Source organism: Stenella coeruleoalba (assembly GCF_951394435.1).
Source record: "Stenella coeruleoalba genome assembly, chromosome: 6".
NCBI classification, from domain to species: domain Eukaryota; kingdom Metazoa; phylum Chordata; class Mammalia; order Artiodactyla; family Delphinidae; genus Stenella; species Stenella coeruleoalba.
In genome coordinates, this window is record NC_137151.1 from 85445146 (window position 1) to 85733503 (window position 288358).

Sequence of the window (288358 nt, forward strand, 5' to 3'; positions counted from 1 at the left end):
CAGATGCTATTAAGAAGATAAGATGATTTGAAAATTAAGGGGCTTCTGTGTAAGCTCTGGGAGGGTTGGGCTATATCTGTTTTCTTTATCTTATAGCCCCCAGATTTAGTACAGGGCCTGGTATATAGTAGGTGCTCAATAAATATTGCAGAATGAATAATTATATGTAGCTGGCCTTGGTTATTTTCATTAATCTCATGCGTTAGTTAAGACACCACTAGCTGTTTCAATAGTAATCCCCCAAATCAATGGCACAACACAGAAAAAGTTTATTTTTTTTTTTATGGAAAAGTCAGTGGTGGGAGAAAGAATGATAAGTGGTGGGGGGACTATGAAGGGGCCCAGGGCTTCAACATCCAGCCAGCTGAGGCAGAAAGTGAGAGCACAGAAGGTGTAATGGGCCAGGTCTGGAAGTAGAGTGCATCCTCTCACATTCAAGATAAGAAGAACTCAGTCACTTGTCTTCAACTTAGTGCCAGGGAGGCTGGGAAATGAGGTCCCTGACTGGGTAGCTGCTCCTCAGAAACATCTCTGTCCCAGGGAAGAGCACCACAAGGGTGGCTGCTGCACTGTCATAGAGGATCTAATGAGAGAGCGAGGACAGGTGATCCCAGGCAGAAATGATGTGGCATGTGGCCAGGGAGGAACAAGGACAAAAAAAGTTCCCAGAACATCAGTTAGAGAGGAGGAATGGAAACACAGTAAGGATACAATTCAAAAATAGAAGCAATTAATGTGAGAAATGTCCTTTGATCCCTTTGTATAAAAACAAAGCAGCATGCTTTAAAACCCCTCTCCATGTATATGTCTCTCGCCTACATTTTTCTCCTTGGACTAAACCTTCCATTCATTTTCCATGCTTCACTCTGCCAGAGAGACTATGAAAGCCGTTCAAAAGCAGTTTTCGGGCTAAATTTTGAGTAAAAATGCTACACAATACTAAATCTCCAACATTCGACTCATTCCAGTTTTCACCTTAGTGATGTTACTCTGAAAAACTTTATGGCTATTAAAAAAAAAATACAAGCACCACTTAGTTTTTTAACAGCTTGTCATCCATTAGCGATAGATTTTTTTTCTTTTTCTGTTACTCTGCCAGTGACCTAGAAGTCTCTGAAATGAAATGAATTCCTAAAGAAGGAGGTCCACACACCAGAGCAAAGGTGGCAGTCTACCTCTTCGAAATCAAATTGTGCTGAAGTAGTTGCGAGTCAACCTCAGCGAGAAACAAACTATTTGAACAATAGACTTAATTGACTTGTGTTTATGTCTTTCATCTCAGCAGGTGTGAAGTCCCAGGGCATCTGCACTTACACCTGAGCTGAGAACCAGACCTTCTTCTAGAAGAGTGTGAAGAATGACTGAAGTGTTAAATAAGGCCATGATGGTACCGGTAGCTATCCCCTGCTGCCTTCTGGGAAGTCTCCGAAGGGAGGGGAGATATAGGGCTGAGTCTCCTGAAGCTCTGTCTATTGTATTTCTTTTCATTTTAAAAGAGCATTTAACATTCATAGAAGTGCAGTTTGGGTTGACTTATAAGGAGGACTCTCAGATACATGCTGCTTCTAGATGATACAGGGAATGCCAGGAAGGTGAGGGCAAACTGGTATATATGGAAACCCAAATCAAATCGATCCCTTTCTTATTTCTAAACTGATTGAGAGAAATCCCTGCTCGTACAATAAGGCACATTTGGGAAAACGCTTCAAGAGCTTTCTCTGGTAAACAAAATTAAACACTCTTCTCTCTTCGGATATGTGGTCGCAGTTGGGCTTACCTTCATTAAATGTCCTTTTTCTTAGACTTTTAAAGTGTTTATTGTAATGTGTATTAAATATGGGAATAAGATACCTGGGGACAGATACTACAGAGCACAGAAATAACTTTTTTTTTTAATATGCCATTTTCTTTATTTATTTTTACATCTTTTTTTAAAACTAATTTTTATTCATTTATTTATTTTAACATCTTTTTTGGGGTATAATTGCTTTACAATGGTGTGTTAGTTTCTGCTTTATAAAAAAGTGAATCAGCTATACATATACATATGTTCCCATATCTCTTCCCTCTTGCGTCTCCCTCCCTTCCACCCTCCCTATCCCACCCCTCCAGGCAGTCACAAAGCACGGAGCTGATCTCCTTGTGCTATGCAGCTGCTTCCCACTAGCTATCTACCTTGGTAGTGTATATATGTCCATGCCTCTCTCCCGCTTTGTCACAGCTTACCCTTCCCCCTCCCCATTACCTCAAGTCCATTCTCTAGTAGGTCTGTGTTTTTATTCCTGTCTTACCCCTAGGTTCTTCATGACATTTTTTTTTCTTAAATTCCATATATATGTGTTAGCATATGGTATTTGTCCTTCTCTTTCTGACTTACTTCTCTCTGTATGACAGACTCTAGGTCTATCCACCTCATTACAAGTAGCTCAATTTCGTTTCTTTTTATGGCTGAGTAATATTCCATTGTATATATGTGCCACATCTTCTTTATCCATTCATCTGATGATGGACACTTAGGTTGTTTCCATCTCCGGGCTATTGTAAATAGAGCTGCAATGAACATTTTGGTACATGACTCTTTTTGAATTATGGTTTTCTCAGGGTATATGCCCAGTAGTGGGATTGCTAGGTCATATGGTAGTTCTATTTGTAGTTTTTTAAGGAACCTCCATACTGTTCTCCACAGTGGCTGTATCAATTTACATTCCCACCAACAGTGCAAGAGGGTTCCCTTTTCTCCACATCCTCTCCAGCATTTATTGTTTCTCGATTTTTTGATGATGGCCATTCTGACTGGTGTGAGATGATATCTCATTGTAGTTTTGATTTGCATTTCTCTAGTGATTAATGAAGTTGAGCATTCTTTCATGTGTTTGTTGGCAGTCTGTATATCTTCTTTGAAGAAATGTCTATTTAGGTCTTCTGCCCATTTTTGGATTGGGTTGTTTGTTTTTTTGTTATTGAGCTGCATGAGCTGCTTGTAAATTTTGGAGATTAATCCTTTGTCAGTTGCTTCATTTGCAAATATTTTCTCCCATTCTGAGGGTTGTCTTTTGGTCGTGTTTATGGTTTCCTTTGCTGTGCAAAAGCTTTGAAGTTTCATTAGGTCCCATTTGTTTATTTTTGTTTTTATTTCCCTTTCTGTAGGAGGTGGGTCAAAAAGGATCTTGCTGTGATTTATGTCATAGAGTGTTCTGCCTATGTTTTCCTCTAAGAGTTTGATAGTTTCTGGCCTTACATTTAGGTCTTTAATCCATTTTGAGCTTATTTTTGTGTATGGTGTTAGGGAGTGTTCTAATCTCATACTTTTACATGTAGCTGTCCAGTTTTCCCAGCACCACGTACTGAAGAGGCTGTCCTTTCTCCACTGTACATTCCTGCCTCCTTTATCAGAGATAAGGTGACCATATGTGCGTGGATTTATCTCTGGGCTTTCTATCCTGTTCCATTGATCTATCTTTCTGTTTTTTGTGCCAGTACCATACTGCCTTGATTACTGTAGCTTTGTAGTATAGTCTTTAGTCAGGGAGCCTGATTCCTCCAGCTCCAGTTTTTGTTCTCAAGATTGCTTTGGCTATTCGGGGTCTTTTGTGTTTCCATACAAATTGTGAAATTTTTTGTTCTCGTTCTGTGAAAAATGCCAGTGGAAGTTTGATAGCGATTGCATTGAATCTGTAGATTGCTTTGGGTAGTAGAGTCATTTTCACAATGTGGATTCTTCCAATCCAAGAACATGGTATATCTCTCCATCTATTTGTATCATCTTTAATTTCTTTCATCAGTGTCTTATAATTTTCTGCATACACGTCTTTTGTCTCTTTAGGTAGGTTTATTCCTAGATATTTTATTCTTTTTGTTGCAATGGTAAATGGGAGTGTTTTCTTGATTTCACTTTCAGATTTTTCATCATTAGTGTATAGGAATGCCAGAGATTTCTGTGCATTAATTTTGTATCCTGCTACTTTACCAAATTCATTGATTAGCTCTAGTAGTTTTCTGGTAGCATCTTTAGGATTCTCTATGTATAGTATCATGTCATCTGCAAACAGTGACAGTTTTAGTTCTTCTTTTCCAATTTGGATTCCTTTTATTTCCTTTTCTTCTCTGATTGCTGTGGCTAAAACTTCCAAAACTATGTTGAATAAGAGTGGTGAGAGTGGGCAACCTTGTACTGTTCCTGATCTTAGTGGAAATACTTTCAGTTTTTCACCATTGAGGACAATGTTGGCTGTGGGTTTGTCATATATGGCCTTTATTATGTTGAGGAAATTTCCCTCTATGCCTACTTTCTGCAGGGTTTTTATCATAATTGGGTGTTGAATTTTGTTGAAAGCTTTCTCTGCATCTATTGAGATGATCATATGGTTTTTCTCCTTCAATTTGTTAATATGGTTTATCACATTGATTGTTTTGTGTATATTGAAGAATCCTTGCATTCCTGGAATAAACCCCACTTGATCATGGTGTATGATCCTTTTAATGTGCTGTTGGATTCTGTTTGCTAGTATTTTGTTGAGGATTTTTGCATCTATGTTCATCAGTGATATTGGCCGGTAGTTTTCTTTCTTTGTGACATCCTTGTCTGGTTTTGGTATCAAGATGATGGTGGCCTTGTAGAATGAGTTTGGGAGTGTTCCTCCCTCTGCTATATTTTGGAAGAGTTTGAGAAGGATAGGTGTTAGCTCTTCTCTAAATGTTTGATAGAATTCGCCTGTGAAGCCATCTGGTCCTGGGCTTTTGTTTATTGAAAATTTTTAATCACAGTTTCAATTTCAGTGCTTGTGATTGGTCTGTTCATATTTTCTGTTTCTTCCTGATTCAGTCTTGGCAGGTTGTGCATTTCTAAGAATTTGTCCATTTCTTCCAGGTTGTCCATTTTATTGGCATAGAATTGCTTGTAGTAATCTCTCATGATCTTTTGTATTTCTGCAGTGTCAGTTGTTACTTCTCCTTTTTCATTTCTAATTCTATTGATTTGAGTCTTCTCCCTTTTTTTCTTGATGAGTCTGGTTAATGGTTTATCAATTTTGTTTATCTTCTCAAAGAACCAGCTTTTAGTTTTATTGATCTTTGCTATCGTTTCTTTCATTTCTTTTTATTGTTATTGTTTTATTGTTATTCTTCTTATTGTAGGTCTTTTCCTTCTCTTGTGTTTCTTGCCTAGAGAAGATCCTTTAGCATTTGTTGTAAAGCTGCTTTGGTGGTGCTGAACTCTCTCAGCTTTTGCTTGTCTGTAAAGGTTTTAATTTCTCCATCAAATCTGAATGAGATCCTTGCTGGATAGAGTAATCTTGGTTGCAGGTGTTTCTCCTTCATCACTTTAAATATGTCCTGCCAGTCCCTTCTGGCTTGCAGAGTTTCTGCTGAGAGATCAGCTGTTAACCTTATGGGGATTCCCTTGTGTGTTGTTGTTTTTCCCTTGCTGCTTTTAATATGTTTTCTTTGTATTTAATTTTTGACAGTTTGATTAATATGTGTCTTGGCATATTTCTCCTTGGATTTATCCTGTATGGGACTCTCTCTGCTTCCTGGACTTGATTAACTATTTCCTTTCCATATTAGGGAAGTTTTCAACTCTTCAAATATTTTCTCAGTCCCTTTCTTTTTCTCTACTTCTTCTGGAACCCCTATAATTTGAATGTTGGTGCGTTTAATGTTGTCCCAGAGGTCTCTGAGACTCCTCAGTTCTCTTCATTCTTTTTTCTCTATTCTGCTCTGCAGTAGTTATTTCCACTATTTTATCTTCCAGGTCACTTATCCGTTCTTCTGCCTCAGTTATTCTGCTAGTGATCCCATCTAGAGTATTTTTAATTTCATTTATTGTGTTGTTCATCATTGTTTGTTTCATCTTTAGTTCTTCTAGGTCCTTGTTAAAATGTTTCTTGCATTTTGTCCATTCTATTTCCAAGATTTTGGATCATCTTTACTATCGTCATTCTGAATTCTTTTTCAGGTAGACTGCCTATTTCCTCTTCATTTGTTAGGTCTGGTGTGTTTTTATCTTGCTCCTTCATCTGCTGTGTTTTTCTGTCTTCTCATTTTGCTTATCTTACTGTGTTTGGGGTCTCCTTTTTGCAGGCTGCAGGCTCGTAGTTCCCGTTGTTTTTGGTGTCTGTCCTCAGTGGCTAAGGTTGGTTCAGTGGGTTGTGTAGGCTTCCTGGTGGAGGGGACTAGTGCCTGTGTTCTGGTGGATGAGGCTGGATCTTGTCTTTCTGGTGGGCAGGTCCACGTCTGGTGGTATGTTTTGGGGTGTCTGTGGACTTATGATTTTAGGCAGCCTCTCTGCTAATGGGTGGGGTTGTGTTCCTGTCTTGCTAGTTGTTTGGCATAGGGTGTCCAGCACTGTGGCTTGCTGGTGTTGAGTGAAGCTGGGTGCTTGTGTTGAGATGGAGACCTCTGGGAGATTTTCGTCATTTGATATTATGTGGAGCTGAGAGGTCTCTTGTGGGCCAGTGTCCTGAAGGTGGCTCTCTCACCTCAGAGGCACAGCACTGACTCCTGGCTGCAGCACCAAGAGCCTTTCATCCACAGGGCTCAGAAAAAGAGAGAAAGTAGAAAGAAAGAATTAGTAGAAGAAGAGAGAAAGTAGAAAGAAAGAATTAGTAGAAGAAGAAAGAAAGAAAGAAAGAAAAAGAAAGAAGGGAGGGAGGGAGGGAGGGAGGAGGGAAGGAAGGAAGGAAGGAGGGAAGGAAGGAAAAAAGATAAAGTAAGATAAAATATAATAAAGTTATTAAAATAAAAAATTATTAAGAAAAATATTAAAAACAAAAAACCGGATAGCACCCTAGGACAAATGGTGGAAGCAAAGCTATACACCATAAATCTTGCTCTCAAAGCCCACCTCCTCAATTTGGGATGATTCGTTGTCTATTCATGTATTCCACAGACATCAAGTTGATTGTGGAGCTTTAATCCGCTGCTCCTGAGGCTGCTGGGGGAGATTTCCCTTTCTCTTCTTTGTTCTCACAGCTCCCAGGGGCTCAGCTTTGGATTTGGCCCCGCCTCTGCGTGTAGGTCGCCGGAGGGCGTCTGTTCTTCGCTCAGACAGGACGGGGTTAAAGGAGCCGCTGATTCGGGCACTCTGGCTCACTCAGGCTGGCGGGGGGGGGGGGGGGGGGGGGGGGGGGGGGGAGGGCGAGGCATGGAGGGCGGGGCGGGCCTGCGGCGGCAGAGGCCGGCGGGACGTTGCACCAGCCTGAGGCGCGCCGTACATTCTCCGGAAGTTGTCCCTGGATCCTGGGACCCTGGCAGTGGCGGGCTGCACAGGCTCCCCGGAAGGGGGTGTGGATAGTAACCTGTGCTCACACACAGGCTTCTTGGTGGTGGCAGCAGCAGCCTTAGCGTCTCATGCCCGTCTCTGAGGTCTGCGCTTTTAGCCGCAGCTCGTGGCCGTCTCTGGCGCTCCTTTAAGCAGCGCTCTTAATCCTCTCTCCTCACGCACCAGGAAACAAAGAGGGAAGAAAAAGTCTCTTACCTCTTCGGCAGGTCCAGACTTTTCTCCGGACTCCCTCCCGGCCAGCCGTGGCGCACTAACCCCCTGCAGGCTGTGTTCACGCCGCCAACCCCAGTCCTCTCCTGGCGGCGCTCCGACCGAAGCCGAGACTCAACTCCCAGCCCCGCCCGCCGGCGGGTGAGCAGACAAGCCTCTCGGGCTGGTGAGTGCTGGTCGGCCCTGATCCTCTGTGCGGGAATCTCTCCGCTTTGCCTTCCGCACCCCTGTTGCTGTGCTCTCCCCTGTGGCTCCGAAGCTTTCCCCCTCCACCACCCGCAGTCTCCGCCTGCGAAGGGCCTTCCTAGTGTGTGGTAACCTTTCCTCCTTCACAGCTCCCTCCCACTGGTGCAGGTCCCGTCCCTATCCTTTTGTTTCCGTTTATTCTTTTTTCTCTTGCCCTACCCAGGTACGTGGGGGATTTCTTGCCTTTTGGGAGGTCTGAGGTCTTCTGCCAGCGTTCAGTAGGTGTTCTGTAGGAGTTGTTCCACGTGTAGATGTATATCAGAAATAACTTCTTGTCTAGTTGTGTTTTCAAGCTTGGTTTCATCCACTAATGATTGGGTTGTGAAATTCACTTGGGTTTCCTACACATTAAAAAAAATCCAATCTACTTATTATTAATCTTACTGATGAGATCAACTGCATTCTAGGTCAGTGATGAAACACTCAACTAATAGAGAAATAGCTTCCCCCTCAAATTTTTATTTTCTGTCAGAAATTTTGCTACTAATTTATGATATAGTTTTGGGGAGAAAAATATATTTGATCGGTAGAACTTTTTTTTTTAGTCATCAATTTTATACACATCAGTGTATACATGTCAATCCCAATTGCCCAATTCAGCACACCACCATCCCCACCCCACCACAGTTTTCCCCCCTTGGTGTCCATGCGTTTGTTCTCTACATCTGTGTCTCAACTTCTGCCCTGCAAACCGGTTCATCTGTACCATTTTTCTACGTTCCATGTACATGTGTTAATATATGATATTTGTTTTTCTCTTTCTGACTTACTTCACTCTGTATGACAGTCTCTAGATCCATCCACGTCTCAACAAATGACTCTATTTCGTTCTTTTTTATGGCTGAGTAATATTCCATTGTATATATGTACCACATCTTCTTGATCCATTTATCTGTTGATGGGCATTTAGGTTGTTTCCATGACCTGGCTATTGCAAATAGTGTGCTGCAATGAACATTGGGGTGCATGTGTCTTTTTGAATTAGGGTCTTCTCTGGGTATATGCCCAGTAGTGGGATTGCTGGATCATATGGTAATTCTAATTTTAGTTTTTTAAGGAACCTCCATACTGTTCTCCATAGTGGCTGTATCAGTTTCCATTCCCACCAACAGTGCAAGAGGGTTCCCTTTTCTCCACACTCTCTCCAGCATTTGTTGTTTGTAGATTTTCTGATGATGCCGATTCTAACTGGTGTGAGGTGATACCTCATTGTAGTTTTGATTTGCATTTCTCTAATAATTAGTGATGTTGAGCAGCTTTTCATGTGCTTCTTGGCCATCTGTATGTCTTCTTTGGAGAAATGTCTATTTAGGTCTTCTGCCCATTTTTGGATTGGGTTGTTTGTTTCTTTAGTATTGAGCTGCATGAGCTGTTTATATATTTTGGAGATTAATCCTTTGTCCATTGATTCTTTTGCGAATATTTTCTCCCATTCTGAGGGTTGTCTTTTCGTCTTGTTTATGGTTTCCTTTGCTGTGCAAAAGCTTTGAAGTTTCATTAGGTCCCATTTGTTTATTTTTGTTTTTATTTCCATTACTGTAGGAGGTGGATCAAAAAAGATCTTGCTGTGATTTATGTCAAGAAGTGTTCTTCCTATGTTTTCCTCTAAGAGTTTTAGAGTGTCCGGTCTTACATTTAGGTCTCTAATCCATTTTGAGTTTATTTTTGTGTATGGTGTTAGGTAGTGTTCTAATTTCATTCTTTTACATGTAGCTGTCCAGTTTTCCCATCACCACTTATTGAAGAGATTGTCTTTTCTCCATTGTATATCCTTGCCTCCTTTGTCATAGATTAGTTGACCATAGGTGCATGGGTTTATCTCTGGGTTTTCTATCTTGTTCCATTGATCTAAGTTTCTGTTTTTGTGCTAGTACCATATTGTCTTCATTACTGTAGCTTTGTAGTATAGTCTGAAGTCAGGGAGTCTGATTCCTCCAGCTTCGTTTTTTTTTGTTGTTTTTTTTTTTTGCGGTACGTGGGCCTCTCACCGCTGTGGCCTCTCCTGTTGCGGAGCACAGACTCCGGAGGCACAGGCTCAGCGGCCATGGTTCACGGGCCCAGCCGCCCCGCGGCATGTGGGATCCTCCCGGACCGGGGCATGAACCCGCGCCCCCTGCATCAGCAGGCAGACTCTCAACCACTGCGCCACCAGGGAAGCCCTCCAGCTCCGTTTTTTTCCCTCAAGACTGCTTTGACTATTCGGGGTCTTTTGTGTCTCCATACAAATTTTAAGATGATTTGTTCTAGTTCTGTAAAAAATGCCATTGGTAATTTGATAGGGATTGCATTGAATCTGTAGATTGCTTTGGGTAGTATAGTCATTTTCACAATATTGATTCTTCCAATCCAGTGACATGGTATATCTCTCCATATGTTGGTATCACCTTTAATTTCTTTCATCAGTGTCTTATAGTTTTCTGCATACAGGTCTTTTGTCTCCCTAGGTAGGTTTATTCCTAGGTATTTTATTCTTTTTGTTGCAGTGGTAAATGGGAGTGTTTTCTTAATTTCTCTTTCAGATTTTTCATAATTAGTGTATAGGAATGCAAGAGATTTCTGTGCATTAATTTTGTATCCTGCAACTTTAAATATTTTTAAATTTCCAGGGAGACAAAGTAACATCTGTCAGATACCCTACAAACTGTTACTCGTTCCTTGTTTGGACCTAAGTATTTAATAAATGGAACTGGGAGGCAATTTCTTTTGGCTTAGGGAGTGCCATGAAAAAATTACTGAGACTCTGAGGTGCCATGAACTGAGAAGGCTTGAGGACTTATGGGCTAGGCCCTCATACCTTGGGACCTCAAGAAGGATGTGAGCATGGCTGTCCCTGCCTTGCTCAGTCATTGACTGGGGCCACCTGAGAAGAGTGTGACCTCAGTCTGAAGGCTGGATGGTCCCTAGTGAAGCTGGTAGCTGGTAGCTGTCTCACTAACCACAGCTAAGCTCACTCCCCCACAGATGAAATGTTCCACAAATGTTGGAAAAATGAATGACGACCCATCTGCAAGGCCAGGGGAGCACGGTCCCACGCTACACTGAAGGAACCACCCAGAACTGCTGCCCACATGGGCAGGGGCTGTGGGAGTAGTTCCCCAGAGGAAATGGCAATTTTAGAAAAAAGCAACAGTCAGCTGGTTGTTCCAGGCTGGAGGCAATATTGTTGTTCAGTTTGGCTAAGGCCGAACCTTGCCATGGGAGGCGGCCCAGCACCTTTTCCACCAGCCCAGCCATTCAGATGGGATTCAATTCCTTTGATGCAGGCAGACATGGTAGTCAGAGGAATTGTTAGAGGGCCACAGTTGGTGTTTCTAAACGATTTTATGGAAGAGGAACCATTATACAGTTCTAATACCTGTGATCCCCCAGAGCGCACCCATTCTTTAACAATTCACTTCCCATTCGCAAATGTGTTACATACGTCTTAGTGTGACTGTTAAGTCACCAGGCCCAGGCTTATGCCTAAGCTTCTGTGTGCCAAGTATTGTATCCCACTTGTGAACTGCCTCTTATCTAGATGATAAAAAGCAATTTCAGTAGCACTTAATTGGTTTGTGACCAGACAAGGACCCTGGGTCCCATTTACAGAGCTTGGGCTGTATGCGTTGGCAGGTCTAGAAAGCGTGCATCCTATATGTTCAGTCACCACCTTCAGTCACCCATTATTTCTGAGCCTGAAGGTGGGCAGATTCCCTACATGTTAAACAAGGTTTGTGGAACTTAATCTAGCAAATAACTGAAAGAAATTTTAGACAGCCAGAAGGTTGAGCTGTATTTGAAAAAGGTGCCAGATTTCTCATCTGGCCTCCGGTTCTCATAATTTCATTCCCCCTACTCATGGAGCCACATTTATTCATGCTCACACTTGTGCCCTGTTCCCAAGCTCCTGTTTGCAAATTTTTCAAAATACTATTCTTTTTTTAAAAATAGGCATGTTTCCTTGATTGTCAACTGGTCAGAGGAGACCTCATCCTTTCTTACTTTTGTGAACTGGGATGTGATAAAAAGAGCCCTTACACACACATTACATCAGCTGTGTCATCAACTCTTGGAAAGTCCCATTCCTCTCTCAGTTTCCTACCTGTAAAATGAGGAGCCAGGAAAGGCCCTTTAAGCTTCTGGGAGTCTGTAAATTCCAGAGCCCTACCCCTGGTGTACTTCCTGCTCCCAGGAGCGTCTTCCTGCCCCTGCGTGGGGCAGGGCTCCCTTCCATGATAAATGCAAACTAGCACAAGGGCCCTCTGCTCAGCTGGTGACACCTGACCGTGTTTTCTGTTGACTCTAGCCAGTGATACTCAAGCTGCCTGTGAAAAAAAATCTATTTTTATCTGAGATGATGGACAGTAAATCATATGCCTGGTTTACAGTAGCTCAAGGCCAAGAGGAACCCTGCCACTTAATAGGAGATATTAACCTAGGGCACACACACCAATCTTTTGAGAGGAAACAACCCATACAAAAGATGGGCAGGGCAGAGTTTGTGACTTTGGTTAGCTTTCACTTGAGGGAGAGACTAATTAATGTAAAAATTAATTTTATGTGGCTATCAACCAGCGCAGAGTTTATATGCTGTAAGAGAATTATGGTAATTAGTGCATCCAGCCAGCACAACAATACAAATATTCAGTGGCATTTGTGATTTCCAGCGGTGCCTCTGCTACCTGGGCATTTCTCCTTCTGAGTATCTGTTTCTCAAGAACATGGTTTTTAATAGCTTTGACTTGACATTTATGTCTTGAGCAAAACTGAAATGGGCAGCTGAAGACTAATTATGCTAAATATTCCAACAAGCATAATTACCAGCAATCCAGCAGGGGGCACCGAAAGCAATGTTTCAGTGTGTCTTTTTTTTTCTTCTTCTTTTTTATTTATTAATTTTTTTATCCTCCCCCCCCAGCTCCTTATTTTAGGCTTATTTAATGGAAACTGATTGCCTTATTGTAATGATTCCTTTTTTGCATAATCTACACCACAGTAACCTAGAAGCATTTTTATTTCAGCATAATTTAAAATTTTGGTTTCTGCTCTGTTAGATTCCTTTTTTAATTAATTAATTGGCAGTAATTAATTAATTTTTGGCTGCATTGGGTCTTTGTTGCTGCACGCGGGCTTTCTCTAGTTGCAGCAAGCGGGCGCTACTCTTCGTTGCGGTGCGTGGGCTTCTCATTGCGGTGGCTTCTCTGGTTGCGGAGCACGGTCTCTAGGTACTCGGGCTTCAGTAGCTGTGGCACGCAGGCTCAGTAGCTGTGGCTCACGGGCTCTAGAGCGCAGGCTCAGTAGTTGTGGTGCACGGGCTTCGTTGCTCCACGGCATGTGGGATCTTCCCGGACGAGGGCTTGAACCCGTGCCTCCTGCATTAGGCAGGTGGATTCTTAACCACTGTGCCACCAGGGAAGCCCTCTGTTAGATTCTTTCCAATCACAGAAGAAGCAAAATCTTGGTCTGAGCTCCAGCCTAGGAAGTTTTTGAGCAGAACCTCCTGATTTCATTTTAAGGGCCGCTATGCTGCATGCCACCCGGTGCCTTGCCCGGTACTGGAGTTAATTGCAGAGGGCCTGAGAGGGCGGGCACGTGTACTTGCAAATGTGGTTTCTATTAAGTCAACAGCGAAATTGAGAAACAAGCTTTTCACTAGCAAATGCTAATTATAATGAAAAACTCCTAACAATATACACAGGAGAAAAACATATATAAGTACAGCACTGTAATTTCCTGCAGATCATAGTTGGCAGCATTTGACTGAACAAGTCAAGGACCTTATAAGCAAGATTATCTAGAAAATCCCTTGCTTCGGAAGCCAAAATCCTTTAAGTCTTCAGTATTTAAATGCAGCTGTATTGCTGATTAGATGTCAGAACTAGAGCACACTGAAGTGCCCTGTTTAGTGATTAACTCAATGGACCAATTTTGCTTTCAGATACTTCTACCAAAGGAAAAATTTGCATACAAATTCGGAAACGACTATCATCTTTCTGGGTTATGCATCTTTCTGGGACTGGGGGATGCAAAACTTGTGAATGCCACAGTAATCTGTTCCACAATTGTCTTCTCTCTAATTTAATCTCTTAGTGAATTACCTTTATGACCAAGAGTGTGGCAGAGGTACAGGTGGCTTGCTAGAATCAATTCTTGTTTCTTTCAGTGCTTTATTGATTAGTATCCCCACTCTGCTATGCAGGAATCAGCACTCAGAGAATGCTTTCAACTCTGTATCATGGATTAAAATCTTAGGCTGTATGTGGGAGTTCCCCAGTAGATATGTATGTGACTTTTTTGCTTTTATGCTTGTAACTAATCCACCTAGTGCATCATAAATTGGAGATATAATCTTAGCACTCCTCACCTTACAGGGAAATCCCTGTAAGTCTCAGCTTAAATTCTCCCTCCTTTCTGGATCCCTTGGCACAGGTAGACAGGGCCTCCTTTGCCATCCCACAGCACATGGGCAGCTGAAGGGCAGGGATGGGGTGTGAAATGGTTTAACTGTGAAGCCCATACTGTGTCAGCCAACACGGGCATTCGTTAGCGACACCAGAACATGTTCCCTTGACTTTGGAGGCTCAGACTCAATTTGGAAACTGCATTTACCACTAAAAAGACTGAGTTGAAAATAGAAGGAACCAAGAAAGAGACTAAACTCTAAGCTCTAAATCCCTGAATATATAAAAAGCCACAATAAGTGATAAGCAGCAGATGTTTATTAGAGGCATTAGAGGAAGCCAACACAGTTGATAAGGACTATATATAAAATCTGAACTGTGAGCAACTGCAGACACAGAGAATATTCTGGGGTTAGTAAAGAGGGGTCTGATACAAGGAAATAATCACGAGGTACACATAAGGGGGTCAGAACGGCAGCTTCCCTCCTAACATTTCTAGGGTCCAGACAAGAGTACAACGGGAAGCTCACATACTAAATGTCTAAATATTTTGAAACTATTAATCAGGTTTACAAGTTGATAAATAAAATCTGTTATAGCTCCCTACTCTGATAAATAGGAAGGTCAGGTTGAAATTGAGACTTTGCATTGTCCTCAGGCCTATGACCTACTTCCTTTTCTTATTACTCAGGCTCCATCCCGCATAGCAGGAGCCCACCTGTATACACATGGCCAGCTTGCATATCCACGCTCCAGCCACACCCCCTGCCAAGAGTCACCCCTTGACCACACCACTGGCATTGGGGTTGTACACACACCATTAGCAAGGCCCTACCGTGGAGAGGACAGCCCAAGAAAGAAGTTTGTACAGCTTGGAAGTGGGCTCAGGGCTATTAGGAGGGGATTCCAGGGTCCTGGATACTGACAGAGGGACCCAGAAGGAGGCCTGGGCTCCAGATATGCCCCATGAGGTGGACAGGATGGGCTTTTCTAAAGTTCCGAGTCCAAGGCAGGGCCCTTTACCTGGGTCTAAGGCAGCATAGGCGCGTAGAAGAGGATCTGTGGATCCTGGTGATGAAAGAACAAGAAGGATGTCTGGGCCAGATAAGAGTAGGGGCAGTTTCCTTATGGCTCCAGCAATTCCTGGTGAAAGGAAAATGGAATTTCATGCAATAATAGTACTCTAAGCTATGCTATTTATAAATTGGTATACACGGTTGCACATTAGTTACCTGTATATGGTTCTAATCCATAGGGTGGGTTCAGTAATTTACACTTAATCTTACTTCCTTGAATCAAAGGCTTGGGCAGATAAACTCCAGTTGACAATGGCAGTACACATGCTGGTACCCAAAGTGGGAAGACCAAGTAATCAGTCTTCTCTTGGAGATTTTAAATGTTTAATCCTATCTGGGCATGCTACAATTACCACAATTCTATCACAGTTACAGTGTAGGAGAGGTGGTGGGAACAATAAGGAGACTAAAAAGAGTGATCTATAATACATACTGTCTCTATGCCATGCTCTTTTTTTATCCCCTCAATAAACCTGAGAGATGAGGTATCATTATATCCACCCTGTCTCAGAGAGTTGGAATAATGCCACACAGTTCACGTCTCTCGTCCTCTATTATGACATTTAAACATTATTGTACTTTTGTTTGTTTGTTTATTATTTTTTCCTTATGGACTTCTTGTATGTGGGGTCCATGTTTCCACCTGGTGCATTAGAGGTACTCCATAAACATTCTTAAATACACATTAGTTTCTCACGTATTTAATATTAATTATGTCAGTTTTTGAAAGCCCAGAAGGTAATGTGGTATAAAGACCAAAGTGTGAGTTAACAGACTGAGGTGTCCAAGAAGCAGGCATGACCAAGGCTTGGGACTGTTAACAATGTCATCTCTAGTCTCTGGAGTAGTTTGGCAAGTTAGGCTTGCAAAGGGGTTCAGCCCATGCTGTGCTCCTGAAATGCAACTGAACTCTCTTACAGGATGGGCTGCTTGGCACTGATCTGCATGGGACCACAGAGTAGAGGAGCACATGATATCCAATTCTGTGCCGAATGGCCAACAAAAATGGGCAGAAGCCAGGAGCCTGAGCAGAAGCAATGCTTTAAGTTGACCCAGGAAGACCCAGGCATGGATACAGGGTGTGAACTAACGTGTGCCCCTCAGCAAGGGGGATGTCCTTTCTCAGCAAAGGGTAAGATGCAGTGGGCCACGTCCTGGCCCATCTGTAGTGAGAGCAGTTACATCGAATTGCACCATTTTGCCTATAAAGGAAAAGGATGTGTTTGTATTTCTTAGCCGTTGTGGCAGTGGACAACCTGTCCTCCTCGGGAGAGACTTCGATGAAAGCTATCTGCCTTTTTACAGGTAATGCTGATGAGTAAACAAGTGGAGATCTGTTGCCCAATAGGCTTCTTACCATTTCCTCACTCCAATTATAATTCCCACTGGCTCTGGCAGGCTGGAGGCACGCAGAGTGGCCAAGTAGGAGACAGCAGAGAACGGGCTGCTCCCGAAAGGCTAAATACAGTGCTGGGCATGGTCAGTTTCTCCTCCCAAGCTCTCACAGCAGATCTGTCACCTCTTGGGAGCAGTAAGTAGAGGGCAGCAGGACCTGGCACTGCTGGGGAATGGAAAGTGCCCAGCTCCCCCCAGTGGAAATTCCAGCAGTGATCTCTAAGTTATATCTTAACTGAATGACTTGGAAGAAGATTTGAATGCAGTGAGTTAACTAATGGCTTTAAGAAACATGTGTATCTCAGTCTGCCAATTTTTGCTCTGCAAAACAAAATATTGAAGAAGCAATGATCTCTTTCTAATGGGTTGTGTTCCTTATTAATATGATTGTAGGTCTTCTTTTTCATGACATTTCTCCTTCAGCCTCTTACCTCATGAGCTTGACATCATTTTTGCAGCAATTTGGGGCCCACTACCTGCTTCCAAATCTCATGGCATGTGATCAACTGATAGGCTAAATAGAAATTACTAAATAAATTCTAAATAAATTTAGAATTTATACTAAAAAGAATAAAACTATATAGACTCATCACATAGGTCTTAACCATGAAACTAAATATAGCAGAGGGTACCGAAATAGAACAGAAAGTATCAAACTTGCTTTCCTTTTAAACTCATCACCATTTGCTTTTCACTGAGTGCTGGGGGCCAGCAGGGTCTTCCTTGTTCTCTTGAGATAACGTGCTATCCCTGAAACTCAGCATGATGGATGAAACACTTTTCATGACATTTATTTTTTGAGAAAGTACTGGGAGAGTTAAAGGGCCCCATTCCAGGGCAAGCACCCCAATGCTTTGTTAGCTCAATTGATATTAACCCTTTCCAGTTATTCAGTATTTTCCCACTCTTTCCCCAGGAGCAACACTGCCCGGAGAAGAAACCAATCATTTAGAAGGTAAGAATTCAAGATAAAATATTTTCGTTGACTTGTAAAAAGTTGGAATGCATTTCTGCTTGACTTTCTGTCATCAAAAACAGCATGAAAGAAGTAAATTTTCCTTCCCAGTTGATCCATAAATATGTTTCTGTTTTTCCTCATAGCGACCAAGGGTCTAGAGAAGACAAATTCTCACTGTGGCAATACTTGGGCTAGTGGTTGAGGCTGAAGGCATTGTTTCTGTTTTAAACTTGGCTTGGGACCTTGGTGTGACTGTAGTTAAGTCATAAGATTCCCAGCTTTTATCTTCTTCAGATGTTCAGAAATTTTACACCTCATGCAAATATGTACCCGGGAGGGAAGTTGCTCTCTAGTAAATGTTCCTTTACAGTATTGGATTTGGCTTTGGCTCCCGTGGAGCTGTTTTTACCATCTTTACAAACAGACCAAAGCTCTTTAAGCCTGCGCTGCAGGCTTTTATTCATGATTGGGATGCCTGCCTGCCTCTCCCAAGCAAGCACACCTCTCAGCCCTTCGCTGAGATCCACGGACGATACTCTGTGTTCGTTCCTTCACAGGATCACCAGCTGGTGATGTGCTTGGGGTCCAGTTATGGGCCTTGTGTGCTGAAAACAGGCTTGAACTGAAAACAGTCTCCTTGGTTAGGCAGCAGGTTTTAAGAGGAATATGAGTCAGGCATTCTTCTTTATTTGCTTTACATCATGAGGGATTTCTAACTCAGAAGAGCAGGACGCAAATAGGTCAGTTTACGGATGCAAGATTTTCTCATAGGATGATTTCAGAAGGAGCAGCTGGGTTTGCATGAGCGCTAAAGCCTTCCTTTCGCAGTGGCAGCTGTTGTTTTCCTTCCTGCCCCTCATTCCTTCTCCTCTGTAGGTGTGTGCCCCCATACCTCCCGTTTCCTAGGGGGAACTTCCTCTCCAGGAGGAAAAGTGATGAAGCAGTATTATCTCCGTTCATCCCTGCTCTGTAACTTTGGGCAAGACACTCAACCTGTCCAAGTGTCGGCTTTCTTACTTGTAATGTGAGCAATAATGCAGTTCACGGTGTGATGATGAGGGTCCCATTAACTTAATGCATAAACGGTAGCTCATATGTTAATAAGATTTAGTGTGATAAGCCAGTTTACTAACCTGCCGTTTAGCTGGTATTTGCCTGGGACAGGTGTCAGGAAAGGCCTGAGGAAGCAGGCTGTGTGGTTTCAGGGGTCAGCCTCATTGGCTGAGGGAGGTAGGCATAGCTCAGGCCTGGGAAACCCGTCGTCGCCTTTCCTGTTGGCGTCTGTGGGGAGTTGCCCTTGGCGGGTCCCTGAACTGGAGCCCATGCCTCCAGGGGCCTTTGTCCTTCAGTGGCTGCCCCTCAGGGTGCTGTCCTCCTTCACTTTTCAATGCCACCCCACGAGCAATGTTTCTTTCTCTTTCTGCAGCAAGGGAACGTCATCCTCCCTTGTTGCTCCACTGCTGTCCCGCAACTTTTTAAAAAACTCAACTGAGATTTTGACTGTTTAATCTGTTCTTTGGCTGCTCAGGAAAAGGTCGGTCCCTTTTCCTTTCTCCATCTTGCACAGGGCTAGCACAGCTGGCTCCTTTCTTCTCCTTTGCTCTCTGTCGTGTCAGCAGTTCTCAAAGTGTGGTCCCAGGACCAGCAGCCTCAGCATCACTTGGGAATTTGTTAAATATGCAAATCCTTGGGCCCCGCCCCACACTTTGTGGATCAGAAACTCTTGGGTGGAGCCCATCAGTCTGGGATTGAACAAGCCCTCCAGGTGATTCCAATGCTCATTTAGTGTGAGAGAACTACTGTTCTACATCTTTAGGTTCAGACTTTGTCTGTAACACACTTCTCAGGGAAGCCCCCAGAGCGACAGATACAAAGTCAAGGACTGTTGGGTCTGCCAGAAGCACCCATTGTTCCACTCACTAGGCTGAGGTGTAGAATCCCATCTGGTAGGGATTCCCATTGGGCCACCATCTAAACTGGCCGGGACTCTACTTATTTCTGTCCTAACTGGCTTCTTGTCTTCCCTCTGCGTCCTCCCCACCTACATTCCCCCAAATCCCCCCTCTTGGTAACTTCGTCATCTCAAAATGAACCCAGCGATGCTGCAAATGGGCTGCAAGGAACTTGCTGGACTTTCCTGATCAAATCTGTCCAGATTTTCTCTACATTCTTGGAACAGATAACCCCAAACATTCTTCCTCCAGTTTTATTGAGATATATCTGGCATACAGCACTGTGTAAGTTGAAGGTATACAGCATAATGACCTGACAGACATATATTGCTGAGTGGTTACCATAGTAAGTTTAGTTAACATCCATTACCTCATATAGTTACAAAATACTTTTTCCATGTGATGAGAGCTTTTGGAATCTAAGACTAGCAACTTTCAAATATACCCTACAGCAGTGCTAACTATAGTCATCATGTTGTACATTCTATCCCCAGTACTTACTTATCTTGTAACTGGAAGTTTGTACCACAACTTCCCCAATCTTTAACATGATATCCCAATTGCTCCAGTTATGGGTACCACCTGAAGCTTTTTTTTTTTTTTTTTTGCGGTATGCGGGCCTCTCACTGCTGTGCCCTCTCCCGCTGCAGAGCACAGGCTCCGGACGCGCAGGCTCAGCGGCCGTGGCTCATGGGCCCAGCCGCTCCGCGGCATGTGGGATCTTCCCGGACCGGGGCACGAACCCGTGTGCCCTGCACCGGCAGGCGGACTCTCAACCACTGCGCCACCAGGGAAGCCCCACCTGAAGCTTTAAGAGGTTCTTATCGGTATTTTCCTGAGTGCTGAGTCCTTCACTCCTCATTGCTCTGGTCAGCATTGGAAATGTGGCTTCTCTTTCTCTGTTAGAAGTCTTCGGGTCCCAGGGAGCCCTCTTTTCTACTCCCATCTCTAAGAAGAGTGGGACCTGGGAGCATCTTCCTCTGGCCTTCTTATCTGTCTAGCCTGGCCTCCAAGATCTCATTCTCCTTTTTGCATGTGCCCAAGATGTCAGCCTCCCTCAAAGAAAACAGCACTTTTTCCCCACCCCCTGGCTTGCCTGCCTTCTCTCAGTTTCTTCCCTTCTTTCAGGGCACTGGCCCTGGTAGGAAGTCTGACACGTTTTCTTTCTTTTCTTTTTTTTTTTTTTGGCTACGTTGGGTCTTCATTGCTATGCGCGGGCTTTCTCTAGTTGCAGCGAGCAGGGGCTACTCTTTATTGTGGTGCACGGGCTTCTCATTGTGGTGGCTTTTCCTGTTGTGGAGCACAGGCTCTAGGCACGTGGGCTTCAGTAGTTGTGGTTCGCAGCCTCTAGAGCACAGGCTCAGTAGTTGTGGCGTATGGGCTGAGTTGCTTCGCGGCATGTGGGATCTTCCCAGACCAGGGCTTGAACCCGTGTTCCCTGCACTGGTAGGCAGATTCTTAACCACTGTGCCACCAGGGAAGCCCTGACACATGTTTTTTATCCCAACTTTTAATTTTAGAAAATTTAAGACCCACGGAAAAGTGGATAGAATAGTACAACAAAAGTTTTTATACCTCTCCACTGGACTCACCAGTGGCTGACATTTTGCCACACTTACTTTATCCTTTCTCTCTCTCTCTCTACACACACACACACACACACACACACACACACACACACACACACTTTTTTCCCTGAACCATTTGAGTGTGAGATACAGACACCATGACAGTTTACCCCTAAATATTTCAGCTTGTATTTTCTAAAACAAGGACATTCTCTTACATAACCACAATATCATTATTATATACTATGTAATATATGTAATTATATTATATAGTGCATATATTTTAACTAATATATATATAGTCCCTAGTCAAATTACTCCAAGTATCCTCATAGTTGTATGTCATTGTGTCTCTTTTGTCTCTTTTAGTCTGGAACAATCCCTGTGACTTATTTTTAAATTTTTTTAACTTTTCCATATGGTGGCATTTTTGAAGAGTGCAGGCCAGTTGTTTTGTACTGTCTCAGAACTGGGATCGGTCTGATTGTTTCCTCATGATTAGATCCAAGTTAAAGGTTTTGGGTCAGAATATTATATAAGTAATATTGTGTTCTTTTCACACCCAAACATTGGTGCAATCTGGTGAAATTCAGGTTACACGCAAATAGGAATGTATATTATGATCCCAGAACTGTAGAGCAGAAAAGAACCTCACAGCCTCATGCAACTACCTCACGTTTCACATGAATACACTGAGGCACAAAGAAGTCACAGGCCCATCGCTGGACTCAGCTGGCCGTTAGCTGTGGCTGGTACATCACGTGCTAAACTCTCCTAAAATGTTAGTGTTCACTTTCTTCAACTTTTCAGGACCCTAGTGAGTGTGAGATGAATCCTGGAGATGTGGGGCAGTTGACATTTATACATACACAAGAGAGTGTTATCTCGAAGTGTTTTTCTTTTCCCTGCTTTGAAGTCCGGCAAATTCCCCTAGTGCCCTCTCTGAGATACTCAAGAAGCAACGAATGCCTGTTTTCAACAGGGAAGACAAGTTTTATGTAAAGAGTGGCCTTCTACAAAGCTTCAGAAATGCTTCTAGGTTAAGAGAAGCAGCAGCCCAGCGCTTTTGAGCTATTTGTATCGATTTAAAAGGCAGGTCTCTCCATTGACCTGTTTTCAGTGCTATAATCCCATTACCTTGGCACGATCCTCTGGAGTTTTGCTTTGTCTGGGAATTTTTAATTCCTTTATTTGTAACAGATCAAAAACTATCTGGCATACTTGATGCATTTGCATGCGGGATCTTGCTGCCTTTCTGAATGCACATGTCCGCATATTTCCCAAATAACCACTCCCAGTCTGCCCATCCCTCCCCATTGTATGTGGCAACCCTATTCGCAAGCCTTTCAACTCCTCTCCCTAGGAGATTAACTAATAACTCTGTTAATGGTTAAAAAAACCAGGACTTTGTGCGAGACTTACCGGCTGCTTTACGCTGTTGCGTGGGGCATCTCTAACAGACCCTCCAGTTTGGGTTTCGGCAGAGGTGTTTGGTGCACTGGCATGCCAAATAGTTTTGAGTGTTGGGCTGTATCCCATAACCACACCTCCAGCACTGTTCTTCCATGTGGGACAATGGAACAGTCCCCAGGCTGAGAAGTGTGATGGGTAGTTTGAAGGTTCAGAACAGGGTTTGGCAAACCATGGCCTGTGGACCAAATCTGGCTGTTTCCTTTTTTATCCAGATACCCCAGATCTACTCTAACAATGGCTTTTAAATGGTTGGAAAAAAAAAATCAAAAGAAGAATAAATTTCTTGACATGTAAAAATCATGTGAAATTCAAATTTTATTGTCTATAAAGTATTAGAAACACCCATGATTCTTCATTTATGTATTGCTTATAGCTGCTTTTGTATTATAAAGTCAGAGTTGAGTAGTTGTGAGAGAGATCATAGGCCCACAGAGCCTAGAATAGAGACCATTCATTCATTCATCAAATAACCACTAGGCACTTTTCATGTGCCAAGGTCTCTGCTAAGCATTGACGGTTGAAAGATGTGAAGAAACATCTCTTCCCTTGGGGAACTCAATCCTTCAGGTAAAACAAGGTAAACAGAAAAATTACACAGTGATAGAGCTGCTATAGTAGAGATGTATGAAAAATACCACAGGAACACAGAGTAGGCAGCCTTTCTTGGGGGGTGAGGGAATGGGCAAGTAGCTGACATTCTAGCTGCTGGGGTAGAGGTGGGCTGCTCAATATTCCCACCACCTCACATAACCACTACCGTAAACTTTGTGGTATTTCTCACCAATCTCTCTTCTTACGCATGTTTTGGATGGTTGCGTTTATAGCACAAATATCTTGTATTCTACTAACTTGTCACCTGTTATGAGTGGGAAGCAGTACAGGGTTGGCATTAAGCACCAGTGTTGGTATTAAACTGCATGGAAAGTCGCTTCACCTCTCTAAGCCTCAATGTCCTCATTTGTAAAATGAAGATACAATGAAAACCTATCTGAGAGGGTTGCTGGGAGGGTTAGTGAGACAAAGCATTGAGTACACTTAACACAGGACCTGGTGGGTGACAGGTACTCAGTGATGTCAGCTGGGACAGCCCTCCTTTTCAACTGTGTCCCATGGCCTGATGCTTCTCCTCCATGAAGGAATCTGCCAGAGAGATGGGAAGTGGGTGGAAGTGAAAGACCAGGGATGGAGGTTAACTTGGTATCCAACAAATTCAATGGATTTTACAGATTTAGTTATGCATATTTTACTTTATTACCAAAAGATTTGAGTCGGGTTACATATATAAAAACCAAACAATGGGACCAGGATTAAGGAGAGTTGACAGAGATGTTGTATCCCTGTTGTATTCCTGGCAGCAGCTCGCAGCTTTTGATGCTTGGTGAATGTTTTTACTGAAAACATGGTGTGGTGTTTCAGGTAATGGAAGGAGTTTGGCACAAAAAGAGCATGGGAGAAAAATGCTAAAATATTGGGTTTGAGCCCTGTTGTTGCTAAATGTGTGCTTTCTTGAAGGTTCTCCAGTGCCTAATCTGTAGGCAGTGATAAGCCAGAGGATTTGGACACATTTTATTTTAGCAAGAGATTTAAAAAGCATTATGTAGAACAGAAGGGGAAAATCCTGGAATTATGGAGAACCAGGTAGAAAGTTACAGGAATAGCCCAAGTGAGGAATAATGAAGTATAGAAATAGAAAGTGGAAGTAGAGATAGAGAAGATGGATTTGGAAGCAATTCCTGCAGTGGCTGGGCTGGTATGTTGAGCCAGGAAGAAGCTTCCAGACTGAGAAGCTGATGACACAAGAAGGAATTGGTTTTGTGGGCAAAGTGTTACAGTCAATTTGGTTGAGTTTGGATTGCTGTGGGATGTGGATCGAGCTGCACTCGTGGACCTGGGACTTGGGAAAGGTTGTCACTGGAGATGTTGAGAGTCATCAATACATGGGCGGGAGCAGAAACTACAGGAGTGACCTGGGAGAGGATGGAGTGAGAACAGATGAGGTACAGGACAGAACCTGTGAATGTCCACATTTAGGGGGACATGAAGGGATGGGAACTAATGAAGAAAGAATAAAGGTAAGAGAGAGTATCAGTCAGATAAAGGAGGGGAGCCCAGAACTGAGGAGGCTCAAAAAGCCATGGGAGGAAGATTTCCAGAGGAAAGAGGGCCACCAGGACCCACAGCAGGAGGGGAGTTAAACAGGATAAGGTCGGAGAAGAAAACTTTGCGTTGTCAATTCATCAGGAACTGTCATGGATGGTCATTTCACCAGAATGTTAAGGGCAGGATTCAGTTGATGGTGCTGCAGTGACTGAACAGGTAAGAAGGAAGCAAAACTGTCATCCACCTTCCTCGACTGCAGCGCTGACACATACAGTAATCCCCCTTATACATGGGGGATGTGTTCCAAGACCCCCAGTGGATGCCTAAAACTGCAGATAGTACCAAACCCTAAATATTCTGTAGGGGAGCAAAATTTGCCACCCCCAAATGTGTCTTTGGCATGCAGATTATTTCGAGTTGAAAACAATCAAGGCTCAAAAGACTCAGGAAGAAACTTTGACCTGTCCCCTTAGCTAAAGAATTCAGATAGAGGACCTATTAAGGGAATAGAGCAACCACCATAGATAACTACACTATGAACTAGGTGGGGTAGGCAAGAAGGAACCTAGCAAAGTCTATTTGTTAAAATTCCTCTCTGTGTCCCGTTGTCTCTGCCTGGCCCAGCAAACATTGTCAATTGCCTTCCTCTACTTTGAAATTCCAAACCCTGCACCAACATCCTCTTTGGTCTTTAGCTAAGGATGGTATTTAAAGTGGAGTTTCAGCCATATTAGCAAGTTACTCTGTTTTTCTGGGTCTCTCCCATGTCTACATATTATTAAACTTTGATTTTCTCCTGTTAATCTGTCTCATGTCAATTTAATTCTTAAACCAGCTGGAAGAACCTAGAAGGGCAGAGGAAAATTTCTTCCTCCCCGACAATACTGCTATATATACATACCTGTGATAAAGTTTAGTTTATAAGTTAGGCACAGTAAGATCTTAACAATAACTAATAATAAAATAGAACGATTATAACAATATATTGTAATAAAAATTATATGAATGTGGTCTCTCTCTCAAAATATCTTATTGTACAAATTTAATGCCTTTTCCATCCTTACTAAGCACTTATCCCTCACTGTGGCAGTAACTCTTGCAGTTTGAGGTACAACAGCAAAAGTAACATGAATTTCTGTTTTCTTCTTCACAATTTCAGGGATAGGAGATTTCTTCTTACTGTAAATCTTAGCACCCTCAGCATAGGATTTTTTCTTTCCCTTTTAAGTCCAGAACTCTCACCTGTTCACTTAAGGGAAGCACTTTACAGCTTCTCTTTGGCATATCCAAGTTGCCAGCATCACTACTTTTGCACCTTGTGGACATTATTATATAAAGTAAGGGTTACCTGAACACAAGCATGGAGGTATTGTGACAGTTGATCTGACAGCCAAGATGGCTACTAAGTGACTAACAGGATATGATGGACAAAGGGATGATTCACGACCCGGGCAGGACAGAGCTGGACAGCAAGAGATTTCATCATGTTACTTGGAATGGCGCACAATGAAAAAACTTATGAATTGTTTATTTCTGGAATCTTCTATTTAATATTTTCAGACCTTGGATAACTGAAAACCTCCAAAAGTGAAACCACCCATGAGGGGGGTCCATTAAAAAGTCAGATTTAAATATCAAGATTCCCAAATCAGAACGAGCCTTCACCATAGCGCCTTCTTTTGCATCCTTGCTGGTCTGCTTATGCAGGGCTCCAGTTTGCAGTAAATTCCCCAAAGAGAAAAGCTTACTACTATCCTATAATGAAAAACCTAGGCCAAGCTACTTCCAACATAAACCCTATTAATGTATCACATTCCCAACCAGTAGAGGTTATACCATCCACATAAAATAAAGAGAAAACAAATGCTGTGGCTGTTCATGTGTCATTTAGAGCCCCATGTCTTTCTGGCCATACATAAAGCACCACAAACTAGATACATTCATACTAGAAGATCCCAGAGGAATGTTTTTTATTAGTCGGAACAGCAAGAAATAAAGACTAAGATAAATTTAATATTTAGCTCTAAATCTTTAGTTTCCCTCATTAGTCCGACTTGCCCGCAGCCATATTGCTGTAAAGTAAACAGCTGAAGCTGGTGTGTTGCCAAAATGCACAGCCAGAGAAATGTTAACAGTTCTCTCCTGTTCTTACACCCGATCAAGTTAAAAACGAAAAAGCTATCTGTTTGCCATCCAGACAGGTCATTAGAAAACTCTCAACTTATTTTTGAAGTTGGAAATAGAAAAGTGGCTCTGTCTTCAGCTCTAAGGTGGTCTTTATCGAAAGGGGCTGATGGAGCTAAATAGGGAAACCGCTTTGGGTGGGGCCTCATCACTGAAGAGTTTCAGAGAAGATTCCTCCAATCAGAATGTTGCCAAATTATCACTGCCCAAAGGAGTCAAGAAAATGCCGCTGACTAGTGGAAGTCAATGCAGATACACTAACACTTTTGTGTGGAATGTCTCAGAAAAGATCCTGGAGGCTAGATTTCTCTGATAGGGGAGCGCCTTGCCAGACAAGAGGGAACGCTCCTTCAGGTGCTTGACCAGGCCGAATTTGGTTTGGGGTGGAAATGGGGGTTTGGTCTTCTCTCCCCATTTATCTCATTAGATCGATCTTATTGATCAAGGATAGACAGTTAGCTGCCCTAATGTCTTCCTACCATACTAGTGACAGAAAACAGAGTTCTGGTTAAACAGATATTTATCAAAGAGTACAAACTGTTGATAACAAAAGAAGAATAGAGGAAGACAACATGTTAGCTCTACTTCGGCTTTCCCGCGGCTACCAGAATAGTGGTGCCAGAGACACACATTCTTTGATCCATCAGCCTCAGCAGCCTGGAATTTTCAGTCATCATATTCTTAAACTAGGTGCTCTTAAACCGAGTTTTCCCAAATGTGACTGCACATTTGAATCACCTGGAGAGCTCTAAAAGCTCCCAGGACGCCGGCCACACCCCAGACCGATTACATTATTATCTGTAGGGGTGTGACCCCGGCATCAGTAGTTTTTAATGCTTCCCAAGGGATTCCAATAAGCAACCAAGTTTGAGAATCACTGCATTAAATCTCAGTCCTGACCGCACAGTAGATTCACCTGGGAACCAACCCAGGCCAAGCTAATCATCAGAATTTTTTTAAAAAGTTCCCCAGGTGATTTTAACACGCAACCAGGGCTGAGAACTTCTGCTTTTAAGCAGTGACTCTCAGAGTGAGGTTACAGAGCCTGCGTTAGGATCAGCTACGTTCCTCATTAAACATGTCATTCCCAGGCCCACCCCAGACCTACCGAATCAGACATGGGCCTGCACCTACTGTACAGGCTCCCCAGGTGATTCATATCCTCACTAATGTTGGAGGCCCACCCCCTCAAACCTCTTCTCACCTGGCCTGACAATCCCTCAACTTGTAGGAAGAGAGCTTTATTCTTTTTGCCCGAGGAAGACGGTTAAAGTTCCTGTTGAAGTGCAAACACCGTGACATAATCTCCAAGATACATTGGGTGAAAGGAGCAAGATGCAGAATAGCCTGTATAGCATTTGCCTTTTAAAAATAAGTAATAGTTGTATGAGTATATATATGGGGGGAAAATCTCTGGAAGAGTACAGGTCAAGAGGTGCTTCTGTAGAATGGAAGAGGGTGGTTTGGCGGAGGGGAGGACCTTGTGTAATTTGGACCGTGTACATATATAACTCCTCTATTCAAAAACAGTGTAACTAAAAATGTGAACATTCTAGGGGGAGAAGTCTCCTTAAACCTTGTTAGTCACTTATACCCCAGAGTGAATTATTTTATCAGAATTTTTTTTTCTGAACAGATTTTGATATGAGGAAGAACAATAGGGTATATGGCATAAGGACAAGGGAAACCAAAGAAGGTATGGGGAATAGGAAAGAATCTCAGATTCTCAAAGTCAGTCTTTGCCAACTTTACATATTTGCCCATGGTCAGTCTTGACCTTAACTTCTAATCCAAATGATGGAAACAAACTAGTAAGTATCTCCCTCTTCAGACACTGTGTTTGGAAAATAAACAGGGGCTTTTTGTCTTCACCAAGCTCTAATAGAGTAGGGGTGAGGGGCGGGGAGGCCCTTGGCCACTTGGACCTTAGCAAACAAGCTTCTACGAAATGCTGCCTCAAATTCCCCTTGTTACCACCAGGTGGCAGCAGCAATCCACTTCTGGTCTAGCCCAGGAGATGCTTAACTAGCATGGTTCTACTTGTTTAATCAGCGTCTGGTCAGAGAACTGTAGAAACTGAGACGCGAAAGAACATTTCTTAAAAGTTCTCCTAATGACCACATGTGCTGAAATGGAGGGAAAAAAGAAGAACAATGTATTAAGAACACTTAATATTCAACACAACAAATTTCATCTGTGAAGGGAAGGAAGTTAAATCATAACATTTCCAGACACCTACTACGTGCCAAGCACTTTACTAAATGCCTTGGATGTTATTTCATTTGATCATCAATACAGACTTGTGAGCTGGATACCAATGCCTCTATTTTACAGATGGGGAAGCTAAAGTGGGGATAGATTAAGTAACTTGCCTGAAGTTTCAGAGAAGTAAGACAGAGGCAAGGTGTGAGCCCAGTTTGATCACATAAATCCATGATTTTTCCATTACTGTATGTCAGACCATCTTCTGTTATTGGGAGTACCAGGCACTGGCCAAAATGGCCTTGGAGGATGGCTTGGAGTTGGACCACAGTATGCTTGGGGAGGGGTGGATTTACCAGCCAAACAGCAGGATTCTGATAGTGAGAGAATATGATTGTTGTTTGTGTACCCTCTGTTTTATGTCCCAGTACTTGCCCTTGACACAGGAAGTCAGAGATCAACAGTGCTTTCTAAATTTGAGCTGTCTGTATAATCAGGAGGAACCTCTTGGAATCAGAAGAGTCCTGACCTAGAGAGAGAATTATGTTCTAAAGAGGGGATAGAATGCTTTTTTCCCTAGAACAATATGAACCTGAAGTGAATGACAGATTTCATGCATGTCAAGTGGGAATGTTTATTAGTGGGAGGTTCCTCTGTACTTCTTGCCTTTGTAACTAAATAGTATACTTAAATCTCTACTTCGTATCTCTTGACTTATTAGGTAAGACGAAGAAATTATCTCCCTATATGTTCCTATATCTCTCCTTACTATAAATTTCCCAGTTTTGGCTGGTTAAACCCTTATTTTTATGTCCTCAAGGTTAGTAATTTACATTCCGTCCTACAACTGTAACGAAAAGTAATTGTGGTATAATTACATAGAGTATTTACCACAGGACTGAGCAGTGTATGGTCAGTAGGGAATTCTCTATGACTAACCTTGTCTTGAAAGGGGAATTCTCCCATCATCAAGGTCACATGAATTCTCTTCTCTAATGTGTTCAAAATAATACCATGTCTGGTTTAATTGCATCTGGACCACAACTTTCATGTAAATACTTTGTTTTTTTACAGGTTCTATTTGCCATTTCTTATTTTATTGTTAGAAGAAAATAGGCTTCGTTTGTCATGTCACTAGAATATGGCCCCTTGACCACACCATCAGTTGGATGGAGCAGTGTAGTCCCTTTATGGGTTTGTTCCACATCTGTCACTGTGGGCTTTCTTTGTTGTGTACTGCTTGGCTGGTTGCCCTGTTTGTTAGATCTCAGGTTTCCTCCTTAATTGGATTTGCTTTTGTGTTTTGCTAAAATACATCCTTAATAATTATTTCAGAAATAGTGTATGAGGAATCTATTTTCCAAGGGTTTGCATATCTGGGATGTCTTCTTGTCACTCTTTTTTTTTTTTTTTTAAATATTTTATAACTTCTAGGAGAAAGCTCTTTTTATTTCCTGAGCTTTTAAATAAATAAATTTATTTATTTATTTTTGGCTGTGTTGGGTCTTCGTTTCTGTGCGAGGGCTTCCTCCAGTTGCGGCGAGCAGGGGCCACTCTTCATTGCGGTGCGCGGGCCTCTCACTGTCGCAGCCTCTCTCGTTGAAGAGCACAGGCTCCAGACGCGCAGGCTCAGTAGTTGTGGCTCACGGGCCTAGTTGCTCCGCGGCATGTGGGATCTTCCCAGACCAGGGCTCAAACCCGTGTCCCCTGCATTAGCAGGCAGATTCTCAACCACTGCACCACCAGGGAAGCCCTTGTCACTCTTTCTTGATTAAAATTTCATAAGAAAAATGTTCTTTGATTTCCCTCTTAACAGTTTTTAGTATTCTGGAATGAATGTTAGTTGTGTCTTATAATTTCTACTGGAATTATTTCAGTACTATCTTAATATTATTTTAACAAAGGAGATTATACGAGTAAATTTTGGTCTTTAATGAGTCTTTGGGGCTGCATCCAGTAAGAAGCAACCACCTCCCATTTCTTTTACACCTTTGTAACACGAACTAGGCTTTTTTTTTTTTTTCTCATATATTCTATTTTGTTACCCTGAAGGCTTCTGGAGGGGTTTCAAAAGCAATATTTCTATCATCATTTTGTGAGTCCCATTTTCACAACTCACTTAGAAGCAAAATATTTTATGAGAAGCTATGTTGGGTCCAGAACAAGTGAAACACTGACTGTCAGGCAAGATTTAGAAAATAGAAGCTTCCCATAAATTTAAGGCTAGAAATCCCATCTGCATAAAGAAAGACCCCTTAGCCCACCAAGAAAATGCCTATGGGCTTCTGAAAACTCCCTTCCTCTACAAAAGAGAGAAAATCATTAAAAGTTTTGATTTATGCCCCAATCTGTTGCTGTTCATAGCATAGAAATCTGTAATTCTCCTGCCAATGGAACTAAAGTTGCTTTTAAATGGTTACAGTAAAAAAATGCCCAAACCAAAATATTTGCCGCATTTTTCTTTCTAGTGACCTCAGTAATACCTGAGTGGGTATATAATTATTTCTTGGACATTACTTTGTGTTTAAACAAAGTAATGGGATTACTTTGGGATTATCTTTGGGATAACTTTGGGATTATCTAAAATTCACTTGACCATGAGTTTTTGACATTATTAAAATGGCTAGCTAATTACTCATAGACTGCATATTGTAGGCAGGTTTTGAGTAATTCCCTTGAAAACAAATATTCAAAAAGAGTTTTTATGTCCATTTAGGTCTCTTTCTTGAGCTGAAGTAAGCAAGGCCAGCTATGCTTCAGCCTAGAATCATAAAAGTGAAAGAATGTAAACTGATACAGCCACTATGGAGAACAGTATGGAGATTCCTTAAAACACTAAAAATAGAACTACCATACGACCCAACAATCCCACTACTGGGCATATACCCTGAGAAAACCAGAATTCAGAAAGAGTCATGTACCACAATGTTCATTGCAGCTCTATTTATGATAGCCAGGAGATGGAAACAACCTAAGTGTCAATCGACAGATGAATGGATAAAGAAGATGTGGCACATATATACAATGGAATATTACTCAGCCATAAAAAGAAACGAAATTGAGTTATTTGTAGTGAGGTGGATGGACCTAGAGTCTGTCATACAGAGTGAAGTAAGTCAGAAAGAGAAAGACAAATCCCATATGCTAACACATATATATGGAATCGGAAAAAAAAAAAGGTTCTGAAGAACCTAGGGGCAGGAGAAGAATAAAGACACAGATGTAGAGAATGGACTTGAGGATACAGGGAGGGGGTAGGGTAAACTGGGACGAAGTGAGAGAGTGGTATGGACATATATACACTACCAAATGTAAAATAGCTAGCTAGTGGGAAGCAGCCGCATGGCACAGGGAGATCAGCTCAGTGCTTTGTGACCACCTAGAGGGGTGGGATAGGGAGGGTGGGAGGGAGACACAAGAGGGAGGGGACATGGGGATATATGTATACGTATAGCTGATTCACTTTGTTATAAAGCAGAAACTAACACACCATTGTAAAGCACTTATACTCCAATAAAGATGTTAAAAAAATAAATAAATAAAAGTGAAATATAATGGCTTATCTCAAATGAAGATCCAGCTACAATTGCAGGCCTGACCTGGCCACTCAGCCATGCACGTGTGGAGTTCTCTGTTTGAGACTGTAATGGTCAGCCCTGCTGAACATTGTTGCATCCTGGATGCAAAACAAAAGGGCTGTTAGAAGAAAAGTTACTTTTCTTGAATGTAAATATATCTTTCTCGAGGTTGGAAAATTGGGAATGATCTCAAGATGTCCATCTGACAAAATTTAGCCTGCGAAAGAGCCGCACCAGGCCAACAGGGCCTTGAAATGCATCAGGCACTATTTCTTCCTTGACGTAAAGCACTACTAACTCTTGTTTACCCACAATTTAACCAACCAGAAAGTTAAGGTAATCCCTTCTCCCCAAACTCTGTCTTTAAGAGAAAGTGATAATTAAGGTTGTGTGGTTTCAGGGATACATCAACACAATAGGATCACCTTGACTTAAGCCCGTTCTTCTGATGATGTCAGTTTTGTGTGACATTCCTGGTGGTGCCCCTAAAGCAATGCAGAAACTTGGGGGTACTTATGCCTCCTCAGAGATTAAATTGCACAGTGTCAGTTTCCTAGTTGTGTTGCACTGCTTTCCTGATTCTAACCGACTCTAATCATTCTGAATAAATTTAAAGCCAGAGACAGATATAGTGAGCCCCTATATACGTTTAAAATAATCTTTAAGAGTGTAAAAACTTTCCCTGATAAAACATGGCTTTTGACTCCTCCCACCTTCCCTACACAACTTACCTGTAGAAAATAGATAGATAAACAGATAAATGCATGAATCAATCGATCTGGCTGTGCATATTGATAAGATATAATGCAAGGAAAAGGTTGATTCAAGAAACCATTGAGATCTTTTTTTTCTTAGTCATCACTACTTTGTGTTTCTAAACTTCTTAGGAAAATAACTCAATTTCTAGCAGCAGCTTGTGCTGGTAGAGGCAAGCCCAGATATACGCAGGAACTGCTGAGCCCGTGTTATGATTTGAGGGGTGTGGGAATTAAGTGAGATTTGAAGTGCCTCGCCTATCACTGATACACAGAAGGCATTCCACAAGTATCAATTTCTTCAAAGTCTAGCGTTAGAATCAATCTTTGGATTCTTGTTTTTTTCAGTCCTCTTTAGATATACTCAGCTCATTCTTTCATTCACATCTAGATTCTTTCACCCAGTATTCATTCATGGTTCCCTGTGTGTCAAGGCCTGTGTTGGGCATGGGGTTACAGTGGTGAATAATAAATCCCTGAACTCACAGAGCAACAAGGCTATTGTCAGTGATACAGCAGAGACTTTTCCTCCGTTAAGAGTAAAAGGGCTTTCCTGGTGGCGTAGTGGTTGGGAGTCCACCTGCCGATGCAGGGGATGTGGGTTCGTGCCCCGGTCCGGGGGGATCCCGCGTGTCGTGGGGCGGCTGGGCCCGTGGGCTGTGGCCGCTGGGCCTGTGCGTCCGGAGCCTGTGCTCCGCGACGGGAGAGGCCACAGCGGTGAGAGGCCCGCGTACTGCAAAAAAAAAAAAAAAAAAAGAGGAATGAAGTCAGGAACCTGTATGAGAGAGGGGGGAGAGGGTCAGGAAAATGTCCCAGATAAATAAAAGCAATTTTCAAGTCCCTCAAGCTACATCTCATTGTGGTCCAGAGCTGGCCTTGATGCTACCCTTGACTCTGCACCCAAAGACCAAGGTGAGAATGACATCCCTTCCTTAGCTCCGGCTCCAATCCAAGGGTAGTGATGCCAGAGGAATTGCTGCTTTAAAACAAAGAAAAAGAACAAAACAATAACCATAATGAAATAAAAGCCTTAAAGCTAAAGAAAAATAAAATGTCATGATTTGTGCATTGTTTCTACAAAACTGATTTGTTCTGTGGTGGAAGATAGAGTCTGCCCTTGATTTCTACAAAACATGCAGTAATCGGTTATGTACTCCAGGGAAGAACTATTCTTAAGGGAGCAGGAACATGATGGATTCACTTCCTTGGTGAAGTTTATAATATGTGACAGTTTTAGCACAAGCAGGTACTTGGTCTATAAACCGGGAGAGCACGGCATTAGTGGTGGCTTGTTTGGAAATGAAGAAGAATGCAGCTCTTCCTCTCACTCTGCTTGTGAGTCCTTCTGGGGATAAACAGGAAGATTAAGTGTTTTCCTGATGTTGTGTTTTCCTGTCACGGTAATGTGCACACGCCCCATTGCCAGCACCTTTACACAGCCCCACAGACCTGCTATTTTCGTCGGCAGGAGCTGTTCATCGCAGACCCAGGTCTCATTCTGTGTTGAATGGAGTCAGGGTTATTTCTGCTTCTTGTTCCAATGCTCCCTCTCAATTAGATGCTCTACGATTAGCTGCTTCGCAATTAGACACCGGATCCCTTAGTCTGTGAGCATCCAGTTTCTTGGTCCCCGGAGGCCATTTCATGTCCTCACTCCTCAAAGCCTGCTGTTCTGCTTGTTGCCATTTAAATGGTGCTAAAGAGAGCAGCCCTGGCAGCCAGCTGGCTTCCCGGAGGCCTGTGGTGCTGCTGAGCCACCAGAGACCCAAGTCTGGTCCTCAGATGGGTGTGTGGGAACACGAGCTGTCAACTCCAAAAGGGATTTCATTTTACAGGCCTGATTCATGCTAACTCATGTCATAAGAGACTGGCTGATAAGCTAAAATGCCAGTTTCTGTATTTACCATTAGAGAGGTACTTGCCAAGCAATAAATCTGCGTCAGCCACTCAGTTCGTTATTTGCACACAATTAAAGTCTGTTTGGGAAACCAAATTACGGATCACAAGGTTTCTTGGTGAGGGGAAAATGGACTCTCATACACTGCTCATTGGAGTGTAAATGGAGACAAGTTTTCTGGAAGGCAGTGTTTTATTATGTGCAACTTTTACATTGAACAAGCATGATGAGTTCTTTATTTGCGTCTCCTCTCACCCCTTGAAAATTTATTCAGTGGTGGAATCTTGCCCCTGTCACTGTCTAAAAACTTGGCAGACCCCCTGACTTTTCCACTTACTCATATGGAATAGATTGGCCTATGATCAAAGTCACAAACACTGGCTCAATTCAGGAATGAAAACTATACAGTATGAGCTGTTAATCAAACTTCAGTCTTCAGTCTTCAGTCAGACTTTTCCTCCCCTCTCCCAGCTAAGGCCTACGGTTGCTGGGCCACCTATCTTTTGGACAATAATCTTGATCACTTTAGCATTCCTCTCTTCCCTTCTTTTTACTTGCTAATTGCATCTTCTGGCCTCTCAGAGGATGGAACATGGTGGAGGAAGAGGCTATTAAGCTTGAGGTAAGGGTCACCATGCTCCTCCCGCCCCCATCCCCATGATGGGGCCTCACATCACAGCTCAGCTGAAGATTCTTTCGTCATAAATCCACTTCCCCTTCCAAACTTTCAGCCCTTTCTGCCTAAGTGATCCAAGGGAGGAGGAATTGACTTTATTTTCATCCTTTGAAATTTTGTTCAGGCATGTAACTTTGGTGTAGAACATCATTGCAGTTCAGATCCATGTACTTTTAGTTTGTGTGGGTCTGTGTATTTTCTCAGACTGAATGCCTAGAACTGGAAAAGTTGTGCTCGTGGGTGCTAGTAACATGGTGGGTAAGAGCTAGGGTTCTGGAGTCTACTGTTTGCAAGTGTCAGGGTCAAACTTTTAATATCCTGTTACATATGCATTGAAAGCCTTAAAGATGTTCATAATAGTAGCAAATGCTTATTCTGCACTTACTGTATTGCACAGACGATTCCAAGAGCTTTATCTATACTAATAAGTTTAGTTTCTCAACAATCCTGTGTTATATATTATCATTATCTCCATTTTGCAGCAAAGAAACCTAGGCAAGGAAAGACTGCACTACTTGCCTCAAGTCATAAAATGATAAATTCCATCCAAACAGTCTGACACCAGAACCCACACTCTTGATCACTCTGCTTACTAATGCTCATGAACACAAGAATTCTAGTTCTAGGAATTTAGTCTCAGGCAATAGACGCACAAAATAACGTAGCTGGATCTTAATTGCAACGTCTCTAATAACTTGAAAAAACTGGGTACAGCTCTTGCGTTTGATAGTAGGAGACTGATTAAATAAACAAATATGTTAATATGAACCCAAAGCCTTTAAACATGTATTTTAGAGGAGTATTCACATATAACAATTGCAAAACTGCACCAGTAGTCAGCGAAATGCAAATGAAAGTAGAGTGGAAAAATGAGAAGGAGACGTAATGTTCAGTGCTGGTAAGAACAGGCCACTTTCCTTCACTACTGATGAGAGTGGGAATTGTTAGGATATCTTTGCAAAGGAATTTGACCAAAACTTCTAATGTGCTTAAAAATTAGAAACGTGTAACCCTTTGACTAACATTATTATTTATGAGAATCTATATTACAGAAAGTAAAGCATGGACATCAGGCAAAAATCTGGAAATAATTGAATGTCTGTCAATAAGACAATGATTGATTAATTACGGTACATCCATGCTATGTTATATTAATGCAGCTCTTTTTTTTCTTTTTTTAATTGAAGTATAGTTAATTTACAATGTTTCAGGTGTACAGCAAGGTGATTCAGTTATACATATAAATATATATATGTATTCCCTTTCAGATTCTTTTCCATTATAGGTTATTACAAAATATTGAATATAGTTTCCTCTGCTATACAGTTAAGTCCTTGTTGTTTATAAAAACATATTCTTTTTATGTAAAGAATTGGAAACAATAAAAAAGAATTGTGACATAATCTAATCTATATAATTCTGCTTTGTACTGTTATATATTTTTAAACATCTTTATTGGAGTATGATTGCTTTACAATGGTGTGTTAGTTTCTGCTTTATAACAATGTGAATCAGTTATACATTTACATACGTTTCCATATCTCTTCCCTCTTGCATCTCCCTCCCGCCGACCCTCCCTATCCCACCCCTCTAGGTAGTCACAAAGCACCGACCTGATCTCCCTGTGCTATGCGGCTGCTTCCCACTAGCTATCTATTTTATGTCTGGTAGTGTATATATGTCCATGCCACTCTCTCACTTTGTCACAGCTTACCCTTCCCCCTCTCCATATCCTCAAGTCCATTCTCTAGTAGGTCTGTGTCTTTATTCCCGTCTTACCCCTAGGTTCTTCATGACATTTCTCTTTTCCTTAGATTCCATATATATGTGTTAGCATACGGTATTTGTCTTTCTCTTTCTGACTTACTTCACTCTGTATGACAGACTCTAGGTCCATCCACCTCACTACAAATAACTCAATTTCGTTTCTTTTTATGGCTGAGTAATATTCCATTGTATATATGTGCCACATCTTCTTTATGCATTCATCCAATGATGGACGCATAGGTTGCTTCCATCTCCTGGCTATTGTAAATAGAGCTGCAATGAACATTTTGGTACATGACTCTTTTTGAATTCTGGTTTTCTCAGGGTATATGCCCAGTAGTGGGATTGCTGGGTCATATGGTAGTTCTATTTGTAGTTTTTTAAGGAACCTCCATACTGTTCTCCATAGTGGCTGTACCAATTCACATTCCCACCAGCAGTGCAAGAGTGTTCCCTTTTCTTGACACCCTCTCCAGCATTTATTGTTTCTCGATTTTTTGATGATGGCCATTCTGACTGGTGTGAGATGATATCTCATTGTAGTTTTGATTTGCATTTCTCTAATGAATAATGATGTTGAGCATTCTTTCATGTGTTTGTTGGCAATCTGTATATCTTCTTTGGAGAAATGTCTATTTAGGTCTTCTGCCCATTTTTGGATTGGGTTGTTTGTTTTTTTGTTATTGAGCTGCATGAGCTGCTTGTAAATTTTGGAGATTAATCCTTTGTCAGTTGCTTCATTTGCAAATATTTTCTCCCATTCTGAGGGTTGTCTTTTGGTCTTGTTTATGGTTTCCTTTGCTGTGCAAAAGCTTTGAAGTTTCATTAGGTCCCATTTGTTTATTTTTGTTTTTATTTCCCTTTCTCTAAGAGGTGGGTCAAAAAGGATCTTGCTGTGATTTATGTCATAGAGTGTTCTGCCTATGTTTTCCTCTAAGAGTTTTATAGTGTCTGGCCTTACATTTACGTCTTTAATCCATTTTGAGTTTATTTCTGTGTATGGTGTTAGGGAGTGTTCTAATCTCATTCTTTTACATATAGCTGTCCAGTTTTCCCAGCTCCACTTATTGAAGAGGCTGTCTTTTCTCCATTATACGTTCTTGCCTCCTTTGTCAAAGATAAGGTGACCATATGTGCATGGGTTTATCTCTGAGCTTTCTATCCTGTTCCATTGATCTATATTTCTCTTTTTGTGCCAGCACCATACTGTCTTGATTACTGTAGCTCTGTAGTATAGTCTGAAGTCAGGGAGCCTGATTCCTCCAGCTCTATTTTTTGTTCTCAAGATTGCTTTGGCTATTCGGGGTCTTTTGTGTTTCCGTACAAATTGTGAAATTTTTTGTTCTAGTTCTATGAAAAATGCCAGTGGAAGTTTGATAGCGATTGCCTTGAATCTGTAGATTGCTTTGGGTAGTAGAGTCATTTTCACAATGTGGATTCTTCCAATCCAAGAACATGGTATATCTCTCCATCTATTTGTATCATCTTTAATTTCTTTCATCAGTGTCTTATAATTTTCTGCATACACGTCTTTTGTCTCCTTAGGTAGGTTTATTCCTAGATATTTTATTCTTTTTGTCGCAGTGGAAAATGGCAGTGTTTTCTTAATTTCTCTTTCAGATTTTTCATCATTAGTGTATAGGAATGCCAGAGATTTCTGTGCATTAATTTTGTATCCTGCTACTTTACCAAATTCATTGATGAGCTCTAGTAGTTTTCTGGTAGCATCTTTAGGATTCTCTATGTATAGTATCATGTCATCTGCAGACAGTGACAGCTTTACTTCTTCTTTTCTGATTTGGATTCCTTTTATTTCCTTTTCTTCTCTGATTGCTGTGGCTAAAACTTCCAAAACTATGTTGAATAAGAGTGGTGAGAGCGGGCAACCTTGTCTTTTTCCTGATCTTAGTGGAAATGCTTTCAGTTTTTCACCATTGAGGACGATGTTGGCCGTGGGTTTGTCATATGTGGCCTTTATTATGTTGAGGAAATTTCCCTCTATGCCTACTTTCTGCAGGATATTTATCATAAATGGGTGTTGAATTTTGTTGAAAGCTTTCTCTGTAATGCAGCTCTTTAAGTAATGAATTCGATCTTTACTTATTGACCTAGAGGAGTGTTCATGATATATTGTGTGAGAAAAGTTGCTTTCATAATGTGTAGAGCAAGACCCCATTTTGTGAAAACACACAATAACCTCTGTGTGTATGAAAGTTTGTGTAAGAGTGGAGAAAGCTCTGAATGGTTACAAATCAGGATATTAACTTTGGCTACCTCAGGTGGGTAGCATAAATGTGTTTGTGTGTGTGTGAGTGTGTGTGTGTGTGTGTGTGTGTATGCACCTTTGGACTGTTTCATTGGAATTTTTTAATTAAAGAAAAAAGAGTATTAAATGATACGAAAGACATTTATGATCTGTTGTCAAATGGAAAGAAAAATATATATAAATCCCACTTTAAAAAGCAATCCAAATGGTATATGTGTTTATTAATGTGGGTGTAGAGAAAAAGACTGAAATGTTAACAGGAGATATTTCTGACTCATGGGATTTTTATTGTCTTTGATCTGTCTGTGTTTTCTGAATATCAAGCAATTAACATATATTAATTATATAAAGAAAAAGCTTTTTTAGAAATAAAATGAGGAACTGGTTTGTAAGGAAAGATAAAGAGTTAGAATTGAGTCTGAAGTGAATTTTTTTTTAAGAGGGTGATTGGTAAAATGGAGTCAGAGCAAAAAGGTGAACGACCTCAAGGATGGTACATTTGAACAGTTCAGTGCCTGAAAACATTTTCTCCATTAGAGGGCAACATCTCCTGTGTCATTAGTCGATAATCTTGTCACAATACATGACCTGCAAAGATTAGCGGGAGACCCAATTTTGAGATTTCTTTTGGCAATATTTTCTATCTAAAATACTCTGGCTTATACCAAACCATCTTTTACCTAGAAGGGGGAAGATAAAGAATTTGGAATAGAACCTTAACAAGAAACAAAGATGAATCCAGGCAGACTTGTGGACGCAGGACATAAATGGAGTGCAGGGGTGGATACGGACCAGCTGATAGCAGAGGAATCCTGACGCAGGGCGCCGCAGTCCTTAGTGTACTGTAGCCGTAAAGCTGTGGAACACATCCATTGAGAACAACAGAGGCTAATGTACATGTTTTGTATTAAGAACTGGACTTAACTCTTTCCATCAAAGGCACATGGCATTTGTGCAATTCGTCACCTGCCATTTGCGGAACTTTGTAAGGTACATTTGTGGGGGGAGTCGGGGGAGCATATGTGCAACATTCATCAGGCCCTCATAGAATTAGGAGGGAAGGTGGTTTAGTACAAAAAATTCTTTTTATTTCTTCCTCATCTAGGTAATAGCCAAACCAAAGCTTCAGTTATGCAGAACCTCAGATCTGGATTTCTTTTCAGGATAAGGTTAGTACATGGAGAGAAGGAAGAAGAATTATTATAAAATTAGAGAAAGAAATTTAACGACAGGGAAAAATCCTAAGCTTCTTAGCCATTTAAAATTGTGGCTGAAGTAAACCCTTATTGAGCAGACTGGATCATAAAACTGAAACTGTGAAAGACCAAAGACGAGAATTCTTGTTTTTCTACAAGGATCCCGTTCAGAAAGAGGACTGCAATGTGAAAGGAGAAATAGATAGCAATTTACTTTTTACTGTCTGTGATGCCAGTTGTACAGTTTTGAACTCCATTGTTGTGGGGAATGTCAATGGTCCCTAAACGGTCCAGCATAACCGGGAGGTGATGTGTTTCGGTTCGGGGCTATAGTGCCGTTTATTGCAGCTATTGAGAGGTAGCGTTTCCGGGAATGAAATAATGGTGAAATGGAATGCCTTTTCTTTTTATGTCCCTTTTGTCTGATACAGTATTTTTAGTTGTTAACTCAAGGTTGAAATAGACCAAAATAAAAACCTGAAAATAAGAGCTTCAAGTAAAATTCTCTGTTTGGCCCATGCCAGATAGAACTGAAACCCAAACTTTTCAACATCAATTAGAACAAGTGCTATGGAAGATGTTGCTAATTAGGCATTTCTGCAGAAATTTAAGACATGTAATCAAGAAATAATTATAATCCTAGAAGCTGATTTTTAAGGAGTGCTTCCTTGTTTGTGCTTACTCCTTCCCTCCTGTTTTGGAGGATTAGATGTGAATATTCCTTCAAAAGTCACTCCACCACCTCTTCTCCTTTAGCTCATCCTCATGTAGTCCACTGACTTTTATCTATGGCCTCTCTTTGTCCACCAGGGCCTTTCCTTTTGCCCATAAACACACTCTAGTCTACTTCATCCTTTAAAACCAACCATCCACCCAACCCAAAAAAACCTTCCCTCAATCTCCAATCCTTTGAGCCTCCTATCTAAGTCTAACTTCACTAGAAGTGTAGTCTGAATTTTCCTCTCCCAGTGCTTTGTCTCTCATTCTCCCCTCACTCGTTTCCAAACTAGTGTTCATATTCATCTCCCTACTGAAGGTAAAAGTGACCCTCAATTGACAAATTCTCTTCCTCCCTGGGCTCTAGGGCATTTAAACGTTTCCATCCCTTTGTCTTTCCTGGAATTCTTCTTCCTTGGCTTTTGCAATACCAATCCCATTGCTCTCCCTCAGCGCTTGTTGGTTCAGTCTCATTCTGTTTGTCCTTAGAATCTGATGTTTTCCAGGTTCTGCCCTTCTCTCTCTTCTCTGGCTTCGGGATAATAAAATGTCATTTATTCATTTCAGGTATCGTGATAAAAGGCAGGAATGCAAGATGACTAAAACATCACCACCTACTAGGAATCCTTAGACATAGTATCTGTTGATGATAGTATCAATAACATCTCGTAGCCTCAATTTCCAGATGTCATAAATACCTAAGATCCAGATCTTCATTTGCAACCCTTTACTGTGCATCCCTAGCTGAAGCCCAACAGGACCAAAAGCAAACAACTCAACACCCCTCCCTCATTGCATCCTCCCTCAATAGTCCCTCCCATATTTAATGGCGGGAACATTCCTCTGGGATAGGCAAACTAGAAACCTGGGAATCATCCTACATCACTTTCTTTCAACCTCCACTTCTAAAAAATCTCCAACTCTATCACTTGTCTAACAGAAAGATTGTTTAAATACCTGCCCTTTCTTCACTGCTTGGCCCAGACCTCCTCCTTTTGCACCTGGAAAATACTACAGAAGCCTTTGCTTTCCTTTTCTCCAAGTTCTGCATCAACCTCCAAATTCATCCTCCACAATGCTGCCAGAGTGCCTATTGTTTTTTTAATATTTTAAAATTATTTTTTATTGGAGTATAGTTGCTTTACAATGTTGTGTTAGTTTCTACTGTACAGCAAAATTAATGAGCTATACATATACATATATCCCCTCTTTTTTGTATTTCCTTCCCATTTAGGTCACCACAGTGCGTTGAGTTCCCTGTGCTATATAGTATGTTGTCATTAGTTATGTATTTTATGCATAGTATCAATAGTGTGTACATGTGTCTCAATCCCAATCTCTCAATTCCTCCGCGCCACTTTCCCCTTGGTATCCATACATTTGTTCTCTATGTCTGTGTCTCTATTTCTGCTTTGCAAATAAGATGATCTATACCATTTTTCTAGATTCCACATATATGCATTAATATACAATATTTGTTTTTCTCTTTCTGACTTACTTCACTCTGTATGACACTCTCTACGTCCATCCACATCTCTACAAATGACCCAATTTTGTTTCTTTGTATGGCTGAGTAATATTCCATTGTATATATGCACCACATCTTCTTTATCCATTCATCTGTTGATGGACATTTAGGTTGCTTTCATGCCTGGCTATTGTAAATAGTGTTGCTATGAACATTGGGGTGCATGTATCTTTTTGAATTAGGGTCTTCTCTGGGTATATGCCCAGTAGTGGGCTTGCTGGATCATATGGTATTTCTATTTTTAGTTTTTTAAGGAACCTCCATACTGTTCTCCAGAGTGGCTGTATCAATTTACATTCCCACCAACAGTGTGTGAGGGTTCCCTTTTCTCCACACCCTCTCCGACATTTATTGTTTGTAGATTTTTTGATGATGGCCATTCTGACCAGTGTGAGGTGATACCTCATTGTAGTTTTGATTTGCATTTCTCTAATAATTAGTGATGCTGAGCATCTTTTCATGTGCCTCTTGCCCATCTATATGTCTTCTTTGCAGATATGTCTATTTAGGTCTTCCGCCCATTTTTTGATTGGGTTGTTTGTTTTTTTGATATTGAACTGCATGAGCTACTTGTATATTTTGGAGATTAATCCTTTGTCAGTTGCTTTGTTTGCAAATATTTTCTCCCATTCTGAGGGCTGTCTTTTTGTCTTGTTTATGGTTCCTTTACGGTACAAAAGCTTAACTATAAGATACTGATGAAAGAAATCAAAGACAATACAAACAGATGGAGAGATATACCATATTCTTGGATTGGAAGAGTCAATATTGTGAAAATGACTATACTACCCAAAGCAATCTACAGATTCAAGGCAATCCCTATCAAATTACCAATGGCATTTTTCACAGAACTAGAACAAAAAAATTTACAATTTCTATGTAAACACAAAAGAGCCCAAATAGCTTAAACAATCTTGAGAAAGAGAAACAGAGCTGGAGGAATCAGGCTCCCTGACTTCAGACTATACTACAGAGCTACAGTAATCAAGACAGTATGGTGCTGGCACAAAAAGAGAAATATAGATCAATGGAACAGGATAGAAAGCTCAGAGATAAACCCATGCACATATGGTCACCTTATCTTTGACAAAGGAGGCAAGAACGTATAATGGAGAAAAGACAGCCTCTTCAATAAGTGGAGCTGGGAAAACTGGACAGCTATATGTAAAAGAATGAGATTAGAACACTCCCTAACACCATACACAGAAATAAACTCAAAATGGATTAAAGACGTAAATGTAAGGCCAGACACTATAAAACTCTTAGAGGAAAACATAGGCAGAACACTCTTTGACATAAATCGCAGCAAGATCTTTTTTGACCCACCACCTAGAGTAATGGAAATAAAAATAAAAATAAACAAATGGGACCTAATTAAACTTAAAAGCTTTTATACAGCAAAGGAAACCATAAACAAGACCAGAGTGCCTATTTAAAAATACAAATTTGATCACATCTTATCTGCTCTAAAAGACTTCAACAGCTCTCCATTGTCTAAAAGTTAAAGCCCAGGTCATTTGTAAGACCATTCCTATTTTGCCCATAACCTCCTTTCACAGTTTCTTATCTTGCCTTTGCCCTTTACCGAGTCACTCTCATTGCAGCCACGTGTGTTATTAGATGTTCCCGGAGAGGAGAGAGGTTTCTGTCTTGGTTTATGTTGTTCCCTTTCCTCATGGTGCTTTTCTCCTATTCCCCAACATGGCAACATCCTCCTATGTTTCAAGACAAGGTCCAAAGCCTGCCTCTTCCAGAGGTTTTCTTTGACCCTTCTCAGGAAGAATAAAGCACTCCCTGTTCTCAAGTGCTCAAAGAACTTTGTTCCCCTTTCTTTTTTAGCCTTATCAGGTTGCATTCATAGATGTTTGAAAGTTATCTTATCTGCTTGTGGAGTAAGGACTGCTTCTCAGGCATTTCACCATCCCAGTAGCCTATCATGGTCCAGCACTCAGCAAACTTATATTCCATGAAGGGAGGAATGAAAGATGCCTGCCGAATGCCACCAGGTCCAGGGTTACATGGCAAAGCCAGTCTTGTGTGGTGTGAGCATTAAAGCAGTATTTGTTCCTGGTTCCAACAGACCCTAGAATATTCACCACTGCAACTAATCCTGAACCCTGTGACCCACAGGGTCTGAGGAGCAGAGCCACAAAGAGAAGTATTTTGTCCACATGGGAGCAGCACACTCACTTCTACAATGTGCCAGTGGTGCCTGGGTCTAGCCAGGTTTCTCACCGTGAGGGTCTGTTTCTAACCGGAACTGCAGACCTCACTTCTTCCTGAGTTGAGTTTCTGAGGATCACGCTAGAAGCTAATTCTCCTTCGCCACCTTTTCCTGGGTTAGAGACCCCCAGACCAATAGTAAAAGGCCTTAATATTACAGTGATTAAAACAAAAAAAGTCCTGCGTGGGGGTTGATCGTAAATTGCTTGTTCCCAAGCACTGGAGTAAATTTAAATCACTCACTGTGTTCCTAAGTAATGAAGAAGCTTCCCCACAGACACAGCACCGTCATGCACCCGGATAGGAAATGCCCTTTTTTGCTGGGTCTCCAGATGTATGTGATGAGCCCTTGGGTTTTATGCTGGTTAAAGACAAGTGGGTGATTACTACCAGACTCGTGCATCGTACCCACATCTCTAACGGTAATAGTAATCCTAACTTTTCCACAAGGATTTTCTTTCTGCCGCATTCCAACTTTTAGTAGCAGGTAGCCACAGCTGTGACCAATATAACATTCCTTTCCACTTGTTTTTAATAACACCTCTTGAGTTAGTTTGTGAAAAGATTCTCAACTGAGACTTTCTTTTTGTCTTCTAAAGTGTTTACTACTAAAAGATTCAACTTTCAGATTCTCTGAAGACAGAGTCTAATTTAATGTTGCTACCGATTTCTGTATAAGTAGCAGTGAATTTCTATTCTTTAGGACAGGTGATAAGATTCCACCAAGTTGATTGTTTCTGGATTTCGCAAATGGGGTGTGGTGGTAATGCGGGGAGGGGGAGGAAGGGTGATTATGCAAATACAGCCCTCCCCACAGTGGATGTGGGTCAGGTAAAACATGCACCTGCTGTTCGAGATAAATATTAGGAGCTGAGGAAGCAGAAGTAAATGCCTTCTTCAAAAACAGAAAAACCAGACTAGAGGCCATGAGCAGAACTTGTTTCTAATATTTGTACTGTGATCGTCAAAGGTAGTTGGACTGACATCTAAAATGTGACACTAATCTGATCATCTAGGTATTCTGAGGATAGTCTGAGTTTGGGGTAGCCTCTGTTCTATTTTCAGTGCCCTGAAGGATCTCCAAAATTGTTCAGCTAAATTTAAATTGTCCCTTTAATTATCCCTTTTGCCATCACTATGCCTTTACTGCCTCTGAATGATGGCTTTGTGCATTTTTCACTTAAGGGTAATGAACTGCTCTCTTAATCTAGTCCCATCATTCAGCTTTGTTCCAAGGAGGTTCTTCATAGACAATTTCCATTTTAATCAGGAGTGAAAGGGACTATTGCCTTTAAAGTGGACCATCTGTGGGTTTACCAGGAATTTTATCAACTTTGATCTTTATTCAATTTAACTTTCTGCCGGAGCTTCCAGTAAAGCTCTTTTCAGCCTGCAGAAAGCAGAGCTCAGAGCTCAGGATGGAGGCAGTCGCCTGCAGTCCCTGTGCCAGTGTACATGCTCCACTCAAAATGAGGCCACTTTTTTTTTTTTGCAGTACGCGGGCCTCTCCGTGTTGTGGCCTCTCCCGTTGCGGAGCACAGGCTCCGGACGCGCAGGCTCAGTGGCCATGGCTCACGGGCCCAGCCGCTCCACGGCATGTGGGATCTTCCCGGGCTGGGGCACGAACCCATGTGCCCTGCATCGGCAGGCGGACTCTCAACCACTGTGCCACCAGGGAAGCCCCCCACTTGCTTTTTTGAATCCCCATGTTGGAGGGGTGGGGGGAAGCCAGTTGGGAAGGTAAGAGGAGGGAATGTGTGGACACAGACTACAATATTGGTGTCGGTCTAGGTGAAAGTGGGAGCTGGGAACCTTCTTCTGGAAGAGCCTGGAGCAAGTCCTCACTGTGACTCCAGTTTGAGACTCCTTTGTGCTAGCAAGGTCATGTTCAGTGGACACTGCTTTCCCTAGAGTCATAGTCTCAAAAGCCCTGAGGCCAGCCTGGGCTGAATGGGATGGACAATGCAGTGACATAACTGTGTGGGCAGGTCCAGGCACTACCCACTCTGAGACAGGACCAGGAGGCACGTGGGGAATATCCATGGTGGCTTTGGTGACTGAGGTCAAAGGGCTGGGCAGCAGGCAGAGTCTTCTGGCACCCAGCTTGTGCAGGCCACAGCACAGGCCACAGGCTTTGCTCTTAGAGCCTCCAGATGACTTGTCTGGCCCTTGAAGTGGAGCAATTTCAGATGCCTGCAGACCCCTCTGTGTTTAATGAATGCCCCCTGCTCTCTGTCCCGGGACAGTTGCTCTTCCTGGCCTCTAACTCATCCATCCTCTACACGTGGACAGGAAATCTTCATGGATGACCAAGCTTCCCCAAGCTCCTAGTCTGTTTCTTTTTTTCTTTTTAAAACAACTTTATTGAAGCCATTGATATACTGCAGACTTAAAGTGTACAATTTCATAAGTTTTGACTTACATATTTACCTGGGAAGCTGTCACTTCAATCAAGATAATAAACATATCTTTCACCATAAAAGTTTCATAGTGCCTCTTGGTAATCCCTCCTTTTTGTCCCCATCCCTAGACGACTACCATGACTATAGATGAGTTTGCATTTCTAGAATTTTCTGTAAGTGGACTCATCTTTTTTTCTTTTTCTTTTGGTCTGGTTTCTTTCACTTAGCATAATTATTTTGAGATTCATCCATGTCATCACATGTATCAATAATCCCTTTTTATTGCTGAGTAGTAACCCATTGTATGGACATATCACAAGTTGTTAACCTGTTCAGCAATCATTCCTTTTGTTTTATAAAAATCATAAAGTATTAGAGCTATAAGGGGCTTTCAGATTCCTTAATCTAAGAAAATCATTGTACAGATTAGATAACTGAAGCCAGAACTACTTGAGAGTTTCCTTGGAGATTATTTAAAATTCAGATTCATATCTCTTCCTGCCCTTCAATCCCAGTGATGGGGTGCACCCAGGGTTCTGCATCTTTAACCATATACTCTGGTGATTCTAATCCAGATATGTGGCTAGTAATACTCAAGACAATGAACCAAATGATTTAAATAATTTGTTCCAGGTCATAGAAGATTAGGAGCAAAGGCTGGATTTAAATCCAGCTTCTGATTTTTAAGTTCAGGGCCCCTTCCACTATATCATGGCAGCACCAAATCACATCTGACACACGGAAGCCTGACACTGTCTGCTGGCATGAATCACTGCTTTCTAATGAAAGAGAAGGCCGCAGCTCTGGGATTCTCAGCTACTCTCATCTGCTTCCAGAAGAGGGCACTGATAACAAATCCTTTATTTTATGTCTGTCTGCCTGCCTACTGTCCTTCCTTCCTTTCTTCCTTTCCCTCCCCTCCCCTCCCCTCCCCTCCCCTCCCCTCTTCTCTTTTTTTTTTTTTTTTTTTTGCGGTACGCAGGCCTCACCGTTGTGGCCTCTCCTGTTTTGGAGCACAGGCTCCAGACGCGCAGGCTCAGCGGCCATGGCTTACAGGCCCAGCTGCTCCGCGGCATGTGGGATCTTCCTGGACTGGGGCATGAACCCGTGTCCCCTGCATCAGCAGGCAGACTCTCAACCACTCTCAACCACCAGGGAAGCCCTTTTCTTTTCTTCTTTCATCACCAAAGTTGCAGACATGAAAAGGAATGAAGTGAGACAACCATGGTATGGGGAATTATTTTGCTTCAATACAAAGATAAGGCCCCTAGAGAAATTTCTTGACTTCACTGCATTTTTTTTTTTTTTTTTTTTGCTGCACCGCATGGCTTGTGGGATCTTAATTCCACGACCAGGGATTGAACCTGGATCATGGCAGTGAAAGCCCAGAATCCTAACCACTAGGGAACTCCCTTCATTGCATTTTAATATAACCTTGCCCATAGATGTTTTCACTTATTTGCTTCTGGTGTCTAATTTTGTGACAGCCCTTTCTCTTAGTGACCGTCTCAAAACTGTAGGGATACACAGGACTGAGTAACATTGCAGAGTCAGGGATGCTGAAAATTTAACCAGAGCTGAAGAAACTTTGACCTTTAGGAACAACAACAATAAAAACTGTCATGCGAGCAGTCTTGTTCCTTACCTCTTTCTCTTGGGTTTCCTAGGGAATAAGCCACAAAGCCTCACTTGGCACATTTTTCCCTTTGGTTAGTATAATTTCAGTTACTTTTAGTTACTCCAAACTCTGAAAATCTGAACTGAGATAGAAAGGCCTGAACACTGACTTGATACCTAGTGGCTGAGAATGTTGCTTCTATAATACACAGCTAGCTAAGCAAAGATACCAAAATTGTGAAAAACCAAGCAGTAGCATATCAGCTGAAAGAAAAGGGGAGCGTGACTCAATCTTTCAGAAGAATGTAATTCATCTTTTTTTTTTTTTTTTTTTTTTTGTGGTACGCGGGCCTCTCACTGCCGTGGCCTCTCCCGCTGTGGAGCACAGGCTCCGGACATGCAGGCTCAGTAGTTGTGGCTCATGGGCCCAGCCGCTCTGCGGCACGTGGGATCTTCCCGGACCAGGGCACGAACCCGTGTCCCCTGCATCGGCAGGCGGACTCCCAACCACTGCGCCACCAGGGAAGCCCAATGTAATTCATCTTTGATAGTGTTGGCATTTTCCTAACAATACTTTTATGATGAATTGGGTGGTTGAAATGTGCTTGCTACTTTTGAAGCCCTAGGATGAAAGTGAGCTTTTTCCTCAGTCAACAAGATGAAGCAAGAAAGGGCTTTGAGAACTCAAAAACTTCCTTGGGCAGAATTATGAGAAGGCACACTGTGTTCCCAGGACCCCCCAACTCCATTCCTCCTCTTCGAGAACCTCTTCCTACCCTGTCTTTGTCAGGTATAGACATTCCATTGCTTTCCATATTAGATCCTTAGTGGGAGCTACACAGAGTCTTAAGTATCTTGTGCTGATTACATCTGCATTTGAACATTAATGGTGGGCATGAAGGGCTTTGTCTTTGAGACACAAGGTTTGGTAATGAGACAGAAGATTGGTAATTAGAAGTTCTAATCTGCGTTCATCTATTTATCGCTTGTAAGCCTGTGGGCAAGTCATTTAACCTTTATGAGTCTGTTTTCTCACCTGTAAAATGATAATGATGATCATAATCTGCACATTTGTGAGTGGCTTTAGAGGTTAGAGATAATATATAAAGTGCCTGACCCATGAATGGTAGTTAAAGGAATGTCAGACATACAAGTGGCAGGCATGCAGGAGATAAAAACTTTTGGACTTTTCCTTTTGACCAAAGGACTTTTCAAGAACAATGGAAACTGGATGACCATCACGGAGAGTAATGGCCATCTACTCAATGAAGGTGCTTTATGTGTTGTGTCCTACTCTTTTATGTCCACCTAATTTGTCTAGATGTTCATTGTAATCATGGAGCTTGAGTGAGAGTCATAAAGCTATCTAGGTGAGTGCTGAATTGAGAAGGGACTCCAACATACTTATGAGTTTAGCTATTTCAGTGTTGCATTTGAAACACAGTTATTGAACACAAACACATACAGAATGACAAACGCATTATTCCACGAGTCTGACAAGGAAATGATTCTCGTTACTTTATGGTCACACTTCTATGATGGTACAATTCTATTTTGCCAAAACGTATATCTGTGTTTATGCACATATACCTGCTCCTTGATGGTCTATTTCTATACCCAACCCCAAATAAATACAATAAAAACTGTCTCCTTGCAATCCAGTTAGTTATTTCTTGCATGTGTTATGACAGAAGCATTTTCACTGTGATTTCTGTTCTTGGGTAATGAGAAGCTGTGATAGACATTAACAGAAGAGGCTTCAAGTGGAAAGTTCCCCCAGATTTTCTCACCGCCTCCCTCCAAATTTGATAAACTGTGATGTTTTTAGTCTTATTATTCTAGTGTCTGGGTGGAGATGTCGAGAAAGAAAAGATGAAGTGCTGGAATCTAAAAATGAGTAAACAGCTGTCGAAAGAAATTCTGAAGAAGTGCCCTAAAGCTTGGAGAAGGTTTGAAGAATTTATTCTTGGCACCATTGCCTATAATCAGTAATTAGTTACCCGTTGAATTGATATTTGTTTAATACCTACATTTTAGATAAAGACAGTTGAGACTGCATTAAGCCAGTGGGAAAACATATTGCAATATTTGCTCTAGAATAGATTTCTGTCTCTGGGAGTAGGTAGCCTCCTGAAGCCAAATAGTTGTTGGGAATCAAAAACCTAATTTGCCCCAGGAGACTAGGATCTCTAGACTTAGTAGAATGGTACAGTTGCTGGAACACCTGTCCATGGGCATCCGTCTTAGAGGAGAGGGTTTTTTTTGTTTTTGTTTTTGCAGGCTTCAAAGCTCAGAAGAATTTGGAGAACAGCTCTCCAGGTACTGAACAACTATTTATCGATATTACGGTTGGACTCATTGCTGTCCCTGCCCTGAAGCTTTTGTTGAAGTCTCCTTCCAATCAGTCAGCTCAGGGTTTAATCTGGTTAATCCCACTTGAGCACCGGAGTCCTTTTTCTGCTGTAGCTTTTCCAGTCCAAGGAGAAGGGAGACATGTTTAGATTCATGAGAGGTCTGTGTCTTCCAGCACGCTGCAGCAGTATCAGACATACGCGGGAAAAAGGAGCGAACTGTTTTCCTTCTTCCATGGTTAGATGAGAAATGTTTGTAGTTTCTCCACCTCAGGTAAAGTTAAGCTGTGTATGTTTCTGCTGCATGGCTTAACTGACTGCCAGGCATGCTAAGGAAGTTCATCAATGATGACAATCAGGTATGTCGTCATTTTCCTGTTTCTAGAAGTGCTCAGTTTGAGCAGATAGTGAGTACAAAGCATAGGGTTTGTAAGACCATGCCCCAATAAAACTCAGATTAGAAGGTTGTCTTTGCCACTACCTGGTAACCTCTTTTCCTATCAGTCAAGATATTTGTAGAAATTAATTGTTATTTGAATTGCATTGGTGGCATGAGAGAGAGGTAAAGGGATGGTTTCAAAGATATCCAAAAGGTAGTCTCAAGAGGACTGGTGACTGTATTCGTTTCCTGGGACTGCCGCCACCAACTTGGTGGCTTAAAACGACAGAAACTTTTTCTCTCACAGATCTGGAGGCCAGAAGTCTGAAATCAAGGTGTTGACAAGACTACATTCCCTCCAAAGGCTTTAGGCAAGAATCCTTCCTTGCCTCTCAGCTTCTGGTGACTTTAGGCATTCCTTGGCTTATGGCTGAATAACTCCAATCTCTGCCTTGTCTTCCCATGGCCTTTTCCTCCTTCTCTACCTTCTATGACAAATCTCCTCTGCCTTTGTCCTTAGAAGGACACTTGTCATTGGATTTAGGGACCGCTGAGATAATCCAGGATGATCTCAAGGCCGCGCTCATATGTTTGGGGGTTAGGACATGGACATATCTTTTTGGAGGTCACCATTCAACTTACCATAGTGACCACCTGAATATGTTTGTTTGTTTGATTGAGAAGGTTTCAGTGAGGATAAATCCCAAGTCCCTGGTCTGGACAAATGGGAAGATTGTGGTAGCAAATACCCAGAGAAGGAAGACTAGAAGAGATGCTGTTTTTGTCATTTAGTTTTGGACACCAAGTTTAAGGTGAAGGATAGAGAAAGTAGAAACTTGACTTCACCATTTTGCCTCATATAAACACAGTCTTGAGATTTCCAATAATGCTGCCAATGTTATTCAATTAACAGTCAAGAAAATAGATGAAAGGTTACAGTGTTCCTGATTATATTAGAATATTATCTTTGTAAAACTTTACTTTAAAAACACTTCAGGATAAACAGTATGATGTAGGAATGAAATTAACTTTTCGTTTATATCCTGGCGGCAATTAGTTAGCATTTGAAGGATCCTGATCAGGAATCCACACTCCAGCCATGATTACCAGGCACTTCAAACATTACTATGGAAATCTGCACATGAGGATTTTCTAATTAGCATAAGAAATGTCAGAAATAATTTTTCACTGCTGAAATGGGTCATGTTCAACATACATGTTGACTCTCAATTCCAACCACCCTTGCATGAAAAATTATGGGAATCTGGCGAGCTCAGCCACTCAGTTCCTTTGGAGAAGCCCTCAAGTGTAGAGCTCATTTAGTCCTGGGTCCCACACTTCACAGACCTCTGGCACATGATCAGAATGTTGCCATTATCACCATTAGAACATCATGGCGTCCACCTTGGAGGGAACCTTTCCTGTTCCCTCCAAGTGCCTGTTGGCAAGTCTGAGGACAGAGAGTGGGACTTCGCCAAACTTACCAGATCAGGTTGACTGTTTTTGTGCCTGCTTGCTAAAAAATGTTTGAGTACTTGGCAGATTTTGGCTAAAGACTGATTTTCATCTTAGCCTACCACTTGTTAAGGAGCATGTGGGGAAGCTGAGGTGGACTCATCTACCTCCAATCCCCAGAGGCTATTGACCAAAAAGTTCCATTTACCAAAAGTCTCAGGTGTTTGTTAAATGTACGCCTTAGTTTGGATAATTTTGCAACAGAATCCCTTGGCCTTTGAGCCCAAATCACTGCAAGGACTGTTGACAATACACTCTCCAAGTATCCAAGGAAAGAGAGGGTGCCTTCATACTTGGGTAACGTGATGGGCTGAGTGATCTCTTCATCCATAATCTGATGGCAAGAGTCTGCCTAAAACCAGGTGTTGTACAGTCACTGCATAAAACATGGAACTCAATGACGTCTCTGATTGGACAGGTTGGATCCTCTGAGAGAAGTTCCCAAGTTCCCAGAATTTAAAATGTGCTGACTAACAGTGGATTGCAGTGCTATTTACACATTAGGCTCAGTGTTCGATGAATATATGTGTGTATGTGTGTGTACTTGCATTCATGGATAGAAGAGTGGTGCACTCATCTGAGAGATTCTTCAGCCTTAGAAGGATCTTCTATATGTATACACACACACACACAAACACACACACACACACCTGAATGAGAGGAGATAGTCCTTCTGATGCTTTATAACTGATGATTCAACGTTGGAGGACTAATGAACGATTGCTTCTTGATATTTGCTTCTGTAAATGGAAAGTATTCTTGATGATTCAAGTAATAATTATTGCTGGAAAAACAATAACTTAAAAAATTCCATATGTTAAACCCATGTGATTTGAAAGAGTTTCAATGACACTTCAGCAGTTTAGAAACTACAAAAGGGAACAGTTCTAGTAACTTAATAGTGCTGTTGGTTCTGTGTATCATAAAATTGCCACTGAGTTTATACTTCTGAAGGTGTCCATGATTACCACAAACAAAAGGGATTTACTGAAGAGAGACCGTGGAAATATTATAAATGTAAATTAAGGGTAAAATCTCTAGCTAAAACATTTTGTGTTTCTAAGAGTAAAATTTGCATATGGAAGAGAAAATAACTTTAATAAATGAGGGAAATACATCAGTTTTAGAGAAGACTGCAAGCAAAAAATTGTGCAATACTAGCTACCTACTTATAACTTTTAGCTACATCTTATTCCCTCTCTATTTTTGGTGAAGAAATTAAAGACTAGGCAGAAACAGGAAACGAACTGAGACTTTTTATTGAAATAATCTTTCTAAAGAAATTTATGCAATAACTTCAGGGTAATCATTTGGAATTGGGACTTCTCTTGAAGTACAGCCAGTGAGTGTCACATAGCTACCCAAGTCTTAGGTCTGAAACTAAACAATCCAAGAGGCTCTTGGCCAGAAAGCCTTACTCTGATGGGAAGAGAAGAGGATGATAAGGAAGAGGAAATGGCCAAAGGGAGGATAAAAAGCCAGTGAGAAAACCTGATTCATTCCTTGTAATCATAGATCATAAAATCTTAGCAGCAGAGGTGACCTAGGAGTCACCTAGTTCTGTCCCCTCAACCACATTGCAGGCAGTGGTCACCCTGACCCGCCTCCACTAAGGCAGTGTTTACAATTCACACTGCTCTAACTGTTACAGTACTTTCCCTCATGTTGAGTCCAACTACCTCTCTTTAGATTTGAGGGGTCCTGGTTCTGTCCTCTGGAATACATAGGATAACTCTTCTCCCTCTTTGGCCTGACAACTTTTCAAATATTCAAAGACAGCTGTCATTTCTCTTCCCTGTCTTAAAATAAATAGATAATCAAGGGCAGTTATACATGTCTGAGGTTTTGGATGGCAGGGACATTCTAGGGAATGTCATACCATCCCTATCCAGCCGATCTGGAGGCAACAACCTGACAACCCATAGAAGAGTCCCTAAGATAGATTTATTCATCCTCATCTCAGCTTTGTTTGGTCAAAAGACTTAGGAAAAAATAATTCTAATGCTATTTTGAATTCTTTGTTACTAGGTAAAAGTTGAATAAAGTCTGGGAGTCATGCATTGTGATATTATTTTTAAATTGCTATTTTCATTTATTATTAGCCCAGTTTTACGCCCTTGGTTTTATGATGCAAACAAAAAATTCAGTGCGAATAAAAGATTAACATGATATTTTGGTAATGCTTAGACCAAACAACAAATGATTATTTTATATTTAATTTTTTTTTTTAAGGAGCCCAGAGACACAGCCTAACAGGGACTTGCAATTCGAATGTAAGATGGCAGGTATAGAAATCACCCAATCAACATTCTTTTGGACACTGACTAGTGTTGTATTTAGTTTCAGTGTACAGTAGTAGCTTCAGAGTACATCCAAGTGATGGTTAGTTACCATTTGAAGTACCCTTATTACAAATACACGACAGGAATGATAATCCAATATTGTAGAGACAGGACTCAGAGATCTGCATTCCCCCAGGAGCTACTCCAACACTTCAGCTAATTTTCTTCCTAATTTTTGATCAACACCAGAGATTTTTTAAATGGTTATATTACTAGAAATATGTGAATGTTTATTAGAAATGATTTCTTTATTGATAAAATTAGTAGTGAAAAAGAAATATGGATTTGCTGAAAATATCGTACAGGCAGTCCTGCTCTTGCAGGTACGAGGTATAAGAATCTCACAACCCCAGTAACTGTAGCCTCCAGAAAGGCACTTCTGACTTCTGACTCTGACCCAGTAGGTTCAGATTTGGAAGATTTTGGTTATTTGACATCTATTAAAAATTTAGGTAAATCCTGCCCCTATAATAAACCTTTCATTCAAGAGCTATCACAGCACCTAAAAGGGTAGAGATTTTGGACTTTGTCAAGCTCACCGAACAGCTTCTGTGGCTGTTTTTTGTGCCTGCTTGCCTGTAGGTAAGACGGAATTCCATCTGACACTTACTTACGTTGTATCATTCTACTTGGAAGCAAGGATATGGGAGAAAAGACTTACGACCTTCACTCACCTCTAGTTATTGAACATATGTTAGTTGGATTATTGTTCAAAAACCTTCACTCTCTGCCCCTAAACGTCCCCACCCCCATGTAAGGAATATACTTTCCCATCCTTTGACACTGGGATGGCCACAGGACATGTTTTAGCCAATGTGATGTTCGCTTATGACACAAGTACGGGCTTGAAATGTACTTGTGCAGGAGGCTTGTCCTATCACATCTCTGCCAAGACCGTGAGAGGAATGTGCCCTAGGTGGCACTCAGGGACAAGGAAGCTGAGAAACACTGGGAGCCAACTGGGTCCCCAACTGCAGCACAGAGATTGCCCAGTCATCAGCAGAGCAGTGGCTGCAGACCCGCAGAGAAACAAGTATTTGTTGTTGCATACCGCTGAGACACTGTTGTGATTTGTTATGTGGCAGCTGCTGACTGGCACACAAGGCTACATATATTTATGCACCTCCCCCCACACAAAAAAAGCTAATAATCATCAGTGTCCAAATCAGATTAGGTTCTAAGCACTTGACAAATATTGCTTCATATAATTCTCATAACAAATCTGGGAGGTGGGGATTATTTTGCCTATTATACAGATAAAGTAATCATGGTTAATAGAGATAAAACACCTTGGCCCAAATCACACAACTAGGAGGAACAGAATGGAAGTTAGCTCCAATCCCGACTGTAGAGTCCATCATCTCCCACTGTACTTCATTGCTCACTCTTACCAACTTGCTTAGATTGAACTGAACCTTAACTAAAGATGTATCCATGCACACAGCAAGAGGGACAAAAACTGAACCCATGCACCAGTGAGGGTCATTCACATGCACATTAAGTCATTCAACACTTGTTTGATGAGCACCTACTGTGTGCCAACGCATTGTGGTGTTTCCTGAGGATTTAATGATAAGCATGATAGACACCATCCCTGCCCTCACAGGGCTTACACTCTCATCTTATTATAGATGTGTTTATTAAATACATGCTTAAGGGGTGCTTTTTGTGGTGTAAGGATTATGGCCTCATTTTATACCGTGTGTATAAACAACAGCCCTAGACAAAGGAAACTCCCTATCTTTGACTGTCTGACTTTTAATGTGGTGATCACTAACTAGTTGGAATGCAAGTAACAACTACTCTCAGAAATGTATTCAACTACTAACGGTAAACCTGAGTTGTTGCTATACAGAGTTCTCAAACGTTATAGGTCAAGGAGTTTGGGAAAAACAAAGTTACTCCTTCTGTTCCACAGGGAGAGGGAAAAAAGCAATGGGATATTATAATTCTTATTAATAAACATTATTAAGCTCAGACAATTTCTGAATTTTAGAATAAAAATAATTAATCTACTGAAAGAATGGTAAACCAGGAAAGATTAAAATTATAATTAAAGAATGGGAATAACATTTGGTATCAGAGGCATCTCAGCAGACTATCTGAACAGTACACTAAACAAAGTGAATTATTTCTACCATAATAATGGCATTTACTGTAATACAATGACACACAAGTAATCTAATTGCAACCTGCCAAGGATTTAAAAAAACACAGTTATAATGTAAAAATACAGGAAGAATAGATATGATCTGTATTTTTAAATGCTACTATATGGTTCAATTTTCAGATATCAGGATTTAATATAATAAGAAAAGACAGAGAAAATGAAAATTGGGGAGACTTTTGAATAGGTGCTTTAGGAAGGGGATTTGCAACCGAATGGAAACAGGCTGATTTTGATTATACTTTAATATGAGATCAAGGAAGGATGGGGGTGAATCCAAAGTAAAACATAATTATAAGTTTTTGCATAATCCCTGGCAAAAATATTAAAGATTAGATCCCAGAACTGTGTTAGTAGCTCCATACAATTTTACCATTCACAGTTATCCACAGTACAATGAGCACTGTTGCAAAACAGACAAAACTATATTCATAGATGGAAGTAATCATAAAGGTATTTAATAAGATATCTGGATTTTAAAGTTTCACCTTCCTCTGTCTGAAATAGAAAAAAATCATAAATACAACTTATAATAGGAAATAATCTGTATAAACACCAGAGAGAGGGTGAGGAGACAGAATGCTATGAATTCACTTGTCAGTAGAAAAAAAAATTCAGTGCAAACTACTTTTGCTATGAAAAGCATGAACACAGTATGCTTTATACTAACCCTTGATTACTTTTCACAATATCTTTTGCATATATTGACAAATTCCCATGGATGGGAACACAGATAATGTGTCACAGAGATTAACTGACCAAATATTCAGACCAGTGGTCCTAGCTCCACAAAGGGTAAGAAAGATGGGCATCATTCATTCTAACATAAAAATAACCTTCAGTTGTGAACAGAAAAATCAACTTAAATGCTGACAATCAATAGATTTGCAGTACTGCACGTAGGTAAGAATAATAGCTTCATTTTAGGCGAGTATCTGAGATTTGGGAATATCTGATTATGAAGAATCTGAGGCTGGCCAACTAAGTGTTGATAGAAACTAATCATGACATGTGGCCACCATCCATTCTAAACTCTCAGAAACCAACAGTGTGGTAATAAATCTAGTGATTATGGTGTGGTTTCTTTGTCTGTCTTTTTGTCTGTCTACCTCCAATACAGAAGCAGCTGGACTTACAGAAAATAAGCTTCTACTAAAAATCTTGATGGGTGATAAATACCATTTACCAATGGTAGATCAAACATACTTTTAGGGGTTGTATATTGCAGGAGTGGGGAGAGAGAGAGAGAGGGAGGGAGAGAGGGAGAGAAAGAAGAAGGAGAAGAAGAAGGAGAAAGAGAAAGAGGAAAGGAAGGAGGAGAAGAGGGAGGGAGGGAGAGAGAGGTCATTAGGATATATTCTTTTTAGACATTTTTAGAAATGAAATTTAAAAAACAAAAACCAGAAAGCATTGTAGGTAGGGAAATATAAGTAAAAATTGCATTCCTATAGTAATGTCATCTCTGAGGAAATTATTAATATTTTTTTTTATTTTGTGGTATGCGGGCCTCTCACTGTTGTGGCCTCTCCCATGCGGAGCACAGGCTCCGGACGCGCAGGCTCAGCGGCCATGGCTCACGGGCCCAGCCACTCCACGGCATGTGGGATCTTCCCGGACTGGGGCACGAACCCGTGTCCCCTGCATCGGCAGGCGGACTCACAATCACTGCACCACCAGGGAAGCCCTGAAGAAATTATTTTAACTTTATCCATTTCAAACTATTTTTCTGGAATATGTAATTAAATAATAATATTCACTTCTCATATTTCATAAAGGAAAAAGATATGTTATTTTATTATTGTTACTTTCCTGAATTCATTATTAAAGATATTGACATTAAGGTAGAGTACTAGAAAACCTAGATATGGCTGTGAATTTATTATGTTTTAGAAGAATGTGTATTTTATTTCTGATTATAATGTTGTTACATTGTGGGCAGTATGGATAATTAGAATCATAAAAAGAAGAAAGTGACAAACCTATAATCCTTTCACACTGTTTATAGGTGTTACCACTTTGGCATATTTTCTTTCCATCATTTTACTGCTCTCTTTAAAAAATATATATGTATTATATGTAAAATTTGTGTCCTATCTTTCTTAATAGTACATCAGAAACATTTTCCTATGTGATTAAACATTTTAATAAGAATCATTTTTAATTGCTGTGTAATATTCCATCACATAAATGGGCTCTACCTTTAATGTTCTATTTATTTATACATTTATATTTGCTTCTTTCAGAGACCTCAGAATGAACAGACATATTTGCATTTCAGAATATTTGCTTAGCAAAGATCCTTAGAACTGGAATTACTGAGTCAAAGACTAAATGTTTTATACAATGCTATGGCAGACATTGGCTAGCTGTTTGCCAAACTTGTTTGATTTTCCTTCTGGGCACAGAGATAAAGTACATTTCTCAGCCTTCTTTGCAGTGATATGTGCACTTAAGACGGAATTATTTCCAAAGGAACATGAGAAGAAGTGATGAAATGATGTACAATACTTCCAAGTGTGGCCCGTAATCACCTCTCACACAATGCTCAGCCTCTCTCTTCCCTTCTCTGCTGGCTTTTGTTGAAGACAGTAAAGCGTCTGTCAGGCTGTTTCTCAAGGACTGTGAAGCAAAATAGCCCTAATTTCCACTACCTCTAATTGATATTATATGAGTGAGAAATAAAATTCTATTATGTTAATCTATTAAAATGGGGGGTTTTATTCATTTTACTGCTAGCATAATCTTAACTAATAGGGATGTTGGCATGGGAAATGAGCTGCAACTCTAATAAAAACCTAAAAGATGTGGAATCGGCATTGGGTAGTGAGGAAACTAATATCAGAGGATGGGGAGATGGAGACCCAGGTAATACAGTGGTAAAATATGTGTTTAAACTGTCACTGGAGATAGTTTGAAGGCAGATCAAGCACTTACTAAGCCTGTAGCTCTAGGGGAAGAGACTGGAAAACAGAATTATGTGATGTGTGTTGGTCGTTACTGGCTTCTATCAGGAATATACTAGAAGAAAAAATGAGTCAGAAAATAGCTGAATGATTTTCAAGCAGAAATTTTCAAAAAATACAGAGAGAAAAGAAATTTGGGGCAGCAAAGAGTTGGAAAAGCTAACTGTTTCTAGATCCCAAACAATAGAAAATAAGATTGAAAATGCTTTTAATTGATGGCCCCATGACAAAGACCAATTTAATTAAGGGCATAGCCTTCTCTGCCAAGACTCCCTTACTCTGTATGACCTCAAAGATGCTGGCAATAAGTTGCGTGTATGTGAGAGAGGCATGAGGGTGAGGAAGCAAGGACAGACATGAGAGTTAATAATTATATTTAATAAAGAGTTTTGGGTGGTGCTCCTGGCATGTGAGACTGAGTGGTAAAAACATATTGCCAAAGAAATCATAAACCTGGAGTAAAAAAGCCTTTGGCTTCTTGAGACTTAAAATCGTTCTTGGACCCCCAAACTTGCATGAGCAAGAAATGCGCTGAAAACGCTCTTTGGTCCCACAGGAGGAGGTCTCCCACTTCACAGGAATTATGACCAAGATGGAAATGGACAAGGAAGGATCTCCCAAAGGGCAAATCCAACAACTGTGGAGAAAAATGGACAGAGAAGCTTCCTACGGAAAGTAGAATCAAGGTCAGAACAAAACACTTCTCCACGCTGGACGTAGGAGTTTTCAGTCAGCGTAAGTGCTGTAGAGCAGTGACTCCCATATCCAGAATCTTCCCTTTTCTGAATGAGAGGATTTTTGTTTTTGAATTATAAAAAATGCTGTTTGGCAATAAAAAGAAATGAAGTACTGATAGTGTTACAGAATGGATGAACTTCAAAAACATTATGCTAAGTGAGGGAAGCCAGACACAAAAGACCACATACTGTATGATTTCATTTCTAGGACGTATGGAAAAAATGCACATCTATTGAGGCAGAAAGTAGATTAGTGTTGCCTAGATGAGATTGAGGTGGGAGTGAGGAATGATTACTAATGGGCCTGAGCAGCCTTTTGGGGGTGCTGGAAATATTCTGAAGTTGGATTGTGGAGATGGTTGTACAATTGTTAATGTACTTAAAAATCATTGAATTTTATACTTAAAACAAGTACATTGTAAGATATGAAAATTTATCTCAGTAAACCTTTTTCTTTCATTTGCTGGTGAATATGGAAGAAAATAAGCACTTTAATACATGGTAAGAATGAAATTTGGCATAATCTTTGGAGAGTCTGGTAATATATACCAAAACTTCAAAAATTCAAATGTTTGTATTCTTTTACCCAGCAATTCCACTCCTAGGAATTTATTCTAAAGAAATAGTTGGGTACATGCTGCAAGATTGTTTCTTGCAAATTTGTTTACAATATTGAATAACTGAAATTAATTTAATTATAAATTAAATAATTAAATGTCTATCAACAGGGCATTGGTTAAATACATTAGAATATATCCAAACTTTGAAATGCCTACAAGTGTGGGTTTTTTTTTTTTTTTTTTTTTTTGCGGTACGCGGGCCTCTCACTGTTGTGGCCTCTCCCGTTGTGGAGCACAGGCTCTGGACGCACAGGCTCAGCGGCCGTGGCTCACGGGCCCAGCCGCTCCGCGGTATGTGGGATCTTCCCGGATCGGGGCACGAACCCGTGTCCCCTGCATCGGCAGGTGGACTCTCAACCACTGCGCCACCAGGGAAGCCCCCACAAGTGTGGTTTTTACCATGGGAATCTTAATGTATTTTTGTGGAAAACTATCCAACAACAAGAAAAATGCAGTTAAAGTATGCTGTTTATGGTATGGACCCATATATGTTTACTAAAACACAGGGGTATAAGGGTGGAGGTTTTTACTTTTCCTGAAATATGTGAATTTTTTCAGCCATCATACATTATCAGGAAAATAGCAACAAAACATAGATACTTTGGAAATAAGCTTATGTTAAAGAAAAATCTGATTAAAATTTCATGCCTTTGATGTGTTTGTATTATAATTTTAATTTGAGTAAATTCAGGAACGTTCCCCCCCTCCAGTTTGAAAATAGTTCAATTTATGTGCCTGTGTGTAACTCTTTTGGTGTTCAATGACCCATTTGACATACATTTTCGTATTTTAATTTCTTTGACATTGATGAAGTAAATCTTATAATTCATTTTTATTTAATTTTTCCTATGGGCTGATTCTAATTAAAAGTACCATAAATAAAATCCGGTCTGCGTTCTGGAGGAGATTCAACTCTGCAACACAACACATAGGATCATTTTAACAAAATGTGCTAAAATAGTCTGATGTGGTTTGAAATGAGGGTCAGTCTTTCAGGTCTTATCCTTCACAATCACCTAAAAAAAAACTGAAAAGGGGATGCTTAGAGGCTAGATTCCTACAAGGAAGTAAAGAATTTGTGAATTTCCTTTATTTACGAAAGTAAATATTTAAGGAGTTTTTACATCAAATAGCCTGGGAGAAATAGATGTGACTCTAATAGTTCTTTCTTATACAGTAGTATGTTACAAACATATTTGCTTAAGGGATTTATGATATTTGTTGATAGGTGCTAAAATCCAAAGTAAAGTACTTCTCCGCACATCCTGTACAAATCTAGGATAGAATAGAGTAAATATGGCAGATGAGGTATCACAGTTTTCTGAATAGATTAGAACTGCTATTTGGGGCACACTACAAAAAAAAAACAAACCCAATTATTTTCAGAGCACCCCTGACATTAAGCAGCAGGTAGCAAGCTGTGTGTTAGAAAGTAGTACTGCCTTGGGACTTCCCTGGTGGCGCAGTGGTTAAAACTCCATGCTCCCAATGCAGGGGCCCAGGTTCGATCCCTGGCTGGGGAACTAGATCCCACATGCATGCCACAAGAGTTCACATGCCGCAACTAAAGGAGCCCATGAGCTGCAACTAAGACCTGGTGCAACCAAATAAATAAATAAAATAAATATTAAAAAAAAAAAGAATGAAAGTAGTACTGCCTTTCAGGTTACTTCCAAAAGCAGCAAAAATAGTAAATTGGTAGGTATTCTAAGTTCCAGGTCATTGATAGAAAACTATGAATTTAAAACAATGAAACTTGAATTGAGAGGTGAACGACATTGTTTGAAACCAATGAATATTCATGTCAATAAAAATAGATTGTGTGTATGAGTGGAAGAGAGAAATATTTGAATATGAAGTATGAAGCACAGGACATTAACTGCCTGAGAAATAGAAAATACTGGGGCTGTTTGAGAAATAAAGCACTGAACTTTTATTTTACTTAATATAAGAAACTATTCCTCTGATTCTTTCTGTAAAAAGCAGAATTAAGGGCTTTCCTTGCAATTTAATACAAAACTACTTGTAAATTTTTAAACAGACAGTATTTAGAATTGTGTTATCATTTTCAACAGGTTACCATTTTCCCTTAGCTTAAATATCTAATTAGGAATGTCATATATCTTTACTTGGTAGTGTGTTGTAACATCCTATTCTTATTCCTTTAGATCAGAGGCTGTTTTTAAACTTCGACTCTTAAGCAGGAGAAGCATTTGCTTGAGAGAAAATCCTAGGCCCGGGGCAGCCAAAGGGCAGGGCGGCTCATGGTCAGTGTTACTGCCCTGTTTCCTTCACATTTACTTGCTCCCTTTCTTTATTGTTCTTTTGGCTTCTAGGGCAGTGGTTCACAGCTTTGGCTGCACAAAACCAGCATCTTTAATCACCTGGGGTGTTTGAAAATCGTGATGCATGGCCTCACCTCCGGGAAGTCAGACTTAATTGGCTTGGGGTGTGGCTGAGGCATCAGGGCTTGAACAAGTCTCCAGGTGAGGCTGACTTGCAGGCAGTATTGAGAGCCAGCGCTCTAGGCAGCGATTTTCAGCCTGTGATCCCAGGATGCGCAGCAGAGCAGCACCAGGGCACATGTGAGAAATGCAAAGTCTTGGGCTCCACGCCAGACCTCCTGAGTCAGAAGCCCTGGGACTGGGGTCCAAACCTTCCAGGTGATCTAATGATGCGCGCTCAAGTTTGAGAACCCCGGCTTAAAGAAACGAACCTTCCACTGGTAAGAATGAAGCAAGTAAAGAGTGAGGGAATGTGGCAGTTGTTCACCTATCTTTTTTCATCTTCAAAAGTGGCTGATAATTTAAGAGGATTTTGAAGGCTTTTTCCCAGGGTGGTGTTCCTTCACAAGTTTCACTGTGTAGCTGATGACATCACTTTAAGTATGTCTGTTATGAACGTTTTTCCTGATTCTTCCTCTGAATTGAGTATTTTTAGGCTTGTCAGCTATCTGAGAGTAGACACTAATGAGCATGATGTCTTTAGCTGTACACAATAGATGACCTTCCATATCGTCTGATAAATTGTGAAGACTGAATCTGAAAAGGAAATCTTACTGCTATCAAGCAACTGAGGATGTTTGGTTTTTTGTTGTTGTTTTGTTTTTTAAGATCCTGGAATTGTTTATTGTGATCATTGTAACTATAGGTCTAATTAAGACCTCTAATCAAAGAAATTGTTTGATAAATATAAATCCTAAGGGAACACTAAATATGCCATCTTTTATGTGGTAGAATCTCCAAATGAGATAAGCTTCATCAGTATTAGCACTGCTTGTCTTGAATTACAATACTTCCCTTTCTATATATTTTACACATTGTATGTTTCCTATTGCTATTATAACAAACGACCACAAATTGGGTCAGAATCCTGTTATCAGTTTATGCTGGGCTGAAATCAAGGTGTTGGTATGACTACATTCCTTCAGGAGGCTCTTGGGGAGAATATTCCTTGCCTTTTTCAGCTCCTAAAGCCTACTTGCATTCCTTGGCTTACGGCCCCTCCTCCATCTTCAAAACCAGCATCTTTAAATCTCTGACTCTGTAACATCTCTTTTCTGATCCACGAGCCTCTCTCTAATAAGGATCTCTGTGATTACACTGAGCTCACCTATCTAATCTAAGATAATCACTCATCTCAAAATCCTTAACTTCATATCTGTAAAGTCCTTTTCGTCATGTAGGATTCACAGATTCTGGGGATTAGTATGTGAACATCTTTGAGGGGCCATTACTTATGCAACACACATGTCAAGAGACAAAAAAAAAGTTAGGAACATGTTTTGATAAGATGCCCTCGGAGACTAGACTGTAGTGGAGAGTAGAAAAGTAGCTCCTTGGGGAGACCCACAAGGCAGTAAATTTCAAATTGTTGCATGCTTAAAAATCCCCTGGGGATTTGTAAAAAATGCATATTTCTGAGCTCTGTCTCCAGAGATTCTGATTCAGTGGTTTAGCCTGGGGATCTGCGCTTTACCCAAGAGCACGCTCACATCTCCCCTCGCCAGCAATGCTCCCAGAGGCAATTTGCTACAGATAATCACAGAACACAGGGAGAAGCTGCCAGCCGGGAGGTGGTGAAAAGCACAGAACCTGAGACAACTCTACAGCAGTAGCATCATTAACTCTGGGTAAACATCAGAATTACTGGGGGAACTGTTAAAAATACAGTTTTCCTGAGCCCCGCTCCAGGAGATTGCTTCCAGAGATCTGGGAAGGACCAGGACCTGTGTTTTTGAAAAATCCTTCCAGGTGATTCTGACTGAGGACCATTGCCCCCACCTTAGTAGAATTCCTCAGTGTTCTTGGCAGTTCTACCTGATCCAGCTGTAGCCAGAGGAATCTCCTATTTTCCTGTATTCAAAAAACAGTCTTACTGGCTAATATTCCTTTCCTTTGTGAGTGATTAAACTATGGTTCATGTTAAGTTTTTATTTTTGTGTCCCCAGTGCCTTTCTTAGAGCCTGGCACACAGTGGGTACCCAATAAATGTTTTTGGAATAAATCAATGATTCTCAGACTTTACCCTGTACCATAATCACCTGGAGGCTTGTTAAAATACAGATGGCTGGGCCCATCCCCAGAGTTTCCAATTCAGTAGGCCTGGGAGGTGCCCAAGAATGTGCATTTCAAACAAGTTCCCAGGTGATGCTGGTGCTACTGGTCCGGGTACCACACTTTGAGATCACTGGAATAAATAGAATTTGAATTGTTAAAGCTCTAATTCTTCTATTACAATATGAAAATTTTTATATATAGTTGAGAGATTTAAAACTTTTCCCAGTTTTTGAATTGTCCTTAACGTTTTCCATCATTTCTATTTTTTCCCTTTAAAAATTTTATCCTCTTGAAATTGAAAAAGAAAATCATATTTCTCCAGTAATAGCTGTCCTGTAATGTTTTATTGTTTATTTCTTTTCTGTATGTGAATTCTCTAGAAACAAAACGAAAATAGTTGAGTTCCTATTGATAAAGAATTTTTTTCAAACTTGGTCTTTAGCATTGTGGATGCATAATCTAACAGTAAATTATGTTTTAATCTGAAGCTTCAGTTTGATTTACACTTTTGCTTGTTTGGTTAGTTGATTTTTTTGGTCATATTCCTCAGATTGTAGGAAAATGTAAAGGAAGATAGTCACATATGCATTACAAGGCCAGTCACCACTAGAAAGACAGCACAATTAAGAAAGATAAGTACTATTGAGTGATTTGTCCGATTTGCCTGAGACTTGACAGTGCATACTTTTTATTATAGGAATAAATATAAAATTCATCCAATATATATTTTCATAAAATTTTATTTCTTTGGAAGAATATCTGAATTTTCCCTATATTTATGCAGCTAGAGATCATCCGTAGGGGATTGATAGCCCTTATATGTACTTTTGCAACCTAAGAAACCCTTTTTATGGGGCTTCCCTGGTGGCACAGTGGTTAAGAGTCCACCTGCCAATGCAGGGGACATGGGTTTGAGCCCTGGTCTGGGAAGATCCCACATGCCGCGGAGCGGCTAGGCCCGCGCACCACGACTACTGAGCCTGTGCTCTGGAGCCTTCAAGCCACAACTACTGAGCCCGTGTGCCTGGAGCCCGTGCTCCACAAAAGAGAAGCCCCCGCAGTGAGAAGCCTGCTCACCACAATTAAGAGTAGCCCCACTTGCTGCAACTAGGGGAAGCCTGCGCGCAGCAACGAAGACCCAACACAGCCAAAAATAAATAAATAAATTTATTTAAAAAAAAAAATCCTTTTTAGGATTTAAGGATAGCTTTCCTTATTCATACAAAATTGTACCAGTATGCTTTCCTTGTAAAATACTCCCTGAAGGTTGGATCAGCCTTGCAGACAGCCTTATGCCTTTGAATCTGGGTGTACCAAGAGTTTCTGATGGTGAAGTAATAAAAGGTATTGATTTTATTTATTATACTTGCATGAAAAGGCTGTTTAACCAGATTGATGGGATGGAGGATTACTAAAAATATTTTTATAGGGTTAGGAAATTTGAATCTTGTATACAATGCTGAATTTAAACATATTGCTGGGCTGAAAGCAGGCATCTTATAAACAAACTCTTGCAATGAACCACTCTTGCATGGCTATTAGTCGTCAATACATTTTTATTAAGTGCACACCATGTTTGAAGCACTGTGTTAAATCATCTTCTATCTCAAAAGTTTTCTTTTTTTGACTTTTGCATATAATTTGGTGAAAAAAGATTGGTAAAAAATTTTATTATTACCCAAAATAGGTATACTCAAGTTAAAAATTTAAGATATAATTTGCATACAATGAAAAGCACAGATCATAAATGTTCATGTAGATTATGACAAGGCATGTACTCCTGTAATGCACATCCTTGTCAATCAAGACAGACATTTCCGTTACTAGGAAAATTGCCTCAGATCACTTCCCAATCAATCCCCTTCCCTCCCATAAATAACCACTGATCTGATTTCTATCACATGCACTCTTGTGTCTGGCTTCTTTCAATGAATACAGTACTTTTGAGATTCATACCTCTTATGTGTATCAGCAATTAGTTCCTTTTAATTGCTGACTAGTATTCCATTGTATGAGGCATGGGCAAATTTCCCCTATCCCTCTGAGTCTTCCCCAGTGGAATGAGAGTACAGACAGAATGTGAGGGCTATCCTTTGTTTCCTCCACTCCGCATACGCATACGTTTAAACCATTTTTCCTGAAAGTTCAAACCTTGCACTTCCTTTATCAGTATCACTAGGGCCCCACTATGAGATCTGATCTTATTAGATCAGAATGTAAATACAGGGTAGAAGACCTGGTATTTCGAGCAAGCTCTTTATGGGATGCTGAACATCCCATATGAACATTAATGACTGACACTATTGCTTTAAGCAAATATTTTGCAAATATAAAGGATTAAGGGAAGGGCTAGAAGAATAAGAAACAGAGTGGCCAAATTGCTCCCAGTAATTCATGTTCATGGATTGAACTAAGTAAATTTCCAAGATGATAAGAAGACTGTGGGCGGTGACAGGAGCTGGAGTCTTTCCTCAGGGGTGGGGATGAGGGAGACCTAGTTAATTAGCATGGAAATAGAGAATGGGACCTAAGCAAGTCACTCCCCCTTTCTGTGCTTGTAAAGATGGGTTTGGGGAAAACAAAAGCGGAAAATGTGAGAAGGGAAGAAAGTGAGACAGTTGGTGGTGTCTCACAGGGAGAAAAAAACAGATTTCAGTTTACCAAAAGAACCAAAGCCTTTCCTTGCTTTCCTTCCAGATCACTCTCCTCCAACCTGCTGCCTCCCTGAGGGCTACCAACCTCACCTGTTTCTTCCTTGTTGCCTTCCAGCAGAAATGTAAGTACAGCTCAAAATTAAACGAGCAAGTGTATCGGTGCCCCTGAATCACTGGTTAAAAAACACAGCCCAAAGAAATGGGATCTTTTCTCTCAAGGGCAGAGATAAGGTGCTTAAATGCCAACATGATAAGAGCAAGATAAATAATAGCAACAAGCCTTGTGATGCACCCAAAAATGTCAGGCTGGTGCCACATGCTGTCCAATGAAGTGTTTTGGATGATCTAGGGGCTGGGAGGGGACTATATAATTTTCATTCATACAATTTATTCTTTTGAAATGACAAACTACTATGAAATGTTTCTATCACTTCAGTGAAGTGTCTGGCTATCTGGTGCTTGCAGTCTTGGCACAGACACTGTGCACAGATAAACATACGTCTCGTATTTCATCTGTCTTTGTTCAGTGCTGCTTGGGGCATATCGCCTCTGCTGCCAGCAGTCCTGGAGGGTGGGACTCAGAGCTATGGCTGTGCCTATCAAGAGGCTAATGCATCCCCACCCTCTACTCACCTTGGGCCTTTTCTCCTCTCCTCCCTTCTCAGGACTCAGCGGGGGAGATGAGATAACTGAGGTCATTCTGGCCATTATCCTTGCCAGAACTTTCCTCTTCCTCAAGGGAAAAGCTTTGGCCTAAACTTACATGCCCATTAGGTATTTTAGAACACAGGATGTTAGTGGAATATGGTCTAATAAAAATACAAAGCAATCTTCACTTTCATTATTGTCTTGATGTTAGTAGTAATACTGATATAGTTCATTATACTGTATTTTATTGGTATTATTTTGAAGTTATTATGGTTATGAATAAGGGATTATGTTTTTTTAAATGTTTAAAATTTTGAAATGTTTTAAAATTCAAAATGTTAAAATACCCCAACTCTGTCCACTGAACAGATCCAGCAGCAATGACAACTCAGTAATAATGACAATGTTAGCACCCAAACTCTGGTCTCTGAATACTGTTTCCTACTGAAAGGAACCAGTGATTCTTGAAGAAATTGCTGATTCCAGATGTGGAATGGCAAACGACAAGCCGAGACTTGATCATCTTGTTATGCTAGAAAGCAAGGAAGCTGTCCATTGGCTAAAGGTGGACAATTTTACCATCAAACGGAAGATGACAGCAATTGATTGAAACACACTGATTAAATAAATATGCATGAATTTATGATACTCAAAAGAGAAAGCCAAAGCAACAACTCATTTGTCATTATTAGAGGTAGTCAACTCTGTACTCTGAAAATTAGTATTTAAAGGGAAAAAAATTGTCTTGATCTGCCTTTCCTGTGAAAATCTATTTGCAAGTTACAAAATAGCCCCAGTGGATGAGAGAATGTTTTCTTACAGAAGTATTTTAACTAACAAATGTAGAAGGAATGATAGAATAATTCACCATTCTGTAACATCTAATGAAATAATTGATTCAGGCAATAAACATTTATGGATGCTAAAACTAAGAAACTAAATATTAATGAGGAACTGGATATTCCAAGGGAGCCAAAAGGTGACCTTATAACTTTACAACTACCGATCAATCGGCATCTTTAAAAGGAGGACAAAGAGGTATTATGTACTTCCTCATGTAGTTTCACATGAAGTATTGATTCACAGGACCACCTGTGAAGTATCTGTGCCAAAAATGTTAACACTGAATCTAATCAAGTCTTTATAGCTAATTTCCAGTTACAGAAACATAGGTGATAGGAAACAAGTTGAAAAGAATCAGCAAAATCTGGAATGTTTCTCCAGACAAAAAAGAGACTTAAGAGACATATCAACTTAAACAGCAGCAGCAACAAAATTCCCTTATGTTAGTTAATTCTATACCTTGAATTTGCATATATATTGATATTTAAGCAAAGGACTGTGGTTGATTTTTTGACTGGTGTTGTGCTTCTGCTAACCTCTAGTGAAGACTATGGCTGGCGGGTGATTCCTGCACCCCCTCCCAGATTCTCTGCCCTCCCCTTCCTACCTCCATCAAAATCCAGAGGGGACAAGTTCATGAAACTAATAGCAAGTATAGGGGCATAAACAGACATAAATAGTTCTTACTCAAAATGGAGTTTCTCTGAGGCCATCATGGATTGGGGGGAGAGATCACAGAGTCAAATGCTGTAATAAAAACCAGATAATTTTGTGATCAATAAGTTAAAATTACATATGTTGAGATAAAAGCAATCAAATCTCATGCTCAATGAATAAATCATTGTGCACTGTGCAGGACTGTGTTGCAGGGTTCTAAAAAGAAATTTCCCCTGAACAGTGTGTAGAATATTAATAGTCGATTAGAGTTCTCTCTTTAAGTGTCAGATATAGGTAGATCTAGTGGGAACAGTGATCCAAAATACAAACCCCATTTAATCAGCCCCCTCTGTTTAAAATTCAGAGCATGTTTTTATACATGTACAGGAGTGTGTGTGTATTTATCCAGTTTCATTGAACTTATGGTCATTCACACTGTTGGAATTATCTGGACTTGTTTTTAAAGATTTTATTTAATTGGATGAGTTTCTTAGTGAATCACAGCTAGATGCTAAACAGTTCCAAGATAGTGGTAGAGATTAAATATCCTTAAAAGGAATATTAGGGTATAGAATAAACTTAATTATGTAATAGACCATAATCTACCTAGATCAGTGATTGTTTCTACTTTTTCTTTTCTTTTCTTTTTTTTGGTCAGATTCCTTTGAGACTCTTATGAATATTCAAGATTCTCTTCAGAGAAAGATGTAAACATGTGAAAAATTAGTCCACAATTTCCGAGAGTTCCTGCCAACTCCCCATTGTGGCAGATTGCATTTTCCAGAGATGGCCATAATAATAGCTTCCATCCCACATGCACTTCTGCAGTGTAACTTGCTGCTCTTCCATCAAAAAGTAGAGTCTAATGCATCGCCCCTTGCTTCTGTGAAGGCTTGAGTGATTTGCTGAAACAAAAGAATGCAGTGGAAGAAATATTCTGGGACTTCCAAGGTTAGATCATTGGGAGTCTTGCAGCTTTTCCCTGGGACTTTTGGAACACTCACTCTTGGGAGTGTTCACTCACTCTCAGGACACTCCACCCCCTAGCATAGCCACCATGTGGTAAGGGTCACAAACTACAAGGAGAGGCCACATGTGGCCACTCAGGTTAGCACATTCAACTGAGCTCATAGCCAACAACTACTACCAATTGCCAGTCCTACGGGGGAACCATGTTGGACACTCAGCCCAGTTGAGCTATCAGATGAGTCAGCCCCAGCCAACATCAGATTGCAGTTGCATGAGAGACACCCAGATGGAACTGCCCACCTGAGCACAGCTGACCCACAGAACCATAAGTAATAATAACAAAATGTTGTTCTAAGCTACAAAGTTTTGGAGTGATTTGTTACACAGCAGTAGATAACTGTAACACCCACAGACTCCTTTTGAGAACCACCCTTAGTGATTTATTGAGAAAAAGGAATAAAGTTAATAGATTGTAGTTAAAAATTCTTAGGCCCAATAATTTAGTAGCGGTACATTAGTATATCTTATGAAAATTACTACCTAGGATTTGAACAGTTTTTTTTTTTTTTCATTTACAAATCAGTATGAGTATACCTGGCTATTCACAAAGGGTTTTCCTAGTACAACCAGTAATTCTTATATAATACCTGGTATCATTTTACATTGGATTTGGATGATTCTCACATTAAATTTCTTCTCCCTTCTCTTTCCTCTCTCTTCCCTTCTGCTTCTCTCTCTCCTTTATCCACCCTGTTCAAATACATACAAAAACCACACATATTACTATATTCTCATGTTATATGTGGTCAGTATCTCAAATCCTCATATCCCCAACCAACAGCTTACCATTAACACTCTTGATTTTAATACCAGATTTAATATCAGATAACATTGAGAAGAAAAACATTTTGAAGACAGTTGTTTCTATGCTTTGACCCAGAAATTCCACTTGTAGATATTTTTTTCCTTAAAAATAAATGGTTAATTTAGGTAAAGATTTAGGATGTTTATCACAACATTACATGTAATAGGGGGAAAATTGGAAACAACCTAAATGCACATCAATAAGCTGTTCTATGCTACAGAATACCGTGCAACAATTAAAATGAGGTAAAACTACTCATATTGACACGGAAAAATGTTTAGGATATACTGCTAAATGTGAAAAAAGCAAATCGCTAAATACTAGGTATAAAATTTTAATAAATAACAATAAAACACATACGTGTATGTATAGAAAAAGCTCTAGAATTACATACCATGCTGTTAACAGAGGATACCTGTAGGTGGTGGGACTATAGGCTGACTTCCACTTTCTATTTTCAACATTTTTGTATTGTATGAATTACTTTTGCAATACTAACAATTTTAAAAGTAATGTTTTATTTAAATGTTATATAAAAGGAAAAATTCATAAAATAAAATAGACTGTAGGCTTACGTATTATTTCTAAAAATTTTCTTTCTCAGTGTATGAAGAAAGAATGGGGTAATGGTTCAGTGAATCATGTCCTCATCCATAAAACTTTTTTAAGGAATTGTCCTAATATATTAAACCTTAATAACTTGGCACCATATCTCCTAACATTCATGACTTTGGACTTTCATTCCTATATATTATTTTTCAAATATTACTAAATAGTTTTCACATGTATTATTTTACATCCTCAACTGTATAAACTCCTTGGTTTTTGCCTTTTCTTTCTCTTATACAGTCTTCTATGACCAATAAATGCTAAGGACTTTGCTGGTTAAGGGGCTAATACAGGCGTCATCAAACAATGGCCTGGTGGGTCAGATCTGACCAACTACCTACTTTTGTACAGCCCAAGTGCTAAAAATAGCTGTTACATTTTTGAATGATTAAAAAAAAAATCAAAAGAAGAGTAACATTTTGTGACATGTGAAAGTTATGTGAAATTCAAATTTGTATCCATACACAAAGTTTTACTGGAACACAGACACACTTGTTTGTTTATGTATTTTCTGTGGCTGCTTTCACACTATATCAGAGTTGTAACAAAGACTATATGTCCCCACAAAGCCCCAAATATTTACTAGCTGGTTTTCACAGAAAAAGTTTGCCAGCCCCTGAGTTAACATTATGTGTGTAAGTAACATCAGTTCTTTTAAAAATATCTGCTATTGTAGAGTGCCTTTAGTAGTATGGTAGATTGCATTGATTTTCTCAATTCTTCTCTGCTGCTTTTTTTTTTTTTTTTTTTTGCGGTACGCGGGCCTCTCACTGTTGTGGCCTCTCCCGTTGCGGAGCACAGGCTCCGGACGCGCAGGCTCAGTGGCCATGGTTCACGGGCCCAGCCGCTCCGCGGCATTTGGGATTTTCCAGGAAAGGGGCACGAACCCGTGTCCCCTGCATCGGCAGGCAGACTCTCAACCACTGCGCCACCGGGGAAGCCTTCTGCTGCTTTTGTAATAGGATTATATAGCATATCTCTGTGCCCATGACATTGCAATGTCTCTCAGTAAAGTAGACCCATACACCCCTGCCCCAATGTTTTAGGCTTGGTCATGGTATGCTTTGGCCAACGGAATATTAGCAGATGTGATGTGAGCGAGGCTTTATATGTGCTTACAGAGTTTGGCCTGGATTCTTGAGTGTCTGTGATCTGCCATGAGGTAGCAGCCATCTGTCTAGGTAACTACTGGGCCCAGAGTGAGAGACTCACAGAACGTACCTGATCTTGAAGCAGAGTCAACTCAGTCAGTGCACAGACCCATGAGTGAGAAATGAATGTTTGCTGTTAAGAGTCGTTGAGGTTTGTGGATTCTTTATTATGTGGAAATCTGACTAATACTGTGGGATTCATCATTCATTAATTACGGTGATGTTTGTGTAGCTCTCCTATGCTAAACATATAGAAACTGGAAATCTCATTAGATTTAGAAAGCAGTGATATAGATTACCCCAGGTAACCAGTAAATGTAATATATTTTTACTGCTTTATGAGTATTGTCATAAGTTTGAGAAAAATCTATTTATCTTTTTCACCAAGCTGTTCTAATGCCTTGAAATCACATTTTCAGTGGACTTATTGTCCAATATTATGAAAGCTACTTGGTTGATGTTAAAATGAACGAACTGAACGTCTATGGTTCTTTATTCCCCCACTGCTCTTGTTTGATGTATGATGTGACATGCAGTTGTACGCATTTCTGTATGTGATTTCCGAGTCTTGAAATGCAAACATATTTTTACCTATAAAATGGGAATCCTTTGTTGATATAAAATTTTGCTCTATTCTAAGCTCATATTCAAATTTGGTGCTATTTCCCATAAGCATTTAGAATCTGGTTATATTACTGAAGATGTATAATTTCCTTAAAGCAAGGTTTTTTAATAGTAGCACTATTGATGTTTTAGGCTAGAAAATTATTTGTTGTGAGTGGCTGTCCTGTGCACCTGACCACTTTGGTAGCTTCCCCAGCCTCTATACACACTAGATGCCAGTAGTGCCTCTCCAGATCCACTCCCCCCTCCCCACCCTGTGCAGTCATCAATGATCAAACATGTCTTCAGACATTTCTATATGTTTTCTGGGTGGTGAAATCACCCAGATGAGAACTACTGCCTTAAAGAGTGAGTTTTAAGGCAGTAGTTTTCATACCTGGTTACATATTATAATAATCTAGTAAGTTTTTTTTAACATCTTGTTTTGAAATAATTTTAAAATTACTGACAAACTGCAATTACCGTACAAAGAACTCTCATGTCCCACTTGTTAATATATGCCAGATGTGCTTTTTCATTCTTTTTCTACATATATGCATAGATGCTTTTTTCTGGATCATTTGGGAATAAGTTTCAGGCAGGATGCCCTCTTACCCCTTAATGTTAAGTGTGTATTTCCTAGGAATAAGGATATTCTCTTACATAATCATAGTATGAGTAACAAAAACAGGAACTTTAAGATTAATACAATATGAATATTAATCAATCCACAGTCCATATCCAAGTTTTGCCAATCATCCCCCAACATGACTATTTTTTTCACAGTCCAGACTCCAGTGAAGGACACATACTGTAGTTTGTTATCATATTTCTTAGTTTCCTTTAATCTAGAGAAGTTTCTCAGCCTTTCATTGGTTTTTATAACCTCAATATTTTTCAGGAGTACAGACTACTCTTTTTGGTAGAACGGCTCTCAAGTTGATTGTCTGACGTGTCCTCGTGATTAGATTCAGGTTGTGCAATTTTGGCAGAAACATTATGAGAGTAATGCTGTGAACTTCTCAGTGCATCTCATTAGGAACCACATGATGCAGGTTAATCCCTTTATTGGTGATGTTAACCAGTCATTTTGTTAAGGTGGTGTCTTAGTTTCCTAGGGCCACCATAACAAATCATCACAAATTGGGTGTTTAAAACAACAGAAAAGTTTTCTCTCACAGTATGGAGGCCAGAGTCCAAAATCAAGGTGTCATCAGGGCTGCACTCCTTCTGGAGGGTCTAGGGTATAATCTTCCCTTGCATCTTCCGACTTCTGGTGGCTGTCAGCATTTCTCACGGCTGCCTCATGCCAATCTCTGCCTCTATCTTCACATGGCTTTCTTTTCCTTCTCTATCCCTGCCTTCTCCGCTTCTGGTCTCTTATAAGGACACTTGTCATTGGATTTAGGGCCTGAGTAATCCAAGATGATTTCATCTTGAGATCTTTAACTTAATTATATGTGCAAAGACCCTTTTTCCAAAGAAGGTCACATTCACGTAACCTCCTAATCCTGGGTGTTAGGATGTGGATCTGTCTTTTGGGGGCCACCATTTAAGCCAGTACAGGGGGCACATGCCAGGCTTTTTCACTGTAAAGTTACTATTTTTCTTTTTTCATTAACAAGTAATTAATGAGGAGGTACTTGAGACAATGTAAACATTCTATTCCTCACCAAACTCTCACCCATTGGTTTTAGCATCTATTGGTGATTCTTGCCCAACTAGAGATTTTCTAATTGCATTATTCCTTCTACATTTATTAGTTGGCATTCTATTGTAAGAGCCTTTCCTTCCTTCCCTTCCTCCTTCCTTCCTTCCTTTTTCATTTCAATATAGACTTATTTTATTAATGGGTTATAATATATTATTGTTATTATTTTATTTTCATGCTCAAAATTTCCCAAAGGTGGCCAGCAAGAGCCCCATTAAGTAGGCTTCTGTGTCCTTGGACATGATCCCCACCATTCCTTGAGCAATTTTCTTTCTGGCACAAGAAAATGCTCTAAGCTCATCTTAAATGTTCTAAGCTCATCAAGCTTTTCTACCTTGGCCCTAGAATCAGCCACTTCACCAAGGATCCTTGGTTTCTTTTGGTGGGGAATAATATTTAAAAACCAAGATCTGGGTGTCTGAGAAGCTTTTTTAAATAAAAAAAATTTGGGCCCTACTTTCAAAGATTGTAATTCACAACAAGTCTTTGAGTAGGACCCAGAAATGTGAGTGTGTGTGTGTAAAGTTTCTGGTAGTTTTGTTGCATAGCAGTGTGTGGGAATTACTGCTCTAATACCTTTAAACCATGATTTAGTTCACACTACATTTTTCAGAGCACATTTTTTTATCTAAAAGGACAAATAATTGCTTCATATCTTAATTACTGGATACCAGAAAACTAAGCAAGATAAAACCTACACTATCTGAAAAGAACATGCTAGATGTCAGTGATGAATGTCTGAGATGGAAAATGGGTTCCATAATGTAAAATAATTATTGATTACAAAATCATCAACTTAGATTCAAGTCTAGATATAATTACAATCTCAATTAAAAACAAAAGTAGACATTTTACTTTTAAACTGCATTCCTCTGACTATAATCTCTCTCTGTCTCATACACACAAAAGAATGCATCACTTTGTGGGAAGGGGTGCAGGGAACACAAGAGTTTTCACAATGGAATAGAAAAATCATTTATTTCAATATCTGTTGCCTGACTATCTTCAATAATTGATAACTCAGAGAAGGAACAAAATTACTTCAGTGAAGCCAACTGTACTGTTGAATAGTTATATCACATTTTGGTATTGAACATGAAAAAGCATTTTTCCCATATGAAATTTTGGGTTAATCTTTTTTTATTCCTTAAAAAAATGAGAGCATTCCAAGGAGCTAACATTTCTATATTTGAGAAAGAATTTCTTGTTCTATCTACAGGTGATCAATATATATATAGAGACTTTGGGTCTGTAACTTTGCCTTTGGAAAAAGGAATACAATATACCTCCTCTTTCAGATAGCAGCACTTTTTTCCCCACTGAAAATCACTGAGGTAAATTAGAAGAAAATCCCCCATTGGAGTAAGAATTATAATTCTTATTATCAACAAATAATAATAGTTGTCATTTTTGAGTTTGTATCAGGAATTTTGCATACAATCTCTATTTTACAATAAGGAAAATAAGTATAGGTAAGTGAAATAACTTGCCCAAGGCCACGTAACTTGCAAATGGCCAAGCCAGGACCCAAGCCCAGTCAGGATAGGCTAGGTTATGTTTAATAACAAACAACCCCCAAATCTCAGCAGCTTATAATAAAAAAGGTGCAGCTCATGCTAAACATGCACCTTGGTTTTTTTGTGGCTCTACTGAGTTTCATCTTCATTCTCTAACCCCGCTGACAGTGAAACCTCTGTTTGGAATATTGCCAGGAGTTGCAGCAGAGGGGAAAGAGAGTATTGTGAACCACACAGTGGCTCTGAACCCTTCTACTTGGCAGAGAAACAGAATGGTTTCAGTGCAGCCAGCTGCAGCATTAAACAGCTATGTCACATTTTGGTTTTGAACATTGATAATTTGTATTTCAATGTCCAGAGCAAGTTATGGCCAAACTTGATGTCAGCGAGGTGGGGGAGTATAATCCTCTCACAGGTAGGGGCAGCAAATCTTTGCGAACTGTAACCAGCTTACCATAGACTGGTGTGCAGATGGCATAATTTAACTGTAAGCCAGTGTAGCGGTCCCCTGGTCTCAGCAATTGGTCCATATTGGTCCAATCAGAAGACTGTTGAGTGATGGTTTGGAGAAGAGTTGACCTTGCTCTTTCTCTAATATGGGGCTGCTGCAACCTTTTTTCTGTCACAAGGGAAGAAGTGTGACAAAAAGCTGATATATGCAGCAAGGCAGGGTCAAGAGAAATGGAACCCCAGCACTGAGGACCTCATGAATCTCTGGAACAGCTCACCCTGAGGGTGGTCCAACCTCTGAACTTTCCAATGTTATATCCTAGTAAATTCCCTTAGGTTAAACCAGTTTGAATAAGAACTTCTTTTACTTCTATTTGTAAGTGTTAATATTAAAATCCAAGACCTATCAAAGTCCTAATCTTTGTCTTGGAAGAAGTACGTATGTGTATGTGTATAATATAATTTTGTGTAAAAACAATGTATCAACACTACGAAATTTTTGAACATAAGGAAATTATCCATAATCATACTAACCTAGAACGTGAACTATTAATCAGGTTTGTATGTGTTCTTTCAGTCCCTGTTCCTCCCATGTGCATTTATTTTTATATAAATTGTATTAAAACATACAAATCATTTTGTATCCTTACCTTTTCGGTTAAATGTACATTTGAATTCTTTTCCCACATTGCTACATATTATTATAAAGATCATTGAAATAGCTGCAAAATACCCCAGCAATTGGCTATCATACAGTATAAGTGAAAATGTCCCTAATCTTGGATATTTAGGTTGCTTCCAGTCTTTTACTTTACAGATAGCAGTGCCACACATACAGAAATATATGTGCGTGGAGAAAAATGGGAAGGGCATACACAAAGCGTTCTGGCAGTGGATGCTTTTGTATGGGCCTCTGGGCCCTCTGGGCCATCAGGTGATGAAACTCACAGAATTAGGCAGGGAGTGGGCTCTGCCTACTGCATGCAACTGTTGTAGATACCCATGTATGCAGATCTGGTGTTACTGTGCTAAGAAAAAAAAATGGCATAAACATCTTGAAATTTTTGCTAGAATGAAGAAGTCTGATTTGGAATAGTTGGTTAAAATTCAGAAGATAATAACTTGTAGGTGGAAGCTAGTAGGCTGGGGAGACTTGCAAACGTATTAGTAATAACAAGTTAGAAGTGAATGCTACTGAGATATATCAATAAATATTATAGGCAAAACCAACTTTTTTGTACTGAGGTCCTCTACTGGCCGGAACTACTCATGTAAATATGTCTGGCCAGTGTCCTCTGGGGAGGTTATACTGAACGGGGGCAGTTCCTTAGTGTCCACTAATAGTGTGTATACTGCCCTGAATGGGTCAGGTGGCTCTGCTGGCCTGGCCTGCTCACTGGCCTCTGAGGACTCTCATCTCTGGTCCAGCATCCCACAGAAACTCCACAGCTCGAGTGCTTTCCCGTGAACTTGCGATGATATTTCCCTTGCTTGCCTGAGATTCATTTATATTTATATCTATCTGTTATAAATAATTAAAAGGGGCGATGTAGTTATTCAAGAGTAGCGTCCAGGCAGTTCTCCAAATCTGTTTATTTTTCTCAGTCTCATTTAGAAACTGGAAGACTGGTGGACCCTTGATTAGATGTTGAACTTTTTGGCTCTGCTTATCTTGGTCTGGAGGTACGGGGCCACAGCTGTAGATCTTGACACCTGTTTCTCAGTCCAGGTTCCAAACACGATTTCTTGACAACTATATTAGCAAAAGTATTTAACCTGTGCCCACAGGGCCATTAAAAGCAGAGCTGGATAGTTTGTTTAGTGGATATGATTTCCTAAATTAGGGAATCCTTCTTTGGCAGAGTGTGGGCTGACTCAGGACAAAGCAACGTTACGTAGTGGAGCCATAAACATGTATGTTAGTAACTTCTGAGCAGAGAACAAAAGCAGGGCCTAGATCTTTGAAAGAAACCTAGTAAGAAAGAATCTCCAAACAGTGAAGTTGGTCAAGCAGAGGCTCACAGGGAGAGGCTATGGCATCTCCTCCAAGATGATATGAGTGTAGGTTGACCTAAAAGTGAGGGGACCTGTAGTTCCCAGGAAGTGGGGGAAAGAATGAGGACCACCAATAAAAATAAGGCCCTTTTCCTTCTGACAGTCAGACAAAATGCAGTCTCTACCCACAGCCCTTACATAATCACTGAGTGAATGAGCAACTGGTGTGATCACTGTGGCTGAAGTGACTAATTACTTAACATGTATCTTTGGCTACATTCTTTTCAAAGAATACAGAGAAATAACAATGTATCTTTTATTATGAATCTTTTTTAACATTTTCATTTTCGACCAGTGGCTTTTGTACTATTTTAGACAATGCCTTAGAGTCTTTTTTTTTCTTTTTTTGGCTGTGCTGGGTCTTAGTTGTGGCCTATGGGCTTCTTAGTTGCAGCCTGCAGACTCTTAGTTGTGGTATGCATGCAGGATCTAGTTCCCCAACCAGGGATTGAACCTGGACCCCTGCATTGGGAGCCTGGAGTCTTACCCACTGGACCTCCAGGGAAGTCCCAGAGTCTTTTTTTTTTTTTTTAATAGAACTTTTCTTCCAAAACACTCCAGTATGATGCCAAGTACATTTATCCCCCCACAATTCAAATTTGGGGTTATGCCAAAGCCTATTATAGGCTTTCCTTCTGATACTTGATCCTGAATACCTAATGTAGACCAACATATCTTTATTCTTTTCCAGCAACTGCCAAACCTTCACAGCAGCACCACATAAGCGACTTGTTTGTAAAGATTTTGCTCCCAGCCTCTCTCAGGCCCTCAGAATGTAAGCTCCCTGAGGGCAGGCCACACCTATAGCATTCACTGGCTTCTCCTCCGTCTTAATAAGCACCGTGCTGGCTCAATGGATAATAAGTGCGAATGGATTTCCTGTATCCTATAGCTATATTTACTGAGAAAAAGGTTAAATGGAAGTAGAATAATAAATAAATGTTATCAGATGAGAGAACTTGAATGAAGTTCCCATTTAGTGAAATATGTGCTTAGCACACCAACAAGATGTGTGGCTGTTTAAAAAAGAGAGAGAAGCAGCAGAAAAGTCTGTAGCATGTTTTCTCTTTTCAGAATTCCCCAACCACAGTATATTATTTTGGATTTTCTTAAGAGTTTTTCTTGCACTCTCTAATTACCCTTTGAGGACCATCACTAAAGGATGAAGCTGGGGGCTTCCCTGGTGGCACAGTGGTTGAGAGTCCACCTGCCGATGCAGGGAACAAGGGTTCGTGCCCCGGTCCGGGAAGATCCCATGTGCCGCGGAGCGGCTGGGCCCGTGAGCCATGGCCGCTGAGCCTGTGCGTCCAGAGCCTGTGCTCCGCAATGGGAGAGGCCACAACACTGAAAGGCCCGCGTACCGCAAAAAAAAAAAAAAAAAGGATGAAGCTGGCACTTCTGCTTTCTGAAATAGCCCTGGTACTTCATGGAGATAATTCTCTGGCTTTCAGTTCCTATTTGTTAACAGCCCCACGCACATCAAGCCTGACAGGCCATTTATAGCTTTTGGCAGTAGAGTGAGGTCTGTGCACAAGAATGGCTGATGAGAGAAACTCCACAGAGGGATTCAGGAGAGAAAGCAGCCTGGATTGTCTGGGAAAGGGCAGCTAAGGGAGCTGGTGCCCCGGATGCTTGCTAACAAGGATGACAACTCAAAGAGAGCTATTACCAACCCACAGAGGGCCCACTGGCACATCCTCCTCCCGCATTCCTAGGTCCTCAACCCCATTGCCTGCCCAACAAGTATTCTGTAAAGACAAAGGGCAGACTTGAGAATCTCAAGAATAACTTGGTTTGTGGAGAAAAGCAGTCATCACATAGCAATTACTCAGGGAGCAAAGAGTCTGAGTTTTATTTCTGAATGAAAATTTACTTTACGGTGGAAATATACTAGAACCACATGGAAGGCTTTTAAAATAACAGGCACATACACCTGTATATGTTAATCACTAGGGAATTTCCTTTTTGAAAAACTGTAAGTGATAGAATGTTTTCAACCCTACCATGTAGCTCTAGTTATGATTAGTGAAATAGTGCTCATATAAATACTGTAAGACTTAGTAATGCCTTGCAGAATCTGATTCATTAGGGAGAAGTACTCTTTGCTATTTTAAGCACTTGAGTACATGTTCTCTGAGCAAGTCTACTGTCAGAGCAACTGATTTACCACAGAAAAGCAAGGAACTGCCTTAAGAAGAGCTTTTCCTTCCCCTTCATTTGGGAAGCTTTCCTTGGCTCTTAGAATTAAGTTGCATGATAATTCTGTGACAGTTAAAAAATTTCTGAAGAGCCAGATTTAAGGGTCATTTAGACGTTATGGTTTAACACCAAAGGTTGGGAGAGCATGCCAGTATGCCAGAAAAATAATGTGACAGATGAATGGGAAGATGAACCCTGTGAGTTTGCATAAATATATCCAGAAAAATTCAGATTGAACAAACCCAGATCAGTCAGAAATTTAAGGCTCATCAGGGTCTCCTTAATTTTAATCACATCATGGTTAATCTGATCCCACACGGAGTTATAAACTGCTTTACACATTCCAAAACAGTCAATCAAACAACCAAACAGTGGCCTGATAAAGCAATTTCCCATATTTAGACACCGCCTAAGGAGGAAAAAAAAAAGTCCACTGGAGCAAATGTTTTAGTAGCTCACAATCAATGAACAAGGAAGCTATCAGCAAGGGGCTAGGGGGTGGGGGACGACTGTAATGACTTCCATATAAAAATTAAGTTTAAAAAGAGCTAAAATTTTAAAAAGTTTAAAATTCACTGTGACACTTGAATTTTCTAAAGTCACAAAGTGTTTGTATAACATGGCCATAGATATTCACCAAGTGGAAGTATTAGATGTCAGAAAACACCTGACACTTAACTCTTTAAAAACGGATTGGGGTGGGGGAGTAAAAGAAAGGATACACATCTGAAATCACTTATCTGAGACCCTTGGGGTCCAGAAATTTTTGTAATTTAGGACTTTTTTGGACCTTGGATAGGTAAAAATGTAAGTATACCATATCACTGGTAAAACCCTGAGTGTGGTCTGGGCGGCACCCTGTAATAAAACAAATTGACATTTCAGCAGTGAAATGTGTAAACATTCACTCTGATTGCGATCAATGAAGATTACAAATAGCCTCAAGTCAGTTCAGGGCCGGTTTTGTTGCCAAATGAGTTCAGGTCTGTTCAGGCTTTAAGGCCAAGCGAGTTATGAAAAGTCTTTCATTTTTCAACCTCTTTGGACTTCAAAATTGGTGGATAAGCGATGGTGAACCTAGACTACTTTATGCAATGATTAACATACTTCTCTCTCTCTACACTGAATAAAGCTGAAAGAATGCACTGTTCAAAAAAGAAAATAGGTGAATTTAGGAGTAGTGGAGCTACAAGTTAGTGAAGGAAAATAGTAATATTTGGGAACACCTGCCTTCCAGCAGAATATCCTGTTTATATTTCTGATAAAAACAGGAAGCTGAGTAGATGGAAGAACTGTTCTGAGATGTGTTACAAGGATTCTAGTGTTATGTTGGTACAAATGTGGGCAATTAGGACATACCTTCACACAATAGTGAGGCAAGAAAGTGAAATAGGAATAATGGGATGTCTAGCAATAATAGGTATGATTCTATGACAGACACATTTGTGGAAAGGCAAAGGGATTTGGCATCAATTAGCAGACTTACTGAGTTCAAACTTGACACCATGACTTGCTTAACTTATCTAAGCCTCAGTTTCCCCATCTGTGAAATGGGGAGAGTAATATCATAGGGTTGTCAGGAGACACCAATAAAATAAAACCTGTAAAACACTTAGCATAATGCCAGGTATATGGATATACCTGTGGTAAAATAAAATAAAATAAAATAAAAAGTTAAAAGTTAACTGTTGTTACTAAAGGTAAAGATACAAATATCTCACCCAGGGTGTTTAGTTAACATCAGTGGTGTCACAAGATTACATACAAATACACAATTTTCTCTACTTGCAATATGCCTCTGACGGGGCACTGTTATAAAGAAAAACACATTTGAGAGATGTCTCTTGCATAGGAATCCTGCTTCAGTCATACCTTAACATAAGCAAGAGGCTTTTTTGTTAAAATAACTTACTTCCCCACTGCCCTGAACTTTCCACTTTTTTGTGTGTGATAGTGGCTTTTAAATCAACCAACATTCTCGACCCTAGAATTCTGTCACATCTGGATTCAAAACACTGTCTTTGGGCTTCCCTGGTGGCGCAGTGGTTAAGAGTCCGCCTGCCGATGCGAAGATCCCACATGCCGCGGAGCGGCTGGGACCGTGAGCCATGGCCACTGAGCCTGTCCGGAGCCTGGGCTCCACAACCAGAGAAGCCACAACAGTGAGAGGCCCATGTACCGCAAAAAAAAACCCAAACAAACACTGTCTTCTTCTGTAGTTTTCTGGATTAGTCTTATTTCTTGGTTGTCATATCTCGTAACTCACAGCTTTCTTAGGTATTGAATTTGGGGCTTTCTCTTCTTTTTCACCATAAAGCTACGTATCTGAAACATAGCCAAGAACTTTCCTTTTCTTCCCCTAATTTTCACTGCAAAATGTATTCACATACTTTGCTGATTTTTAAAAAAATCCAAAGCCAAATAACGTAGGGGTGTGTGTGTATGAAGAAAACAAGTAAAAAGGGAAAATTTATCTTGAACTTTCATAATTTCATCACCTGCAACCCACTTTACAGAGATAATTGATGTTAACCATTAGGCCTATGTTCTTCCAAACAACTTTCGAAGTCCATGCAAACATTTATATCCTGCATGTTAGGCAGGAATTTGTTGTGGTTGATTTAGCAAAAATAAAATCATTCTATACCTACTACTCTGCAGCTTGCTTTTTTCCTGCTTAACCATGTACCATGGACATCTTCTCATATTGTTATTGTTCCCATTCTTTTGTAATTAGTTGTATTCCTTAAGCATAACTTGTATAGTTATTAACTTATTCCTTTATTCACCAAAGTAATACTTATTGATCATCAAAATGAGGAAAAGATGTGCTAGTTGCTGTAGAAAAGTGCAACTTTGTAAAAGACATAGTTTTTACCCTCTGGATGCTAGTATAATCTGGGAAGAGAAATAAAACAGGAACATATACAACTACAATATTAAGTAGTACAACATCTAAGTAAACTTAGATTTTAGTACCACTGTACGTCAGAAGAAAGTTAATTCTTATGAAGGATGATCAGGAAGGTTTTTCAAAGAAGATTTTTGATTTATATTGGGTCTGGAAAAACTGATTGGATTTCCACTGGTGTAAAAGAGGGGGAAAAAATACTTTTAGCCAAATCTCTGAGAGAAGAAAACAGAGGATATGTTTAAAGGAGGGCCATCATCCAAATGCACTGATGTACTTCTTGATTTCAGAGATATTAAAAAGTGGGCAGAAATGTACAACTTAAATTTAAAAAATACAGTATTTGGTCAATTAGACTGGAATGGAAGGTTTCCAGAAGGTAGAATTGATTAAAAAAAAAAATTCTAGAAAAGTAAGTAGAAGCCAGATCATGGAGAGTCTTGAATGCCAGGGGACATCTGAAATCTGCCTGTTTTGACTCTAGCATAGAATTCTCTTCCAGATCTTTCTTTTCTTCTTATCATAAGCTGTTAGAATTTAAGAAGAGACCAGATAAACTAGTCTTGAAGCATGAAAGTCTATATTCTAGAGTCCTTATTCAAATGATGTCTTTAAACCTGTTGGTCCATTTTGACAGGCTCTCCCATTACAGACTGTTTTCTCTTTCCAAAAAGAGATAAACATTTCATATTTAGTTTACTCCTATGCCCAGTACTGTGCTAGGCACCAAGATGTCAGTGGTGAACAAGACAGTCTGATCCTCATGCGCTCGTGGCCTAGTTACTAGAATTTCTAGTGCCTTCTTCCCACTTCCCAGACATCATCAGTGTCAAATTTTGCTGGCCTGTCAACCATCAAAAATATCCATTACCCCGACAGCACATTCTGCTGTCTTGGCATTGTTTCTCGTTTGTGGTTATGATTTCCTGTTTGCCTTGCTGAACTCTGATTTCTTGAAATTCCCGTGCCCTTTCTTAACACCTAGGTGATTTTCCTACTGAGCGTTACTTAAAGCCAAGTTATTTACAAATGAACTTTTTTTTTTTTTTTTACAGCATTTCCATAATTATTTCATCAAAGAAAAAATATATTGGTTTTTGGATTCCCTCGATACTGATGAGGTCAACTATAATGAAGATGATGATGAAGCATAGGTGGACTTAGAAATATGCCAAATATCTCCTACAGAAAATGCTTATAACAATAAACACAAATGGAGAAAACCTCCATTTGGGTTATAGAATTAGGCATGAAGCTCAGTATACACATTTAGAATTTTTCATTTTCTTGAGGAGTTGACCCCTTTACTACTATGAAGTGTTCCTCTTTATCTCTGATAATATCCCTTCTTCTGGAATCTACCTTGTCTGATGTTAATATAGCTATTCTAGTAGCCTTCAAGATGGTTCCCCATGATCCCCCCCCTCATGGTAAACACACCTTTGTGTAGTCCTTCCTCATATGCTACCAAAATTGGTCTGTGTAATTAATGAACTTGGTAAAAGTGAAGTTATTTTACTTCTGAGATTAGATGATAACAGACTGTGGCTTATGTCATAGGCCCTGTCTCTTTCTGGGATCACTTTCTCTGGGAGAAGTCAGGTCATGAGCAGCCCTATGGAGAATCCAAGTGGCAAGGAGCTGAAGACTCCTGCCAACCACCAGGTAAGTGGGCCTGGATGCAGATCCTCTAGACCCAGCCAAGACTGGCACCTAGACTGTGAGAGACCCTGAACAAGAACACCAAGCTAAGCCACCCCAGAATCCCAATGCACAGAAGCGATGAGATAGTAAATGTTTGTTGTTTTAAATTGCTAAATTTGAGGTGATTTGTTGTACAGCAATGAATAACCTCTACATCTTCTAGCTTTTTTTTTTTTTTTTTGCGGTACACGGGCCTCTCACTGTTGTGGCCTCTCCCGTTGCGGGGCACAGGCTCTGGACGCGCAGGCTCAGCGGCCATGGCTCACGGGCCCAGCCGCTCCGCGGCATGTGGGATCTTCCCGGACTGGAGCACGAACCCGTGTCCCCTGCATCGGCAGGCAGACTCTCAACTGCTGTGCCACCAGGGAAGCCCCTAGCTTTCTTTTGACTAATATTTTCATGGTGTTTTTAAGGGTCCCAAGACACCCCAATTTGGATGATTGGCCAGAAGGACTCACAAGACTCAAGAGAAGGTTATACACACAGCTAGAATTTATTATGGCAGAAAATACAGAGTAAAGCAGCAGGAAAGATATTTTCATTGGGTAGAGTCCAGAGAGGTCCAGTACAGGCTTCGGAGTCCTTCATCAGAGGCCACCATCAGGGAACTGTAGGAACATGTGTGAAATGTCCCTACCCAGTGAGTCCTGTTGGAGCCCTAGGGTCCAAGGCTTCTTTGGTGTGCTGGTCACATAAGCATATCTTGCTATGCAACCAGCCATGGCAACTGAAACTTGGGATCCCAACAATGAAACCGGGTGCACCTTGTTCATCTTGATATTTGTGCCGAGAAACTTGACAAGGTGATATAGCACAGCCCATTGCTCTAGGTGTACATAACCAAATCAACAATCCCTGACATCCAAGGGACATATTCCCAGTGGACGGCCAAGGACCATTCACGGTTCCACGTTCTCTTGGAGATACGCAAGGAATAAGCAACCAGACCTGCTCTGTCAACACTTTGCTCACAAAAGGTGGCCAACAGTTAGCATCAACTGCCAAATATGTAGCTGAACAAGACTTCAGAAAATTCTAGCCCCCAGACTTCAAATCTTCCAGCTTAGGTCCCAAACATTGTGAAGCAGAAACAAGCATTCCCTATTGTGCTCTGTCAGAATTCCTGATTCAGAGAAGTGATAAGAAAGAATAAATGGGACTTCCCTGGTGGCGCAGTGGTTGAGAGTCCGCCTGCCAATGCAGGGGTCACAGGTTCGTGCCCCGGTCCGGGGAGATCCCATGAGCCACGGCCGCTGAGCCTGCGCGTCCGGAGCCTGTGCTCCGCAACAGGAGAGGCCATAACAGTGAGAGGTCCGTGTATCGCAAAAAAAAGAAAAAAAAAAAGAAAGAATAAATGATCATTGTTTGAAGCCACCAAGTTTGGGGGTAGTTTGTTATACAGCAATAGACAAATCATACAGGGTAATATTTTCCTAGTTCTTACAACCCAGCAATTTTTATTGGATGAATTTTATGTTTTGGGGCACTGAATTTTGTTGTATTTCATTAAATAGTGTTAGATTTTGTTCACTGTTAGCTATATTACTAGGAATTTGTAGAATCCTTTTAAGGATTGCTTTTAAGTTTGCTAGGGTGGGTCCAGAGAAGCCTTTAGCTGGGGACTAATTTGTCTCCACTACTAAGCTGACTGTATCAGGGACTGACAAACTTTTTTGGTAAGGGGGACACATAGTAAATATTGTAGGCTCTGCAGGCCATATATAGTCTCTGTTGCATATTTTTCTTCATGTGTTTTTATAATCCTTTAAAAATATAAAATCATTCTTAGTTTACAAGCTGTTCAAAAACCAATCTGTGGTCTGGATTTGGCCTGTGGGCTGTAGTTTGCCAACCCTGCCCTATCTGATGTCCTTTGCATGAAGAGGTCTTTCCACTCTGGCTGAAAGGAACATGAACTATTCCCATCCGGGCATGAGTTCCAGAAACTTTATTCTCAGGATTCTTTCCCCAGCCCTGGGTGGTTTCCTCTCATGCATATGTAGATTAGCACTCAGCCAAAGACTCGAAGGGACCTTTCTCCAAATTTCTGCAGCTCCCTCGTCTCTGGCACTCTTCTACAAATCCTAGCTATCATGGCGTCTCTGAACTCCAGTCTCTCTCTCTGCCACTCAGCTAGACTGCAGACTCTGTGTGGGTTCCCCCTTCCTGTGTCACAGCCTGGTAACAGCCTCTAGGAAATATGCTGGTTCAATCGCTGGAGTCACCTTCTTTGTTTCCCTCCTTTCAGGGGTCACGGTCCTGTGCTGTTTGTTTTTCAATGCTTTCAAAACCATTGTTTCATATGTTTTGTGTTCTAGTTATTTCAGGTGGGAGGTTAAATTTAACCCCTTTAGTCCATCTTGGAAAGAATATTTATTCTTGAATTAAGTTATTATCAGTGGTCATGTTTTTATTTGCTTACATATACTCACTCCCATGTGTTGGCTTCTACTTATATTGAACATAAATTTCTGACAGAAACTATTTAGTTCTATTTAATGTCTTCATTGTTAAACACAGCACCACATCCTCACAAATGTAGATCATCATCGGTGCCATTATGGTACGTCAGTGACCACAGACTTAACAAGGTTTCTAGTTGAGACAAATCTTAAATGACGTAGCTGATCTCAGTCCATCTCTAACCCTTTGCAGAATTTTCCTCTTTAACTTCCTTGGTAGTAAACATGTACTTTTGAGGAACATATTCTACGGTTTTTTGGGTTTTTTTTTGCTGTACACGGGCCTCTCACTGTTGTGGCCTCTCCCGTTGCGGAGCACAGGCTCCGGACGCGCAGGCTCAGCGGCCATGGCTCACGGGCCCAGCCGCTCCGCGGCATGTGGGATCTTCCCGGACAGGGGCACGAACACGTGTCCCCTGCATCGGCAGGCGGACTCTCAACCACTGCGCCACCAGGGAAGCCCATATTCTACTTTTTAAGATAGCCTGTTTCATTCTTAGACATCGAATAATTATTGTCAGAAAATGTCCATTATAACGAGCTAAAATGTAATTCCTTATAATGTTGACTTTTTTAGTTCTTATTAAGTTTGTGTTTAACCTAAATCCAGAGGATCTTTTCTTACCAACTCCTTTTAACCCTTGTTGTGCATTCTTGATTCGGTCTACAAATTGGTACCGTGCTAGGCTCTGTGCTGAGCCTGGGGTTGCAGGGGTGAGAAAAAGAAGGTCATGTCCAGGGCTCAGGCATCGTTCAGTTTGGTGGGGGAGTTAGAGAGTAATCCAAAGAATAAACATGTAAACATGAGTGAAATTACAGTGTCATATGTGCCAGGAAGAAGCATGGTGTGACGATGCTACATAGAGGAGGATTTGACCTGATCGGGGAAGTTAGGGAGGACATTCTGGGGGACATGTGAGTTGAGATCTGAAAGCAAAGTAGGAGATACTCAGACAAAAGGGGTAAGAGTTTCCAGGAAGAGGGAACAACCTGGCCAAAGGTCCTGGGGCAAAAAAAGAGCAAGTGGTGTTAAATCTAAATGTAGGACTTTCAGATAACCCTCTTAAATACTCACTCAATGATTACACCGAATCTCAGAAATATCACTGTATTACAGAAAACATGTTTCTGATATTTCAGGCTTATGTGTAGGGGGGCAAATTTTATTCCAGTGTAAAGATTTGGAATGTTCTTCTCCCCACCTCAGCTTTTGTGGGCCCTGAAGCTTATGCATTTTGGGGGGTCCACTTCAAGACAAAAAATACAAGTAATGGATACAAAGTTAGGTACAGGGCTTGGAAGAAGCCTTTGCAAATGAGAAGGCCTGGTGCTGATGCTTCATTAGTTTCAGCATAAGTGTCTACCTTCTGCCTTGAGGTATTTAGACAAAAGGTTCATGATCATTTCTGGGTAATGTTATCGTGGGAGCTCAGATGTTGTGTATAATCTGGACGTGATAGACCACTACGTTTCCTCCAAATGCAGAGATTTTGTTTACTTGGCTTAAGTTTGAGAATTGAATAGGTCAAAGTTTGACTCTTTGTAATCTTCACCCCAAGCTGGTTTATGGAATGAATTGTCTGACAGCCAAACAATACTTCGGTGTTTGGGACTGAGTGGGTGGTGTGGGTGTTGTATCTTTCAGGTTCTCAGATGAATCTGAAAGTTAAATGTCTGCCTTCAACCCCTAGACAATTGTTTTGTTCTAGCTCTCAAATCTCAAACCACAGAGTCTGAGCTAAAAAGTCTTCAGAATCAACACCTGGGTTTGATTGCCATGCTAACCAATGGCGTACACAGAGAACATGTCAGGGATGGCCCAGAGATAGCACCTCCATCCTCCACCCCGACAGTGTATCTCACACCCAATTCCCCTGGTCAGAGGAGGCTTGAGGAGAGGAGATGGGTGTTTTAGTGCACATGCGTCATCCCTGCTGCATACATTGCTTACATCACTGTCAAAAAAAGAAGGAGGTTCATGACAAAGACTCCCCACCACTGCCCCTAGAACGAACAAAAACAAAAATCAGAACTCTCAGAGTCAGTTATGCTCTGAATCATTATTATAAAACAGGAACAATACTAACAACAACAAAATAACAGCAGCACTGTGACCGAGCCCTTCTGCATTCCCAGGGTAGTTGTCTGGGCAGATCATAAAGCTCTTAGCAAATTTTAATTAGAGCTCAGAGGTAGGTGAATTACATCGCTAAATTTCCTGCCATGCTGGTCAGAGAAGTAAAATCAGGTGAGGTTAAGTGGTCAAGTTATGGACACGTGGTCATGCTCATCTGATTGCTTTTCCAGTCTGTCAAGTGTTTTGGAATCTAACTTGTTAGCAGGTCTGCCAGCCCCTGTGCCCTTGCTTGCAGGAGCTGGGCTTTGGAGCTAACGTGTTGATGATGTCAGCTCGTTGCCCTAGGGCTCAGCCATGAGGAATCTGGACCTGTTTGCTTTTTTTGAATTAAGTCTAAAAGGGACATCTCTGAGCCCAGGAATAACAGTCCTGAAGCCAGGTAGATTCTGTCTGAGCACCTGGCAGGCATGATGTGCAAATAAGGACAGCACTTTTCAATCAATCGGAGATAAATGACTGCGAATGGCTCCAAGTTGGTTTAAGTTTTTTTCTACTTTCGTATTTAGGAACAGTTTAAAACCATGCTTTTGCTGTTTATGTGGTCTCAGAAACTGCCACCACTTCTAAGAAGACAGGAAAATTTTAGGGCTAGTAGGGAAATAAAAAATAAAGTCCCCTTGAAGATATGTGAAGACTCGGAACTTCCCTGTCCTGTGTGTCCCCTACTCACTCAGACTTCTGGGGTGTCTTTGCTTTGTGCCTCGTGAGGACAGAGCAGTTCTGTCTCAGGCAAAGGCTCTGGGATCAATGGTGGGTAAGCGGGTTTGCTCACCCTGGATTCAATTGTGGCTGATTAGAAATTTTCCAAACATCCACAGTTTCCATTAACATTGTCCATCACACATATTTTGATGCACATCTGCTTCACATCTAGGTATCTTTTCTTTGGTACCAACAATTGGGAGAAATTAGCATACTGTCTTTCACTTATTAGGCAAAGAATGCCTTTCATTTATCCTAAAACGACGACTTTTTTTTAATACATCTTTATTGGAGTATAACTGCTTTACGATGTTATGTTAGCTTCTGCTGTATAACAAAGTGAATCAGCTATATGTATACATATATCCCCATATCCCCTCCCTCTTGAGCCTCCCTCCCACCCTCCCTATCCCACCCCACTAGGTGGTCACAAAGCACCGAGCTGATCTCCCTGTGCTATGTGGCTGCTTCCCACTAGCTATCTATTATACATTTGGTAGTGTATATATGTCCATGCCACTGTCTCACTACATCCCAGCCTCCCCTTCCCCCCACCCCGGTATCCTCAAGTCCGTTCTCAACGTCTGCATCTTTATTCCCGCAGATGAATACTGATGGTATTCATCAGTACCATTTTTCTAGATTCCATATATAAGCGATCCTAAAACAACACTTTTTAAACTCCAAGGGCTTTCATCAGGTCTAGCACCCCGGGGTGTGGAGGACCAGTCCCTGTCCAGCCAGACTTCATGTTCGTAATTTCAAAAACTGTAATTCTATTCCACCTCACTCCCCTTTTCCTGGTTCCATCTGTCCTCATTTCTAAGTCACTTCTTTCCCTTTAAATTTTCATTTTCTTTCTCTGGGCCTTTTCTCTTTCTTCTATGTCTTTCTTAAATTGAAATCAGCATTTCACACACTCATCCATCTTTCACTGTGGTTTTTGATGATACCCTAGTGATTTACTTTTTTAAAAAAATAAATTTATTTATTTTTGGCTGCGTTGGGTCTTCATTGCTGTGCGCGGGCTTTCTCTAGCTGCGGTGAGCAGGGACTACTTTTTGTTGCAGTGCACGGGCTTCTCATTGCGGTGGCTTCTCTTGTTGCGAAGCACGGGCTCCAGGCGCCCGGGCTTCAGTAGTTGTGGCTCACGGGCTCTAGAGCGCAGGCTCAGTAGTTGTGGCGCACGGGCTTCGTTGCCCCGCGGCATGTGGGATCTTCCCGGAGCAGGGCTCAAACCCATATCCCCTGCATTGGCAGGCGGATTCCTAACCACTGCACCACCAGGGAAGCCCCCTAATGATTTACTTTCATGGTTTAAAAAAATTTTTTTGTGTATAAAATTTCCCAGTTTATAAGTGGTTTTTTTGTTCTCAGTAGCTATTTGGACTAATATATTTGTTTAGAGAAGAGTTGACAATGACTCCTGGTGCTTTTCTTAGATTTTAACTGATAGCTCAGAATTTATCTTCCTGTACGTGAAACATTTTTTTCCCTTAAATTCTGCATTATTCATGCATACATAGAAGCTCATTTCTCTTTCTTCCTTCAGTGTCCAGTTATCTTTTCCTTACTGCTTCATGAGTTGACATTGTACTACCTGGAAAATCGATGTTAGCAATAATTTACCAACAGCTTAAAGAGTTGTCCTAAGACATGGGCTTGGCAAGGGGAGCCTTCAAGATAGCCCTTACTATTCTCTACTCCAGGTGTAATATCAGGACACTACACCACAGGGGCAGAAACTTGGTTAGTGTCTTAGTTTGCTAGGGTTGCCGTACAAAGTACCACTGACTGGGTGGCTTAACCAACAGAAATTTATTTTCTAACAATCCTGGAGGCTAGAAGTCCAAGATCAAGGCGTCAGCAGGGTTGGTTTCTCTTGAGGCCTCTTTCCTTAGCTCATAGATGGCCCTTCTCTCCCTGTGTCGTCACATGGCCTCCTCTCTGTATGTGTCTGTGTCCTAATCTCTTTTTATGAAGACACCAGTCATTGGATTAGGGGCCACTCTAATGACTCATTTTAATTATCTCTTTAAAGACCCTATCTCCAAATACAATCACATTCTGAGGTACTGGGGTTTAGGATTTCAGTATATAAATTTAGAGGGGGACACAATTCAGCCCATAACGGTATATTAACAATTCCTCACATAATACCATATTTCCAGCAACAACAATTAGTTCTAAAACACAGCCCCCAAACCTCAAAGTCTGTGTGAAAGTCGGATTATGGAACCCCATTAGGTTCAGATGTCGCAGGCCCCTCTCTCACATTACAGACTCTTCATAACAGATGTAAACAAAGTGCTTATCTGATTCCCCAAACTGCAGCAGCCCAGTGGGTATAGTAACCACCAACCAGAAAAAAGCCACACTGCGAGGGGCAGATGTGCCAACGGCAGCAGGAAGTGACTTCAGCACTGAGAGAGCAGCAGGAAAACCTTAAAAGGGCAAAACTATTGTCAATTGCCGTGTAGTGCCATGAGAGCAGATAATAACAATATTCCTGAATTGTCAAGAGTAGGTGATGTTAGTTTAAAAAACCTATAGAAGGCCGTAGAAAATTTCCCATAAAATATAGTGAAAATTGTTTGGGCATTTAAAAGAGATACAATTCAGTTATTAGAGTAATTCACCTATGCAAAATTAAAATTTCCTAGTTCTACGAGATAGATACTTCTTTCTGTAGAAGATAGACAAGGTCCTGCTTGGAATTCATGAAGGTTTTGCTATAATCCCAAACACAAGCATGTAAAAAAAGGGCTCTGGGGTCAGGGCTTTCTGTCCTGATGGTCCTTACGTTTAGGCTTCACCTCCCAGTGAGACTCAACAGGCAGTCACTGAGATTAGCTAACAGTTTTCAAAGAAGATGTTTATCAGAGAACTTTTTTTTTTTTTTTTTTTTTCCGGTACAAGGGCCTCTCACTGTTGTGGCCTCTCCCGTTGCGGAGCACAGGCTCCAGACGCGCCGACTCAGCGACCATGGCTCACGGGCCCAGCCGCTCCGCGGCACGTGGGATCTTCGCGAACCAGGGCACGAACCCGTGTCCCCTGCATCGGCAGGTGGACTCTCAACCACTGCACCACCCGGGAAGCCCTATCAGACAACTTTTAATTTAAGCCATCCCCCCCCATAGTGTGCAGTAAATTAATATTTTAATGCTTTTATGAATACTGCAATTATATGGCATTGCATTTAGTGTGTAAGATGTTTAGTGGAAACGTTTAAAATATACTACTATTTTTTTAACCTTGTTTTGGCATTTCTTCATGTTTTGGTATACCAGGAGCCTCAAAGCTGGGAGCAACCCGGCAATTCTTGGCTCTAAGGTCTGCACTGGAACGTGGGGTGTGCTCAGCCTCACCCTCCTCTGAATCATCTCTAGTTTACACTTCATGCTTCTGACCACCTCCTGTCTCCTGTCATAATTATGTATGAAACTGCTTTATCTGTCTTACAAGATGTGAGCTTAATTTCCAACGGGCATCTCCCCCACCCCATGGTAAGAGTACCCAGTCTTTGTTTTCTACTTAGTAAACCGTTGGAGTCTTTCCCAGTGTATGTTGCAGATGTCTTCCAAAGGTAACCTTCAGGCCTTTCCCTAAGCTCTGAGGAAGATCACCCAGAGTGCTTTGCTAGAGAGTTAGTACAGCTCACCGCAGTGGTATGCTGGTAAATGTTTAACAGCAGGTTCTGAGGTAGGTGGTGAGACGGAAGGCCTGATTCCTAGTGTTTGCTGATTCTAGACCTCACTGAAGGTGGAGTTGGGAAACGTACAGAACTGGCTCCTGCTGGCCAGACTTCAGAAAGTTCCAGCACGTCCATGGCACACACCTCAGGGAGAGAGAGAAATGCTATTCTGCAGGGAATGGAGAAGCGCACTGAATCCCTCCTCCACCTGCACAAGCAAGCCTGTAGTACCTGTTCATACAACTGTCTCGCTTTCCATGCTTGCCTCCTCTTGCCCCTCCCCAGCCAACTGCACAAGATCTTGACAAACACTGAAATAGCCTTAAAGTCTTGGGCAACGAGTCATAAAATGGATATCCTCAGCAGTTTCTTCTTTTTTTTTTTTTTTTTTTTGCGGTACGCAGGCCTCTCACTGTTGTGGCCTCTCCCGTTGCGGAGCGCAGGATCATCGGCCATGGCTCACGGGCCCAGCCGCTCCGCGGCATGTGGGATCTTCCTGGACCAGGGCACGAACCCGCGTCCCCTGCATCGGCAGGCGGACTCTCAACCACTGCCCCACCAGGGAAGCCCAGCAGTTTCTTAAGGGTCACTAATATGATGGCAGTTCACAACTCTCAGAATTAGTAATGTGTACTACAGACTAACTTTGGGGTTATAGTCATTAACCTTCCAAATTAATTTTATTCAAGTATTTGCTCAACTTCCTAGCCCCCTTTGCACGCATACACACGCACTTCTTAGAACATGCTAAGGTGTCTGTGACTCAGCAGTCTGTGTCAATGACAGGCAATGGTACCACTCCCTCCCCAACCTACCTCCTCTCCCACTTCCATACACCAGAATGAGCAGATTTCAGACTTTTTTTTTTTTTTGCAGTACGTGGGCCTCTCACTGTTGTGGCCTCTCCCATTGCGGAGCACAGGCTCTGGACGCGCAGGGTCAGTGGCCATGGCTCACGGGCCCACCCATTCCACGGCATGTGGGATCTTCCCGGACCGGGCACGAACCCGTATCCTCTGCATCGGCAGGCGGACTCTCAACCACTGTGCCACCAGGGAAGCCCCGATTTCAGGCTTCTTGAATCAGGGATCTTTGGCACTCTTCTGTCTCCCAATATAATGTTTTATTCTCAACAGACAGTCAAAAAAATGTTTAAGTTAAACTGACTCTCATTTTATGTAGTATATGAGAAATACCTTTTATTCACCACACTACAGGCGCTCATAAATGTTCATTAGTTCTTGCATGAACAAGCTGAGACCACTTCTAATCTAAATGAAACTTTCCATTCTTAGAAGAACTGGTTTTCCTGCCTCAGCCAATAAAGGTTGGACAAAGGAAGTGTCTGGCCTTGCTCTACCCCTTCTTTGTTATAATAACAAGCATGTAGTTGTCCATCTCCCACAACCAGACTCTTTCCTAAATTGCCACAGTCTCAAAAGCCTTAGTCAGTTTTGACCCAGATCTTATGCTTAGCCATTGCTGGTTTCTGGGATGTGAGTGGTGAGAAAAATCTGAGTCTTAAAAACAAACTCTCTAGAAAGACTATAGTAAAAAAGACAGACAATAACAACTATTGCAGATAAGAATGTGAAATGGTACAGCCACTTTGGAAAATAGTTCGGCAGTTTCTAAAATTGAAATATAAACTTCCCATATGACCCAGCAATCCTACTCCTAGGTACCTACCCAAGAGAAATGAAAATGTGTGTCTATACAAAGACATGTATGGGAATGTTCATAGCAGGTTTATTCATAATAGCAGCACAGTGGAAAAAATCCAAATGTCTATCAGCTGGTGAATGAAAAAACAAAATGTGGTATATTGGGCTTCCCTGGTGGCTTAGTGGTTGAGAGTCCACCTGCCGATGCAGGGGACACGGGTTCGTGCCCCGGTCCGGGAAGACCCCACATGCCGTGGAGCGGCTGGGCCCGTGAGCCATGGCCGCTGAGCCTGCACATCTGGAGCCTGTGCTCCGCAACAGGAGAGGCCACAACAGTGAGAGTCCCGCGTACAGCAAAAAAAGGAGAAAAAAAGTGGTATATCCATAAAGTGAAATACTCCACAATGATAAAAAGTAAAGAAGTACTAATATATGCTACAAAATTGAAGCGCCCCAGTAACGGTAACGTTATGCTAAGTGAAAGAAACCAGACACACAAAAAAACTACATGTGGTATGACTCCATTTATGTGAAATTTTTGGGAAAGGCCAATCAATGAGAGACAGAAAGCAGAATGGTGGTTGTTTGGGGGCAGAGGCTAGGAATAGAGATTGACTACAAATGGACAAAAGATCTTTCTGGGGTGATAGAAAGTTTGCACATTTTGCACTACTGTAACTATTGTAAAAATCATTAAATTTTATGCTTAAAAATGGGTGAATTATGGTGTGTAAATTACAATTCAGTGAAGCTTAAAAAAACCCAACCCAACAAATAAAGGCTTTTGTTAATTCCATTTAGGTGTTTGTTTTCCTTGCCTGATGACAAATCCCAAATCTCGCGGCTACGAGTCACCCAGTCACATCTTTTTCTTAGTAGATGAGGAGAGTGGCTAAATATGCTGCTATGGAGGCAGGGGCTAGCTCAGGCCCAGCAAACCCACAGATGCACTGACAGATTTTTTTCAGCTGTGGGCATACTGGTCACATCATCTGCAGGGGAGGACGTGGCTTATTCATTGAGTAACCACCCTTCCCTTCACATGGTTGGCCCTGGGAGGGAATGATGTTCTATGGAGAAGTGTGTGCCCCTGTTATCAGCTGTGTGCTGGGGGAACTGTATTGGATGTAGGGTATTGCACTACCTTGCTATCAGGAGACAAAGATACTTCTTGTTAAACTGGAGTTAGTCTTACCTTTTTGGATGAGATCATTTCTTTGACCACCAATCTCTTTCTTACCAAATGTCCTCTCTTTGGGCCACAACAGAATAGGAAGCTCATAGGGAACCTTCCAATTTTAACCTGGGCTTTTGATGTTGTGTTTGAAGAATATCCTGGAAGCTTGTTCCAGAACAGCCATGTATAAGATGGCATTTCCCATAAGGGGACCAGCCAGGAGTTGGGAGAGCAGGAACTTTGGCAAGGAGTCCGTGATATTCCAGGACCAGGCGGAAAACAATACATTACTTTTTGTCCATAAAACTGGCAAACTGGAAAATTAGGAAGTACATACTGTTCTAATTTGGAGTTCTTAGAAAATAATGGGCCTGTGACTATAGTCTGGGTGGCTTAATTTGCTTCCAGAAACATCTCTAAGTTCCGCCCTGGTGGTCTAGTTCCTCTGCCCTGTGGTCCCAGCTACCTTTTCATTTTTGTGTCCTTTGATTCTCTTGTGTGTAACTGATTTTTTAAGGTGTATTCACCCATTTAAAAAGAAACTTTAATTTTTTTTATTATGCTATAAAAAACTTTACATGAGATCTACCCTCCTGACGAGTTTTAAGTACACAATACAGTATTGTTAACTATAGGCGTGATGTTGTACAACAGACAGCTAGAACTTTTTCTTTTTGCATAATTGAAACTATACAACCATTGAACAGAAACTTCCCATCTCTCCCTCTCCCAAGGCCCTGGCAACCACCATTCTATTTTGTTTCTATGAATTTACTATTTTAGATACCTCATATAAGTGGAGTCATTCAGTATTTGTGTGTCAGGCTTATTTCACTTAGCGTAATGTCCTCCAGGGTCATCCATGTTGTTGCATACAGCAGGATTTCCTTCTTATTTAAGGCTGAATAATATTCCATCATATGTATATACCACATTTTCTTTATCCATTCATCTGTCATGGACATTTAAGTTGTTTCTATATCTTGGCTATTGTGAATAATGCCGCAATAAACATGGGAGGGCAGGTACCTCTTTGAGATCCTGATTTCAATTATTTTGGACAAATACCCAGGACTGGGGTTGCTGGATTATATTGGAGTTCTATTTTTAATTTTTTGAGGAACCTCCGTATTGTTTTCTATGGCAGCTGCATCATTTTACACTCCCACCAACAGTGCACAAGGGTTCTGTTTTCTCCACACCCTCACCGACAGTTGTTATCTTTTGTTTTCTTGATAATGGCCATCCTAACAGGTGTGAGGTGATATCTCATTGTGCTTTTGATTTGCATTTCCCTGATGATTTGTATTTACCCTTCTATTCCTAGTGCCTGGCAATGCCTGGAACATAGCAGATGTTCAATAAATATTTATCCAATGAATGAATTAGTTAAAAGTAAAGTCATCCTCAGTACATGCACAAATGAAGATTCAGCGTGGGGGGAAGGGGGGTAAGTAGTGTCTATGACACAAAAGCAAAATGTCTCCAGGCTGTTGGGATTCCTTTTCGTTTCATATTAGAAGCCTGCCAAAAATGGCTAGGACCTGGGGACTTGAAAAGTTCACCACAGTGGCAAGAGACAGGTGTTTTTAGAAGGAGCAAAATTTAAATGTTTTGCACAATCTTTTAAAAATCAATATCCTAAATATTTGCATTTTCTGAACGTTTGTGCTCTGGAGCAAAGCCCAGGAATGTTTTTTTTCAATCCTTTCCATCATTCAAGGATTGCCTTAAAGCATCTACCTCCACAGCTGCTTTTCCTGACCTCTCAAAATTTTTTTCAACAAATATTTGTGTTCCCACCTTCTTTTGAATCCCCATAGCTCTTTGCACTCTGCTCACCCACTCACCCTATCTAACCTTCGTCTCCAGTGACAGCTCTCTGCCCTTATATAATCCTCCCTGCTCGATGGCAAGCTCTGTGACAGCAGCAGCTCTTTGTATCCCATACAGAAAACACTAAGGAATTAAACACTTATTTGATTGGACTGATTAATCAAATCATTTGGTTGGTATCAGATTACTTTCTTAGGCAAAGGAGACAACTCTGAAGAAATGGCTTACAGACCCCACATGCTATTTTAAAATAGCGCCTCTTCTAGAAACTGGTGTCTATACATAGGTGTTGTGATCCAATTTTTAAACAGAAAAACAATATTTTTTCCTAAAAAACATCTACCAACTTGACAGGTATAGAGGGAATATTTTCAGTTGACCTAGTTTATCAAAACAATGCCTAATTACAGGAAGGAAGGCAGAACTAGGGGTGAAATTCCACCTCTATATTTGATTGTTGCTATGAAAACATGTAATCAATATTTCACACTAGTGAACAATATTTATGAAATGCTTTGCCCTGTGTGGACATGCCCCTAATTAATATTATTTTATATGGACAAGGCAAGCTTTTTTAAAAAAAGATCAGTTTAGACTTTTATTAGTTTCATAGTATCTGTAAATAGTTCCAATGTAAACATTTCCTGATATCTTTCCCACACTCTTATTAGCATGGGCATTTCTGGAAAGACCTCAATTTTCCTTTCTGTCTCCATGTGGCATAAAGGAAGCCACATCAATTGGGTGATATTTATGTGAGCTGGATTCCAGCTTTGACTCTGGCAATGAATGACTGAGTAATCTGGAATAAGTCACTTGGGATCTCAACTTTCTTATCTGAATCTGAATTATGAGGGAAGTGGACATCAGGATTTGCCATTAGTAGCTTATAGGATTTCCTGTCCCCTCACTTGCTGAGGCTTTTTGGTTCGCTTCCTTTTTCTCCCCGCCATGCAGCTCCACCCAACCACTCTCAAAAGAGCCAGATTCTTGGGTCTGGAGGCTGAGTGATGGATGATGTGTCCAGGATAGAAAGGCTATGTTGCCATGCTTGGGATGCGCACATGGCGAGGGGGGATGAGGTGAAGAAACCTAAGCACAGACAGGGCAAAGGCTGGAGAAGAAGTTGCAGTAAGAATGGATACTGCATGTGCATCATCTTGGGGCAGAGGGGAAGAGGAGACAAGGGGTGAGGACAGAGGGCACTAGCTGGGCTGGGAGACCTGTGCTTAGGTTGACTAGGCTCCAAGTCCCCGGGTTGTCACTAGGAAGCCTGGGCCCTTAGACAGTACCCCCTCCCTTCCAATCCCTATAAACTCCAGGATAGACTTCTAGCAGCCTCTTTAAGGGCCAATTCTGGTTTACAACCTCCTTCACACTGTAGGATAAGTAAATAGTAATACCAAGCAAGGAGTAGATATCTTGGGGCAAGAGGGCATGAGAACATTGTGAGTCTAAAGTGGGAACAGGCCTCTCTCCATCCTCCGCTCACCAGAGGAAGGTCCTATGAATTAAGGAAGCCCATGGGATCTTCTTTCTCTTTCCCAGTTGGAGCTCATGTAAGCCCACCAGTGCCCCATTGGATTCTGCCCCCTTGAAGGTTTACCTCTGCTCCTGGGCTCCACACTTCACAGTGTCCTCATTTTTCTTCACCATTGTAGCCTGAGTCCCTCCTCTAGTCAAGGCTGGACCTCAGGAATTCAGGGCTAAATGCTTCCATTCCTTTCTTTAGGCCCATTTGAAACATTCTTTTAAATTGGTGGAGGAGAGAGTTATAAGTAGGAAGCAAATAGAAGACACAGCTTGTGTTACTTTCTGATTTTGCTTGAGATGGGCTGAGCCTCCCAACAAATGGGCTTTTTTTTTTTTTTTAAACTAAATTGTAAAGAGGCCAACAAACAAACAGTGCAGGCAGCATCTGGTGTCATGGAGTACGTCATGTACGTTAAGGAAACATGGTTCTGCTCCATTTGTTCTTAAAACTCATCTGCCTAGAGTCTTGCTTTTCCGCCTTGGCTAATAGCTGTGACTCTTGACTTGTATATATCACGTCTGCTTGTCTTGTCTAGTATTTAATTTATTTTTGAACCTTCCTGACAGGACAGGTATACTAATGTTTCCTGAAAGCATTCTTTACTCCACCCCTCCCCATAATTAGGTTGTTTTTTTTTTTTTTTCTTTTGAAGAGAAAACTGTTTAGAGTCTATTTGTAATATCTCAAATGACTATTAAAGAAATCTAACTGCTTTTCCCTCTCTGCCTATCAATCCAATCCTATTCCTTCTTCTACAGGACATTGTTTATTTAGAGTGAGGGTGTTGTTGAGAATGTTAACTCCTCCATCACTTTATCCTCACTTTGGAAAAACCTGCAGAAAATTTCTCTTGGACCTAAGTGCAGGAAACCTTTTGCTTTCTCTTTAATCAGTACGTTTTCATAGATAGTAATGTGATTCTTATAACAATCATGTTTCTTTTTTACTTTGACACTGTTCAACTATAGTAATTGTGTAAAACCCTACAGCATGTCTCCTGTCTACTAATTTTCATATCAGGTCTCATCTTATCACTACCCATCTTTGTGTATGTATTGGGGGGGTTGATTTCTCTTAATTTTGGAAAAAGATTTCTCTCCAATCTATTTATATTTCAAGCTATTTTTTAAACTTTTAATTTTGATCAAATATTAGGCTTACAGAAAAGCTGCAGACATAGAGCAGAGAGTTCCTGTGTACCTTTCACCCATTTCCTCTTACTTTTAATGTTGTTCTATTGGATATATTTGTGAAAGTCACCTAAAATTCTTTTTGGAACAAGGCCCACAGGTGTGTCACTAATTTGGCCATCTGAGGTTGTGTGCCTCTGGTCCAATGGGTTGGAAATGACTGGTGCGGACATCTCTGGCAGCTTTGACATGGGAAGTTAAGCTTTAACTTAAAAATAGACTGCGTCTTCTAATAATTTGCTCAAAGGTGATTTGGCCACAAGCATATAGGAACTAAAGAATATGATCCAAAGAGAACTGACCAATAGGACAATCTGGTTAAAATTCTGAATTTGTAGAAACTGAATTTTTAAAATATTGGTGATCGATATTAATCATAAGGTTGTTTCATAACCCTATATTTGGCTATAAACATCTGTGTCCACATATCATATCTTCCCCCTACTATTTCGACTTAAGATAATTCCTAACTAGTTTTCGATCAATAGAATATTCGTTAAAATTACTTAGAGATCTAATAATTTGTGGCCTTATATTGGAGGTTATGAAACATAGCATGATCCTACTTTTAAGGACTAGACGTGTGTGTGTGTGTGTGTGTGTGTCCTGGAAGGAAATAGCTCAAGATTTCAAAGTTTCAACTAGATAGGTTGAATTTATGTGTTCTTAATATCCCTTTTTGCATGTCTATATGTCCTAATTTTTTTGTATTGAATAACACTGCTTTTACATCACTAGAAAATTAACAAGAACTTTAATAAAGCATGGAAGAAAGCATATGAAAATTCCATTTTAGTGAATTCCCCTATTAAAGGATATTTAGGTTGTTTTAACCAATCTACTTTTGTTGGCCATTTAGGTTGTTCCACTGTTGTTGAACAGTTCTTTTTTCCAACTTTTCAGTATTGTAAGAAACAAAGAACATAAGTAATTGGCAACAAGAACAATAACAACAAAAGAACAAAAAAATTTTTTTTTTAAATGTTACTGTTTTTGGGGTTTTTTTGAAATTTATTTATTTATTTTTTGGCTGCATTGGGTCTTTGTTGCTGCATATGGGCTTCCTCTAGTTGTGGCGAGCGGGGTTACTCTTCATTGCGGTGCGCGAGCTTCTCACTGCGGTGGCTTCTCTTGTTGCAGAGCACGGGCTCTAGGCACACAGGCTTCAGTAGTTGTGGCTCGCGGGCTCTAGAGCACAGGCTCAGTAGTTGTGGCGCACAGGCTTAGTTGCTCCGCAGCATGTGGGATCTTCCCGGACCAGGGCTCGAACCCGTGTCCCCTGCATGGGCAGGCGGGTTATTTTTTTTTAGATGTTGGGGGTAGGAGTTTATTAATTAATTTATTTATTTTTGCTCTGTTGGGTCTTCGTTTCTGTGCGAGGGCTTTCTCTAGTTGTGGCAAGTGGGGGCCACTTTTCATCGCGGTGCGCGGGCCTCTCACTATCGCGGCCTCTCTTCTTGTGGAGCACAAGCTCCAGACGCGCAGGCTCAGTAGTTGTGGCTCATGGGCCTAGCTGCTCCACGGCATGTGGGATCTGGGAAGACCAGGGCTCGAACCCGTGTCCCCTGCATTAGCAGGCAGATTCTCAACCACTGCGCCACCAGGGAGGCCCGGCAGGCAGATTCTTAACCACTGCGCCACCAGGGAGGTGCCAAAAGAACCAATTTTAACAGACAAAAATGCAAAGATACACAGAGCCATCTCATGGTACACATACCAAAATTACCAACACTAAAAGAAGCAGTGATTATGATTACTCACTTTCATGTAAGTATTATTTTTATTAATTTTCCTATTGACCAAATTACTTTAAATTAAATACATACAAACTTTATGTTTGGTCAAATTATATTTGGTGAAATTTCATTTAGCCAAATTGTGTTCAGCCAAATTACCTGCTTCAGTTTGTGAAATTTGAAACATCTTGGCATTTCCAGTCAGGGCTTGATGTGCTGGTAATTCGTAAGAGTCCCAAAATGTGAGGCAAAAAGGACACTTTCATCAGTCCTGGAGCCAGTTTAGTCTGCCTCCTGGAATGTGCCCACCATTCAATAAGATGGGTCACTCTAATTTTTCAGGCATGAGCAGGAGTTACATTCTGCACTGAGGAATAAATGCTCTAACAGGTTTGTGGCTCTGGTGAATTCTGGTCAAATGGAAAGTGACCCTTCCCTCCTTTTATTACTTTAGGTGACTAGTTAGTCTATAATGAGCCTCAGGGCTGTAACTGAGTGAGACTTTCTGCCTGGTTCTAGTCTAAGAAAAGAGTGTGCTATGATCTTACTAAAATCTGAAGTGACACTGGAACTTTGCCATAAAAAATGTTTTATCCTTCAAGATGTTGAGTTTCCAGGAAATTGTCACAAAGCTGTAGTGAATGATGGAGGCATCTAGTGGCTGTTGTCCGCATGTTCACAGCACTTCGCCTTTCGTACATATTGGGATTTGGGGAGGGGAGTAAGGGACAGGCTTAGGAATCAGTCTCCTCAATTGTTGGTAACCAAAGGTGTCTTAGAAAAGAGAATTACAGGTGTTTGTTTCTCATAGGAAGTTTTGAGTGTGTGCGTGTGTGTGTGCGTGTGTGTGTGTGTGCGCGCCACATTGCCATTCTTAAAACCCTACACAGTCTGAGACTGTGATTTCATGGCTTTTTTTGTTTTGTTTTGCCTCAAGTGTCCCCACACTCTACTTGCCCTAGCATAGTTTAGAGCATTTATTTTAAAACAAAAATACCATCTGCATAGACCTAGCAAATTTGTGGATTGGAAAATAGCTCTAACATCTATGATTCTCTTCCTAACTGTGCAGCTAACTTCCTGAGAGGGGCTGGGACAAATCATTAATGGCTTTGCTCTTTAGTTTCCCGATCCATCTATTCATCCATCCTTCTGACAGATAGTCATTAATCACCATGACCCTGTGGGACAAAAATAAGTAGAACCTGGGTCCTTTGTCAAGATACTTGGAATTCAGAGGGAAAGACAAGCAAAAAATCAAAGATTATAATTCAGTGTGGTAAACATGATATTGGAGATGTGCAAAGAGTGCTAAAGGAGCAAAGAGAAAGAACATCAGATCACACTTGGAGATGGGGAGGAGAGTCAGGGACCACTTTGAAGAATTCAAAGGTGATATTTTCTTGGAAGCTTGAACTCTATGAAATGAGAGAGGTTTATTAGTTGATCTAAAAGAAACATCCTACTCTATACGCTTATGTTAACTGAAGAAATGCTCATGTGAGCTCCCCATATAGGGAGAAGCTTACTAGAGCTTCAAGGAAGAAACAAAAGATATAAGTGAATTTGCCTAATTTATCCATGACTGCTTACACCCTGACGAGTGGTCTAGGTCTTAATATCTGTTTCCTAATGTGCTCCAAGAAGAAAATATTGGTTCATGGGATTTTCCTGTCACTTAATGGATTTACCTGTAGTCATTTGAAGGGTTCCTGACCTTCACGCAAAGCCACAGTCACCTCTATAGCTCCACCTCTCAACAGCTCCTTCCTCCAAACATTTCCTCGTGATAAACTGTGTAGTCTTTTTTTTCTAGGTGGAATCATTCAAGTGCTATAATATTCACAGAGAAGCAACCCCCAAACTTTGTCTCCATTTATGGGTACACACAGCCCCAATATTAGTTTTTCACTAAATATCTCTGGTTACCACTTGATTTTATTTTAAAACAATACCTCGCTTTTCTAAAAGTGATCTGCTCCATATCTGAACTAATTATAGACACAGCTGCAAATCTATAAAAATTGTTTAAAAAAATCATAAGCAAATGATTTCAATTCCTAGCACACACTGTTTGTTCCCTTCCCAATGTGTACTTTTCCCTCTTCTTTTTCCTAAGAGAATTCCACTTTGGCCCAGGGTGGATGCTAATTAGTCCAAATCCATCATGAGGATTCTATCCCCCTAGTTAGTGGCAAGTTTAGGAAGGGGAAGTCAGCTGGAGTGGGGGTGGGGGCATTCTGGAAAAGGTTTCCTTCTCCTAAAAGAGACACAGAAGGAGATATTCTCTTTCCTTCCTTGGAACATTGCTGGGTCAGGATGTGCCTCTGGAACCACTGCAGCCATATTGCCACCAGGTGGAGGATGAAGCCCGGCATGGAAGAAGGCAGAGCTGATAGAATCACCAGGAGTAAAACAGAGCCTGAAGTATCATGCCTGGACTCCATCCTCCTTGGGCCCTCTTAGTTCTATGAAACAATGAATTGCCTATCTGTTTGAGCCATGATGAGTCAGGATTTTCCGTTATTTGCAGCCCAAACACCCTAACTAATAGGCAAGTACGCACTAAAGTTTGTGCACTCTGTTTATAGAACATTATGTCAGGCATTTAGTTCTAGGAAACAGGCTTATCTGATTTCCCAGTTCATGGCAGATTAAAAACAACAGCCTGTTAAAAGTGGAGAAAGAGCTGTTAGAGACAGGTAGCCGGACAGAGAAGGAAGAGACATCAAGGCAGAAACAAGAACTGAAGAGGTAACACTGTGGGATTATTTAAAGTTGGAACAAACAAGTCCTCTCACCTGCGTAGGCCTTGTGGCTATCAGAGTACATCTCAATGACTAATCCATAATGATGGCCACGAGTCATCAACGGAAGCTTGCTTTCTGTTTTGTGTATTGTTTTAGAAGGGGGTTGAGGCTGATTAATATTTAAAACTATTTCTTCGTAAACAAGGAAAAGGTTAAATGATTAAAGGGATACGCTTATCTGAAAAGGCACACAGAGAACAACTCTCCCTTGCGGTGCTCAATAAATGAGTGCTGTACATATATGCAAATAGAATCTGTTAGAAGTTAGCTTCACTGAGAGAAAAGGGAGAGGGAAAAATGAAGCAGTATCTTGATTGCTACGTTGAGAGGCTCATTTCAATTTTGGTCCCCATGAGAAGCCCCAGTAGAAGAGAAGCAAAGCTGGCTATTGAGGACGTGGTGCTGCTCTTCTGAAAGTTACTTTATTTTAGTTCAGTGGCTCCGCAAGCCTGGCTAAGCTGTTTCCTCAGAAGCCTGCCAGCAGGAAGTAAATAAGCTGCTTGACTCTCCTCTTGAGGGGGTTGAACACTCGTAATTAAAATGTAAATAATTGTCAGGACCAACAGCTTGTAAACAAAAATAACTGGAAAGATCATAACTGAAATTGCACCACGCAAAACAGGTTCAAAGTCTTTGTCTACACAAACGCTAAGCCCAACAGTTGATTTAGTCACCTTGGTGAGAAATCATGCAAACCGAGTCATTTGCAAGCATGCACAGGAAACCAGCTGGTTGCTATACGTTGCTGACTCCAGAGACTAAAACTGAGGGAGACTTGTTTACCAAGTTCCCAGGGCATGGACAACTCAGAACACAAGTGTTACGATGAACTCAGGGCTTCTCTGCAATCAGCTGGTGCATCTGTGATCCCACACACCTTCCACTCCCTGGACTGGAAGAGGGGCTTCTGGCTGCACAGCTGTAGGTACAGCTCAGGCCCCACAACCCTGCCCACATCCTGCTGAGGCTGGAGGCACAAGATGAGCTGTCCGCACAGGCCAGCTGTAACTGCACAGTAACACCCACCAGGTGTTACTTTGGTTTTAAAATCCCTCTTCATTTGAGGAGGATCCTGAAACTTAAATAATATGCAAATAAAAGCTAAATAAAATGGGAGAAAACCTAATACCTTTTCTATCAAATTACCAACTAATGTGCATGTGTCTTATACATAGTAGGTACTCATAACTTTTAAAATAAATAACAAAAGATATATTAACCTGAGTATGAGGGAAATATATAAAGAATTAAAGAATTTTATTAAGAATGAAGCTTAAGACTATCAATTAATGGTTTTCAGTTTTTCCTTTCACACTAGTATATTACCATCTATACTGAGAATGTTACTGGTAAGTTGTTGTTAGCCAATATTTTGGTATTTGCTATATGCTCTACATTCACTATTTCATTCTGTTATCACAACAGCATGTGTACAATTATGAAAACCATTTCACAGATGGAGAAAATGAAACTTAGAGATGTAAAGTAATTTGCCTGGGAACACAGATTGAGGAAACACTTGGATTATCAAAAAGATCCATTCCAATGCTAACGCCCTAACCATACATAGTTATTGACAATAGTTACACTGAAGGCTTCTAAGATTTTCTCTAGTGTTTTTAATTAAAGGGACCCAAGAATTTCTCACTTGCATTCTAATATGTTGTTTTGAGGGAGAGATGAGGCTAGAATCATGGCTAATATGTGGAAAATGATGAGAAACTACAATGCTCATGAAATCTTTTGTATGTTTATCACAGTGGAGAAAAGACTGAGACCTGAGTTTAGAGTTTCTTATTGGAAATTCTAATTATTGAAACTGAGTTTAGTCCAACAATACAGTACTCTCCAATTCAAGGTTCTAAATACTTTTCCTTCTAGTTTTTCATTCTCCTGAAATGCTTACTTGATTTTTGTTTCATTAAAAAAAAAAAAACTGATTTAAAGTTTTTTTATACTCTACATTCACTCATATTTTAGATTCATTCTTTCAAATAGTCATCGTTTATTGCCTTGATAATGTCTAAACAATTCCAAGTCTGCAGAAAAAGGTATGGCACCAGCGGCTCGTTTTTTGTTTGTTTGTTTTTTGCGATACGCGGGCCTCTCACTGTTGTGGCCTCTCCCGTCATGGAGCACAGGCTCCGGACGTGCAGGCTCAGCGGCCATGGCTCACGGGCCCAGCCGCTCCGCGACATGTGGGATCCTCCCGGACCGGGGCACGAACCCATGTCCCCTGCATCGGCAGATGGACTCCCAACCACTGCACCACCAGGGAAGCCCCAACGGCTTGTTTTCACACAGTCTTTCTTGCAAGGTCCCACTTTCCTCCTTGATTACCTGCTTTGGATTCACATGATATACAGGGTTTCATTTTGGTGATCTCCAAGTGGGTTCTACTTAAACTGCCTTTGGGATATATAGGCTAGTTCAGGTACCTGTATTTTAGTATACTGTTTTTCAATGTTAATTTAAGTATATATATTATAATTTAAATATATAGTTTATATATGTATATATATATATGGCTTTTGTAACATATGTATGTTACAAATATATGCTTGCTGTTCCAGCAGTACATGCTCACTGGAATAACGTATTAAATAACAAGAAGCATGTGAAGTTGAAGTGAAAAATTTTAGAAATTTTACTGCCAAAGATAATCATTTTTTAAAGTTTAGTGTTTACCTTCCGTATTTTGGAGTTAACTATTGATATTTTGTTAAAGTTCCCAACTCGCCTCTACTTTGGTAGGAACTTCTTTTCCATTCATTTTTTTACTGACCCTATTCTGCTCAATTTGATTTCATTTCCAGAAGTTTCTCCTCTGGGTAGTGCCCTGTCCAGGAAGGGAGCTGCTGTCCTCAAATCCACTATTTTGTGGATCTCCTTGTCTCACATCCTCCAGACACCCAGTTGCTTCTCCTCTGCATCCATCTGCACAGACACTGTGGTTTGCTGTCACCTGCTTTTACTCCATGGTCTGTGCACATATCTTGCACCTGTTGTGGTTGCATACATTGTTAGTGGATTTTGGGGTTTTTTATTTAGTTGTTCAGTCTGTTTTTATGTAGAATTATAGAAAGATTAAAAAACCATGTCACTATTACTTCTATCTTCCCAGAATCTCCCTGTACTCTCAGGCTTTCTATTTTATAACAAGTTAAACTAGCTACAGAGCAAGATCAATGTCATTCTTAATTGTCCCCAGACTTAGAAATAATGTTCTCCATGGGATATGTTTGTCAACTTTGGCTGCACATCAGTAGCACCTTGGGAGCTGTAACAATGCCAATGCCAGGGTCCCATCCCTGAGATTTAATTGGTCTGGGGTGATGTGCTCCCCAGGTGATTCCAATGTATAGCCAACGTTGACAACCAGTAATAATACGAAATAAGGAAAACAATTTTCAAAGCATTTGCAAGGTCTTTAGCAATCTACTGAGACCAAACTAGTTGCTTTCTGCTCAAGCTGCATGTGAGTGTAGTCCCTTCCCCATTCCTATCCCATGTGATTCAGGTTAGGCTGACCCATCCCCCAGCAACTGGAGTAGTCAAGTTACCCAGGTGTGCCCAGTCAGGGTGCTCCATTCCTGTCCTGGGATAGACACATGACCCAAGTCGAACCAATGAAAAAATTTCCCACGATATTTGCTAGGGTTATCATAAAAGAAGCACTCTCTTTTCACAGAAATTGTGAGCTGAAAGATCACTGAATCTTGAACTTCCTTAGGCTATCTTTACTCCAAAATCAGGAAAATCTGCCTGAGAATCAAGCATAGAGAGGAAAGCACTGTTGAGAAATGGAAAGAGTAGACAGTATCCTGATAAGTGTTGATGGAGTTTTTAGGGGTCCAAAGTATGATACCCCTCTTTGCCTAAATTCAGAATAATTGAGAGATAGATGGAGAGGTTAGGTAAATGGAGATGAAATCGTTACTGAGAAGCTGACTGAGGTCATGGCTTTGGATTGCTGCCCAAAAGAACTTTCTAAGGCTCTGCTCCTTAGTTAATCGGATTTACAACCAGTCACTGGCATGGCTGAGATCTTTAGACTTTGCCCTCCACTGCAGACTGCACAAGGTAGTAGGGCAGACTGGAAGACAGACCATCTTATCAGAGAAAATGAAGGGCACTGGGAGAGCCGAACCATGCCCACATGCCAGATACTTTTTCCAATTCCCCAGCTGAATAACTCTCTCCTAGGCTATGGCTCGTGGTTCGGTGACCTGAGGTTCTGCTATATTTTAGCCCCTACTTGCCCCCATTGCATCAGTGTGCCCACAGATCTAGATCACTCCTCCTACGAATGAGGAATGAATGAGGAGTTGGAGAGTGCTAGAGCTCTTCTCATGCTTGTTCATCCTCAAAGAGTCACAACTGCTTGAATTCTTGGATCCAGCTACATATAAAGCCACCTGTACTCCTGAATTTCCCAACTGCGATCAAATAAATTCTCTTTCTTTGTTTAAGCCAGTGTGATATAGGTCTTTGTCATTTACAAACCTGAAGTTTTGATGAATACATTAGCTAATTTTCTTATATTTAATAAAATCAATTTCAAGAAATGTGTATTGAGTGGCTAGAGGGAAATACCATCTTTTCTAGTGCTGTAAATGGGCCTCCTTTGAGGGCACCTTAGGTTTAGTATTGGATTTGGATGTGACTGCCCTTTTGGAATCTTTATAACATGGCCTTATCAACAGGCTTTCCACGTTCCTATCACTGCTTCTTCACCCACTCCCTTCCGGTCTGGGGCGGTAAGTTTCAGTATTACCGGGCCGTAGCATACTGCACCATCCTTTAGAATTCCTCCACCTGCCCATACCTTTTGTAAACAGTCCTTTGATTAAGCCTCCTTGAGTTATTCTACTTGTTCTTTGACTGTAGCGCCTTTTCCCATTGGCCTCCTGACTGAGAGCAGATCAGTCATTATGTTACATTGACCCAGATGTACCTTCACTGGCACTAAAATGTCCTCAAGAGAGCTGACATAGTCACTTTTAAATATAGCTACTATACAAAGGTCAAAACCTTTGAACGTTTTACCCAAGAGAAACTTTTTACCCACCCCCACCTACTCACTCCCCTGTCCTGCAAACAAGGACAACATTTGGCTATCTATTGAAGAAAAATCAATTTTTCAAAAGAAATATTCCCCTCCTTTTTTCCCTGATCAGATTATCAAGAATAAAGCAAACATCCAGATAGGAAAAGTATTTGCTCATCTCAGAATTCTCCAAGTGGTGAGAAGACATTTAAAAATTCACTTAGTTAATTTAAACTGTAAATATTATTTTAAAGTATCACATAAGAAAAGGAGCTTGAGAATAAAGCATTTTTTTTGTGGGGGAGGGATAATGTGCTGTGGCATTTTGTGTACTATTCTCAGATGAGTGAATTATTTCTTTCTACTTTTTCCCCTCTCTTTTTTTCTCTTTAACCAAGGAGGAAAGAATCAAAAGTGTCATTTCTAATCTTCAGTTTTTTCTCATTTCTTATCTACTAACTTCATTTGCTATTAAAAGAGCACTATACACAATTAAAATTACTTTTTGGAGGGGTATTTTAAATGGTACTGAAGTGCTGCTGAGGTTCTTTTAGCTACACAGTATAAACAAGTCAGTAGCTTTCACCACATTTCAAAATAACCAATGAGAAAACGTTATGGAAAAAAGACACATCCCATGCACACAGTATGAAAGGGCATAAAAAATTTATGAGCAGCCTTAACAAGAAATGTGCATGACTGATATGAAGACAATTATATTACTTTATTGAATGTATAAAGAAGATGAATAACAATAATAAAAATGAGCATTTCTGTGTACTTTGTGCTAGGGTCTCCATGTTTTGCCTGTGTCACCTCCTTATCTATGAAGCTGAGAAGCAGTGCAGTAGCCAGCACTCTCTTGGGCCTGACTTGGTTTCCTTAACTTCTCTGTGCTTCAGCTCTCCATCTGTAAAACCAGGAGAGGTACAATATATATATCACAGAATTGTTATAAGATTTAAATGTCACTACAAATAAAGTGCTCAGAACGGTGCCTGGCAAATAGCAAGCGACTGCTATAGTTACCTTCACCACTTCTTACAACAGCCTCATGACACGGGCACCATTATTATAATCAGTTACAGAGGAAGAAGCTGATATTAGGGAGGCTAGGGGCTTGCCTAATGTCATCCAGCAAGTAAGTGACTGGGATTTCTATGCTGGCTTGTCTAACTCAAGAGCTAGGAGTCTGTATTTATTACATGTTTGTGTTTCTAGATAAGAAGGCAATGGTATTTGTTTTGTGACTTTGTAGAGTAATTCTAGAGTTCATCTGGTAAAATTAACAATGTGTTAAAAATAGAGAAATAGGAGATTAGTCATAGATGGTTGCATCAAAATTGTAAATATTTCTATGTTAAAATAGAAGATAATTAGGGTGATGGAAACGTTTTCTATCTTCATTGTAGTAGTAGTTACACAACAGTAATCCTTTTAAGTTTAATTAAGTCCCATGTGTTTATTTTTGTTTTTATTCCCATTACTCTAGGAGGTGGGTCATAAAAGATCTTGCTGTGGTTTATGTCAAAGAGTGTTTTTCCTGTGTTTTCCTCTAAGAGTTTTATAGTGTCTGGTCTTACATTTAAGTCTTTAATCCATTTGGAGTTTATTTTTGTGTATGGTGTTAGGTAGTATTCTAATATCATTCTTTTACATGTAGCTGTCCAATTTTCCCAGCACCAGTTATTGAAGAGGCTGTATTTTCTCCATTGTATGTCCTTGCCTCCTTTATTGTAAGTCAGGTGACCATATGTGCATGGATTTATCTCTGGGCATTCTATCCTGTACCATTCATCTATATTTCTGTTTTTGTGACAGTACCATACTATCTTGATTACTGTAGCTTTGCGGTATCGTTTGAAGTCGGGGAGCCTGGTTCCTCCAACTCCGTTTTTCTTTCTCAAGATTGCTTTGGCTATTTGGGGTCTTTTGTGTTTCCATACGAACTGTAAAATTTTTTGTTCTAATTCTGTGAAGAATGCCATTGGTAGTTTGATAGGGATTGCATAAAAAGCTTTTGCACAGCAAAGGAAACCATAAATAAGACAAAAAGACAACCCTCAGAATGGGAGAAAATATTTGTAAATGAAACAACAGACAAATGATTAATCTCCAAAATATACAAACGGCTCATGGAGCTCAGTATCAAAAAAACAAACGATCCAGTTAAAAAATGGGTAGAAGACCTAAAAAGCCATTTCACCAAGGAAGACATACAGATGGCCAAGAGGCACATGTAAAGATGCTCAACATCACTGATTATTAGAGAAATGCAAATCAAAACTACAATGAGGTATATCACCTCACACCCGTCAGAATGGCCATTATCAAAATATCTAGGAACAATAAATGCTAGAAAGGGTGTGGTGTAAAGGGAACCGTCCTGTACTGTTGGTGGGCATGTGAATTGATACAACCACTATGGAGAACAGTATGGCGGTTCCTTAAAAATCTAAAAATAGTACTATTGTGTGACCCAGCAATCCCACTACTGGGCATATACCCTGAGAAAACCATAATTCAAACAGAGACATGTACCACAATGTTCAATGCAGCACTATTTACAATAGCCAGGACATGGAACCAACCCAAATGTCCATCAACAGATGAATGGATAAAGAAGATGTGGCACATATATACAATGGAATATTACTCAGTCATAAAAAGAAACAAAATTGAGTTGTTTGCAGTGAGGTGGATGGACCTAGAGTCTGTCATACAGAGTGAAGTTAAGTCAGAAAGAGAAAAACAATTAACATATGCTAACACATATACATGGAATCTAAAAAAAAAAAGAAAAGGTACTGATGAACCTAGTTGCAGGGCAGGAATAAAGAGGTAGACATAGAGAATGGACTTGAGGACATGGGGTGGGAGGGCGAAGCTGGGGTGAAGTGAGAGTAGCATCGACATATACACTACCAAATGTAAAATAGTTGGCTGGTGGGAAGCAGCAGCATAGCACAGGGAGATCGGTTCAGTGCTTTGCAATGACCTAGAGGGGTGGGATAGGGAGGATGGGAGGGTGGCTCAAGAGGGAGGGGATATGGGGACATGTGTATGCATATGGCTGATTCGCTTTGTTGTACAACAGAAACTAACACAGTATTGTGATGCAATTATACTCCAATAAAGATCTATTAAATTTTTTTAAAAAGTGAAAAAAACAAAATCCCCACAGTAATCCTAGCCAAAACTCTTAAACTTTACACTTACAAGGGGTGAATTTTATTTGTGAAAATTATTCTGCAATAAAACTTGGGGAAAAAAGAAGATAACTCTTGTTTAAAAGGTAAGCAATCAAGTAGGGGGAAATTTACCCAAATAGAACAAACAGTTAATAAGTTTGCTATAGCACCAACCAAAGCTAGTCAATCATATAACCTATGATGCAGCAATTCCAGTCTTGTGTATATACCCAGAAATGAGTGCTTATATCTGCCAAAAGACATGTAAAGAATGTTCATAGCTGCCTTATTCATAATAATAGCTGCAAACTGCAAACAACCCAAATTTCTATCAACAATAGGATGAGTAAATAAATTGTGTTATATCCATACAGTAGGAAATAACACAGCGATGAAAAAGAATATATGATATTTGCAACATGGATGCATCTCCCAAACACAATGGTGAATGAAAGAAGCCTGACACAAGAGTACACACAGGATGTTTCCATTTATAAAAAGTATAATACAGGCTAAACTTATCTATGATGATAGCGATTAGAACATTTGGGAGTGGTGACTGCTGACTGGGAGGAGATATGGGGGAGCTTCTGGGTGCTAAAAATGTTCTATATCTTTATGCACCCAAATGTTCATAGCAGCACTGTTTGCAACAGCCAAGATATGGAAGCAACCTAAGTTTCTATCAACAGATGAATGAATAAAGAAGATGTGGGGTGTGTGTGTGTGTGTGTGTGTTTGTGTATAATGGAATACTACTCAGACATAAAAAAGAATGAAATTTTGCCATTCGCAACAATTGGATGGACTTGGAGGGTATCATGCTTAGTGAAATGTATCAGACAGAGAAAGACAAATACTGTATGTTATAACTTATATATGGAATCTAAAAAATAAAACAAACTAGTGAATATAACAAAAAGAAACAGACACAGATATAGAGAACAAACTAGTGGTTACTGGTGGGGAGAGGGATGAGGGGAGAGGCAAGATAGGGATAGGGGATTAAAAGGTACAAACTACTATATATAAAATAAATAAGCTAATAAATAAATAAATAAGTTACAAAGATATACTATAGAGCACAGAGAATATAGCCAATATTTTATAATAACTATAAATGGAGTATAACCTTTAAAAATTGTGAATTACTGTGTTGTACATGTGAAACTTATATAATGTTATAAATCAATGATACCACACACAAATGTTCTATATCTTGATCTGGGTGGTGGTTACATGGGCGTGTACATATGTAAAGACTCGTTGGACTGTACACTAAGATTTGTTTACTTTCCTGTATGTAAACTACACCCCCCCAAAAAAAATCTGAATTAATGAAATGGGCAAAGGACTTGAGATCACAAAAGAAATCAACTGACATAACTCTCATGGACACATAGATGCACATTCCGTCTGAGTAATCAGGCAAATGCAAATGAAAGTTATTTTTAAGTTAAAATACCTATAGCTGAGCAAGATAGGAAGTTATGAGGAAGATGCTGAGATGGATTTACATGCAAATGATTATCAAGGAAGTTCTTAAATGAAAAGCCAGTAAGGGAGTGGAGGTAGTAGAATAGGGGAGGGGAGCTCTGGAATGTAAATGACACCTCATAGTTTATTCTGTCTCAAGTCAAGTGATCTGGGCTTTCACACTCCTCTACTAGTCAGAAGTTGACTACCTGCTGCCCTGGGGTGAGGGGACAGAACATCAATTCCCCCCATCCCACCCCATTTCTGGCTCCCAGTGCATCCTGCCTAAGGGGCTCCTGTAGCCCAAAGGTAGTTCTCTGAAGAAGGCTGCCAGAAGTTACAATAAAGTTAATTGTGCAGAAGCTGGGGGGATGGGCAGATACAAAAGAGGAATCCAGGGCATCTAGGTGGAGTGTTGATGGTATTTCAACAATTGTCTTGATGTCAGGTTAGGGGGATAGCAGCATGAGGTATCATCTTGCATGAGATTGAAATGACCAATTATGACCAGTTGAGCAAGTAGATAAATACAGCCGGGAATGAATGAATGGTCTTTCCTCAGACTACTCTTTCCAATAAACTTCCCATACTCAGCTCCGGACGCGCAGGCTCAGTGGCCATGGCTCACGGGCCCAGCCGCTCCGCGGCATGTGGGATCTTCCCGGACTGGGGCACGAACACGTGTCCCCTGCATCGGCAGGTGGACTCACCACCAGGGAATACCCCATACTTTTTTAAAAATTTATTTATTTTATTTCTTTATTTTTGGCTGCATCGAGTCTTCGTTGCTACATGTGGGCTTTCTCTAGTTGCGGCGAGCGGGGGCTACTCTTCGTCGCGGTGCGTGGACTTCTCATTGCTGTGGCTTCTCTTATTGCAGAGCACGGGCTCTCGGTGCGCGGGCTTCAGTAGTGTGGCACGTGGGCTCAGTAGTTGTGGCTCACGGACTCTAGAGCACAAGATCAGTAGTTGTGGCGCACAGGCTTAGTTGCTCCGCGGCATGTGGGATCTTCCTGGGCCAGGGCTCGAATCCATGTCCCCTGCATTGGCAGGCAGATTCTTAACCACTGTACCACCAGGGAAGCCCCTAAACTTCCCATACTTCTAATATAAAATAGGTGCTTTGTTGCCAGGGTTAGCCAAAGGGAGACAGATGTAGGAGATTTATAGGCAAAGAGGTAAGGAGTTGGTTTGTTCAGAAAACTTTGAGATCCCATTGAAGTCTTAAAATTTGACAAGTCATGTATGTGCCACTTGGGTTCTGAAATTCTGTGTTTATTTTCTCTGGCAGGTCTATTTGGTCAGGCTCCAGTCTTGTCCTACCTTGTGCGGTCACATACAGCCCCCCTCTTTGCTAGAGTACGTTGCAGTTTAAGATATTTGACCTTAATGACATCCTGTGAGGCAGCAGGGCCAGTTGTTTCCCAGATGAGGAAAGTGAGGTTAGACCCTTCTCAATTTTAGCGGCACATCACAGTCACTTGTGAGAGTTATGTAAACTATTGTTTGGAGTGCCTGGAGGTGGGGACCAATCCTTGTCTTTTAAAAAGCTCCCAAGGTGATCCTGAAGTACAGCCAGATTTGGGAACACAGGGATTAAGTGACCTTCCCAGGGTCCTGAAGAAAGTAAGAAAACACACCCAGGCCATTAATTTATTTTTTGTTCATCCACCCACCTATTTATTGAGCATTTACATTATGACAAGTATTCTGCTAAATACTGGAAATGCATCAGAGAAGACAGTTGTAATTCCCCTGGCCTCATAAAAGATCATGGTCTGGGGATGTCATTAGGGTATAAAGTGTGAGGAGCTGGGTATTGCATCGTACAGTTCCCTGGATACCGTTCAAAGTTGGGCAGACAAAGCCTGCAGTGAACTTGGGGATGAGATAGACATTGAACTAAGAATTCCAAATATGATAAACCTTATAAAATTAGAGCTTTAGCGTATTTAGGGAATGATAATGTCAATCATCTTCACATACAGGAGAGTCACTGGTCATTTGGGGCCACTGGCACTGTCCTGTGAAGACAGTCGAAACTACTAACTGGTTTTATATGTATATATACATCAAGTGCTCTCTTTCATTCAAACATTACAGAAGCCCATGGGTAGGCTGCCCCTGACCTTTTGATCTCAAATTTCACAAACCAGTTTAGACTCCCTACCGTGGGAATTTTTTGTTGTTTTTTTTTTTTAGTTAACTAAGCCAAAGACAATCCTGCAGAGAACTTGCCTAGAGTCCAAACAGATATACAATTCACCCGTTACTTCCCATCTTTTTCTAATGATTCAGTTGAGGACTGAAGGAGGTTTTTAAAGATAAGACAGGCAGACATATAGCATTTGGTGAAGTTGAGCACACAGGTTTTAAGGTTTTAAGGCCTTTAGACAAGCATTCTCCCAAAGCAAGTGTGAGCCATTTGTCTGAGTCCTGCAGCAGAGCACCTGGTGAGGGCAACAGGATGGGATTTCTCTTGCATGAGGATTGGAGAATAAAGGCTTTCCTGGATCAGGGCAGCTCCATGGAGAGTCAAGGGAAGAGATGCAGCATGCTTTCCTTCTACACAGCATCTGCCAACACGTAGACCATTTGCCCCATAAAGTTGGGCTCTCTTGGTGTTTAAAAATATAATCTATTTCTGCAAAGTATCCTTAGCGTATTTTTAGCAAGCCTCAAGATAATTTTAAAGAATGATTTAGTCTTCCTAACGCTATTCTTATAGCCTCTTGCTGTTCTGATTTATCGTCAGATTGTCTCTTTTTTCATTTTGTATTCATCAAATTCCTCATGACAATCATGTCAATTTCTTTAAATTCTTCTCCTTTTTCTTCCTCTTCGGCATCATTTATGATCTCACTTGGGGCAGGGGGCAGGGTGATTGGTACTACAGGAGTCAGTTAAGTTTTGGATTTCAAAGTATTTCCCTGAACACAGTATAACATCAACAAAGCAAGTAATTAAACTGAGTAGGTGCTGACTGTGGATGAAGCGTATGCCAAGTTGTTAACACAGCAAGTCATTAAGCAAAGTGATTGCTAAACTCAATAAGGCAAGATTTGCCCTGGATAAGCTATCCTGGGATAATACCATAAACGAGTTGACTACATTAGGCAAACTTCCAACCAGGGAAAAGGTTGAAGACAAAAGATAACTTGGCACTAAACAGCCTTCCAGAGTTGGAGAACAAGAGGGGACCTCAAAAGATAATCAGGTCTAAGCCCTGTTCTTTTTTTTTTTTTTTTTTTACTTTTTATTGGAGTATAGTTGCTTTACCATGCTGTGTTAGTTTCTACTGTACAGCAAAGTGAATCAGCTATATATATATACATATATCCCCTCTTTTCTGGATTTCCTTCCCATTTAGGTCACCACAGAGCATTGAGTAGAGTTCCCTGTGCTGCCCTGTTCTTAAATACACAATTAACTGACCCCTCTGGGCTGTATTCCTACCCACTCTAGTTTTCAAAGCTAAACAGAATAAACATGCAACTTATTTATTAAAAATAGTTTATTGCAATGTTTAATACTTTTAAATGATTCTTCCTTCTGTCCAAATGAAGGCTGTCCCTCATTTAAGATGTTTTTCTTGGTCAAATTTCTGGCCTCCTGAAAGGAATTGCTCATCACCGTTTTCATTAAAGGGATTAAACCTACAGGCTCTAGAGCCAGACTACCTTTACCCACAGTTAGTTCTTAACCTCTTCCTTAACTTGCCTGAGTTTCTTCAATGGTAAAATGAAAATACTACCAGTTACCTACCTCAGAGAGTTGCTGTGAGGATTAAATGAGATAATGTTTTTAAAGTTCTTGATTACTACTAATATATGCTAAGTATTCAATAATGATAATAAAGTATATGCTAAGTATTCAATAACGATAATAATAATTGTTATTAAATGATTCCTATATTTGAAGGTGATAATTGAACCAATCTCTTAGTCTTCTAAGCATTAAAAAATTCAAATTCCCTTTAGAAAACTTCAAAATTGCCTCGCTTTTTTTCTGGACAATCAGTCTGAGGCTATTTAACATCATGGTTGATATCCCTACATATTCAAAAAACTAAGAAATTTACTATATTACACTACGTGTTTTTATAATGGTGACCTTGAATCTTTAAAGGAAATATTGCATGATATTCAGTATACTGAAATTCTTCTTACTTTGAGGAAGATGTCAACCATGATACATACTAGTTTTTCCTTTTTAAATCAACCCTTAAAAGAAAAATCAGCAATTAGCCATGTCCTGAGAAAAGAGTGATGAAAAGTAATAGACATGCTCTTTGCTCTTATAGTGCTTACAATCTGGAGGGAGAGGCAGATATTAATAAAACAGTCATAAAAAATGAGGGCCTAATTAATAAGTGCTATAAAGAAATGAAGCATGTTTCTGTGTGCCTATACTAAATAGAAGTCTGACCTCACCAGGTTTCCCTGAGGAAGTAACTCTAGAACCAAGACCTAATGACTCAGTAGGTGAGAACCTGGGACCAAGTGAATGGGGCAGTTAGGCTGTTAGTGGCAGCTGTAGGAGGGAGCTGTTTTGCCTGAAGTGGCCTGTGGTGAGGGCTGGGTAGCAGGGAGAGCATCAGGAAAAAAGAGGATCAGAAAGAAAGGCAGCGTGGCTGGGGAGCTGACAGCAAGGGTGGGGAACACCACTAGATAAGGCCAGAGGAGACAGGCCAGTCCCTGCAGGACCTTACAGGCCTTGCTAAGGATTGCTGTCCTTATCTAAAGAGTCGTGGGAAATCACTGAAGATTTTAAGCAGATCGTATAGAACAAGATCTCACCTGCATTTTGCAAAGGTGACTATGACTACAGTGTGGGAAATGGACAGGTAAGGGGGCTGTAATGGTTGCAGGGAGATCATTTAGGAGACAACGGTAGAAGTGTAAGACATATTTGTAACTTGAACAGGGGTCTTCAGAGTAGAGATGGGAAGAAATGGACTCATGTTATAAATATTTACAGGCAGGACATGGTGATGGGTAGATGTGGGGGCTGAGAAGGAAGTAGGAGTTAGAATGACTCCTATGTTTCTGACATGAGTAATTGAAAGAATGAGGTACCACTTACTAAGATGGTGAACACTGTAAGAGAACCTAGTCTGGGCGTTAGATTAGGAATTTTACCTCAGACATATTGAATTTTATATAATTAGAAGATTTCCAGTAAGCATGGAATCCAAACAAAAAAAGGATGGAGAGTCCTGATGGACATTTCGTCCAACTATGGTTATCATGGTTCTTTAGTGACTGTGTTTCTGTTAGCTACATTTAGTATCTGTCTTTCTAGAATAGTTAGAACAAACCTTGCAAACTTTTCTGTAATGTATTGATAGTGCCGTAGGGTCTGGATCAGTCCAGTAAAAGATGTCAGATTGAACATGAGCACTCAAATCCCTTCCTTCCTTCACCCAGCTAAGAAAACAATAGAATAATTTTAATAAAATGCACAAGGACAAAGGGAGTGGGATAGGAAACAACATCAATAAAATTTTAGAAACTAGGAAGCAGAGAGACAAGTACTAACTGAATTAGGATAGTCAATAAAGCTGAATCTTAAACTTGATGATAACCAACCCAATTTACAATACAGAGCCCTAAAAAAACTGGAGCAACAGATACTTTAGGAAGTGAGAATGAGGGTGGGGATTACAACACAGGAGATTTAGTGGAAAGTCTTTTTAAGAAGCTAGGAGATCCCTAATTCCCTACTCCTATTCCTTGCAGGCAGGAGACTGCCTCTGCCTCATTCAGTATGAAACTGAAGGCTTATTCCCATGCCAAGAACTAACAGAGGGACTCTAGATTGAGATCAGGGAAAGGAAGAGGACTACTATTTTGAATACCAGGGATTAAATGTAAATATTTAAATTGTGTGTTGAGACTTCCTCCATCTTTTTCCTCCACTTGGTTCCCAGAACACTGTTAGCCAGGCTTATGTTTTCTTGGCAAAAGGCTGGAAGAATTCTCTGGGTAATCTAATCAGCCTTAGAGAAAAGATACTGACATGGGTCCAGTATGTTGGCCTATGTTACATCATCCTGTAGTAAACTCAATGGAGAATCCCATTCTGCAAGCAGCGCATCCTCTTTTCAGTGCCCCATTCTTAAAATAAAACTAGACAGCCAGTGATCATCAGATATGTGAGGAATGCCTATTAATGCAAACAGAAGGAAGCAACTTGAAGGAAACAAGGTCTGCCAAGAGGAAATTTAGAAAACAAACTATCTTGTCTTTAGAGAGATAAGAGAAGATATGAAACAATAACAGGTTAGCTATAAAAGGAATAGTCAGTAAACTCAAAAGGAACTTAGATATTAAAAACATGACATAGAAATGAGAAATTCAATATAAGGGCTAAAAGATAAAGTTAAGGCAATCTCCCAAGAAGTAGCGTAAAAGACTAGCGTATGGATAGTAGGAGAGAAAAGATGAAAATTAGAGGAGCTGTATAGGAGGTCCAATATCTAATAATAGGATTACTAAAGAAAAGAACAGAGGATAGTAAATCATAACAAAAAAATTAACGAAAATATCCTACAATCTCAGTTTCCAGAGTGAAGGGCCCACCAACTGCCCAGAACAATGGGTAAAAATAGATGCCCACCTGAGAATCTTATGATAAACTTTCATTGATATAAGCTAGCACCTATAATAATGCCTGGCACATAGTAGGAACACAATAAATTTGTAATGAAGAATAAACAAAAAATCCAGAACAAGAGGGACAAGGAATTCCGACAACTGAATATTAGATATAATGAAAACCACAGTATGACTGTCTTAGTCTGTTCGGGCTGCTGTAACAAAACAGCACAGACTGCGTGGCTTGTAAATAACAGAAATTTATTTCTTCCTGTTCTGGAGGCTGGAAAGTCCAAGATGAAGGCACTGGAAGGTTTGGTGTCTGGCTCTACCCTCAAGACCTAATCACTTCCTAAAGGCCCCACTTCCAAATATCATCACTTTGGGAATTAAGTTTTAACATATGAATTTTGGAGAGGCACAATCATTCAGTCCACAGCAGACTACATAGAGAGAACAGGCAGAGGGGAAGAGAGCTCGTGATGGAAGTGGGGAATGAGGGAGACAGAGGGCTAAATCCTCATCTTCTAGAGTGGAATGACAATAGAGAATGTCTAAAATGTAAAACCCACAAAGAATTAAAACAAGTTGTTTAGCAATATGGAGGTAAATACCTTAAGAATCAGCTGTTTAGGTCTTCCCTGGTGGCGCAGTGATTAAGAATCCACCTGCCAATGCAGGGGACACGGGTTCGAGCCCTGGTTCCGGAAGATCCCACATGCCGCAGAGCAACTAAGTTCGTGTGCCACGACTACTGAGCCTGCACTCTACAGCCTGTGAGCCACAACTACTGAGCCCGCGTGCCACAACTACTGAAGCCCACGCGCTTAGAGCCCGTGCTCCGCAACAAGAGAAGCCACAGCAATGAGAAGCCACGCACTGCAACGAAGAGTAGCCCCCTCTCGCCACAACTAGAGAAAGCCCGTGCGCAGTAACGAAGAACCAAAGCAGCCAAAATTAAATAAATAAATTTTTTAATAAAAGAATCTGCTGTTTAGGTAGGGAATGAAAATAATTACCTCTAGATTGTGAGAAATGGGATAGGGAGGTAGGGACTAGAGACTGTTGTTTTCAAACAAACCTTGAAGGACTCTGACTCTTTAAATTATGTGTATGTGGTGGGACTTTCCTGGCAGTCCAATGGTTAAGACTCCGTGCTCCCAATGCAGGGGGCCAGGGTTTGATCCCTGGTTAGGGAACTAGATCCCACACACCACAACTAAAGATCCTGCACACGGCAACGAAGATGCCACGTACTGCAACTAAGACCCAGAACAGCCAAATAAATAAATAAATATTAAAAAAAAATATATGTGTATGTGTAACTTTAGTAAAAATAAAATATAAATTAGACAAATCAGGCCCTGGAAGTGTACTGCTTGGGTACATTCCAGTTCCTAACACTTATTAATAGCATGATGTTGGGTAAATTATTTAATTTCCTCGACCATCAGTTTCTTCATGTGAAAAATGAAAATAGCAATGGTACCTATTCTGTAGAGTAGTTGAGAGGATTCAATTAAGTAAAGCTTGTAGAGCTTAATCTAGCCCCTTGCCTGGTCTACATTCTGGCATTGGGGGGCTTCCTTTTGCTTTGCTTCTTGCCAATCGTGCTTATTTTATTCACTCAGTTTTTCCTTGGATTATCATATTACCATCACATTTCAGATAAGATTGGCTTCCCAGATATTATACCCAGTTCATTTTGCTTGGAATTCTGAGTGCTCTCAAATACATTGAAAGATTATACCAATATCTCGCCAAAGGTCAAAAGCATGTATGGCCTGATCCCATCCTCATGAATATGAGGAATTCTTCCAGCATATATCTGGAATGCATTCACCATGCATTTACTCATAATCTGCATTTTCTTCTTTATTTTTTTTTGCAGTACGCGGGCCTCTCACTGTTGTGGCCTCTCCCGTTGCGGAGCACAGGCTCCGGATGCGCAGGCTCAGCAGCCATGGCTCATGGGCCTAGCTGCTCCGTGGCATGTGGGATCCTCCTGGACCAGGGCACAAACCCATGTTCCCTGCATTGGCAGGTGGACTCTAAACCACTGTGCCACCAGGAAAGCCCTTCTTTATTCTTTTTTTTTTTTTTTCAGTACAATGGACACATGGTACTCTATAAAATCAGGGGAAAAATGGACTTATTTTAAAAACAACTCTTCTGTCATAAGTTTACAATTTCATGTGACTGTGTGAATTTTACTAGTTTGAAAGAGCTAAATTATTTCCAAGTTCCTAGTGGCACCTCCTTGTTCCTACCCATCAAAGCAATATTCACAGCCTGTCTGGGGCATAAATTAACTCCAATTTGCCAATATAAAATTGAGGCTCACTGGCTTGTCTGAAAACCACCACCAGAAAGGGGCAGGGTGAAGACTCAAGTTCAAGTTTTCTCATTCTAAGCTAAGTGTTCTTTCTACCATATGAACTGAGTGCCTATCAATAAGTGACTTAATCTCTCTGGTCTCAAATTCATGACATGAAGGTATGAAGTAGATGACCTTTAAGTTCCTACCAGCTCTAACATTCCATGAATTGCTGAGGTACCTGACAAGAGTTAGCCTGTATCATTAACAAATTTATTTCTGCCACATAGGGACTGCGGATTCCACTAAGTGCCCAAAAGTCCATATGATTATGAAGTCTAGGTTACTTATGTGCAATGTTCACTCCCTGCCTTATTCATATATACCAAGGTACAAAGTAGCTTTGGGTTTTATTTTCACATTTGCAATCACTTGGGAATTTTATCAAGGCTGAGCAAGAGATTTGGAAACTCATAATGCATTTCTGAAGAAGCTGCAAGGGTTGTGAAATTCACCAGGCTCTAATCTTCCTGAGAGAATGGGAGCTGACTGGACAAGACAGCTCATTTCCAGTAATGTTCCTGGGTAATTCTCTGGAAGTAATGGAGAGGGCATGGTAATTGCAGCCCAGTTTTATGCTTTCAGTTAGGGCTGTATGCAGAGGAACACCCACAGAATTTTTTTCTCCCTCTGCCCCAGACATTCACCCAGCAAGCTACACTTGGAGCCAGGAGAGGCCATAAATAATACAGCCCAGCCCAGTTCCCTGTGGGAACTCAAAAGATTCAAAAACTAAGTTAATGCCAGCGACTGGATACAGATCAAAGAGATAGAGTGAGATTGCCTTTTGTTTAACTGTTGGCTTAATCCTGTGATTAGCTGCGTGACCCACTTTTTTAGGTATTCCACTGCACTTGCCCACCCCTCACAACAATTGGTCAGAGGTCTTCCTCAGTCTGAGTGGTTTTAAGCCTTGATAAATTATGTCTCTGTGAGAGATAGTCTTCAGTCTGTGCTTAAAGACCCACGATCAACACTTAAGAAAATTATTTTGAAAAAGAAATTGCTATGAAATGAAACTGTTCTTAGAGCTGATTGGGACTACAGGCATAGTCCCAAACACCCTTCATAAGTACCCATAAGCAACTTCTGAAGATGGTCTAATGCACTGATTAGAAGTTACTGATCCTTGAGCATGTCAATACTTAATGAACCATTAAGTAAAGTTAATTATTATAACAATGCAGAGTAAAAAACTCCATCCTGGTCTTTGCTTTTCCCATGCATTCATGAGGGAGTGGGGGTTAAAACTGGGAAGGGGCGATGGTGGTGATTATATTCCAGAGACTACTCCGAGGCAAACTGAACTTTTACGTGTATCAGTGCCTCCCTGTCCGTGGCAGTCTCTCTCCACCTAACAACGCATCCATAGAGCTCTCCCATTAAAATGTTGTCCTGTAAAGAATACGATAAAATCAGGCAAAATGATGTATAAAACCTGGTTCCTTTTACAGTGTTCCCTCTTGCAGGGATATTTTCATTTTAGTAGCTCTTAGGACAAATGAGAGAGTCTGGGATCAGGGTTTACTTTGGGGGAGGGACTAGAAGGGGAATGAATGAGCTTCTTGTACACCCTTGCTTAATCTGCAATGGACTGAACTTGAAAACAAGAATGCGTGTAAAGCTCTTAGCATAGTGGTTGGCACATAGTGAATGCTCAATAAATGTTAGCTAGTATTTTTACTGTAATTTTATCATATGGATCCTATCACTTAGCTCCTATTACCTAGGGCATTGACTGAACATTCATTGAGAAGGGGGTGATAGAATCCACATTAAATAAACTGTTTGGGCCTTGCTCAGAGTCTGTTGGCTTCTGCTCTGGGCTGGTAACTAGAAAACAATGCCATTAGCTTTCTTGACCCTTACTAATGGGATCCTGTGAAATAGCCAGGGGGTTACAATTTTACAAACTCTGACAGGAAAACTTTTCAAAGTTTTGGACACTTACAAGCTTCCCCAGAAGGGCCACAAACCTAGAGACTTTGCTGAGATGTCAACTTGAACTGAAAGGTTTCTGAGGCCAGTAAGTCAGTTGCTGTGCTGATGAACAAGGCCAGAAACTGCCTGGCATGTGTGTCTCAACTTCCTGGTGTTGTTCTCAACTTGTTTCATAGGCAGTCAGTGGTGTTATTATTTTGTGTGTGTGTGTCTCCCAGTTGCTAGTTCTGGCAATACAAGTGAAGCTCTAAGAAAATGATTGTTCTTAGCCAGGCAACAGAGTTTTGGTGTAAGTTAGTATGTGGAATATATAATTTGGAAGTAGTTTCAGTCTATGACATGAATGAGTCTTTTATATCAAACAAACAAGAGATTAAAGTGTTTTAGTGAGCATTCCCGGTGCAAAAATTGTTCATCAAGTGAAAATGAAATTTTGGTGAAAGATGAAAAGGCAGAAATTTATTCAATCGATATCTTCCCACACGTGAGAAATGACATATGTCTCGGCTTACACATTGCAGCATTGTTTGTAATATCAAAAGACCGGAAATAACTCAGATGTCCATCAATAGGGGATTAATCAAATAAATTACAGTACATCCATCAATGGAATATTATGAAGACCTATAAAAGAATGAGCAAGATATGTATCACATAAAAAGATCACCAAGATATATTATAAAGGAAAAAAAGCAATGGGCAGAATATTGTAAAAAAGAGGTGGAGGGGGGCTTCCCTGGTGGCGAAGTGGTTGAGAGTCCGCCTGCCGATGCAGGGGACACGGGTTCGTGCCTCGGTCTGGGAAGATCCCACATGCCGCGGAGCGGCTGGGCCCGTGAGCCATGGCCGCTGAGCCTGCGCATCCGGAGCCTGTGCTCCTCAACGGGAGAGGCCACAACAGTGAGAGGCCCGCGTACCGCAAAAAAAAAAAAAAAAAAAAAAAAAAAAGAGGTGGAGGGAAACAATATATATATACATATTTACTTATAAAGGCACAGGTTATCTCTGGAATGATGCAGAAGAAAATGGAAACGTTGGTGGTAGAGGGAAATGGGAAACTGGGTGACTGGGGAACAGACATAGGAAAGAGGTCTCACTAGAGACAATTTACCTTGAAAATTTTTAATCATGTGAACATGTTATTTTCTCAAAAATAAACTAGATTAATTTTTTATTTAAAAAGGAATTAAAGAAAAGGCAGTAATTTGTAGGGTGTGATTCTGTGCATAGGAAATGACATGTCTATCAATGGAACAGGAAGAAAGCCAAAAAGCTATTAATATATGAAATTTTTCTGTTTTTCTCAATTTTGCAAATTTCAAAAGTTTCTAGAAATACCCTTTAGAAATGTCAAGCAATGACACTGTATGATGAAAATTTTTGGTCATTTATGATCAGTTAAATCTGTGTGTCAAATGGGAGAATAATAATGACAACTGTACTGTTTAATTAGGATTGTATATTTTTATGCTATGTCTTAAAAGACCCTTCATCACAAAATCATGTTTGTAGTGAATATGGTGATTGGTCTGTCAACATACACTTGACTCCACCTTTAAGATTAGCTGTCATATTGGGTGGCCAGTGGTGGCCAAGATTAGTTTAAACCCATCACCATAACCCCATCTCCTTTACCAGTGTTTAATTGGTTCAGGGATGGGCAGCCTAAACCAAACTTGAAAAGTTTTTCTGTATGTATTAGTTTTCTATTTCTAGTCTACTAATTTATTGTTAGGTTATGTTTTTATAGCAACTATATTATTTAATGTTTTTCTTCATACGTGTTTTCAGTGATCATGGTACCCAGAGAATGGTCTCTGTAATGGAATTCCTTGATGGACAATAGGTCAGGGCAAGTGGAATTGACTCATTTTATAAAATACTTCCTCCAGGATGGGGCAGAGTCAGCAGATCCCCGCACCTGCCCAGCAGTACAGCTCTCCAAGTGTCTGCCCAACACTGAACCTCTCTCCCTGGGACAGCACTGCATATTGATTGACAAAGGTTCTGTTCCAGAGGTTGGCACGGTTTTTCTGAAAAAGGTCAGATAGTAAATATTTTGGGCTCTGCAGACCGTGTGGTCTCTGTCACAACTGCTCAACACTGCCCTTGCTTGGAAGCAACCATTGGCAACGGGTGTGGCGCCATTCCAGCACCTTTTCATTTACCAAAACGAGTTTGGGGTCATAGCTTGCTGACCCCTGTTCTATTCTTTTTTTTTTTTAGTTCAGTCTCCAAGCAGAAAATTCCATTTGGGGGATGATATCCAGGATAGGTTACATTTAATTAGAGTCATTTATATGTTGTGATGTGATAACCTGGCCTCCTATATTGGGTGGTAGAGACACAAACTCTGGAGTCAGAGAAACTAGGTTGGAATTTCAGTTCTGCTCTGCACTGTGTGGCCTGCAGCCTCTCTCTCCTACCTTTACTTTCCCAACTATGGACTGTGGATCGGAGTCCTATTTTAGAGGGGGTGTTGTAATGATTAAATGAAAGTGTATGTTAACCGCCTGACACAAAGAAAATAAAAAAATATTAGTTTCCCTTCCACCCCCACAAAAACACATGCGAACCAGGCAATACCCCATCTCATTCACATATATTTGCAAACCCTCTCTTAGATGGCTAATGGTGGAACTTAGAAATCAATTCTAATTACTTTTAGTTTCAGATGATGCTATTTTTAAAAAATCTGACCTTAGTTTCTAGGAATCCATTTTGTTTGGCTCTTGCAACCTCTTGCATGTTAACAGCCAATCACGACATGTCATCAAAGTATTCAAGCAAAGGCCTTAATTCTGATAATTCTGATAACTCCATAGGGAAGTAAAGGAAAGCTATAAAATATACTACTAGATTTTAAAGGGCCACTACTCAAAAGAGATCTTGTGAAAAGACTAACAATTTAGATTTTATTTGATGTTTGCTATGACCATGACTAGGCTTTTAAGAACTGGTTTTATTATTAAATTTCTTAAGGAATTCACTTTCAATGCCATAAGCAGTGGATTGTAAAAACAATATTTCTTGAAATTATTCCCCTCTGATAAGTTTAATTTGAAAAATATACATGCATATATGAGGCAGTAGTAATAGGAAGTACTTCCATAGCAGGAGAGCAATTCTGTGTGTTTATTTACTTGTATAAACATACTCAGAAACCACAACATTGGGTATATTTTTCACATGCTTTTTTAGTTGGGGAATATTTAAGTCCTCCCATAATTAAAAAATAAAAGTTAAAAAAATTTGCTTCCTCACTAGGGAAATGATTAGAATCAATGCTAACATGGCTATTTAACATCTATAAAGCAACAGTATCATCAAAGAAATAATGTAGCACAAAAGCAATATAATTTTGGAAAATAATAAGCATCCCAATAGATAAGAGATATTATTGTTTCAAGCATGAGAATTGAGAATAGGGTGTCTTGGTCAAGGAGCTTTGTCCTTGACTTCTGGAATCAGAACTCTTCAATACGTGACTCAACGCATTTGTTTCTTGGTTCATTCATTCATTCACCAACTAAGCATTTATTAAAACATCACCATTTGTGAAGTACTATGCTAGGTACTAGAAACATAATTCATTTCAGAGACAGATGCATAAGGAGTTGATTACAATATGTTTTATAAGTGTTACTACAGAACTATAGACCAATAGCGAAGAGAGCAGTGCAGAGGGAAGAATTCATTTAAAAGACGGTAGACAAGAGTGCGGGGAGAGAAACGGTCAGAGACACTTCATAGAGAATGCAAACAGCATCCAGCAGAGGTATTTTTCTGAGGATGAAAAAACCAGAAATTCTAGACAGAGTGAAGTACATGATGAAAATCTCAAAAGCATAAAAGTCCACTTAGCCTCTGAGTCCAGTTGTGAGTGGTTTGATATGACTGGAACGTGGCTCCATGTGGTGGGGGGAGGGGTGGGGTGGTCCATGCTATATTACAACTCTGGGTCCTTCAACCAGTTGGCCAGTGATCCCTTGGTCGCCGTACTAATTTCCTCTCTAAAGTCTATGCTTTGAATGGCTGAAATCCCAGGTATATTAGTGAGGAGGTTTCAGGTTACCAGGAGCCTCCGATTGTAAGCCTCCAGGTTACAGTCATGCCTCCGATCTTGGGTGATGGGAGTTTACTATATGATGATACAAGAGGAAATTAGGAGGCAAGTATGGGAAGTCATTTTAATGGAGCAATCGGGCCTCATGGAGAGCACTGTTTATTGGTCTCTGGGATCATCTAGGAATTCTCATGTCCCAAAAGGAATACCGGGGTGGTCGTCACATAGAAGGATGTTTGTTCTTCCTGCACACGATGTCCTTTTATTCATTTGATTCGGCTTCTTTGCTCTCTGCTTCTTCCTCCTGCTGTTGCTTCTGCCCTCTGGCTACTTCTCAGTTTATTTATCGCATGGATTCTATTTATGAATTGCTTCCACTGACCCATGGAGTCTGCTTAGTCTCTGTGTAGTTTCCTGGCTCATATTCTGCTTTGCTTCATGCATATCTCTCTGTGTGCTTTTATGTAGAAAAGAGTTAACAACAGGTCCAAGACTGCTATCTCTCTAAGATAGAAAGATCTGCTTGCAAGGTTGGCCCTTGACTGCCATCTGAGAATTTAGGTTTCAGTACGGTTCTGACCATTTGCTAAATGATAAGCATGGCTCACTGTGCCTAAACTGTTTGTACCAACAATATGGTTTATGCTAAAAACCTGCTTTCCTTCTGACAGTCGGGAATTTGATATGTGCTAGGAAGAGGGTACCTATGTGACCCATCCTCAGTAAAAACCTTGGGCACTGAGTCTGTAATGAGCTCCCTAGTAGAGAGCATTTCATACATGTTGTCACAATCTGTTGCTGGAGGGATTAAGCACCTCCTGTGTGAGTCTACTGGAAGAGGACTCTTGGAAGCTTGCTTCCTCCAGACTTTGCCCTATACACCTTTTCCCTTTGCTGATTTTGCTCTGTATCCTGTTGATGTCATAGCCTTAAGCATGACTATAAGCTGAGTCCTGTGAGTCCTTCTAGCAAATCGCTGAACCTGGGGTGATCTTGAGGAACCTTGACACATCTTTGCTTTCAGACTCCTGAAGAAAGAGTATCTTACTGACAATCCACTACTTGGTCCTTATTACGGTCTGGCCTCTGGCTACCTCTTCATCCTCAATTCCTACCACTCCTCCACTCCTTGTTCTAGTTATGCCTTGCTGTTCCTCAAACATTCCAGGCATGCTCCTGCTTCAAGGCCTTTGTATTTACTGTTCCCTCTGCCTGTGCCTTTTCTTCCAGATATCTGCATGGCTGTCTTCATTCATGTCCTACCTACCTAAAATAGCTATCCTCTCCCACTCACATTTCTTAACTGTCTACCCCTTCATCTAGATGAATTTTTCATATCAGTTATCAATTTTTTACTTTATATTGTTTGTTTATTGCCTATCTTTCCAAACTAGAGTATAACTAAATGAAGGCAGTGACTTTGTCTGTTTTGTTCTCTGCTCTATTTTTAGTAGCTAGAAAGGTGCTTGGCACATAGAAAAGACTCAGTAAATAAATATGTTTGCAGAAGGAATGAATTAATAACGCATATCTGTTGGGCATATTTCTCATACCAGGCCACATTATATGCCCATGGGCAGCATACTGATGTCTGGCTTTAGGCTGAGCACTGTGGCAGAGACTGCTGATTATCCATCAATATCTACTCTTTGCTTCTTCTGTAGTAATAGAACCCCTAATTTTTGGCTGGGCACAGAGCTATCAGAAATAAAGAGTACGGTTCCCAATCCCCTGTGCTGATAGGTATAGCTTTGTAACTAAGTGCAGGCCAATGGGATATGAGTGGAAGTCAGATGTACAACATCTAGGAAGTATCATTATAAGAGTGGATTCTATTTTCCCTCCCTTTTTTCCTTCCTGCTGGGTGAAACAGACTGTAATATTTGGAGTTTTGGCAGCCATTTTGGATCATGAGGCAACCTTGGTGATGGAAGGTACAGTCAATGGAGCAAAACAAGAAAGAAGAGGCCAGAGAATGTGGAGGCCAATACCAATTCTGAAGAACCTACCTCTTGACTTTAACAAGAATCAGAAATAAACTTCTGCTTTAAGTCCAGCCATATGGGGTTTTCTCTCACTTGAAGTTGGCTCTAATCCTAACTAATACAAGCACTAATCTCCAGTCTGACTTGAAGCCAGGTGGCGAGTTGCAAAGTACAAAGCATGATACCATATGAATTATTTACTTTCTTAAAAGGAAGTTGTGGGCATGATAGGAAGGCCAACACACAGAATGTCATCCTGTAGGAAATGTCAGCTGTGGAAAAGCATTATGGTAATGCCCCCCAGTGAATCACACCTTCCTGTGTCCACATACTTTTTTGCAATGTGATGTTGCTATTCCTTCCATGAAGAGGCAGAGCCTGTCTCTCCACCCCCCTGAATCTGGGTTGGCCTTGTGACTGACTTGGACCAAAAGAATGTGATAGAAGTAACATAATGCCCGTTCCAGAGTCTAATCTGCAAAAGACTTTGCAGCTTCCACTTTCACCACCTGGAATCCTGAGATCACCAAGCTCTGAAGCCCAGTGTAGCTTACCAGAGGATGTGAAACCTTGTGGAAGGCAACAGAAGCACCCCAGGGCGGAGCCAGCACCAGCTGGCAGACATGTGAATGAGGCCACATGAGTGACTACAGGCAAGGCAATCAGAAGTTACACCCAGATGGCCAGCCTACAGGATTGTGAAAATGAAATAACTGCTGTTTTAATTCACTAAATTTTGACGAGGTTTGTGATGCAGCAATAAGTACATGAAAACCCAAGTGAATATCTGTTTCTGGCTGCAGAAAGAGCCTACGACAAAGGCAAATATAAGTGAAAAGCACTTAATTAAGTTTGGTAACTTTTTAATTTTTTTTGGCCGTGCTTCACGGCTTGCGGGATCTTGGTTCCCGACCAGGAATCAAACCCCGGCCCTGGCAGTGAAAGTGCCGAGTCCTAACCACTGGACCACCAGGGAATTCCCAAGTTTGGTAACTTTTAAAGAGAAATATGAATGTTAGATGAGAAATTGGTAGAACTGGGTATGATTCTCTTTTCATTAACTAGTTTTATGACCTAGAAAAAGTTGCTTAGCCTCTTGGTGGCTCATTTTTCTCAGGTGTAATATGAAGCCCACCCCACGCTCACTCATTCATTTACGAAACACTGATTACCCCTAACTGTTGGGAGATATTGTCATGAGAAGTGAAGTGATAGGAGACTTTGACTTTCTACTTACACATTTTTGTATGATTTGATTTAAAAAATATTATATTACTTTTATAATCAACAAAGATCATAAAGGTGTTATGGGCTGAATTTTGCCCCCCAAAATTGATATGCTAAAGTCCTAATCCCCAATAACTCAGAATGTGACTGTTTTTGAAGATAGGGCCTTTAAAGAGACAAGTTAAAATGTGGTTGTTAGGGTCCTAATCCAGTCTGACTGGTACGAAGCAGGATATTAACCCAATCTGACCAGTGTCCTTATAAGAAGAGGAAATTTGGATGTATGGACACCAGGGATCCATGTGCACAGAGGAAAGACCATGTGAGGACACAGTGAGAAGGCAGCCATCTGGAAGCCAAGGAGAAAGGCCTCAGAAGAAACAAATCCTGCTGACATTTTGATCTTGGGTTTATAGACTCTATAACTGTGAGAAAATAAATTTCTGCTGTTTAAACCACCCAGTCTGTAGTAGTTTGTTAGGGTAGCCCTAGCAAATTAATACAGATGTTTTCATCTTGAAAAAGAACTAGTAGCTTCAATGAGCAGATGGTCCTTATTCTTGAGGTGATCATGTTCAAGTTGGAGGAGAGAGACAGTAACTTTTGATACAATGCAATGTGATAAATGCTGCAGTAGAACCATGTAAAGAATACTATGGGAGTCCAGAGGAGGGAGACCTTACTGGTGATGGAGAGGGAGATGATGGCGGGTCCAGTGGGGAGAGTTTAAGAAACTTATTCTGAGGGTGAGATGCCACCTTCAATGTTGAAGGAGGAGTAGGGACTCTACTCCTAACTACTGGCCTTTCTGCTGACCCTCTGTGCTTGGTCTCAGCAATATGATGCATTAGTCTCAGATAAGGATTTCAAGAACCAGTAAAATTTCAACAAACACACACACAGAAGTTGGGGAATGGGTATACTGATAGTAGTTTGCCCATGTTCTATCTTACTTTTTTTTTTTTTAAGACATTTAAAATGCTATGCATAGAAAATAAAAACAAAAAAAGAAAAAAAATGCTATGCATATCATTAAAGATATTTTAACATTATCTCATAATAAAGGACAATTTCCTACGTTGAATACATTTAGCTTTAAGTTTCTTCCATTGTCCTTGGTCTTTGCACTGCACGTGCATTAGTAGTAGTAGACCAGCATCTGACGGCAACTAGAGTTTCAAGACAACTTTTATTACTCGGGTTATGAAAACAATAATTTCTTTCTATGGCAGAAACTAGTTTTTCTCCAAAATCCATACTTCCCTTCTTCCATAGAAATAGAAGTTACACTAGGTACATGGCTACTCAGCTAAAGACTACAGCTTCATCCTCTTTTCACAGTTAGATGTGATTACGTGGCTAAGTTTTGGCTGATGGGATGTAAGTAGAAGTAATGGGTAAATTGAAGTTATATGTAATTTCTGGATCATCTCTACCTTAAAAGATAAGTGACTTGCCTTGAAGTTCCTCTCTTTTCCCTTTCCTCAGGCTGGAACACTGAATATCCCCACAACCTAACTTTGACCATGAAGCAATAAATGAAAGGAATATGGGTCCTTGAATGACTCTGTGGAGCAGAGACTCCCTGTGAAGCTGGACTGTTCACCTTACTGTAACATGAGAAAACATGTTATTTAAGCCTCTGCATATAGGTGTATACTTTTTGGTGTCTCTTTTGGGGGACAGCTTAGTCTTTACCCTAATAAGCAAGTCCTGCTTTCTCTTGCTTTTATAGTGATATTTGCCTTCCAACTTCCCCCTCAGAAGTCCCATGCTACTTCTGTGTATCCCATCCACATGGGATACAGAAACTACTAGATCACCAGAGACAGACATTTACATAATAGTTTCCTACTGAAGTGTGGAATTCCCCCAAAGGAGAAGGCCAGTTACCTTCTCACCACTTTTACCTAGTTTCTCGCACACATCTCCACCTTGTTCCTTTGATCTACTTAGACTGCAGTTAAGGGAACCTCTCCCTCGGTAGTTCAGCTGCTCAGCCAATGGACACAACCCATCTTCAGGACTTTCCATCCTGCCTCTATCACTTCCCTTTTTACCTTCTGAGCACTGTTTCTTTTACTTTCCAGAGAACCAGATAATACGCATTCCCTTTCAAATCATAGACACTTTCAACAAATAGTCATTGAACTGGCACTCTATAAGGTATAAAATGATGAAATAGGGAAAGTATCTGACTTTCCAGTCTAGTTGGAAAAAATAGACAAATAAATAGGCAATTATAAATTAAAATACAAAGTTCTAAATTGGAATAAGTATAGTGTGTCATGGAAAGACTCAGAAGAGTCACCTAAACCAGTGTTTGTACAGGAGGGAGTGTGTTCAACAGCATAGAGTGAAATAAAGGCATGGAAAAGGTCAAGTAAATGTGTACATTGGCTGCATAAAACTCTACACTGTTAATTAGTAATAAGACATCATTCTAAAACTTCAAATAATTGAGAGTATATAAAATAAAAAGTGAAAGTTCTTCCTTCCACACACATTAATCTTAATCCCCATAGTGATTTGTTAATTTTTGGTTCATGTTCTTCCAGATGTATAGATATGAAAATAGATATATGAATATATACCCATGTAGGGTTTTATTTTTCAAAAAACCTAATCATAGTATACATGTTATGCAGCGTCCTTTTTTCCACATGGACTTATTTCCTTATCATGCATATATATTTACCTAACTTAAAAATAGTTTATAGACTTGCCTACGAAGGATACACTACCATTTAATAAATCTCTTCCTTTTTGACATTTAGGTTGTTTTCCATTTTTTTCCTTCTAATAGTAGTGTTTCAAGAAACATACTATCCATTGGACTTAGGGATAACTATTAAGAGAAAAGGATTACAATATCAAGATTCTATACATGCCCAAGATATGACATGTATATGAGAAAAAAAATTAGACATTTTTGGTACGTAAAGTACCAGAAAGTTACCTTCTGCTTTTCTTTCTGGGGAATTTACTTGAGGACTCACTCTAGTAAAATCAAAATCAAAGCAAAACTATATCTCAGGGGGATTTAAGATGTATAAAAACACGAATGAGTAGTTAATCCAGCAAAATTTAGAAGACCAGTATAGAAGATCACAGTGTGGGTCCTGAATGGGGAACTTGGATATTACAAAGAAATTTATATTTCCCAAACTAATGTTTAGGCTTCTTTCGATTCCATACAAACCCTGAGAGGGGCCTATTTTTGAATCATGACAAAATTTTCTAGAAAAATAAGTAAGCAAAAATGGTTAGAGAATGTTTATAAAAGGGGCTGGAGATTGGTACCTGCTTTATCAGATGCTGAAGAATTATAAATATACAATAGTTAAAGCATGTTAAGTACTGAGAATAGACAGATAAATCAGTGACCCAGAAGTGATAATGTGGGACTAGAACTTATAAAATATAAAAAGATAATAAGATAATATATTTTAAAGAAGTTACAAACCTAAGGGTAAGGAATTGTTTCTTTAATAATTAATGTAGGGAAAAAGGAACTTTTTGATGACTATTTTATTAAAACTTTGTATCACAGAATACATATGGATAGATTAAAGAGTTAAAAATTCAACCATAAAAAATTAGAGAAGCTATAGAAGTTCATATCATCCCTTTATGAGGAAGGACTCCCTCAAGCCAAAAAGCAATGAAAGAAACCATAGGAAAAGACAATAGATTTTACCATAAAAAAATATAAAATTTATAAAATTTCCATAGTTCAAAAAATATATAGATAAAAGGAAAAGGCAAATCCCAAACTGGGAAATATTTGTACAACATATGTTGCAGAAACCAGGGTTACTGTCACTTGTCAAAACTCTAATTTTGGTTAAATCCAATTCTTAGTCTAGTCTGTGCTTAAACCTTCACAGATGAGTGTGCCTGAAGAAAAATACAAAACCACGTGTGCTGGTCTAACTGTAAATTATACTGCTAACTGCTTTCAAGGAAGACTTTAGTCCTGTTCTCTTTTAGTACATGTGTTTATTTATTTATTTATGGCTGCATTGGGTCTTCATTGCTGCGCACGGGCTTTCTCTAGTTGCGATGAGCAGGGGCTACTCTTCGTTGCGGAGCGCGGGCTTCTCATTGCAGTGGCTTCTCTTGTTGCAGAAAATAGGCTCTAGGTGCGCGGGCTTCAGTAGTTGTGGGACGTGGGCTCAGTAGTTTTGGCGCACGGGCGGCATGTGGTATCTTCCTGGACCAGGGCTAGAACCCATGTCCCCTGCGTTGGCAGGTGGATACTTAACCACTGCACCACCAGGGAAGTCCCTAGTCTTGTTCTAAGACTGTAAGATCAATACATTCCCCTAGCTCACTCACTCTCCCATGTTCCCTAACAACTATTTAGCACTATCTTCTCACTTTTCATCATCTCCTCCCCATCTTCACTCTAAATTGGTGATCTTGCTTACAGTGGCAATCAGAAGAGAATTTACACACACCACACCACCATACCCACTAGTATTTCCCCTCCTGTCACAGAAAAATCTAACATGCTCCCATTAACCCCTTCACAAGGGCACTTGCTCCCACCCCTCTCAACTATTCAAGGACACGAATTGTCTCCAGAAATTCCCATTTCTCCCTCTCTCTACTGAAACACTCCCTTCAGCCTCAGTCATGATATTATTTTTCACATCTTAAAAAAAAACTCTCTTCTGTCCCACTTTTCCCTCAAGTTTTTGCACCATTTCTCTCTGCTTTGCAACATACCTTCTAGAAGGAGCTATATACTTTTTTTTTTTTTTTTTTTGGCTGTGTTGGGTCTTTGTTGCTGCATGCAGGCTTTCTCTAGTTGCAGCAAGCAAGGGCTACTCTTCGTTGCGGTGCGCAGGCTACTCTTCATTGTGGTGCGCGGGCTTCTCATTGCGGTGGCTTCTCTTGTTGCAGAGTATGGGCTCTAGGCATGCAGGCTTCAGAAGCTGTGGTGCGCGGGCTCAGTAGTTGTGGCACATGGGCTTAGTTGCTCCACGGCATGTGGGATCTTCCCGGACCAGGGCTCGAACCCGTGTCCCCTGCACTGGCAGACGGATTCTTAACCGCTGCGCCACCAGGGAAGTCCAGGAGCTATATACACTTGCTTTAACATTTCCAATTCCTCAACTTCTGTTCTCTCTTGAACTCAACCCATTGAGATTTTTACCCCCACGAACTCTACTGCAACTGCTCTTGTCGACATCACTTATGACCTTCGTTTTTCCAAAAGCCAGTGATCAACTCTCAGTTTTATCTCATGTGATCTATCAGCAGCACTTGACACAACAATCACTCCTTCCCAGAAACATGTGATTCACTTGGCATCCAGAACACCACTCTGCTGACTCTCTTCTTCCTGCCTCCCTGTTTTTCATGTCTAAAATGGCCAGGCTGATCTTCCCACAACCGCCAAAACTGTTCCATCTGTAGTCTTCTCCATTTCAGTGAATGACAACTCTGTCTTTCCAGTTGCTCAGACCGTCAATTTGAAAGTCATATTTAATTCATCTCATTTTATCATACTCCACTTCCAACCAGACTGAACCCCGTTGGCTCTGTCTTCAAAATATATCCACATGCTGATCACATTTTACCATTGTCACTGCTGCCACCCTGGTGCAAGCCAGTGCACATCTCCGGGATTAATACATAACCTAACTGATTTTCCCACTTCCACACTTGCTCCTTTTGTTCTCCACCCAGGAGTCAGAGTGATACTGTTAAGTCCGATTAGCACATCAGGTCTTTGCTGAACACGTTCCAAAGCCCTCATGTACGATATGCCCCCTCCTTATCCGCATCTTCTACACTCTCTCTTAGCTCACTCCACTTCAGTCCCAGCAGCCTGCTTACTGTTCCTGGAAAAAGCCAGACAGCTTGAGCATTTTCAATGGCTCCCTTCCCTCCTTTGTAGCTTCAGTCAAATATCATCTTCCTCACCCACTCTTTTTAGCCATTCCTGCTAAATCCCTATGCCCTCCTTTGCTTCATTTTTCACCTTAGTACTCACCGCCTTCTAATGCCCTATATAATTTTACTGATTTATTATGTCTCTTGCCTGTTTACTGACATTAGAATGTAAGCTCTACAAAGTCAGGGATTTTTGTTTGCATTATTTTTTACTGATGCAGTCCCACTGCTGGCACATAGTAGTTGTTCAATAAAGATTTGTTGAATAAATTAATGAATTATGTTCAATGAACATACAAAGGGCAAATGGGAGTGTAAATCTCTTCAAAATTCCTAAAATATAACTGAACAATACTGTTGTCCCTTGGTATCTGCAGAAGATTGGTTCTAGGACCGCACATGGATACCAAAATTTGAGGATACTCGTCCCTTATATAAAATGGCAAATACTATGTCATTTCATATAACCTACGCACCCCCCCCATATATTTTAAATCATCTCTAGATTACTTATAATACCTAATACCATGTAAATGCTGTGTAAATAGTTGAAAATACAATGTAAATGCTATGTAAATAGTTGCCCTGCACAGTCAATTCAAGTTTTGCTTTTTGGAACTTTCTGGAATTAAAAAGAATATTTTTTTCCATCCAAGGTTGGTTGAATCCCTGGATGCAGAACCTGCAAATATGGAAGGCCAACTGTACATATCAGAAGTCTTACTTATATACTGAGTAATTTCACTTTTAGAAATTTATCTCAGTGTAGGATTTCCCAAGCTAGTATAAAGGAAATAGGTACTGTTCCAGAATATTAATGGGTATACGAAAAATAAAGAAAATATTCTGAACAACAACAACAAAAATCTCTTCTAACCTGCTCTGGTTCTCAGACTTGGTTGCACATTATAATTACCTGAGGGGTTTTAAAACATACTGCTGCCTGAATCCCACCTGCAGAGATTCTGATTTAATTAGTTTGGACTTGTTGTCCCTCCTGTCATGATTTTAGCAGCCTATGATTAGTACTGAGAACCATTAATTCATTAGAGGCTGTAGATGGTAATCCTGTTCACATCTTTGGGCCTGTATTTTTTCACATACAAAATGAAGGCATTAGAGTACGTTATCTGTAAGCACCCTTCCAACTGGGATACTCTATGTTCATACAGGAAAATCTCTTATTTAGGGCTTATAGGAAATATTTGCTGTCTCTTTCTAGTGATTTATTGGTGTGTGTGTGTGTGTGTGTGTGTGTGTGTGTGTGTGTGTGTGTGAGTGTGTGAAAGAAGAGCACACGTATCAGCTTTATAATGCTTGAAATAAGAAAGGTATATATTTTTACTATAGAGAAACCGAGATAATCAAAATTTCATAAAGAGTCATCAAGCCCTCCACTCCAACAAGTGTCAGGCATGATGTTAGGGGAAACTGTCACATACTTATTGTAGGGCCAACTAGAGCAAGAAACAGGACTCTGAAACCAGGAGCGCTGTTTTTTTAAATTGTCATTTGTTTATTTATTTTTATATATGTCTTAGTCTGTCAGGGCTGCTGTAACAGGATACCATAAACTGGTGGCTTATAAACAATAGAAATTGAGAAATATAAATATCTCACAATTCTGGAGGCTGGGAAGTCCAAGATCTAGGCACTGGCAGATTTGGTATCTGGTGAGAGCCCACCTCCTGGTGCAAAGACATCTGTCATTTGCTGTGTCCTTACATGGTGAAAGGGGCAAGGGAGTTCCTTGGGGTCTATTTTATAAGGGCATTAACCCCATTTATGAGGACCCTATGCCTTCTATTCCTAATCACCTCTCAAAGGCCCCAGCTCCAAATACTAAAACACTGGGGACTAGATTTTAACATACAAGTTCCGGGGGACAGAAACATTCAGTCTATAGCAACATAAGACACTGAGAAACATTAGCAAATATCAAGTAATTCTTTTTAAAGCATCTAGGTATATAGTATGAAAAGGACTTTTGATCCTACAGAAGCCTTCTTATGCTCACTCTGTGCTCATAATTTCTAGTATTTTTTACAATATCCTTTTAAGTATAAGGTATATGATATATACTCCAGTTAGATAAATCTTCCACCAATAAAGAAATAATTTTCTTTTATTAGTTTTGAGTTTGGTCAGTTGCCAATAATATTTTGTTTTTTCAGCTGAATAAACAATAAATTCAGGCAGCTATTTACATGTGTGGCACACTTGAAAGAAACTTTTTAGAACACAGAAGCCAAAGTCATTCACTCTGTCATTAAAAAGATAATGTAGCTGAGTTGAATTAAGCCATTTAGGGATGCATTTCTTCCCAAGGGAAACTACAAAGCTTATTCCTCACAAGCTAACTTCATTGCCCCCACACAATTAGACACTGAAGATCAGATAAAATGGTACTGCACTTATCACTGTGAACTATAAACCTTCAAAAAAATCCAATTACCCATTTCGATAACCAAAGAAATGCACTTTTTAGAGGGGCCCTGAACCAAAATGGCAGAGTAGAAGGATGTGCTCTCACTCCCTCTTGTGAGAACACCAGAATCACAACTAACTGCTGGACAATCATTGAAAGGAAGACAATGGAACTCACCAAAAAAGATACCTCACATCCAAAGGCAAAGGAAAAGCCACAATGAGATGGTAGGAGGGACGCAATCACAGTAAAATCAAATCCCATAACTGCTGGGTGGGTGACTCACAAACTGGAGAACACTTATACCACAGAAGTCCACCCACTGGAGTGAAGGTTCTGAGACCTACTTCAGGCTTCCCAACCTGGGGGTCCAGCAATGGGAGGAGGAATTCCTAGAGAATCAGACTTTGAAGTCTACTGGAATTTGATTGCAGGAGTTCGACAGGACTGGGGGAAACAAAGACTCCACTCTTGGAGGGTACATGCAAAATAGTGTGTGCATCGGGACCCAGGGGAAGGAGCAGTGACCCCAGGGGAGACTGAACCAGACCTTGGTGCTAGTGTTGGAGGGTTTCCTGCACAGGCCTTGGGGGGGGGGGGTTGGCTGTGGCTCACAATAGGGACAAGGACACTGGCAGCATAAAATCTGGGAAGTCCTCCTTGGTGTTAGCCCTCCCAGAGTCCCTACCAAAAAGTCCAGGTAGTCTCCAGTGTTGGGTTGCCTCAGGCCAAACAACCAGCAGGGAGAGAACCCAGCCCCACCCATCAGCAGTCAAGTGGATTAAAGTTTTACTGAGCTCTGCCCACCAGAGCAACAGTCAGCTCTACCCACCACCAGTCCCTCCCATCAGGAAACTTGCACAAGCCTCCTAGATAACCTCATCCATCAGAAGGCAGACAGCAGAAGCAAGAAGAACTACAATCCTGCAGCCTGCGGAACAAAAGCCACATTCACAGAAAGACAGACAAGATGAAAAGGCAGAGGGCTATGTACCAGATGAAGGAACAAGATAAAACCTCAGAATAACAACTAAATGAAGTGGAGATAGGCAACCTTCCAGAAAAAGAATTCAGAATAATGATAGTGAAGATGATCCAGGACCTCAGAAAAAGAATGGGGACAAAGATCAATAAGATGCGAGAAATGTTCAACAAAGACCTAGAAGAATTAAAGAACAAACAAACAGAGAGGAACAATACAATAACTGAAATGAAAACTACACTAGAAGGAATCAATAGCAGAATAACTGAGGCAGAAGAACGGATAAGTGACCTGGAAGACAGAATGGTGGAATTCACTGCTGTGGAACAGAATAAAGAAAAAAGAATGAAAAGAAATGAAGACAGCCTGAGAGACCTCTGGGACAACATTAAATGTAACAACATTCACATTATAGGGGTCCCAGAAGGAGAAGAGAGAGAGAAGGGACCAGAGAAAATATTTGAAGAGATTATAGTCGAAAACTTCCCTAATATGGGAAAGAAAATAGACACCCAACTCCAGGAAGCACAGAGAGTCCCATACAGTATAAACCCAAGGAGAAACATGCTGAGACACATAGTAATCAAAGTGGTAAAAATTAAAGACAAAGAAAAATTATTGAAAGCAGCAAGGGAAAAACAACAAATAACATAAAAAGGAACTCCCAAAAGGTTAACAGCTGATTTCTCAGCAGAAACTCTACAAGCCAGAAGGGAGTAGCATGATATACTTAAAGTGATGAAAGGGAAGATCCTACAACCAGGATTACTCTACCCGGCAAGGATCTCATTCAGATTCAATGGAGAAATCAAAAGCTTAACAGACAAGCAAAAGCTAGGAGAATTCAAACCAGCACCAAACCAGCTCTAAAACAAATGCAAAAGGAACTTCTCTAAGTGGGAAACACAAAAGAAGAAAAGGAACTACAAAAACAAACCCAAAACAATTAAGAAAATGGTCATAGGAACATACATATCGATAATTACCTTAAACGTGAATGGATTAAATGCTCCAACCAAAAGACACAGGCTTGCTGAATGGACACAAAAACAAGACCCATATATATGTTGTCTACAAAAGACCCACTTCAGACCTAGGGACACATACAGACTGAAAGTGAGGGGATGGAAAAAGATATTCCATGCAAATGGAAATCAAAAGAAAGCTGCAGTAGCAATACTCATTTCAGATAAAATAGACTTTAAAATAAAGAATGTTACAAGAGACAAGGAAGGACACTACATAATGATCAGGGGATCAATCCAAGAAGAAGATATAACAATTATAAATATATATGCTCCCAACATAGGAGCACATCAATACATAAGGCAACTGCTAACAGCTATAAAAGAGGAAATCGACAGTAACACAATAATAGTGGGGGCTTTACCACCTCACTTACACCAATGGACAGATCATCCAAAATGAAAATAAATAAGGAAACATAGGTTTTAAATGACACAATAGACCAGATAGATTTAATTGATATTTATAGGACATTCCATCCCAAAACAGCAGATTACACTTTCTTCTCAAGTGTGCACAGAACATTCTCCAGGATAGATCACATCTTGGGTCACAAATCAAGCCTCGGTAAATTTAAGAAAATTGAAATCATATCAAGCATCTTTTCTGACCACAAGGATATGAGATTAGAAATGAATTACAGGGAAAAAAATGTAAAAAACACAAACACATGGAGGCTAGACAATACATTACTAAATAACCAAGATATCACTGAAGAAATCAAAGAGGAAACAAAAAAATACCTAGAGACAAATGACAATGAAAACACAATGATCCAAAACCTATGGGATGCAGCAAAAGCAGTTCTAAGAGGAAAGTTTATAGCTATACAAGCCTATCTCAAGAAACAAGAAAAATCTCAAATAAACAATCTAACCTTACACCTAAAGGAACTAGAGAAAGAAGAACAAACAAAACCCAAAGTTAGCAGAGGGAAAGAAATCATAAAGATCAGAGCAGAAATAAATGAAATAGAAACAAACAAAACAACAGCAAAGATCAATAAAACTAAAAGCTGGTTCTTTGAGAAGATAAACAAAATTAATAAACCATTAGCCAGACTCATCAAGAAAAAGAAGGAGAGGACTCAAATCAATAAAATTAGAAATGAAAAAGGAGAAGTTACAACAAGCACCGCAGAAATACAAAGCATCCTAAGAGACTACTACAAGCAACTCTGTGCCAATTAAATGGACAACCTGGAAGAAATGGACAAATTCTTAGAACGCTATGACCTTCCAAGACTGAACCAGGAAGAAACAGAAAATATGAACAGATGAATCACAAGGAATGAAATTGAAACTGTGATTAAAAATCTTCCAACAAACAAAAGTCCAGGACCAGATGGCTTCACAGGTGAATTCCATCAGTCATTTAGAGAAGAGCTAACACCCATCCTTCTCAAACTCTTCAAAAAATTGCAGAGGAAGCAACACTCCCAAACTCATTCTATGAGGTCACCTGGTATCACCCTGGTATCACACCTGGTATCACCCTGATACCAAAACCAGACAAAGATACTCCAAAAAAAGAAAATTACAGACCAATATCACTGATGAATATACATGCAAAAATCCTCAACAAAATACTATCAAACAGAATCCAACAACACATTAAAAGGATCCTATACCATGATCAAGTGGGATTTATCCCAGGGATGCAAGGAATTCTTCAATATACGTAAATAAATCAATGTGATAAACCATATTAACAAACTGAAAAATAAAAACCATATGATCATCTCAATAGACGCAGAAAAAGCTGTTGACAAAATTCAACACCGATTTATGATAAAATCTCTCCAGAAAGTGGGCATAGAGGGAAACTACCTCAACATAATAAAGGCCATATACGACAAACCTACAGCAAACATCATTCTCAATGTTGAAAAACTGAAAGCATTTCCTCTAAGGTCAGGAACAAGACAAGGATGTCCACGCTCGCCACTATTATTCAACATAGTTTTGGAAGTCCTAGCCACAGCAATCAGAGAAGAAAAAGAAATAAAAGGAATACAAATTGGAAAAGAAGAAGTAAAACTGTCACTGTTTGCAGATGACATGATACTATACATAGAGAATCCTAAAGATGCCACCAGAAATCTACTAGAGCTAATCAATGAATTTGGTAAAGTTGCAGGATACAAAATTAATGCACAGAAATCTCTTGCATTCCTATACACTAATGATGAAAAATCTGAAAGAGAAATTATAGAAACACTCCCACTTACCATTGCAACAAAAAGAATAAAATACCTAAGAATAAACCTACCTAGGGATACAAAAGACCTGTATGCAGAAAACTATAAGACACTGATGAAAGAAATTAAAGATGATACCAACAGATGGAGAGATATACCATGTTCTTGGATTGGAAGAATCAATATTGTGAAAATGACTATACTACCAAAAGCAATCTACAGATTCAGTGAAATCCCTATCGAATTACCAATGGCATTTTTTACGGAACTAGAACAAAAAATCTTAAAATTTGTATGGAGACACAAAAGACCCCGAATAGGTAAAGCAATCTTGAGGGCAAAAAACAGAGCTGGAGGAATCAGACTCCCTGCCTTCAGACTATACACAAAGCTATAGTAATCAAGACAATATGGTACTGGCACAAAAACAGAAACAAAAAGCAATGGAACAAGATAGAAAGCCCAGAGATAAACCCACACACCTATGGTCAACTAATCTATGACAAAGGAGGCAAGTATATACAATGGAGAAAAGACAGTCTTTTCAGTAAGTGGTGCTGGGAAAACTGGACAGCTACATGTAAAAGAATGAAATTAGAACACACCCTAACACCATACACAAAAATAAACTCAAAATGGATTAGAGACCTAAATGTAAGACCAGACACTATAAAACTCTTAGAGGGAAACATTGGAAGAACACGCCTGAACATAAATCACAGCAAGATCTTTTTTGATCCACCTCCTAGAGTAATGGAAATAAAAACAAAAATAAACAAATGGGACCTAATGAAACCTCAAAGCTTTTGCTCAGCAAAGGAGACCATAAACACGATGAAAAGACAACCCTCAGAATGGGAGAAAAATATTTGCAAATGAATCAATGGACAAAGGATTAATCTCCAAAATATATAAAGAGCTCATGCAGCTCCATATTAAAAAAACAAACAACCCAATCCAAAAATGGGAAGAAGATCTAAATAGACATTTCTCCAAAGAAGACATACAGATGGCCAAGAAGCACATGAAACGCTGCTCAACATGACTAATTACTAGAGAAATGCAAATCAAAACTACAATGAGGTATCACCTCACACCAGTTAGAATGGGCATCATCAGAAAATCTACAAACAACAAATGCTCGAGAGGGTGTAGAAAAGGGAAACCTCTTGCACTGTTGGTGGGAATGTAAATTGATACAGCCACTAAGGAGAACAGTATGGAGGTTCCTTAAAAAACTAAAAATAGAATTACCCTATGATCCAGCAATCCCACTACTGGGCATATATCCAGAGAAAACCATAATTCAAAAAGACACATGCACCCCAATGTTCACTGCAGCACTATTTACAATAGCCAGGTCATGGAAGCAACCTAAATGCCCATCGACGGATGGATAAAGAAGATGTGGTACATATATACAATAGAATATTACTCAGTCGTAAAAAGGAACAAAATTGGGTCATTTGTTGAGACATGGATGGATCTAGAGACTGTCATACAGAGTGAAGTAAGTCAGAAAGCGAAAAAAAAATATCGTATATTAACGCATATATGTGGAACGTAGAAAAATGGTACAGATGAACCAGTTTTCAGGGCAGAAATTGAGACACAGATGTGGAGAACAAATGTATGGACACCAAGGGTGGAAAGCGGCGGGGGGATGGGGGTGGTTGTGTGATGAATTGGGTGATTGGGATTGACATGTATACACTGATCTGTATAAAATGGATAACTAATAAGAACCTGCTGTATAAAAAAATAAATACAATTCAAAAATTAATACAAAAAGAAATGCACTTTTTAGGGAAAATAACCTGTTTTGGAAAAAAGGTCATTGTATGTAACAGACAGTTGGTTTTAAATTCCAGCTTCATAAGTTAGTATATAAAATGAGAAAACCCACTTCACATGAATTATTAAGTAATATATAAATAAGTATACAGTGCTTTTAAGGTAAAATGCCTGGTACATAGCAAATCCTCAAGGCATATCAGCATTTAACATTCTAGGGATGATTTGTGTTTAAATATTACTAAACATTACTTATGAGGCTTTTGATTAAATGTTTTAAAGAAGATTAAGACCTTTTTATTTTTGACGTTGCCAATTATGCTACAAAGTGGATTATCTCTGTAATGTGAGAACACTGTAGTTCTTGTTAATTTTTTTTATTGTTAGTTTCACTGCACAATATGTCTAGTATCAAATAGTATTTGGCCAGGTATTTTATTGATGTTGTAATAGTTTAAAATAGACGAATAGTACAAAGAAAGTGAAAATGACCACTGGGGTCCCAGAAACCAGAACCTGGTAGTGAGCACGGGTAGTGGGTGGTGGGCAAACTTATGCACAAGATTCTAATGGATGCCCTTCGGTATTTTACTGGATCTGACCAAGCAATATCTTCTTTACACGGAGTAGTGGTGTTGAGCTTCTGGGCATAAACCTCTCATCATCTCAGAATAAGTCTATGTTTGGGCTATGAAAATGTGGAAAGCCCACAAACAGTTTTAGAAGCAAGACCACGAAGTAATCCTGCAAAGACAGTAAGAAGCAGCAATATAGTCATTACGCTCTAACTGGCTGGGCATTGATGGATCTTTGTTTATTTCACTGAATGGTAATATTAGGAAAGATTATTTGGGTGGCAATAGTTGCTCTTCTAGACATCTCCTTTCTTTTTTTTTTTTTTTTTTTTAATTAACCACCACCCTTGAGGAGTGATCAGGGATAGTTTAAACCAACTGACCTGGGTTGAAGAGTTCCTAAACTGCCCACACCATCTTGTTTCTCAAGACTGCCTTTAGTTTTGGTGAATGAGAAAGCACTTGTTGCCATTTCCTTTCTGAGAACTGCTGAGTTAGGAGGAAAGGAAGTGAGAGATGTTCGACTGAATTCTGTCCTGTGGGGGAAGTGCAGGGCTGGGCTGGGCTGTGCCTCTGAGCACAAGCTTCTACTTTTGTGGGGCTGGCTTCCCAAGTGTCTGGTTCCTCTTTCTAAATGTCTGTAAATTGGTTTGAGCAGTCCTACCTAATCCCCTTTCTGGGAACAAATGACCCAGGGTTCAGGGAGTGGCTAACTTTCTTTGCCTAAACTCTGGGCCAGACTGGGAGTCTATGGGAGCCCTGACGTTGGATGTGGTTCTGCCATTAACTCACATGTTTCATCATTGTTTTACTGGATATTGAAATCATGCTTATAATATCATGTTACACCATTTTCCAGCATTACGTCAGTGTCTTTGGCACACTGGACCTTATTTGTCCATGAATTGAAAGCTTCTGCTTCCTTAAGAATGTATTGACTCCCCTGTTAATGTTGTGATTATCGTTGAAACTCATTTCTTGTGCTGTAATATATCTATGCTGTTTGTTTGCAGGTGTTTGGGAAGTGGTGTGGTTGAGCTAAAAATATTCAGAAAGATTCAAAGAAAAAGTCTTCTGCCACACAAATTCTCTGATACTCTTCTCAACGTATCTGTTACCATCTCAAATAGTTAATTACATGATTCTCTAAAGCCCTATAGATATATGTTGCTGCTAATACTTTATTTAGTCTGTTTTTGACTCATAATTCCACTACTGCAATTTAAGTCTAAAAATTACCTTTAGGCCGGAAGGCTCTGGGGTCAAGATTGCCTAGATTCAAAACTCAGTTTGGCCTTCTCCGGCTATGTGGTCTCAGGTGAATTTCATCATCTGTAAAATGGGTATAAAAATTAGCAATCACCAAGTAGAATGTAGAAAAGATTAAGTAATCACAGCTTAAGCTACTATTGTCTCCTTTTCTTTAATCATAGAAAATAGGCAAGGAGAAAATATTTATTGAGTATCTACTATTTGCTAGGCACTATTATGAGCCCATGCAATCCTCTGTGAGGTAGACATCCTTTTATTTTCAGATGATTAAATTATGACTAGAAAGCTTAATCAACTGTCCTAAAGGTCACACAGCTAGTAAATCGTTCACACCTAGGTTTGCTTCTAAAGCATATGTCTTTTTCACTACACAACATAAAGAAAACTTTATTCATCTTTTCCCTCCCCAGGTTATAATGTTTCAGGGTCTCCCACTGTTGTCACACAATTATTTTGTATGTACGAAAACAACTGCATGACTTGATAGCTCATGAAATGACGTGGAGGAAACTTAAATACATATTACTAAGTGAAAGAAGTCAATATGAAAAGGCTACATACTGTTATGATTTCAACTATATGACATACTGGAAAATGAAGACAGTAAAAATATCAGTAGTTGCTGGGGTTAGGGGAGACGGAAGGATGAGTAGGTGGCACACATAAGATTTTCAGGGCAGTGAAACTACTCTGTATGATACTTTATTGGTGAATACATGTTATTATACATTTGTCCAAAACCATAAAATGTACAACACCAAGAACCAACCCTAAGGTAAATTATATGGACTTTGGGTGATGATGTGTTAATGTAAGTTCATCAGCTACAACAAAGGTACCACTCTGGGGGGAATATTGATAATGGGGAGAGGTTATACCTGTGTCGGGGTAGAGAGTATAAGGGAAATCTCCGTACCTTCCTCTCTAACATAAAACTACTCTAAAAAATAGTCTATTAAAAAACAAACAAGCATAAAGAAAAGCAACATGGGTAAGAGATGTAATCTAGAGAAGGGTAAGGAAAAATAATACATTTGCAAAGGAATTTAACTACTTGTCTATCTGCCTAGCATTATAGAGTGAAAAGCACCAAGACTAGGTTGGACAACTTGTGTTGACGCCCTGCTTGCTCACAAAGTTCCTGGGTGACCTTCAGCAAACTACCTCACCTTTCTGGATCTCAAATTTAAATATGCTTAAAATGAGGCGGTTGAGTTGATCTCTAACTTCCTTTCTGGCCCTAAAATTCCTGCCTTACAGCTAAGGACCCATCCCTACCTTTTTTTTTCTTTCAACCCAGACCAGCCACCCTAGCCTGAACCTTGTTCTTACTCTACTGCATACTTTTTGGCGTACCCACTGGGTCCTAAAAGACAGGAACCGTTCGCAGTGACTGCGAAACTAAAGGGCAGGGGGGCGGGAGGACTGAACTCTGAGGGGAAAAAAAAAAAAATGCATGAAAACCCGGAAGACTGACAGCAAGTGATAGAAACCTTTACATGGAAGACTAGGCAGGGTAGAGCCGACGCTGCGCAGCGACGGCGGAAGCTGGAGGAGGGTGGGGCGGAGCCGAGATCCGATTGGACGGCTGAGGGGACGGGGCCCGCGCTGACATGCCGAGGAGGAAAGAGGGAGGCTGCGCTGGCGTCGCCTGCCTGTTTCCGCCCCTTGGCTTCCCCGGAGCCTGGAGGGCGGGGCTCGCCATGGGACGTCACAAGAGGCGGGGCGACCCGGGGGTCCAGCCGGCGCGCGGGCGCGTTCCGCAGTCGGTGTTTGGTACTCTGGGTGCGTGGTAGTTTGGTGTCTGCTCTGGGTTCGCTGTCACAGCCCGTCACTACCCGGAGCCCGGGACAGACAGGGCAACGCCCGTGTGTGTGTGTGAGCGGGACTCAGGGCAGAGGCGTCCTCTCACTGTCTTTTTTTCTTCCTTTTATCCAAAGAAGGGGGCAGTTCTCGCGCTTGCCTTCCTGTCGCCCCGTTGGGAGCGGGGTTGGTGTGCGGAGTGGTTCGTCTTTTTTTCTTTTAAACTTGTGAGCGTTTTTGGGTTTGTTTTTATTTTTTTCCTCCCCTTTTTTTTAGGCTCAGTGCCGTCTGGACTGGTTTCATTGGTCCCTGACTAACCGCTTTCTGCCCCTTCTCTCGCCAACCCCGCCCAAGGTCGCCCCTCTGCCCTCGCCCCTGGCCCGGGGGGTGGGAAGCTTTGTCAGGCTCCCTGCCCACTCGAGTCTCCGCAGCGTAGCAGCACCTGCTTCAGTATGAACGGGGTCAACGACGCCCCTCTTTTTATAAAAGATATTAAGCCCGGACTGAAAAACTTAAATGTCGTCTTTATTGTGCTGGAGATAGGTAAGTGGGGTCCGCAGCCCGCCTCGCCGCCCTGTGTGCGTCCCGGGACAGGAGGGAAGGGCGCCGCCGCCGCGAGCCGGGGGCTCCCGTCCCCCTTTCCTCCCTTTCCTCTCCCCTCCCCCATCCACGTGGCCCCGTTGGCCCGAGCTGGGGCCGTAGCCTACCTGCGGCGAGAACCCGGGGCTCGACCTCTTCCCACCTTTCAGGTGCATTTTGATCCCGGAGGAGGAGTTAGCTTTTTGGAAGTCCTCATTATCTAATACACCCCTCCCCATTTTGATTTTTAAATCCTCACAGGACGCGTGACCAAAACCAAAGACGGCCATGAAGTGAGATCATGCAAAGTAGCAGATAAAACTGGCAGCATCACTATTTCCGTGTGGGATGAAATCGGAGGTCTTATACAGCCAGGGGATATTATTCGGTTGACCAGAGGGTAGGTGTGCATAAAAGGGTTGGGGGATCAGAGTGCCTCCCAAGTAGGAGTCTGCGGAATCGGAATTGGCTGACGCCCGGGACCTTGGCAACTTCTAAAATTTCATCTTTTCTGTGGGCCACCCCGAGGATTTTTAAGCCCCTTCAGTGTTAACCTCAGGTGATGGACGGCATTGGGATGTAACACCTTCGCCTTTAAAAGCAGTCAGTTTCAGCCGAATCTAAACAACCCCGCCCTCAGTTTACAGATTAAGTAGATTTTTAAATACTGTTCTGGGATTACTGAGTCTTTTTAGTAGATTGTTAAAACTAACATAATCAATACTTCATCTTTTTCATAAACTATTTAATATAGTTGTCACTTAGCTTTTTTTCCCAACCTTTTCCCCTTTTTAATGACTTTTGAGATCCTGCCCATATTTTATTTGTATACTCATTTAGACAGTGTGGACGTAAATCGAGATTGTAGCTGGAGAGTTTAGTAGGTTTTGTAGTGTGTCAGATTTGTACTCGGATGTAAAAGTTGAGAGAGGAAGTTGACAATATCTGGAAGTCACGTTCTTGAAAATAATTTCTTGTGCCTACTGCTGTAAGGTCAATGTTGTACAAAAACAAAGTGATGTGCAGAAAATGTTTGGCAGAAAGATGTCTATGATACCTCTGTCCAAAAGAGTTAGTTGGCAGATTGGCTTTTAAAAATAATTTAGTACAACCTTTTTTTTTTTGATTAGTAATTAGACTGCCTTTAGAGATTTACCAAGTATTAGGAGGATAAAATGCCAGAAAGGGGTCTTAAAAATAGATTTTGGAAGCTTTGTGGTCAGTAGAATTGTAATAATTCATTCGTCATAACTGTAGGAAAAGTGGATGGAGATTGACGTTGGCAAAGTAAATAGAATCTCAGAAAAGTGTTGGATCACCCTGAAAGTAGGAGCTTAGAGCCCTTTGATAGTATTTTACAGGTCTTACAACATCTTCAGGAAGTGAGGCATAGTATCATCGAAGAAGGAAGTGAGAGTCAGGACATTTTTTTTCTTATACACTGACTCATTATGACACTGGCTATGTCTTTTTAACTTCCACATCTTTAACTTGCACAAAAGAGAATTTCTTCCTGGGAGGATATGGTACGAATTAGCATAATTAAAGTTTTTTGGCTGCCAAAGTATCTCATCCAGTGATTAGAAGTTATTTTATACACTGTAAACGGCATCTCTTTTCAATTATTTCATATTTTGTAGTCACGGAAAATACATAGATGTGTCCATCAAAAAAACTGTGGAAAAACTAAGTCAGTAGCCTTATAGTATCTATAGGATTTTAAGGAGTATAGTTACCAAGGAGTACAGTTTAAAGGAAAATTCAAAACCAAAGAAACTCTACTGTTACTTCAGTGTAACCTTGAAGTTATTACACTTTTCAACTTCCTTTTCTGTAAAATGGGAATACTTATACCTTACTAAAGTAACATATCTAGCAGAGTCTGGCCCATTGTAAGGCCCTTAAATTCTGGTTGAATCTAAGAAAAGTAGCTTTTGAAGAAAGGTATACATCTCAATAATGGTAATTTGAATATTGGGATGCATATCAGAAAACCCTGCAAACATTGATCTCATTCCTGAAATAAGTGAAAGTTAAATGATTTAGTTGTAATAACTTCAAATTTTCTCTCAAAATAGGCATTAATTTTTACTTTAGTAAGGTGAAATATTAGTGCACTGTCTCCTAAGTCGCTTTTTGTGTAACTTAAAAGTGGTGAGTGGAGTCTTTAATAAATAACCTTTACTAAATGAAGAGAAATATATAATGTGAAATGAGAAAAATTTTATTAACCTGTATTAAAAGATGAACTATCATTATACTTAAGCAATATTTGGTTATAATTTATCTTTCTAAATCATGAAGTTACCATAGTAGTTGTACAAAGAACCACTGAAAACCAAGCCTTGGGCTTATTTTATACTATTGATGAATTTACATTTGTCTTAGATTTGTGAATAGGATTATTTTATCTAACGATGCTTCCTGCATTCAAAATTGTTCTCAGTAAATAATTGTTCAGCCAAGTTGTTGCTAAAAACTGGGAATTTGGAAAAGCAGATAAGCGAAAGATTTGTGATCATAGTTTTTTAGCCCCTTGATTAAATTTTACTAAATTTTCAGTAGCTTAGGAATAACACATACTAGCCTATGTGTTTTATGGAGGCAAAGGAAAAAAATATATCAGTATCTGGTAGACCAAGTACATGCGTGTAAAAGTAAACACTAGGGTGTTGATTTTATATGCCCTGTGTTTGAAAAGTAATTCTGCTTGAATCTCTGCAGTTTGAACGTTCTCCCTTTCTTAATTGGCTAAAGATGTGATCTTTGGAGTATAACAATGCTTGCTTTGCAAAAAGACTTCTATTTTCTAGGGTTAGTTATCGTTTATATAATTATGTCAAAATTTGGCAGTAGAGTTTTCTTTGCATTATTCCTTAGTAAGTAACAAGTTAATCAATGGTAGATACAGGGTTTGAGCCCCACCTGCACCCCAATACAAAAAAAATAGTATAAAGATTTATTTGATTTAAGTAGAAGGAAATATACATATTTCCATAGAACTGATGTTTCTTTTCTTTCTAGGTATGCATCCATGTGGAAAGGATGTCTGACACTTTATACTGGAAGGGGTGGAGAACTTCAAAAAATTGGGGAGTAAGTATCAAGATGCATTTCATATAATTGAATAAATTACAAATAATATGTACAGAATAACTGGTAGGTATAAACGATCAACCTATTTGTTGACTTTTTGACTGTAAACTGAATGCTTGCAGCAGCTTAACTTTGCATGTATGTGCTAGTTTAACACCTATCAGTACTGTTTCCTGTGGTTGAGAATGTCAGTTTTTCCTGGCAAAGAGCATTAAGAAGCTGCACTTGAGACAATCCCCAGTGGGACCGTTTCTGTAGGCTTTGCGAATGTATATCTTTCAGATGTCACAAATGCCATTTGAAGTAAGTTCTGTATGTAAAAGGACTTGCAGCAATGACAATTGAAGTCCTGTATTTATCCACAGTCTAGGTACCGTACAGGCAGCCACAATGCAAGCTTCTATAAACTACTACCGTGGTAATCTCCACCCTGACTTGGAGGAACCATCCTCTCTAGGGGTGTAAAGGTAATTCAGCCTCCATGCTGGCCTAGACATTTGGGATGTACTCATAAAGTATGGTGTAGGCAATGAGCCAAATCATAAAATCCATTCTGTTTGGTTAATGCCTGACATCAACTTAATGCCTGTCAAAATAGAGGGTATCTAAAGAGAGAAGCCACAAATGGCACCAAAAATAAATAAATAAATAAAGGAAGGAAGGAAGAATGTGTTCTACACTACAGGAATAAGATACTTTGGGAAAACTAAGCAATCTTGCTAGCTTTTAAAGATCAGAAACTGGTAACACTTTGCTTTCGCTTAGGAGGAAAATTAGGATTCACTTATGTTCGTACTTAGAGTAGTAGTAGAGCAATGTGTTATGAGAGGTCTTAGCATCAATATTACAGAAAGATTGAGGATCCTGTTCTGACTTTCATGTATAGAGAGGTATTTATAATAATGGAGGTCAGTTATGTGAAGAACCACTGGGGGTCACTCAATACATAGTGACTTTGTCAGGGTCAGTCCAGGAGTTACCAAAACTGATTCTGATTTATTTGTGGGTTGAGGAGCTAAGAAAATGCTCGTGTGTAATGTTTATCAATATACACCATAGTCAGCTGATAAGAAGCATTGGGATAAACCGTGTCTTGATAGCCAGTTGTCTTTATTCATGCCTGCAAAATCCACTTTTAACCTTGAATGATTATCTTTGCAGATTCACAGTGATTGGTCAAAGAGGGACGGGATGAAAGTGTGTGAGTGGATCAGTGCAAATCCATCACCAATGCTGGAAAAACTCTGGAACCCTAATAAACATGGTTCAGAGGCATCCATCAGCCTATGTGGAAAAACAGGACAAAGATGTGTTTCTGTGTCCTTGATCTTTGATAAGGACAGAAGAAGAATGAAAATACAAAATAGAATGTTTTAAACATTGTAGGCAATCAAATATTTGATTTTTTTTTTTAATGAAACATAAGCATTTAGAAAGTTTTTGTTGTAAATGAATAGAGTTAGTTAGCATATTGCTGTTTGGTAATTCATTTGACATCTACATTCTTTATTCCTGAAAGTTATGCATGTTATGTAAAGAAAGGTTGATTATTTCAGAAGTCATTCAAATTGTCCTTTATTGTCTTTCAGATTTTGTATGGTTTATTCAGAAGTGCCAAATTTCAGTGAACCTAACCCAGATTATCGAGGACAGCAGAACAAAGGGGTAATTAATCCAAATGTATTGTCTGTTTTTATGATTAGGCTAATTTTGACGATGTACTATAAATCTGTGGCTAGGTTGCCAAGCTTTTCATACCCTAAGTATAATGGAGACAATTTTAAAAAGAATCTTTTTAAAGATTCTTTAATGGAATTCTTTTCCGTTTTATATGTTTTGTGAGTGAGTCTGTATAGGTATCTGTAGTATCATATATGAAATGTACAGTCAGCCCTCCATATCCATGGATCATTCAACCAACTGGGATTGCACTGGTTGAATTTGCTGATGCAGAATGTTCCTATACAGAGGGCTGACTACAGTATGCCATATTGCACAAGAAACTTCAACATCTTCAGATTTTGGTATCTGGGGGGTCCTGGAACCAATCCCCCTGAGATACTGAGGGACGACTGTATGTGCCATTTAGCAGTTTAGCACTTTTGAGGAGCAGGGAGTAATATCAGGAAGGTGTAAGATGTAACAGAAGCTTTGAAAGGTCTGGAAACATTCCTGAATATTTTAACATTGAAAGGACTTGGATAAATCTTTTTAAATTGTTTAAAAACCCTTGAAAGTTTAAAAAAAACCAATGGCTACAACATGTTATAATAATACGGTTTTTTGAAAATCTTCATTTGATTACATTAAGGCATTTTTTTAATAGGCACACAGTGAACAGAAGAATAATTCCATGAATAGTAATATGGGTACAGGTACATTTGGACCAGTGGGTAAGATTTTCTTTTTTTTGGTATATTTGTGATCAGGTGTAAGAATTAAGGGAATCTATCTTATGAAAATATAACTGATTTTTCTAGAAAGCAGATTCCCTCTTAAGCTAATTTATTGAGCACATTCTATATTTAAACATTTGGGCCAGTTACTGGGTGAACGTTGGCTAATAATAAATCTAAGTTTTGGTGATTCATTATGTTATTTTCCATTGATTTTTACAAAATTTCTGTAATCTAGTGATTATTGATAATAGATGCAGAATAACTGGTTATTTTTGTGTACTGAAAGCAGTTTATCTTCAGATTGATGCTCACCTTAGTTTTTCACATGCTCATAGCTGCCTCTTTAAAAGATTGGCCTTTACCCCTCAAATACTCTCAAAGGTCAATGGTCTTTTGAAGCCTTTATTCTTAAAGACCAGAGGAAAAGTCTTTTGTGATTGGAGTTCATTAAGGTGGCTGAAGTTTTATTTGACCTGTTGTCTACATGTTTGAGCACAGCTGATGATCATTATGCTGTGGGACGCTTTGGTTTTTCCTTTAAAAAGTTAGAATTACGTGTCTCTTTTAAAACATTGTTAACCTTATTTGAACCAAATGCCAATACTTATATACCATTTTGCTTTTGCTTTTTCCCTTATAATGTAGGTAGTGCATTAACTATGCTTTTTTCCTACTTTATTGATTTCTCATTCTATTACCCAAGTTGCTCTTTTTTCCTCTCCCTAGTAATGCAAGCATCAAGTTAATATATTTACAGTAATTATACATTTGGGAAAACCTAGGACTCAAGCTGAGTTTTTTCCAGTAGTTTAAAAAAATAAAATAAATAAATAAAGGAGTTTGTTTTCCATAATACTTGTAAGCATTAATAGCATGTGTTACAACTTCAAATAGATGTACTTCTATTTGAAAATGGTGATGATTTTTTATATTCTTTTTTAGGAAACGGTGTTCAAACTGGCTCAGAAGCAAGGGGATGCCAATTTTCATATGCTGGTAGAAGCAATGGCCGGGGACCTGTAAATCCACAGCTACCAGGAACAGCTAATAATCAAACAGTCATGACCACAATAAGTAATGGCAGGGACCCTCGGAGAGCCTTTAAAAGATGACCTATGCCAAATACACACATGTAGTTTTTAAACTACGTGCCCTACTTGAACACTTACTGCACTTTTATTTATTGTTAACTGTGAAAACTGTCCTTTATCGGTTTCCTTTTATGTTTTTGGTTTGTTAACAAGAGTGGTTTGTTTTTTATAGCAGAACTATTAAGCTGCTCGAGTATCCTATTGAAGAATGGGAACACTGAAGAATAGGGGCATTTATTTTTAGAGCAAAAAGATCTTTGGATATCCTCTAAAATACCTGCACCCATTTCATGGGTGAGTTACTTACGACATCAGCATTTTAGCCTCTATGAGTCTATTTTCTGTACAAACTTTGTAATTTTTAAAATAAGGCTTAGTGGGAGATGTTCTTTTGGCTTAAAAACAGATATGGCCAACTAAAACAGGCTTAGTGGGAGATGTTCTTTTGTCTTAAAAACAGATATTGCCAGCTAACGCAATAACCACCAAAAAAGCAAAAACATGGTTAATGCTAACAGCAATTTTTGAGTGTTTGTGACTCCAGGAATGATTGACTTCTCCATTGAGTGACTGCCATTAAGATTTTCCAGGGACTGAATCATCCTAAACTCTTGTTCTGTTACCAAAAAACATATTCTTTATCAGAATTATGGAATAGAATGTGATCTGTATTATAACAAGAAATTTTTAGAAGAAAGCTACATTTCCTTTATCTTAGGGTAGTCCTGTTAATACTTACCAGCTTCGTGCATTACACTGAATGGAAATTTAAAACTGAGGCCTTGAATGTTTATTTTCTTAAACTACTATGTCAAATATTGAAGTTTAATTTGAGGGAATTATGAAGTCATAATAAACATTGATCTAATTTTTACAAATTATGGTAGATAAATATTATAGTGAAGGCAATTCAAATTGAATTTATGTAGAAAAATGTAATCTTAATTTATGGCGTCCTAGGTACTTGCAGAAACTCAGCCTGGAGTGAAATTCCTAGGTTCTTACTTTATTTGAGGGTATGTGTGTGTGTTTATTGTCAGTTTCTGAACACAATTCACAAAGCCTTATCAGCAAAAGTTAAGAAATGGCTCTCTCAAAGAAGCAAATACAGCTTTATTTAGAAATGTAAAGGTAGAATTTATTTATGTGTTGTAAGTGGTGTCCAGTTCCACTTTTTACTGTGTGGTGGATAACTGGTAAATTTTTCCTTTGCTGGAATTAAACTCTTCTTCAACGTTATCTCTTGAATAAAACTTGCGTTAATGTTAACAGACCTACCTTATTTTTGCTCTTTTAATGGTTTACAATGGAGAGCCAGTACCTTTTACTGTAATTGTAATGATGACTTCAGCCTGGTGACTACTTAGCTTTGTATTTGTCACTGTGTCTTTTTTCCCCACCTCAAATAACAATAATTTAAGTGGACTTTGTTTTCTGAAAGTGCCATAGCGTTTAAATATAAAAATTTGTGCCAGATATTTGCTTGCTCTAATCCAGTGTGTCTAACAGGTATTTCAGTATGTCACATATTAGGCACTGTGTGGATAGTGTTAAGGGGTAGACGAAATAATGAATAATCTCAAGAAGCTTATTGTTTATAGTATTTCAGTAACTGGGGATTATATGTTATAGAAATAAGTTTTTCCTTTATTCATATACTGATGATTATAGTTAATTTGGCTTTGTGACTAGTATTTTTTTAAGATGTTCACAAAATTACAGATGTTTGGAGTAAAAAAATTACTACATAATTTTTTTTTTTTTTAAATCTCAGTAGATGTAGGAGCACTAACACTGAGTTATTTGTGGGAGATTAGTGTTAAAGGTCATTTTAAAAGAAAGGATTTTGGAGTTCTGGAAGATTAAAATAATCAGGTATGGATTGCTGAGCTTCCAATCCTGGCCTTATTTTCTCTTCACCTGTGATGTTGGGCAAGTTATTCCACTTGAAACCTCTGTAAGCCAGGTTCCATAACTATAAAAATAAGTAAGTGAGTAATATTACCCCTTTGTATAGTTAAGATTTTCCTGTGTGAATGAGTAGAATGACTTCTGGCTCTTAATAAGCAGTCAAATGTTTGTTGTCTAGTCATACCTCGAGAACAGAAGAAAATGCAGGGTTAGGTGTGGAAGTATTGTTACCCTTTATTGTGTTGAGATTAAGTAGAGAAACACCTTATCTTTTACTTTTGTAATTGACATTTGCCTCAATCATTTAACCTTGTTGTTCTGTATTTTTTATCATTTATTAACAAATTTCTTTTTTCTTAAGGAAAGCCTTCAAAACCAAAGCAAAGTGAGTTACAATCCATAATGAACATTTGCCTTCCCAGCCTGCTTGGACAGTACTCATCAAGAAGTTAAGAGGAAGAAAGTTTCCTACCTTCCTCCTTCCTGGTGCTTTCAGCTATCAACTTTTAAATAAGTTTAAACACCTTCCCGAAAACAAAAGCCATTTAGTATAGAAATACACACTGCTAGGTTTGGGTCCCACTTTATTTTTACAAACCAGTTCTGAAGTGGATTGAAGTCTCATTAGGCAGGTGGCCCCTCCTGTCTAGGCAGGTTGTTTGGGAGTTGCTACAGTACAGACATGGAAAGATGAAACCCATAAGCCCAGATGATGATGTATAATAGTGAAAGCTGCAGTATGCTTTCCCATGGACACTTAGACTGGTTTTCCTATAGTATACCAACTCAATTTTGCTTTGTTCCTGTAGTTTTAGTAATTGCGTTTTAAATTTGAGGACAGTTTAGCTTTAGACTACCCTAAATATTTGTATCACTGAGTATTTGTCACTTGTATTTTTATCATTTAACATTTTAAGGGTGTTTAATTTTCTGGGTTGAGTAATAATGCCAAGGGAGTGATACTAAAAACAAATAGATGTGAGGTTAGTAAAAAAGTAATCTTATGATATATAAAGAACATTTAAAGTATAGGAAGTTTTAAGGTAAACTAAAAAGTTTTCTCAGAAGGTGCAAATTGAGAATATTTTACATCAGTCTTAAGACACAGTAGCAGTTGTTAGTTTAAGTTTATGTGGATCTGACATTCCAGTTTGCTTACTGACGTGACTTCCCTTTTCTTATACCTTAATAATACCATTAAGTATCATAATGTACCATAATGACTGATTGCTCCAAGCACTTTTAGGCTGCCATGACTCTTAAGAGACTTTAATGTATTCACAAAAGTTCTAGAGACAACAAACCAGAAAACCATGTGAAAAGCAGTATCACCATGGAACACTTTTCCACACCAAAGTCTGTTCTTACCTCTAGACTTGTTCTTGGGAAAACTTGCCCTATGATGGCCTCTTTTTTTTTTAATCTATTTTTCCTTCTCTTAATTTGTTTTATCCCCTGTCTTATGAAGGTGAACATTTCTAGTAGAAGAGGTTCACGGTCGATCTCTGGTATGGGTTTAATGACAGGGGTAAAAGCAGATATACTTGGCCGTAGTGAAAATCTGTGTATTGAGGTTCCAGCCAATTATTAAGTAAATGGAGTAAACAGCCCACATTTCACAAAGTAGCCATAATGACCAACAGTTAAGTTATGCTTCTGAGGATATCTAATTGTGACCTTGGAAAAACAGCACTATCGTAAATGATAGTATGTTAGGACCCGAGGGAGAAAAACATTCTACTTTCCAGGTGTATTCAAGTCTTTTCCAAATTCCTCAAGGTTTGCTTTGTTAGGGATGCACAAGAATTTGTCTTCCAGAACTGTGACCACGTTACTCCAGGTTTCTGAACTAAAAGGGTATAATGATGTTTCTTAAAGCACTAATCACAGGCAAGAGAATCAAGTCCAGACTGACAAGCCCCTTATTTAATATGTTTCCTCGTTAAGAACATTATGTTCAAAGATGTTACGAAGAGCTGTTTACCACAACGAGGTAATCAGTATGATGTAAAGAAGATGAACATTTTAACAAGTTTGGCTAGTAGACATTTAATCACTTAAGTCTTTTTAAAGGTCTTGATAGGTAATACACAATCTTACCGTGGCTCCCAAAGTTTTAAAAACATGCCTCCTGAAAACTTAGGGACTAGATGTTGAATTATAGTAGAGGCCAGGTCTCTTGAGGCTGTTGACACACCACAGTCCTCACTGTCATACCATGTGTATTGTCTAACAGCCTCAACTGAAGGACCATTGACATGTCCTTAAAAATCAGGTCTTTAACCATTTTTAAAAATTTGAGTACATTTAAAAATATTTCACGCCATCAAAATTTATGCTTTTGGACATAGAAGAGAGAGTCCAGTTTTTTGGTCCACAAATTGAATAGATGTTGAATAAAACTTTCAAAGAATGGTTTATAAACCTATATGAGATTCTTCCCAGGAACTTGTTAAATGTATGGATTATTTCTCTACCAGGAGGAGAGTTTATAAGTGTAGGTCTGGGAGAGCTGCACTTGAAACAAAGTCCCTGAAAACTTTTGTCCCCTACCCTTGATATCTCCCATTAACAAAGAAATAACTTAATTTTTGAAGTGTATGTACACACATACATGTACCAGTTTATCTTTGTGAGGCCAGAATATACTAAGGTTCTGTATTATAAAATGTGGAAGAATTGTACTTGGAAGCATATATCTATGAAGGTCAGAATTGATGGGTAAAGCAGAGTAGTTCCCAGCAGAATGGAGTTTTGAGTATGGCCTCTGGATGTGAGCTGAGCACTGAGTTTTGAATTAGGTTCAAATAGAATATTTTAAGGTCAGATTACCCATAGTGGAATTGCCTGGCTTCCTTTGGACCTATATAGATCAAAGTGAAAATAAGCCTTTTCACCCTAGGTTTCTGTTAAAAAAAAAGATTTTATTGTTGCTTATTTCAGCAAATCTGTTTGCAGCATCTTCTACCTTCCTCCTATCCCCCAAAGCGTTCCTCAGTTTCCTACTTTATTATGTAGAGAGATGCTGGTGGGGTTGGAGGCATGATAAATATTACTGAGAATGCCTACAGAACCTACCACTTACAGATCTTATCCTGTTCTGTTCAGAGAGACGGATACCATGAATACATTACATAAAGAAGTAATATACCAGGTATGATTTGACTGCCATGTGGGGCTAGTCTTTTGTTTTAAATATTTATAACCCTAGTAGGGAGCTGAGTAAGACCTCTGACCTAAGTCTCTGGATTAATTAAGATAGAAAACCAATAGAAACAAGGTAGTCAGCACAATTAGTGCCATCTACTGGGTGATTACTATATCGTTTCAGTAGTATAGAAATCTGGCTTAATGTGAGGAAAAGGTTCCATTATTTCATTATTGGATAGGAGTTTTTGATGGTTTAAGCATCATATGGAAGATCATTAAGGAGAAGTTGGGCTATCTGTTTAATTCTAGTTTATGAACAGGCAGTACCGACATCAAAAATAAATTCCCCTCAGTTAAGCAGGTTTATTAAACCCTGAACTGCCCCTAAAGCTACAGAAAATATGGGAATAGTTGCCAAGTTTTGTATGCTTGTTACATTTAACAATAATACTGGTGGGACGTGTAAACTGTTAAAAATACCTTTGGGTGGGTGGTGGTTTGGTAAAAACAGTTGAAGTAGAACACGAACTGCCCTTATAAATTTTATTCCTTTACTAGTGGTATTTTGTCAAATCCTGGCCAAGTGACTGCTGTTGTTCTTGGAGCTATGTTAGCTTTGCAGAACATAACCTATTTTAAATGCCAGGGACAATGTGCTTTGGTGAAAAGAACTGGTTTTGAACTGAGGAGATCTTGGTTTGAGTCCTAGATCTACTATTTACTGGCTCTATAATCATGAGCTTCATTATGAAATGAGGATATTGGGGCTATATGCTGGCAGGGCTATGAGAACTATGTGAGTCAATGTATGCAAAGCATCTGTTCTGTATCTAGGGCTTAACAAATGTTATGTTCTTTCCCCGTGAACAGTGGAAATAAGAGGCGAATACTGGTCATTTCTCCATGCCATTAGTAGGAGACAATCTTTTCTATAATTTAAAATCTGGAATATTAAGCGATTTATATAACTGCGATTAGGTTTTTTAAAAAAAAAAAAGCAAGATTTTACAGTCTTCTGGGTGCAGAATAGTACGTGTGCTGACAATTTACCACGATTATGAGGATAGCATGTCGGCTTGAGTCTTCATCATGAAGTCTGCCCAATACCTGAGTACCCTGTGCTGTTTTTCCATTCACCTTTGCCCAGAGGGTGAGGGCATGATTATGAAGGTACAGGGGAAGAGGAAGGATGTGTGGGCCAGGGTTTGTGTCAGGGAGGAGGTCAGTGGCCAAGGGGAGAGCAGAGGGTGCTGGAAGGAATTCTATCTTCCCAGTGACAGTCCTCAGGATTGCTGTGTATCCAGAGTTTGCTGGTTTGCTTCTGATAAAGTATTAAGTAACTTTCCCCAACGTTTTATTATGAAAAATTTCAAACATGTTGAAAGAATTGTAGTGTAAACACCTGTGTACTCACCAGCGTGATTTTACCATTACCATCTATTTTTTTTTCTTTTTTAAAATTTTATTTATTTAGTTAGTTTTGGCTGTGTTGGGTCTTCGTTGCTACGAGCGGGCTTTCTCTAGTTGCAGCGCACAGGGGCTACTCTTTTGTTGTGGTGCGCGGGCTTCTCATTGCGGTGGCTTCTGTTTTGCAGAGCACGTGCTCTAGGCACGCAGGCTTCAGTAGTTGTGGCACCCGGGCTCAGTAGTTGCGGCTCGGGGGCTCTAGCCCGCAGGCTCAGTAGCTGTGGCGCACGGGCTCAGCTGCTCCGCGGCATGTGGGATCCCCCCAGACCAGGGCTTGAACCCGTGTCCCCTGCATTGGCAGGCGGATTCCTAACCATTGCGCCACCAGGGAAGCCCTATGTTTGTTTTTATTCATCCTATTCTGGACATCCATTAGTCCATTTTTAATACAGTTCAAATAAATTGCAGACATCAGTGCACTAAATATTTCTCTATTTCAGCATGCCTGTTCACTAGATTTCAAGGTTTTGCTGTTTTTAGTGTAAAATTTACAAAGAAATGCACAAATCTCAGGTGTACATTTGTGAGTTTTAACAAATGCTTATGCCACCTGTTTAACTCCAGCCCCTATGTAGATATGGAACATTGCCATCACTCCAGAAACTTCCCTCATGCATCTTCCCAAGCAAACCCCCCTCCCCATGGCTCCAGTGGCAGTCACTTTTCTGATATTTTAAAAACCACTCTTAGCTTAAATAAAGGTAAAAGTTTCACGTGTGCCAAGGGCAGCTCTAGATTGCCTCACTGAGCTATGTAACTCCTGTTCCAGCCATGCCAGAGTGCTACCAAACCCAGCACCTTCACATACCTCACAAGTGTAATTCCATGACCTTGGTATTTTTTATTCTGTCTTGTTTCAATTTAGCTCCAGGACTGCCCTTACTAATATCTATTTTTTCCCCCTCAAAATTTACATCTGACATCCTAGATTCTTGGGGTAGAAACTGCTAGAATGAAGACCAGCTGAGTAGGAGGGCTTGCAGTCCCACGGGTGTGGCTGAAAGGAGTTGGCTACCTGGAACGTACCATCTGCCCCAAGCAGCTCTGAGTCAGGAGTTGGAAGGGGAACCTCTGGCAGGACATGACATGAAGTCCTCTGCGATGGAGTTCCAGGCATGCAAGAGGCACCTTGGAACTTCAGTGTTTGCAGGTCAAATGCTCAGCTATTTAGCACATTTTGAGTCGAAAACTCTGATTTTCTTAAGGTTTGAGCTGACCAGAAGTGTCTTCTGCTCCTTATGGTTTTGCCTTTTCTTCTCACAGGTAGGAATTCAGAGTTATTATACTCAAGAGTGTAAAAGTTCCTTGCCAAGCAAAGAGCCCACCACTCTCATCTATAGGGAAGCATCCCTGGATGAAACACACTAAAGAAAACACAATTGTGTGTTCTTTCCCAGTTTGTGCACACATGTTTATATACACACATGTTAATCACTGCCAACAAAGCTTTTTCTGCATTAAGCTCCGCATTTCCCAGTCTTAGGTATTTTCCTTTTTTCATTACTTGGTCTTTCCACTTCTCTAATGGGTGACCCATAATTTATTGAGCACTTACTATGTGCCAGTACTATGCTAGTGAGTTCCCTACATTATCTCATTGATTCTATTAAATGACCCTGTGAGGGAGGTTTTGTTATCCTCACAGATTACAGATAAAAAGACTAAGATTTAGGAGGATTGACATAATTTGCCTGAGATCACACAACCAGGAATTTGTACTTTCAACTACCTAGCAATATGGAAACTGGGAGGCTCCTGCTGACTCACTGGACAGTGTGGACAGGAGATGGGGTTTGAATTGGTTTTAAAAGGGAGTGTAAATTCAGCTGTAGGTAGAGGCGGAGATGGAGAACAGGAATATAGAATTTGACTAATTCACATTTTCACTTGGAATTAGTCATACTTTAAATGTCAACTGAATATATACCCAATTAGTTAAGGAAATTTAGTTTACAACAGAGGTGGTATCTTGATAGGGAAACTGGAATATTTAGATCCCCTCCTCCCAACACACACAAATATTAGAAGAACATGGGTGAATTCCCCCATTATTTGGGAATGGATAAAACTTATTCTAACAATGGCTCAAAATCCAGAAACAAAGGAAAGATTGCACGATTAAAAAAGCATAAAGACAAATGATAAATTGGGAAAAATATTTAAATTTGTATCACTGACAAAGGGCTAATAGTCCTAATATATACAAAGCTTGTAAAAGTAGAGAAGACCAATCACTCTGTAGCGATTGATAGCGAAAAAATGGACAAGAAATACAGGCAGTTCACAGATAAAATCCAAATGGCTCCTAAACATATGAAAAGAATGCTCAACCTCACTCATATTGAGAGATGCAGATTAAATTGCCACTGAGATACCATCACTCACTTTTAGATTGACAAAGATATTAAAGTTTGAAAGCATACACTATTGTATGGGCACTGACGCTGTGAGAAACAGGCACTTTCCTTCATAGTGGGAGGGAATACTAATGGTCTAATCCTTAGGGTTAGGAGGTTGGGGGATTTGGAAATTTTACATTTGAATTTGCCCTGTGGCTCAACAACCTTGTCTTTGGAGATCTATCCCTGTGACAGATTGCAAATGACTGCTAGAATACCTCTGCCTGTGTGCATATCTTTGGGTAGTCACCCTCTTCCCCATAACAATGAGCTTGTCTGAGTATCCTAGGACAGTAGCAAAGTTAAGGCAAGCAGAAGATTGAAAAGTACTTGTGCACTGGGTCTTGTTTTCTCTTGACGTGCTTGGAACCCTGAGAGTGCGACAAGAATGTATAAGTGAGTGCTAGCTAGCCTACCAGAGGGTGAGAGGCCACTCGTGGCTTCTTGGCCAGCAGCCGACCGACCTCCCAACATGTGAGTGAATCTACCTTGGACTCTCCAGCTCCAACTGAGTTGACAGCTGACTTCAGTCACATGAGTGAAAACAGCAGAAGGAAGGACAGGGCTGAGCTCTGCCCAAATTGCTGACCTACAGAATGTTGAGCTAATACATGATGTTGCTCTATGCCACTAAGTTTTGAGGTAATGTGCTATAGATAGCAAAAGCTAACTGATACAATACCGAAGATACTCTGATACAAAAATGAAAAGACATGTTCACTGAAGCATTGCCTATAATAGCAAAAGACTGGAGACAACTCAGATGTCCACCAGTTCAGGGATGGTTGAATACCGTGCATTCACTCAGGGAATACTAAGCAACTGCAGCAGACGTCTCTACATTTACGCAGTGATTTTCAGGATATACTGTTAAGTGGAAAAAAGCAAGGTACAAAATAGTACATATAGTGTGCTACCTTTTTTGAAGAAAGGGGAATGTGAATATTTTTGCTTTTATCTTTAAAAATGGTAGAATTGACAAATTAATGAAAAATGATTTCTTAAAGGAAAGGGACGAGGACACAAATGGAAGCTGGACTGCACTAAATGTTCTTTGTTTTGTAGCTATAACTTTAGAATTATGGAAATGTTTTGCATATAGCTGTATACAAACACACACATATATAAAATCATGAGAAGACCCCAGCTGAGCACATGTGAGACTCACTGGGAGGTTGGCTGAGATGCCAGCAGAACTCACCGGGAAGCCACCCATTTGGGTGCTGCCAAACTCTCTGGGAGGTAAGTGCCCCTATGCGGCTCCTGAGCTGCGGCTGCCTGAGACTGTAAGAACAGGCAGGGGAGAGCACAGTGAGGCCTGGAAGAGACACCCTTCCGCCTCCAGGGTCCCTCTGATGTCCTCTAACGATAAAGCTTAACATCTTGCCAGCTGGCAAAAGAGAAATGTTTCTAGGGTCCAGCTCCAGAATCACACACTGGAACAAAGAAGGGTGGGTTTGGAGCTGCGGAATGTTAAACTGATAACTGGCACACATACTGAGGTATTTATAGATGAAATAATAGGATGTCTGCAATTTGCTTCAAAATAATTCTGTGGGTGGGGTATAGATGAAGCAAGATTATTCACATGTTGATAACTGTTGAAATTAGGACTGGTTTATAAAGGTTTATTATACTCTTCTCTCTAATTTTTATATATGTTTTTCTCATATATATATGACTATATATATATGACATTTGTTTTCTCATATGTATATCATGTGTATCTCATATATATGAGATAAACGTATCAATGCATGTGCATGTATATATGTATGTATAAACGTTTCCTACTCATTTTCATTATAAAACGAGTTTAAAAATGTGAATGCAAACACAGTATCTGTTCCTAGGAAGCCTACACTTTATATTGTAATCTAGTAAGCTAGGACTGCTAGAATTTGGGAGAAGCCAGCTATCGGCCATATGCAATCTGAGTATGCCCTGACTGGGAAGACAGAACTGTCACTCTGGCTGACAATGGGAGAGAAAGGGATTTCCCTCCTATTGGCAAGTTTGGGGTGGGGCTAGGAGGCCAATACAGGTAGCAACATCTTCTTAATATTGAAAGGGGCCAAAACAGTTGCCTTAAATGAGTTAAGGTGTGTCAGCACTTAAAACAATGCTTAGGGTGTTCTAAGTGCTAGGTAAGTGTTTGTTGTTGCCGTTATTTCATGTTAATGATTTTCCCATTATCAACTAACCTGAAATATGCCCTTTGCTGACAAGGCCCCCTCCTTCCCTCCTGCAGTAGTATCTTCAAGACTCCATATAACCCAGAAATTTAGACCTTGAACTGTTGAAGGAGAGAGCTGACTAGTACCCAAGAGTGTGTCGGTTTCCTCTTTTTCTTGCTTTTCTAGGAGAGAGGCAGCCAGCAGTACTGGTTACTGCAGCAAATGCAGCAACAACAGAGACTACCAGCAGTGCTGGGGGCAGAAAGGTGGCCACGGCAAAAGTGCAGGTCACAGCGAGGGCAGCAGAGCCTGCAGCACACAGCGGGGCCCTGGACCAGGGCAGGGTACTGATGGGGCCCCGGAGGAACTCAGTGCCCAAAGGGGCATTGTAGGCACCATGTAGGTAACTTCCAGGGCACAAGGAAGTAGATGAGACATCTGGCCACATGGCAAGGGTGGGGCGGGGTTGTAGATGCCAAGGGGTTTAACAGTTAGTGGGACGAAGTTGATTAAACCTTGACTGGAGATTTTGGAGGAGGGTGTTTCATATACTGCCCCCTCAGTGGTGGCGGTATGTGCATGTGTGTGTGTAACGCCCGCATGCATCTGTGCATGTGTATATGGACATCTTTTTGCATGCAACAGTGGCAATAGGAGATTCAATCCCCCGGTGAAAAGGAGTCAAACTTCATATTTAGAGTAAATAGACAAATAAGTGAACATTGCTGGGTAATCAACCCGATACACATTTTTCTTCTCTACAGCGGAGTTGCATTTCATACACACACACATTTAATTTATGGGAATTCAACTAAAAGTGCTTGGCTTAGCAAACCAACAGCCTACACAACAATAAAAAACAAGGTAAGAGTGAGAGAAGGACAAAAGTATTTATTTTAATCGTGCATCCACCATGACACCAACAAGTGGTGCTCCCCTGTTGTCTAGCTCTCGTGTGAGTCTCAGGAGCGTCTTGCTGCTCCGTGGGATTCTAGCCCTTAAAGGCGTGGTTGTGTTTTTTGTTTTATGAGTTTTTTTTTTAATAGAACATGCACTCTAAATGCAAACCAGCTACCTTATTCAGAACTCAATGAAGAATACCAGCTTCTCACTCTCTCTTCTTACAAAATTAAAAAATGTTGAAAATTATATTTTTCACTTATATTAAGTGGAATCATTTGAAAGTGATATATATTACTGAGTAGGGCTGTGTACACAAAATTATGCATTCCAAATTAGTTTAAGGGAATAACAAATTTAGCTGCTACGTGATTTTATTTTACATGCTGACTTTAGACCTATCCCTGCATAAAACATGGCTCCTCTGTATGATTTCTGTTACATATAATGAATCAAAACAAATGTCTCATTTGTAGGTGTTGAATTAGTGTGGCACAGAAGGTGTGTCACAATTCAATGTTTATCATTTTATTTCATACAAAACAACAATAGATCCTCAAGAGCAGGGTGGGTTGAGCATTGAAAAGTGAAGATGAAGTTTAAATGTAGCCTCTAGGGAAGGAAGGGCCAAGGGATGTTGGAAAACAACCCTTTTCATATCCCAAAGGGACTGAACAGTAGCGGGTAGAAATGTGGTAGAGTTGCCTCAAGGACGTGAACTTGGCTATGTAAATTGCAAAACCCAAGTCTGGTTTACCTGGTCTTGTGTGACAATGTGAATATTATAAACTGATTATCATATTTGAGGCATCTGTGCCCACCCCCAGCCCTACATTTTAGCCATGCTAAAATGGCTAAAATGGCTAATGGTCCTTCTTCACAGCAAGTGGACTTGGGCCCAACTCTGAATCCAGAGTAATGGTGTGAAGAATCCAAAGCAATCTTGTGGCCGCCCCTCTGTAGGACTCAAAGTGCCTTTGATTCTGCCTGTTACTGTCCCTGTTCTTTTTCTGGAATTATCAATTCTTCTGCGGGTTCAACCTGCCTGGATTTCTTGTTCTCTGGAGGCAGAAGAGCCTCCTGGGAGGTGAACTCAAGCTGGGGCTCAGGAGCATTGGCTCTGGGCAAGCTGGTGAGTCGGCCTGATACTTGTGTTTTGAGGGGGAGAGGAAGGTGGTGGGAAAGGGTAAGAAACTTCCTGGGAGGAAAGGATCTGAGCACATGGAATGTGACCCAGAACAAAGTCTTAGTCATCAGAGCTAAGAGAGAAAGCTCTGAATACAATGCATCAGCCCTCCAGTGTGGGTTAAACTCAATATGAACTCTTTTGGTTTTAAGTTTTTCTAGGACTTCAAATTATCTCCTTACATATAGTGTGGAATTATGTGGCTTTATAAAGAGTAGTTTCAAAAGTATGAATGTGAAATAAGTTTATTATGCTCTAAAACTTTAACTTGTCTTATCTGTGGATAATTTAAGCCTCTTGTTATGGGGCAGAAGTATGAGGTTTTGGCTTTCCTGTTGTGTATACTTTAGACTTCGGAATGTTAATAATGTAACTAATTTTTCAAAATAAGAAAATACTTTGGAAGATTGCCCAACACATTTCAAGAATGGTTTGGGAAGAAAGTTTGTTTTCTCAGTTTGTTTTATGTGATTTCCACACAAACTTCCTAAAGCAAAATCAATATGCAATAAATCCTGGAGCTGGTGCTGTCAGTTTCTCACTAATAAGTACATTAGATCGAATCCCCTGTCCTACTCATGTACTCTCCGTACATTCTGTTTCCAGGTACACTTTGAGAAAACCAAACACAAAAATGTCTTGCTGGGGCTTCCCTGGTGGCGCAGTGGTTGAGAGTCGGCCTGCCGATGCAGGGAACGCAGGTTTGTGCCCTGTTCCGGGAGGATCCCGCATGCCGCGGAGCGGCTGGGCCCGTGAGCCATGGCCGCTGAGCCTGCGCATCTGGAGCCTGTGCTCCGTGATGGGAGAGACCACGACGGTGAGAGGCCCGCGTAAAAAAATGTCTTGCTGTGTGATCATTTCTATCTTGCACTATCCTCTTACCTCTTGCAGTTTTTTTTTTTCCTGCTTCCAGTAGAAGTTCTACAAAGCTGCATGGTATCTTTTTTTTGTTTAACTTTACAGGAAGGAAGGAGAGAAAGTCAATTTACAAGAATGATTGGCTGCTTTTCCTGATTATAGAGGAGGGAGAGCAAAAGATGTCAGCAAGCAAGGCTCTATCCTCTGTTGTTTAATTCTTACCTCCATTTTCCCTCTTTCAGATTGGTGTCAGGGTTCACCACAGTTCCAGAGGAGGTTGACCTGACCATCAGCAGGGCTACTTAGAGGCCTGGTCCTTCTTCACAGTGAGTGGGCTTGGGCCCAACTCTGAATCCAGCCATGCAAACACTGCCCATGAAGCCCTAGCAGGTCAGTCCACTGGCTTCTCTTTTCCTTTCTTCCACAATCACACACAGAGCCTTGCTTCAAGCTTCTAGGAATTAATAAGGGAAGAGACAAACATTAGCCTACCAAGATTCTAATTAACTTTGATGTGGATTTATGTGTAAAGTTGGATGAGTCACTGATTTTTAATAAACGGGAGAGAAAAATCTTAAAGATTAATGTAATAGCTGAGAACACAGGAGGGAGAACTTTGATGCTTGCTTAATTCTTTTCCCCAACCCACATCATTTGGAGAAAAAAATATCAAAGACCTTTACAAAAGGGGGAAAGGAAAGGGGATTATGCAAATTAAAAGTTCACAGGACTAAATCATTACTCTTGTGCAAATGAGCTTCTCCTTCATGTGCTTTTCAGGAGTGTTTTAGGGCTGTATTTGCTGAGGATACATTCCCGAGGATAATGAGAAATGGAGGCATGGTGAAAAAGAGACTGATTATAAATTAACTGATCTTTCTGTGTGTTACAGAGTTCTATGTATTGAGTTTTCCCTCTCCTCCCACCTAGTCCAGGCAGCTGTCAGAAACCTAGACCGGTATGGCTACCTTTCCAGCTGTCCTTAGAGTGGTCTAAGCTCTTCATTGGCTTCAGGGCCATTGCTGTCCTGCCCCCTCTTTTGCCCTGATTTGGGGACTAGCGCAGAGCGAAGGTTTCTGACTGCTAACAGAAGCTTCTCACTCTTGGGTGAAATGGTTAAAACCAGCAGGTCTGTGGGTTTCTAGGCCACTCACTTTCCAATTTGATGGAATGTTCTAGTGTTGAGTGTCATCAAGGTTAAATAATTTAGCCTAAAGCTCTCTTTGGCTTGATAATAGACAGCTGCAATGTATAAAGATATATTTTGAGTTGTACAAATTCAGTATCCAACTTTTTCCTAAATGGTAAACTGACATGGTGAGAGATATGAAACAATGCACAAGGCCTTATTGTGTTTGATTAACTGTGGATGTTTCCGTAGCTTAGACAGCTGGTTTGAACAAAATTGTAATTTCACAGCCTTACCAAAAAAGTAATTAATCTTTTATCATTTTATAAAGTAAGAACTTAGTATATATTTACTGATAATGAGAGGAATATGTAGGTTGACATAAGTTATTGAAACTTTATTTCACACTTGAGTTCTGTGGACAAATATTTATAAATAACCTCCTGGGATGTACCTCTTTTCTCACCTGTCATAGTTTTGCTTAGAATAAATTCATGAGACTATATGCCACAGAGACTGCTGAGGGAAGTAACTAATAGTAGTGAAGACTTTGAAGGCTGACTTCTGGCTTTACCTCTTATTAGCTCTGCAACCTTGTTTAAGTCCCTTAACAGCCCAATTTCTTCAGCTCAAAAATAGAGATAATACCACTCCATCCTAGAGTTCTGTATTAAATGAAATAACGTCTGCAATGTACACAGGCCAGTGTTGGACATGTAGGAAAACACTTAATAGCAGAGCCATCATTTCTAGAAACAGAGTTGCTGGGTTAAGGGTATGTATATTAAAAATATTGATACAAATTGCTAAAGTTAATCTCAAAATTTGATTATAAAGTTGTGGGACTCATGAATGAATATATGATAATAAGAGATAATAGGGATGCCCATTAATGTAAGAATCTGCCCCTAGTATTCACCTGTTTGTTTTGTATCTGTTCTCGCTTCTTCTGATAACAGCGTTTGATTTTCCTTGGGAGAACTACATTTCCTCCATTCTCAATCCATGTAGTGCAGTGGGGCTGACCCCATCCTGTCGCTTCAGCAGGGAGGAGGAGTACATGAGACAGTCCTGGGTAATCAAGACAATGTATCCCCGTGCCACAATGATTGGTTCAGTAATGGGCATATGACTTGAGCTGGCCCAATAAGAATCCGCCGTAGCATATTTATTGATAGTATTGGGAAAGTGACACCATCTTTTTGCTGGGGTTGCTAAGACTGAGCTGCTGGTCGTTCCTTCTATCTGGAAAGAATCTACTGGGGAATAAAGCATGAGGAAATGCAGAGCTGAGATATGTTCATGTTTGAATACTTGAGTATAGCTATGTCACGTTTTGAATTACATGAGTCAAAATATTGCCTTTATTGCTCAAATCACTTTGTGTCGGGTTCTTACTGAAAGGTGACTAAACCCAACAGATCATATTATGTCCCTCAAGGTCACATCCTGCATAAGAAATAAGCAGAGTTTCTATCACATTAAATGCCAGAGACATTTATGTTCTGAGATATTTCTGAATGATGGTAGGTCACAAGTCAATATGAGTTATGCGATGCTTGTCTGAAGCTGTCATTGGATTAAGACTTACATTGGACAGGTTTAGGTTTCCTTCAAAAGCATGACTGCAGCTGCGGATACTCGTTGATTACCTGGTAACTAGCCATGGTTCTATGAAAGTATGTATGTGTCTGTGAAGTTAAATACAGGGAATTTTTTTTTTAAGTTGAATGATTTGTTAAAATGAAAATCTGCAAACTGTATCTATTGGTGTTAATTTCTAAGACTTCTTCCTGGTAGGTTTGCATTACAAAACATAAGTATTGTCTGTATTTAACGTTTTCATTTGTCCATAGTGAATATACAAAGCTGAAATGCAGGGTTCTGTTGAGGGGTCACAGAAAGCAAAGCCAAACAGAACATAAAGACCAAACTTGGGAGAACTTTGAGCACTGGTCCAGAGCATTCGCACTTCATTCTTTGTGTCATGAGGGGTCCTTAAATATTTTGAGAAAGTTTCTAGAAGATTAATAGGCCAATGATATGCAGATGAGAGGAGAAGAGAGGAAACAGGAGGCAAGGAAAGAAATTACTGGACTCGCAGTAATTCAGGTTGAGATTTTTTTTTAAAAAGTGGGGCAGTGAGGGCTTCCCTGGTGGCGCAGTGGTTGAGAGTCCACCTGCCGATGCAGGGGACACGGGTTCGTACCCCGATCCGGGAAGATCCCACATGCCGCGGAGCGGCTGGGCCCGTGAGCCATGGCCGCTGAGCCTGCGCGTCCGGAGCCTGTGCTCCGCAACGGGAGAGGCCACAACAGTGAGAGGCCCGCGTACCGCAAAAAAAAAAAAAAAAAAAAGTGGGGCAGTGGGAATGGAAAGCAAACAATGGATGGGGGAGGCATTGAGAAGGAGGAGAAAATAAGACTTGGCCACCTCAAGAAGAGTCAAAGATGAGCTTTATCATTAATTTTTTAAAAAGATAAGTTAGTTTGGGGAACTGATTTGGTTTGGTGGAGGTGCTGTGGGTAAGGTAATTAGTTTGGTTTTATATTTATTTGTACTCTTTTCGATTTGGATTTCGGTTCTCTTAGAAGTTGAACACAGTATGTAGAGTAGGAGGTAACCATGAGGTGGCCCTGGCAGTTGAAAACTGTTCTCCCAGAGCTATATGTAAAGAGGAGTATGAAAAGTAACTTTAAGAGCAATAACCTTTATCCATAGCCTGTGACTGTGTTAACTCATCCAAAGAAAGAATTACTCATTAGAAAGGGGGTTATTTGGTAATGAAATAAATAAAACGGTGAGCCATGAAGATAAAGTTTGGCAGTGTCCAAAAAGCATTGTTTGGAGTGGTCTGAGGCCTTAGGCAGTCTGGTGTGATTGGCAGATATGACCCAGCCTGTTGATGGATGGATGTACCAGGCTATTTTAACCTTATGACACTTAATAATTTGTTCTAATTTTATGCTCACCATATCAACCTTCTAAATATAATTTGGCTCCCCATATGGTTTCTATGCCGGGAGAAAAATGCCTTTTGAGTAGCAGGTCCTTTTTCATTGTCTGTCATTAAATTGATATTCTGGGTAAGAAGCACACATGTCAATCATGAGTTTCCACAGTGTTGAGTCGTCATCCTCATGAACTGTGCAACCCTGAGGCACAGGCAAAACTGGGTTTCCCCATCTGTAAGGCAGAGGGCCAGTCTCTGCCTGGTGGAGAGCTACCAGGTCAAAGCCTCACGGTAGGTAGGTAGCTGACCTTCCCCCTGGTATGTTTTGACATTTCTATGATCTCTTCTCTTCAAGCATATATATTCCCTGACCCAGAAAACACCAGGCAACAGGGAATCAACAACAAGGCCTTAAATCTGCTAGAAGATCTGCCACAGGCTGGAAGAATTAATAGCTGGGACATTTTTCCACTTGGGGAATTTTAAGGCACCACCCCAATCCTATTTACTTTGTTTAGTTTTGCATGTGTGTGTGTATGGGGTGTGTGGTGTGTGTGTGTGTGTGTGTGTGTGTGTGTGTGTGTGTGAGATCATAAAAGTTACTCTTAATCATTATAGAAAACAATCATGAGGAAACAAAGATGAATAAAAACAAGTTAACACCCCTTCCCAGAGGCAACCGTGGTTTGCATTCTGGCGTATTTCCACCTAGGCAATTTCTTTTTACTTTTAATTTATACGCAATTTAAAAACCTTCATTATTCCGCTGTAGATTAGAAGTAGCAATCTAAAGAGAGGGAAGAGAAAGAAAAGTCATAAAAAGTAGATACAATTTGTTAAAGCTTATAGTGTTCTGGATCATTTCATGGGCCATAGCCATGCACAGCTCAGTAATTCCTGGGGTCAGTCCCTGTACTGTAATCGGTACAATAATAAATTTTCAGCATAATGACCTCAAATCCTCATTAAATGGTTAATTTATATTCGGTATACTTCTGTTAATAGTAGAAAATATAAAGAATACACTTCTGAACTATGTCCTTCAAGCTGTTTAATATATATAAGGAATGAAGTAAACCCTTAGCTGTATGGAAACTTGATTATACAGAATTCTTCTTTTTCTATGGGTTCCAAATAGACAAGATGTAGCTAAAACCATTGGTTGCCTCTCTGGCATCCATTCCACCCTTCTCCCATTAGTTGGCAGCCATAGTTTTGGTGGGGCTGACACGATTCTAGCTCTCCAGAGAAAGGCTCTGCTTGGCTCAAACTAGTCATGATAATCACATCCCCTTGCCCCAGTAACTGATTCAGGAAAGATCCTGGAGCTGTGACCTAAACCAACAGCTCAAAGCATTTCTCTGGCCACAGTGACCATTAAGAGGTAGATGTTGACCCCAATTCATCAGTCAGGATAAAGCCATTAGCTTCTGTTCAGCGGCTGTGGAAGAGAGGCTCTCTTTTCCTGTCATCTGAGATGTACATTTGAGTCCTGGAACTGCGGCAACCACTCGTTACAATGAGAAAGTCCACCTGAGGATTTTTTTTAAGGCAGCAGAAGAGATGATCTATTGTACATGTGCTACACTCAGCCACACCTGAGAATACAACTAGTCCAGAATGTCACAGAACCAAGACAGTTTGTTTCGGTGTGTGCAAAGTGGGCCTCTCAGCGGGGACTGTGGCAACAAGACGGCTATGGAAGTTCTAGATCCATTGAAACAAGTTCCAGGCATGCAATCTGACAACTTGTACCATTGTGCCTGGCCACCTGCCTTCCATATTTTTGCTCTTGTGGACTCTATGGGTGTTCAAGGTAGTGGTTTACTTGGACCTCTAACTCATCTTTCTTTTTTCTTTTGGGCTTCAGCCTGCACATCTGCTTCTTCCTCCGCTTGGCTCTCATGGCGTGGAGGTTTCTAGGAAGATGATGCTAATGCCAATAGCCTGCCTGAACATTAATTCAACCCATGGAAGAGGGCAGAACTGAGACAGAAAAAAGAAGCCTGAAACTCACTCTACACCTGGGCTTGAGCAAATGATTTTAATTTATATTTAAGCTATTTTGATTTGCATATCCAATACTGTGCTTTGTTGGAGGTGAAGGTAGGCCATCAACACATAAATGTCCGGAAGTTCTGTTAGAGGCATTCATCTAATGTTCCAGACACCAGTCAGGGCTGGGCTTGAGTCACAATTATGAAGAAGATAGCATACCACACAGGAGCTGCTCAATAAATAAATATTGGTTGAGTGTAGTTAGAGTAGTCGGAATGGGTCAGGACTCGCTAGGAGTGAAGATAGAGAGTAGAGGTCTGAAGACTCAAACTCCAGTAGGCATAAGGAGGAAAAATTGCAATTAGTGAAGGAGCCACTGAAGAGACAGAGTGAGAGGCAGCATGTTGCCCCATCGTTGTGTCTAATAGAAAAAGTTTCCATTAAGAGCTGGTGATCTACAATGTCAAATGTTTCAGAGGTACCAAGATAATCAATGAACAAGATGAACTTGGTAATTTGGAAGTAATTGGCGACTTGGTGAGATGCACAGAAGCAAATACTAAGTGACTTTGAATTTTATTAGATTTGGGATAAATATGGTGTAAACAGAGTTTCCCAGAGACACTGGCCCAACAAAGTACAGCGTCATAGTGACAGACACAAAATGGATTTTCTTTGGTTCCGCTTCTATTTTCTTTGTAGAAAAATCCAGAGATTTAAAAATTCTTTACACCTTTTTTGGGAACTCCAGGGTGTTTTTTTATGTTTATTACAAACCACTGGTTGCTAAGTGGCATTCACCATTTTCCTACTGTCCTCCTCTGACTCTCTTGGGGGAACAGGTGATATTGGCAAGGGCACTGGGCAAAGAAGAGAAGTGACTTCTAGAAGACCAGCCAGCCACCAACCACTTTCCACAGCTTGTGGCCTTCACTCTGGGAGTTTCACTACCATCAGGGCATAGCTAGTCCTCAGCTCTGGGGCTCAGAAATCTCATTTTTCCAGCACCCCAAGAGAGTGCCATTAACCCGGCTCTCAGAGGCTTGTCTCCTATGCATAAATTTGTCAAGTTTTAGGAAGCATTATAACTGTCAAGAAATGAAAATGCCTGGATTGTTAGAAAATTGGTGAGCAAGGAATCCAAATATTAGGAGGGATTTGATTCAAGAAGTATCCCCCAGCTGGAACAGATTGGGGTACCGTTACCAAGAAGTTCAAAATGTTAGTGTTCAGTCAGAATTCCTTTTCCTCTAGGTAACACTTGCATAGTTATTTGTAAACATTTTCTTCCTCTGGGATCCTGTTTTTTCTCTGCTCATGTGGCTGATCATCTTCTCTTCGTGTGGTTTTTCTTTCAAACATGAGTCTGATATACTTGATTAGGGTTCTACTTACAACCAATTACAGTTCTGCCTCCTTGAGACTGCTCTCCGCCACCTTGATTGGAGTTTTAACTGTTCACAAACATTCCCTTCATACATTTTTAAAGACAGTCTTTGAAGCTTATTCCCATAGTTGAAAATGTGTATCCAGTGACTTCAATATTTTCTCGTTTGTTCATTCATTCATTGCTCATCCATTTATTCTCGCATCCGTTCCATAAATATTCAGCGTATGCCTCCTCTGTGTCAGGTATTGTGGTAGATGCTGGGATAACAACGACTTGTAATAGAGTCACAGTTTGGACCTTCTCAGCTTCTGACGATGAGTACTGGGAAAGAGTTCACTCTAGGCCCTGGGGATGGTGATAGTTCCTGCTGCTATGGGAGCCCAAACGTCAATGCCTATGGGACTGTCCACTGATGTCCATCAGTGACGGTCACTTTTCCTTGTTGATGGCTCCATTGCCTTAGTACCTAGTATTGGGCACTGCCAGAGGTGGTAGTGAGGCCTCTGGGTCTGTCCCTAAGTCTGGGCTCAAGGCAGCCAGGACTGTGAGAGCATGCATAATATACATTGAGGGTGCCATGTTCTGATGCTGCAGAGGCTGATGGATTCAATGCTAATCACTCTGCTGTCTTGAACTTCTGTCTGTTTTAGCATTTCTTACTTTTTCCATTCTCCCCCCAACCCAGTTTTATTGAGATATAATTGACACATTGTGTGAGTTTAAGGTGTATACTGTGATGATTTGATAGATGTATATATTGTGGAGATATATAAGGTTAGTCACAATAAGGTTTGTCAACACATCTTTCACCTCATATAATTACCATTTTGTTGTTGTTGCTGTGAGAACAATTAAAATCTACTTGCATAAAACCTCTCAACTATAAAATATGGTATTGTTAACTGTGGTTACCATGCTATGCATTATTCCTCTCATAACTGGAGGTTTGTATCCTTTGACCAATATCTCCTCATTTCCCTCACCCCCCAGCCCCTGAGAACTACAGTTCTCTTCTCTCTACTTCTATGAATTTGGCTTTATACGATTCCACACATAAGTGAGATCATACAGTATTTTTCTTTCTCTGTTGACTTATTTCACTTAGCATAATGCCCTCAAGGTCCATCCATGTTGTTGCAAATGGTAGGATTTCCTTCTTTTTTACAGCTGAATAATATTTCCATGTCTTGGCTATTGTGACTAATATTGCAATAAACATGGGAGTGCAGATAGCTCTCTGAGACAGTGATTTCATTTTCTTTGGCTATGTAACCAAATGTAGGACTGGTGGATCTTATGGTAGTTCTATTTTTAATTTTTTGAGGAACCGCCATGCTGTTTTCCATGGTGCCTATACCAATTTACATTGCCACCAACAGTGCACAGGTGTTTTCTTTTCTCTGAGTCCTCACCAACCCTTGTATCTTGTCTTTTTGATAATAGTCTTTCTAACACATATGAAGTGATATCTCATTCTGGATTTCATTTGCATTCCCCTGATGATTAGTGGTATTGAACATTTTTCATGTACCTGTTGGATATTTGGAAGTTTTCTTTGGAAAAATATCTATTCAGATCCTTTGCCCATTTTTAATTGGATTATTATTATTATTATTTTGCTTTTGAGTTATACGCATTCTATAGATATTTTGGATATTAACCCCTTATCATATATACAGTTTGTAAATATTTTCTCCCATTCCATAGGTTACCTTTTCATTTTGTCAACTGTTTCTTTTGCTGTGCAGAACCTTTCTAGTATGATGTAGTCCCACTTGTTGATATTTGCGTTTGTTTTGTGCTTTTGGTGTCATATCCAAAAAATACTTGTCAAGACTAATGTCAAGGAGTTTTTTCCCTTTATTTTCTTCTAAGGGTTTTATGTTTCAGGTCTTGTGCTTAAGTCCTTAATCTATTTGAAATTAATTTTTGTGAAAGGAGTAAGGTAGGGGTCCAACTTCATTCTTTTGAATGTGAATATCTAGTTTTCCCAATACCATTTATTGAAGACACTGACCTTTCCCCATTGAGTATTCGTGACTACCTTTTCAAATATTAGTTGATTGTATGCACATGGGTTTATCTCCAGGCTCTCAATTCTGTTAGATTGGTTGATGTATCGGTTTTTATGCCAGTACCATATTGTTTTGATTACTATAGCTTTGTAATATAGTTTGAAATCAGGAAATGTAATGCCTCTAAGTTTGTTCTTCTTTCTCAATATTGCTTTGACTATTCAGGGTCTTTTGTGATATCATACAAATTTTAGGATTTTTTTCTATTTCTGTGAAAAATGCCTTTGAAATTCTGATAGGATTGCAGTGAATCTGTAGATTTCTTTGGGTAGTATGGACATTTTAACAGTGTTAACTCTTCTAATCCATGGACATGGATATCTTTCCATTCATTTGTGTCTTCTTCAATTTCTTTCACAATTTCTTATAGTTTTTGGTGTGTAGATCTTTTACTTCCTTAGTTAAATTTATTCCTAAGTATTTTATTGTTTTTGATGCTGTTGTGAATGAAATTTATTTATTTATTTATTTTTCAGGTAGTTTATTGTTAGTGTATAGAAATAAAACTGATTGTTGTATGTTGATTTTTTATCTTGAAACTTTACTGAACTCATTTATTAGTTCTAACAGCTTTTTGGTGGTATCTTTAGTATTTTCTATATACAGTATTATGTCATCAGCAAACACACAATTTTACTTTTTTCCTTTCTGATTTGGATGCCTTTTATTTCTTTTTCTTGCTTAATTTCTCTGGCTAGGACTTCTAGTACTATGTTGAATAGGAGTGGTGGTAGTGTACATTCTTGTCATGTTCCTGATCTTAGAAGGGAAGCTTTCAACCATTCACCATTGAGTATGATGTTAGTTGTGCTTGTCATATGTGGCCTCTATTATGTTGAGGTATGTTACTTTTATACACATTTTGTTGAGATTTTTTTTATTATGAAAGGGCATTGAATTTTGTTGAATACTTTTTTTGTATCTATTGAAATGATCATGATATTTATCTTTCATTTTATAAATGTGATATACCACATGTATTGGTTTACATATGTTGAACCATTCTTACATCCCAGGAATGAATCCACTTGACCTGGTGTATGATCATTTTAATGGGTTATTGAATTAGGTTTGCTAATATTTTGTTGATAATTTTGGCTTCTATATTTATCAGGGATATTGGCCTGTACTTTTCTTTTCCTTTCACTTTCTTATCTGGCTTTATTATTAGGGTAATGCTGGCCTTATAAAATGAGTTCGGAAGCATTCCCTCCTCTTCATTTTTTGGGAAGAGTTTGATAAAGATTGGTATTAATTCTTCTTTAAATGTTTGGTAGAATTCATTCATAAAGCCATTTGGTCCTGGGCTTTCCTTTCTTGGGAGGTTTTTGATTACTGATTCAATCTCCTTGCTCATTATTGGTCTGCTCAGAGTTCCTATTTCTTCATGATTCAGTCTTGGTAGGTTGGATGTTTCTAAGAATTGATCCATTTCTTCTAGCTTGTCCAATTTTCTGGTGTATACTTAACTTATTCATAGTAGTCTCACAATACTTTGTATTTCTGTGCTATCAGTTTTAAGGTCTCCTCTTTCATTTATAATATTATTATTTTGAGTCTCCTTTTTTTCTTGGTTACTCTAGCTAAAGTTTTGTTAATTTTGTTTATCTTTTCAAAAAATCAACTTTTAGTTTTGTTGACCTTTTCTATTAGTTTTCTATTTTCTATTTCATTTATTTCTGCTCTGGTATTTGTTATCTCCTTTCTTTTGCTAATTTTGCACTTACTTTGTTCTTCTTTTTCTAGTTCCTTAAGATGTAAAGTTAGGTTGTTTATTTGAGATCTTTATTTTTTTTTTAATGTAGGCATTTATTGCTATAATCTTCCTACCTAAACCTGCTTTTGCTGTGTCCTATAAGTTTTGATATATTATGTGTCCATTTTCATTTGTTTCAAGATATTTTTCATTTCCTCTTTGATTTCTTCTTTGACCCATTCGTTGTTTAGGAGTGTGTTGTTTAATTTCCACATATTTGTGAAATTTTTCAGTGTTTATTTTATTATTGATTTTTACTTTCATACCATTGTGGTCAGAAAATGTATTCATTATGATGTTAATCTTTTTAAGTTTGCTAAGAAAATGTATTCAGTATGATGTTAATCTTTTTAAGTTTGCTAAGGTTTGTTTTGTGACCTAATACATGATCTGTCCTGGAGAATGTTCAGTGTGTGCTTGAGAAGAATGTGTATTCTGCTGCTGTTGGATGGAATGTTCTGTATATGTCAGTTAGGTTCATTTGGTTTAAAGTATAGTTCAAGTCCAATGCTTCTTATTGATTTTCTGTCTGGATGATGTATCCATTGTTGAAAGTGAGGTATTGGAGTCCCCTACTCTTATTGTATTGTTTTCCATTATTCCCTTCAGATATTTTACATATTTGCTTAATATATTTAGGTAATCTGATATTGGTTGCATATATTTATATAAATTATTGTTATAAATTTTTGATAAATTAACCCATTTATCATTATATAATGACCTTCTTTTCTGTTGTCACAGTTTTTTATTTAAAGTCTGTTTTATCTAAGTATAGCTTTTGCTATACTTGCTCTCTTTTGCTTTCTATTTGCCTGGAAAATCTTTTTCCATCCCTTCACTTTGAGCCTATGTGTGTCCTTAAAGCTGAAGTGCTGAAATGAGTCTCTTGTGGACAGCAGATAGTTTGGGGTTTTTTTGTTTGTTTTGTTTGTTTTTTAATCCGTTCAGCCACTCTATGCCTTCTGATTAAAGAACTTAATTTAGTTTACATTTAAAGTAATTATTGATAGGTAAGGACTTGCTAATGACATCTTGTTAATTTTTTTCTGACTGGTTTTTAATTATTTTGTACCTTTCTTCCTCTCCTGCTGTCTTCCAGTGTGAATTGATAATTTTCCATAGTGGTATACTTTGATTCCCTTTTCTTTATCTTGTTCATATTGACTACAGGTTTTTGTTTTGCAGTTACCCTGAGGTTTACATGAAACCTCTTACAGGTATAACAATCTATTTAAAGCTGATTACAACTTCAGTTGTACTAAACAATTCTACCCTTTTACTCCCTCCTCAACTTTTATGTTTTTGATGTCACAATTTACATGTTCTTCTATTGTGTACCCATTGAGAAATTATTGTAGCTAAAGCTATTTTTAATATTTCTGTCCTTTCACCTTCATACTAGAGTTAAGTGATTAACATACCTCCATATTACAGTATTGCAGTATTCTGAATTTGCTATGTACTTACCATTACCAGTGTGTTTTATATGTTCATATGTTTTCATGTTACTAATTAGCATCCTTTCATTACAACTTACAGAGCTCCTTTCGACATTTCTTGTAAGGTAAGTCTAGTGTGATGAACTCCCTCAGCTTTTGTTTGGGAGTCTTTATCTCTCATTCTGAAGGACAATGTTTGCTGGGAAAAGTGTTTTTGGTTGGAATTTTTTTTTTTCTTTTAGCACTTTGAATATATCATTTCACTCTTCTGACCTGTAGGGTTTCTGCTGAGAAATTTGCTCATGAACTTATAGGTGTTCTCTTGTAAGTAACAAGCTTATTTTCTCTTGCTGCTTTCAAGGTTCTCTCTTTGTCTTTTATTTTAGACAGTTTTATTATAGTGTTTCTTGGAGGAAATCATTTTGGGTTTAAATTTATGAGCTTCATGAACTTGTATGTCCAAATCTCTCCCCAGTTTTGTGAAATTCTCAGCCATTATTTCTTTAAGTAGCTTTCCGTCCCTTTCTCTCTCTCTTCTCCCACTGGCATGCCAGTAATGCACAGATTGTTTCTCTTTATTGTGTTCCATAGATCCCATAGACTCTCTTCATTCCTTTTCATTCTTTTTCCTCTTTCCTCCTCTGACTGGAAAATTTCAAATGGATAATTGTTAAATTGTTTATCTCTGTTCATTTATAGCTCTCTGAACATGATTATAGCAATTATTTTTAATCTTTTATCAGGAAATTAATATATCTCCATTTTTGGGAGGTCAGTTACTGTAAGTTAACTGTTCCTGTGGTGGTGTCATGTTTCCCTAATTCTTCATGATGCCTGTAGCCTTGCATAGGTATCTGCACATTTGAAGAAGCAGTCACCTCTTTCAGACGTTATAGACTAACTTTGGTATGGAAAGCACTTCACCTCAGGGTGGGTGCATGTTGTAGCATGCTGCAAACTGGGGTCTAGTGGTATCGGTCACCGAATGTGGGGGCTTGTGGTGGTTCTGGTTCTGGGGGACGTATAATGTCTTATTGGCTTAGGCTGCTGAGGTCCATGGCATTGACAACTGTGTGGTCCTCGGCAGGCAGTGGCTGTAAGGCCTGTTTGGGTCTTTAGCAGGGCCTCCAGTTACCAGAACAGGGCATCAGTGGTGGTCAGCACTGGTGGTGTGCATACACTTGACCATGGAGGCTGACTTCAGGTGCCTGTATAGTGGCAGGGGCTGGATACAGACATATACATAGTGGTTGCGGCCGGGGCCAGCAGTAAGTGCTGGGGCCAACTGTGGGCATGCTAGTAGCTGTGGAGGCCCTGGCTGCCAGCGTGCACTCGTATGGCTGTAGGTATCCCCACAGGTATGCATACGGTAGTGAAGGCCAGTGATGGGAGTTGGGCCAGGGGCAAACAGGTGCACAGCCGAAGGGGTTAGCTACAGGTGAGCCAGCAGTGCAGGCCAGTGATAGGAGACTGTGTCAGGTCTGGGCCCACAGTCAGCTTTGGAGACCCTGGCTGTCCGTGTATACTCGTGTAGCTTCAGGGTCTCCCTATGGGCATGTGCATGGCACTGGAAACTGGTGACAGGAATTGGGCCAGGGTCTTGCAGGTGCACAGCTGGAGGGGGTAGTCCTCAAAGCACATACAGTTCTGGGGCCAGCTGCTAGTGTCTAGGCTGGTGTCTCACACTCACACAGTAGCAGAGGCCAGTGCTGGCTACCAGTATGGATCCCATGTTTGTTGGGGAAATGGGAGGGAAGGGTTGGAGAGAGAGCAAGGAGAGAGCTGGTGTCTGCAAATGGAAAAATCTTTGGGGGAAAACCTCAGTGGTGAGATCTGTAGGGGGCCTGCGGCAGCTGTGTTGCCTTGGTTTCTTCAGCAGTGAAAGCTGCTGGGGTCCTCTGCAGAACCAGTCACTGGGAATCTGCTCTGCATGGCTCCCCCCACTTCATGGTTCCCCCACTTCATGGTTCCCGCTGCATGTCTGATCCTGTTAGCCTCTTCTCTTCTTCCTTGTTTCTAGCCATCTCTACATGTCTCAGCTTTGTTAGTCTCTAGATAGGACGAGACTGAAGAGGGTCTTTCATGAAGCATCCTGAAAGTCTGGGGAAGTTGGTCACTTACCTTGTTCCCGCTTTCCTGGTGAGGGGCACTCTTTTGACCCAGAGAGTTCCCTCTTGGTACTGTGCAATGTCAGCCTGGAGGATAGGATGATGTAGGGAAAATGAAGCTATTTTTTCTTCCTTTTGTGTGTGTGTGGTTATTCTCAGAAGGAATTTTCTTCCACTGTGTTGCTGAAGTTTCTTAAGTGGACTTCTAAGCTCTCCCAGAGCTAATTTTGCTCGTGGATAGCTATCTAATTGTTGATTTTTGTTGGGGGTGGAAGCTGGGGTCTCCTACTCAACTGTGATGGTGACCTCACCTGCTTTCTCACTCTTTTATTGTAGCCCTTTTTTCTGGGATTCACCACCCTCACTCCTACCACTAAATTGTGCATCTTGACTCTCGCCTTAGAGTGAGTTTTTCTGAGGAAATCCTTTTTTTTTTTTTTCCCTGCTGCAGATAGACTCTTGATTTACCTGCTCCACCACTCCTAAATCCCCCAGTAAGCAAACCTTAGGGTAAATTGATATACTTCTAACAGATTATGCACCTATAATAGATTCATTAAACTCTATCATACACACACACACACACACACACACACACACACACACGCACACACACACACACACACACACATAGAACAGTAATCCAGGGCCTAGTGAAGGAACTTCACAGTAAGAAGGAAGGACTAGAGGGAGGGAATAAAAAGGGGAGGGAAATGAAAGGGGAGGAAAACAAAAGAGGAGGAACGGAATAAATAATTCGTTCTGGTACAGAATTCAAGAAATTGAGTACATAATAAATCCTTAATAATTTAAGAGGAATGGATGGAAGTAAGTAACAGTTTTAGAGATTCTGATACATTTTTTAGAGAGTGTATGTTATATAATCTAGAATGTATAAAAAGAGACACATTATGATGGCCAAGATACAATGTAACTAGAATATGTAGCATGATGTTTAAGGCAAAATCCTCAAATACGTTTACACATTTACTTCATCTGTCCAGGGGTAGAGATGTCATTTCTTAGGAAATTTCAGGTGACCCTCGTCACCTGTGCCAAATTCACGTGAACTGTCTGTGAAATTCGTGGGAAAAAAGTAGCAGTAGAGAAGTTGCTTATCCGCAATGTAAGAAGGCTGCAGCATCAGCTGGAAACCTTGTGTCTGTGAAGGGCTTTTCACATCGCTGAGAGGCAGAGCCCCATGCTGTGAGAGGCTGAGGCCCCTGCTGGGACATGCCGTCTGCACATTTGCTGGGTTTCTTGTGTTGCTGGGCTCTTTGTGTTTTGTGGTGCAAGTCAGAAGCAGCGGAATATGTGAACCGGGGACAGGTATATTAAAGATCTCCTGTAGCTTTTGGCCTCATGTATTTCAACTACTTAGAAACAGTAGCTCCAGGTTCATACCTTCTGTCCTTTATGTGTTTAGTCAGTTACAAAGCATGTCTTCGCTTTGTAAAACGAGAGCCGGAAGGCTGATTTTTACGTTCAGAAAAAAGGGATGTGTCAGACTTATTGTTATCAGGAGTCTTATACATGTGATACAGTGTCCCGTGGCTGTAGAGGGCCAGGCCGTTTCTTCCGGAGCTGAAATCTTTAATATAAGTTTAACTGCATGTCTCTAAGCAAAGACCTTCTTGTCCAGCTATAGAGACAAAAAAGTTTGCAGAGAAAATGATGTGTGTGGACTGCTCTCACTATGTCCTTCTTCTGCCTCAAGGCTTGATCCAGATAAAGTTAGATGAGGGTGACCAAGGTAGAAGGCAGAAATGATCTGATAACAATGGAATCATGTGCTACATGGATTTCCAAAATAATTTTTAAAAGTATTATATTAGTCATGTTGTCTCTTTCAGTTGCATGGAATATAAATTAAACTTGAGGGCTTCCCTGGTGGCACAGTGTTTGAGAGTCCGCCTGCCGATGCAGGGGACACGGGTTCGTGCCCTGGTCCGGGAAGATCCCATGTGCCGCGGAGTGGCTGGGCCCGTGAGCCATGGCCGCTGAGCCTGCGCGTCCGGAGCCTGTGCTCCGCAACGGGAGAGGCCACAACAGTGAGAGGCCCGCGTACCGCAAAAAAAAAAAAAATTAAACTTGAACTGTTTTAAAAAAACTAAATGTATTGACTCCAAGGTACACGATCAGGCAAGGCTGGATCCTGGTGTACAAGGATTGTTGTCAGGAGCCTGGCTCATTCCATCCCTTGACTTGTCTTTTTCTCGGTGTTGGCTTTGTTCTTAGACTCTTTCCAAACAACTGAAGCTTTACGTTCTATCACCTCAGCAACCCCAGCAGACTGTCTCTCTTTCCTTATAGAGGCAGAAACGGTTCTCCAGCTGATGCTCATTGGTCCAGGTCAGGTCATATATCCATTCCTGAACCCAACATTTACTCTGATGGATAGAACCTGGGCCGTGTGCCCGCTCTTTCCCCTCAGTCAGATTAGGCTCAACGCCACCCACACCAATGATCTAAGAGTACGAGAGGGATGGCTCTGCAAACTGTATGAAAGAAAAAAAACCCCAGGTAACTTAAACAAATGGAAAGATATTCTTTGCTCTTGGATGGAATGGCTTAACCTCATAGAAATGTCAACTCTCTCAAGTTAATATATGTTTAAGGCAAAACCAATAAAGATACCAGTGAACTCTTCCCCTAGAGCTAGACAAATTGAATCTAATTTGAAAAATAAACAAGCAAGAACAAGTAGGCAAACCCTAAAATGAAAAGCAATGAAAGAAATTATATTTTAATATCCCATTAAACTTTCCAATATTACCTATTATAAACAATACAGGAAAGTATATTTTCTACACGTCTTCTTGTGCAAATGTGCAAGATTTTTCTTTAAGGTAGCTCCTTAGAAGGGAAATTAGTAGGTTTGGGGTATGTACATTTACCAAATTAGTTCTTAAAAAAATTTTTTTTTAGTTCAAAAGGTTTAGGACTTCCCTGGCGGCACAGTGGTTAAGAATCCGCCTGCCGGGCTTCCCTGGTGACGCAGTGGTTAAGAATCTGCCTGCCAATGCAGGAGACACCGGTTCGAGCCCTGGTCCGGGAATATCTCACATACTGCAGAGCAACTAAGCCTGTGTGCCGAAATTACGGAGCCTGCGCTCTAGAGAACTGCAAGCCACAACTACTGAGCCCGCGTACCTAGAGCCCGTGCTCCACAACAACAGAAGCCACCGCAATGAGAAGCCTGTGCGCTCACTGCAACTACAGAAAGCCTGCATGCAGCAGCGAAGACCCAACGCAGCCAAAAATAAAAAAAAACATAAATAAGAATCCCGCTGCCAATGCAAGGGACATGGGTTCGAGCCCTGGTCCGGGAAGATCCCACATGCCGCAGAGCAGCTAAGCCTGTGAGCCACAACTACTGATGCCCGTGTGCCACAACTACTGAAGCCTGCATGCCTAGAGCCTGTGCTCCACAACTAGAGAAGCCACCACAACGAGAAGCCCGCGCACCTCAACAAGGAGTAGCCCCCTCTCGCTGCAATTAGAGAAAGCCTGTGCGCAGCAACGAAGACCCAATGCAGCCAAAGATAAACTAATTAATTAAAATTTTTTTTAAGTTTTAAAAGGTTAACTATAGTGTGACATACATATTTCTGTATAAATGTTTTATAATTACAATTTATATCATTATTGGAAATACCGAGACTAATAGGACCCACCCCATGGAATGAGAGTTAATTGAGAGTTGAGTTTACTCAATAATTAGTATTGGGCTTCCCTGGTGGCACAGTGGATAAGAATCTGCCTGCCTATGCAGGGGACATGGGTTCGAGCCCTGGTCCAGGAAGATCCCATATGCTGCAGAGCAACTAAGCCTGTGCACCACAACTACTTGAAGCCTGCACATCTAGAGCCCGTGCTCTGCAACAAGAGAAGCCACTGCAATGAGAAACCTGCACACCGCAACGAAGAGTAGCCCCTGCTCACCACAACTAGAGAAAGCCTGCGTGCAGCAACGAAGACCCAACACAGCCAAAAAGAAAAAAAAAATTTAATATCATAATTATATTAGAGAAAAACCTAAAACTAACAGGCATCGTGATGGTGTTAACTGAACTTCCAATCTCTCTTCAGCAGGGAAGTCACATAACTCTTGGCTGGCCCCTTGTGTTCTTCAGTCATCTTAGTTCTTTGTGACCCCTGATTTTCATTTTGGTTCTCCTTCCATCCTTTTTGAATTGATTAATCCCTTGTATCAATGCCTTTATTACTTAAAAGAGTTTTCAGACTCTGAGTTTTTAAAAATTCACACTTGACTGAGTTTCCTGTTTCAAGCATCTAGCACAGCACTTGACAAATAGAAGACCTTCTGTTCAACCGAAGTCTTTGTCAATTATAGTCTATAGCTCTAACTATCCCTGACCTTATTTGCATAGCTCCATGCAAAGTTCCATACTGGAACTTCCAGTGCATATTTGGAAATAGTATTGCCAGATGGTTCCAACAAGAATACTAAGATCAATGGAGGAAAAAAATAAATTGACCACAAACCCAAATTACACATGCCATCAGGAGCAGTTTGTTGCTGACAGTCCATGTTACCTCTTATGCTTTACATTAGATAGTTTTTAATCAAATCAATGTTTATTTTTCAAAAACACACTTTGTTTTCAAACAAGTGGATGATATAGCCCAAGAAGGCAAATTCTTTTTTTTTTTTTTTTTTGAGCCAACACTTAATCTGCTGTGTTAATTGGTCCATATATTAATCATGACCGCTGCTGATCTTGTAAAGGAACTTCTCTGCAGTACACTCCAGAACATTTTTTTTCCTGAGAATTATGCAAACTGGAGTAGCATTTTACAGCTGAATTTATATTTACCAGTGAATCTTAATGTTCACATATCTTTATATGTCTAATAGTTATCCATTACTGTGTAACAAATTACTCCAAACCTTAGTGGCTTTAAATGGCCACTAATTTATTTTATTATCACTCATAGTGTTTATTGTTTTTGCCATTCAGGAATTCATGAGTGTCTTGGCTTGGTGGTTCTGGCTCAGGGTTTCTAATGAGGTTGAGTCAGTTGTTAACTGGGGCAGCAGCCATGTGAAGCCCTAACTGGGGCTGGAAGATGCACTTCCAAGGTGGCTCACTCACGTGATTGGCAAGTTGGTGCTGGCTGTTGGCTTCTTGCCATGTGAGCATCCCCAAGAAACTGCCTGAGTAATGGTCTGCAGAATTGTGACCCCTGTGGCAAGCATACTACAGTCTCTGTGTAGAATTTTCAAAATATCACTCTTATTCTGGGATTCTGATTATTTACACTGATAAGGATGGTGTGGGGACAATTTAGAACTAATAGTGTACATAATAGGAAGAATTACATCCATGTCATGATTTTCTGAACTCAAAGTCAATGGCATTCTGTCTGCCAAATTTAGGGTGTTATTCAAGGTCATTTTCAGGACAGTCCAGTGAGGTAGGTATTATTATCACTTCAAATTTACAGATCAGAAAACTGAGAAAGCAACTGTTCAGATAATTGCCCCATGGAACTAAAATTTGAATTTAGGCGTTGGACTCTGAAACCTGTGCTCCTAAAAATCAAGCTATACTGTCTCCTCTTTGGCTCTTTTTTTTTTTTTTTTTACAAAATTAAAACTTCATTTATTATGAGAATTTGAATACACAATAAAGTAGACAAAATATTTCCTGAACATACATGTACTCAGTACCCAGCTCCATTGACTATCAACTTATAGCTATTCATGGCTCATCTACACCTCTCTCTCCCTTATTTATTTTGAAGGAAATTTCAGATATCATGTCATTTCATCCATAAATATTTCAGTATGACTTTCTAAAAGAAAAGTGCTTTTTGAAATAAACATTATCGGATGAAAAAAAGTAACACTAATTCCTTATTATCAAATATTCAGTCAATGTTCAAATTTCCAATTGTTTCATAAATGTCATTTCTTTTTAAAAAATATTTTCATTTGAGTCATCATTTGAATAATGTCCACACATTGTGATTGGTTGACATGTCTTTTAATTTTATTTATATATTCCTCTCCATCTTTTTATTTTTTCTTTTTATCACTGATGAACATGTATTTCCAAGACTTGACTATTATAAACAAAGCTGAAATAAATGTCCTTGTATTTATTTTTCTGGGAACTGATGTTTCATGTTTTTATCTATTTTTATGGGCATATTTAATTTTTTCAAACTGATTTTTAAGAGTTCTCTAAATGTTAAAGAAATTAACTTATTTTCTAATATGTATATTATATTTTTTTCCAGCTTGTTTGTATTTTGACTTTTATGGTGTTTTAAAGTTTAAAATTTGTGTGTTGCCAAATTTATCAAGTGTCTGGATGTCTCTCTCTCTCTCTCTCTCTCTCTCTCCTGTGATGGTCCCAACCATTTATAATTGATTTCAAGATTTTATAATTTATTAGATGTTGCAAAATTGTAATATTCTATAATTATTTCATCCCTTCTTTATTTACTAGCTAGCTGCAATACTTGTATAAAGAGAAACACCCTTCATCTACTATTTGGTTACCCAATGATTCAGTTTATATAAGAAAGAGAGAAAATAAGAAAAATCTCAAACAATCTAACATTACACCTAAAGGAGCTAGAAAAAGAAGAACAAAAAAAGCCCAAGTTAGTAGAAGGAAATAATAAAGATCAGAGTGGAAATAAATGATATAGAGAAAAAAAAAAAAGAAAGAAAAATAAGAAAAGGAAAAAAAAGAAAAGATCAACAGCTGAAACTAACAGGTGGTTCTTTGAAAAGATAAACAGAATTAGTAAGCCTTTAGCCAGACTCATGAAGAAAAAAGAGGGCTCAAGTAAATAAAATCAGAAATTAAAAAAAAAAGCAATCAGAGAGAAATTAAGAAAGCAATACCATTTACAATTGTATCAAAAAGAATAAAACACCTAGGAATAAATTTAACCAAGGAAGTAAAAGGCCTGTACCCTAAATCTATAAGGCATTGATGAAAGAAACTGAAGATGACACAAACAAATAGAAAGATACACTGTGCTCATAGGTTGGAAATTAATATTGTTAAAATGTATTATCCAAAGCAATCTACAGATTCAATGGAATCCCTAACAAAATACCAATGGCATTTTTCACAGAACTAGAACAAATAATCCTAAAGTTTGTGTGGAACCCAAAAAGACCCCAAGTAGCCAGAACAATCTTGAGAAAGAGAAAGTTGGAGATATCACACTTCCTGATTTTAAGTTATATTACAAAGCTATAGTAATCAAAAAGTATGGCACTGGCCCAGAAACAGACACATAGATCAATGGAACAGAATGGAGAGCCCAGAAATTAACCCATGTTTAACTGGTCAATTAATCAAAGGAGGCAAGAATATACAATGGGGGAAAAGACAGGCTCTTCTATAAGTGGTGTTGGGAAAACTGGGTAGCTACATGCAAAAGAATGAAACTGGACCCCTTTCTCACACCATATACAAAAATAAAGTCAAAATAAATTAAAGACCTAAATATAAAACTTGAAACCATAAAATTACTAGACGAAAGCATGCAGTACACTCTTTGACATTGCAGCAATATTCTTTTTCGATCTGTAAGGTAAGGGCAACAAAAGCAATAGTAAGCAAATGCAAAAAAAAAAAAAGAAAAAAAAACCCCACCAAACTAAAAAGCTTTTACACAGTGAAGGAAATCATCAATACAACAAAAAGGCAACCTACTGAATGGGAGAAGATATTTTCAAATTGTATGTCTGATAAAGGGTCAATATCCAAAATGTATAAAGAACTCTCAGAAATCAATATCAAAAAACAAACAATTTGATTAAAAAATAAGCAGAAGACCTGAATAAAGTTTTTCCAAGGAAGATGGAAAAAAGACACATGAAAAATTGCTCAAATCACTAATCAACAGGGAAATGCAAATCAAAACCACAATTAGGTATCACTTTGGACCTCTCAGAATGGCTGTTATCAAAAAGACAACAAATAACAAGTGTTGGTGAAGATGTGGAGAAAAGGGAGCCCTCTATCGGTTGGTAGGAATGTAAATTGGTACAGCCACTATGAAAAAAGTATGAGGATTCCTCGAAAAATTGAAAACAGAACTACCATATGATCCAGCAATTCCACTTCTGGAAAAAAAACACTAATTCAAAAAGATATATGTACCCCAATGTTCATGGCAGCGTTATTCACAGTAGTCAAGATATAGAAGCAACCTTAGTGTCCACTGATAGATGAATGAATACAGAAGATACGGTATATTTTATTTACACAATGGAATATTATTCAGCCATAAAAATTATGAAATCTTGCCATTTGTGACAAAATGGATGGACCTGGGGGTATTATGCAAAGTGAAATAAGTCAGACAGAAGAAGACAAATACAGTATGATTTCACTTATATGTGGAATCTAAAAAACAACCAACCAACCAAATAAAACAAAACAGAAACAGACCCATAGATACAGAGAACAAACTGGCGGTTGCCAGAAGAAAGGGAGGTGGGTGGGTTGGGTGAAAAAGGTGAAGAAGACTGAAAGTTACAAAATATATAGCTCCAGTTATAAAATAAATGTCGAAAAGTTATAAGATACAGCATAAGGAATATTGTCAATAATATTGTAATAACTTTGTATGGAGACAGATCATTACTAGACTTATCATGGTGATCAATTAGTAATGTATATAAACGTTGAATCACGATGTTGTACAACTGAAACTAATATAATATTGTATGTAAACTACAATAAAAAATAAAGACTAAAAATATTGTAATAGATAAAGCAAAAAAAAAAAAAAAAAGAGAGGGAGGAGAAATGCTAGATTATTTCTATTTATTTACCAGCTTTCAAAATAATGACTTGATATATATCTACAAGATGACCAACTGGATTTTTAAATCATTATTATTAAGACAAGGATTTAAATAAACTGATATGTTTCAATCTATTAAAGATATTATTCTCAACATGCTTAAATTATCCCATCTCTGGCCAATGAGAACCTCCTTAAGTTGGCTCCAGAATCCTTCTGATATAACTCTAGTAGTTTTTAAGAGTTTTTTTCCTATGAATATGAGAAAATATTCTAGACTTACCTTGTGCATCTTCTGCCCCAGTCTTGGACTCAGGCATTTTTTCCAAGGGTCTTACACAGAGATGCAGCAGGATATTTTAAACTTTTGAGTGAAACACAGCAAAAATCAACATCTGTTGGATAGGATGTGAACTACCAGCACAAGGTAGATTCCATTTTCAACATTATGTAATGCTGTAATATTTTCAGTGATGGCATATATTTGCAGTCCTAGGTTTTTGGTGGTTGCTGGAATAAAAAGCAGTGCCTCTGAAAATCAGTGTGGAACAGGAAAAGAGACTGGTGTGTCCAATCTGATTCCAAGGTTTGAGAGGCTCTGCAGACCCCAGCAGGTGCATTTATCCTATTAGTAATTGTCACTGTTAAAGAATGAGATAAATTCTTTTTTCAATTTATGTGTATTACTTTTTTTCAAATGACTACTAAGTTGTTAGGAAAGAAATACTTAAATTCTTTGGACTTAACTACTTAATAAATGAAACTATTGAATTTTTAAACTTTTTTTTTTTTTTTTTAATCTAGGGCTACCAAGAAAAAACTACTGAGACATCAAGACATTGTGAATGGAGAATGTTTGGGAGCCTCTGGATTAAACTGTCCTTGCTTTTGTCTGGTCTGTATGTGGCTAAGAGTTCTCTTGTGGGTCATTGCTGCCATTTTAAAATTTACTTCTGTTTATCTTATTAGTAGTATCTTTTATCCATGTTTATACTGTAGCAGCTCCTTTAAGCCACTTGCCCAACATTTGAAGGTTAGTGTAGCTAAAACAAGATAATATACTACAGTTGAAAGTGGTCACAGTGCTAGTTCAGTAAAATATTAGTCTATCCATTTGTTGAGAGTTTGACTCGCTTTCTCTAACAACTTGTATGTGCTGCTGGATTACTTCAGGGGCTGATTTCCTTATTGAAAAGCCACGTCGGCGAATTTAATTTCAGATGAGTGTGGCTGCTCTACCAGGCACAGGTTAGCTTTAATATATCATAATATACTGAAGGCAGATGAACAAGAGCAGGTGCCACTCTCGATTTCATGAAACTCCCACTCTTGTCTCAAGACCGTTTAGGAATTTAAAGTGCATACAACCACTTAACGTACAGAACTAGGCAAGGTGCCAGGGTCAACTGGTGTATGAGATAATAACAAAGCTAAACTACTTTATTATTTTTCTTTAGATAAAATGAAATAATAGTTCTAATAATTTTTCTAGAATTCCTCAACTGTACTGGAGACCACTACTCTAGACCACTTAGTTACTGCATGATAACATTTTCCTTGCTATGTCTCTTCCTGAGCTAAACCAATGAAGCCATTTATTGGCCATCATGGCCTTAGGCAAGTCAACTGGGACCAGGTTTGCACCATTTCCTGACACTTGCTTGGTACGAGAGACCCCGTCTGGCTGTCTTGTTCAGAAACAAGTTAGGTGGCCTGCACTTCTGAGTTTTCATAACAATTGGAGCAGAATAGTCTGCATGGCAGAGTAAATTTGGGAACTATCAGGGTGGGTTTTGTTTCTCTTGGTTGGTTCCACCTCCCAAGCATTGACTTCCTCACTGAACTAACACCCTCTGTGGCCTCAGGAGGCGTTCATTTGTTCCAGGGATGGCCAGACACGGAAGAGTCAGGAAAGAAAATGTTATTTGCACTTCTAAATACATTGAAATATCCATAGTAGACTTCCAAGTCTTGGAAGCCTGGGTGCTTTTGATTTGCAAGAGCTTTCTGAGAGAGAAAAGATTTTTTTTTTTTGGAATTGTACAAGCTTTACTTTGAATATCAAGAGCCGAAGGTCTTAACAAGTATTCGTATGTAAAGTTTATCCATTAACTGTAAGTGTGAGAGAATTGTGCCACCACCTCTACCCACTCCTCCAACACATACTTTTCAAAAGAAATTTAAAAATCTGTTCTGCACTGAAGATGAAGACAAGAATTTTCAAGGGTTAATTATGTCCTTAACACTCCCATCCACCAAGACAGAGAGGGTGATTACAACTCCACATAAAGTTTGGAGGAAGCTATGGAAAAGATCTGTGATTCATTTTATTTTATTTTTTAAAAATTTATTTATTTGTTTTATTTTTGGCTGCATTGGGTCTTCGTTGCTGTGCACGGGCTTTTCTCTAGTTGTGGCAAGTGGGAGCTACTCTTCGTTGTGGTGTGCGGGCTTTTCATTGCGGTGGCTTCTCTTGTTGCAGAGCATGGGCTCTAGGTGCCCGGGCTTCAGTGGTTGTGGCACGCAGGCTCAGTATTTGTGGCTCGCAGGCTCTAGAGCACAGGCTCAGTAGTTGTGGCGCACAGGCTTAGCTGCTCCGCGGCATGTGGGATCTTCCCGGACCAGGGCTCGAGCCCGTGTCCCCCTGCATTGGCAGGCAGATTCTTAACCACTGAGCCAACAGGGATGTCCCATGTGATTCATTTTAAAGAATGTAGCCCGAGGAGACTGTTAGCTTCTCCATGAACCCACTGGCTTGTTTGGTGCTAGCATGGTGAATCAGTAGTGAGGCGGGTGTAGACAAATCGGCTGCAGACAGCTTCACAGGTCTCAGACAGCAGAGCATTCCTGATCTCTGAGAAGGTTTGAGCTGGAGGGTGAGAGGACCTGAAGGGACATCACAGTGGGAATGAAGAGGATGCAGAGTTCATGGACCATTCGGTTGGAAATCTTGGTGAATATACAGATTTCATGTCATTTACTTCTGCTTGCCTTATTACTATCATCTTTAATAACCAAGGACCAGGTGCTCTCCCCCTGCTGCAATGACTCTGCATATGCCCAAGAACAAAGATACAGCCCCCAGGGAAAAGTGAGGGGTCCCAGAAGCTTGAAATGACTAAGATCCTGAAAAAAATGATCCTGAAAAAAAGATATTGAAAAAAATAATTTCATTCAACATGTATTTTTGAGTTTCTACAAAGGCGCAGAGATAGTTCCAAGGATTGAGGAAACAGTGATCACCACAGGAGATAACCATTTTGCTTTTAGGCATTCTCAAGGGGTAGCCTAGACAATAAAAAGATAAACAAAATGCATAGCATGTTTGATCATGCGCTATGGAAACGATTAAATCAGGGAGATGGAATAAGTAGTGTTGAGTAGGAAGGTGATGGGCAGTGATTACGAGGGGAGATTGTAATTTTAAATAAGGTTGCCAAGAAAGTCCTCACTAAGAGAATAACATTTGAGTAAAGACCTGAAGGGGTGAAGAAATGAGCCATGTGGATAAGTGGGGAAAAAGCATTTCAGGCAAAATAAAGAGTAAGTTTACCTAAGGCTGGGGCATGCCTGATGGGCTGATAAATAGCATAGAAGCCAGTGTAGCCAGCACATAGTGAATGGGGGGAGACGGTTAGGAGAAGGACTCAGAGAGTAACAGTGGGAGAGTGTGTGTGTGTGTGTCTGTGTGTGTGTGTCTGTGTGTGTGTGTGTGTGTGTGTGTACTGAGATGGGACACATATAAAGAGTTTGGAGGAGAAGATACAGACCTTCCTTACAAGAGAATTCTATTTTGTATATATTGATATTCTCCTCTTCAGGAGGTGGACCCTCTCTGCCTTGAAGGTGGGCTAGACTTAGTGACTTAATTCTAAAAATAGACTATAGGAAGGGAGAAATAGTAACTTTCCAATAGAGAAACCTGGAAAATACTGGAAAGTTGTCCCAGGAAATACCGGGAAACTGTCATAGACTAGAGGAGACTATAACGAGTAAATGAAGTGTGTCACCCTTAGACCCTGGAACAGAAAGAGGATATTATTAGAAAAACTGATGACATCCAAATATTTATTAATATTTAATAATCCAAATTATTATTAACTAGGAGACTAGTTAATAATAATGTATCAAGGTTTTTGTTCTGTTTTGGTTTAGCTTTGACAAATGTTTTATGGTAGTATAAGATATTAGTGATGGGTGAGAGGTATACTGAAACTCTCTGTATCTAGGAGAATGCAAGCATCTCCTCTTATTTAGAAAAAGACGTCCCAAGATTGTCTACATTACCTGGAGCCCTGAAGTTATCAAAGAGATTCATTATGGCTGTGAAAATAACCCTGGACAGCACAACAGTATGGAATAGGTAACCAGAGCCAATATCAGTTGCCTTGGTTACAGGAGACTGCTGCTTACAAAGAGAAAAAGTCAAGTAGATTCAAAACCTTGCTACCTGTGAACTACAAAAAGGAAAACACCAGTCCTTCCCAGGGAATAGTACAGCATAGACCTACTGAGCCTGGGAGGCTAGGAGGGGAAGATTCACGTGGCTGGCTAAGGCTACTTACCAATTTCCGCATGTCTGGCTTGATTATGTGTTTTCCTTGATGTGGACCCATTTTTTCAGAGCTAGAATTTGAGTAATTTAAGTACTTTTTAAAGCATTTATTTTATATCTTGTACATGTGCTACCAAGATTGTTGTAGTAGTTTATACTCATTAGTTTCTCATTTATTTTACATATAAAATGTTTCCATTTGTTAAAACAACAGTTAAAAACAACAACAAAAAGACTGAACACAGTATGGAAACTTAGGGACTTATTACTAACAGGGCATAGAAATATCTTAGTGAATTCAATTTCTAACTTCAGCATTGACCATCTACATGATTGTGAATTTATTTCTTCAAAGGAGTCTTTATTCTCAGATTATTTTTGTTTTCATTATAAATGATAACTTTAGGGTATGTCATGTTCCCAGTGTATTTGCTAAATTTTATTATTAAGCACATTTTTTTTAAACCTTGCTTAGATATATAAGGCACATATTCCATTCTAATCTATAATCCCCAAGGGCACGTATATGTTGGGAAAATGTATTATCTCTTGAGATAACGATATTTCATTCTTTTAGAATTACATAAACATACTTTCATATAATTCCATTAGAAAGTATACAGTGTCTGTTGACAGTAAGGTGAAAGGCAATGATGTCACCACCGACTTTAGAATGTCTCCTTAGGCTTAGATTATCTTTGACATTTCCAGTTTGGGACTTTTCTCTTCATCTAATAGAAACCTTTTTTTTTCTTTTTTTTTTTTTTAACCCTTTTATGGATCACCTGTGAAGCTGGATGGACCACCAAAACCTTTTAAGGTAGCATTTTGCTAGCATCTTTCATGCCCTAGGCAAAAAAACATTGTTAATTTCCAGTCCTTTCACATTTCAATCTGTATGAATACCCACCTGATATAGGAAACTCAAGGAGTATGAGAGGAGCAATATGTTGAAATTATCCCCACTTATCAATTCCCTAGAGTAAGTGAAAGCGTGACCTTAGTGACTTTGTATCCGAGTTCTCCTAAGGAATTTTGTTTTTAAAATGATACAAATCCCTCAAGATATAAATTTCTAATGACTTTAAGGAGGTCTAAAGCGGGGTGGGGGGGAATGGTCAGCTGGAATACAGACATGATTCAATGGCCAAAGGACATTTTTGAACCTTTCGCTCAACGAGTTTCTAGATTTTAGGACCTGGGAATTTCAGCTCCCTCTTTCTCCTAGGCATACACGTACATTTAATTCAAATGCTAAAACAAACAAATAAACAAAAAAACCAAAACACCAGAATTATTGTCCTTTCATCATATTTTTAGGAACAATTAGATAGTTTGTTTTTTCTAGCAGAATGGAGATGCAGAGGTTTCCCCAGACTTCAGGGGCTGGTTTCTCAGTCACAAAGGATCTCTGCCCTTTGAAGGCTGCAGTTTGTCATGTCAGAGCATGGGGTTGGTGCCTCCAAAACCCCCCATTCTGGTCACTCACTTGTATCAAACTAGTAACACTTCTTTTTAGTATACATTCAGCCAAAGTAGGAGAATATGAAATCATTTGAATGTGGCAAGAACACTGTTAGGAAATACTGCTTTGGGCAGCTTAAGATGTCTAAATTTTCTTGAGACCTCTGTTCTGTATTAGGATATATTCATTTATTTTAAAAGGTGAGTGTTTACTAACAACCTTGAGAGAGCTGAATAAGAATATCAGATTCCATTTTAAAAGATTTTTATTCAGTCATTTTGAATGGTATATTTGGAGGATTTTAATAAAATATTATTTTGAATAGTCCAGGTTGGGTAGTAAGTATTAAGCCTCCTCTTAGGATTTAAGATAATTATGAGATAATATGGAGCTAAAACTTCAAATATAACTAAGAAGGTGTATTTTTGACATTACAACTATTCTTAAAGTTCTCAGAATTTTGACCGTCCATTTTGGTTATCCTATTTGTCTGACAGTTTTCTCCGTCTCCCTAAATGTAAAAGTGCCATGTTGTATGCACATGTATTTTAAACTAACGTAGATTTGAATTAACTTTAAATTGTGTAAAGACTATTGTTCAGAGTAACTTAGGGATTACAGAATCAAGGCAGGAATTAGCAACCAATTTTGAACACTCATTGAGATTCATCTTGGAATACCAAATCCTTGGTTTTAAGTGAATAATTTTGGTAGGAGAAGAATCAGTATTCCACAAATTCATGATGAAAGACTGTTATTGCTCAAGCATAATTATCATGACTGACATAAGTACTTGAGAGTAAGTAACAAAACTCACTCTCAACGCTACCAGCCCATCCTGTATTCGAAATTCAATTTGTAGATAAGGAGAATTAAAAAGAAGGTGAGTGCCTTCTAATCTGCCATCAAGGTTATTCACTAGTCAAAATCCCTTGTGTTTTCGGTATCAGCGTATACTCGTATCTTTTGAAAACCTGATTATTTCACCAGTATGGCCTTATTTTCTAAAATGAAAGTGTTTGTCAAGGAGGCAGTTTTCTCTCTGGAAAAACAATTAGAAAAAGCGATGGCCAAGTTATGAAAGATGAAATGATGTGACTAGCCAATTTAAATGGCGCTACGTCTAAGCTTTCATCATTTTGTTTTTTGCGGTTGAATTAACCTATTTCTTTTGCTGTGCATCCTACTGGAGAAAGTTACTAATGGTCAGAATGTCCTCACGGTCCTTAAACATGAGCTCCTTGCTATAAGGCCTGTTTTCTGGCACAGCAGCGTGACTTGAGGGTTAGAGATCATGGTTATAGAGAGACCAACCACAGAAGCTGGAATTTCTACAGCTGTTATAGCCCCATGTGTTTTTCTGCTTTAAGTTTCTCTATGAGCTAAGTTTGAGAGTCACAGGGTGACCTTGGGCAAATTGCTTAACCTTTCTGGACATCATTTTACTCTAAGACTCTTCACCACGGTGCTTCCCATTTCTGAAATGCAGTTGAAATTCTTTGAATACAGAGAATTTTATCAGTCAGACTGAAATATGGGATTCATTCAATCATTAATTAATAAATTATATTCTTGTTTAGAAGAGATATAATTATATTCAAGCAAAATACTCTGTACTAAGATAGGCTGTGGTCTGAAGGGATCCTTTTAGCGTTTGAACCAGGAGGGGTTCTCAAAACAGACCATGTACACTTTCTAATGGAGTAGAACAGAGTATTTCTCCAAAGGCAGCTTTTCAAGAGAAGGCCCTCCTATGTCAGTTCTGTTAAAAAAAATTATTAAAAATTTGGAAATAAAGCAAAGGGATGGCTGTGTGTCTTTTCAGCACCATAATGTAACATTGTCTAACAGGCCCACCCAAGAATTACTTAATTCTTTAGGAGAACTGTCCTTTTGTTTGACATATTATTTTGTATTGATTAGGGCCTGTATTCTGTGATATTACATGTTAATGTATAAAGTTTTATCCGGTAGAGGTGCAAATGATTTCCATTTATAGAAAATATAACCTTGAGATGATGATTTTACTGCTTTGTAGAATATCAACCAGTTTTGTATCTAACCTAGCAATCTATTCCAACATTCTTCCTTCAGTTTCTATAACTACTCAGTTCTCCATATCCTCTTGGAGCCAGATTTATCATCCTGCTGGTTCCCTCATGAATGAGTTATGTAAATTTTGACATACTTAATATTTATGAGTCACAATTGTAACATTAAAACATGTTTACTTTGACCGTTCATTGTTGCTTCTGCTGCCTTCCTCCTGCCACCACCTGGAGGAGCAGAGGGTTGCCCAAAGCAGAAAAATTTCTAACTCTACATAGTCCTAACTTTGGATTCCCGTCTCTTTTTCATCTGTGTGCTGTCCCCTGCTTTAAGGTGTTTGTTGTAATGATTCAATCCGATGACAGTACATCATTGGCACTTGAGTTTTAAAAATTTGTGCTTTTGACTATTTTCAAGCAACTTAACATGTAGCGATTTGCAGTTTTGCTGAGGAGTGAATTTTGGTTGTAAGCTTTGCAATACTGATGTGCTAGAATGACTCACAGAAATAGGGAGGCATCCACCACAGCCTCTGAATTTCAACTTGGCTGTGTTCTTTCTCATTAGCATGCACACAAACTCTCCTAAAGTGATAAAACCTTAGTTTCTTTGTGTAAAATGGGCTATAAAAGAAAATAGTGTTGGTGACGGTAGTAAAGAGAAAGAATAGAGGTCTAAGAAAGCAATCATTCTTGGCCACAAAACAGAAGTTTTGGAACTGCAAAATATACCATCAATTCAGTTAATTCAGCCAAAAACATGATAAATATTTGCCCTAATAATCAAATACTTAATTAAAGTAATATATTTTACTCTCATTAAGTTGTCAAAATTTAACAAATAATATTGGTATTTCAAGGGTTTGAGAAAGGCTTGTTCTTGTCTGGAATGTAGAGCAAGAGAGTGGAAAGGTCACTGAACTTGTAACAATAATGTCTGAGTTCAAGTTTTAGCTCTTCTACTAACTAGCTGTAGAAACTATACCTAAAATCTCTTGGTGGTAAATTCTAGGAGGACATTGTTTATTGATTTATTGAATAGGTTACGTGAAGTTCTAGGTTTAGGATAGATCAGTGACTATTATAAAGATCTCTGCCCTCAAAGAGGTTTCATTTTGCATTGTAGGAGGAAGAGGAAGGAAGAATGGAAAGATAGTGAATAAAAAAAAAAAATAAATAGATTACTAAATACCGTAGAATATGACAAATGACAGAAATTTTTTAAAAAATTAGTTTATTTAATTTTGGCTGTGTTGGGTCTTTGTGGCTGTGCGCAGGCTTCCTCTAGTTGCAGCGAGCGGGGGCTACTCTTTGTTGCAGTTCGCGGGCTTCTCATTGCAGTGGCTTCTCTTGTTGCAGAACACGGGCTCTAGGCGTGCAGGCTTCAGTAGTTGTGACGCGCGGGCTCCGTAGTTGTGACTCACAGGCTCTAGAGCGCAGGCTCAGTAGTTGTGGCACATGGGCTTAGTTGCTGCGAGGCATGTGGGACCTCCCCGGACCAGGGCTCAAACCCCTGTCCCCTGCACTGGCAGGTGGATTCTTAACCACTGCACCACCAGGGAAGTCCCCAGACAATTTTTAAAAAATAAGACAGGGTGAGTGGGCACTGGCAGTGTGTGTGTGTGTGTGTGTGTGTGTGTGTGTGCGCGCGCGCGTGCGCAGTTGTGTCATTGCTGTAATAAATGAGGTGGTAATAAATGAGGTGGTAAAGGTAAGCCTCCATGATATGGTGACATTTGAGCAAAGACATGAAAAAGTTATGGATTTAACCAAGCTGGGAATAACATCCACACAGAAGGAACAACTAAAGTGTAGCTGCTAAGGTGGGAGCTTGTCTGGCCCATGTTCTAGGAAGAAGAAGGGACTGATGTGACTGGAGCGGAGTGATCAAGGGGAAGAGCAGTTGGAGGTGAGGTCAGAGAGGTAAGCAAGATAGTGTTTTCAGTCCTGTAAGGTCTAGTAAGCCATTGTCTTTTACTCTGTGCCAGGAGGAGGACAATTGGGGATTATGAACAGAAGATGGATACAAGAGTGTTTTAAAAGAGTCACTCTAGCCGCCATGTTGAGAGTCTTATAAAGGGGCAAGGGTGGAAGTGGGAGAACTGTTAAGAGGCTACTGCCAGGTAAGAGATGATGGCATACAGCAGGTAGCAGCAGAGAAGGTGGGGAAAAGCATTCAGATTCTGAATATATTTTGAAAGTACAGCAAATAAGATTTGTGGTTGGAATGGATGTGAGCTGTGAGAGAAAGAGAGAAGTCAAAGAGGGCTCCAGCATTTTTCATTTGCTGAATAGGAAGGTGGGGTTGTTATTAACTAAGAGAAAGCTGAGGGTAGAGCAGGTTTTGGCAGTAAGATCAGTTCAAATTCGGGCATGTTGTGTTTAAGATGTTTATTTTACATCCAAGGACATACAAATCTGGAGCCTGTGAATGTGTTCTGAGTTGGAGATATACATTTGGAGGTCAGCAGCATATCACTGGTATTTAAAGCCATAATACTGCGGTTTTCACCAAGGGAATCAGTATAGTCAGAGAAAACTGAGCCCTGGGGCATCTCAACATTCAAGGGTCTGAGCAAAAGAGGAAGAACTAACCAAGGAGATTAAAAAGGCGTAGCCAGTGAGATAGGAGAAAAACCAGAGAATGTTGTGTCCTGCAAGCCAAGTGAAAAAGTGTATCAGAAAGGAAGGAGTGATCAACTGTGCCAAATCCTGCTGATAGGCAAGCGAAGGTAGGACCGGGCTGCTGGATTTGGCAACATCATGGATATTGTTCACATTTAGAGTGAACAGTTAAGAGCAGTTTCGTTGGAGGCAAAAATCTGACTAAATTGGTTTTAATGGAGAATGGCAAGAAATAAAATACAGACAGCAGGTATAGGTGTTCTTGGAGGTGTTTTTCTTCAAAAGACAGGGAAGAAATGAGCCAATAGCCAGTGGGTTAAGTGGAATCCAAAGAAGTTATTGTTTTTTGATTTTTGGGGGTTTTTTTGCGGTACGCGGGCCTCTCACTGTTGTGGCCTCTCCTGTTGCGGAGCACAGGCTCCGGACGCGCAGGCTCAGCGGCCATGGCTCACGGGCCCAGCCGCTCCGCGGCATGTGGGATCTTCCCAGACCGGGGCCCGAACCCGTGTCCCCTGCATAGACAGGTGGACTCTCAACCACTGCGCCACCAGGGAAGCCCAGAAGTTATTGTTTTATTTTATTTTTTTTAATGTTTTTAAAAGATAAGAATGACATCAGTATCTTACTTGCATTTAAATGAAAATGATCCAGCAGAGAGTGCTGGAGTGATGTCTTTGAGTAGGCTGTAGGGAATGCCATTTAGTGCCTAAGAAAAGGTGTTGGCTTTAGGTAGGATCATGGATAGTAACAGGCAGGGAGACAGAGATGTGATATGTGTACTGGTAGGTGTGTAAATATGGTGGTGGAAGTCTTTGGAAGTTGTCTTCTGATTGCTTTAATTTTCTCAGTGATGAAGGGTAGTGAAGATAGGAAGGAAGTTTGGGTATTTGAGAAGAGTGAAAGTGTGAAAAGGTTATCTAGCAGAGTGGGAAACGGAATGATCTTGGGAAATTAAGTTGTGATATTCCTGTTGTTGTGATATGTGTAAGTAGTATTAAGAGCATATCTGAGGATCCAGCGTGAGTTTAAAGTGAGACCATTCAGCAGAACTGTATGTTTTTCTCCAGTCACAGTTAGTTGTAGGGTGGAGGTTTGGCACAGGCAGAGAGTTAGATTGTAACCAAGACTTTGGTCTTCCAAGTAAGTATGATAAATCTGAGGAAAGGCAGAAGAGTCAAGGGTATACGTAAGGGAGCAGTTATAAAACTTGATCATGGAATTTAAGCTTGGCAAGTAGGGGGATGATAACATTAAAGGGTGAGGGACAATGGAATAGTGGTAGATCAATGGAGGTCCCAGTGAATTTGGAAGATGATTGAGGATGGGATAGTACAGGGAGTGATTTGGAAAGATTGGAGGTGGTGGTCAGAGGGTGGAAGGCATGAATTTAACATTAAGAAGGGTTGCATTTATTGCTAATAACATGGTCTTAGGGCTATGACCATAGGATTAGCGGCTGTTGACATGATCAATGGAGAAGAGAAAAGTTCAAGGAATTGAGAGGCCAGGGTGCAGGCATGATGATCTACTTGTGTGTCCATAGGTTCAAGAATGAAGGCAGGAGTAGCACAGGATAGTACAACTATCAGCCAGGAGCTAGAAGCTAGAGAGATGAGGGGATAGCAGAGTCATCAATCAACGTGTGATATATGATGATGTGAGATTCAAGTTGGCGTTTTTAGGGAAGAGGGAGGGAGAAGTGTCTGAAAAACATGAGGAGCAAGGATGACACCTACTCATCTCCAGGCTTGAAGATCTGAAGCCTACAAAAGGAAAAGCAGTCTCCAATTGGAAGGCTGATAGGGTATTCTCAGGGGAAAGCCAGGTTTTGACGAGAGCAAGAAGGTGAAGGTAGTGTTCAAAGAATGTTTGTGAAAATAGAGGTATGGCAGCCAGCCACCAAGATGATACCCAGTGATCCTCACCCCCTGGTATGTAAGCCATTTTTTAGTCCCCTCCCTTACTGGATCAGCTGACCTGTGTGACCAATAGAATACTGCAGAAGTGATGATGTGTAATTTCTGAGGCAAGGTCATACTGCAGCTTCTGCTTTGCTCTCTTAGATTACTGGTTCTTGGTGAATCCAGCCACCAGGCCATGAGGACACTCAAGCAGCCCTGTCAAGAGGTCCTTGTGGAGAGGAAAAGAGGCTTCCCCCCCAGTAACTACCACCAACTTGCCAGTATGTGTGAACTACATTGAAAGCAGATCCTTCCTCCCCAAACTTTCAGATGACTGCACCCTTGTGAGAGACTCCAAGCTAAAAGTGTCTAACCAAGTCATTACCTGATTTCCAATCTGCAAAAACTATGCTATATAGTAAATGATTGTTTTTATTTTAAGTCACTAATTTTTGGAGTTATTTGGTATGCAGCAAATCTATTGATAATTAATACAAGGTTATTTTGCAAACAATGGACATGAATTTCAGAAAGCACCATGGATGGGTTTTCAGGAATGGTGGAAGGGAGAGAGAAGATGGAAGAATAGGATATGTAAAGAGTTTTTAAAGGATTAGAGTGTGGGAGATAAGAGGGATTCTAGGAGGGTTTGTGGTAGCTGACATAAATTAGGATAAATGAATAAATGAGATAGTTGTCAAGATAGATAATGGTGGTGAGAACACGTGTTTGGTGGTGAAGAAGGAGGGAGTTTCTGAAAATCTGTTTTCACCTTTGATTATGGAGGTGGAAGGGCTAGGGAGGGTGGTCTTGGCCCCTGGGCGAGTTCACTCTTGGTCACTGGTCTTACATGTGTGTTCTGTGTGGATCTCTGTTAATAGTATGTGTTTATTTCTCATTTGATTTTCATATTATTATCCTTACTTCACAAGTGAGAATGTTGAGACCTAGGGAAGTTAAGTATCTGGTCTGAGGGCACATAGCCAAGTAAGACAGAGACAGAATTTGAATTTGGGTCTCCTGACTTTAAATTCTGCCCCAATTCCGTATTTTACCTGGAGACAGAAACATTTTAAAACCAAAGTACTTTAATTTTCTAAGGGTAGGATGGAAGTTAGTCATCTCAGACATGGATTTATGGAGTGTGATTGTAAATTCTCTTTAAAAAGCCCACATGATACCTCTGCATAATGACATAGAAAAGAATCCAATATGAGAGCCATTTACAGTTGATCAGAGTAATATCAAGTACCTGGAAGATGCCAGCAAATAAAAGAGATAAGAACCAGAAGTACAAAATGGATGTTAAATTCATTGTTTTATTGCCCTTCTCCCCAGTTAGAATGTAAATTCTATGAGGGCAGAACTTTGCCTTGTGCCTGGCACTCAGTAGGTGCTCAATAAATATTTTAGTGTGTGTTAAAAGAATGAAGACATGGGGTTCAGCCAAACGAAAAGTCTTTTGGATGAAAACATTCTAAGTAACATGTTCAAGATAAGGGAGTGGGTCAGGACAAGTCGAGGGCAGAGTTATGAGGTTGAAGAAATTTGTCATCAGGACTTGTTCCTTGTCTATCCTGCCTGCCTATCCAGGCTCCACGGCAGGTTCACGTTCAGAGACATTTCATCACATCATTCCTGTTGCCGCTGTTCTCCTTTGGGTCCTTAGGAACACTGAGAAACCAATAGTTCTTACCTGGCAACATATTAGATCATCTGGAAACTTAACAAAATAAAAAAATGCAACAAAAAACAGTTTCTGGTTCTCCTCCCCTACATGGTCTCATTTAACTGGCTTGGGGTTGGACCCAGACATTGGCAGTTTTTTAAAAATGTCCTCTAGGTGATTTTACTGTGTAGCTAGGATTGAGAAGCAAGCAACAACTCAGTAGTATTATCTTTCTCAGAGAAATCTGAACGTTGAGAGATGTGAGGTTGATAAGAAAGGAATGCAGTTCTGACTAGCACAATTTCAGACATGAATGGGTGGGTGGAGGGGCATCCCCAGAAATCACACCACCTACATCTAGCATGGCACTTAGACAGGAGGTACTAAAATATCTGCTGAAGGGATGGATGAATTCATACCAGCTCCTTGCTCTTGCATAAAGGCTGATCTCTCTACCTGAAGAGAAGATTGAACTATGGAGACTGCTCTGACAGTGGAACAATCTGGGAAACAAAAATTCTAGATCAGTTGTGGGAGGGATGCATGGGTGGGAGGATGACTGTAAAGTCATGTGTAGATGAAACATAAATATGTCTTGCATACACATACTACTTTTTTCAAAAGTGTATTCAGAATACCATGGTGAATAAAACAAAGTTTTCTTTTTAAACCTATTATTTAATTCACTGAAGCCTTTTTTATTTTGTATTTTCTTGTTCAGTAGATAACAATTACAATTAATTACAATTATTGTTTTTGAATCTAGACTTTTTTTTAACATTGAAAAGAAGTCTTTATATTTAAAAAGAATGATACCGTCTCATCTAGTCTGGAGGAAAGATGTTTTGGAGGAGTTTAGGACATGCACGAAAGTGAGAGGAACTGGTAGAGGACTATTCTGTGTATACTCAATATATTCCATTTTATTTTGCGCTGAAAGAAGCTGGAGTTAATACGAGCTCTGAGCACACAAGTTTGATGTAAAACAAAGCATTTGCATCCTGCCCTTCTCAAAGGGTGACCCAACATCATTCTTAACTGTTTTAAACAAACATAAAAGAAGACAGTCCCAGAGACCTGTTTGGGGCTTCTGGGGTGGAGAGTTTATCCATGTTCCCTCCAACATAACCATAGCTCTGATTACTGTAAAAAGCAATAACATATCCCTCTTTCATGATGACTAGCATTCAAAAGAGTCATCCATTACTTTATCAGCTCCAAAGAAGAAGGGGTAAATGATAAAGTAGCATCCTTGCCTAAAATGAATGAATATAATGGCTACATGCTTATTTTTGTAGTGACTCACTGCTTCAAGCTGACTTCTGAATCAAGTATACGCAGGCCACTTGTACATTCTCCATCAAATCATTAAGAAGGGAAATGACAATGACAAACCACTGTCTCTAACATTTATTATATATGAAAAGCATTTAGGAGATGTAAGGACCAGGCAGTTATGAAACAACTATAAAGATGTAAGACCGAAAGCATCAACAGTGACATTCAGCTGCTCAGTAATGCCAGAAAATGGTTAGCGCCCTTTCGTTTGTGACTTTAATTCTCATGTAGGCTCAAGACAGGAAAAGGCCACCAGCATATAACGGCTGAATTAACATTTGATTTGGAGTCATATGTCCTGGTTCTGAGTCACTGCTCTGACAAAACTTGTTGAAACAATTACCCGAGTAAGTCGCGTAATCTCCCAGAGTCTTAATTTCCCCATCCTAAATAGGAAATAAGAATTTCTGCTGCACTACTTTAGTAATGGAGGTTTAGTTGACATACTGAGTATTGTAGAAGTATTTTATAAAATAAAAAACATCATGCAGATATTTGCTATTATTATTGCATTAATCATCAATGACCTTATTCAGTCCAAAATAGTGCTGCCCAGATCATGGCTTCATAGTCTGCAAGTTCTGGGTTTAGAGCATCCCATATCCTCATCAGTAGTAAATATTTATTCTAGGGCCCAATAGTAGTCATGTGACTTTAGCTTAAAGGTAATTGTAAATACATTTCTGTGGATATCCATAAACTAGTAGTGGAGAGGAAAATTGTCAAAACTTATCTGGGGAGAGTCAAGTCTACTATTACTTTTTGGGGGGGTATTTTATTTTATTTTTTATTGGAGTATAATTGCTTTACAATGTTGTGTTAGTTTCTGCTGTACAATGAAGTGAATCAGCTATATGTGTACCTATATCCCCTCCCTCTTGGACCTCCCTCCCACCTCACTCCCCCCATCCCACCCATCTAGGTCATCAACAGAGCACTGCACTGAGCTTCCTGTGCTTTATAGCATGTTCCCGCTAGCTATCTATTTTACACATGGTAGTGTATATATGTCATTAATGTGAAAATATTGACTTTTTGGTAAGGTCCATAACAAAGGGTTTTAAAAAGTTCTGGAACGAGGCAGGAGAGTGGGGGGGAGGGAGAGTTGGATGAAGGTAATCAAAAGGTACAAACTTCCAGTGATAAGTACTAGAGATGTAATGTACAACATGACTAATATACTTAACACTGCTGTATGTTATATATGAAAGTTAAGACAGTAAATCCTGAGTTCTCATCACAAGAAAAAATTTTTTTTTCCTTTTATTTTGTATCTATTTGAAATGATGGATGTTCACAAAACTTACTGTGGTAACCATTTCATGAAGTACGTCAGTCAAATCATTATACCTTAAACTAATGTAGTGTCGTATGTTAATTATATCGCAATAAAACTGGAAGAAAAAAAATAAGTAATTTGAATAATGTAAAAAAAGATTAAGGAAAAATGGAGATATTGGAACCTTCAGGAAGTTTGCCACTAGGAGGGGAGAACTGTTCAAACAATAGGTAAACGAGGACCTGCAGGGGCACATTGTGAGTGCCAACAGGAGCTGCCAGGTGCTGCACGTTGCCAACTGTGTGTGTGGAAGTTTTCAATGGTGTGCATGGAGGTTCCCCTTGCTTTCTAGTAGATCATGGCAGAGATGATCAAAAATCCCATGTAAGGTAGGGGAAAATTATTAGTATCTCAGAACTGAGGCTTTACCATATTAGCATCTTTAATTGCTTCCAGAATGCTCATACTAGAGGCTACTGGCACCATATAGAATTGAGGACTCACATTTCTTCTACCTGCTGTGCTCTGCTCAATACAGGAGGTCTTTGTAGTTCCATATTTATTAATATTCACATTGAGGTTTCTGGTACTTAGATCACAGCCCCAGACAGTGAGTGCTGCCTTTGCCGGATGGCTTCCTGAGTTACAATTAAGAGCATGAAGTTTCATATCCCAGTATCAGTTCTGGCCTCCCAGACCCACAGCAGTTTCCACCAGTGGCTACTACCACACACCCTGTGCACCTGGGAAGGGAGATTATACAGAGATATTTATGGTGAGTCAACAATAAATAAATAATTATCAGCTTCTGGATAACCAAGCAAGAAGGAAACAACGGGTTATATCACATTCATCTGGCTTCAGAGCATTGTATGGTCTCTGTGGACCCAAAACTTGTTTAGCTTTGAATTCCTTTTCATCTCTAACCACCTCCTCTAGCACCCTAATATACCTTGTCTAGGATTGTTTATTTAGCTAGGTCCACATTTGGCCTTTTCTTTTTTTTTTTTTTGCACAGTACGTGGGCCTCTCACTGTTGCGGCCTCTCCCGTTGCGGAGCACAGGCTCCAGACGCGCAGGCTCAGTGGCCATGGCTCATGGGCCTAGCCGCTCCGTGGCATGTGGGATCTTCCCGGACCGGGGCACGAACCCGTGTCCCCTGCATTGGCAGGCGGACTCTCAACCACTGCGCCACCAGGGGAACTTGTTTCTAGTATTGACTCTAGTATTGACTCCAATACAACTGCTTTCCTGATGAAGGATCCTGGAAAGTGAGTGGCTGAATAGGTAAAACTTGGAGGAAGCTCTCACTTTTGTCTTTTCAAGGCTAAACAGGACACATGAAAATAAAATAAATAATACAATCATGATTTTTTCCACCTGTACTAAGTAGAATGAAAATAGGCTTACCTCATCAAATATTTTTTTCCGGTAAAGAAACACATGGCCTGACCATATTTCTCCATTTCCTAGGATTAGTAGAAGATTCAAAATTATAGTGAAAGATTGAAGGAGATGACTGTGGGAAGAATCAAAGCCCTAAAGGAGAGGTCGTTCAGCAGACATCTTCATAACGATTCAGAAGACCTTCAGCTTCCAGAAGAATAAAGCTTTACAGTGAACAGAGGGTATTATGCAGACATATCCTGCAGAAGAACTGCTGGACAGATTGGTGTCCATATGAATTCTTTTGGCAAGAGATACTGAAAGTTCTGGATTTGTGAAGTTAAAATCTGGTAACAGATGAGCTTAATGAATCAGAGAAAGGCAAAGTTCAGCTGCACGTGTATAGGTTGTGTCCTATTAACATTGGGTATTACTATTGAGTGATGATACAGCATAAGCACAGCTGAGTCAAACTCTGGTTCCTCTGATCAGGGTAAAATTAGGGTCAAGTAGAACAAAATTCTCTAGTGAGTAAAATGAGCCAAAGGATTCATGGTACCTATTTAAAAAATTATTTCTCTCTCAGTCTCTGTTTCTCTCTTGGGTTTATTTGCATTTCCATAATCCCAGAATGAATTTATTTTTTTGTAGTATGATAACATTTTTAATATAAAACATTAATTTTTAGAATTGTGGCTTATTAAAAGTTTTTTTTTCCCCCAAACAGATGATACAGAGTAGTATGTTAAATGTGATTATGTAGGAGTGTACTTAGGACAGAATGAGTGATTCACACCAGTGAAACAGAATTTCTGCTGCCCCTTTAGTTCCTAACTCCACTGAAATTAAAGAAAACAATAGAATGTGTGCTAATATTTACTCAGTCATTTAATATTTTATAATGAACATCGATAACTTTTAAAGGATGTAGGTACAGCAGCATTTCTGTTTGTTTCGTCATGGGTCTGGGATTTTTGTGCAGAATTTTCACGGTTTTCTGGTTTTTAAATAGATTAGTATGACACTGTAGAACATTTCTTGTTAGTGGGGAAAAATTGGCAGCAATAAATGTCTAGCAAATGTAGGGGTATGTGTCCCAAATAGAGTATTCTTAAAGCTCTGGAGACTCAAGGACCATATTCTGTTGGGTCTTACCTTTCTCCTTTGCCCACTCTCACTCCTCAGACCCCTCACTAACCCTGACATCGCACATGTACCAAAACCTGAATTAGACCTAGGTCTTTCTGTCAAATCTAAAAGAAACCCAAGTAAATTATAAAGTTCCTGTACGCTTTTCCTGAAGCACTTTGAAGAGACAGCAAACTGGAATTACGTTGCATGGCACCTGGCAAACATTCCCATTATCCACAGGCTACAGCGCTCCCCCGGCCCCAACTCTGTTCGCTCTCCTAAATGGTCAGAACCCCACCTCCTCCTAGCTTTGCCAGCTCCTCTGCCCTTCCCCTACTGCCTCCTTCAGCTTCCAGATGGATGCCTTTCCTTGGTCTGCAGCTGTCTGCCCTCTTGGTTTTTTCTCTTCAACAAATGCCCCGTATCAGCAATAAAGAAGGCCGTGGAAGTGAAGAGCAGCCAAGCCATCTCCTGGAACTGGCAGAGGAAGAAACGTGGTGAACACACTATATTTAGCTCGGTCAAACAGACTCAGACACATTCTAGTATGAACTTAGAACTGAGACCCTGCTTGGGGAATACTGGTTGTTACCAACCGCTCTTCCTTCCTCATGCTTTTTCCTCCACATCGCCTGTTTTGCATGCTTTGCCACATGCAATTGCCGTGGGGAAAAATGAGAAGTGCTAGAGGCTATTTAGGAGGTAGGGTCCCGACTGACTCTTCAAAGGGAGGAGGCTTAGCTTGACTCTGGGATATGGGGCATGGGCCCAGAAGGACACTGTTGATTGCAGCTCTGTGCAGATGCCTACACTTGGGAGGGCAGCTCCAAGCCCTGTTGCAAAGGGATAAAACGGCCCGGAGGCCGGCGATACTCCGCCTGCGCCTGCGCCGAGTGGGGTGGAGCGCAGCTGCCGTCGATATTGCCTCTTCCCGCCTCCAGGCAGCCGGTCGACTAGGCCGTTGGCCCTCAGGCCGAGCGTCGTCCCTTATTGAATTCTGGGGAGCGCCTGGCCGACGTGAGGGCTGTAGAGACGGACTTCGAGGGCAGAGTGAGTACAAAGCCGCGGGAGACGTCTCGGGCGGCGGCCGGTTGCCGGGGTTTCCCGGGAGGAGCGCGGTCTGGAGGGCGGGAAGGCGTCGAGTCCTGCGGGGCCTGCGGGGAGCAGCCTCCGGAGCGCCCTCGCGGTGGCGTCCTCACATCCCAAGGTAGCTTCTGGGTTCCACTCTTGCCCCAAACACCACGAATGACCCCTTCTCCCCGACTCCTGGGGCCGAGCATCGCAGAGGGTCGCGCGGGGCTGTGGTCCGGGCGGGAGAAGCTGGCGTGGGGCGAGCTGAGGCCGGTGTTTCCCGGGCTCTGGTGCAGCGAGCGGCCGCGTCTCTGGGAGCCGGGGTTGTGTCTGTGAAGGCGGAAGCCTTGACTTTGAAGGTGAGACGAGCCTAATGAAGTGCTTACTCGACTGCGGCACGGACCGTTCAGCGTTCGGGAGAGGAGAGCCTTGCTGAGGGCCTGGGGGTGGGCTAAGCTAGGAGGCCTTTTACCTGAACTTCCCTTCTACTTTTTTTCACTTCAAAATGAAGGTGGAAATGCTATAAGGCCTTATTTTTCTAATTCCTTGATTTTTTTTTTCTTTCCTTCTCTTTATATCTCACCTTCTCATGCTTTTCTTCCTCCGACCTTTCATCTAAAAACTGACCACCCCTTTAGAGGTTTTTACGGGAAAAAAAACCAAAAAAGAGAATCTTCTGTTTTAATCTTACATAACTGAACAAGTTGCGGGGCTCAGTATTTTCACAATAGTCAGTTTATACTATTCTCTTAACTCAAAACGTTACCTGAAAATTACAGGCCCTCTCCCATTTCTCTTCTCAGCCCCTCCCCCAGCAAACAAGGCTCAAAGTTTTTCATTATTTTGGGTCGATGAATATAAACATCATGAAGATACGTTATGATCAGCTTAAATGTACTAGAACGTTTAGCAATGATTGAGTTATATTTCTGAAGTTACCCTTGTCGTAGAGGAAATTGGTGGGAGTGAGTGTAAAACCCTACAAAGAAAACAATCCCCAGGCAGTATGTTCCGGTTCTTGTGTTGGTATTCTAGTCACTAGGGGTAAAATAAAAGAGAAAAAGACAATGCATATTTATTTTGAGAAAGCTTAGACAGAAATTTCTTGAAAGAAATTTCAAGAGGGGAGAAAGCGGAACAAAACTAGAGAGGGTGTCACAACTGAGGTCAGGAGCTCGCAGAGACTGAAGGTGTAAAAGAAGAGACAGTGAAGGTATCCAGGGCGGAAGGGGTGGGCAGTGGAATCAAACACATAGGAAGAAGGTGATAAAGTTTCATAACACCACGGTTTTATTCTCTTTAAGGAACTTATCCTGTATTGTTTTTCTGGTTGTTATTTGTGAACATGGCTTCTCTTTTCTTCTAAACTCCTGAGGCTGGGATCCAGGTTTGTTTGCCCATGCTGTGGAAAAGATGGTAAACCTGGGGCACTCCCAGATGTCCAGCACACATCCAGAGGGCACTGGGTGGTCTCAAATGTTTGCGAGGAGATGAAGGAGCCTAGGTGCTGAGTGAGCAGAGGGGGAAAGACTTAATCAGGATCTTGGAAATTCTGATGACAAATCTAACTCCAGTTTTGTGGTCTTGATATTTTGTTTATTTAAGAATTTATTTAAATACAATGAATACAATTTAATTTATTTAAATACAATTAAGTGATAATCTTGACTACCTTCTTTATCTCTTATCTCACCAGATACATATCTCACTAATATATACCATGAATAAATACGTTTAAATTACAATAGTGAGCCATGTTCATTGTGGAAACAAGCATGAACCAACTATAATTCTTTTCAGACATATCAACAGCTGTAGCTATAGGTGTAGATTTATATGTTTTGGCACCATGTAGTATTTGATAAATTGCTATTTTATTTAATAATATAACATGAGTAACTTTCCACATCATTAGATTTCAGTGAGATGTCAACAGATGTTTGAGAGCAAGTTATGTTGGAATAAATCCATACTGTGAATCATTTATTCTGTAACTTGGAAATCAGGTGTTTGGAACCAAATGGTATCATTAGTCAGGAAAAGACCAAATTCTTCCTAGGAACTTGAGTAATCATGAAATACACAGCTCTTCACTGTAGAGCCCAGTATAGGAAAAGCCATTTGGAAGACAGGACAAAGGTATGGCTTCTTTTAATAGCATTTTTGCTGTAATCTACAAAGGAATTTAGTAGTGATTAATGAATTAATATTTGTAAAGCATTTCACAATACATTTAATTTTAAAACCATACAAAACATTATCCATAAATATCAATTTAGGGCATGGTTTTGCCCTTTATTTTTTCTACAAAGAAGAAAAAATGTCATTCAGGACAGAAAAATATCTAATGTATTTTCTATTTCTTAGTTTTGAGCTCATATTCTACTGAAAAACAGATATTCTAGGAAATGATTTAATGTCAGAATTACAATACCTGATTTATTATTCACAGCACAATTTTTTATTAAATACATTTTCAATCCCATTATCATTTTTTAAACTACTTAGCTCCAGTCAAAATGAAAATGCCCATTTCTTCATCTTTATTCATGCCTTTCACATTCCAGTGCCCTAGAAAGAGGTTTTCTGCATTGGCAAATGAAAAATTCTGAGTTACTCAGTATATCTGAAAGATAGAAAGTTGTAGTGGAAATGAATGATGCAAAAGCTCTACAGCAGTAACCGTTTGCTTCATTGTGTGTTTGCTGCCCTAGGATAGTATCTGTTATTTTTGTCATCAGCAAAACCATTTGGTTCCCTTGCCAGTGTCATTTATTCTCCCTGCCTTTTTCTGGGAGTCTAGATGGCTTAGTCAGCTGAGACTTGAGAACATGCTTTTTCCCCTTATGCGTCATAATTGGGGAAAGTTTTTCTCCAAAAGTAGCACTAGGGTGAAAATAAAGTTCTTTAAAAGGCTATAGTAAGAAAACAGAAAAGATGCTTTCTTTCTAATGGATGGAAATGGAAATGTAGTATATGCAATGGGCTCTAAGAAGTCCTAGCTGATTTGTGACATGAAAATATATTTCCTCCAAAAACCATGCTTCTTGGAACTTTACTTTCAAATGACAGACGCCTTAGAGGGAAACATGAAAGGCCTACTACTATTTAAAAAGTCTGGGTTATTAAAAAAATATATATGCATTCCAGATAAGACATAAATTTCAGAAGGACTGTCTTCTAACACAGATTTTGTTTTATTTTTTTACTTGGCATAACAGAATTCAACACCCTATTTCATAGATGCCATCTGTTTTTGGTTGACCTTAATTTTCTGGATGACTGCTTTTCTTCAAATATTTCCAGTTACGACTAAATTTCATTTAATAAGAAATGTTTAGGTTCGTTTGTGATCAAGAAATCAGATGTTCTAAATCCAAACATTTTAACAAACTGATTTGTAACTGTGTTAATGCCAGGACAAAGTCCTTTTTTATTTGGTTCTTTATTTAATTTATTTATTTATTTTTGCGGTACGCGGGCCTCTCACCGCTATGGCCTCTCCCGTTGTGGAGCACAGGCTCCAGATGCACAGGCCCAGCGGCCATGGCCCACAGGCCCAGCTGCTCCGCGGCATGTGGGATCCTCCCGGACCAGGGCACGAACCCCTGTCCCCTGAATCAGCAGGCGGACTCTCAACCGCTGCGCCACCAGGGAAGCCCCTATTTGGCTTTTTAAAGGCCAACAACATATAGGGCCATATTTATTTTAATTCCACTTCATTCTGACATTTCCTTAAACAGTGGTATAATATTTATTATAAAGGCAAATTCTGGCTCATTAATAATGAAAAGCTGATTACAAATTTTTAAACTTTAACTTAAAAATTAGAATTTATGATGGATTGATTCACATTTCAATTGACAAGTTTTATTTTATTTTTGACAAAAAATCAGCATTTCCCAAAGTGGTCCTGTTATAAACATTACCGGAATGCTTGTTAAAATACAGACTCCCAGCCCTCTTATTCTGATATAGTCGGTCTGGGACCTAGGTTTAATCATATCCCCATGTGATTCTTAGGACCCAGCAGAGGCAGGAAACACTGGAACAAAGCTGGTTCTCAACCCTTGCGACATACTCAGTTATCTGGGGGAGTTTTCAAATAACGTCAATGCTCAGGCTTTCCCCCAACACCTATTAAAACAGACTCTCTGGGCACTGGAATATTAAAGTAAAAATTCCACTTCACTAGACATAGGATTCTGTACTATACACTGATGGGAAGTCGATGAAACAATTATGTGAAAGTTTCTCTGCATATGATAACTAGAATTCTGAGATAGCTAGAATGTCAGCTCCATGATCGCAGGAACCATCTGTGTCTTGTCATCTGTTCCTTTATCCTGAGCACAGTGACTTTCACATATATCATGGATGCACAATAACTATTTATTGATTAAATAGTTTATTTTGGCTAAAATTGTAACCGTCTTCAAATTTTGAGGTCTTGCTACAAATGAACTTGAACAATTGGACACGAAATACAGTTCAACAATGGTTAACATTATGGTAGATAGCTGGTGATGTGAGGGGAAGACTGATTGCAAGGTATCCGAGGTGAGCCAGAGAGGACTTTCCCCAAGAAGCCCGGAGTGGGTACCTATCTCAGCAGCCATTACTGTCTGTTGATTGGCAGCATATGTAGTAATGACATTTGTGAACCTCTATCTCCACTCCTAGGAATGGTACAGAGTAGCAGGCAGGCTTTGGGGACTAGGAGGGCAGAATCTCCTACCTCTGCCTCCTAGCCATCCATTCTGCACCTGGTCCTTGTCAAAGCACACACTTCTATGAGTGAATTTTGGCCCAACTCCTCCTGCACACATCTCCTTCCCCTCCTGTTATCGGCCATTGCCAGTGTGAGTTTGGCACTCTGAGACTGTCATTTTGTTGTGTGACCACAGTAGCACCTAGCATGGTGCCAACCACACAGTTGTGGCCAATTCTAATACTTAGAGATGATGAATGTAATAGACAAGAGAGGATGACCAGGAATATACCACCCTTAGATAGACAGGAAAGGAAAAGGTAATGATAAAGGACAGTGAAATGGCAGGAGATTTTAATGTAGTTTTCATTTTTGCCTTTTATATAAATATGAATACTTGGCTAGAACGAGTCTCAGCTGTGAGAGGAGATTGGCCGGCCACCTAGGACTGGGAAAGAAGTAATTAAAGAGTACCTGGAATGCCTGGGTACAGTGGAACTAGCAGGACCAGATGATTGGCAGTGTAATGCAGTGGAAGGAGAATTGGATAAATATTCAGAACACCCGGAATCTAGTCTCAGTTTAACTGCTTACTTACTGAGTGACCTTGGGAAAAGAAGGCCTCTGAATCTTGCTCTCCATACCTGTAAAATGGAGATAATATTACCTACCTCATAGAATTGTTGTACAGAGTAAGTGAAAAAAATCATGAAGTGCTATTTGAACCTAGGACACACTTAACACTTGCAGATGTCACTGTACAGCTGTCAGCATTTGCTTTTGAGAAATCATGAAGGACAGTTTTCTGCAAGATAGCAAGCATAAATTGTATCAGTTTGCATTGATACATGGGAAATGAGTGGAAAAAAGTCATCAGGCAACTGATTCTCAACAATGTAAAAGAACCAAGAGGTTGGGAAGCAACCCATATGGCTTTAGGAAGATCAAATAGTGCCTTACCAAGTTTGGTATTTACCCTCTATAATTGAGGAAAAGCCCTCAAATATAAGGAAATGACAGTGGAATCCTGCATGACTGTCAAGATATCATTGTAAGCTGAGCTCAAAACTTTTTGATATATGTGTGATTATCATTAATTAACTTGTATTGTGTCCTATATTAAAAGATAATAAGGTAAGGAATCAGCTCAAGGATTTCACATAAAATTGAGTCAGTTTACCAGGATTTCATGAGTTGGTTTGAATATAACATAGACTCTGAAACAGGTGGTATTTCCTAAGATTATCAAGAGTAAGGGAATTCAATCTATTTGTAATCCATTTCCTAGGAGTGGTAGAACTGGAATGTCTGTGTCATTGTCTTACAAAATGCTCGAGTGTGGTAGAAAGTGAAAAAATCTTCCGTGTCTAGCGATTATTCGTTGATCCCGGTGCCCTGAGAGCAGTACTTCTCCAAAGGGTTGCCTACTAATCACCAATAGCAGAATCATCTGAAGAACTTGTTAAAAATGCAAATCTCTAAGTCCCTTGGCAGATTTACTGAATGTGAACTCTGGGTGGAGCTTAGAATGTGAATTTTATCAAACACCCTCCAGATTCTTATGCTCACTGAAGTTTTTAATCTGCAGAGAAGGGTGATATTATTCAACATCCTGTTAAACATTCTTACTATGAGTATGGCTCAGAGAATTGAGAATATCATTGAACATTCAGATGAGTCTAAATATGAAGGGATAGTTACTATTCTGGAAAATTGAAATACAAATCAGTGATTTTGAAAAATTTGGAAGCAAGTCATTCAAGCACCGAATGAATTATTTCAATGATGAAAGCAAGGAGATATAACTGGAAACCAAATCTCTATGTTGTAATAATAGCCATCCTCTTGGATTGGTACTTTTCAGGTCACCTCCTCAGAGAATCTTCACTCCTTTCTAGACTTTTTTTTTTCCCCCCTCCAGGTAGAGAATGCCGTTATCAGGTTAATGAACCAAATAGCTGTACTCCCTGGGGCTCAGTAGTTCCGATCCTAGATTACATTTTAGAATAGCCCGGAACAATTTAAAACACTACCAATTCCCACGCCCTATTCTCAGTTTAATCAGAATTTTTATAGGTGGGGCCCAGGCACTGGTGTTTTTTAAATGCTTCCAAATGATTCTAGGTTGGAGGAGCAGGATTGAGAACCACTGTGTACATAAATGGAGGTGGGGTATAGGAGATAGGAGGAGAGAAAGATGAACACGCTTTCTAACTCAATTATGCTTGTGTACAAAAACAAATTTTTTAAGTGTTTAAGCCAGTATATCTGAATTAGCAATGTTACTAGCCACGTTCAGTGATCATGTCAGTTTTCCCTTTGAAATCTTCTAACATCTGACTCCTTTTTTAGCTTCATTGTCCTTGCCAAATTTAAGGCTTTCATCTTGCCTGGGTACAATTTCAGAAGTCCTGAAGCTGGCCTTCCTGTTTGTTTTGATTATTTGGTCTGCCTGAAACCTAAGATGTGAGGATGTTTCCCTGGGGGTCAATTCATTCTCTGGTGACAGGCTTTGTGGATCTGTCAGGAGAGTTCTATGCATACGTACAACAGATTAGTTACCAATTTTAGTTACCAATTTTGTCTTTTCCATTCTTTTTTTTTTTTTTTGCGATACGCGGGCTTCTCACTGTTGTGGCCTCTCCCGTTGCGGAGCAGAGGCTCCGGACGCCCAGGCTCAGAGGCCATTGCTCACGGGCCCAGCCGCTCCGCGGCATGTGGGATCTTCCCGGACTGGAGCACGAACCCGTGTCCCCTGCATCGGCAGGCGGACTCTCAACCACTGTGCCACCAGGGAAGCCCGCCTTTTCCATTCTTGAGGTTGAGATCAGATGCCTGAATAAGTAGTTGGCATATTGGAAAGGTTTGTTATCCCTACTTTGGTCATAACTGTGACTGCAGCAAAGTTAGCCTGGTTTCCTCATTATTGATTGATTGATTGTTCATTCACTAAATTTATATTAAACACCGGAAATATTCCAGGCATTTTACTGGGCACTGAGTACAGTCTATCAAGATAATATACTTAATCCTTGTCTGATAAGCAGCTCATTGTTACCTCTTTCTCTCCTGCTTTCTACCCTTCTTCCTCCCACCTCTTTCTTTCCCTCTCCTGCATAGGAGAACCTACTTCTAACATTCATGGAGCCTGGGGCAAGAGTACAAATGAAGCCTATCTACTATATGTCTTAAGTATTTAAAAATTGTGAAACAAACTTACAAGCTGTTAAAATATTTTCTGTCCTCCTACGTTGACAAATATACCCTTGTAATGAGGGAGAAGTGTTCGAATTTAGAATTCTCAGACTCTTCAGAATTTTGAGTTAGAATATGGTAGTTCTGGGAGAGTGCACTCCTGGCACCCTGCGCCCAGCTGCCGTTTTTTCTTTTCCCATCTCTTGCTTCTCCAGCTCTTGGAGGGGCCTCCCATACATGCATGTTATAGAGCTTGCAGGTCCAGTCTCTGTCCAAGGCCACTCCCCCACTCCCGCCAGTCAGCTGCCCCTTGGCCACCCTGGAAGTGTGCACACCAGTTTGGTTGGCCCTTGGGAGGGCAGGCCCTGGGGGGAGGCCTAGGCAGGAACTGGCTCAGGGTTATTTAGGCAGGGAATTTTAAGGTCTTCCACTCCCAGAGCATGGTCGGTGTGGGGGGTGGGTACAGACTCCCAGTAGGCATGTCCTCTTGACCCCAAGGGGAGAGATGCAGCTAAAGGACAGCCTGAGTGGGATCCCTGTTGAGTGTGGCATCCTTTAAAGTTGGGGTTCCTCTTACCTGGGCCTAAGAGTGGTTCTGCTTTTACCTGCCTGCTTATTTTGCTAATTTGACATTTATCGAACACCTCCATTAAGTGCAAGGCATAGTAGGTACTATATGTGTTGGTGCAGGAAGGGAGGAATGAGGGAAGGATGGGAAAGACTTGTTTTTCCCTCTTGGTCTCACTTGGTTTCTCCGTTGGTCTCCTTGAACACTGCACATCTCTGGGACCACCACGCCCCCCCCACCACGAGGTGTCCATGTCCTGTCTTTGTCATGAATACAGTGGAGGAAAGGAGGGACAATTACATGTCCTGTCTTGGACTCTATTGACCAAGGTCTGCTCATGTTAGGCCAGGAGCAGAAAAGGCTGAGTGAGATTTAAACTGGCACATGGCACCTACCTGTAAACAGGAGTTAGGCTTTGTACTCAAGATATGATTCCTAATTCTGGGAATCTTTGCATCCATTTCAGATTATGTTTTAATAAACACAAATAAATTCATCTGGGTAAAAATCAAATTGTATTTTACTCTTTCCTTGCTGATGACTAAAGAGAGTTCAGAGGCCGTTACAACAGTTTACTTCTGAGCCCAGTAATAAATATGCAAATGCATGTTAAAGTAGAAATCCAATTTGAAATAATTCAAGTGACATTACATAGAGGAGGTTAGCTTAAACAGGGACTTTCTACCTGTCTCTTTCTATCTGGTGCTGTGTAGAGAGTGTTGAATCAAAGCCAAAGATTGGAACTCAGATTATACTGAGCACACACAGGCACTTTCCGAACACCTTGGGCTTTTTCGAGACTGTTGGGGCAGCTGTTAGGATTATGTTGTGCTTGTCTAGGAAGAAGGATACCTGGTAGTAAACCCCTCTAGGTAAACCTGAAATAGGGAAAGATAATTGAGGAAAAATACTAGTAAGTACTCCACGAAGAAGTGTACTTTAAGAATGAGGAAAGGCAGTTGGCAGTGAAAATCCTTGAAAAATTTGCTGTGGGCTTTTGAGAGAGAAAAAGTATGAAAGGAAGCAGAGTTTCTGAAACCAAATCTTAGTGTAAATTGGGTAGGAGATCTCTGGGACTGTGTGCCCTGATTGCTTAACCTTGGTAATTATGCAGAGGGAAAACTTTCCAGGTATTTGTTGTTGAATAATTTAGTTTATCCTGCTGATTGAAAAATATCTAAACCAACACCAAATTGCCTTTAAATTGTTTCCATATTAAGACCAATGAGAAAAAATTTTAAGTTCATTGTGGTTTCCTTTAAATACATTTTAGCTCTTTCCATAAAAATAACTTATGTGGCAATTGAATTAAGTGACTTGATTAAAATGAGTAACATTCAAATAATCAATATAGTAAAAAAAACAACACCACAACACTTCATGAGAGTCATAAAAAGCCTACTTGTACACTCCAGTCCTTGGAAATCATTAGCTAATGTTTTGATGATCAAATAATAAATATATAAGTGGATTAAAGAAACATAAATGCAAACTCATCTAAATTTAATTTACTTTAGATAAAATCCACATATATGTTTGAATATTGAATTTTAAAGATGTAAATAGTTTAGGGAGAAGGGAGAAAGCAGGAGTTTGAGAGTAAATACAATAAATTAATTAAAGTTTTTAAGAAGTTATCCCCAGGTACCCTTTACTCTCTTTTTTTTTTTTTTGGTGGTACGCAGGCCTCTCACCGTTGTGGCCTCTCCCGTTGCGGAGCACAGGCTCCGGACGCGCAGGCCCAGCGGCCATGGCCCATAGGCCCAGCCGCTCCGTGGCATGCGGGATCCTCCCAGACTGGGGCACGAACCCGCATCCCCTGCATCGGCAGGCGGACTCCCAACCACTGCGCCACCAGAGAAGCCCTACCCTTTATTCTTTACTCTTGGCTTTTGGTGGAGTTTGTTGCATAAAAAATAACGTTGTAAATCTCTCTCTTTTTGTTTTCTTTATACATTTTTTTCTCTGAGCGGGTAAAACCACGTTAGAAGGTGCACTTCTGCCTGTACGAATCCTCTTCTCCTGGGGCTTGTGAATGGAAGAGTTTTGATGAGTGGCCATGGATGGTTTGTGAAGAAGATACTGTCCATGTTCCCTTTTATTCTCTACCTCAAAGATTCAACTTTTCTATTTATATTTTAATTTATAATTTATATATACCTAGTGCTAAGTACAATTTAAGATTACAGTAGAGGGCACATTTACTGGAAGACCATGAACACAGAAGTAGAAAATTAGTGTATGAAGGAGAGAAAAAGCCTACTAAAACTTGGGTTAATACCATCGCAGTATTCACACTGAAGCATGGAATCTAGCCATTCTTTTTCCAGTTTGGTGAATTTGTGGATGTAGGGCTGGCTCTACATTGGGTTAACAAAATAAACATTTTAGTTAAAGTTTTTTGGGGGATGAGTAAATGAAATGTTTTGTGTTTATTTGATTTGCACTGCTTGTACTCACATAAGATCGTATTGTATCTGGAGAACAATTTATGTGCTTATTGAAAGGGATATGCTTGGCCTGGGAGTAGAAAGTCATCTTCACAGGGCACTTTCTCTCTGGTGGTAATACACACTTAAAACTTCAGTTGACTTAAGAAGTTGCTTGATGTTGAATGAAACCAGTAAGAATCTGGTAATGATCATGCAATAGTTCCCAAACTCACCTAATAGCTAGAATAGTTAAGGAAAGTGAATACCACCTCCTGCCCTCCAACTCTGATCCCAGTATCATGCAGTAGGTCTAGAAGGAGAGGCCAAATGAGCTTACAGAATTACATATATATCATTAAAATTCACTCAAAATTTATGTTCTATCTCATAATATAACTGCATTTCTTTTATGTTAATAATATGTTTTAATTTTACATCTAGTAATATTTTAGAAACACACCATGGTTTACCCTGGGGCTCCTCATATCTCCAGAATCACCCTCAATTCCCCTGAGGATATTCATGCAATGATTGGAAAATCATTGTCCTGAAGAGTAGTTCCATCAAGCTGTGATGATTCTGTAAAATGCCCTTCTTAACCCCAGGGATGGTTCTATCCTGGGAAATAATTTTCTAGAAGTACTTGGTGATGTTGGAGACACAAGGAGCCATTTATCTACAGGATCATCTTTTTCAACACTTGTCACTGCAGTTCTTCTGATTACATCATTTTTCTGCTCTTGTCTCAAAAAATTTTACAGTTACTCAACTACAAGTTTATGACTGCTTCAGGGAGAGAGAACTACAGAAACTGACCTTACTTTATACTGTCTTAATCATTTTTTCCCCCTTCAACAACAATAACAATTATTGAGTTTCTTCTATTTCTAGGGCACCCTCCTAGGGAAACAAAGAAGTACAGGCATGATTCCTCTTCTTAACCTACATAATACAGTGGAGAAGACAGATCATTTACATGGAAAGATAAATAATTATAAAAGATAGCAGAACATAAATGATATATTATTTAATTAACTGTTTAAGGCAGTGAATGCATACTAAGTGCCTAGTCTTGATCAGGCATCGGGCAAAGCTGTGGGAGAGATCCAAAGGAGAGTAAAGTGTTCTCACATGTGAACATAAGCTAGTACGACATAATCAATATGGCGATTGATGTACGTGGAACTTGCTATGGAAGCACGAGAGGGAGGGACTCGCTCTTAGGCAGATCTTGTGAAGCAAGAAGGTTTTCTCCATTTTACCGAGTGCATCTTTTCTATTTTGCTCATCACTTCTTTTATTTTCCAACTCCACAGTCCATCACAGGAATTGTTGTCTCACCAGTTTCTTGGGATTTTGTCCTCTCTTTGGATCAGCTCACCTTTTTTCCTTCTTAGCTCTTAGGACTGGACTATGGAGTGCCCATGTAGATACATGAACTTCAGACTTTGTTCTCCAATCTCTTCAGTACTGCCAGAAGTCCTTTTACACATCCCATGTAAGTTCCCTCTTCTATTCTCAGTAGCAGCTAATACAAACTTTTACTATTCTTCTCAACCCAGCCTCAGCTCCTCTGTCAGTGGATAACTTTCTTTGCTTCACAAAGAAAATTTAGAAACCATTAGTATGCAACACCATCAACTTCTGGTCTTCTTTCTAAATACTAGGCATGTTCCTACCTCAGAGCCTTTAAACCAGCTGATTTCTTTCCCCGAATCACTCTTCTCCCAGATGTTTTCACGGCAAACCCACTTTTCTTTTCTATGTCTTTGCTTAGTTGTCACCTTCTCAATAAGGCTCACCCTCTTTATCCTTGAATCCCATTCCACTCCCTCTGCAGACATACTCTACTCCCCTTACATGTACATGCTCAATAAATATTTGTTGAATGAATGTTGAATTCCTATACATTTTAACATCCCTGTCTCCTACCTAATAAAAAAGAGGTCCCTCTGCCTGCTATGGATAGTTCCTCTTACTGCTGTTTCACTTCCTGTTCCCTCCAGATCTTTAGGAATCTAGAATCGGTAATTATCCAATCTCTTCTTCATCTCTCTAACTGTTCCATCAGCACTTACATATTTTTCAGTCTCTCGTAAAAAAAAAAAAAAAATCATCCTTTCCATTATAGATTTTTCCCTCTAGCCATCCAACATGTAAACTTCTTGAAAGAAGAGCCTTCACTTACTGTGTCTACTGCATCATTTCCTGTTCACCCCTTAATTTCGATCTGACTTCTGACCATCTGTCTGATAGAAGAAATTGTTTCCATAAAAATGAGCCATGGACCCTGTTAGATGAGGCCCTTCTCAGGGCTCTTGTATCATACTCGGCTCCCCTCCATCATACATTCTATTGCATGATAAAGGGCTTTGTTGTTACCTTGCCCACTGGACTTTTTATTTCACATATCCATTTTTTGGGTCACTTATTCCACAAATATCTATTGAACGTTAACATGTACAGACAGTGTTATAGGTCCTGAAGATTTACTGGTAAACTGGCACGAAGTGTATGCTCAATGTGGCTTATAGCCTTATGGAAGAAGCAGGCATTAAACAAAGAAGCAAATACACAATTGTAAAATTAAAACTGCCAGATGGTTTTGAAGACTTACATGGTGCTGTAAGAGTACTTAAGAAGAGAACTGGACCTTTCCAAAGGCTTGAAGAAGGTACTCCTAAGAGAAGAATGTGAGGGCTGAGAAGTAGAGCAGAGCAGGAGTCATACAGTCAAAGATGAATGCATGACAGTAGGAAATGGCGTGTGTAACGTCATGCAGTTGGAGGGAGTGTAGAGAGTTTGAGAATATGAGAGAAAGCTGATGTGGCTGGAGCCCATGGATGTAAGGGAGGAGTGACAGATGGTGATGCTAGTGAGAGTCAGAGGCTGCATGACACGGTGATATTAAAAGAGGTTAAGGATTTGGGTTTTTTATACTAAGAATATGTGGGTGTCTTTAAAATGGAGGTTGTGTCTTCTTCATATCTTAACCCCTAGCCATTAGTTCAGAGCAGGCATCCTCATCGAAGCTCATTAAATGTTTACTGAATGAAGGAAGAAATGGAAATTTGAACTAGTCTCAAAGCAGTATGATTGGGCAGGAAGAAGGGGTGAAGGACATTTCTTTGCTAAGGAATCAGTGTTTAAAGAAACGTGGAGGTATGAAAAAGACACATTTTGCTTTGGATAGGGCAAAGGCTTCAATGTAATTGAATGGGGAGTGGGATGGGGAAAGAAAGAGGTTAGAGAGATGAGGGGACACAGGGGAAGGAGAGCAGGGTGGTGGGCTGCTGAAAGAAACGATTCAAGACTTCAAAGGAAGGTGAGAACACCAAGGGTCAGAACGGTCAGGAAAATCATCTCAGAATTGTAGCATTTTGGAGGTTGGATGAGGATCTATATTATGTTTGGAAGGACAGTTAGACAGGCAGAGAGATATGGGAAAGCATTCTCAACAAGGGAAATGAAATCCATTATGGCTTGGAGGCCAGAATATACTGGAATTCTTCCTTTTCTAGTAAAAGCTGTGTCCCTCTTTAACCTCTATGTATGTTTCATCAATTTTTTTTCCTGGTCCATTTCCCATAATGAATTGTGTGAAAAAAAAATCTTTACCAAAAATTTGCCTAAATCTTAAGAAAACATATTTTAAAGAGAGTATTTTACTTTTCCTAGGTGATTTGTTTGACTGAAAGTAACTTACAAAAAATGGGGAAAGTGATCATTGTTTTGTTCATAAATGTAGATTAGCTAATACATTTTGGGCTGCATGGTATTTTGTTTATTAAGCTCACTGTCAGCCTCTTTTGTTGCCAGCTGAAGTACAGTAATATGATTTTCTTCCAAATTTTACACTTTGCCAAAGGTCTGTTTCTCAGCTGCATTTTGGGAACAGCTGTCAGCCCCAAGCAATCTGATTGCTTTTCATGAATGATAAATCACTTTCCTGTACACTGATTTGTTTAGGTACAATAGGAAGAGACATCTTTCTGCCGAGTATGTTAGCAGAGGAACTGGTAGGCTAGGATGGTGGGAGAGAAGTGTGAAAGTTCTAGTGGGCATTTCCTTAGTGCCTAATGTTTAATTAATGATAATTTCATTTTGAGTGGATACAGGAAAGAAATTCTCTTTATTAGTGAGTCTAAAGGCAGTGGGAAAAAGCAATGGTTCTTTCTCTATTAGGAGCCATTATCAATTTACTACTGGGTCATCTGTTTGAAAATAAAAAGAAAAGATTCTTCAGGATCAAACATTCATTTGTTTAAAAAATTGCCCAAAGTTGTAAGGGTTAAATGGGTGTTAGAAGTTAGGAGGAGGGAGCTAAAGTTTCATTAAAGTATTCAATTACTGAGACTCAGCAGTCCATGAAAATATTTATCATATTCCCAGACCAGCTGAGACCTTATCTGCTCCAATTTTCCTTGCACATAATCATAGAAACCTACATTTGCTGCTTCACATCCAGGGAAACAGGAGAAAGGCTGAAGGGGGTGGGGGCATCTCATCCTTAATATATTATATTTACTGCTTGAATTTTAGTTTTGGAAAAAAAAGTTTTGAGGTGAGAGGTCCTCGAGGGAATTCAAGTCTTTCTATTTCCTTGATGTTTGTTCATGATGGTGTTGTCCCTGTGTCTCTGGTGGGCTACAGTCAGCATCTTTCTCTGAGAGATCCCACCATTCTCTCTGCCTAGCTTCTCTTCTTGAATGTAAAAAAAGGTAATCCTAAATCACAGATTTTCACTAAGAACAGTAAGTGGCCTGCGATGGCATATTCAGTTTTTGGCCCCCAATTTGTAAAAGTGTCACCCTTAACTGTAAGCATAGATAGCCTCGCTATGTACCCCATGCCCTCATCCTGTGCCCTTTCTTTGTGCTCCAGCCTCTGTAGGGACTGTTTGGGGGCTGGCGGCTCCAGCCAAGCTGACTCGTACAATCAAAGCTGAAAACCTATTGGCATCATTCCTCAGCTGGATGTCAGCAGGCAAGGCACTTACTGCAGGGATGCTCTTTTATTTTAATAAGTAATTTATTTAATGAGCCAACAATGGCAAAATGTCAAATACAGAGACTTCAAGGATGAACAACATAATTACAAGGGGCAAGAAGTCTATTGGGGGCTTCCCTGGTGGCGCAGTGGTTGAGAATCTGCCTGCTAATGCAGGGGACACGGGTTCGAGCCCTGGTCTGGGAGGATCCCACATGCCGCGGAGCAACTAGGCCCGTGAGCCACAACTACTGAGCCTGCGCGTCTGGAGCCTGTGCTCCGCAACAAGAGAGGCTGCGATAGTGAGAGGCCCGTGCAACGCGATGAAGAGTGGCCCCCGCTTGCCACAACTAGAGAAAGCCCTTGCACAGAAATGAAGACCCAACATAGCAAAAATAAATAAATAAATTACTAAACTCCTACCCTCAACATCTTCTTAAAAAAAAAAAAAAAGAAGTCTATTGGGCTTGCGGTATTCAGCATCCTCAGAAATGACGTTCCTTGAACTGATTTCAAAATCACTTGGCAACTGACTTGAAAAAGGATCTCTGCCATTAGTCTTGAGAGAAGTAATGTCACCCATATTAAGGTTTAGAGTTACTAATATGAAAATGGCAAGTCCTGGGTGTAGACAGTGTGGGGTAATATGGTGGGTGGTCATATTTTGTGAGAAGCTTTATAGCTGGCCCAATGGAACATGCCTCCACCTGCCAAGCCAACCGTGTGGCAGCATCTGATGCTTGCATCCAGTGTGGGAACGGGAAAGGAAAGAGCCCTCCACTGTGGTTCTGCTATCAATTCGAGGTGCGTCCTTGGATGATTCACGTTAGACTTTGAGATTCTGATCTTCCCTTAAAGTAACATTCCCTACAGTGTACAAGATGTGTTCGTTAATTCCCCAAACCTGGCTCTGGTTGGTTGTGAGTTCAAATCCTATAATATAAAAGTGAAAAACCAGTTAACCTAAATGGAGAATATAAAGATTTATAGTAATTCTCTTGATCCAACCTTAATTTAATGATTATCTGTTGAGTACCTACTAGAAGTCAGGTACTGTTTTAGGGACCGGACATATGGCAATGGACAAAACATCCTTGCCGCCATAAAGCTAACTTTCTATTAGTTTGCTGACAAAGTTATCATCAGGTACCCCTAACTCACTTTGAAATGAGTATTCCTTCTAGGAGCTTGTATCAAAATTAATTTTTTTTTGGTCAAGTGAAAACATGTTGCACTGTGAACTGTTTGATGTGTTTATCTAGCATATTCTTCAGCCATTCCAATTAGTTTCTTCTTCCTATGTTAGAGTTTAATTAAAGCTCATGTTGCTTAAGTCTTCCCTTCTCACTCTGGAGGGCTCTGCAATGGGCCCAGAATCCCTTATAGGCCCAAAGGCAGGGATGAAAATCTGATTTTCCTCAGTGTCTGGGGCTCTGCTGCTCCTCTGTGGTCAAGGGCGCATGATCGTGAGATACTGATTTGCCCATTTTGCTGGCTGGCTCTGCTTCTGAAAGGAATAATGTGCATGGCTGGTCTCCGGTTGATGTGTGAGAGCTGCCATTTGGGAGCATGTAACACTTTATTTTCCATCCTACTTAGAATTCTAAGGCTCAGTGTCCAACATCTGTTGTCCCTCACTTTGGAACCTTTAAATTACCTTTTTAAATGATTATAACAGTGAAGTATAATAAAGAAAATAAAAATAACTCATCATCCATTGACTCTGAGTTAACCATTATAAGCCTTCTCTTTGCATATATGTCAAACTATATGCAGTTGTGTATTCTGTTTATTTTTTGTCAGCAGTATATTGTGAGAATATTTTTAATAGTGAGGATACTATTAAAACTCTTTGGAGATCTAAATTTAATGGCTGCATAATAGTCAGTCATATAGCTTGATCACAATTTATTTAACCAATGCCTTAATATTGGACATAGTTTCTAATTTATTACTCTTTAAAAATACTGTGGGTAATAGCCTTGTTATGTATTTCAAATATCTACCTAAGTAATTCCTTAAGAAAAATTTCAAGAAATGAAATTATTGGACTAAATGACATGAAGGCTCCAGCCACATATCACCTAACTTTTGTCTAGAATGGTTCAGAAACTATACTCTTGCTAGAATCATGTATTACATTTTAGAAAAATTGATGTCAATTTGTTAGGCAAAAAAAGTATTTCACTATTGTTTTATTTACTAGTTGTTAGAATACTAGTGAGATTGAATATGTGTTTCACATGTATATTGGGCATTTTTTTTTCTTTAGAAATTTCATGTAATGTCTGAAACATTTATATTAACATATTTCCATACAAATAAACCAAGGAAAGTTTAGTATTAGTTGCTTTTTTGGTTTGTTTGTTTGTTTTTTTATACTGCAGGTTCTTATTAGTCATCAATTTTATACACATCAGTGTATACAGGTCAATCCCAATCGCCCAATTCAGCACACCACCAAGCCCACCCCACCGCAATTTTCCCCCCTTGGTGTCCATACGTTTGTTCTCTACATCTGTGTCTCAACTTCTGCCCTGCAAATGGGTTCATCTGTACCATTTTTCTAGGTTCCACATACATGCGTTAATATACAATATTTGTTTTTCTCTTCCTGACTTACTTCACTCTGTATGACAGCCTCTAGATCCATCCACGTCTCAACAGATGACTCAATTTCGTTCCTTTCTATGGCTGAGTAATATTGCATTGTATATATGTACCACTTTTTCTTTATCCATCCATCTGTCGATGGGCATTTAGGTTGCTTCCATGACCTGGCTATTGTAAATAGTGCTGCAGTGAACATTGGGGTGCATGTGTCTTTTTGAATTATGGTTTTCTCTGGGTATATGCCCAGTAGTGGGATTGCTGGATCATATGGTAATTCTATTTTTAGTTTTTTAAGAAACCTCCACACTGTTCTCCATAGTGGCTGTATCAATTTACGTTCCCACCAACAGTGCAAGAGGGTTCCCTTTTCTCCACACCCTCTCCAGCATTTGTTGTTTGTAGATCTTCTGATGATGCCCATTCTAACTGGTGTGAGGTGATACCTCATTGTAGTTTTGATTTGCATTTCTCTAGTAACTAGTGATGTTGAGCAGCTTTTCATGTGCTTCTTGGCCATCTGTATGTCTTCTTTGGAGAAATGTCTATTTAGGTCTTCTGCCCATTTTTGGATTGGGTTGTTTGTTTCTTTAATATTGAGCTGCATGAGCTGTTTATATATTTTGGAGATTAATCCTTTGTCCATTGATTCATTTGCAAATATTTTCTCTCATTCTGAGGGTTGTCTTTTCGTCTTGTTTATGGTTTCCTTTGCTGTGCAAAAGCTTTGAAGTTTCATTAGGTCCCATTTGTTTATTTTTGTTTTTATTTCCATTACTCTAGGAGGTGGATCAAAAAAGACCTTGCTGTGATTTATGTCAAAGAGTGTTCTTCCTATGTTTTCCTCTAAGAGTTGTATACTGTCCAGTGTTGCTTTTAGGTCTCTAATCCATTTTGAGTTTATTTTTGTGAATGGGGTTAGGGAGTGTTCTAATTTCATTCTTTTATATGTAGCTGTCCAGTTTTCCCAGCACCACTTATTGAAGAGACTGTCTTTTCTCCATTGTATATCTTTGCCTCCTTTGTCATAGATTAGTTGACCGTAGGTGCGTGGGTTTATCTCTGGGCTTTCTATCTTGTTCCATTGATCTATGTTTCTGTTTTTGTGCCGGTACCATATTGTCTTCATTACTGTAGCACTGTAGTATAGTCTGAAGTCAGGGAGTCTGATTCCTCCAGCTCCGTTTTTTTCCCTCAAGATTGCTTTGGCTATTCGGGGTCTTTTGTGTCTCCATTCAAATTTTAAGATGATTTGTTCTAGTTCCGTAAAAAATGCCATTGGTAATTTGATAGGGATTGCATTGAATCTGTAGATTGCTTTGGGTAGTATAGTCATTTTCACAATATTGATTCTTCCAACCAAGAACATGGTGTATCTCTCCATCTGTTGGTATCATCTTTAATTTCTTTCATCAGTGTCTTATAGTTTTCTACATACAGGTCTTTTGTCTCCCTAGGTAGGTTTATTCCTAGGTATTTTATTCTTTTTGTTGCAGTGGTAAATGGGAGTGTTTCTGTAATTTCTCTTTCAGATTTTTCATCATTAGTGTATAGGAATGCAAGAGATTTCTGTGCATTAATTTTGTATCCTGCAACTTTACCAAATTCATTGATTAGCTCTAGTAGTTTTCTGGTGGCATTTTTAGGATTCTCTATGTATAGTATCATGTCATCTGCAAACAGTGACAGTTTTACTTCTTATTTTGTAATTTGAATTCCTTTTTTTTTCTTTTTCTTCTCTAATTGCCATGGCTAGGACTTCCAAGACTATGTTGAATAATAGTGGTGAGAGTGGGCATCCTTGTTTTGCTCCTGATCTTAGAGGAAATGCTTTCAGTTTTTCAACATTGAGAATGATGTTTGCTGTGGGTTTGTCATATATGGCCTTTATTATGTTGAGGTAGGTTCCCTCTATGCCCACTTTCTGGAGAGTTTTTATCATAAATGGGTATTGAATTTTGTTAAAGCTTTTTCTGCATCTGTTGAGATGATCATATGGTTTTTCTTCTTCAATTTGTTAATATGGTGTATCACATTGATTGATTTGCATATATTGAATAATCCTTGCATCCCTGGGATAAATCCCACTTGATCATGGTGTATGGTTCTTTTAATGTGTTGTTGGATTCTGCTTGCTATATTTTGTTGAGGATTTTTGCATCTATATTCATCAATGATATTGGTCTGTAATTTTCTTTTTTTGGAGTATCTTTGTCTGGTTTTGGTATCAGGGTGATGGTGGCCTCATAGAATGAGTTTGGGAGTGTTCCTTCCTCTGCAATTTTTTGGAAGAGTTTGAGAAGTATGGGTGTTAGCTCTCCTCTAAATGTTTGATGGAATTCACCTGTGAAGCCATCTGATCCTGGACTTTTGTTTGTTGGAAGATTTTTAATCACAGTTTCAATTTCATTACTTGTGATTGATCTGTTCATATTTTCTGTTTCTTCCTGGTTCAGTCGTGGAAGGTTATATCTTTCTAAGAATTTGTCCATTTCTTCCAGGTTGTCCTTTTTATTGGCACAGAGTTGCTTGTAGTAGTCTCTTAGGATGCTGTGTATTTCTGCGGTGTCTGTTGTAACTTCTCCTTTTTCATTTCTAATTTTATTGATTTGAGTCATCTCCCTCTTTTTCTTGATGAGTCTGGCTAATAGTTTATCACTTTTGTTTACCTTCTCAAATAACCAGCTTTTAGTTTATTGATCTTTGCTGTTGTTTTGTTTGTTTCTATTTCATTTATTTCTGCTCTGATCTTTATGATTTCTTTCCTTCTGCTAATTTTGGATTTTGTTTGTTCTTCTTTCTCTAGTTCCTTTAGGTGTAAGGTTAGATTGTTTATTTGAGATTTTTCTTGTTTCTTGAGATAGGCTTGTATAGCTATAAACTTTCCTCTTAGAACTGCTTTTGCTGCATCCCATAGGTTTTAGATTGTTGTGTTTTCATTGTCATTTGTCTCTAGGTATTTTTTGATTTCCTCTTTGATTTCTTCAGTGATCTCTTGGTTATTTAGTAACGTATTGTTTAGCCTCCATGTGTTTGTGTTTTTTATGTTTTTTTCCCTGTAATTCATTTCTAATCTCATAGCATTGTGGTTAGAAAAGATGCTTGATATGATTTCACTTTTTTTAACTTTACTGAGGCTTGATTTGTGACCCAAGATATGATCTATCCTGGAGAATGTTCCGTGCGCACTTGAGAAGAAAGTGTAATCTGCTGTTTTGGGATGGAATGTCCTATAAATATTAATGAAATCTATCTGGTCTATTGTGTCATTTAAAGCTTCTGTTTCCTTATTTATTTTCATTTTGGATGATCTGTCCATTGGTGTAAGTGAGGTGTTAAAATCTCCCACTATTATTGTGTTGCTGTAGATTTCCTTTTTTATATCTGTTTGCAGTTGCCTTATGTATTGAGGTGCTCCTGTGTTGGGTGTCTATATATTTATAATTGTTATATGTTCTTCTTGGATTGATCCCTTGATCATTATGTAGTGTCCTTCCTTTTCTCTTGTAACATTCTTTATTTTAAAGTCTATTTTATCTGAAATGAGTATTGCTACTCCAGCTTTCTTTTGATTTCCATTTGTGTGGAATATCTTTTCCATCCCCTCACTTTCAGTCTGTATGTGTCCCTAGGTCTGAAGTGGGTCTCTTGTAGACAGCATATATATGGGTCTTGTTTTTGTATCTATTCAGCACGCCTGTGTCTTTTGGTTGGAGCATTTAATCCATTCACGTTTAAGGTAATTATTGATATGTATGTTCCTATGACCATTTTCTTAATTGTTTTGGGTTTGTTTTTGTAGGTCCTTTTCTTCTCTTGTGTTTCCCACTTAGAGAAGTTCCTTTAGCATTTGTTGTAGAGCTGGTTTGGTGGTGCTGAATTCTCTTAGCTTTTGCTTGTCTGTAAAGCTTTTGATTTCTCCTTTGAATCTGAATGAGATCCTTGCTGGGTAGAGTAATCTTGGTTGTAGGTTCTTCCCTTTCATCACTTTAAGTATATCATGCCACTCCCTTCTGGCTGTAGAGTTTCTGCTGAGAAATCAGCTGTTATCTTTATGGGAGTTCCCTTGTATGTTATTTGTCATTTTTCCCTTGCTGCTTTCAATAATTTTTCTTTGTTTTTAATTTTTACCAATTTCATTACTATGTGTCTCAGCGTGTTTATCCTGTATGGGACTCACTGCACTTCCTGGACTTGGGTGGCTATTTCCTTTCCCATGTTAGGGAAGTTTTCGACTATAATCTCTTCAAATGTTTTCTCTGGTCCTTTCTCTCTCTCTTCTCGTCCTGTGACTCCTATAATGTGAATGTCTTGCATTTTGCCTTTTGTGTTTAATGTTGTCCCAGAGGTCTCTTAGGCTGTCTTCATTTCTTTTCATTCTTTTTTCTTTATTCTGTTCCGCAGCAGTGAATCCACTATTCTGTCTTCTAGGTCACTTATCCGTCCTTCTGCCTCAGTTATTCTGCTATTGATTCCTTCTAGTGTAGTTTTCATGTCAGTTATTGTATTGTTCCTCTCTGTTTGTCTGTTCTTTAATTCTTCTAGTTCTTTGTTAAACATTTCTTGCATCTTTTCGATCTTTGCCTCCATTCTTTTTCCGAGGTCCTGGATCATCTTCACTATCATTATTCTGAATTCTTTTTCTGGAAGGTTGCCTATCTCTGCTTCATTTAGTTGTTTTTCTGGGGTTTTATCTTGTTCCTTCATCTGGTGTATAACCCTTTGCCTTTTCATCTTGTCTATCTTTTTTTGAATGTGGTTTTTATTCCACAGGCTGCAGGATTGTAGTTCTTCTTGCTTCTGCTGTCTGCCCTCTGGTGGATGAGGCTATCTAAGAGGCTTGATGGGAGGGACTGGTGGTGGGTAGGGCTGACTGTTGCTCTGGTGGGCAGAGGTCAGTAAAACTTTAATCCACTTGACTGTTGATGGGTGGGGCTTGGTTCCCTCCCTGTTGGTTGTTTGACCTGAGGCAACCCAACACTGGAGCCTACCTGGGCTCTTTGGTGGGGTTAATGACAGACTCTGGAAGGGCTCACGCCAAGGTGTACTTCCCAGAACTGCTGCCAGTGTCCTTGTCCCCACGGTGAGCCACAGCCACCGCCCCCCCCCCCCCAGGAGACCTTCCAACACTAGCAAGTAGGTCTAGTTCAGTCTCTCCTGGGGTCACTGCTTCTTACCCTGGGTCCCAGTGCACTCACTACTTCGTGTGTGCCCTCTAAGAGTGGAGTCTCTGTTTCCTCCAGTCCTGTCGAAGTCCTACAATCAATTCCCACTAGGCTTCAATGTCTGATTCTCTAGGAATTCCTCCTCTCGTTGGCAGATCCCCAGGTTGGGAAGCTTGATGTGGGGCTCAGAATCTTCAGTCCAGTGGGTGGACTTCTGTGGTATAAGTGTTTGCCAGTCTGTGAGTCACCCACCCACCAGTTATGGGATTTGATTTTACTGTGATTGTGCCCCTGCTACCATCTCATTGTGGCTTCTCCTTTGTCTTTGGATGTGGGGTATCTTTTTTGGTGAGTTCCAGTGTCTTCCTGATTGTCCAGTAGCTAGTTGTGATTCTGGTGTTCTCGCAAGAGGGAGTGAAAGCACGTCCTTCTACTCCACCATCTTGGGTCTTTATTGGGCATTTATTTGTTTTTTATTCTGTATATTGTCTCTTGCTTCTTTATCTGTTTTTCAGATGTGGGGTGTACTGAATAATGGTCTCCCAATGATGTCCATAACTTAATTTCCAAAACATGTGAATATGTTGCCCTACATGGCAGAGGGATTTTGCAGATATTTTAAATTAAGGACCTTGTGTTGGGGAGATTATTTTGGATTATACAGGTGAGGTCATTACAGGAGGAAGACTGAAGGGTTGGAGTGAAAGCAAACATGATGGTGGAAACAGAGGTCAGAGAAGAGAGAGACCTGAAGATATTACTGTGCAGGCATTGAAAATGGAGGAAAGGGCCACGAGGCAAGGAATGCAGGTGGCCTCTTGAAGCTGGAAGAGGCAGGGAAAGGGGTTATATTCTAGGGCCCCTCAAAAGAACCAGTACTTAGGGCATCTTGACTTCAACCCAGTGAAACTGACTTGGACTTCTGACCTCCAGATATGTAAGGAAATAAATTTGGATTGTTTTAAGCCGCTAAATTTGTGGTAATCTGTTATGGCAGCAGGAAATGAATACACAGTGTGTTCTTATTTTTCTTAGTGATATGTACATTTTCTTCTGTACAGTAAGGTTATTAACTTATCATATATGTTACAAATATTTTTCCCAGGTTGCAGTTTGTTTTTAAATATTTTTATAGTGTTTTCCAATAAAGAGTTTCATTTTTAACTTTTAAAATATTATTGATATTACATTAGATAAATTTTATGTCAGTGGTATACAAATGTAAAAAATTATGCAGTCAAATCTATGTATCTTTTCCTTGGTGATATATTGGTTTTAAATCAGTTTTATATTCACCAACGTTACTTCCAGCATTTTTATGGTATGTGATTTTTTCATTTATCATTCTTCATTAAGTTTTTATATATTTCTAGTCCTATTTCAGGGCTATCTTGTCTGCCCCATGAATCTGTCAAGTCCTGTGCTATTACCACACCATCTAAATTATTGTAGTTTCATAAAAGTTTTTATATCTAGTTAGCCAAGTCCTCATTCATTACTTTTTGTTAACATTTTTTTAAAGCTGATCTCAACATTTTATTTTTCTAGATGAATCTTAGAATAATTTAGACAAGTCAAAAAGTTTCATGGGTATTTAAATTAGAAATTTGCAATAAATCTGTAAGTTAAATTGGAAAGAATGGCATCTTTTTAATATCCGCTCTTATCAGAGAAGAGCATAGTATGTTTTTCCATTTATAAAAACTAAAAAATGTATTTTATAAAGTTTTGTAGATTTATTGATGTAATCGCAGATGTTATTAAATAAGATTAGTTTTAGGCATTTTGTATGTCTTGTTACTATGGGAATTGGAATGTTTTTCCATGGTATTTACTAACTGATTTGAGCTGATGTACTGGAAAGCTCTCTATTTTTGTATATGTATCTTCTGCTTTACTGAACTTTACTAATTATGAGTTTTTCAGTTGATTCTTTTTTCATTTTTAGGTGTATAATTATATCATATGCAAATGCTGGTGATTTTATCTCCTATATCCTAAAAGTTTACCTTTTTTCATGTCTAATTTTTAAATTATTGACCAGTCCTTCTAGAACCATGTTGTATGTTGACATGATGTGTCTTCATCTTATTCATACTTTAAGTGATAATGTCTCAAGTAGTTCACATTCAGTGTGGCTCTGACTATTAGTTTAAAAACAGCCTGATTTTTCATGTTAAAGAAGTATTCTCATCCTAGGCTAAAGCATGGATTGAAAATATTTGTTATCACTTTTCTAACTGAATCGTTTTCTGAATAATAAACTCAATTTGTGTTTCTAGGATACACTCTATTTTACTTACTGGACATTCCTTGCAATGTACTGTAGAAGTTAGTTGACTAGATTGTTTATTAGGATTATCAAATCTATATTTACAAATAAGACAAGGCTGTAGTTTTAATATTTTCCTCTATCCGATTTGGCATTGGGGTGGCATAGAGTTTCCTAAAATATTTTTGGTGCTGTAAGTTTTTTTTCTATTTCCTGAAGCATATATTGCATGGAGATTCGGAAGAACTCACCCATAAATCTAACTGCTTTGGATCATATTGGAGGTCATTTTAAAAGTGTTATTCAATTTCTTTTACGATTTCTTCTAATCAGTTTCTTCTACTTAAGTCATTTTCAGTAATTTATATTTTTTCACAAAGTTTTCCTTTTATTGAAATCTCAATGATTTAGGCTTCCAAAGGATTATTTGGGTGACTATGTTTTCAGTTTTTCCAAAATGGTACATAATTACTACCATTCCATGTTTACAGGAGAGAAGTTAATTCATTATATGCAATTGATGTCTTAGGGCTTAATTCTCTCCTGGAACTGGTTGAAAAGGGCTGGAATAGAGTTATATATAATATTTTAAAATAATACTTTAAAATAAAATACTTTAAAATAAAAATTTCCTTATCTGTTTTTATATTCTCTCTCTTCGTATATTTACTTAACGTAGGGATTAAATTTCTTTTAGGTTTATATTTTTTTTCCCAAAGAAGCAGCTCTTGAATCTCATTTACAATTTTAATGATTCTGTTTACTAATTTGGTTATATTTGGTTTTGTTTTGATTTTTTCCTACCTTTAGATTCTAGTAGGTTTCTTTTGTTGAGCTATTTCTAATGGTTTGATTTGAGTAGCTAATAGGAACACTCTGAGTAGAGCTAAATTGCTAAGGTAGGGAGGGGAGAGTGCAGGGGCGGGGATAGATAGAGAGCTTGGAAGGCTGGTATAGGTAGAATCAAGGAGGGCATTGAAATGCAAAAACGGATTTTATACTGAATGGCAGAATTGGGTGGTAGTGGTTGTAGAGCTGGGAAAAAGTTATTTACTCTGTGGACAGTTTTACTCAAGTGGCTGCCCAGAGCACACTCTCTTGTAAAGACAGTCTGTGCTGATTAACCCATTTCTTGGTTACAAGGTATTTTTGGAGGGTCTACCATGAGTCCTACATATGGAGCTCTGTCTTAGGGGCAACACAGACTATGCAAGAGGAGTGTGACATTTTTGAGCATTTTGTTGCAAAAGCAAACTAAGTTTTTGGTACCCATTCAAAGAAGGAAGATCATAATCAGGATCTGGAATAAACAGAGAAGACTTTCTGAAAAGGCAGAATTTGAGCTGGATCTGAAAGAAGGAAACTGTGAAGGGTTCAGCAATAAACCTCACTAGTTTGGAGTGCAGTGTGGAGAGAGCCTAATGGAGATGAGAGTGTGGAGAGTGGATGAGTAGAGAATGGGTTGATAATAGCCAGAACATACTAGGTTTATGGAGAACCCTCACAAGCCAACAGAGTTGGTGTCTTAGTGCAGTAAATGGTTGGGAGCCATTGAAGGTTCTTGAATATGGAGTGACCCAATGAAAAGTGTCCTTTTCTTATGATTAGGTTGGCAATATTATTTAGGCTGGATTGGAGGGGCAATATTATTTAGGCTGGATCGGAGGGGAGAGACCTGACTCTGACAATCATGGAGGAAGTTACAGGGGTTCATGTACACAAAGTTAAGGGTGTGAATTTAGTGTCTGCTGGAATACAAATGAAAGAATGATTTTGAGTGGTGACAAATGGACACTCAGAGAAAGGCAAGGAAAGATTAATGACATCTCTCATTTTGGTTCTTAAGTATTTGAAAGTGGATGGTTGTAAAGGGATTATATTTGAGAAGGAATGTAAGGTATTGCATTTTGGACTTGTTGAGTTTGAGGTCATGGCTGGACATCCGCTTGGAGGGTGGCTATAGTTGGAAATATGAAACTAGTGTGCAAAGGACAAGGGGATTAGTCCATTGATGAGTCCATCAAAAGGTTAAATGCAAACAGAGAAAAGCAGAGTACAGAGTCCTGTGGAGCTACCACATAGTTTTGGATATTGCTGGAGAATAAATTCAAGATGTGTAAGCTACAAAGGGTGTGGGAGGTATTATATGGAAATTGAAGCCAGTAGGTATAAAAATAACATGTTAGATTGGTTTGCAGCGAAAAGAGAAACATGTGCTACTTGAAAGAAGGGAAACAAGGCCAAGTGAACAATAACATTAATGATAAAAATAATAATGCTAGGAAAGATTTTATATAGTGTAAACATCAGATTATGCTTGAAGGTATGCAGGGAAATGCAGAAAGAAGTTATACAGAAAAAGAGGATTAAGTATAGGAGCAAATTTTAGTCTTTCTCTGAAATATATTAGCTACAGTGACCCAAATACATTAATCAAACTGTATAAAATATAGGTACCTTATTAGAAGTTCAGATAAACTAAACTGGATGTAGTCTAGTCTCAGAAAAGTATGTTCAAGTCAGTGATAAAGAATAAAATACTATTCAGTATTAGTTAGCATATAATATCCAAGAGCAAAGGAATTGACAATTGACAAATATGAACTAAGTTCATCCTAAGAAGTTGTAGGAGAGTTAAAATCAAGGATTAATCTATTAAAGAATAACTGGATGGTTTTATCAGTACTGCTGACTGTTTGGACCTTCAATAAATGGAATCTGTGTGTCTTTGAAGTTTATAAATCAAAGTGACTTTGATATGAGCTTCTTTGGAATAATTGGAAAAAATACTGTTTTTTTTTTCATTTTTCTTTTCTCTTGAGTTGTTAACTTAGAATTTGCACACTTCTCTCAGAGTAATAAAATTTAATCTAAAGTTCAAGGCAGCTATTTATATTTTATTAAACTCTTAAGTTTAAGATAATATTTCTTGGAATAGTGATTTACATATGGCTAAAAACTTTACAGGGGAAGAATCAGTTATGTAGTTTTTGTTTTTTTGTGAGATAGAAAGGTAGAAAGCCCTGAGAGTAACAAGTAGAAAATTATTTTTGTTTCTGGATAGGGAAAAGAAGATAAAAATGTATATTTCAAGACATGATTTAAAAGACCTTTCTCTTGCTTATGCTGAAGAGGAAAGAGGGAAGAATCGAGGAGCTGGAGGATTGAAGTTAGAAACAAGGAGAGGATACTTGGAAATGGGGTCACCCAGCAGGAGACCAGTGCAAAGATCAGAGAGTGCTGGGAGGCCTAGATGAAAAGAGAGAAGGGCTGGCAAGGAAGAAAGAGATGGGTCGTAGGGAAAGTCTGCAGGAGCCCCCTGAACTGGTCTGATAGTGTTCTTTTTTGCAGAACTGCCTCTGAAGTCCTAAGGCCTTGTCCTTACCACCAGCCCTCTATAGAGTTAATGAAGACCCACTGTGTTTAAGTTAGCATCTCTCTCTAGTTGCCAAAGAAACATTTTTTCTTCCAGTAGAAATGTTTCTCTTAAACACAGTATAATTTCTTTTCCTCTGAAAAGCTTTCTAATTAGGCTTAATTTTGCTCTCCACTCTGGAAAAAGTCTGTGCAGACAAGAATGATTTCCCAGAGAAAACTATAATTCAAAAAGATACATGCACTCCAATGTTCATAACAGCACTATTTACAATAGCCAAGACATGGAAACAACCTAAATGTCCATCGAAAGATGAATGGATAAAGAAGATGTGGTACATACATACAAGGGAATATTACTCAGCCAAAAACAGAATGAAATAATGCCATTTGCAGCGACATGGATGGATCTGGAGATTATTATACTAAGCAAAGTAAGTCAGAAAGACAAATACAAACAAACACATGAAAGGATGCTCAGCATCACTAATCATTAGAGAAATGCAAATCAAAACTACAGTGAGGTATCCCCTCTCACCAGTCAGAATGGCCATCGTCAAAGTCTAGAAACAATAAATGCTGGAGAGGATGTGGAGAAAAGGGAACCCTCTTGTACTGTTGGTGGGAATGTAAATTGTTACAGCCACTATGGAGAACATTATGGAGGTTCCTTAAAAAGCTAAAAGTAGAATTACCATATGATCCAGCAATCCTGCTACTGGGCATATACCCTGAGAAAACCATAATTCAAAAAGAGTCATGTACCACAATGTTCATTGCAGCACTATTTACAATAGCCAGGACATGGAAGCAACCTAGGTGTCCATCGACAGATGAATGGATAAAGAAGATGTGGCACATATATACAATGGATTATTACTCAGCCATAAAAAGAAACAAAATTGAGTTATTTTTAGTGAGGTGGGTGGACTTAGATAGAGTCCGTCATACAGAGTGAAGTAAGTCAGAAAGAGAAAAACAAATACCATATGCTAACACATATGTATGGAATCTAAAAAAAAAAAGGGTTCTGAAGAACCTAGGGGCAGGACAGGAATAAAGGCGCAGACATAGAGAATGGACTTGAGGACACGGAGAGGGGGAAGGGTAAGCTGAGACAAAGTGAGAGAGTGGCATGGACATATATACACTACCAAATGTAAAACAGATAGCTAGTAGGAAGCAGCCGCATAGTACAGGGAGATCAACTGGGAGCTTTGTGACTACCTAGAGGGGTGGGATAGGGAGGGTGGGAGGGAGACGCAAGAGGGAGGAGATATGGGGATATATGTATGCATATAGCTGATTTACTTCGTTTTGCAGCAGAAACTAACACACCATTGTAAAGCAATTATACTCCAATAAAGATGCTTAAAAAAACGACAAACACCATATGATATCACTTAAATGTGGAATCCAACATAGGACACAAATAAACCTACCTGCGAGTCAGAAACAGACTCACAGACATAGAAAGTGGACTTGTGGTTGTCAAGGAGGAAGGGGGATGGGAGAGGGAGGATTGGGAGTTTGGGATTAGCAGATGCAAACTATTATATATAGGATGGGTAAACAACAAGGTCCTGTAGTGTAGCACAGGGAATTATATTCAATACCTTGTGATAAACCATAATGAAAAAGAATACATATATGTATAACTGAATCACTTTGCTGTACAGCAGTAATTAACACAACATTGTAAATCAACTATACTTCAGTAAAATAAAAAAAAAATAGAATGATTTCATTGATCTCCATATATATCTAGACAGACTCTTCCTATTCTGCTGGGAAGATGGCCAGGGTAAGACTGTGCCAGAAACCTGGGACATATGTGCTCCTCCTCTGGTTCTGGGATATTCTCAAGTAAATCAGGGATCTAAGGTTCGCTGCCCTGTGTAGTTCCAATAGGGTCATGAATCAGTAGGGAAAGACATTTTCTACCGCCTGTGGAAATCTACAGAGAACTTCCTTCCATGGATTTAGCCAATCCATTATCCTGACTATGAAAAGAGTTTGGCTTGCTTTAGATGAATAGGATATTTTGGAAAAATTAAAGAACCAACTGGAGAGGAAGGACAGTGGAATGGTTATAGACATGGACTCTGGAGCCAGAATGATTGGATTTATATCCCAGAGCTACCACCAACCAGCTGCGTGACCTTGGGCAAGGGCTGGGTCTTCCTGTGCCTCATTTCCTCATGCATTAAATGGAAATGATGGTAATGTGATAGTATCTATCTCATAAAGTGATATATGATGATAAACAATAATAATACCTATAGGTTGTTGTACTGATTAAATGAGTCGGTATATGTAAAGGATTTATAACTGCACCTGGCACATATGAAGTGCTTTGTGATTTAGTTGTTATTATTCTTAAAAAATTTTTATTGGAGTATAGTTGATTTACAATATTGTGTTATTTTCTGCTGTACAGCAAAGTGAATCAGTTATACATATACATATATCCACTCTTTTTTAGATCCTTTTCCCATATAGGTCATTACAGAGTATTGAGAAGAGTTCCCTGTGCTATACAGTAGGTCCTTATTAGTTATCTGTTTTATATATAGTAGTGTGTATGTCATTCCCAATCTCCCAATTTATACTGTTATAATTAAACAATGAATTCAGTGTCAGAGACTGATGCTATGTTTTCTATAATATGTAGGTTATGCTTTGAGGTAAAAATTGTCTTATAAAGTATCCTTTCTCCCTAATATTTCATATGTTTTTTTAGAAACCAAATCATACTTTTCCCACTGGAAAATGACAATACTGTTGTTTACTTACCAACTGGGTATTGTGTCCCATATTTTTGTTCTAGTGCCAAATTAAATGAAGATCTTTGACTATTTCAATATAGGTCAATTGACTTAGTTCAGTGAGTTGCTGTTGGCTGCAAGTTTTTCTTTTAATATTGTGATGTTTTAATGAGTCGCTATTTTTTTTTGAAAAAGAATTTCTGTATTAGAACTAGAACACAAAACTTGTTGTCTGATAAGGAACTCAAAATTATAAATAACATCAATGATAGAAAAATCTGAAAGGAATTGTTTATGTTCTGTCTTCCAAGAATATACCAAGGATTGCCCATTTTTCTAAAAAGGACCTTGAAGTTTGGATTTCTTTTTCATTTGTCAGAGTATATTTCTAGAGGTAGAAATTCACAGATGTGTTACTCATTCATTTAATTTATTTATTATAAAACTTGAGTGTCTACTTCATGTAAGGCAAACCACTGTCCTAGGTGCTAGAAGTACAAAGATAAATGAGACACAATTCTAGTTCTTTAGCCATTTTGTGGTGGGGATAAGATGATACATGGATAACCAAAATATATGATATAATTTCCTAAATGGCATATCAAAAAGATAAGGGGAATGCCATAAAGATTTAAGTAGCAAAGTTAATTTGAAGGGTTAGCAAAAGTTTCATGAATTAAATGATATTTGAGCTAGATATTGAAGAACAGGTAGAATCTGACAATAAGAGAAATTGGCAAAGGGAAATTTTGGCTAAGGGAATAGCGTGAGTAAATGTGGAGAGATGGGAAAGGGTGGCAGACATTTTTGAGAGAAAACATATTATCCAGTTTGGTAATAAAGAAATAAGATAATCTAATAGTGAAAGATGCTATAAAATAAAAATAAAGTAATGAAGTGACAAGGCTGGGAGGAGAAGTTACTTTAGAGTGGGTGTGGCAGGGAAGACTTCTCTGAAGAGGTAAAATTTGATGTGAGACCAGAATAATGAGAAGGATCCAGGCTTTTGAAGGCCTAGGGAGGGGAACTGCCAAGGTTAGTGATAAAACAAGCTTGTCTGATGAACAAAAAGGCCAGTGTGGCTGGAGAGTCATGACCAGTGGGAAGAATGATACGAGATGAGGTCAGAGAGACAGGCAAGAGCTCAAAGGATCTTAAAGATTATGGCGACTATTTTGAGTTTTATTCCAAATACAATGGGACATTGCACCATTGGAGGATTTCATGCAGAGGAGTGATGTTGTCTAAATTACATTTTAGGAAGAACACTGAAGTTGCTGTGTAAAGAGTGGACTGTGGAATATGGAGGGACAACGTGGAAATTAGGGAGATCTCTTGGAGTTTATTGCAGTAAACAGGCAGCAGATGATGCTGCCTTACACTAGGGTGGTAGCAGGGAGATGAGAGCTCATTCTGGAAAGATAGAGAGAGTCATAGGGTGAAGCCTTTTGCATTCCCCCAGTCTGAAGGTTTGGAATTGATTCTGGAGGTAGAAAGGGGAGTAAAATTATTTACAGATTTAGATTTTTTGAGTATCTACACTTTCATTTATTTTTTCCTGTGAAAGATGCATATTTTTTAAAAACACTCATTAGTAATTGATTAGTACCTCATATAATAATTCTATGATACCTTAGTGATTTGACAAATAAGTCTTAAAAAGTTGTCCACTTTATAACTTTTGTAGAATCAGATTTCCTTTTCCTTTGGGAACATTTTCAGGAAGACAGAATAGAGACACAGATTTGTTTTCGTTTTTGTTTTTAAGCGTAATGAGTCCCTATTATACTGTGAAAAGTGGTCAATAGTAACAAAGGTTTGCTGATCTCATTGATGCTGTAGTCTGAGGAGTCCGGAAGTTCTAAGGCAGCAATGCCCAACTCAGATGTTTAAAAGACCAGACAGGAAATGTGAATGATCTAAGTGGGGAGCTGTGTGGAATGGGGAAGACTAAAAAGCTTGTCTTCATCTAAAAGTGAGCAGTGATTCCTCAATTGTGGTGATGTGGATATTCTAATTTTTAAGGGAAGAATTTGGAAAGTCCCTCATCTTTAAAAGATAACAACTAATGGAAAGAAATTAATACACTGTGCAGGCCAAAGGAAAATGTGTTTGTGGACTTGTTTCAGCCTGGGGGGTCACGACTTTGCAAGCTCTGAAATGAAATCTTCTCCAACCACCGAGGAAGGCTCTGTTTCTGCTAATCTATAATACAGCCAGAAACAAAGCTCAGAGCCTTGAAAACCTGGGACCCAGTGGGGAGGGAATATAGGCAGAAAAGCCTGTGAGAGTTGTGGGAGAGGCTGAGCAGGAAGAGGAGGCAGAAGAATGAAATAAGAATGTTCAGCAAGGTGGATGGTGTGGTCTGATGAAGACAGGATGGAGGAAGCAAAGAAGCATTCTGCATGTGATCATCCAGACCCCATGAGTGTTTGTGATCATCTGACAATAGGAGTGTTTTCTTTCTGGTAACAGGCTGTACCTTCATGTCCTTCCAGACACTGCAGATAAATCTAAGGGATTATATAATCTTGAAGTGATATTGGCCCTTAGAATCTGTGGCTTCATTTTGGGGAATTATAGATACAAGCTTATTTTCAACTTATTTTTTAAAAAGCTTATTTTTAAAAAAATTAGTTTCCCAATTAAAATCTCTTTGGTGAAACTGGGATTCCCACTGGCCTTCTTGCCCATGTGGCTGAGTCACTCCAATTCTTAGGGATTTTCCCATCAGCAGAGTATACAGCCCTGATTACAGATAATATTTAGAAATCAGTCAGTCAGGTACTCATCTATAGCCTCTTTGCATTATTATATATTTGACAACAACAAGTTAACTTTTTTCCATATATTTATCTTCCCAGATACTGAGTAATTTTGAAGGCTGAAGATCTTAGCTTATTCTTTTAGTGTTCACCAGAGGGTTAAATATCATGCCTTTATACCCTGTAGGTACCCTCCCCCTAAAAATGTCTCCTGTTTCTAAGATAACAAAATACTGAGTTGAAGAGCAGAAAGTAAAAGTTAGCCAACTGCATTTCCATGTGAGATTAAAAAAAAAAAAAAACTTCGATTCTTTTTTCCCCACTGTATTGAGACTGATTTTTTAAAAACGTAATTGACAGCTATTTTGTCATTGCACAGGCATAGCTTCTGTGTTATGGAGCCCAAGAATACCTCTATACAAAGCGGAAGATGGTAAGAGTTCATAAACCTGGAATTTACCCAAGTCATTTAATTAGCAAGCATTTACCGAGCATTTTTTTTTTTTTTTGGCCAACCAATCTTTAGAAGTGTGGGTGCTTTGTGGCCCAGTGTCTACCATGGTTACAGTATCGCCATTTGGATCAAGGATCATCAGAGAAAGACACAGCCAAGGAAATCTGCAGTTGCAGAGCACATTAGAGAAAACGGATATTTTCTTTCTTTCCCCACACTATGGGGAAAGTGGCTGAAGGAATTTCCTTGCAGTCTGGTTAGAGAAGCTATAAAAAACTTCAGTGAGTATTTGAAACTAAATATTCATATGATATGGAAAACAATACCAGAAAATTTTAAAAAAACAGGAAATACATGAAATACCACTTTGTCAAGGTTTTTTTCTAAAGCATTTACTGCAGATTATCAAATATTCCTTGGGAGGGAGTGGAGGGAGAAAGCTTCCAGAAGAAGAAGACCAGATGAGCAATGGTGCAGAGGTAGCAGAGGGCTGGGAACCTGTAAGGATTGTGGACTGTCTTGAATGGCTGGAGGAGAGGAATTCTGCCAGGAGTGTGTTGGGGACAAAAAGTGGAATGTTTGTGGGAATTAAAAGTGGAATAGAACTAGCTGCTTCTTCAGGATTTACTTATGTGTCTGCCTCCCAGGTAGATGAGAACTTCTTCTAAGGAGAGCCATATTTGATTTTTTCCTCTCAAGACCAATACATGCTTAATATTCTTGCTACTTTTCGTAACCTCATTATTTACATAAGTGCCTAGAAAATGAAGCCCTTTATGAATGCTCAGTCTGATAAGCGTGGGACTCAGCTATGTATGGTTTTGAGGAAGTTCAGATTTGGTTCTGTGTGCAATGAGGAGTCTTTGAAACTTTTTGAGAAAGGAAATCATACAGTCAAAGCCGTGCTTTCTGAAGATAACACAAGCAGTGGTATGACGGAGAACAATTAGAGAGAGAAAAAACCCAAGGCAAGGAGACCCGTCAGCAGTTGTCAGAAAAATCCAAGTAAGGGGGCCAGAGCCCGAACTGAGGGATAGAGGCTGTGAGAGTAGAACAGAGAAATGAACTCAGATTTGGCCACATTTTGATGTAGAGAATGCAGAAAATGGAAGCAAGGGCCTGGAATTACAGTTACCTGTCAAACTCAGGTTACTTAAAAACCTTTCAAGTACATGATTCCGTAGGCTGCCTCAGTTCTCTTATTTCGCTCTTGTTGGTGAAGTCTAGCATGAAATGTTGGCCTTCAGAAACAAAAGCTGGACTAAGCCAACAGCTTGATATTATCCCCAAATTATTGTGGCTGATGAAAACTTTGAAGAGCCTTGAACGCAAGAGCCATTTATATAAAAGATGAGGGGCTCCAAAGAAAGGATTAGGGGTTAGTGAACACAGTTGCTGCTGTCAAATTTGTCAGATAAGGGATAAAAGTGTCAGTTTTGCCTCAGAGATTTTGCTTAATGATTTGGAGGTGTCTTCAATATGACAAGTTCATGCAGCTAGATTCAGTTGTTTCTTTAATGCATTTTCCTAGTTGAAGATTGTGGTGATGATGAGGAATATGCTGTCTGTCTGCTTTTGGAACATCCCGTTTTTGTTTTTTTTATTTGAAAAGTTTGTGTGAAATCAATAAAATGTTCTTCACAATAAATTTTTTTTCTAGTGAAGAAATATTTTGGCTGCTTTCTTCAGCATCTTGATATGAACTGAAAGAAAACATTCATAGCAAATGTATGCCATAGCTTGACAAATTGAGACTGGCTTCCAAAGCAATAAATATATAGAAACCCGTGACTTTACCAAGGCTTTCATGTTTGTTCATGAAATGATAAAATTTCAAGAAGGTACCTTCTGACAGGCTTTGAAGGCTGTGTGGAATTATTCAGTACCCACAGGTGAGCTACTAGTTAAAGGAATTGCCACACATGTCAACAGCCAAGGCATCAAAACAATACCAATTACCTATGGAGTGTCAGAATCCAGTGATGTCAGAACAAAGGAAGTATGCAATTTACCACTTACAAGGTGGTTTTAAAAAAAAGGATGGATGTATGAGAAGCAACATGGAGGACTTCTAAAATGAAATATACTATAGCAAAGTAGCAGGCATTATCTAGTAGATAGAGAATAGTATCTATTTCTGAGTTCTTGGTGTTTGCAACCCAAAACAAGGATGAGACCACTCTTGGACTGAATATTGAGTAGACCGTGGAGGAGGAATTGGCATAAAACTGGTGAGAATCAGTATTCATTAGATAAAAGATGTTTTATTATCAGATAAGCAACAAGAATTAATTCATTTCAAATTACGTTTATTGAACATTTGCTTTGTAAAGTATTAAAAGAATACAAAAATTTAAAAGAACGAATGAACTTACCAAGAGTCACCAGTAATAACTAAATCGTTATTGATTAGAATCGGGCCTATCCTTTGGCAAAATTGGGGTGGAATGGCTTTTAATGTCCTTTGTTTCCTGCTTTGTTCCTCTGCTTCTTTCTCCTCTTTTAGTTCCTTCCTTTTCTTGTCCTGCAGCTGCTCCTGTCTGCTTTCCCAGACCTTTCCTGTTCTAGAGGAATGTAAGGGAAAAAGCTAATTCACCCTATGGCAGTGTTCTCAACTCCTGCCCATGTGAGTAGCACAGGGGTGGGTGGGACAGTGCTCCCAGAGGTTCTGACTTCATTTTTCCTAGAAGAGGTCTGGGCATTTATGGCTTTGATTCAGCATTTTTAAGTTGACATCTAAAATGTTTCAACGTAAGTTTAGCTTCAATAATGTACTTTTCTACATATTACAAATGTTGTTATTTTAAAATAAAGCAAGTAAATAATTACATGCATCCAATGAAACCAAAGACTAGGGGATCTGATACCAATCTGCCATTATCCATTTAAGAAATAGATGAATAAGCCCTCTTTTAGCCCTTGGACATTTTATATTATTCCTTTTCCTCCTTGAACTCCTACTTCCATTTGAGTTCTCTCACAGAATTTTAGGTTCTTTGATTATTTCATCACATTTCTCTGCAACAAGAACATGTTTACCAGTTGAAATTTAACATTAAAAATTTTTCCATAAAGCTCCAAGTTAAAATTACTCTCTTCCTCAGCTGCATTATCGTTAAAAGTACTGTTAGCATGGACTTGACATATATATATGACAAATTTTGATAACCAGTAAACTTAATAGGTATAATTTTATTGGAGATGAAATTTTTAGTGAGATATATAGGGCTTTAAAAAATAAGTTAATTTAGTGTTCTTTAACATATTTACCTGGTGGTAAAATAAAACATGGTTCAGCATCAGTAACACCCCATTTTTCATTTTTGTAGGTGCAAATGCTGACAGACTTCATTCACGTAAATAGATTGGCATTGGGAAGAACACTGTTATCACAATGTCACTCCGTTCTTTAAAAACTTCTTCTGAATTGTGTGCCAAAAAAATTACTTAGTGATTTCTCCTTAAAAGCATTTAAAAATATCAGTGGAAACCTGGATTTGTTTCTTCCTTCTGTTTTGTTGGAAGCAAAAAAAACTACCTGAGTAACTTGCAAAAGAATTTATCTGTTCATCAAACCACTCACTTTCTCAACACCAACACCAGATGTATCCACTATTAGATATTCCCCCAGCGCCACCCCAGGAAGTGTACCACTGTAATATTTGTATGCTTTTAATTAATTCATTCATTAAAAAAAGATGTGAGAACCCAGAACCGGGTTAACATCTCGACTGCACTTGATCTTGAGCAAATGAATTGTTTTTTAGGAAAGGGAAGAAATGGAAATTGGAGATCTTGGAAAATCTTTTCCCATTCCCAGGTTTTGTATATTTAATATGTTAGTCCTCTCATGAGTATATTTACATAATAAGTTAAGATACTTAAGGAAGATGTGGTTAATTTGAAGACATGAATTCTCGGAGGTAATGAGCTTATGCATGGGAATGTTTTCCCACCAGAGTCTCTCAAATCCTATGTCACCTGCAACCACAAATTCTACCTATTTCTTTTAGACTTGCTTGGTTGGTATTTTTAAAAGTTTTTATGAGTTCAAATGAAGTAGATTTACCACATCAAAGAGTAAACCATCAGTGCTATTTAATAGAAATATAATGAAAACCACATATGTAATTTTAAATGTTCTAGTAGCTGCACATAAAAGGAAAAAGAAAAATTAATTTTAATAATATTTTATTTAACTCAGTATATCACAGTGCTGTCGTTTCAACATGTTATCAATATGAAATTTGTTAATGATATATTTTACATTCTTATTTTTGTACTAAGTCTTTGAAATCCAGTGTGTATTTCATATTTACAGCACATCTCAATTAGCACTAGTCATATGTCATGTACTCAATAGCTACATGTTCCTAGTGGCTACCATATGGGCAGCATGGTTATAGATAGTTGGAAAGTAAACTCTGTGCATTCTCTAATACTGTTTTGCAGATGTACAAAGCAGGAAGAAATGTAAACCCAATAATTAGCATTTTTCTAAGTGACATTCTTTTCCCCACATCATACTCCCTATGATATCTGACACTTTACTGAACTTCTAATTAACTACTGTTTTTTGCTGTGTGTATCACTTCATGGCAAATGTGCATGGTATAGTACTTATCACACTCTAAATCACATTTGAAGTAGAATAATCAAGTCTATTTTTCATTAGAAAACTGATTTACTCCAGTTTTTTATTAGTTGTATTTGTTCCCTCTAAACTGCAAAAATCAATAATTTTAGATGCTTCTCAAGCACTAGGCTCAGTCTGAGGTGAGATCTACTTCTATGGGGATTGGGGCCCCTTCGCTTCTATTTTTCCTCCTCTTTTTCTCCCATTTCCACTCCTCACCTCTGCTCTCCTCTCTTCCCTTTCTGCCATCAGAAGCTCAATTTTAATACAGGCCCCCGCGTGCCCAGTTCCAATGGATGAATAATGATTGGTAAATGATCTAGTTTTCCTTTGCCAGTGATTGGGGCAGTGGATCTTAAACCTTAGCATGAATCAGAATCACCTGGAAAACTTGTTATAACCCAGAATTCTGGGCCCTAACCCTGGAGTTTCTGATTCAGTAGGCCTGGGATGGAGCCTGAGAATTTATATTTTTCACAAGATCCCAGGTGATGCTGCTGCTGCTGCTGGTCTGAGGACCACACTTTAAGAAGCACTGGTGTAGGGTATAGACGTGTGATTCATGTTGGTCAGTAAGCCGTAAGGACAACTGCGAAAGTTTGTCCTTGCTAATGAGAAACGATCCAGGCAAAAAAGCGTTATTTTTTTCTCCCCCCCCCCCCCCCCCCCCGCCATCTCCTTGCTTCCTTCTTTGGATGCTGTCATGTAAGGTCAAATTTGTTGGAGCTGCTACAGCTATCCTGTAACAATGAAAGGGAACCAAGAGAATTTAGAGATGCCCTCTACATTCTGACATTAGGAAGCTCCTGAAAGACCTACTTCCATGGTCTTGTGTATAAAATAATTTTAAAAGTCTGTATCTTCAAGCCACAATCTGTCTTGTTTTCTGTCGTTTGCAGCCCAAAGCATTCACCACAGATACAGTGACTACTTATCTCAAACCACCGTGCCATCAACTGCATGGTAATGGAATGGTACTGCATGGAATAGGAACGTAGACTCAAAACGATGTCATCATAGAATTGTGGCACTGAAACCATAATGCCTTAAAATAACACCAAGTCTTTTTTTTTTGATAAACATGCCACTTGTGTGTGTAGTGTCTCAGGGCTAGAGTTAGAGGAAGCTATGTAGACTGTCTCTGTGTGTAGGTTGGATCCCAACAAGCTGAAATACAGTATCCAGAGTATTGTTTCATGGGTAAAGTATGGGAGATATCCTAATCAAATTAGCTAGGAAGACTAGAGAAAGTGTGTGATGTCCAGGACTTTCTGGAGGGGAAGATGACTGCCTCTCATTTGATCATGATTCTTTGTTTAATGATGATATAACACCCCCCCAACCTCCCGCCCCAGTAATCATGTCTATCTTGTTAACCTTTGTATGACGCCATAAACGGTAAGCTCTTCAGAAGGACAGTGACAATGCTTCTTTGTTTCCTGTTGAATTCCAGTACCTTCTAAGACAATTATAATTGGCATTCAGTGCTTTTTTATTGAATAAATGGACACATGTATGTTCATTATAAATGTTCGTTGTAAATGAAATAACATCTCTTAAGTACAATCTGAATGTGATCCAGGTATACTGGAGGAAGAGGGAACTTTTCCTAACAAGTGGTATTTTGAAAATTTCAAATGTCTAAAATGATTAAAGCTAAAGGGGATTTCAAGGCTGGTATCAGGCAGTTCAATTTGAAGCAAAGCTGCTTCAAACCTTCTCCACTCCCAGCCGTAGGAAGAGGCAGACAGTTATGAAAGCTTGCAGGCTGGAAGGAAATTCTAATTCCTTGGAATGCCCTGAAGAAGGCTGTAGACTCTATTTTACTGTAAGACCTGATAACCCTGGAAAAAAAATAGAAAAAACACATAAAAGAGGCCACGAGCCCGATTAGAGGGCCAACTTGGAGCTGTGTTATCACAGGTCCTCAAGAAATCAGCAGGGCCAGAAATAAGGCAGGCTGCAGGCAATTACAGATTGTCATTAAAGTTAAAAATATGACCCACAGCACTGTTGCTGTATTGCTTTAGACTACTAAACCTCCACGCTGTCAGTTGTGACACGAAGCATGGGAAAGGACAGTCAAAATTCTATGCTATTTCTGCATTTTATTACAAAAGTAAAAATCTGTACATTTTTATACAATTCAAATAGGTAAGCATAGACTGATTTTTATGACATAAAGGCAGAGTAGAAAGGTGGAGAAGAGATGTTCAATATACTTAAAGAAGAGCATTCAAACGGCTGCTTCCTAATTGCTTAGGTTTACGTGGTAATATAATCAGCAACAAGGATGACTGTCCCACTGGTCTTCTTCAACAGTTTTCAAAGTCAAGAATTGCAGACAGTAGACAATATAGGTATTGTGTCTGATGAATTTAAAAAAATGCATGAGGATTATGGCCAAGTAAATAACATTTCAAGTAAGTGTTTAATGTGCTGAAAAAATTCACAACAGTGAAAAGACTTAGATGAAAGAAGATTCAACTCTGAGTAAGGGCACAAGGATTAAGTGAATGTCAAGATGAACTTCCCAGTATGGATCCATTCTTTGTATAACAATTGAACCCCCACTTCACAGCGTGGTAGAGTGTAATTTAACTCAAGAGGGCTAAATGTGCTAAATAGGAATGATTTGGTAAAGAAGGAAGGATTTTTAATGTCAAGGACAAAGCAATTTGTGATTTGGTTTTTAATCTGCAGACAGTAGGTAGTATCAAGTCATCAAACAGTCCAAAGAATAGGCCACTAATGGAAACAGAACATGGAAACATTAATGAAATTGATTAGAAGTCACAAAGCAGCTGGATTTGTCAGCATTTCAGCAGATGGAGTAGATCTGATTGATGAAATGACAAGGCTCTGAAACAAAACTGGAAATTAAATGTACAGCCAGATAGTCCTGGCACCAAAAACGTACAATTGCATAAAATTTGAGGAACAGGCCAGGAAGGGATCTTGAGAAATGCTCCTGAATGGCGTTAGAGAATACAATTGTTTGTCATTTGGCTCCAACCTGCCACTTCTGATGACTGCTAGGAGTCTGAGAGTTGGTATAGTGAAAATACTCCATGCTATGGCTTGGGTTTAGGTGGCGATATCACAGGGAACAGGATCGCTTTAGAATATCTTCTTTTCACTCTTATTTTATAACTACTGCTCCATGGGCTTTGTCACATTACACAAATGCAACGTTTTCCCAGCTATGTACCTTGAAGCACTAGGGACCCAATGAGATGCTCATAGACGTTCAGTGAAAAGGTTGCTTGGTCAAATAAGTCTGGAGAAGTCTGTATAATATGATTCATTCTAGAGAGTCCCAACACATATTAGCATAGCAAAGGCAAAGTCCTATAGAAAGTGAGAGTTTGCTAAGCTTTCATGACCGCTGAAATGAATTTTTAAGAAACACCTATACTCTCTCAGAGGGACTATTGCTTTGGAGCAAAGTTTGGAATGTTACCCTGGTGTCCCCAAAGCATTCATAGACCTGGGCCCTTCTAAGTACCTACTTCCTGTTGTCTGGGAAAATGAGGTAACTCCTGAAAAGAGTCTAGCTCACCATGAAATGTTTGCTTAACAGTTAACATCCCATGTGTATTTGATTGTATTTGGAAAGATGCTTAATTTTTTGTGCTTGTATTTATGTGGGTTATAGACTCAGTTCCTATAGATGATCATAGACAGGCTTCAATTCTGTTATGCTGAGAGTATTTGTCTCGTGCATCATCTTGTTTTAAGGTGTCAATCCTGGGTAAGGAAAGCAAACCTAGTCGTCAGTGATACCAAGTTCTGTGGCACACAAGAGCATCTCTTTAGGTTTTACTTAAAATAAATCAACATCTGATTCGATCAAACATTTCTTCTTTCATTGCCTTATTTATTCTTTTAAAAAGTTTAGGCAGTTGTCTAAAGCCTCCTTTGAATATTTCCTAGTTCATAGAATATACCCAATTTCAAATTATCTTAACTTAAAAATTAACAATGTATGTGCCACAATGTGTAAAAATGTATGACTTTTTTTAACATCAAAAAATCAATTAGTGTAAAAAACCATATTAATAGACTAAAGGACAAAAACCACATGGAAAGAGGAATGATCAGGAATTGAGGAAGAAGACCAGTTGTTTTCACCAATTCTGTGCCCCAAAGAGGGGAAAAAACCCCATACAAACGGAGAATAACATTTCTCACCAGAATTGAACAAAATGAATCAGGCACACATAGTATAAATTGAAGTTATTTATATCTCCTCAAATTTCTATGACCTATTTACACAGCAGAACCCTGAGAGTCATGTTTTCGTGGAATATTTAGCTAAGGGTACAACTTTTACAACTCTTGGGCATTTTAACCATGACTGTTTACAGATGTGTGGCTATAGTTCCACAGAAGATAGTTGTACTGTGTGAGTCCGTGGTGATTTCTGTATTCTGTCTGCTTCAGTCTGATTGCAGCATATCTTCTGCTCTTTCTTAGCAAACTCACTCACTGCTCTAGTTTTAGGCATTTCAGCTACAAGTGAACATTATGTTTTTGAAGTGATTCTTTCTCCTAAGGCTTTAATCTCAACAATTAAAATTGAGATTGAAATAGAAGCAATCAGAAGTATACTCTCGAGAAAGAATATCTCCTGAATTGGATTCAGTTAGTGAAATATATTCTTTGGTTTCAATTTTCTTACAAGAAGGAGAGCGTACTTCCTAAAATTCCTATAATTAGCATGGATTCTGTTTTTTTCAAACATGACTGGATATAATGTATAGAATGTCAGCAGTATTCTCATTGGTGGCTTTATGTATTGAAGACACTTACTGACAGAACCAGGAAACATACCTCATCTTAAAGAGGGCTCAGATGGACTACTTCCTGGATAGCCATTTAGAGAGGATAACAGCACTGAAATTTTGGATATTGGTACTGCCGATTTGTTTAAATTTGTGTTCATTTAAACTCTGCCTTTTGGACAGGAAAGGAACAAGCATGGTTTGATCTGTTCCTTAGTTCGTTTCCTATTTCTTCTCTCAGAAAAGAGCAAGAAAAAAAGGGAGAGGGAGGTAGGAAAATGCAGATATTTTGCTATTTAAAAAACTCATTTACATGCATTTCCAACAGGTAAATTTATAAAGCTGAGGTGTGATTTACATGTAAATCAGAGTTCAAAACATTTCTTGGCTTCAGGATGTGAAGACTGCCATTGGCTAAAATGGCAAGAGAAATGGGCTCAAGTTAGAATATAATCTGGGATGGGTGATGCGCTGGTGGGCAAGTCCTCACCAGATTTTCCCATGGGCCTAGAACGGCAGTGGATCATTGATTACTGCTTTCAGGTGCTGTGGCATGCTCCTCAGGACCTGATAATTATAGCATGACTTTGGGGAGTGCTTCCAAGGACTGGGAGATGCCCACTACAGTGTTGGTAATTGACTCTTGGGAGATGGTCAGTTGTTTTCATTTGTCTTGAGAAACCACACTTTCTGGATGTCTTCCATAAATAAGAAGATAATACAAAGGTCTCAGTAGACTGTGTCTCTATAAATACAGTTTTCTGAAACTCAGAACTGAGTAACTTTAAAGTTGTAGGGCACGTCAGGACAGATTCAGTATTTGATGTCCTGAGACTGCCTAAGCAGAGTCATTGCTCTTGGAAAGTGACAAGCTGTCACTAGAAAGTGAACCGCTCTCCTTTATTGGTTTCTAAGAGTTTGGCCTTTCAGAGAGTTTCTATATCTAACTGAACTTGTGGTGACATATTTTATTCTCCCACCAACTCTTCACAGGATGAAATATTAACTAGGTTAGCTGGCCCTTCCATGAGCTAACTCTTACCTTCTGAATACTTTTACCTTAGGGAATGACTGGAATCCAGGAACGTGATTCTGGACTGCTACAGAATGATGAAGAATCCTTGTGTATGCCATAGTCACTATGGGGTTAGTAAAAATAGTGGTTGTGTCCCAAGTGAAAGTTTGAGGCAAGGTGGAGTAGAATAGCATTTTGGGGCTACTTTGGAAGGACTTCGTTTCACTCCATTTCTCTACAAGTCCTCCTCACTTTCTTTAACCATAAAAACTATGTATTTTAAGATTTGGAAGATTCTTACATCAGCTTACCTGATGAACACTCATTGCCTCTTGGAAAATCCCCTCCTTCTTGCCTGATGACTGAGTCAAGAACTGTTAATAAGGAGGACAATCAAGGAATCCTCCCCTTGTTTTTTTCTCTCTTTCCTTCTTTCATTACTCCTTTGCCTGTGCAAGTCACATTAAATTCTTTTTAGAATTCAGTTCTTTAAAGAATTAGAGTTCTTTTTTGGGACCATGACTATGAGAGTAGAAAACATTGTTGCTTGGTATACTTTTATCAAGAGGAATTGACAACAGTGAAGACAGATTGTAGAGAAAGGTGAAGGAAGTAGAAGAATCACAGGCATCTAGCCTCAACCTAGAAGAAAGGCAGGGTCACAGACCATGTAGTATAGTTTGGGAGATGAGCCGTAGTGCAGGAGAAGATGCTGAGTTTAGTTTTGGACATGTTGTATTGGGGCAAACTGACGTGGAGATGCAAACAGCCTGAAGTTAAAGCCTCAGGTTCATGAAACAAATTTGAGAGGAGTATTAATTTCCTGTAACTGCTGTAAAAAACGATTCCAGAGGCTTGAAACAACACAAATTTATTGTCTTATAGCTCTTGAGATCAGAAGTCTGAAATGGATCTCACTGGTCTCCAGGTCTGCATTCCTTCTGGAGCCATTAGGGGAATAATCTGTTTCCTTGCCTTTTCCAGGTTCTAGAAGCCACCTGCATCCCTTTGTTTGTGGATCTTTCCTCCATATTCAAAGCTAGAAATGTAGCACTTCACTTATCGGGACTCTTGCGATTTCGTTGGGTCCATCCAGAAAATCCACATACCTGAAAAGTCTCTTTGGCCATGCAAAGTCATCAGGTTCCAATGATTAGGGCATGGGCCTCTTTAACAGGGGCATTATTCTGCCTATCACAGGAGGCATTTGTCTGGAGGTATAATTGGATTTACCCTTTTATGTACGAAAGGGAGTATGGGTAGAGAGAGAAGCTGAGAGAAGTGAAGAATAAGACTTTCTCCTCTTAGTTTTCTGTCATCTTCTTTTCCTATACCCTTCGCCTTTCTCTTCTCACTATCAGGAGTAATTCTCTTCCCCTACTTTGTTTTCCTCCCCACACTTTTAACTAGTCTCAGGGGTCTTCTCAAACAAGGCTTTAACTGTGTTGGCATTTCTCAGGGAAAATAGAGTGACTTTATTTCCTTGTTTATTCTCACCTGTAGCCTTGCAAAGTACTGGAAGTTTTTCAAAAGCAAAAGGAGAGCTTATTTTCATTCGTTTAGTCTTAGTAGTCTTTAGTCAATATCTACTTAGAATGAATTTTATAAAATAGCATTATAGCTGTACTACTGCTAAGTGAACCACATGCAGTTCATTCTTTCCCTCCATTTAAATAATGAGGAAATAATTGTGTTTTCAATACTAGGACTAAACTGCTATGCTATTGACAAAGTCTTAATTGATTTGAAATATGAGAAAGCTCATGCCCTTTTCTGATATAATTGGTTTAAACCCTTGGGTACTCTACCGGGATTTAACTACTGAGAATGCTTACTGAATGCTGCCTTCCTGTTGGGCCCTGTGTTCAGTGCTGCCACACTGAGAGGCTGTGTGCTGCAGGCTGAGAAGCCACTTAACCTACAGCAGCAGGGTGTGTGGGCTTTGGTGTCTGCATCCATTCATTTAATCATTGATTTAAAAATATATATTTTATTTATTCATTTGGCTGTGCCGGGTCTTCGTTGCAGCATGTGTGCTCTTAGTTGCGGCATGCAGGATCTAGTTCCCAGACCAGGGATCGAACCCAGGCGCCCTGCATTGGGAGCGTGGAGTCGTAACCACTGGACCACCAGTGAAGTCCCAATAATTGATTTGTTAATTCTGCATTAAACACTGGAGTGCCTCTAGTGTGCAGGCACTGTGTAGACCCTGGGGATAAGTTCTGAATAAACCATAGTCCCTAGCAATTAAGATACTTACAGTCACTGGTTGGGGATGGGAGGAGAAGTCCTACAAGAAAATAGGCAACTATATTATACCATGAAAAGTGCTGTGAGGGTGGTGGGCCTACAGTCCTATGGGAACGCATATGTGTAAGAGGTATTCTAATCCAGACGTGGGGCTTCAGGGAAGGCTGCCTATAGAAACTGGTATCTAAGTTGAGTCCTGAAAGACCAGTAAGAATTATCCAGGCAAATATAGAGATGGGAGGAGGGCATTATGAGCTTTCCTGGGAGAAGTGCTAGCAGGTGCAGAAGATGAGGCACGAGAGAGCAGGATTGAAGTCCTTACTCAATTCCTTCTCTCTGAGTATCTTTGGGAAGTACTTGAACTGTTGGAGTCCCTTCATCTGTAATAATGTGTCAAGGCATTGTCAAGGAAATGAAATGGAAGAGTTGAGAGATAATATGTTTCTTGTTTTTTGTTGTTGTCTTTTGTTTTTCATTAGTTACGTGGTAATTAATCAGTGATCCTCCCCACTCCACAAAATAACTAGAAAACAAAATAAAAAAATAAAATCCCAACCTGAATATGCTCTCGATTTCTTAGCCTGACAGTATCAATGTACTTTAGACATTGATTATTCTTATTCTGACAGTATCAATGTACTTTAGACGATTAAATGTATCAATGTACTTCAGACTATTAAATGATTAATAATGATTTTAATTTGTCAATCACAGTTGAAGTAGTACTCATCTCCAGCTGTCATATATATATATATATATACACACATACATACATACACACATATATATATATTTTAAACTAAAGCCTTATCCTTTACTTTTCAAAACACTTTGACAGATCAGTTGAATGCATGTCCACATTGCTTAAAATAGACCAATCATGAGCCTAAATATAGCATGTGTTTTCCTTGATTTCTGTAATGCATTTTCATAGGAAGTTTTCTTCCAAGGAAACCCTGAGTTTGTTAAGCTGGAGGTGCTCTTTCAGATGTTGGCAATCGTTGGGGACAGTGGGCATGATTAAGAGGGAGTGAAAGCATTATTTTAAGTGAGGACAGTTTAATCATGCTGACTGATGAACGCATCCTGCAATTTGGAACAATTTGTCCTTTCTATGCAAGTCTACATTATCATCATTTGTCATCACTCTTGTTATAAATATATTAAGCACATAGGGATTCTGGGCAATACTTATTTTTTCAGGGTAGGATTTATAAAATTTATTTATTGATCAGTAAATAGGCATCCCAAATTCATAGAAAATTGAGAGACGACATGGCATAGTGAGTCATGGAGTATCAGTGAAGAGGTTAAGTCCAGAGGCTTTTGAATGTCAGAAAGACCTTGGTTTAAATTCAGCCCTCACTTTAAAAAAAAAAAAAAATTCAGGCCTTACTACATGACCCTGAAAAACTATCATTGTCTCTATGCCTCAGTTTTCTCATCTGTAAAATGGTGGTATGAACAGTACTTTCCTCAAAGTATACTAAAAAGAAGTAAATGGAATGCTTTATTAGAATTAATTATATTTCATACATATCTCTTCATGAGAGGTAAACGTTATTAAGTATCATTATTAGAGTTGTGATTTTTTTTTCAAGTTTAGCTCATGTTGCAGTTGCTGAACTGAGGAGTCAAGGGATAGGAGGGAGTCGGTAACCCTGAAAACCCTTTCCAATGAGAGAATCAAAGGAAGGCAGTGAGATGTGGGCCAAGATCTCAAGTGTCAGTTTTTACAGGTTGGCATACCATCATGCATGCATGATAGGTCCTGCATCCACTGTCTGGATAATGATACAAGTAATGGGATGTCAGTGAATCAAGTCAAGGAAGGTCCAAGATGGAGTGATACGATTGTGAAAGTTGGCCCCCAAAGATTTTGCAAGCTGTTGCCTTTCGAATATAATTTTATCCTAATAAGCTAATTAAATCTAAAAGTGTGAAAGTGAGTCTGAGCATGGACTTACCGTTGACTCTTGCCTTATTTTTTAAATAAGCACAGTACTTTCTATTCCTCTCTCTTGAGATGTATTTCCCAGCTAGAACACTTCAGAATAGATTGCTCGGCCACCTCCATTAACACTGCACCTCTTCCCACTGCAGGTGTGGGCCTGATCTCTCCAGGCCTGGATTAATGGGGCCTCACTCCCAGACACACAGGCAACTTGCTAAGTGGCCTTCATCTCTCCCTCTGCTCTGCAGAGGGCACTGCTCAATGCTTGTGAGTAGGCATGCTTAATTAAGTGGGGGGCCCTTACTTTTAATAACATTCTATTTTTAATTCTGAGATGTTCTTAATTTTAATGACAATTCCACTCTTAAAATGACCTGGACAGCAAGCCAGAAATGCTCTTTGGTGAATTTCTTAGACATTATTTAGGCTGATAACAATCTGTTTTGTAAATCAGGAGAAATTGAACAATTACCCAGATGTCCCCTGAGCAAGGATCACATTGGATTTGAACAGATTGCTGCCCCCCTTTTCTTTTTCCCTTCAGTACTTCATATTACCTTTCTTGCCTTTAAGAGTTTGCTTGACGGTAAAAGAGGGAATATAAACATGAATCTATGTGACAATATGCTACATGACCCACATGTAACACACTCTGGCTTTCCTTGAATAAAGGCTTCATGACAAGCCATTGCAGGAAATACTTCAGGGCTTTATACGCCTAATTAGAATTTCATTAACTGAATCATAAATTACCTCTGGCTCATGTCTGCTTGTTACCTTTTCCCTCTCAGTTTGGATTTTGACCCATGGGTTTTCCTGTTTAATGTGGCAGCTGCTTAGATCCTATGTGAAGGGTAGCCTTGAAATGCATGCAGTCAAGGGGCTATCCTCAGTCTGTTTGAAGTGCACTTGGAAATTGTAGGCTTAGCAGGAAGAGAAGCTCGAATGCTGACAGACACTGCAGCTTGAAGTGTTAAATGGGCGGCACTCTAAGGGAACGTGGAGACATGATGTCTCTGCACCAAGTGTGCTTTGGTCTTAAAAAATCCAGATCTCATTTGAAAAGACTTCATGTGGTTTCCTCCCTTGATTTGAGTTTCAAGATTCACTTAGAATTAAAATCAGGCAGTAGTAAAATATCAAAAGTTTAAAATGTCACACACAAACTCATCAGCTTATGGAAATGGAAGAATACTGAGGAAGGTACATCTGGAATGTAGTCCAGTAGCTCTGAGAGTTATGTGCTGCTTAAAGGTGTCAATCCTGTATCACCTAAGACAATCTGCTGGCTGCTCTAAGTCTGGCAGTTCATAGCACATTGTTAATTCACCTGAATCTGATTTATGTACATGCAAACACTGTAACGAGAAGAATTACTATGACTGTTAGTGGTAGATGCTATCTGAATGGACGCCAAGGTGTTGGCTGATTGTTGGTGCAATGCCAAGTTTCTGGGTTGTTTTCCTCTGTTATGTGTGTGTATGTGTTTTAATGTGGGTAGATCATTCTGCACTTTAAATTGTTCAGGGTTTTAATTGGCAAGATGTGTGGCATCTTGTTTGGTTTGATCTGGTTTTCTGTGCATCCAGTGGTACTGGAGTTGACTGTCTGATACCAGTACAAGATTGCCTTGATATTTCTCTGTCTATACACCTTAAAAAAATTACAATAGTTATTTTTTTTAAAGTTACTGTAACTGAGACAGGCTGGGACCTGGGACCCTCTGCTGCAGTGCTGCAATGCTTGTATCTGGACACACCTCTCCTCCAGCAACAAAATACAAAGAAACTGTACGGGACTAAAAATAACTGTGTGCGTGGGGCAATTGGGGCAAATTCTGGACCCAAAAGATACAAAGAGACCAAAAATTCCAACTCCCACTTCTGAAGAGCCTGGAGCAAAAACAGGGTGTTGGGAGCAAAAGCAGGGTACTGTGCATGCCCCCTGCACACAGCACCACCTAAGACGTGGGCAAAACACCTAAGCCACCCCTCTGGCCCGACCCCTGGACACACCCCTATCCTCACCCCATATAAGAAACAAGGGAACCTGTTGTTTGTTCTCGCTCCCCCCCGCTGCAGCAGGGGCCCCAGTAAAACCTTGCCTGAATTTCTTGTCTGGCCTCTGGTCAATATCTGTTGATTGGGGAAGGCCAAGAACCCTGGTTGGTAACATAACTAGACTCTTTTATAGATTTAAAATTTTTCCTTTAGTGTTCAAATTTTGATGACTTTAATTGGATAATTTCTGCCTCTTTACCCATCTGAAAAATAAAATATCAGGGCCTTAGACCAAGAGTCCTTAAACTATTTAATTTCTGTAGCTCCTGAAGGAAAAGTCCATCTACTTTTACAGTTCTCTGTTGAGGTTATGGGAATGGATTCTTTGAAAATGAAGATTTTTCCAGAAGAGCTTTAAACTTTTTGAAAAACATACAGCTTATTTGAACATCGGGCGGCCTGAGGGAAATCTCGCTGAAATCTAGATGCATAACCCAGGTGAAAATGCTGGCAGTTACTTGGCTATCTCCAGACCATTTTCTTTTTTAGGGCCATAAAATTTCCCACTCAAGACAGGGGAGAGTGTCTACCATTTCTAGTCTTATGAGGCCTGAGATTGCTTCCTGTCATAATTGTACTTAACTAGCATTATACTTTAATATCAGATACTCTCTCTCTTCAATATCACCTTAGCAAGTCCCGCTACACCCAAATGTCAGAAACGTTCCTCTTCTTATAATTTAAGCATACCTAGGAAAGAAGGGCAAAGAACTAGGGATTTCATGTTAGTGGAAGAGAGTCTGGAGACCCCTCCTCCCATGGGCCTCAGTTCTCGGTAAGGATGCAAAGAAGAATCTGAGGTATTACTGGTTGCAAGAGAGTTTATTGTAGGTAAGGAGAGAACAGAGAGACCACCTCAAGAGAGAGGTGGGCCAGGCCAGGTAAGGCAATGGCCCCGGAGGGGTGGGGTGTAGAGTTTTTAAGACAAGGTCGTTGATTGACAGTCTTGATTGACATATGCAGGTTATATAACAAGAGGTTCTGACGCGCATGTCCTTCCCATAATTCAGTCTGTTATAATCAGATGTATGTATTCATTGAATATTTATGAACCTGTAATGAGGCTAATGGCCGCCAAAGGTTATCTTTGGACACGATAGCGTGAGGTGTGCGCATATGCCAGAGTGGGGTAAGTCCCTCCAGTCGGCCAGTGGGGGATTTTTCCGGATCCCTGACCATTTTGGAGTACTGACGGGGGCGTGTTTGGGGCGGGGTTGGCAAATAGCTTGGTGGGATTAGGCGGGTATTGGACTTTCAGCGACCGGGGCTGCCTTTCATTGCTCGTGGCTAACTTCCTGCCTAACACTTAAGACAAAGAAAAAGAATAATAGGGGAACTGGCATTCTAAATGCAATTAGTACAATAAGGCCAGACCCCATCTTTCAATCAAACATTCAAACCTCAAATTTATACTGAGTGCTTACTACATACATGGTACTGTGTGAGGTATTATATTGTCAGGAAAAATTGTGAAATACTGGTATGGGCCCTCCCCCCCCCCCCAAAAAAAAAAGAATCTGAAGCGTCCTATCTAGCATGACCGACCCTCTGGGTTATCTCTGATTTTCACTGTCTTTTAGCTATTTTATAACTCTCTAAGCTGTAGAGAACCAAGAATAATGCAAATGATTCTAGTCCCTAGAAATGTAAATTAATTGTGTCTGGTGGAATTAAATTGATTATAGCCCTGTGAATAGACCTGTTTGGCATTTAGTTGTAAATTTATTTCAGAATTCCTCATCTGATTATTTATGCATGGTATTTTAAATTCTCCTCTGAACAGGTTGTAACATCTTACTGGTCCCCTCTTTAATTATTGAGTTAAATAAAGTCTTGGCACGTTCATTTTATATTTAAGGGTCATGATTATGCTGTCTTTTAAACACTAATAATTTGGCAGCAAAAAATATGACTCATACTTGCTCTTAAATTGTTTGCTTTTTAATTGGGGAGATAAGACAAATAGCTACAAGTTGACATGCAATTCTGAGCTCTTTTAGTCAGTAGGGTTGGTGTTACTGTATATTTTTAGGGCAGATTTTACTAATCAATAACTCTTTGTACTTACTATTCTTTCAGTTCTTTTAACTAGTTGATTACTTACAAGTGAGAAAATTCATGTAAAAAAATAAAATAGTTATCTTTTATAGGCTGCTGTAGCCACAGGGATTAAAAAAAGTCTTTTTTGGATGACATTTTTTCATTATCAAAATAAGAATTTTATTAATATCTAGAAAATAATAAATCATGGAAAATAAGAAAACTTGGATATCATGGAAAATCAAGGAGAATAAAAACAATAACCTACAGCTCTACTAAGTAATGCAAACATTTTGGTATGTTTTCATCTCGATTTTCTAGGCTAAGTTTTGTTGTTGTTTTTGTCTTTAGTTTTGTTTGGTTGTTTGGTTTGTTTCTTTTGCATAGTATATGTAGCCTGAATAATGGTCCCCCCAAAGAGCCACATCTAATCCATGGAACCCATGAATATGTGAGGTTACATGGTAAAGGGGAAGTAGAGCTGCAGATGGAACTACGGTTGCTAATCAGCTGACCTTAAAATAGGTAGGTAATCCTGGATTATTTAGGTGGGCCCATATAACTACAGTGGTCCTTAAAAGTGGAAAAGGGAGGTGGAAAAGGGAAAACCCAAAAGATGCCAGCTTGCTGGAGAAGAGGGCCACATGCCAAGGAATGCAGGTGGCCTCTAGAATCTGGGAAAAGCAAGGAGATGGATCTTCTCCTAAAGCATCCAGGAGCAATGCAGTCCTGCCGACACCGTGATTTTAGTCCACTGAGATGCATTTCAGACTTCTGACCTCTAGAACTATGGAATAATACATTTATATTGTTTAAGCTACTAAGTTTGTGGTAATTTTTTTACAGCAGCAATACGAAATGAATACAGTGCACGTACATAGATTTTTAAAACCTATAATATATCATATGCACTTACAAGTTATTTTAAATATTTGCAAACATAATTTGTAATGGACACTTCATAGTTTACTTAATCACTCTTATTATCATCCATTTAGAATGTTTCTATTTTTCTATTAAAATATGTTTCTATTAATATAATTTGGGCATAAAGCTTTTGTATATTTTACATTGTTTCCCTAGGATAGATTCACAAAAGTAGAATTATTGCATCAAAAGGTAGAAGCATTTTTAGGGCAAAAAGCTGTGAGGAAAGGCGGAGAAAGATCATAGAATTCATATTTCTGACCAACAGGAGGGTGTATTTTCAGCTCTTAGCAAACCCACTCCAAAGAACTGAGTAAATAATTCCCCTTGCCTCCTTTTCTACCTTCCCTCGTTGCACAGTGCGACACAACCCAAAAAGAAGAACGAGGCAAATTTGAAATATCTGGGTGATAGTCTTACAGACTCAGATACAGAAAGCAGCAGAGTGACATCATTAACCCTGAAATAAGTAACTGGTGAAAGGTACAGAATTTAGCAGAGCTTCTTGAAGAAAAACAATCTCCTTCAAGTACGTTTAGAGTGACAATTCTTTGTGCAATTAGGACTTGTATAAGATGATGATCCTTTTGGGATGGGGCCTCAGAGGGTGATCACAGTTTTCAGAGTACAAGAAGGTATTTTGAGAATGGACAAGAGATGCTTCCTTTGGTACTATGGTTCAGGTGTTTGCTAATTCCTAGTAAGGGGGAAATTAATGTTGGAACCAACTATATTATTTTAACATGTTAGTTATAATCAGCTGCGTGGTAACCCACCTGTAATTCTTACTCTATATAGCAGACTCAGTGATTTCCAATAAATCCTATAATTATTTTCCTAAATAATAACATATCTCTCCAGGTGTTCTCATAGCTAGGTATCTTGGCAAAGTTGACAAACTTGACAACTGTAGTCAGAATTCCTGTATCTTGAGTGTGCAGACCAGGTAAATAATGCCTTCTTCCTCACTCTTCCCCCAGGCTTATATGGAGCATTGCCTTTGTCTGGGTATGCTGTACAGCACACTGTCACATCCAGACTTTGTACTTTCAAAGGCTATCCTTGAAGTAGATAAAATGATGCAACCAGTTGGAAAAAAGAATAATGTGGAATCTTTCAGTTAGCTATTTCTTGGATTCCCTAGGTAACTAGCAAAAGAGAGGTTTTAAGCTCTTAAGCCTATCTTAGTGAAATAAAGATTTCATGCCTAGATATGCAGGAAAAAGTGAAACTGGGGAAGAGAAATGAACTGAAAGGTCCAAGCATAATGTTAATTATTATATTTTAATTTTTCTGTTTATTAAAAATTCCTCTGCCACCGCTCTATCATCTCTGACTTATTTTACATATAATTTCATTTAACATGCCATGAGAAGGTGAATCAGGATAGGTTGTAGTGTTTATTAGGGGTGTTTGAGGGCTGGGGAGGTGACTTCCTGGGACATATCCCTGTAGGAATGATGCTCAGATTAAACAGCAAGAAGACAGCTGAGCGGAAAATGTGTCATTCCAGGATGGAGTTGGACCTTGACTCTGGTATAAACTGGTATAAAATTAGAAAAGGAGGGCATTAAGTGTTGGCCTAGAACCACAGAAGAAAGGTTATAATTTCACTAGAATAATGTTTCTTTGAACGAGGTAAGTTTTACATGGGACTGCAAGGAGGATGGGGACTACTACAGATATTTAATTAAACATTTGGGAGAACAGTCTGCCCTCCATATCAACAGCTTCTGCATCCACGGATTCGACTAACCATGGATTGAAAATATTTAGAATAAAAAAATTCCAGAAAGTTCCAAAAAGCAAAACTTGAACATACATAGAATTTACATTGTATTTACAATCATTTACATAGCATTTACATTGTATTAGGTATTATAAGTAATCTACAGATGATTTAAAGTATATGGGAGGATGTGCATAGGTTATACGCAAATACTATGCCATTTTATATAAAGGACTTGAGCATCTGTGCATTTTGATATCTGTGCGTGGGTCCTGGAACCAGTCCCCCACGGATACAGAGGGACAACTGTAATAAGGAAAAACGCTGAAAAAAAATGGCAACAGTTGCTCAGGAGCCAGCTAGCAGTTCCTCTGTTTTATTTTTCCAGGGTAGAGACATTTGCTTAGAATGTAATGGATTTGGAAATAATCACTTTCATCCTAAATGAGTCTACCCAGGAAGAAAAAGCTATTAAGCCATCAGTGCAGTCGCCTCCCTGTTCCTTACCTAGGTTTTAAAACAAAATGCTTGCAAACCAAGGATCTCATTTTCAAGAGAGGCCCGTAAGTTGACAACATTGCCTATGGAATCTCAATTTGCAAACGTATTCCAAGTATTTACCTAAGAACTTAAGTTCCTAAAATATCAATTCTTTGGAGATTAGATATTGAGGACCTATGACGCCATGTAAAGATGTATATTATAAGGCCACTTTGGAGAAGTGTATTTGCAAAAAATATTATCTGAATCTGTAGTTGTTTCAACATTCAATTGTGTGAATTAAGTATTCTGATTCCTAATTCTTGCTTTGCATATGTAAATATGGTATTTTGTACTTGTGGAATTGTTTAGATAATTAGAGAGTTGGATTCTGAGCTCAAAAATCAAATCTTTCAAAGGCACATTTGGCTGAGAAGAGTGGAGCAGTGTTTTTCATCTTTGCTCTTTTGGGTTATGAGAAAAAGAAAGTTCTCATGGTCAACTTAAGTTATGTTGCTGCCAACCTCTCAGAGTGAAATGGCAGTTTGTGGAAATCAGTGAGTCAGGAGAAAAAAAAAATGGTGAGTTTAAAAAAAGAGAGTGAGATTAATGTGGGAAGATTGCAAACGGTGCATAGGTACCAAACGCTTATGCTCCTGGGCAGTTGCAGGGGACTTTGTGTTCACATATCTATTGAGCATCCAATAGGTGGTAGGCAGTCTGTTAGGTGCTGGTGATTCAGGAGTGAACAGGCAGAAAAAACCCAGGCCCAATTGGAAAGGACCCAGAGAAAGGATCATGGAAGAGTCTTAAGGCCAGGAGAGTGCCGTTGTAGTGCTGACCATGAGGGAATCACATTTCTCAGTTTCTGCCTCATTGGCTCCCTATTAACCAGGCAAGTGTCTGAAAAAGCCTTTGCAAAATTACCTCACAGGTTCCCTAGACCTTACAAGGCAAGGGTTGGGGCTTGAGCCACGCTCAGGGAGTTGTCCTTCTGAGTATACTTTGATGATCCAGGTCTGGGTTTTTTCAAGCAGGGTTAAACTATTCATACATATAGTGAACAGATAGTTATTTAGCTTCTCCTATGTTCCAGACACCATAAAGATACAATGGTGACAAAACATTCACAGACTCTGCCTCGTATAGTTTTGAGGCTGGTGAGAGAGACAGACATTAATCAAATAATTTAAAAAAAACAAAAATATGATTGCAAACTGAGATCAGAAGTTCAGGGCTCTGCAAGAATGCAGAATGGGGACCCCCTCAACTGTGCTGGGATTCGAAGGGTGAGTAGAGTTTAGCAGGGGAGTGGGCGTGAGAGGCTTGTTCCATAAAGAGGCCAGCTTATTAGAATTCCTGGGGTTGGGAAGGAAAAATGTCATTATGGCTGGACCACAGAGTGCTGGCAAAAGGGAGGTGAGACTCTTGGCAGAGTATGCAAGGAAGGTAGGTACAGAGAGAGAGAGAGAGAATCCTCCTGACGCTAGTTGGGCTGCTGGTGGTTTCTAATCAGTACAGAGAGAAGCTCTCTGCTTCTAGTCTAGAAGTTGGGGGGATGGGTGGGAGTTGGGGGTGGTTTGGGGAAGGCATTAGATAACATTTTTTTCAAAGTTGGGCTAACATTAGACAGATTCACGAACTGGGGATAGTTTTTGTTATAACATTCTAGGATCAAATGGAGTAAGATACTATTATGAAATACCAATGTACCATTGGTTTATCCATGTCTAGTCACTTTCTCTATTTCATAGGCATTAAGGAGTGGTTTGATAACATACTTCTTACAATCTAGCCCAGTGCCTGCCTGGAATATGCACTAAAAAAATTTGCTGTTAGATTAAGTTCCGTTTAATCACAAAAATCAGTACCCTGTAGACTACAAGCTAATGAAGGCCTTATGTATATGATGGAAATCCAAGCCACGGGAGTTGGGGGAAGAAAAATGGGGATCATAACTAAATAATTTATATATTCATCCCCCAAACTGAATAGCCCAAGTTCTGGAGAATAGATTATTTTCTTAGTCACTAGAATTTGGGGATAATTCAGAGGCATTTTCTTATGTAAAAGAATGAGACTTTATGATTGTGAGAATTTTGTCTGCATGATTTACCTTCAGAAGGTGCATCATATCGGAAAAGACTTCAACGTAATTTAAAGAAGTGATCCTACATGTTCTCAGGAGTATTTTGTACTATCAGCTCTGGTATCAAGGCTAGTATTCTGACAATAAATCCGTTTCTATTTTTAGTTGGATAAAAACTTGTTTATCTTGTTCGGGTTTAAAGCAGCAGTTTTCAAACAAGGATCTCCATACAAACCTGGAAGTCCACAGATTTTGCAGGAGCTACAAAGTCATGGATACCTTTAAGGGAATCAATTTCCAGATCCACAGATTCTACTTAGACTCCTTCCTAAAACTAATCTCCCAGAGAGAATGGCTGGGGAGAATCCTTCCCCACTGCCCTTTCACAGTCGCTCTCCTTTATTCTTTAGATATAAGATAACCATGCATCTAACCCATCTCTAATCTCATTGTAGTGTCTAGCCGTAATATTTGAGACTGTATGGCTCCTGAGGGAGAGACCTGTAAGAGCAAAGCAGAGAAAACTTTGATAAGAATTACTGATGCGTGATGCACCTTATTTCTATATCATTCCAGCAACACACTCATGTCTTTCTGTTCCAGTCCATCTCACAATGAATTTGAATTTATAGGTAATAATAAATTAAAATTTTTAGCTCCAAAGTTTTGACAGATATATGTTTGAAGCATGTATCAATGTAAAGTATGTTGGTAAATACATCCTCTGCAATAATTTATACTTACAGGAAAAGTTTTAGAGGTTAACCTAAAAATATGAAAGGGGATACATAGTTTTTCAAAAGCTCATGGATTTAAAATACTAGCAGTTGGGAATAAGAGAATGTGTGGCAGCCCAGTGAATGAAAAGGAGCTCTCAAACTTCTCACTAGGAAAATGATTTACCACCAATTAAATAATTTAAACTTTAAGTATACAGGTTTCCTGGGGAATGATTATATACGTGTATATGTGTATGTATATATTTCTCACAACTGTTCAGGGGGCAAATGGTGGATTTGTTGAGTTTTTCATTGACACTCTTGCTCTTATTCTAGAGGAGCATAGACTATCTTATTCAGCAGCAAAGTTGTCTTCCAGGAGTTGAGAAACAAATGTCATTTCAATTTTTAAACACTCTGGAGCCGGGACCAAGAGAAGAGTGTTTTAACCCCAGATTTAATACTCAGAGGTCTGTCTTCTCACTGTGAAAGTAGTGTTTGTTGTAAAAAAATTTGAAAATACCAAAAAGTATATTAAAAAACCCAGCAATGCATTGCCATTTAGTTGTGTATGTATCCTTCTACTCATTTTTCTATGTATAGAAATTACTTTCTTTTTAAACATCGGAATCTTACTGCTACAGTTTGCAAGTGTTTTTAAATTTTAAAAATAAGTCTTGAACATTTCCCCATTTCATTAAATGTTATTCTACAATGTCATTTCTAATGATTGAATAATATTCCGTTGGAAAGAGGTACTACAATTAATTAACTCTACATTTCTCAGGCTTGAGCAAATACATGAATCCTTTTCAATGGAAAAATAAATTCTCATGCTCCCTCCTGAGTTGACTTATGTTATTTTTATTGTGTAGTTACTCTCTATATAGAAATATAAAATTAGTATTAATTATTCATGATCTTAACCTGTCTACAACTATAAAACCAATACAAATTTAAGTTTAGATATAAAATCAATATAATTAAAACGGCAACAGTCATTTAAGGTGATAGTTTATGTTTAAAAGTAGGATGATAAATCCTACTTTTTATGTTTTCTTTCTTGGCATGGTTCATTTGATTTTGAGCCTGGTGGACCATCATCTGAATTATCTTGAATATCATCGTCATTATTTTTCCTTCTAATAATAAACTCATTTTAAACCTGTGATCTATTATTTTCATGGGTCAGTCAGTTTAATGGTGCACTTCAAAGTACATCAACAGAAGTTTAAACAAAAATTCTTTACTACTAAACCTATATTTTGTTAGATACAAAGACAGCTACTCACTGTGAATGTGACTTTGACAGCTACTTACCAGTGGTAACTCAGTCCTCCCACAGCGCTTCTTTGAACTGCCATGTCAGCTATGTTCTTAGAGTACTCTGGGGAGTTAGCCTTCGCTTGGCACTACTAATGTGACTATAAACACAAACACAAACTTGGGCATTGAAATCATAACATAGCTGTTAGTTATAAATTGGTCTACCAGATGGTCCAGAATATCTTTACATGAACATTTTTAAGATTATCGTTAAAATAAAAACACTGGATTAAAAAAAAAACAACCTCTTTCATAACTTAGACCCTCAAGTATAAGGCTTTTGGAGCCCTAAATTGACCAAATTCCCTACTACTTGATATCTGGTATATTAGTTTTTCATTGCTGCCATAACAAATGACCACAATTTAGTGTCTTAAAACAACACAATTTGTTTAGTCTTACAGTTCTAGAAGTCAGAAATCCTAAAATTGTGGTGTTAGCATGGCTTCATTCCTTTTGTAAGATCTAGGGGAATGTCTGTTTCCTTGCCTTATCCTACTTCTAGAGACCGCCGTGTTCTTGCCTCATGGCCCCAACCTCCATCTTCAAAGACTTCATTCTAGTTCCTGCACCATTGTCCCTTCAGCTTCTATGCCATTAACCCATTTGCCTTCCTCTTATAAGAAATTTTATGATTACATTGAGCCCATCCAGATAAGTCTTGGGATAATCTCAAGATCCTTAACTTAATCATACCTGCAAAATCCTTTTGATCGTGTAAGGTAATATATTCATGTAAGGAAATATATTCTGTAAGGTAATGTGGACATCTTTGGGGAGGCCATTATTCAGCCTACCATATCTGAATACTAAAAACTTCCCTTATTATAAACGAGGCTGTGATGTTATATGTAAGTTACAAACAAGGCTGTGACTTCATGTTGTTGTATTCATCAGCCATGATTATTCTTTTGGGATAAATTTCTAGTGCTGGAATGTATAAATCACAGGTTTGTACACTTTTTTAAAAGGATTTTTAAATAAACAATGCCAGATTACCTCCTGGAAGGGTTGTACCAAATTATACTCCTGACAGTTGTGCATAGAGTACCTTTTCCTGTTTCTTGACCACAATGGGTATTATTAGTTGTTAAAAATTCTTTGCTATTTGATAAGAAAATATATTCACTATTATTTTATTTTAGGGTAATTTTATATTAATTGTTTTGATGACATCGAACATTTAAAAATGTATTCACTGGTCATTTGTACAAAATGATAATTTAAATGAAAATTTTAGTCAAGGCTACATTGCTTATAGGGGTTTGCTTTGTTATACAGAAATCACCTAACCTATAAGTGGTATCTTTCTGAAATTGCAGTATCAGGAAGAAAACGTAAAATGCCTTTGAACTAAAGTTCACATCAGAATGTTTAGGAGAGTGAGCTAATTGTTTAGATGGATGCAAGGATGATACTGTTCAGGAGGAAATTAATTCAGCCCAGTGCGGTCTGTGTATAGGGGCATTATGCCCTTCTAACTGGGATAGCCTGATCATACACAGAGGCGTGTCAGAGCTGGAGAGTGTCATTTGTTGCTGCTGCACTAGGCTGTGGTCTTCTCTCCAGGGAAAACATCTTGTGATGTATTTACATCATTGCTCAGTAAGAGCTAGATATTTTGTCTGGGACCAATCATTACCTCATTATGATTGTAAAAATATGAGTAACAGAAAAACTTTCTAAATAGATGACCATTTGAAGGAGTTTTAGAAATTGTTTTACAATACATGCTCAGTGAATAAACATTTTAAATTCAGGTAAGCACAAGAAAAAAAGAAGTTTCGGTGAAGAAGGAGTATTTCGTAAAGCCTTCTCTTATCCTCAGGATGATTGAGAAGTCAGAGGCCTGCGATGTGAGTCACAAGAGAGTCTACAATGGTAAGACTGAATAGGTGGCTAAATTTTATTTGTATAAAGACTCTAGCTTTTCTCCCTCCAAAGAATTCCTAACTTGTTGCCAAATTAGGAAAAACAGGCACAACACAAGGCATTTAACCCTGTGGAAGCCTTTCTAAAATATTGCTGTGGGAGTTTTGGGAGCCAAGGATATCCTCCTTTTCCTTGTTGAATCACACCAGGGCTTTGCTTTCCTTGAAGAAGACAAATGTCAGTGGTTTTCTTCCTTTAAGATCTCCAGGAGGAGGCTGTTTTTAGCCAAGAGCTGCTGCTTTGCCTATCACTGCAGTGCTGTGTAGGATGCCTGGTAGAGAAGGCAGCTGGAGAGGAGGACGTCTGAAACTGAGCCCGTGTAAGGAGGGAGCTGGGCAATCAAAAGAGAATGTGCTGGGGCTTAAGCACCCAGCAAGTGCATCTTTTAGGCATAGCAGGCCAGGGAGCCTTTGGCAGTGTCTAGCCTTCCCGGCTCTTTCATTTGCTTGGTGTTCTAGGAAGATCTGATTTATTTGTAGCATTTCAATGATATTGTGAGGTTAAAAATGTTTCCTTGTGCATAGTAATTAACAACAGGCTCTGCAGAATGGAATATTCCAGGACTTGGAGGATGCTCGGTATTTTATCAGCTGCAGCCAGCAGATGGTGGTAGCGTACCGTAAAAAAGCAAATAAATTGCACTTGGTGAAGCTGGGAGGTTCAGTTTTGTTTTGCTTTGTTATTTAAGCTTGACAGTGCCCGTCTATATATTCTGTGGGCGCAGAGTGTTTGAGCCCAGTCTGATCTTAAACTTGTTTTACGATGATATCATTATTTTTTACTGCTACAAATTAACTGTCGGTTTCAATCTGCCCCATGTTTCAGCTGCCTTCCGGGATCATCTTGTCATTTATGCAGCTTTCCAATTTTATGGCTGAGATCAAGAATGATTCCTTAAAGGCACATGGGAAACACAATGTGTCTTTAGAATGAAAAGTGGGAAAGTGGATGTGAACTTTGCTACATCGCATACTGTAGGTAGGCAGGAAAGATAGATAAGGGCAAATCACTAAGGCCCGTTTCAGTTTGAAATTTGAGTGTCTTGACATTTACTCAGGTGCAATCATTCATGTAAGTATCCATAGTGACCTACTATCAATGGAGTGAAATGGAGCTAGGTGAGTGCCAATGTTATCTTACAGAATCATATTCAAACATATGAAAATGTAAAGAGGAACTTGCAGGCAACACCAGTGCTTCCAGATCTGTAGGAGAGTCTTTCACTAGGATATAAAATATCACTTGAAGTCATTCATTCATTCTTCCTTACATCTAATGCTGATTGAGTGCCTACTAGGTGCCTGCTCTTGTTCCAAGTGCTGGAGAGTCCTTGCAAACTTCTTAGGCAGAAACTTGATTGCTGCCTGATCTTTTCTGGAAGTATAAGGGCAAAAAGAGATTAAGATCCCCTTTACAGAGATGGCATAGCACCATTGATTGATGATAAACTTGAAGGAGAAAGGGGTCATATCCCAGCTTGCCCCAGTCAAAGATTTCCATCCGCAACACACTGTCATAAATCTATCACTGAATTCTGCTGCCAGCTAGCACGCTGTCTGAGGATGTACTGAGAGACAGGGAGAAGTCCCTGCCAAATGATCCGCCGTCTACAGAATGTTTGTTACTCTAGCTTCCTAAGTAATGTGATACCTGCTCCTAGAACTTGCTGGTTTTTATCAGTATTGAATAAAAGTGGCTATTTTATAGCATGCTTAATATGGGCCAGGCGCTTTGCAGGTATTGTTTCAGTCTTTATAACACTTATTCTAGGTAGGCATTATTATACTCTTTTTAGATATAAGATAACTGAAGCTTAAAGAGGTCGATTAACTTGCTTGGTAAACAGCCAAGCCAGGAATTTCACAAAGCGTCTGTCCATGCCCCTCCCACTATGCCATACTCCCTCTCTTTTGAAGCATTGTTTGCTACAACACTGTTCCATTGGCTAGAACAGGTATGGAAGAGAGATAAAGGCAGCCATCCCAAGATTTGTGCTGAGAGGATGACAGATATAATGGAGTCAGGCAGAATGGGCCCTGAGTCAGCCCCTCATCTGGTCTGCAGAGCTTTGGAATGTCGGGAAGCAACATCAGCAGACATGGCCTGGAGGTTTAGCCAGCGGAAACGGGGTGGCCTGTTCTGAGCAAAGTCTTCAGGGCAGCAGACCAACTGTGGAGCTAAAGGCAGAGAAACAAAGCACAGTTACAGCTGTCACACCAGAAAAATCTTTACTTGAATGCAGGTTATAGAGAGGATGGATAGCGATGCTTTGGTCTTTTCAGCTCCACTCTCAGGCAAGGCTAACAACGCGGCTGACAGAAGCATTTTGAAACTCAGACAGCCACCGATATTTACCTATAGAGAGAAAGTGTGCAGGGTGGGATAAATGCACAGAAACACTTCGAACACTAAGCGTAGTGCAAATGGGTCCACTATTGATTCTTAGCGGAAATGTTCACATCAGCCTCATGAACAAATATTACTCCTGAGACCACCTTTAACAAAATATTTAGTCTGACCTCTCCAGACTGCATTTACAAGCTCATTTCTCTCTTTACGTTTAGGGCTTTCCACTGAGATGGAATTAGGCTCTGTGCAGCAGTCCTAGAAGACTTGCACAAGAAGAATTTCAGATGGCAGAAAATAATCCTAAGCTATAGTGCAGTGGGTTTCCATTGAAAGGTATCATATCAATGCCATAGAAAAAGAATGAGAATTATAGGAAGTTAATATAAAGAGATGTAAAGGCACATTAGGGTACAGCATCAACTGGTGTGGCAGACCTTGGAATGCCAGGAACCAAAATTGTCATTCATTGCCTTTTAGGTTTTCACCCCCAACTTGACTCCTTTTCCATATGCACATGATTGAATCCATTGTGACTGTGGACATAGCCAAGTTTGGAGAAGTACTTAGGGTAGTTTAAGAATCCATTAGAATCATTAGCTCTCCTGTGAGCTAGCCAGAATAATCAAATTTTGTCCAAGCGGAACTAGTGTAGTTGTCAATCTTACTTACTTTTCAAAAGAATTGAAAAGAAAATCTTACGCAAGATTCACTCACAAATGCCTTCTAATGGTGCTTTAAAAACATTCTACTCATCTCCAGTAAAAATGGCTTCAAATTTATGTTACTGAAGGTCATTTTTCAAAACGTATTGAGACTTCATTTTAATAGTCTCTGAACTCAGGTTACCCAGAGGATGGTTTGGAATTGAGCAGTCTGTGACTATAACATAAGTGATGTTTAAAAAAAAAAAAAAATTAAGCTGCATATTTATTTGATTGCTCGAAGTTCTCAGTGCATTATCTGGATAGCCTGTCCATTTTTGTCTGGGTTAGTGTCAGAAATTTTCAGTTTCCAGTCCCTCCTGCACAGGACTGATGTCATCTCCAACACTTTGAGAGCCCCGGGATCCTCATCCAATAAGCATTTCCTGAGTGCCCATTATAAGACAGGGATTCTTGACTGGAACACAGTGCTCCTCCGTCTAGAGATGCAGCAAAGACATTTTCCTCCTTGCATAAATAAATGTGTGGTGAATCAAAGCTTTTTTCTTCCCCCCCTTCTGCAAGCTTCTCTTTCCCCTCTCCTGATCCTGTAGAGGGAAGGAAGTCGTGTAATTTTTTGAATTTTGAGTGTTCAATTGAAAGCTAAGGCTGATGTAAGTACGATTTGCTCCAAGCTATGGTGCTTGATGTTGTGTGCAGATATTTGGTTGTGTTTGTTCTTTCTGTCTCATTCTCTCTCTCTGTCTGTCTCTTTCTGCTTCTGCTGTAATCTCCTCAGAGTCAGGAAATAAATACACTGCATTGTGTCAACTACCACACCCCCTGCAGCCACTGCTTCTCTTTTATGCCTCAGGGCCTGCCACCAATAGCTTGGAGACACTTTTGGTCATTGAGCTGTCTTGATCCTGTAAACCACATGATGTTTGCCGCTGATGTAGGAGAACAGGAACCCAAAGATACCAATCAATAGTTTTAGATAGATCCCAAAGATCTATAAATATTAGGAACCTCACATGTTCAGAACTCTGTCTCAGTGGAAACATTTTTGGTATGGCTATATAGACATCTGGAGTATTTGCCTTTTGATATAAATC

General features: G+C 39.7%; 2 protein-coding genes across 9 annotated transcripts; both read left to right on the forward strand.

Annotated features, from left to right (window-relative positions):
- Positions 1-1369: 1369 nt before the first annotated feature.
- LOC307188082 (uncharacterized protein) lies at positions 1370-70110 on the forward strand. Of its 6 annotated transcripts, XM_079924806.1 has the most exons (6): positions 7245-7655; positions 16112-16323; positions 16428-16496; positions 17503-17541; positions 61919-62048; positions 69976-70041. In XM_079924806.1, exons 2-6 carry the CDS (start codon positions 16113-16115, stop codon positions 70004-70006), a joined length of 480 nt encoding a protein of 159 aa, XP_079780932.1. In that variant the 5' UTR covers positions 7245-7655; position 16112; the 3' UTR covers positions 70007-70041. The 6 variants fall into 6 exon arrangements, with proteins under 6 accessions (XP_079780930.1, XP_079780932.1, XP_079780934.1 ...); XM_079924804.1 differs by lacking the exons at positions 7245-7655; positions 69976-70041 and adding an exon at positions 1370-1387 and having other exon boundaries at positions 61919-62244; XM_079924808.1 differs by lacking the exon at positions 61919-62048 and having other exon boundaries at positions 69976-70110.
- Positions 70111-72539: 2429 nt separating this feature from the next.
- NABP1 (nucleic acid binding protein 1) lies at positions 72540-164530 on the forward strand. Of its 3 annotated transcripts, none has more exons than XM_079925278.1 (7): positions 72540-73031; positions 88681-88785; positions 156506-156644; positions 159269-159340; positions 160930-161005; positions 161667-161733; positions 162682-164530. In XM_079925278.1, the coding sequence occupies exons 4-7, from the start codon at positions 159279-159281 to the stop codon at positions 162849-162851; spliced, it is 375 nt and encodes a 124-aa protein (XP_079781404.1). In that variant the 5' UTR covers positions 72540-73031; positions 88681-88785; positions 156506-156644; positions 159269-159278; the 3' UTR covers positions 162852-164530. The 3 variants fall into 3 exon arrangements, with proteins under 3 accessions (XP_079781404.1, XP_079781403.1, XP_079781402.1); XM_079925277.1 differs by lacking the exons at positions 72540-73031; positions 88681-88785 and adding exons at positions 155587-155647; positions 155942-156208; XM_079925276.1 differs by lacking the exons at positions 72540-73031; positions 88681-88785 and adding an exon at positions 155612-156208.
- Positions 164531-288358: the final 123828 nt, after the last annotated feature.

What these genes read in the sequence shown, in the direction of transcription:
- LOC307188082 (XM_079924804.1), top strand. Translation starts at nt 16,113, where the DNA reads ATGGGCTGCTTGGCACTGATCTGCATGGGACCACAGAGTAGAGGAGCA. An exon ending in AGCTATCTGCCTTTTTACAG is followed by an intron (nt 16,497 to 17,502) that starts GTAATGCTGATG and finishes CTCTTTCCCCAG; the next exon opens with GAGCAACACTGCCCGGAGAA. An exon ending in AGAAACCAATCATTTAGAAG is followed by an intron (nt 17,542 to 61,918) that starts GTAAGAATTCAA and finishes TTGGTCCCACAG; the next exon opens with GAGGAGGTCTCCCACTTCAC.
- NABP1 (XM_079925277.1), top strand. Translation starts at nt 156,118, where the DNA reads ATGAACGGGGTCAACGACGCCCCTCTTTTTATAAAAGATATTAAGCCC. An exon ending in CTTTATTGTGCTGGAGATAG is followed by an intron (nt 156,209 to 156,505) that starts GTAAGTGGGGTC and finishes AAATCCTCACAG; the next exon opens with GACGCGTGACCAAAACCAAA. An exon ending in AGGTACATTTGGACCAGTGG is followed by an intron (nt 161,734 to 162,681) that starts GTAAGATTTTCT and finishes ATTCTTTTTTAG; the next exon opens with GAAACGGTGTTCAAACTGGC.